Here is a 223,579-nt window from a genome sequence, read left to right on the forward strand (position 1 = left end):
CTATGCTGGCTCCCATTTGCTGCTAGGATCCAATATAAAGTCATTTGCTCTAAATTACTTTAAAAGTAATGCTTTGCTTCCAAAAATACACTCTTAATAACCAGCTTCTAGGCAGAATTTTAGGATACAGGAAAATGAAAGAAATAAAAGGAACGTACTAGAATTGCTTGTAAGTGAAAAAATTTGGGACAGTTTTCAAGAGGTACATTCTTCTGGGAAGATGCATATTGTCTATTTGTTTGCCTTCATTTCCTAATTCAGAAATGGCTTTTTGATTCCCAAATATATTTATAACAAAATAGTTTATCCATAAAATTAGACAACTTCTGTTGCCCAAGCCTGTCACTTGTTGCCCTAACTGTTGCACAGAGCAGCAGTCGGAGGGCAAGTTACTCTTGGAGGCACATAATATTCCCACAAGGCCCTGTTCCATTAAGAGAAGAGCTGAAACTTGATGGCAAAATCCACAAAATGCTATAAATGCAGCTGGACCCCTCCAGCTGTGATATACACAGTGATTCAGCACATGAGCTCCGGAACCGCTTTTGGCGGCTGGATGAAGTAAACCTGTCTATGCAGAAGTCTTCACCGTGGGATTGTGCAAACCTCACTTGTTTTCTCACATGATGGAAACTCCTGCACGTGCAGGGCATTGCTGTTTGAAAGTCTGTATGTCTTGGTGAGTGAATATAACACTGGCTATAAGATCCTTATGCTGCACTAAATGGAGCACTGGGAAATCCCCTTGTCTTCATAGAAGCTTTATTAATTTCAAGCGGATTTGAGGAAAGTCCCCTTGGCACAACTCAGTGCAGGAGGGAGGGTCCAATTAGGATTGCAATCGTTTGACTAGTGCCAATGCATAGGATTTGTTTTCAGAGTTCATTTCTTTGCCTAAATAAGGAATTTGAATTAAGAGGAAAAAGTATTTCATACCTGCCAGGTAGAAAGTTTTCCCTCGGCAAAAGACTTTTAAATTAATTAGTTGCCATGATGGTATCACACTGCCTGATGTAGGTCTTGTAACAGTGCTAGTGTGAGGTGGAGATTTTTCAGCCATGCGTTTGGGAATTCTATCATCTGTGTTGAAATAAACACTGATTTTTTTTAGATTGTTTGTGATTCCCCTTATGAAAAAAAAAGGTACAGGAAAAGAAGGCAACAGGACAGAAGAGACATTTCCAGTGTATAAACAAACTCAGACTACTAGGTCACTGATGTCTCAAATGCTACAACTCATTGGGGGTGGAAAGAGAAAGCAATACATAGGGAGTCAGCTGCAGCCATCTGTCTCTGAGGAGCAGCTGCTGATGAGATGCTGTTATTAATGAAATGGGATTGCTCAGTGCTGTCGATTTACTGCAGTGAGCGTAGCCAACTCTGATTCATGCTACCATTATGGCTACCATGCCTGGGAGGCAGCAGGCTTTGTTGGTAGCATTGATAATACTTGGGACACCTGTGGTTCAAAACGCATGTGAAAAGCAGTAGATTCCGAGTGCTTAAGCAGACTTTTGTGGTTGAATTGCCAGGTGACTGATTGACAGATCCCAGAGCTCAGAGTTTCCTGGCTAGCGATTCTTGGTCATCTGGGAGTTGGTGAGTAGGAAATGACATTAGCTGTGTTATTCAGATTGGAAAAAAAAATGAATCAGTGGGGTTTGGAGGAATAATATACTGCTAGCAAGGAAGTGCGCATACAGATAAGACACTGTCAAATCACTCTGAGAATAGTTGTGCTAAACCTGTATCTACATCAAAGAGCTGGGGCTGAGCTTGCAGATCCAAGAGCTGATAAGGACATGGGCTCACCAGGCTGCGTGTGTGCACAACAAGCCTTTTTTTTTGTTAACATTGATGGCTTGAGCTCAGGGGCACCTGAACTCCTGTGATAAATGAGTTAGTAGGATGACAGTGAGGATTCTCTGCAGAGCAAGAGGTGTCCCTTAACAGCAATCCAGGTCCTTCGGCCCAATCAGTTTTTAATACAACACACGAAAAAGTACCTGACGTACTGCACTCAGCTTTGGTACTTCTGTATTTCCTGCTGCATTTTCTATAAAACTGTATTGTTGATGTTTTTATGCACTTTTCTAACACAAATACATGTCTAGTCGAAGCAATTCTGATGCTGGGCTATAGGGTCAGTCTTTCTCAGAAAACAGTCCATTCTGTGTAACAGCTTTCATGAGAGATGATCTAAACTTGTGGTTGTGACACTTATCTGACTCAAGGTCCTGGGTGTTTGAGACCCATTTGTGACGCAGGCAGCTGTCTGATGAGGTCCTGCCCAGCAACTGTTCTAAGGTACCCACCTTAGTACGAAGTTTAGGTGGACATCTCCAGGAGGTTCGCCCCTCCAGGGCCAAGTGGGAGAGTTGCCCAATTTCTGGCTGAGCCATTTGGGCATTTAGCCATAAGGTCACTTAGCGCAGTTTCCTATTGGAGAGGTATTTGGAGCAGGGCCTTTGCCTCAAGCGTGAGGAACGCATTAAATTTGTGACAAGGGACCCAGCAGCCTCACACAATGCGATGCCCAAGGATCTTGAGGATTGGTTTCAGGACAGCCTGCCAACAGTTTGTAAGAGGTTGCTAATTACTATCAATTGCAGTGATTTTTCCAAAGGAAGTGGATTGCAATTGCAAATTCACAATTGCAATTTCACATAGACCACAAAGGAGCCATCTGAATAAACAGCCTTTGATTCACCACCATCCTCTGCTGGATTCAGTCTGCTGACTAGCTCCATACCCTGTTGTTGCACCCCTAGCTATCCCCTGGGTCCTGAGCTTTTCATAGAATCAAAGAACAGAAGGGAGGAAGATACAATGGGGCAGTTTGTGCCATGAAGCAAAGATGGAACAGCTGATTTCTAAGTGGACAAAAAGAATCAGGGCCCTTATACTGAAACAGTGCCGGGTGTTGCTGTGATTTGTGCTGAAGGCCACACTTAGGACTGAGGCAGACAAGAACACAGATAGCACATGGGGGCAGCTGGATGCAAAAGCAAGCTCTTACAGAAATGGCCTGATCTTTTGTGTCTGATAGTGGTTATGGAGAGGCTCTGCCATGGCACAGTGGCTGGCACTGTTTTGAAAAGGGAAATGGTGTGGCATCATCACTTATTTTGCGCCTACCAAAAGGCATCCCTGGATTACATGCCTTTCTTACACCTCTGGCAGATCCTTTTAAGCTTTGCCCCATGCACAGGCTGCAGGACAGCAGGGCATGGTACAGAACTGGAACCAAAGATGTGTAAACTACTATGGTTAAGGATTCAAAGGTAAATAATTAGTGGATGCCAGCAAGGCACCCAGAAAATCTTTCACATTGAGGCAATTTCACTTCAGAAAGTATAACATCACTCTTCCAACAACGTTTCCTTTTCATTATGGCCCGTCTTGAGAGCATCCTGGTGTTTGAAACAGCCTAAGCACTGAGGCCTGGGCTTCTGAGAACTACTCTGTCATTTTTCTCACAGGTGTCCAGTATGCTTTTCATTTCCTAGATTCTTTTCGAGCGACTGCTGCTCAGGGACGATCAGATGTCTTCACATCTGACCACACAGAGCTCAGAGGGTAGTGATTAGGGGCACAGAGTCTAGTTGGAGGTCAGTGACGAGTGGTGTTCCCCAGGGGTCAGTACTGGGTTCAGTCCTCTTCAATATATTCATCAATGACCTGGACGAGGGGATAGAGTGCACCCTCAGCAAGTTCGCTGATGACACAAAGCTGGGGGGGTGGCTGACACACCGGAAGGCTGTGCCACCATACAGAGAGACCTGGACAGGTTGGAGACCTGGGCAAAGAGGAACCTTATGAAATTCAATAAGGGCAAGTGTAGGGTGCTGCACCTGGGGAGGAACAGCCCCCTGCACCAGTACAGGTTGGGGGCTGAGCTGCTGGAGAGCAGCTCAGCTGAAAGAGAGCTGGGAGTCCTGGTGGACAACAGGATGACCATGAGCCAGCAATGAGCCCTGGTGGCCAAAAAGGCCAGTGGCATCCTGGGGTGCATTAAGAAGAGTGTGGCCAGCAGGTCGAGGGAGGTTATCCTTATCCTCCCCCTCTACTCCGCCTTGGTGAGGCCACACCTGGAGTACTGTGTCCAGTTCTGGGCTCCCTGGTTCAAGAAGGACAGGGAACCGCTAGAGAGGGTGCAGCAGAGAGCTACCAAGATGATTAGGGGACTCGAACACCTCTCTTATGAAGAAAGGCTGAGGCATTTGGGTCTCTTCAGTCTGGAAAAAAGATGGCTGAGGGGGGATCTTATCAACACTTATAAATACTTAAAGGGTGGGTGTCAGGAGGATGGGGCCTGGCTCTTTTCAGTGGTGCCCGGGGACAGGACAAGAGGTACTGGGCACAAACTTGAGCATAGGAAGTTCCACCTAAACATGAGGAGGAACTTCTTTACCCTGAGGGTGGCAGACCACTGGCACAGGCTGCCCAGAGAGGTGGTGGAGTCTCCAACTCTGGAGACATTCAAAATCTGCCTGGATGCGTTCCTGTGCAGCCTGCTCTGGGTGACCCTGCTCTGGCAGGGGGCTTGGACTAGATGATCTCCAGAGGTCCGTTCCAACCCTATGATTCTATCATTCACGAGATTTCCAGCTATTTTATGTAAAAATATTCCTGTTTTAAGGTTTTCATGGTCACTTAAGACTTTTATATTCAGGAACTATTTTCCTTTTCTCTGAAACTTAGGGTTTTTCTTAATACAGCATCCTTATGCAATAGGCAGTTCTGGAGCTGTGTCTGCATCCCCTGAAATCAATGAAATGCCACTGGGAGCAAGATCAGGACAAATCGTAGAAAATGAAGAACTTTGAGGTCAAGGCAGGAGACCTGTCTCCTGCTGTGACACTGGAAATGTCTAGGTTCCCCAGACCACAGTTTCAGAGAGGGAGAAAGTTTAACTGGAAGAAATTACAGGAAAAGTAGTGTCCTGTACGCTTTTCACACAGGACACAGATTTGCTCTAGTTAGTGGGATAAGGCAGTCCAAACGTACAGTGTGCTATATTTTTTTCAATGGTATTGTTGTCCCAGGTGTTTGACAGCCCAAGGCAAAACCAGTACAAAATCTTATCTGACTCTTCCACCCCTTCTCTCTAACCATTGAGCTTCTAATGCTGTTTGTCTCTGTATTCCCTGTTATCATGTCTGACGCAATCTGTTTCTGCAATTTAGTATCAAATATGTTGTCCCAAATTTTTTCATTCCTTAATGTGCATAATAGACATTTACAAGAACTGTAAGAATTCAGCTTTTACCCAATTAGCTTTTAGCTAATGCCTTTTTATTTTTAACCACCAGCTCAATTTAAGAAAGCAACAGTATAGAATGCCAGTTATCTCATTTTTTGAGGGGTCAAATTTGCTCACACCAAATATCTTAGTCGATAAGGTGTACCACTAAATTTAACCCTTGAGTCTTCAAGAACCATACTTCCCAGAATGTCTCTAAAGTGTGGGGTCTTTATGAATAATAAGTGGGCTCTACCAAAATATACAGAATAAAATTTGACACATATCTGTTCTTCAAATGCATCAGACTGCACAGAAATAAAAGAAAAATATATCCACCATCCATATAAAGACTGCTGCATAGTGGATATTTCCTACCACCTAACCAGGGTTTACCCCATAATTTTCTCAGGAAATAGACAGCTCCTTGATGTTCCCTTCAGATGAAGCAGTCTTTACAAAAGCAGCGCATAAGAGAACATTGGACAGAGACTGCAACAGCTGATCAAGACGAGAGTTGTGTCCTGTCTTGTGTTTCCAGTGTGGACAGCGTGGTGCAGGGTTGGTGAGAGGAGCTGCTTAAGGCAACGTGTTCTTCAGTAAGCAAAGTGTAAGAATGAGTATTTTGCCTGCTATTTCTTAAAAGTTTGTTTGGGTTTTTTTAAATGACCTTTCCAATTCTGTGTATTTAAGCAAACAGATAATCAAATGCTAACTTCAATGTAAATTTGGACAAGGAAACTAGAGCTGCTCCCTGTCAGAATGAAGATGAATGCTTTAAGTGTGGCTTAAAGCTGCTGTCTTCTATGGGCAGGGTGAGCACGCAGCCATCCATGGGATGAGAACACTGCCACAGAATTCATTACAAGCTAGATCAAGAAGCACACACTTATTGCAGGGATTGCCATTTTCTGCAAGTTTGTAAAAGTTCAAAATGGCATAGCTCATCTCTACACGTTATTGCAGCATAAAGCAGCCTTACCCTCATCATGCTGAAATAATTATTTCCTCTTCTAGGTGAGGCAATGTACATATACAAGCAAAAAAAATGGTGGTGTGGATTTGTTCCTGACTTGTTAATGTCTGTCTAACTATATATGCAGATTAGGTATTGCCCCTGAAGGCCTGGAGAGCGGCCAGTGTGCCTCTTCCCTGGTAAAGTTGATGTAAACAGTTATGCATAAGCAGCGTTTGTTATTACATGCTCTGAGTTACTCCAGCTTCCCAGTTGTTCAGGCCAAGATTTTGTTCTACAGTTTCTTATCTCTGCTTCTGGAAGAGTGGCAGTTTCCCATGTACCCTCTACTTTGCAGCTCCAAAGTGATCTTTCCTCTAAGATCTTAGAGGAATTTCACCCCAACACACATATCCATGACTATGACAGTAATAGAAATTGGCATCTCTGTTTCCATGGTGCCATTGAAGCCCTCACTGTTTTGTCACTCTCTGAACCGTCTTTGATCAGAGCTGCAAGATTTCCTCCTGCCACGGGGCAGAGGTGTGTGCGCGGGCGCGTGCACACATGCATGTGTGTGTGTGCGTGGCGGGGGGTGTGTGCGTGTGTGTAGAATTTCTGCTCTGTCATCTGCACATAACAGGTATCTCTAAAGCCAGTCAACTGCGCCACCAAGTTTGGGCCCAAAGTGGTCCACGCAGAAGTCTTCATTTTAATCGAGCTTTAAGAAAACAAGGAAAACAAACCTGTGGCATTTTGTATTAGATATGTGTGTAGAGAGAAACAAAGGCCCCCTCTTCTCCTTATAGGTAGGCTCAATTTGAATACTTAAAACAGTCATGGAAATAATATTTGCAAGTGTGTAAGGAGTGCTTACTTTGTGGATGTCAGTAGATGTGAAAATATTTGGTCTAATTCTGCAAAGAATAATTTGGAAAAATTTTTGTATAGTATCATCCTTGGTATTCATAAAAGGAATTATATTCTTTTAAAATTATAAATGCACCATAATTGATTAGTGGCCACAGACTTGTTGCAGAAAATGAAGCATACTGAAAGAAGAAACATGTTAGAAGAAACATGTTAAAAGAAACATGATTTTTCTGCATCTCAGACAGTAGTCTTTCTGTATGTACTAGGCTTTGCAAAGGGCCAAATTGGACAACTTGGAACTTAAATTCCTGTAATGCACCTCACACAGCTCTTTTGCTAAAGTGTATTCAATTAAAGAATGAGCGTATTCTAAAATTAACTGCTGCCCCAGGGTTTAGTTTTAACAGGATGTTTACATTTGTGGGTACCATGTGGCTTCTGTGCAGGGAAGTGGAGTTTTCTGTATGAAAACAGTGGATCCACTGTACAGCTGAGGTAGAGGAGAAGCTGACAGGTGTCACAGTTAGGGTTAGTCCACACTAGAAAAACTTGCCCAGAAAAGCTAGTTACATGGGCTATGAGTGTGTGATTTTCACCCCCCCCCCCTTTCCCTGGCATGTTTAAATTGATACACCTGCATCCGCATTAGGACTCTTCTCTCATCAGAACAATGCACTGTTTCAGTACCTTTCATTTTTTTGTTTCCATATTTAAAAAAAATCTGTTAGCATATATTAACTTATGCACACGTATTTTCATCTGGGTTCCTAAAGGAAAAAAACTGTGCAGTCATGCTATATGCATCAATTCTTACAATAATTCCTGAACTTGTTAGCTGATTTTAATCAAGCCCGAAAAAGCAGCAGAGATCTCAGACACAATTACTTTCCCACAGATTTCATAAAGTCAGATAAGCCAAGTACAGGAAAGACTTCCTGTTTTTGCCTGTGTGGAGGGACAGCCTGCAGCTCAGCCTTTATTACACTCAACCAGAAGAGGAACATTATGAATGCTTTTAAATGCAGGAAACATGTCTTTTATAATCCACACCTTATTAGATATTAGAGAATCTAACCATAAGACATGCAGCAAGAGCAAACTGGGCTTCTTGAGTCCAGCTGCTCACAGCAGCATATCCCTATAAATATCCACCCTATCTATCTAGCAGCATCAACACTATGCGTGCTGCCTCCTTCTCTAGGCTGGCATGGCTAGAACAGCAGAACTTTCTGGAAGAGGCAAGCTTTTGCCTGCAATTAAATTTGTGAAATTGAATTCACAAGGTGCTTAAAAGTGCAGGGTTGGGGACCAGCTGCTAGAACCAGCAAGCAGTTAATTTCACTTCAGCCATGAGAGATACCTGGGTTCCTTACCGATTGGAATGCGTGCTTTGCCCAGCAGAAGTCTGGGGTTTTTTGGTTTGTTGTTTTTTGGTGTGGTTTTGGGGGGTTTTTTGTTGTGTTGGTTTTTTTTTTTTTTCTTACAAGGAGACTCATTGAAAGTCACCCATTTCACTCACAGTGGGAAATGGCCCTTGGATAGCTGGGAGGAGTCATCGCCTGGTGCAAGTTCCTCACTCAGCTCTTGAGTCTTGCCCAATGCAAATAAGGTATTTGCATAGCCACAAGCAACAAGGAAAGAACTTCATTGAGGTTGCAAACTCAAGCACTCAGAACAAGGAAATGCCAAAACTGAGACCCAAAGAAACTTAATTTAGCTGCCCTTGGTCATATGATTTTTTTTTTTTTTTTAAATTAGCTGTAAAAATCTTAATACATTCTATTCAGTGCTCTGGAGGGTAGAGCATAAGGAAAGAGAAAGATAATCTGATTCTTTTTTATCCTCCCTGTTCACAGCACCTAAAAAAATACAGTGAGGACCTCACAAACCTTGCTCTTAATACAAAAGTATTCTTTTGCTATGGGCTTTCCAGTAACAGTCTTTACCATGGTATCTAACAGCTTCGTAAGATTAATACCTTTTAAACCCCCTATTTAAATAAGAGGGCTTTATTATTCACATTTTCTTGGTTAGACTTTTGAGAAATAGATGTACTCCATAAAAACTAGGATTTGCATCCATAAATCCTATTATATTCAGCTGCAGCTTAACACCAATGAAAGCAAGAAGGCAGATTTTAACACGTCTCCCCAGAAAATGGGGAACATACAAATAACCAGCTGCAGAGAGTTTGGTCTCAAGGCCAGATAAGTAAAAGATGTTTGGGCACTACCACACTCAGCATTAGGGTGCCTGACTTTTGGACCCTTGGCTTGCAGGATAACACCTAGACCCTGAGTGAGATCCCTTGGAAAAATATCCTGAAAATCTGTAGGTGTAGTATACAAAGCTGGTTAAAGTAGCTAGTAGGGGATGCTTAGAACATAGCTGTGCTACAAATCCAGCCACTCTCCAGAATTAAGTACTTCATTCAGGGATTTTAAGTCTTCTCCCTCTGCCTGGAAGTGTCCCTTTTTAAAAATGCAGACATGGGGTCAGTCTTTTAAAATACGGCTGGAGAAATACCCTTTACCAATCTCTCTCCATGTAACAGTTCAGCAGTTAGCCCACTGGCCTGAGCATGTCAGTGAGCTGGGTTCAACTCCATGACCAAACGGGAGGAGGGTTGCCAAATGCAGGGGGGTTGGACTAGATGACCTTTAAAGGTCCCTTCCAACACAATACATTCTATGCTTCTATGAAATCTTGACTTCCTGAACAGTACATTCACCCACCTCACCAGCAAGAATGTCAGGGCCCTGATGGCACTGTCAGGTCTTAATGGCCCTGACCAGCCCCACCTGGGACCCCCATCCACACACTCTGCCCATGGACCAAGGCTCCATTTAAGCTGAGGTCAGGGCCTTCAGTCCCTACCTGAGCTCTCAAGTAGGTGGATGTGCCTTCAGTTTGGTCTCCTGCCTTGTTTCCTGGATGGATCCATGTGGTAGCCCTATCTCCAGCTGTAGCCCTATGCTCTGCTGCTCCTCACTGGATTTCCTGTACAAACTCTGCACTTGATTCATTGCTTCATCTTGTCTAAGGCTGTCAACGGATCCCGTGCCGTGCTGTGACCACTCTGTGGGGCTGTGCTCTGGCTGGTGAAGACACTGCCTGCATTGTGGTCACCCTTGGCTCAAGGCTTGTCCTCCCTTGAGCAGCAGCCTTGTTCTGGCTGTTCCCTGAGAGCTGTAGCTTCTTGGCCTTCCCAAATGTGCTATGTTAGTCAGGACACTTCCCTCTTGCTCCCTAGAGGACGTCCTCCAGTGACTAAGTCTGGGAAATCTTGCTTGTATCTGCCTTCTGCCCCTGTTTAATGCATAGTACAACTTCCATAGTTCAGCGTTTACTTCAAATACTTTTAATTTAATAAAAAAAAACCCCAAAAATCTTATACTGAGGGTAAAGAGTGGTGCTATGTGGCTGTTATGGACCAGGACTGTAACAGGGCTCTGCTCCAGCAGGCTCATCCTAGCCTCCCCTGCCAGAGCCTCGCCTCGGGAGCCATCCAGCCACAGTGCAACGCTGTGGAGCTGACAGTGCCGCCACACTGATACGTCATCCCAGGCACTATCGCCTTCCAACTCTTTGAGTGTTTAATAGACTCAGTTCTTGCTGCTCTCTGTTCGGGGAGGCTGCTTTTCACCCCGCAGTCAGAGCCTGACAGCGAATGCCATGTCTCGGGGCACTGGGTGCCTGGATGACTGCCACCCGCATTTACGCTCCTCCACAGCGCCCGGGCCATGCACTCGCTGCTCTGTTCCCCGGTTTCTACTTCAAGTGCCAGACATTCACAGGTGCCCTTCACCCCGCGGCAGCTGCCCTTCAGGAGCGCCTCCCTGCGGCCCGGCCTGCCCCCTCCTTCCATCTTCACCCCACGCTTAACGAGCAGTCAGTCCGGGCACCGCCGTCCCTCAGGCTGCCCTAGCGCCCCTTTCGCTCGGGCCGCCGCTTCCCCCGGCTCCGAATCCTTCCTCAGAGCCGGCCCCCCTTCCTCGCCATCACCCCCGCGCCCCTCAGCGGCAGAGCCCTCCGTCTGGCGGCGCCCGGCGGGGCAGGCGAAGCCGGGGCAGGGGAGGGGTCGCCCCTTCCCGCCGCCCTGGGAGGAAGTGACATGGCGGCGGGGAGGGAGGGGAGGGGAGGTGAGGGGCGCCCTTTTCCTCTCGGAGCCGCCCGGCGGGTGGAGCCTGGCGGCCCCGCCCGAGCCGGCCGCCTCCCGGCGCGTGCAAACTAGTGGCAGTTGGTGGGGCTCGGCTGCCGCCCCGCCGCCCGCTCCCGGCGCCTCAGCGCGGCACGCATGCCAAGGCCCGGCGGCGCCAGGTACGTGCTCTTCCTCTGGCGGACAGCGAGCTCCTCAGGTGTGGGGCCGCCCTTCTTCTCCGGCCGGCGTGGTGCCCCGCTTAGGGAAAAAAAAAAAAAAAGCCCTAAACAACCCGACACCAGCCTTCCCTGCCTCCCCAAAACAACCGCCCCCCCGGCGTGCTGTTAGCGGCCAGGCGAGGGGCCGGCGGGGCGGGAGGCGGGCTGCGGACAGAAGTTGCCTGATTTATTCGCCGCCGGGCCGGGTCTGCCCAGCCGCCGCCGAGAATTTTCCTGCCGCCCGCGGGCCCCCTTTGTGTGGCGAGCACGGCCCGCGCCGGGGTTTCCGTGGAAACGGCAGAGCTGCGGCAGCCTTGCCCCGCCGGGCCCCCCCCCATCCCCTCCCCTCCTTGGCCGGCCGCGCCGGGCGGCGGCAGCGGCCCCTTCCACTTTCGGTCTTTCCCCTCGCGGCGGCGGGGCCGGCGGGAGGGACGGGCAGGGTGGTTGCCGTGGAAACGGGCGGGTGCGATCGCCTGGTGGCTGCCTCCTCCCCGAAGGCGCTTCTCCATAGCGAGAGCGGATAGCGTGCCCCCACGGCGGGGCGGGGGGGGGGGGGGGGTGTCGGAGGGGACGCGGGGGGTACACGGTCACAGGTCGCGGGGGTTGTTTTTTTTCCCGTGGTAGCGAGAAGTCCGTGAGCTGAGGCAGCGTGAGCGGTGGGTTAGGCGGAGGAAGAGGGAGCCTGGCGGCGTGTTCGCCTGTTGTAGGAGCTCTGCCTTTCATCTGTCTGTGTGTCTTCATTTAAGGCGAATTAAATAATGGCCACAAACTGACTTAAGGTGTGTCGGCTGATACCATGTGGTGCGGGGAAGGCTCCAAGGGAGGGGGGGTAATTGCTTGACTAAGAAGTAATCCTTTGTAGCATTTATTTCAACAAGTGAACACTTGCTCCTGTGGCTGAAAGGACAACCAAGAAAAGAGTCTGTTTGAACAATGCCACACGGAGATTTCTGGTCTTTATCTTTGTTATGCATTTCTGAGTTGTAAGTGTTTTAAGACTGTGTGCAAACATCTAAGAATGGTGTACCTTATGCAGGTACTTGCGTGGGTGAGGGAAACCTTGCTGCCACGTGAAAACTGAAAATACTTCACAAGAGGTGGAAGGATGCAAGAAACTCTCAAAAAAAAAAAAAAAGTCCCCCAAGCATTTCTTTAAAAACAGTAATGTGTCCAGCCCAGGAAGTTGTACCAGGTGATTCTAGCCTCAGCTTGCACTGATAATCACTTAACACTAAGAGTGAATTGCAAAAGAATTAAAAGCTGGTGGAGTAGGAAACTAGTGTGGAACAGCTTAAGCTGAAATTTGCAGCCTTCTTTCTTCTCTGAAGTCTCGTGTGAATGGTAAGATTACTGTAAACATACGGAGGTCTGTTTTATGCTAGGACTACCTCTGTATAAAGATTGAATGGATCACTGCAATAGTCGAAGTGCTGTAAATGTTTGCTGTCACTGACAGCAGCTTTCTCTAGCTGTTTGTAGCTGATCTAATGCTGTGTTTTTCCAAATATTATGGTTTAAAATACATTTTGATTCATTTTAGGAATTTGTGTAAATATTATGCATAGCTTTGCCCTTTCCTAGTAATGTTTTGCATAACAATGCCTGAATAAGCTGTATCTAAAAATGAAACTTTATGGACATGTTTTATGGAAGACTGAGGGCCAGGATTCATGTGGAAGAATGTATCAGAAAGCCTGCAATGAAGAGAGGAAGTTTAGTAAGCTGCTGATGGATAAAGATTGCTCTTAAGCAAAGTTTGGTTGTGTTGTTGACAAGCACTGAAATAACAGATTTTAGTAAGTGCTTCACAAGAAGCTGTATTATATTTTAGGAGTGGAGAAACTGCACAGAGAGGTCAGTGCTTGCCCAGAGTCACAGAACAGAGAACACTGTGCCCAGAGCACGGTAATTAACTGTGTTTCTTGAAACCCAGTAGGTGTCAGTTTGGTGGGGAGATTGGACAGAGCAAGACACTGAAAAAACAGCTAAAATCCAGAGGCACTGAAGTGGTGCTCATCTTCTCTCTGGAGTGAGGTGTGCTTTCCTGGAGTGACAGTTGTACATCATTTACAGTTTAATGTACTTACTGTACCATAACAGAGAAGACCTCTGTAAGAGAAGGGTTATCTTGCAGGTGATGGATGAGAATCCTATGACTGTGCTCTACCGTGCTGAAAAGAGGTCGTTTATTGTTTTCTGTTGTATACTGGTGTATTGCTGGAAGGTGAAGACTAGGAATAATGCCCCTTGAAATCTCTTCAGTGCAGGAAGACACTGTCACAGCTGTGCCAAGATTAGCAAGATATTGTTCTTGTGTCACAAATGTGCACTTGAGGCCTTAGAACTTGCATTAGTAATTTGGTCTTAAATTTTAAAACGTTGAATGTCCACTGCACTTCTCTAACTGCATCACTACTGCTACTGTTGGTCTGCCCTGTTAAGGGAGCAGGGAACAAGAGGGTTACAAGGCATTGTAGTGCACTGTGCGTGTGCTTTAGTCAGTGAAAGCTTTTGCAACTGTGGGCCTCCCTCATTAGGAAAACATTATATGAGTCAAGGCAACTGTCTCCTCAGGTGTGTTTGATTTAGCTATACTAATTGCAGTGGGCTTTTTTTGTAAGGAAACTAGAAATGTGAGTGAGAGCAGTACCCTGTATGCTTTGTTGCGTTTCGGCACTGGCATGCAGCAGCTGAGTATGTTTTTTGCCCAAGTGCTTTGCCTGTGGGGTGGCTTTCCCCAGTGATTCAGTTTTAAGCATTTGGGGAAGTCTGCCCACCAGTCTGTTGTTTGGTGGTCTTAAACTTATTCGCATCTGACTGTGTAGTGAGTACCCTGATCACCTCTGAGTAATGCTTGTGTGCTGACCAGAAACTGCTGACTCACTTCGTTTTTGTGCTTTTTGCCAGTCCTCCTCCAGTAGCTCAGACTAGAGATGTGGTAAGGTCAGGGAAGGAGGAAATGGACATGAATGACAACTGTGTGTTGTGGCAAGGATGATGATGCTGTAAAGACTGCTCTTTGATAATGTGAGAAAAAGGTGATGGCTGTAATGGATTTCCTGAAAAGGTCCATAACCCACGTGTTAGGAACTGGGCAGAGCAGTCTGGCAACTGTAATGAGCCCACAGTTGGGAGATGCTGGATTATGGTCCTGCTAGCTGTCTGCTCTTCATTTGGGACTTAAAGCTTTTTTACTTCTATGCGTCCATTTTCACCTTCAGACCTTCTGTCTGTCTTGTTATATTATGCTGCAAAGAGCTTAACACTGAAGTCACTTTCTGCTGCTTGCAAAAGGGCTGACCTCGCTTGAGGTTTCTGCTGTAGCATAAATAATAGGAACAGGGAAAGACAATTAACCAGTTCCAGGCTGGAAACAAGTCAGAGGTATAGGTCACTGAGAGAGGGTTTACTTGCCAGAAGGTTAGAAGCTGCAGGCAGAGACAAGCGCATTGATTTCATGTGCATGTGTGACTGTTTATTAACGTCTGAAAAAATTCTGACATGCTCCAGATTTCCCTTTAATCTGAGCAACAAAGTTAAATTTCGATCACAGTTTTCCAGCATGATCCAGGTGAATGAAAAGGTTTGCCTGTGCAGATTCAGTTGGCAGGTGATGCAAGTTTTTCTACCTATCAGAAAAAGGAGAAGACCTGACTTAAAGCCTGCTTTTGAAGACAGCTATATTTGTGCGAAGTCTATGTGTAGAAATGGCACATGATTTTTAATCCATTTCAAGTGACTACTACTGTGTGAAAGTTAAACTGTGTTCGGCTTCTCCGCGTGTCTCCACATTATCCCTGTCTTCACACATTATAGTTTGCCTCTTCTTGATATGTTTTTCAGCTCTTTGGAAAATACCATTACTACAGATGCTGCTTTGCACTTCTGGAAGCATTCTGTCTGCAGCAGCCTACACCTGCACTTGAATCATTTGTGAGGTTTTCCCCCTTCAAGCCAGAGGTGGTTTGTCAGGGGTTAACAAGGTTTTAGTTTATTTTATGGTTCTGAGGATATGTTTAGACAGTGCCGAAACTTGCACAGACCTTTTTTCCACCACCCCCCTGGTCAGGTATTAGTGAAAATTACCGTAAAACAATACAATAACATCAATGTTGCCAAATGTGCAGATGGTAGGCAGGAGCAATACCACTGTCTTCCCACAACCAACAAATGTAAACCAAGTATCTAGAGGATTAAGATAATTGAAAGAAACTGTTCATTTCTGTTGCCCAATAGTGGGAAAGGTGCAATAGGGTTGTAATTAAGCAGAAAGATAACTAGAAAAGTGCTGTTCCCTAGTTCATTGAGCTTTCAGGGTGTCACTGTGTGGTTTTTACATGCCTATGCCTGTACCTCTGAGAGTGTGCATAAATACTGCATTTCACCCAAAGTGGAGACAGAGAAAAGCTTCATTCTGAATTTAAGCCATGCAAAACTGTCTCAAATTTATTTGAAGTTAGCAGGACAAAAGCTGAAAGCCAGTCTTTTAAAAGGATTTAGGCACCTGAAGTTGTGTAGAGATGTTGTGGAAAATCCAGGTAGGTATTGATGTACCTGATGCTTAATTTAGTGCAAAATTTATAAAAATGTTACTGGACACTTGCCGTCCAGTAAGGTAAATGCTGTTGGATCAAGCACTATCTCTGAATGATTTCGCTGGAAGTTTAAGGTGGTTTTGACTAGCCCTGGCTTTAGGTGCTGAGAACACAAGTTCATTGATCAGTTATATCACATTTGGCTGTTTGGAGGGATAATGTTTTCCAAACAACAAGGACTACTGAAGCTTGTTGAGATATTTCTTTTGCCTTCAACAGGATTTGAATCAGGTCCAAAATGAAACCTCCCATTATTATTGGACTTGGTAAATCCGGTGCCTGTGATAAAGGCTTTTATTCTCTGAAGTTCTCAAATTAAATCAGGCTGCTAGGGGACTGATGATTGGGGAGAATGAAGAAGCTGAAAGGGTTCTAAGTTCATGGTGTAGCAAAACAGTTCTGAACACTCCTGTCTTAGAGGCAGAGGCAAGTGAAAACTGATGTGGAATAGGACCACTGAAATGTGGGTAAAACAGTGACCATGTTTGTTTGGGTTTTTACTTGGCATCTGGGTGTCTGATTGTTTTGTGTGTGGGTGCAGCTGAACCTTTCAGTGAAGATGGCATCTTATTTTTTTGGAACCATGACAACAATATCTCAGCTGTAAGACACATGTTTTTCTAAGTATAGGCTGTTACCTCTTTGAGGCAGGAGTTGATTTTCTTTGAATAATAAATATGGAAGCTTCCCTGTCGCACTCATTCTTCAGTTAAACTATCTTATACAGACAGAAGCATTAGAAAACACTTAATGAATAAATATTAATATTCTGTGTATCCCTGTCTTGGTGTGGCTACATCTTGTATACGCATTGTTGTTTCCAATTTTGGGATGTGATTTTCATAAAGGAGGAATTCATCTGCTTCATGCTCTTTAGTGTCATATGATAGAATACAGACAAATTAAATTAATACTTGGAAGTTAAAAAAAAAAAAGTTGCAAATCTTTTTCTGTTTAACATTTCCTTAGTATTCAAAGAGCATACTAGTGAATGTTATTTCATATTAATTAAAAATATGCAAATGGCTTAGCTGAAGGAGGCACACTACTGTCATAGAAGATCAAAAAAACTAACAGCTCACTTGGAGTTGTAATCAGGTGGATGGCACTTTTCATTTCCAGCACTGTTAACAACATCTTGTGATTTTTACTGGAAGCTTTTGGTTCCCTTCACAGACGAGGTCAGCGCTGTTCCCCCATATTCCTGTGAATAGGAAGCACAGAGGATATGGCCCATCCCATGTTGTCATTGAATCTGTGGCAGAGTTGTGAGCAGGGCTCAGATCCCCCAAGTGGGAGAACATGGTTGTCTCTAGCAGGCCATACAGCTGCTTGGAAAGGGACACTATGTTAAAAGTATTTTCACTGTTTTTTTGTGGGGACAGCAGAAAATTTGTTACCAGCTCACGGTCTCGTGGTGGAACTCCCATTTATAAAACATTGCCACCAAGGCTTTTTTCTCAGCTCAGTGATTTATGCCCTATCTCTTCCACTTTCCAGATCTTTTTAAAAGATTTTTTGCTGCCATAAATACTTTATTGTTCATTAATTGCATTTTCTGGCTTTCTTGAATAAACAAAACAACAGAGCCACATAAGTTAGGAATTAGACTTCTAGGAACAGGCTTAAAGGGGTGTCCCAAAATTACTAAAATGTAAATCACAATTCCAGAAAATATAAAGATGTAATTTTATGGGAGCATACAGAGGAAAGAAAATTATCTTTTTCCTAGTGCTGATGATTTTTATCTTCTGATTGTTGTCCTTGAAACATTTAGCAACACCTTTAATTCCTTCTTGGGTAGGAATAATGAGAGAGATGTATGTTTGTATGCACATGCCCGCCATACTTGGCTACAACTAGAAGTTGTAACTTCTAGTTTATAGTACAGAACCATCCAAGTTGCTGAATACTCGGTTTTAATTTCTTGAGGAATGGAGAAAGGAAGGGAAAGTAGAGTTCATTAGATCAGCACATACATCCTGGTTTGAACCATCTCCTGCATTTATACCAGTTGCACCATCTGCTGCCACTGAAGATCCTTGTGGAATATATCCGTTCCTTCTCTGCTGTCTATACGTGGCCTGTCAGAAGATGTTGGCAAGGGAAACTTGAGCATGGGCAAGAAGGCAAATAAAGGAGGATGAAAACCACTGGTTTATGTTGAAGGCTGGAGCCGAGGGAATTGATACGTTGTGGTTTTGGAGTTGACTCTGTCATGGGTTTGCCACGTGACTGTCACAAGCTCTCCAACAGCGTTGTTCTGAGTTCCCCATGTGTAACACAGGGACAGCAAGACAGCTCTTGCCAGGCTTACTTCACTAGCATCTTCTAAGTGGCTGGAGCTTTTCCTATGAAAGGGGATAGATAAATCCAGGAAAGAATTGTCAAAAATCCTTACTGTTTTCTAATCTTATCCATGAAGGGTTTGATTAGGCATATAGAAATGGACTTGCTCCTGCTACGAAGTCTGCTGAATGGATGTGAAATTTCTCTGCCTGGATAGACTTGCTTATGTGTGTTAGTAGTGTGGAAAGCTGTCTGTTGCAGAACTGGAGTTAGGAGGTGGTACTTTTGTAGCCTAACTTTGTAACTAACTCATTATGGGTAAGAATAGGAGGATTAAATATTTAAAGCTTTAAAATAAACATGTGCTCCATGTTTCCTTGTTGCCTTGTGCCTAAAGCTAGTTTGGATGCGGGGGGAAGTATTTTGTCCGTATAGTGTATATGCAGCTCCTGTACATTGTGCTGACCCTTTGGGTTGCTGTGAATCTAATTTACAGTTCTTTAAAACAAGATGAGTGATCAGTGTTTGGCAAGCATAAACTGTGAATCTTCATAGGAGAAACCTCCTTTCCAAAGCTTATCTCTCATCAGGAGAATGTTTGGGCTCCTGGCACATTTTATTTTATTTATTTTTTTTTTTAAAAAAGCAACCCTGGTTTTATACCAGCTCCTGAATGATCCTTTGTCTCTATCCCTCCCTCCCTTACCCCATTTCTTTAGGCTTTTCTGAAAGAAATGTTTTTATAATAACCACTGGAGAACTCAGTAGCTCCTCCTGTGTTGGATCTGTTCCTGAAATACCCAGTGCAGAGGTGATCTTGATGTGCCCTTGATGCTGGATAAATACTATGATGCAGGTGGCAACATCCTGCTGTTGTGTCCCTGCTGCCTCTGTAGTTTTTAATGGGTTAATTTCCCATGCACAAGAGCAATGTTGTAGATCTCACAATTGAGTTATTTTCCACAGGTCATGCATTAAGGACCAATGGCTTAATTAGACTCTGATCTCTGAACCTCAGATGTACAGTTGCCTCAAACAGTACCTTGACTGTTCTGTACATTAATCAATGTATCATAAACACTGATGTACATATATATATTTGAGAAGGTTTAGTTTGTTGCAGGCATTCAGATCCTGTTTACTTGATAAGCCACCTGTACTTACGCAGCAAGTCAGATCACCCACTGAAGTCACTGGGCAGAAACACATTTTGGGGTGTTTGTTTTTATAGAGGAGGGTGCCAGATGACAGTAATGTGTGGGCCTGGTTACCTTTGACCAAACACTTAACGGTGCCTATGAGAGCAAATATTAAATTGGCTATGAGAACATTAGATAGGTGCTTGTCCTAGGCTGTTTGTTGTTATTCATCCTGCTTATTTTTGAGATGGTATCCAGGTCGCTTATATTCGTGTGACAGCATAGCCCACATCCTGCTTAGATTCTCAGTATACTTTCCTGTAAATTTTTGTTTGCTATTTAGTCATGCTCCCTTGGTCAGTCCCTAAATTTGAGTTGTGCTTTTTATGTTGCCTTTGTTGGCAACACAAGTAACTTGTTAGATTAACGGCCTCAGATAAAGTAAAAGATGAAACAGAAAGACTCTGTTTTCCCCAGAACTGAACTCTGTGGCTGAACTCTGATGGTCTCTTCCAGGTCTTAAATATCTTAATGCAGCGCTTTCTTTTCTTTTTCCCAAGTAAATTGCAGATATTGTGCTTTGGAGAAATATATACACATATATATATTAAAATACAGAACCTTAGGTGGGAAACAGTTGAAGAGCAACACTTGGCATGCTGGGAAGAAGCAACATGCCTTCCACTGCTATTTCTGTGAACTGGATGTTCTGCAGCCAAGATAACTGTTGTACTTCACCCTGACATATTTTTTTGAGGATCTCTGCAGGAGCTTGGAGCAGAAGTGCTTAACTTCAGGGGGTTTGCCCTCATCAAATAAATGCATCCCTCAGCATCAAACCCTGCAGTCCCTTAACACTGCATCTCCAGGAGTTCTGTATTGCCTTGTGTTTAAGCCCAGCTCCCTTTTCCCTGAATATTTCATGTTCCTGGAAGAAGGAGCTTTTCACCAGAACCTGGGCAGTGGCTTCCCATCTTTCCCCATCCTTCCCTGACTACGCGTGTCTGTCCCAGGTTGCCATCATCCCCCTTTGCCTTGCTGTATAAACACTTTCTTTTTTTCTACGTGGTAAGAGGACAAGCATTGAGGCTGTCAGGGCTAACAGCAGCTATACTGTGCATTTTACCAGCAGAAAGTATGCATACACAGATAGATAGCTTGTGTCCTGGCAGGCATGCAGCGTTTGCCTAGCTGTCTTGCTCTACATTAGATCACAGCAGGAAGAAAATAAAAAAGGGGAAGGGGAAAGCATTATTATATGGTAACCATTTCAAAAACTCCTGGGTTACTTTCGTTTCTTCAGTTTATACTCTGTTATGCTCATTATCTCTGTGCTCAATAGAAAATAAGTAAAAATTCAGTTTTATAGCAAGTCTATAAATTGGAAATCCTAAATTTGCTGGTATTTGGTATTCATTCTTCAGCCTTTGAAACAGCCAAACTGACCTCTCCTTTGTAGCGGTGTGTGTTACAAAATATGCAGTTCAGGAATGTGTGGCTCCTCAGGAAAACCTAAAAACATTCTTAAGTTCCCTTAGCTTTGGGGGAAGGACTTAAGATATGTTCAGATTCTTCCCTGATTTGGGACTTTCTGAGGAGCTGTGGTGGGTTGACCTTGGCTGGCTGCCAGGTGAACATCAAACCACTCCCTCACTCCCTGTCCTCAGCAGGACAGGGGAAGAAAACAAGATGAAAAAGCTTGTAGGTTGAGATAAGGACAGGGAGATCACTCGCTAGTTACCATCATGGGCAAAACAGACTCCACTTGGGGAAGATTAATTTAATCGCAGGCTCAATTTGACTCCTGACTCTTCTACCACCCTCTGCCACTGCACCAGGGGCACGGAGAATAGGGGTTGCAGTCAGTCCATAACCATTTCTTGGTGCTGCTCCTTCTTCCTTGTGCTGTTCCTCTGCTCCTGATGGGATCCTTCCTACAGGGTACAGTCCTTCAGGAACAGATTACTTCAGCCTGGGTCCCCCACAGGCTGCAGTTCTTGCCAGAAAACCTGCTCCTGAGTGGACTCTCCTCCATGGGCAGCAGCTTGCTTCATAGAATCATAGGGTTGGAAGGGACCTCTGGAGATCATCTAGTCCAACCCCCCTGCCAGAGCAGGGTCACCTAGAGCAGGTTACACAGGAACATGTCCAGGCGGGTTTTGAATGTCTCCAGAGTTGGAGACTCCACCACCTCTCTGGGCAGCCTGTTCCAGTGCTCTGCCACCCTCAGGGTAAAGAAGTTCCTCCTCATGTTTAGGCGGAACTTCCTATGTTCAAGTTTGTGCCCATTGCCTCTTGTCCTGTCCCCGGGCACCACTGAAAAGAGCCTGGCCCCATCCTCCTGACACCCACCCTTTAAGTATTTATAAGTGTTGATAAGGTCACCCCTCAGACGTCTTTTATCCAGACTGAAGAGACCCAAATCCCTCAGCCTTTCCTCATAAGAGAGGTGTTCCAGTCCCCCAATCATCTTTGTAGCCCTCTGCTGCACCCTTTCCAGCAGTTCCCTGTCCCTCTTGAACCGGGGAGCCCAGAACTGGACACAGTACTCCAGGTGCGGCCTCACCAAGGCAGAGTAGAGGGGGAGGATGACCTCCCTTGACCTGCTGGCCACGCTCTTCTTAATGCACCCCAGGATGCCATTGGCCTTCTTGGCCACAAGGGCACATTGCTGACTCATGGTCATCCTGTTGTCCACCAGGACTCCCAGGTCTCTTTCCACAGAGCTGCTCTCCAGCAGGTCAGCCCCCAACCTGTACTGGTGCATGGGGTTGTTCCTTCCCAGGTGCAGCACCCTACACTTGCCCTTGTTGAACTTCATAAGGTTTCTCTCTGCCCAGATCTCCAACCTGTCCAGGTCTCTCTGTATGGCGGCACAGCCTTCCGGTGTGTCAGCCACCCCACCCAGCTTGGTGTCATCAGCAAACTTGCTGAGGGTGCACTCTATCCCCTCATCCAGGTCATTGATGAATATGTTGAAGAGGACTGGACCCAGTACTGACCCCTGGGGAACACCACTCGTCACTGGTCTCCAACTAGACTCTGTGCCCCTAATCACAACCCTCTGAGCTCTATCTTTCAACCAGTTTTCTATCCACCCCACTGTCCATTCATCTAACCCACACTTCCTAAGCTTCCCTATGAGGATGCTGTGGGAGACCGTGTCAAACGCCTTGCTTAAGTCAAGGTAGACCACATCTACCGCCCTCCCCTCATCTATCCATCTAGTCATGCCATCATAGAAGGCTATCAGATTAGTCAGACATGATTTCCCCTTGGTGAATCCATGCTGAGTACTTCTGATAGCCTTCCTTTCCTCCACGTGCCTTGAGATGACACCCAGAACGAGCTGTTCCATCATCTTTCCAGGGATGGAGGTGAGGCTGACTGGCCTGTAGTTCCCCGGCTCCTCCTTCTTGCCTTTCTTGAAGACTGGAGTGACATTGGCTTTCCTCCAGTCCCCAGGCACCTCGCCTGTTCTCCAGGACTTTTCAAAGATGATGGAGAGCGGCCCAGCAATGACTTCTGCCAGCTCCCTCAGCACTCTCGGGTGCATCCCATCAGGGCCCATGGACTTGTGAATATCTAGATGATCTAATTGGTCCCTCACTCGCTCCTCCTCAACCCAAGGGAAGTCGTCTTCTTTCCCTGTTACTTTATTCAATGCCTGGGACTCCTGAGGGCTGGGCCGAGCAGAAAAGACCGAAGCAAAGAAGGCATTCAGTAACTCTGCCTTCTCCACATCCTCCGTCACCATGACTCCTGCCTCATTCAGCAGTGGGCCTACAACTTCTCTGGTCTTCCTTTTGCTTCCAATATACTTGTAGAAGCTCTTTTTGTTGTGCTTGATGTCCCTAGCCAGGTCTAATTCCAAGGCGGCCTTGGCTTTCCTTGTTTCATCCCTGCACGCTCTGGTGGCATTCTTGTAATCCTCCCAAGGGGTCAGTCCCTTCTTCCACTTATTATAAACTTCCTTCTTCCACTTGAGCTTTTTCTGAAGCTCCCTGCTCAACCATGCAGGTCTCCTGCGTCCCTTGGCCGATTTCTTTCTCTTAGGGATGCACCGATCCTGAGCTTGGAGGAAGTGGTCTTTGAATATCAACCAGCTTTCTTGAGCCCCTTTGCCTTCCAGAGCCCTAGCCCACGGGATCTCTCCAAGCAGTTTCTTGAAGAGGTCAAAGTTAGCCCTCCTGAAATCCAAGGTTGTGATTTTACTTCTTGTTGATGTTTTGTGGATAGTACCCATGATCCTGAACTCAATCATTTCATGATCACTACAACCTAGGGTGCCCCCAACCTTAATGTCCTCCACCAATCCCTCTGTGTTTGTCAGTACCAGGTCTAGAAGTGCTCCTCTCCTTGTTGGCTCCTGTACCACCTGTGTCAAAAAGTTGTCATCAATGCACTGGAGGAGCCTCCTGGACTGTGCATGCCTGGCTGTGTGGTCTTCCCAGCAGATATCAGGGTGATTGAAGTCCCCCATGAGAACCAGGGCCTGCGCTTGCGAGGCTACCTTCAGTTGTCTGTAGAAAGCCTCATCAGTCCCCCCATCCTGATCAGGTGGCCTGTAATAAACACCCACAACAGTGTCCCTCATATTTGCCTGTCCCTTAATCCTCACCCATAAGCTCTCAACCCGCTCTTCATCCGCCCCTAGTGAGAGCTCGATGCATTCCAAATGCTCTCTCACATAGAGTGCAATTCCACCACCACGCCTTGCTGGTCTGTCTTTCCTGAAAAGGACATAGCCAGGGCACCTGCTGCATCATGGGGTCCTCTGCAGGGTGGATATCTGCTCCACCATGGTCCTCCATGGGCTGCAGTGGGACAAGCTGCTTCACCATGGTCTTGACCACAGGCTGCAGGGGATATCTGCTCTGGTGCCTGGAGTGTATCCTGCTCCTCCTTCTTCACTGACCTTGGTGTCTACAGGGCTGTTTCTCTCATGTTATTCTCACTCTTCACTCACAGCTGCTGATTAGAATTTTTTTACCCTTTCTTAAATGTGTTATCACAGAAGTACCACCAGCACCACTGATGAGTTCAGCATTGGCCTGCAGTTAGTCCCTCCTGGAGCTGGCTGGAATTGGCTCTGTGTGATGCTGGGGGCAGCTCCTGGTGTCTTCTTACAGAAGCCATCCCTGCAGCTACCCCCACTATCAAAAAGAGAAAGAGCACAAGGGCTTCCTGTGACTTGCCTTGCATATGTATTTCATATACAGAAGCATTGTTAAAATGGACTCTGATATGAAATACAGTGCTGCTATCTGTGCTGTTCTGATAGTAACTGAAATTCACTTAGAGGCACTACTGAAATTGCTGTAATCTGACCTGAGCGTATATTCATAGCCTTGGCCTCTGTAACTCATCCATCCAAGAATCTGGTTTAGATGAGGAAATGTAATAATGGGCATCATCATATGCTTGGTTGTTCTTAACTTGCAGCAAAGCATTTAAGGACTTTATCAAAGAGTAGACCTAAGTGAAAAGCCTTTGCATAGGCTTGAAACATGCTGTTCTGAAAATAACTAGGTATAGTGCTGTCTTGCATCTATTTGTAAGTATGGACAATATTAGCTCAGTCCAGATGCTGTCAGATAGGTACCATATTGTTTTGCACACTCCAAGGACTACTACATAAGCTTTGGACAAGGTGGGTGAGAGTTCTTTGCTTCATTCTTGTCCTTTCTGTAAAAGTGAAAGTGGTTGTGTTCTTTACGAGATCACTAGTTATAGTCTTGAAACTCTTACAGACTTTGAGGTATGAAATAGTATTGTTAATTGGCCACAGCCTCTGCCAGAAGAGAGGTGTTCACCTTGCATATAACTGGTGTAACATTGCCTTTTCTTCTATGTCCTCCTGGTCAGTTGTTACAAGCAGAAGGAAATGCTGAGAGTAGTTAAAGTAGAAAACACAGTGGATCTTGCTGAAGAATGAAACTTGATGAAAAGACGTAGAACGAATAGTTGTGGAGTTTGCTTTTAAACCTGATCCTGTTATCTCCTAGTCACATGAACAGATGCTTGTTGACTTGCTCCCTAGACAGACATTTGAGGTTTGAGTCTTTTTGTTTTATATCTGAAGGAAAACTGTTATTAACGAATGTCCCTATCTGTTTTTGATCCTCTGCCTGGCCGTTTTCTCCTAATTCGTTTTAAGGGGTGTTTGATAGAAGAGAGCTTCTTGGCAGTTCTCCGATCTTAATGGCTTCTGAGAAAATGCATTGCCTGGCGCTTTTGTTTTCAAAAGATTGCTGTCATTTTCAGTCATTATCTATAAGGAAATCAGTGTAATTTATTAAACCAGCATCATGGATTAAGAATTAAAGACCTGATTCTTTATCACTTAAACTGGTATTACGTTGATGTTACCCATGAGGAACTTTAGTTAGACAAAGAGCAAGTGGAAGAAGTTCCTATGAACTCTTAAAAAGCAAGCTTCTAGACCTCTTACATAAGCTCAGAATTGATTCCTGAAAATAAATTTCTGCTATTTTGTTGCTTGTACCAAGAATAAACTGCATTTCTTGGGTAATGAAAACATTCCAAAAATATCATATTAAAAAAATCTAAGAATGAGCTTATGCCTGAGAAACAGAACACTTAGCTAGCACTCTGTATACAATGTTTGGGTTGCAAATTTTGTAGGGAAAACAGCTTGCATTTAATCAGAAAAGAAAATTAATCTCTCTGGTCTCTCTACTTTCCAGAAAAGCAAAATTTAAACAGTGGCTCTAACTTCTTGTTCGTTTTACAAGCCGGTTAGGTTAGAGGCATTTTGGTGGTACTGCTTAAGTAGATTTAGTTTGCCTTTAAAACATTTCTTAGAAGCTTTACAGAATTGAAATTTGATGACTGAGGTGTGAAAGCAAGGAATAAATTACTTTAAACATTCCATTGTGGCATCATAAAATTGTAAGACAGTAATTATGTTTTATCAGGGTCATCTCATCTTTATTTATTTTAATTCTGTGAAGTCTTTTTTTAAAGACCCAGTACGAAGTAAATGATTCCCATAAACATAACATTTTAATGCAGTTTGACTACTATTACAATGAAAAAAAACCCTGAATTGTTGGAATAATGTTCTGGTGAATTCTTCTTTGTCACAGTCTGTTGATCAACTGCCTACAACAGTATATTTCTGTTGATTATATCAAATAGTGAATTTTCAGGTCTCCACTGTAAGTAGACAGTGTGCTTTGATCTTATTTTATATATGGAAATTTTTTGATCCTGTCCCTTACCCATCCCTGGGAGTTACATTAGATTAGAGTGATTCTGTGGGATGGAGTTAAACAAGCCAGCTAGCACAAAAAACTTTTGATCAGTTTTAGCCAAGGACGGTAGGATAAAACGAGTCATCAGGGTTTTTAAAGACTGCACAGTCTTTTAAACCACACACTTGTAAGTAACTGGTTGCTTCCATTCTGTTTTAAAGAAGTGATCTAATCCTGCTACTTGGTGAAGTACAGTAGTCTGAATTAGGGAGGTGAAATCTTGTATCTTTCACTGTAAACGTATTAAAACCTTGGGTTTGCCTTTTTTTTTCTTTTTTCTTTTTTTTTTTTTTTTTTTTTTTTTTTAAAAAAAAAGTGTTTGGCTTTGTCTTCAAAGTGTGCAATGGAGGGGCTGGGGCATGAATCATTGCAATGGTTCCTACTAGACGACATTTCTCATTCTACTTAGCCTTCAACAAAAACAAAGCCTTTTATCAAAGCCCATGCTAATAAATTGTCTGCCACCCTCAGAAACGTAACTTTAATAGAATGGCTGGTTAAAGCTGGAAAAGCATTGTGCAAGTATCATGACAGTAGTTACTACAATGAACAGAGGCCTGTTCTGCCATTCTGAGCTACAGATGATGTCTGCTCTGGTACTGAATAGTACAGCAAGATAAAGGGAACAAAGTCTGTGATACACAAGGGCACATTTTGTCTGCTAATAATAGGCTTGGGACTGCCATAAATTCTCTATATAAATTATACAACAATACAGATTCTCTTTCTTAAATTTTTCTTCATCTTCCTTGCGGTTGAAAACCTGGCTAAATAACTTGCTGTTGCTTTGCAGCGTGTGTGCTCTTTGCTGTGGTAAGCATAGTCAGCAAGGGCAGTAAAACAAATGTTTCAGGACACTGATCTAGACTTAGTGCCTCACATAATGGGGTCTCATATAAACTACAAGGATAGGCATAAAGATTTTTTTCATCAGCTAATTCCCTGGGGTGCTGACAGCTGTCGTTTTGTTATTGCCTATGACTGGCACATTCAGAAACACTGTCTCAGGGCTTCCTCACTGGGCAAACTCTCCCGTGCCTTGGAAGGAGAAACAGTGTAGGAATGGAACAGGATGGCAGCACCTTCTGCTTAACTGTATTCAAAATACTGAGGTTTTGTTTACTGAGAGGTCATGTCTTCATATTTTTTCTCCTAACAAATGAGACTAGCGTTGGTGGTAGTGACGGTTGGGGAAGGACCATGCAGTATTTGGTAGGCCAGAATACTTGGCAGAGGACACTTACTCTGAATGCTCAGCTACTATAGTTGGACTGGTCCTTTCCAAAATTATACAAGCATTTCTTAAGTAATGTAAGAGTTGATTTTTTTTTTTTTTTTTTTTTTCTGGAAATACTGCTGGGTCACGGGTTAGTACTGTTATTGATGTTTCCTTTCTGGGCTTATGGACTGTAACTGACAGAATTACAGTTTCAAGGAATAATTGAACAAATTGTGTGTATTGTGCATAGCCAAGCTTTTATTCTCTTGCCAAAACCAACTTTTGTTTGAATGTGAGTAGGGAACAAGCCAATAAAGCTAGAATTAAGGGGCAGCTGCTACTTCTTGGTTGGGGAGCATGGCTGGCATAGCCTGTAGAGGAAGGTGCAACTTCTAACATAAAGTTCTAAAGCTTGCGTTTACTTTGGAGCTGCTCTTGAAGACAGCAGAGGCCACAGTATATATATTATGTAGTACAGACAATTCAAATAAAAATTTAAGTGGGTTATTTTGCACATATTTTATCAATAAAGACCTGATAGAGGAGTACTGTAGTCCATGGAATGGAGCCATATGCTGATGGGTTTTGCAGACTGAAATGTGAACATTTGTTTCCAAAGCCAAATGTAAATTCATTCAGAAAGATGGTGTTCTCTTTCCACACTTACTTTTGCAAATATTGTCATCAGGCCTTTTTCTACAATAGAATTAGCTTTCATTTTAGTGTATTTAGTGTATTTAAGTGTAAAACAGGAGGTCTGCATTAACAGTCTGTTCAGAGAAATAAATGCACTTTGTAACCACTGATACTGTTTGGTTTTGCAGGTTGTCTTCTGAATTTTGGGTCTGAAGGTACCTTCTTGCTTTCTCAGCAAATCATGGACATCGTTGGTTTTCTGAAGTCTCAATTCATTTGCCACCTTCTGATCTGCTACATATTTATAGTGTCAGGACTGATCATTAACTTCATTCAACTCTTTACACTTATACTTTGGCCAATCAACAAGCAACTGTTCAGGAGGATCAACTGCAGGCTGGCTTACTGCATTTCAAGCCGTAAGATTTAATTTTGTTTTTTAAAATATTTCCATATTTTGTCTTGAGAGAATTGGTAGAAAAGTTCTGAAACATATTTCAAAGTAACCTTGAAATGAAGGTCATTAATGTAGTAATAAAAGTAATGAAAGGTCATTACTGCTTCCTACACCACTTGCATTTGTGTGAGGAGGTGTATGCTTTGTTGAAATGTCCTGTTCTGCTGAAATGTTTTGCTCTTTTTATACTGTGATACTTGCTTGACTCAGGATGTAGAAGAAAGAATGCCTCTTGTTTGGCTATTAATCCTGTTCCATTAAGCCAAATGAGAAATACTGGCCAAATAATAGCTGAACTTGCTGACATGCATTATCTGTAGGCTTACAGTGTTAACAAGTCACTTCCAATAATGCTGTCAATCTTTTTATCATGGATGATTTTGTTTATGATCTTGGTTTAAGTGTTTAATGTGCGAATACTGTTCAGGACTGGGAAGTAACGATAAAAAAAAGAAAAATCTTTGATTTCATGTGCTTCTTTCTTAAGCTAGTTGTAAACTGTTGTTTCTTTGAATAGGCATTTCAGGCCTTAAGCTGCATCTGTATGTATTCAGTATATGTATACAGTTATAATGTAGAATATAGCAGATAGGCTGTAAGCATTGAAAGAAGCGGGGGTTGCAATTATTTTTATTTTCTGGAGCAGATGGGAGCATAAGCTTAGGATATTACTTGTAGAAAGACCAGACCTTTGTAATTGCTGAGAGACATGACAATTCACTAACATTTGTCTAAACAGGTAATTCTCATGGAATGAATGTGACCTGTATCCATTAATTTCTTCTTTGTTAGTAGGAGGTTGATAGAATCTCCACGCGTCAACAGTGGATTATCACAGCATATGTAGTTTTCTTGATATTATCGGTTTGCTTATATGTTTGTTTTTAAAGAGCTATGACTGCAGTTTCAGCACTGAGGTATTGCAGTGCAACTTTTTAACTTCTACTTAATTGCTCTCAACTTACAGCAGAGAGCATTCTCCACAGAAGCGGTTAAAAAATACGGTAATGGGCCTGTGTTCAGTAGAATGTGCTGTTAAATGTGCCCACCTTCCAGAGAGATTTCCCTTGGCCTTTTGAAACTCAAAAGTACTTTCTAAAAATGAAAATGTTGCAAAGTGCATGCCTAAAGATTATTCAAGTGTGATGTCACCGTCAATGCCAAGTGAGTTGTGGATGGTTTCATACTAGGGAAAATAGCCCTCCAGCACAGTATTTAAGAATTGTGTTGCAGAAATGCAGCAAAATGGTTTCCTTCAGGTCACCTGTTCTGCCACTAGGAACCTAACAAGGGAAAGCCTTGTTAGTATTCATAATGAACTGCTTGAGGGAGAAATCTGCCACACGTCTCAAATTGGAGGCCACCATGTATAATTTATCTCTCATCAGTGACTCTGATATGCAACTATTTAAAGCATTGTTTTTAAAGATACTTTTGACTTAAATTTCAAAGCTGTATCAGCATGTATAGGCCTAAATAATTTGGGCGTGTTGTTTTATGATTTCTGTAATACAGAGAGGGTGTTCCTGCTGAAAAATTTCATTTTTGCAGTCTGTGTTTATGTCCCTGAAGTAGTGAGTTTGCAAGTACTATTCAGTTGTATGTAAGAACAGTTGCATGAATATGGCCAGGTTTTTACCTTTTGCCTGGTAGCATAGTATACGTTTGAAGCTGTGGAATGTGGAAGATACTGTACAGCCGTATACAGATATATGTAGGTATATTATTATTATTTTTCATGCAATGCCTTCTTCCCCATTCTTCCTTTTTGGCTACTTAGTGCAGAGACATCAGCTACTCTAGAGTCTCCAGACTGAACCCTTTAGCTGCCCTCAATCTAGTCTCATCTATATTGGGGGCTGATCACCGTGTGAGAGTGACAGACAGTGTGCTTGTCCTTTGTTGGGCAGATGGCTTTGTACTCGGAGCTGCTGATCTAGTCTTCAGTGTTGATGCCACTGTCAAAGGTTGTGTTGTGAGGTGTTTGCACAGTCATGCTCAGAACAAACTACCTCTAGGTTAAAGACAGTTACTTTAGCTTTACAACAGAGCAAGCTAACATTTGATATGAGTCACCCTTATCTGCGTGATATTTGAAAAGGGGAAAATGATAGTTAATTAAAAAAAGTATTTGGAAAAACTGAAGAATGCAGTAGACCAATTAATCAAACCCGATGTGTTTGTGTAGTAGCGTATGTGCAAGATAATGCATTTTGGGGGCCATTGGTGTACTGACTAATAAGTTATGTCTGTATGGGTCTGATGAGTGTCATGGAAACAGCCTATAGTTTGAGAAAATGAAGCTTAACCTTGGAGAACGTAAAGAGGCATGTGCTTTGCAATGGTGACTGTTGAGGTTTAACCCCAGCTGACAGCTAGGACCACGCAGCTGCTTGCGCAGTTCTCCCCCTTTCTCCCTCAAGAAGGGCAGGGAGAAGAGGGAGAAAAGGAGGAGAAAGGAAAAGAAAAAAACAACTTGTGTGTTGAGATAAAGACAGTTTAATAGAACAGTAACAGAAAAAGGAAAATAGCAATAATAATAATGATAATGGTAAAAGAATATACAAGATAAAGTAATACAACACAACTCACTCTCACTGCCTGGTCAATTGGTTGCCCAGCCCATCCCGAGCAGTGATCGTGGATTCGCGCCCCCGGTCACCCCCCATTTATATACCAAGCATGATGTCTGTGGTATGTAACATTCCATTGTCCCTTCCATTGTTCTGCCTATGCTCCTTCTCAGATTCTATGGGAAGCTGAAAAAAGTCCTTGAATAGTATAAACATCACCTAGCAACAACTAAAACAATATGCAGATTGACATGCCTTTCATATCAAATCTGAAACACAGCAGCCACTAGAAAGAAAATTAACTCTACCCCAGCTGAAGCCAGGATGGTGGCAAGCATCATGTTGCTTTGAGTGGCTGGTACAGCCTGAGTCACCAAGTCAACCAAAGAGTGAAACAGAACAGGCATGGTTCAACTTAAGAATGGAATGAAAGCAGCAGCTATCTTTAGATCTTGCAAGTTCAGTCAGTTTCCATTTGATGTCAAAGGCAGACATAAATGATTCCATAAAATCAGGGGAGAGCATTTAGTCTTTGACACGGTGGTCTGTGGGAAATTTTTTGGTTTGGTTTTGTTTTGTTGTCTTCTACTCCTTTTCTTCCTATCTCATTTTTAATATAAGAACATAATATTCTCACTTCTCCACATGCAACATTTGCTGTCATACTGCATAGGGGAAGCTAAACTGCTCTTGTGATTAATGACTTGTTCTCACTTCAGTAGTCCAACTTGAGTCGGGGTGTTATCTGTTCACATGAATCAAGCCAGACTAGCTCAAGTAAAAGTATTCATAGAATCATTTAGGTTGGAAAAGATCCTTATGATCATCGAGTCCAATCATAAACTTAACATTGCCAAGTCGACCACTAAACCATGTCCCTAACTGCCACATCTACGCGTCTTTTAAATACCTCCAGGGATGGTGACTCAACCACTTCCCTGGGCAGCCTGTTCCAATGCTTGATAACCCTTTTGGGGAAGAATCTTTTCCTTATATCCAATCTAAACCTCCCCTGACACAACTTGAGGCCATTTCCTCTTCTCCTGTCACCTGTTACTGGGAGAAGAGACTGACCCCCACCTCACTACAACCTCCTTTCAGGTAGTTGTAGAGGGTGATAAGGTCTCCCCTCAGCCTCCTTTTGGTATTGAGAAGTTGTTGCCTTTCTTCAAACCAGTTGTGAATCCTGGGTTGGTCAGATTGGGTGAGTTTAGCTTCTCTACTGACCTGCTTAATTGTGTTTTAGCACTGGGGAGAACTTTCTAATGGCAGTGTAGCAAATGAAAAAAATGCCAATTTTTCCGTCATGGCTTTTTATGAAATTTGAATCAGGTGAATGTTCAGCCATTGTTCAGCTTGAATCTCCTGCTCCACACATGGTGTGTTAGCCATTCACCAGACTGCAGTTTGGGTTGCTTTTATATCTCCAAAATACTTTTAATGTTTTGCTATGAATAAACTCTTCCTGTTTGATGCCATTATCCCATTTGACAACTATCTACAAGGTAATGCTACATTCTAGTCCTCCTTCCTTTGTATTTCTCAAACTTTACTGAAGAGTGTTAGTTGCAGAGAGTGGACATTCAACTTGAAAAGAGCAGACTTTTGTCTGTTTTGGTCTTGAAATGGTCTAGTGCTAAAAGACTAGTAAGGGTTACGCACCCTCTGTTGCGTTTTAAACTTAAAGAAACAGAACAAAACAAAAAACCACAAACCTTTGGACTTCTAACTTTCACAAAATATTTTCTGGCTCCAAGTATATGTTCACTAACTGGTTCAACTGCCTGTTAATCCCTCTTTTGTAAAATGACAACCCTGATACACTCTCCCCAATACTGAACTCCACAGAGTGCACCTCTAATAAGGAAATTGAACACTGCAAACCTCAACAAGGTGGTAACAATAAAAATTTTAAAAATAAGTGTGCTTGGAAGATGGCCTTAGAACAAAGGTTGGACAAGCGATCAATCTTATTTTTTATTTTTAAATAATTTAGGGACATCTTATCCTCAGTCTCTTTTTCCAAAAGACTGAGGGACAAGATGTATGCCAAGGAAGGAAGCACTTAGTGTGGAATACATCACAGTTCTCATGGATGCTGTTTGTGCCTGAGCTGGAAGAGGTGGGAATACATCTTCCTCCTCCCCCTTGTCTGAGGACAGCAAACCACCACAAAGGGTATGCACAGCTTTTCTGCACTAGCTTGTAAAGTTGGCCAAACACAGGTTGTTTTGATTATTAGTGCCATGTCTGCACATGGCTGCGTAGCTCACTGGGGCAGAGGGAAAGTGGTTTGTGCTTCCTGAACCAGTTTGTATTTGGTAGGCTGGTGCAGTGCTACCCTCGGGTGAGCAGAGTGTGCTGGGCTCCTGCGGGCTGTTTGGATGTAACTCTGCTGTGTGCCAAGACTATAGGAGTGGGACATCCACATACAGGACAAATGGCTTCTTCAGTGGTGCTGGGTGTATTTACTCAGGAAGCTATTTGCCTGAGAGTGGAGCAGTGGTTGATAACTTGTCCTCTTGCTGCCCACTGTGTTGGGGGAAAATACGCTTCTCCTTGTGCTGAGATCCACCTTGTGCTCCCAGCGTGAATGGCAAACTGGCCTTCTGCTGGCTTGCGGCACGAGGTGAACTTTGCATAAACAAAAGAGCTGCCAACAATGGCACAGTGGTGTGGACAGGTGCAGAAGGGCTTTAAAAACAATTGACTTAGCTTCTAATCTGCCTTCATAAATAAATTATAGTAGTACTAATACCTATTTTTGTGCTATGAAAGGGGTGTTATTACACCTCTGGGTAAAGTTACATTATGTAGGCTGCAGTTTGTAAATCCCTCTGAGGGGAAGGCCCTTCTTTGCATGGAAAGAGGCACCCTGATGCCTGCTCGTTGACTGCAGCAAAAACAAGATGGAAACTTATTCTTCTTATGACTGAGCTTTCTAGAAACAAAACCAGAAGAAATTGAGCACTGCTTCAAGTTCATCATCTTGGCTGGCTGTTACAAGACAGTGAAGCTCATTCCTTCCACTTACAACTGTAGGCTTTGCAATGTGAGAACTGGGCATCCAAATAAGGCTCTGTGGTAGTATGCAGGCCACGTTAATTCTCAAGATTGTTTTGTTTCCTTGCATGTGCTGCCCACTTGGAGTTCAGAGGAGCCCTTGGCTATTTTGCTTATTATTCGTACCAAGGTGGTGCTGGGACAGAGAGGAGAATTCTCTCCTCTGGTGCAGTTGAGTAAGCGGGAAGGGATGGGGGAAGCAAGAGGGCCCCAAAGAGGCAGGGCTTGCTTCTTCCTCCACTTCCCTCTACCGCCATCTTGCACTGCAGAAGGAAGCCATCTGCTGTTGTTCAAAGTATGCCACAGTGTCCTTAGTATAATCGTGTACTGTTTTATTTATAAAGCAAATTGAGTTGTGCTTGTCAATGTAGATGTAGCGAAGAGCTTTCACAGGGCACTTAGGACTGCTTTCTTAGCCTGTTTGCAGTGTTGTTTTGAGTAATGTGTGCAAAATGACTTTTTCTCAAGTGCTACTTGTCCATATAAGCCTTTGTTGTCTTGGTTCCACACACCACATTCGTACAAAGCCACTGGTAAAGACTATGAACGGTTTACAACAAATACCAAGGGAAAATTGGAGGTCAGATTTGATAGTCATGGCAAAGAGAAAATGTTGATTTGGACCTTTGGAGAGCCAGACCATCAGCTTAGCCTTCTCGTTTTCCCTCAAGCCGTGCCATGGGAATAACTGTAGAAATAGAGCGTACCAAGGAAATGCCCATGTTCCTTTCAGTCCAGATAAATTCTGCTACTGAGGGCAGGATAGTTATGGTAGCATGGCAGATCTGACTAGGCAGGTGCCCAAGTACTTACCTGGCTGGTGAGGTGTTTGTTGCAGCCTGCATGCTGCTGTAGCAGTTTTATTCTCAGCACTCGGGCTACCTTGGGTAACTCTGGACAAACCATTGCCATACCTCATTTCTGTAATGCAGTCTTAGCTTTCTTCCCATGTTCCCTGCAAATCTGAAGTAGGCGTTTACATGTTAGACTCAGTGGGTGTCTTGCTTATAAGTTCCAATCGTTGCTGTTGATCACTGAGCCATGTACAATAAGGGTAGATGATGAGCTTTCTTTAAAATCTACTTTTGTTAGAATGGTGGATATCATTGAATCTTTGGATTCTTTTGCTCTCAAAAATTAAATTCATAGGGGTATATTGTGTGTGACAGATTTCGTTAAATATAAAATATGCTTGGAGCAGATAGGAGTGTATGTATATGTCATCATACAGTAATGTTTAATTTTCTAACTTGCTTTGTCTTCCCTTCCTTATAAGTAGTGTAGTAACATACTTAGCACTGCATCATAAAAAAGATCTCATGAAAAATGAGCAAAGTGACAGGAGTGATCTCACCTTTTGTTGCTAGCAAGGACAATAGGATGTGAGAAAGTAGTATCTGATTTACTGAAGCCATCCAAACAGGAGCTGCAGAAGGTATTCCTCTGATTTAAAATAATATATGACAAGTTATGAACTCTGTAGCAGCATATTTTTAGCTTCTGCAGCTGTATTGCCTTTTAGTGTTTTAAAAAAAAATCCCTTGACGGGGCAAAACTGTGCTCCAATTTTAAACAGTCTGTGTTTCTAAATTTTATGACTTCAAGGTTTTGTTTTTGTTTGCCCAAAACATACTAGTAGTAAGCAGTCTTTCGAAGAGCTCTGGATTGTATCTCTCCTGAAAACGTGTCTGTAAGTAAAAAAAAATGTATTGGTATTTGTTCACAAAATAATACTGAGGGATAGGTAGATTAAATGTTGCAAGCAATGAAGTATACTGCAGCCTGTATTGGTGTGTTTTCCAGCTCTTGCTTGCTTCATTCTGGGGTCTGAGTCGTCTTCTAGGGGCAGGGAGCTGGAAAGTAGACTTAGAGATGTATGCCATAATACTGAAATATGAATCTCTCGACTCTTCAAGTGCTAGGCTGTATAATTGCCCTTCATAGAATCAGTCAGGCTTGATTTTAGGGGTAACGGGGAGATCATACCATTTTTGTTTGTGGGTGTGATTTTGAAATGTTTTCTTTTTGTTGCTGAGTATTCTCTTGTCATATGATGGCATGTGCCCCAGTATCCTACTGTTGAGTTGTCCGAATTATTGTGTGCATGACGACATATGGGCATACAGAGTTTCCTTCTGGTAGATCATATTTGCTCTTATGGTTGATTTCCCTTTTGAAGCCTTCCAAAGGATCCAGGTACATCTTTCTCATCCTGAAATTAATTTTGCCCTCAAAAACTATTAGTTTCCTTTGCCTTGACAATGTAGATGTTTTGTTAGACTGGAAGTTGTTTACTCTAAAGTGTCATTTACTCTAATTCGTTAACATCTTCCTCCAGCCTGCTTCCTAATATCCTTTTATATCTGTTATGTACTTGTGACAATGGTGGTGGTTATCTGTACAGTTCCCCACTGATACCAAACCTTGAACTTCTCTAATTTGGAAAGACTGAAGGAGCCAATCACTGCAGCAGGTTCTCCATTATTTTGTTGGCGAAGTAAGATAATGTGTTTGTTCTCTGCATCCATCACAGCTTGAACTCCCTTTTTTCCAGAATACGTTAGTGGAATTATATTCAGTTATGAATAAGTCCTCTGCAGTGCCTAGCAAATGCCTCCGTACTTTCCCTACTACCATTAACTTGCTGTATCAACTAATAACATTTCAGTCCCTCTCATTTTATGCCACTTGCAGGCATTGTTATCCAGTTTTCATTGTGGTTCAGGTATTGAAAGTGAGCTTTAGTGGATCAACCAAGACTGTATGCTGACTGCAGGCATGCTGTGTGAATGTAGTGCTGTTCTGTTCATGAAGGTGTGATTGAATGACATCTGTGCATGACCTTTAGCAGAGTTCCTAATTAGCCTAAAAGGGATATTGTTTGTTATGACCAGCTCTTAGTTTAGGAGCAAGAGAGTGCTTTCTGGGAAAATGGATGTGAAAAAAACTTTTGGTATTGATGCTTTCTGTCCAAGACTGGTGAAGAGCTAGAGGCACTTAGTCTGATCCTTAATGAAAGGAGCATCTTCACTGTCACTGATCTTTATTTTGCTTTTGCTGGGGCCTTTGTAGAGGTTGCTTCATGTCTTCATTTTCCCTTTTTCTTTTTTTTTTTTTTTTTTTTTTTCCCCCCCTCAGATACCTGATTGGAAGAAAGGTGATGGTGATAGCCTGCAGACTGGAGAGGGGGATGGTAGGGAAGCAATAGAAGGTGGACGACATTCTGTTTGGTGTCTAGCATCTCACATCACAATGTGTCTAGCACCTTTTGCTAAGCATTAGATCTGGCCAGCAAGCTTCCTAGATTCCTGAACCAGGGTAAATCTGGAGTGTTTGTATGAGACCCCACCTGGTGTACTGCATCCAGCTCTGGAGCCCTCAGCACAGGAAAGACATGGACCTGTTGGAGCAGCTCCAGAGGAGGGCCACAAAAATGATCAGAGGCCTGGAACACCTCTCCTATGAGGAAAGGCTGAGAGAGTTGGCGTGGTTCAGCCTGGAGAAGAGAAGGCTCCAGGGAGACCTTACTGTGGCTTTTCAGTACTAAAGGGGGCTTATAAGAAGATGGGGACAAACTTTTTAGCAGGTCATGTTGTGATAGGAGAAGACGTAATGGTTTGAAACTAAAAGAGAGTAGATTTAGACTAGATATAAGGAAAACATTTTTTACAATGAGGGTGGTGAAACACAGGAACAGGTTGCCCAGAGATGTGGTAGATGCCCCATCCCTAGAAATAGTCAAGGTCATGTTGGATGGGGCTCTGAGCAACCTGATCTAGTTGAAGGTGTCCCTGCTTATTGCAAGGGGGGGTTGGACTAGATGATCTTTAAAGGTCCCTTTCCAACCCAAACTATTCTATGGTTCTGTGAAAGTGCTTCCATCTGATATGACTCGGGAACGTGGTATCTAGTGATCCAAGCCATAGCACAGAATATGAAGACATTAATGTTTGTACAAGTTCCATGCTACAGTTGTTTATTCATTAAAGGTAAATAACACAATCAGGGGATCAAATTCTCCTTAAGAGACGTAGCATAATTGTAGAAACTCATTTTAGCTGTAGGGCTGATTTTAATTGCTAAAATGGTACCAAATCTGAAGGATTACCCTATGTAACCACCCTGTAAAAATGCAGAGAATAGCTCATTGGTTGCCATCACCAGTTACAAGCAAATACAAACTAGCAGTAATCCAACCCTGTCTGGGGCAGAACACTACTTCCATAGGCAGAACTACTGGGGGAATTTTGAATTCTCCTGTGTTTGGTCAGGGAATGCATCTACTGGTGTAACATCCAAGTGAGGTGCGGTGTATTGTCTCATTGCTATCGGTTGGCTACATCTTCTACCTCCCTGCTCCCTTTTGTAATATACTGTAAGTATATTACAATATACTGTAAGTATTTTGTAATATACTCTAAGTGTATACCTAGGTGATTCTCTGTCTCCCAAAAGCATGAAAGTCACATAGCAGTGAGTTGTTGTGGAGTAGGTTTATCGGACTCATCCTGCAGCAAGGATTTCAGCAGCTGGTCCAATTAAAGTATCTGGTGTCTGACTGACTTTTTGCAGGAGGATTTCCAAACCAGTAGGAAGCAGTATTTCCTTTCAGCAGGTACTTGAGGTCTTTCAGTGTGACACTTGAGATGAAAGAGCTTCTGAGTGCACGTGCTTGGTACTCCTCTATGGGTAGATGCTTATTTCTTGTGACTGGTTTCCAACCTTCAGGTTAAGGCTTCTTACTTGAGGATTATGTTGTTTTCTCACTTTGGAGACTGTTGCAAGGTAGCAGGTTCTTCTTGGGTAATTTAAATATATGTTGTTCTTTACATCCATCTTGGCATAGTCTATGCTTAAACATGTTTCTTCCAACACTGTGTTCAGAAGTAGGAATCCTTTAACTGTGGATAAGAAACCAAATGGAAATGTGTGCAAACCAATTCTTTCATCTGCTCGGTTTTGGGAAGCCATTTACCCCTTTGCTAGACCCACTTGGTCCTTGCTGAAATAACGTTTGAAACAAAACAAGGAGCCACAAAGGGATAGAGGTATAAGAGATTAAACTGTAATAGTTTGTGGGTAGATTGTTTTGCTCTTCTGTTAGCCCACTTTTATTAGTATTTTAGATCTGTGTGCTTTTTCTGTACTCAAGAAAATTGCATTGGAGTGTCAATAACTAACATTTCCTTTCTGTCATGGTGTTAAAGAGCAGGAAGTACACTTCAGTCTGATTATTCTTCAGTTTACTTACCTGTGTTTCTAAATTGAATCTCCAGTATATTGCATCTCTGAGTGTGAGGTTTTCTTTGAAAGTTAAAAAACAAGTGAGCTTCCAAATACATGGGGGTTTTTCCATTGTACATAAATTTCTTAGTCCTCATTAGTACTTACATGGCTCTGTTAAAACAAAATAAAATCTAGGAATCGATGTGTACTGCTAATGAAAGATTTTGATGAATGAATGTATCTGCTGCTTGTGTTAGGTAAGGATATACAGGTAGTGATTGTACAGACTTGATTTCTCACTGTCATTTCTAACGAAGCTTACCCTTGGTTTTTGCTAAGCGTGGGAGATCTGCAGCTGTGAGGCTTTTGACAGGGGCTCTCATTAATATAGAATTGCTGCTGTAAAGGAGTTCCTTTCCTGCACCACCCTCAAATGCTGTAGAGAGTCCTTTATTGGATGTTTTTCTTTTTTTCTTAAAGCAAACAAACTCTTACCATTCTCTGACATTTTCCGGGCTTTTTCCCTAGTTTATATGGTGTCTTATCTGAAGATGTGCGATGTGCTAATAGTTTGCTGAGGACTCTATATTGGCAAGCTAGCTGTAGAGAACTGAAGAATCTGTTACTTCTTTCAAACTCAAACTATGTAGCTGTAGGGCCTATGTGAAAAACCTTGTACAAAGGCAAAAGATAGGGAGGCGGATGTTAACCTTGCAATATTCAGAAAAGTGCTTTCATTGGCTGGATGGGGTTATATTTTCAGAAATTGAATGCGAACTGAGCTTAGCTGAATTTTTATCAATGAGTTGTCCTGCCCAGCAAGATATATCAATTAAAGTTTTATTGTTTGAACATGTATTGCCTTTTGTGCTCATAAAGGAGGAGGAAGACACACAGGCAAAATAGCTGACATACCTCTTTAGTTTCCACATGTTCTTAGTCTATCTAGAGTTTCTATTTTTCCACAGTACATTTTCCTTTTACTATGACACTATATTTTCAGTATTTTTTAAATGCTGAGAGTTCAGAAAATTTCTCTTGGATTGAAGCTTACCATGGAGTTTGTCCTCCTTGTGTCTTCATAGGCTCTCACTCAGTGCTAGAAATCTGCATTAATTCATGCCTGAAATTCAAGGTTTCCTGAAAGGTGATTTAAATTTCCTTATTTGTATGGTGATAGCTTGTAGCTTCCTGTAGGTGCATGCAGTCCTCAGGTGAGAATTAGAAAGTCTGGAATGGCAGATCTATGAGTCTTTGAGATACAGGCCTTATTCTGATAAGAAGTGATAAATTTCTTCATGTGGAAAGCAAATGATGGTTGCTAAGTAGACTATTATGCGAGTGCAGGTGAGCAAAAGGGCAAACAATGTCCCAGGAGCATCCCAAGCTGTGTGGGTTACACTATTAAACTTATTGACTTATAGTTAATATGAAGACAGGACCTGATGTACTGCTACTCAATGTATATGCCATGTAAATAAGTCCTTGAAAAGTTGTATTTCTGTGTTGGAAAGATGGGGATTGGACTTCTATTAAGAGCGGTGGTATGCTAGGTTCTTCCTGTGTTATGTAGGATACTAGAGTGCTGTAGTAATCTTCAGGACTGTTTTTCAAAGGTGGTTCCTGTGAACAGTATGAGAAGGTTGAAAATACTGTTGAGTACTATGTCCCAAATGGGGTGGGAATGGTGATGCTGTCTCTGGCTTTCCTACAGAGACTGAGAGTCAGGATGCTGCAGTCTCTCCGTTATTTCCAGATTTGTTGCTATAGAAGAGTCCTGTAATCATGATTGCATTTTTAAACAGGTCTTTTTAAAAGACCAAAAAAGGGATAGGAAGGTTGTCTGCTCTCATGTATAAGCAGGGCTGTGGCAGGTGGGTACTTCTGTAGGATGTCTTTCTTAAGATATGAAAAATAACTGTTGGTAGAAGAAACCCATGGGACCAACTTGTCTGTCTGGACGGGCGCCTCTACTGATTTCTGGTATTACCGTTGGAAGGTCATTTCTGCTGCTCCCTTCGGTGCCTCATTAGATCTTCAACAAGGAGTAGTGTGCTGGCCTTTGGGGACAGCCCTGGTGGACAGAGGAGCAGGAGGAAATGCCTGCTTGATTGTTATCTGCACTGACTGGTCCTGTTGCCAGGAGGAACTGCTGGTTTGTTGAAACGTAGGAGTATTGCTAAATTCCTCAGGGAAGGAGGATAAGAGGAGCCTTCAAATGTGAGACACAAATCTCTCACATGTGGCTGTTAAACAATTAATTTCCCCAAAGGGTTTGAAAAGAGCATTTCAAAACACTGACTACTGCAGATCTGTATGTGTGTTAAACCCGTTGTACTTGCAAGGCTGGCTTTGTTCCACACCCTGTGTAACTTGGAGAGAAGAAGCTGTTTTGTAGGCAGATTGTGTAGAGATAAAAGACAGAAAAAAGCTGTGAAATGAAATGTTTGAAGTGCACATCTGTTTTTTTTTCTGAAGGAAGGGTTGCTCTTAACTTTCAGTATGGAGGTAGTTTAAAAGGAACAGTGGCTAAAGAAATGAACAAAACTTGTTTCTGTATTGCTCCACCCTGCTAGCTCAGGACTGCACTAGAGAAGGCAGCATCAATTGAAACCTCTTGTATCAAGAATACATGTGCCAACTTAAAATTTCTTCTTCACCTGAAGAAAAATTGTGTTTTACGTTTTGTGAGCATTACATTAGAAAGACAGAATTTATTTGGTCAAACTTGATGATCAGTATGCATTTTGAGAGGGAAGGCAATATGGGAATGGGAGCTGGGGGGAAGCTGGGAAGTGAGGTAGTGTGCCAGTACACCTGCAGTAACTGCAAGGGTCCTGTGCAAAGCTTGTGCCCAGATCAGAGCTGCTTGCTAAAATTTTAGAGGCATGCCTTAATGTACAGGTTTTAACCACAACTTCTCAGTTCCTATCATAGTCCTTATGAGGATCTGAAATACTCTGACTTTCAGGATACATTGAAGGCTTGTGCATTTAAGATCTTGCATTAAAACTGATTCTGATCTTGATTCCTAAAGCAATTACAGCTTGGCTGTGTTACAGGAACGCAAGCTTGGCCGTGTTAAACTGTATGTAGTTTATCTTGTTTGGTATGTTTCATCTGAGAAAACATTGATGACACTCCATCAAAAATGGTGAAACACTTTTTATCAATAAAGTGTTTGTTGTCTTCATTCTGTAAGAAAATGAAGTGGATCATGTTCATGGAGCTGAGGCACAGCAAGCACCAGAACTCTCATTGTGTAATATCGGCCTTCAAAATTACAGCCATAATGTTTCAATAAAGCAACATGTTTTTCACTTACTACACTAGCCAGTTCATGTATGTGTACATGGACTTTTTAATTCTATGACTATGCAAGCATTGAGGTTCAATTGCCAAGAAGATCAAACTACAGATAAAGCTTTAGCTTTGTAACGGGTGTGATGAGTCTAATCCTTATTTTGTGTAACTCAGCATGTTGTAACAGTGACTACACTGGAATCGAGGATTATTTTATGCCAGTTACAATTTAAGTAAATGTGAGTGTCTGTTTGGGGAGGGAAGTGGGGAGAAAAATATCTGTGTACCATCAGTCTTCAGGAACTAATGTTTACTTATGGCTAATGCAAAAATCACATTTCAGCTTGAAGTTACATTTGATTCTTATAGTGTACAGAATCAGCTGGAGGGGTACAATTGGCGTTGGTTAGTAGGTTGGTTTGGTTTGGTTTTTAACTACAAACTATATCTACCTCTCTCTGAATCTGTGATTTTTATCTTGAAGTTGTGTTTACAAATTACTAGGTGTTGGGAGGAGGTGGTTGTTATCACTTTAAAGTGGTAGTTTTGTTTGTACTTTAATATTCCAAATGGAGCATTTATTAAGTGTTCCTTTTAGCATGTTATTCCTTGCCAGTCACAGACTACCTCTACATAGAGCATGCCTTTGAGCAATTATCAGTGAGCTCTGCTTTCAGCAGCCTTTGCGTGCTCTGTGCTCCATAAAAAAATTCTGCCTTGCATGCTTGCCTGGGCACTGTTGCTGTACGCTGCGTGACCTGCCTTTGCTTTCTACATGTAAAAGGTGAGCAACGGCACGTGGGCTCTGTGGCCAGCCTAGGGCTCCCTCTGTGCCCTCTGCCTAGGCATGTTAGATGAAACCCTGCTTTCTGTCCACATTCCTTGTTGAGTTGTGTGGGCTTTTTTAAATAAATGGCCATCTCTGGTTTGAAAAACAAAGTGTATTTTAAAACAGAGGTTTGAGTCTTGTTTTAGATTTATTTTTCCTTTGCTGTTTGGCTATTTTTTCTTAGCTAAGAGCAGAGAGAGACTTTGTCTTCAGATTTGGGGCTGACCCCTTGGTCTGGACCCTCTGTAGAAGAAGCTCCGTTCCCTCCTGTTCATCTTTCTCTGCAAGAGGATGTAGCTCTTGCACAAAGTTCATAAATCAAATTCCTCCTTGCTGAACTTTAAGATCTGCTTGCTTGGCCCACTGCTGTACTGTGTCAAGGAGTGATCTGATGTGCTGCAACATAAGGATTTGAGGACTCTAGGTTGATTTCTCCTTGTGTAAGACTCCATGCAATCTTCATCCCACAGAGCCAGGCTGTTGGAGGAGGCTTTGCATACCATCTGGCTGAATTGTTGTCCTCTGCTCCTGGGCTGTTTTTTCACAAGCTTCTCAGTCACACCCTTGGCAGTCAGAAAAAAATTGGAAGGAATGATGCTTACAGCAACCTACATCATGAGTGATTTCTGTCCTTCAGCTGAACTTGCTGACGTTGCTTCTTCCACTCCTGTCAGGCTACATGGTAATTCCAGTTGGAGAAAGATCTGAGCTGGCAAAAATTGCACAGTTTTCAAGTAACAGGCCCATAGCGAGAGAGGACTCGAGTACTTCTAGGCTCTTCGTGTCCCTTCTTAGTTCTGTTGTGGTGCAAGCTGTTTGCAAAGACATTGAAGCAGCAGTGTTGATAACACAGGAGGTTATTGTCTAAGCCTTCAAATAAGGTCAGTAAAATCAAATGCTAAATAATGTTTATTTGCACTGGCTTTCTGCTTTCCAGCTTTTTAGGCAAGATTTTTAGAGAAGATCCAAATGGCCTGCACAGAACCTCAAAGACCTCAGGCACAGTGCCAGCTGGCAACCTAACAACTCTGCAGTCTGCCCTTGTTGGGTCTGGTATAGCAACCAGAACTGGGGCTATTACTGTGCTTCTCTTAATTTCAAGTGGCTGAAGTCCTGTGAGAAGTCTATGATGACCATCAAGAAGGGATGATCTTAAAAAGCTGTAAATCTTCCAAATGCAAAGGGAAAATGTCAACCTGCATGATTTAAAGCAGAGTATTTCAATCCATTGTAAATCAGTAGTGTGTATGGCCTAGAGGATGGGAGGAGGATAACTTTGTCTACATCACCTTGCAAGCTGATAAACACTTCATCCAAGTCAGTGAGTCACATGGGTCCTGTGGATCTTTAATTTTGAGAAAATTGGGGCAACAAAGGTGGTCAAGGAGCTAAGTTCAAGGAAATCACTGACTCTTGCGATAGGCTGCCTTTTTTTGTTCTGGGGTTTCTGTAGAGTTTTAATCAGTTTGTCATGGGAGAAAATTCTGGTACCTGATATACTTTGTGTAATATTGTATCCCCTGCTTAAATCTTGAAGTTTTTCCTGTTTTTTTTCCTGTGATTCTGTTGTGCTAGAAATACTTGTGATAAAGTTGAAGGAAATATCAATAGTGCGTATGCATCTGATCTTGTGATACCTCTCTACTCCTGACACATGCACACCTTGTTTGCATGATGGATCTTCATTTTGCCACTGCTGTGACAAGTCAGATTGTGCCTTTTGAAAGAAGCAGTATCTATTTCTCCTGTACCTACTTGAAATGGTATGTCTGACTGATACTCTTCATAATTTGCAAAGCATTGAATAGGAGAATGTCGTGGTTACCAGAGAAGCGGAGCCTGCCTTTTGTAACTGTCAGAGGCTGTCATTTTGGAAACTGAATAGAAGAGCATAAACTCTGAGCCTGATGATTATGCAAGGTTGCCATACACCATGTAAGCTAAACCTTTGTTTCCTAGGAAGGGTATTCAATGCAAATAATACTGAGAATACAACACTGTTGCAGCAAACATGCAAAAGCAAGAAGCTAGTTACTTCTATGCGCAGTATTTCTGCAGTGTTGTATTGAGCCACTGTGACTACAGAGTAGGAAGCCAGTAATGTTTTGGTTTTTTTTTTTTTTTTTGGTGGGCACCCTTTTAGTTTGAGCTGTGAGAGGTTAGGCAAGTCAGTGGTATCTTAACATCCTCGCCTGCTGGAGCATACGAGCTGCAGGCGGTCTGAACAGGTTGCGACGTTCAGCCTGTGTATTCTTTTTCTTTCCTTCTTGCTGCGCTTAAGTTCTGAGGAAATATTAATGCAAGCATAGTCAAACTAAATGTGATTTCAGAGGCACTGGTGTGCTTACCTGTGGTGTAATATTGCATGCTTTGCGTGTATGTCTGTCTTAACAGAATGTACTATTTCTGATGTGTATTACAGTCTTTGGTTAAAAAAAAAGTGGGTCTTTTTGTGTATTTATATATTTGGATAACTTCAGTTTGAGGGGTTACACGCTACACCCAGTACGAAAATCACAGCTTTATACGTACTTGATCAGGTATATTTTATCTGTAGTACTTTATTTTTAATTCATGAAAGCCATTTATTTGATTTGTATTTTCTGACCTTATTGTCCCTTTAAAGAACACTTTGTGAAAGTCACTGTTAGGGATTAAGAAGCTAAAATAAGCACCGGGACATAGTTCTTGTCTCTCAAGACCTCACGTGGTGAGATGCTGTAAGATTACAGGCAGAGACAGGGAATTCAAGGAATGCAAGTGAAAAATGAGTAATGGTTTTGTTCTGAACAATGTTCTCAAAGTGATAGAGGTTCCGTGGCTATTCAACATTAACTCTGATGATATAATACAGGTACTTAGTCAGCTTTTTGTGTCCTGTCCTGAAATCCAGATAGAATATGTTGTGCATAAGAACACTAAGTAGAAGTTATCTGCTTTAACGCCTACAAATAAATTGTTTGTAGCATGTTATTTCTAGTAATATGTGGATATTTCTTATGAGCACGCTAGTTATCTGAAATCAAAAGCCAAACACAAATACTATTGGAAAAGTACAGGAACCTTAGATGCTATTACCCCTAGTTTTCTTGTTCTGCTGTTCTGTAGAGATGGTAATTCGTTCTTTTTATATGTTTGCACCTCTATGAAAAGTAGCTCTTAGAGTAACTAGAGGATTTATTTCAAAGCATTGCAAATTTTCTTAGGATTTAAATTATCTTTTGCCCAGTTTGCTAATCAAATTCACTTTTCTTCCAATTTGTGCTAAAGATTGCTTTCTATGGCAACCAGTAGCGTCTTTTGTCATCAGTCATTTTTCTCTGAGATAAATTCACATCTGTTCTCATCAGTAACTGAAAACACAGGTTAAACAAGTTGAAGGCATGGATTTAGAGCAACAAAAACAATGGTATTTTCTCTCTTGATGTGCCATTTTGGTCTGAAATGCTTTCTTTCGAAGGTCCAAATTTTTGTTTGCTTTGAAACTAAAGAGGATAAACTTTATGTAGAAATTAAGAATATTGTAAGAATACATGCTAGAAGGAGAGAAATTATGTGAAAATAGGTTTTCTTCCTAAATATGTGGATGAAAGTTTCACTTAAGAGTCAAATAAATTTCCTAAACTTTAGATGATCTAATTAGTACATATAAGCAATGCATAAGGCAAAAAAAAACCGGTCACATGAACTGGGGGTATTCTGAGTGAAAGTATGAGCCCTAAGTATGAACAATGTTGATAGCCCTATAATTAAGGAAATGCTAATGATTCGTTATGTCAAAGAAGTCAATTGTGATTGAATAAATACAAGTTAAGACTGTGATATCTATTAATTTAGTTCACATTTGCTTTTATGCATACTTGAATTTTCAGATCCTGGCCCCCTGGAAGATGATTTTTTCAGCTGAGAACTCCTTTGGGAAAGGTTGTGGGCTGGTGCAACCCTGCTTAAACAGAAGCTTTTGCATATTGCTGCAAGATACTGGCTTCCTCCTTGTCCAGTGAATGCTCCTTGCAGCCTGTGGTAGCATAGCTCTGCAGTGTGTTTCTCAAGCAGTGATGGAAGAGAGGAGACATTGGTCTGTAAGTGTCACAGATGGAGTAATGCACTTCACTCGTAAGAGAGAAACAGCAATAAATTTATTGATATAAAACAGCAGTTTCAACAAAACTTGATAGTAAATTCAACAGTGGTTTAGCAAGATTTGATGGCAAAAGGTACACATCGTACAAAACTGTCAGGGAGACCTGCTGACTCACGAGGTTCAGAGAGGACCCCTTGCTTTCTAAACTCCTTCTCAGAGTGGAGTCTAGGTGCGGCAGGATCCAATCCTAGTCCCAGATGTGGTCAATGGTTTATGTCTAAAGGATTATATGTGCACAATCAACCTAAGATATAATCTTAGTGAAGCTTCAAGGTTTAGCATGCTATTAGTCACTTACTGAGGATCTGTTGTGGCAAGGAATCTCTCAACCTTGAAGCGTAATCTTGAGAGGTGTCCCTACTCAAAGGGAGATCCTGGTGTGCAGCCTGCGGAGAGCTCAACGGGCTCTTGGGCTATTTCCTGTTTATAGGGGCAAGATGATTGATTTATAGTCATATTTGCATATTGACCAGTATCAGTACTTTATCAGTACTGTGGTTAGGCAGGCGCATTGATCAAGTTAGTCTTGGCTATTTTGTTGTTATCTGTCTCCCCCAAATCTACGTTGCCATCGTAACCGGATGCACCCTTTATGACGGCCATGGGTGGTTATTGTTGGGGCAAGGTTACAGGAGATAAAGGTCAGGTTGGGGGGCGAGCACACCCTCACAATAAGACAATCTGTTTGGAAAATCTCGCTTTTTTTCTAATGACAGGAAATAGGACTAGAAAGGAGTTCCTGAGTCATTGAAATAAATTCATACTGTTTCTAGCAACAGTATAATGTACTCTTTTTAAGATCAATCTTGTTCAATTTATAAAGGTGTAAAGTATTTTTAATCTGTCAAAGCGATTAAAACGCAGCTTCAGAATATCAGATACCTGTATTTTCAGTCATTTTAGGCACTGTTGTTCTTGCGCTAGTGGCATTTAGCTTAAATTGTTCTTTTTCTGCACTGTTAGCCTCCCACATCTTTAAGCCATATTTATGGGGGGCAACCCAGTCCTTTCTCAGCATTTGTTTGATAGCTTAAGTGAGCCACGCTTTTCTCTTTTCAGGTCATCCTGATAGCCCTGGTCTGCATCTGCTTTGTTTCAGGTTTTCCTTCCTGAGTGTGGAGTCTGGTACTGATGTGCTGGCCCAGAGATAATCTTAGTAGTGCAATGCGCTTTTCCCTTTCTCTCCAGGAACAAACATCCTAATGCCATCTTTCTCCTCCTTAAAACTGCATAATATGAACAGAGCAGAAACTTTCAGTGGCAAGCTAATGTTCCCAGATATCTCTCCTCTGTCATTCCAGATTATGAGGCTCTATTTTATTAGGTATCACACAATGATCTGTCCTATCAAAATTAATTCAATTTCTGTTACCTTAACTCTCAAGGTCATCTGATTCTTAAGATGTGTTCTGACTTTGTATTATCCACAACATTTATTAATTTGCATTGAATGCTTTAGTCCTCAGGAACGCTTCAAGGAGATCTTTCTTTATCCAGATTGACCAAAAGACAACAAAAAGAGATAGTTGCACTTCTTAGTTTAGTTCTCCTTTACAGCTGTTTACTAATCTTCAGTTTCTCTTTGATTTAATAGCAATTTCTTTCATTGTACCATATGAATGGCCTAGTGTAGCCTGGGTGCATTAGATTTGAAGTCTCTCTTTTGTCTATAAAATCAGAGTTATCACATAATGACATACAGACCTGCCTCTGAAAAATTATAGAGGGTTTGTTTTCCTAAATTCCAACTTTTGCAGACAACTCTTCTGAATAACTTGGGTTTTGGTTTTGTTTTGTTTTTGTTCTGATGTAATACTGAGGCCTGATTATTATGTCTGCAGTTACCCTGATCATTTATCTACTCACCAGTCTAAGTATTGGTAGTGTTTTTTCTACTCTTCTCTATTTTTAAAAACATGGTGCCATGCTCAATCTGAAACTATTTTTCTGATTAGACCTCATTAACCTCTGATTCAGTGTTTTGGGAGGTCATCTGGGTCTCCCCGAGTTGAAATTCCTTAGATTATGAGTTTTGCATTACCTTTGTTTTCATACTGCTCCCTTGTCAACAGTCTTCCTTGTTGCTTTCTCATTGGTGATACTGGGGCAAGAGTGTTTGTTTTGTTTGTTTGGTTTGTTGTTGTTTGCTTATCTAAAGACATTTCTCTCATCCTGGCTAGGAATTACTGAATGACTGTCTTAGTCATTTGCTGTAGTCATTAGTCTGCTCACCATTCAGAGACAGAATTTAATCATAAAGAGTGAATTCTTTATAGTTGTACTGGGTCTAGCTGGTACGGATTTTTTTTTTTTTTCTTAATAGCCTGTATGGTGCTGTGTTTTGGATTTGTAATTATAACAGTGTTGATAACACACCAGTTTTGGCTATTGCTGAACAGTGCTTTCACAGCATCAAGGCTTTCTCTTCTTCCCTGCTCTGTTCCCCCCCAGCAAGTAGGTTGAAGATGTGCAAGAAGTTGGGGGTGGGTGCAAGTAGGACAGCTGATCTGAACTGACCAAGGGCATATTCCATGCCATATAATGTCATGCTCAGCAAGAAAAACTGAGGGGAAGGTTGCTTTTTGAAATGCAGCCATTACTTCAAGACAGGCTGGGCATCGGTCTGCTTGTGGGAGGTGGTTGCTTTCACGTCACTCGTTTTGGTGGGGTTTTTTTTCCTCCTTTTCATCTTCCTCTTTTCTTTGCTTATTAAACTGTCTTTATATCAACCTATGAGTTTTCTTGCTTCTGCTCTTAATATTCTCTCCCCTGTCCCACTGGGGATGGGAGGAATGAGCAAGTGGCTGTGTGGCACTTAGCTGCTGATCAGGGTTAACCCACCTTTGTCACACCTAGTTTGGGGCAACATGGCTGAGGAAGTGCTTGAGAAAGCGAAGAGAATAATCCAGATTTTTCTGAAAGCTGATACTGCCATAAAACAAAACAGGGTCAAAGGACCTTCATGAGAGATCTGGTTTTGGGGAATAATATATCAAGATGGGCATCATAACATCCCTATGGTCTGGGGGTATAGAGGATCTGAGGCCCACAGCACCCCAAATGAAAAAAATATTAGCAACGTTATGAGGGGGGTTGAGCTGCTTCAGAAAGAGCTGGTACAGAAGCAGAGCTCCTCCTAGCTGCTTGACTTAGCTGCTGACCATGGTTAAGCCACAACATGTATTTTTCTCAAATAATATGAAAAAAAATAATCCTTCCATAACGAAATGAAGTATGGGGTTCATATCAAGAGAATTCTGGGTCTATCCCAGTGGAACGGATTATCCATCCATTCCCCTCCTCTCCCACTCACTTAAATCCAAACCAACCTGACTTACTCATACTGTCTTTTCACAAAATGAAGTATTACGGCCTCAGTTATTGAGGAACAAGAAGCAAAAATCTACTTTGTTTAAAACTTAGGTTGCAGTCCTGAGTTGCATTTCCACTCTGTCACTCCTAGCCTTTTCTGTACTAGCAGGTGGGTTCTTTTTTGGCATGTACCGTGCTAAATTTTACTTTTTTGTTTCTTTTTCTGATCTCTGAAATCTTGGTCAAAACTGGTAAAATTCTTTAGCTGACTGTGCCCATCTAATGGCTCCTGTCTTCACCAATATTTGTAATTTTTTTTTCTTGTTACCTACTGAGTTTTTTACTTGTGTTTCCATCTTCAATTATTTGCTTTTCTTTCCTCTGCTTGTACATGCTGTAAGTCTTGTAAATAGCTGATGTTTCTTCTGAAAGTTTATTAAGTTATGCCAGATTCTCAACTTTTATTCAGAGCAAGTTGCTCCTAGGCCTTCTGGTATCAGGAAAGAACTTGGAAAGAAACTGTAGAGATTCAAATACGTGGTACTTGTCCATGCATTTGATGTTTTATAAAAGTTTGGGAGCTGATTTGTAACAACTGCATAATTGTTGGATTTGATTTTTTGAGTCTATTGATTTAAGATGGCACTTGCTTATGCTTGATATACGTCATCCTGCTCTCATTTAAGCCTCTGTTTTGGGATTTTGACAGTAATATACCACCCTAACCATCAAAATGAGAGCTGGAGTAACCTCATACTGTTGTACTGTTCATTCAAGCTATCATTGCTGCGACAACTTCATCAGCGGGACACAGAAGTTAGTCCTTGCACACTCCCCTGGGTAAGGCATGATGCAGGGTCATACTTGATGAAGGCATGCCAGAAGAGGGATCTGTGATGGATCAGGTGGCGTTTTGCTTTGTCCCTTTGTCCCAAGGTGGGTGTGTGTGCCAGAGTATGAAAGGTGTTTGATTGTCTCTTTAGAAAGTGGCTGATGTGCAAGCCCAAGCTAAACTAACTGATAAGGGCTATCAAATGCTGTGTTACTGATCACTGCAGAACACTTAAAAGATGTTGTTTCTCTCCTACTCTTTTCATGTTTCCTCTCCCAGCACTCATCTCTTATGCCTGTCAGTGCTCATAGACATCAACATACTAAACTTCCTAGTTTGTGTACATCAAGTACTGAATAATTTAGTTAAAAGCATAATCTAATATCAGAGAAGCCAGACCTCAGCTACTGCTTGCTGAGAGAAGATGCTTCCCTCTAGTAAGGACAGAGCAAAACTTTTCCTAATACTCCTTAAGTAGTAAGACAGGGCAAAACTTTTGCTGATAGTCCTTATGTACATTTTTGTCATGGTTTAAGGAAAGCTGCCCAACCTGCTTTTCTTGGGGGCAGTGGAGATTACTTGTGTGAAGTGCTATTTGTTAGACATCATGAAGTATTGTGACAGACAGTGTCTGTCCACATGGAGAACAGGACACTGTAGTGTATCTGGTCTTTACTGTTTGGGATGACGTTGTCTGATTATCTGAAGACAGTTGGGATAGAGTTAGGAAAAATGGATAATATAGTTATTGTTTCTTATTAGACCAGTTGACATACCTGGAAAACTGGAAAGGATTTGCATGCAGAAGCCCTTCCTCAAGCTTAAAAGAGAAATTGCAATCTCCAGGTTAAGTTCAGATTGAGAACAGTTGATCAAAGGTTCATTTATCTATTCATCCTGTTGTCCCAAATCTGAGTCCTTTTAACTCAGTGTGCAAGGAGCCAGCATACACACAGAGGTGAGATATTTGTTTATTTCATTTCTGCAGAGAGATGGGTGCTAGGTGGTTCATACGCAAAGCTAGCACACAGCGGTTGGCACAGGGTAAGCTTTTATACTTTTTGAGCAACAGTTAAGCAACAGTTATCAGTAATTTCTACAGTTACACTTAGTCATCCTCATTCCCATGGTTGTTGCTGTGTCTCATCTCTGTTTAAAGTCACAGCATTCTCTCTTTTTACTATGCATGCTCTGAGAGGAGGGGGCTTTTGTTAGTAGGGGCCTCTCTACCTAAGGGCGGGTTTTTTACTATATTAATTAGGATGGTTCACTCATAGTTCAAGTGACTTCTTGTTTGGCCTTGTTAGCAATTCTGTTCCTTTTGTGCTTAAATCGGTATTCCCTTATTTTGGCTAATTTATGATAGCCTCCTGTTCTTTCTTCAGGGCCACATCTCTGAAGTATTTACGGTGGTTAATTGTACCCTTTACTTCTAGTACTTCTCCAGCAATACATTAGCCTTTGAGAGGAGGAAGGGTTGGTACCTGTGGATTTGGGAAGAGTAGGGATACAGGACAAAGACAGGGAATTGTCTGTGGAACAGTGATCTTAGTTGGAGGTACACAGGCATTGTGGAGGTGACAGAAACTATAACATCATAATTATCCTTTCCAGCTATCTTCTGACTGGTTTTAATATATTATAGACTAGGCTTTCTTTGAGAGGAAGCAGAAGTCACTTACATGAATCCACCACTGTGGAAAACATGCATGTGTGTTCAGGGCAGATGTGTATTGTTTCATCTTCTCAATTATAACCTTTTCTGTAAGAGCATCAGTAACGTCTTCCCAGAAACTTTTTGGGGATTGCTTGCTAGCTGGAGTTGGTAGCTTTTGGACTTTGTTTTGGTCTGTCATCTCCCTCCTGCTGATAACTAATTCGGATGAAGAACTGAACTTTGAGGTCTTTATTATAAGCCTAATGGTTATAATGTACCATTCTTAACAGTGAAAAGGCTTACTCAAAGCAGCTAAGTAGGGACAGTATTTCTTTAATTTAAGATATGCAGGCTTAAAATTAATAAAACCTACAAGTAGGCCAAGGATGCATGAAGAAAAAATTCTTTTCGGTGCGTGTGTATATAGGAAGTTGCTTAAAAGGAAGTGTTGAAATGAGACTGGTGTTCGTTTTGCACAGTGACTTTCAGTGGATGCACTGTAACCATTTTTCCTTTGCTAAGCAGTTCCTCTCTGGTGGTGCTCCTGTGCACAGCAGGAAAAAGGCAGTGGTGTTTTGGGCAATGAGAAACTGCATCTGGAAGAGATGTGAATGCCTGGTTTCAAGCCCATGCGAAGCAAATGTCGATGTCATGGGAACTTACCAAGCAGCATGTTTTCTTTTCACTGTTGTTTGGTACTAACTCCTTTGATCAGCAGCACATGCTATACTGACCTCAGTCATTTGTGGCAAAACCAGCACATTGTCTTTGTTGGAATACAAGATTGGTGAAGAGAAGTACATTAAAAGAATTTCCTGCACGCAAATGCTGAAATAAATGGGTCTCAGAGCCTGAAAATATGAAAGGGCTGGCCTGTGTTTATCTCGTTCTGTGCAAGCACATCCAGTAACTTATTGTGATGGGTGGAAAATTAAGAATCGTAATTCCTGCCTTCCTCTCTGTTGGCGATTTCTGTCCCTAAAAGCACAGCCATTTCACTCATTAAAGGAGTTGCATTCAAGGGAGTTGCTTACAGGGTCTCCCGAGGGGACTGGGGCAAAAGATCTCCAAAACCAGACCTGCAGCCAATAGAGAAAGGCTTTGTTTGTTTGTTTGTTTTTGTTTTTAAATTCTCATGCATGATTTTCTCCTCATCAGCTTCCCACCTTCTGCTGCAAAACAGCTTTAAAGGAGGGGAAGACGAGTCCAAAGATGACAGTGACTATATCACCAGCGCGGGGTAGATGGAGGGGGTAGGTAATGGGTGGTGGTGGTGGTGGTGGTGAGGCAAGACGGGGGTTGGATTTTCCTACAGGTTGAAGACCTCTGTCTTGCAGTGGACTAGCTTACTCCATTACACCTCATTGGTGCTCACTTGCACGCCTGCATGTGTGGCTCATGCAGAGGAAAGAATGGGAGGGAATCTGCTTGAAGCTGAGAGCTGATGCCTTGCCCGGCTGGGCTCTGTGAATGGCCCCCCTCATCTCGGGGAAAGGGGGAAGGCATTGCTTGACTTGGCAGCTGCAGGTTTCTTTACCAAGAACTAGCTTTGTGTTCCCCTCACAGGAGATATATGTATGCGTTTTTATAGTAATAAGTTATTTTAAAAATTTTTCTTGTAGACAAGTAATAATGGTCAAGCTCTGAGTTCCAATTGTTTCATGTACCTAATCAGTGCAAGCTTACAGAACTCCTGCCTTCAAGTTTTCCTCATAATTACTTATAGCTCCTGCAGAGAAGAAGGGAGTAGACACCAGAAATAAATGACTGGTCAGATTAGGTGGCATAATGAAGCACTAGAACAGCCTGTGTAAGGAGGCTGTGGAGGCATCAATACTTGGAAGTCTTTTGAAAACCTCCTAGGCAGCTTTGCAGTTAATATAGTAGGTATCGTTCAGGGATTTAACCCTGTCTATGGTACACGGAGGGCTTTTGAGTAGTCCAGAGAAGATCATAGACTTGCTTGCCTTAGTTACCTGTAGACTTAATTCGTTCTATGGAAAACATTTAGAAGGTGCACTTAGTAGATGTAGTCTGAAAATCTGTAAAAGTAGTAAGTTATTATTATAAATCATTCTTCCACAGACAGGCATGGACTGGATTACCCTATCTGTCTGTCTTTAGCCTTATTTTTACATATTCATTTTTTTTTTAATGCTTTCCCCAGTCTTCTGTGCAGCATACTTATTCATCATGCAGCCATTCACCCATCTGGTCTCTGAAATGAAGGTCACTGCTTGCCTGCTTGTCTTGCCTTTTATTTGTATTGGAGAGTTTACTATGCTTTTACCATATATTCCCATAAGAATTTCGAAGGTCTTTTACTTGGTGTTGCCTTGATTCATAGGTTAAAGAAAATGAAGAATGTCATGGGGGGAAACAGTTTTGTTGCTCTTTAAAACAGTTTATGTACTTACTTGAGATCTTCAGATTATTGTACTTGTTGAGTCAATACGTAACTATGCTTTTGAGTCAATGCATAACTATGCTTTTAGTTGTATTTTAAAATATGTATTTTATGGTTAGTCTTGTAAGCAAATGTTTCCATGTCTTATCAAGAATAGTTAGACAAAGGAATTACTAACAACTTCTACAGAAGAACAGCGTTAACTGCTTTAATGACTCATTCTTGCAAAACTTTGAGGTGGAAAGTAACAAGTCTCAGGAAACTCTGTGTGTGTTTCCCTTCTTCCCTTAAATGTTTTTCATATAACTGGTTATAGTACAGGTCAGCCTTGGAGATGTTTTCTTTTTAGTTATTTGTTCTACGAGTGCAAGCATTGTGACAGTTCAGATTTGTGCAGTGAAAGGCTAGGAAGCAGTCTACTCTTGCAGGAGCTGGGGGCTGTTCTGTGTAGCAGGGTGAGGGGTTTTCCTATTCCTGAAAGGTAGAAAACCTCAAAATTCTTAAGCACACAGAGTACCCATATTAGGCATTTGAAGGCATGTTTTCTCCCAACCATCAGCCTCTCCTGAAGCTAGTTGTAATGTACTGCAAGGACTCTGCCTTCAAAGCATGGATGAGAATTTGCAAGTTCTTTTGGTTTTTTCCCTTCTTTTGCATTAACTATGTGGAAGTGTCACTGGAAGAATTGCTTTGCAAGGTAGGGACCCCCATGGCATGGGTGAATGAATTTGACAGCTCATTTATGATGTTAAAACTCCAAAACCTCATGAAAGGGGGTGGGGTGAAGCCTTAGAAATCTTGGACCAGCCCTGTTTGGGAGCAAGAGAATCTTTTTTTCCCCCCATATAAATTGATTTTTAGTTATACAGTCTGACTGGTGTGCAAAGAGGAGGAAACTTGCACTGGCTGTCTACGCTGTGAAGGAGGGAAGGAGAGTGTGTATGAGAGACGTTGTGCTGCCGAGCCACCACAGCAAGTTTCTGGTTAGTAAGTTTCTGTGGCAAGTTGTGGAAGTAAGCTGGTGACATGATGCAAGAGTTGCGCAAACTGACACTAGTAATCATTGCTTGAGAACCACAACAGAAAGGAGGCTGGGAAGAAAGGGAAAGAAAGAGTAGGGAACATGAGGGGAAAGAGATATGTTAAGAACTTAAAGGCTGACAGATGGTATTTATTGTATTTAATACAGAGGCGTTCACTGCCTACTTTGTGTCTCTGCAGCAGCTGCCTGAGCACATCAGTGACAACGGGCATATGAGGTGAGGAATAGGGACCTATTTCTGCAGTATTTATTAAAAAAAATCCTGCTTCGTGACGCCTGAAGAATCAAATAACATATATAAGTATTTTTGTCAATGCTTTTTTGGAATGTATTTGAGACTGAAAATATGTACCTGAAGAGTTCTATGCATGTGGCACACCTGTATAGCGAGATTTGGATGGATTATTAGTTTGTCTCAAATTCAAAAGACATTCAAAAGACAAGATAAAACCACACACTTGAAGTGGGATGGATTTGAAGTTGGTTTTCTCCCAGATAAAGTTGGCTTTTTCTTCAAGAGGGTCTCCCAGTCATAATCTCTACTTACTTGTTTTAGGTGATAGGTTTAATGGCCGTAGAGGTTAAAGAAGAGAAAATACCATCTGGTAGTCATTTCTTCTCTTAGTTGGGTTCCTAGTTAAGCAAAAGACAAACTAATCCTGTCACTAGCTTCCTTTCTTTTCTGTGATTGTGTTCTGCCCCAGTGTGGGGTGGGTTTTTTCCCAATTATTATTCAATTTTGCTGTGTTTTGGGGAGTGGAGGGCTTTTATTTCCAATACAAAGCTAATAGAAAGCTACACCCTTGGAAAGATGTAAAATTGTGAATGTGTGTCACAAGGTGGCTCTTAGTAGGGGAAGTCTGGAAGTGGCAGCCAGCTCTGTATACACTTTTGTATCTCCACAGCTCTGTTGCTGAGATGTGAACATCTTTGACTTTTGTTGGGAAATTGGTTCCCAACCAGTGAAATCATTGTTCGGTTAGCATATGGCAGTTAAGGTCTCCCTCCATATCTCTGACTATTGTTTTGATGCACAATAGTATGCACTGAATAATATGTACTCCTACCACTGTAGTAGTTACCTGCCCTGATTAGAAATGAGCAGGGCGACTGACAAGTTAGTAATTTATCTGTACCATAAACACGGTTTTCTCATATTAAGGTAATGTTATTTGAATAGAGATTGTCTATTAGCCTGGCTATTAGATAAAATTCATTCATGTCACTAATGCCTGTTCTCCAGTGTACAGCACAATGTCATCCAAAAGCTTCAGGCAATTAATTTCGCTAATGATGACTGAAAATGTAGATGACTTGTTCCTAGCTGTTTTGTTTTCGGTCACTAGTTGAGGCCAGTAGGGGACCTAAATTGAAAGGATTTCAGAAGTGTTTCGAAGTCTGGCCTGGTTTTGATTTTTCCCTGAGGTGAATGAGGATTTGTGGTGCTTTTGGGCCTGCCTGAAGCCAGGAGAGCATCTGAGATGTCTCATCTTTCCAGCACAGACATTCATATGGCACAGATATGCTCTGAGAAGGGTATACATTTCACTTAGCAAAGAATAACCCGTCACATTAGACCTTTTGTCGTGGTTTAGCCTCAGATGGCAACAAAGAACCACGTGCCGCTCGCACGTGCCTTCCTAACACAGGAAGGATCGTAAGAAAAGGCAAGACTCTTAGGTTGGGACAAAGGCAGTTTAACAAAACAGCAAAGGGAACAGGCAAACAACAACAACACGGACAGGGGAATATACAAACGCGATTACGGAACCGCCGCTCCCCGCCGCTCGCCGACCAGCCGGACCCGGGACGCCCCAGCCCGCTTTTAAGCAGCAACTTCCTGCCCCCTCCCCCGGCAGCTCAGGGTGGGCGTGGCTCACATGGCATGGAATACCAGGAAAAGTTAACCCTATCCCCACCGGAACCAGGACACCTTTTCATGGTGCGGAAGTTTTGTGATAGCTTGGACAGGAAGCAAATGTGTCCCTTAACTCCTCTTCCATTTTGACAGATAGCTCTCATTAGTCCTGTGGTTCACCCAGCTCAGGACGTGGGTTGCTTGAGGAGAGCCACTGCTTTTAGGTTTTCTTTTTCCATCTCCATAGAGACAGAGTTCTCCAAGCTTGTTGGCTTTACTGACTCACTTCAACTTCCCATGCCCCCGACCAGAGAGACTTTGCTAAATAAAGGTTTGATTCACAAGTCTTGTGGTCAGGTTTATAGTTACAAGCAGAACAAGTATGAAGCCTACTTCTTCCCTGTGCTTGATAATGGGATAAGCAAATATGAAGGTGAAAGCTATATGATGGTCACTAGGAGACTGCTGAGAAACCACTCCCCATCTTCTAAGTTCAGCTGTGTTTTAAACAGCCCTCATTGTCCTACCAATTCTTGTATCATTTCTTAAAATTCATTTTTGGTAACAAAGCTGGGTGCCAATCCAGAGTGATTTTGAGGTATTTAACAGTGATTTCCCTGCTTCCCCACCCCTCTTCCGTCCCCCATTTGCTTCATCAGTTCATCAACTAAGGGATGCGCAGACACTTACGCTGTTAATAACTATTATTGGCTCTGCACACTTTGTCAGCCACCCACCTTGTCTTTGGTTTGGGGATGGATGTTCTTCATCTAGTCTGAGCTATTGGCTTTGCTCTGGATGATTGATACACCCCTGTCAAACGTAGAATGAATTAGTAGTAGCAGGGCATATGGCTGTTACTTCTGACAAGTTCACAGAATGATGTATAGGGTATACATATAACAGACCTCGTTCCATGTGTCTTGTCCAAACTGCTTTCTGGTCTATAACTTTGCAGTTTTTAGAGGAGCATGAGGACCTGTATGTAGCAGCAATAGGTGTGTTTGTTTTTCCTACACGTTTGTTCTGTTCTTCATGTAATTTTTTTGTACTATTGTAAGCTATAAATGCTAATTTTACATGTATTTTGATAAAATAATTTGTGGCATTGAACTTGCAGCTTTCAAATAAATATCACTGTGGAAAATTTCTGCTCCTCTTTCCATGCAGTCTCCTTATTTCCCTTCTCTCCCCTGACCCCCACCTTGCTTTACCAAGGTGTGTGACTGTGTGGTTTATGTTCAGCATTTCAACTTCATTACAGCCCTTTCTTTGTCATGCCCTGTTGAGCTGACTGATGCTTGTCAACATGTACTGATTTGCAGCTTTGCATATACTACATACATTCATGTATTTCTTGTTCTTTATTCCAGAGATGGTGATGTTGCTGGAATGGTGGTCAGGCACCAATTGCACCCTCTACACTGACCCAGAGAGTTACAACAAGTATGGGAAGGAGAATGCCATCGTAATCCTTAATCACAACTTTGAAATTGACTTTCTCTGTGGTTGGAACTTTTGTGAAAGATTTGGGGTCTTGGGGGTGAGTTTTGTTTAGCATTTAAACTTTCTCTTCTTGGATGTGGGGAAAAAAAAAAACAACAAACCAAATTCTTTGTTTTTGAAAGTTAACAGATCTGTACTTGAATTTCACTCAGACATTGTCCAGACTTAGAGGGATGAACCTAAAGCAATGTAGTGCAAGAACATGGAATACCGAGACAGGATTACTTGGGCATTCACAGAGATTTTAAAAGCATTGCAGTTAAAGCTAATTAAGGGGATATATTATTTTAACCTGTGGAGCTCATTACAGTTGTTTCTGTCTGTGTGCTTGCACAGAGGTAATAGGTAACTAGTAGCGTTCATTGTGCTGCAGAAAAATGAGCTGTTCTGTGATTCTTTCCCAGTAAATTGTAGAATTTCGTTGCTTTCTCTACTGTAGTCTTACAAATCCACAGCTAGAGTTTGAATGGTGTGGTCTCTGTCTCTCAGAATGAAAGAGCTGCCACCTGACGTGAAAGCAGTAACCAGGGTATAGCTAGTAAGAGATGGGGGAGGAATGAATTATCCATAGTTGAATACAGTATTACATTAGGCCAGGAGTATGCGAGCATTTGTTTTCAGGGTTGGTTTTTTTGTTTCCCCTGTCAGCTCATTGGGATGATTCAAGCCCCACTGCTAAGCCAGCTTGACTTAACTCTGTGGTGGTGGTGGTGGTGGTGTGGTTTTAACCCCAGCTGGCAACTAGGACCACTCTGCCATTCACTCACTTCCCGCCACTCTGAGTAGGATAGGGAGAAGAGGGAGAAAAAAGAAAAAAAAGCTCATGGGTTGGGATAAAGACAGTTTAATAGAACAGTAAAGGAAGAGGAAAAAAAAATATATTAGTGAAAGGATATACAAAATGAGTGATGCAATACAATTGCTTACCACTTGATTACCTAGCCTGTACCGAGCAGCGGTTGCTGATCCCTGTCCCCCAGCCAACCCCCATTTATATATACTGAGCATGATGTCTGTGGTATGGAATATTCCTTTGGCCAGTTTGTTCTGTCTGTGCTCCCTCTCAGCTTCTATGGGAAGCTGAAAAAGTCCTTGACTTAATATAAGCATTACTTAGCAACAACTAAAACAATATGTGTTATCAACCTTACTCTTGTACTAAATCCAAAACACAGCAGCTACTAGGAAGAAAGTTAACTATATCCCAGCTGAAACCAGGACAGGTGGTGACGACGTTCTCTATCTACAAGGGATTTAGATAAGAGTTCTTCCCTCCTAAGACAGCAGACTAATACCTCGTTTTGGCGGTCTTTGGTAGCATCATCTTCTATCTTTACTACTGGGCCCTGTCAAAACTCCTGACCTTGGATTGTGTGAACCTGTGACTTCTTGTGACCTTTCCTTTGGCCACAAATGCACTCTTTGCATTTTCTGGATTTTAGGCACAACTTCAGTCACTTTCAAATTATTACAATGACAGTCTACTTAAAATAATAAAAAGGGGCCTTAAAAATGGAGAAGAATGAACCTAAGTATTACAGGCCCTGCATATTACCAGTTGGCTGCTGGTTACTGAGGAACAATTCTACCATCATGTCTAGGACTTGAGCATGGAGCTGAAAGATAGCATCAGACAGCAGGAGATGTAGGGAAACGTGTTCCTGGCAGGCAGATGTACATGCCAAAACCATTCTCCCTTCTACATGCTCATTATACAGTAGTGCTTTAGCGTAGTCTATCTAATGCTGTAAGCCTAATGGCTACAGTTCTGTGAATAGAGCTGCGTTTTGGAGGGTCAGGTGCCACTTCAGAAAGCACCGTTGTAGACAATTAAGGGATTATTTTTGTAAAAACTAATAGGGGCCTACAAGGTCAAAAATCTCTTGTTTTACATTGTTGCTGTGTGGTTGGATTGACTCTCATTAGCTTTAATATTATTTTTTTTTTATAGTTTCTCAAGGTAATCGGGATTATGTTTTAATTTTATGTTGCTCCCTATGCATAAGAAAAGCACTGCGTAGAAGCATAACTGTTGAACAATTACTGTGCGGCACTGACTGATAATAATTTTGTGGGTTTTTTTTTTTTTTAGGTGCTTACAGTTATTACTTAGTTTGTATCTTTGCTAATCTTAGGATTCTTTCAGGAAGTGGTACATGGTTGGGGTCTTTTTTATTATTTTTTAAAACTGTTTCAGGCCTGAGTAATGTACTATGATTTTACTTCCCAGAAACCATTCCAGGAAGAAATAGTTCCCCATGTGCTCTCATTTGCGTATATGCCTTTACGCAGCAAAGCAGTGTATTTCCCTGTTGTGGCAACCAGTCAAAGTTCATCTTAAGCCAGGTTAAAAAAAATAATTGAAAAAGATACACGCAATCAGTTTCCTGATTGGATTGCCTGTATTGGCATACTGGTACTTGGCTTGGGGCAGTGCAGGAGTGGATGAATGTGTAGGGATTGGGGAGTGCACCTTTGTTTGACTTTGTGCTGCCTTCCATGCGTTTGCAGTGTGCGAAGCTTCAGGGTTTGGTGTGGCAGCACAGTTAGGAATGTAAGAACCATTACGCTGAAAGCTGATGTTTGTGAAAAGAAGTTACAAGAAAAAGGCGCGCATCCAGAGAGATTTCTAAGTGCTGTCCCAGCCTCCAGCATTTTGTGGCTCAGGGATTTTGTGAGCCAAAGGGGTTTTATATTTAATGCTATTTAATTTTATACTCCATGAAGTTTCTATGCAAACCTTAGGTAACTACCAGCATCTTACTGAGCTGATCTTATGTCCACTGCTGCTGAAAAGGAAATCTTGCACATGCCATCCTATTTTCTGCATCTGTTCTAGTGCTTGTCTGCCCTGTTTTGGCATTTTTCAGACACCCCTTCTCTCTCCTGCCTTAACTAATAAAATGAAATAAGGAGAGGTGACTGGGGAGGGGGAAGAGGGAGAAGGTGAAGACAACTTAGGGCCAAAGGAGTTGGGACTGATTGTGCTTGGCTGCAGCAGATGGACAGAATGGCTTTGTTGTGACATCCACCTGTACCCTGTGTGGCCTTGGCTCTTAACAGTGTCATAAGCATACATCCAAACTCTCAGTATTTTACATCTTGAACTTTTTTTACATGAAGCCATTAAATGCTGTAATTTTTTGCTTGGTTTTGCTCATTTAAAGGCAAAATTAAGCTTCCTTAAGCCTGTCTTGTCTGTCCTGGTCTTAGTTGCAACATTCGATCTGTGCATTGTTCTGCTCCTGCTTTTGTCTCTGTTCTCCTGTACTGGCTTTCTCCTTTCTCCTTATAGCCAAATTGCCATAGTCCCAACAGGATTATAATGGTCAATCAACGTGGTTTTGTTTTTATCAATGTGGTTTTAGGGGTTTTTGGGTGGTTTTGGGGGGTGGAGTGGGAGCGGCACGGTCTCTTGCCTGTTGTTGTTAGGTCTGTAAACCTGAGTCCTCTTCTAATGACTCAATTCTTGTACTTGGACTGCATGAAGTTCTCTGCTTTCATGAAAGTTTTTAAATGGCTGTGGAAGAAAATCTAGCAAAAAGAATTAAAGAAGGTGCTAAGAATTTGAGAAGTGTGTGGAAGAAAGGCAAAATAAAAAAGAAGGCAATTCTAACAGTTATTTTACTTTTAATTTTTTTTCTTTAATATGATACTTTTGAGCACCCACTGAAAATGCTAGGAGGTACTGGGTTGACAGTGCTGAGTGAGAGACAGAGATCTATTTGTTTATAGCGGAGAAGGAGAAAACCACATGAAGAAGCAATTCTATGCTCACTTTTACTCTGCAAGTTACTGTAGCCAGTGAGATTGTCTTGCTAGCTGCACCTGGACTCTATGCAGCTGAAGTTACTGTTGTGTAATTGTTTGCAGCACCAAATCTTAGAAGATTTTTGGTTGTTGTTGGAAATCAGAAGAAGGAAGCAAACTTCACAAAAACTAGAATTTGACAGGTATTTCAGGCAAACCTGTGTTCAGCCCAAACTATTAATCGCTTACATCTGTATTTCAGTTGTGGTTTTTTTGAAGGGATCTTCCTGCTTTGTTTTCAGTCCTTGACACCTGTAAGCCACACGTGTCCACCTCCTTGTGCTGCCAGACCTCAGCGATGTGTGCAGGAGGGAGGGAATATAGGGGTGCTTGATGCCAATGATGCCAAGTCAGCATCATGCTTCTGTGGGCAGCATGGACGACCACAGGGACAGCTGAGTCCTGACTGCTCCTGACACAGAGGTGGCTGCAATGTGCTGTGAAGGAAGGAGGAGCTGCAATGCCAACTTGGCTTTTTGTAGAGTCAGAAACAGCATAGCCCCAACAGGAGAGAGCTTTGTTCACATCAGTGTTTCCTAATAAAAAGCAGGGTTGTTATTATGAACCTGAACTATGGTGACTGCAGTGGTTGTGTTGTGGATGCTCTGCTTTTCCACCCCATGCGGTTCAATGGCTGGGGGAGATGCCAGCTCCAGTGTTTCTGTGTTGCTCTGTTGTGTAAGTAGAGATGTGGTCTTGGTGACAGGTCCCTGCACTCTGCTGTGCCCTTCCATTTTCCTGCCTATGCCATTCCAGTCCTAGGACTTACCTTCTTCTTAGTGGTGGACAGCCTAACTACTGTATCAGCATTTAAACACATCAGTAGCATTTAGTTTCTTCAAGGTGTGTGCTAAGCATCCCTTTGAAAACAGAGCCATTGGGCAACAGAACTTGAAATCAGGACATAGGCATGTTCCGAGGAGGGAAGTGTTGTTCAGGATTTACACCAAAACCACATTTGTACGTACCCTGCCAGGATTCACTGTACCCTTCTGCTTCATTGTTTGATCTGACCAAGCAGTGATAAAATAGCTTTCTTAGTGACTTTAGTAACCCTTTTTCTGAGATGGAGACATTTATATTAGCAAAATTTGCCCACACTTTAAAGCTAAACCTACTGGTTTATCTGTTCATCTTCTGGTGTCTGGAGTTTCAAGTTGTTAATGCTGGTGGGTGTTCTGCCTTGGCAAAACATAAACATTATTCTGAGTGGCATCAAAATATGTGCATTTCCAAAAGAGGCCGTAGCTGTTTATTCCTTGGCAGGGTAGGCAAGGCAAAAAAACATTATGGAAAACTAATTGTTAACTATCTTGCTTTAAGTTTCTCATAAAAAATTGCTGAGCGCATGTAATAATTTTTAACCCTAACTATCTGCTCCATATGCCAGGAAACACAAATTTTATTTAAAAGCTGTTTATGTTGAAGCTTGCTGTTGGAAAAATGGAGCATGACCTTAAATATAGGTGTGAGAAGAGACTTTTTCTAGGTTATTGTATGGGACTGATAGGTGTGTGAACACAGCAGTTCATTTGTACTTTTTAATGTATTAATAGAAGTTACGTAATTGTTCATGTAGGCAGCCAAAATTACATCATTATTTATTTTTCACACAGCATCTTAGCATATGCTCTAAAATATTGCTGTGTTAGCTTTCCAACATGTAAAAGTTTTATTTAATATGAAGCATTAGAAATTAGGAGACTAACTAAATTTCTGGAACCATGGTGGGTTCCAGAACCATGGAGGGATTAAAGAAACATATCTTTCCATCTTCATGTCCCAGAGAATATAATATGAAGGAGTGCTATATTTCAAAAATAGAGCAAATGGAATCATCAAAAGTATGTCAATGCGGAGGGCAGCCTGGAGAGTAAAATAACTTACAAGGCAAGTTGCTGCTGCTCATAGTTTGCAGCTACAATGAATTTGTTTTGAAACTGTAGAACAATTTTTGTTAGACATCCTCAGCTTGCAGGTTGATTTCAAGCTGTTTGTTGCATTCTGTGATCAAGAGGTGTTGAATAACTGAGGCTGGACATATAAATCAAGATTTTTCTTTCTGTGACAGCATAGCTAAAGTAAGCTTGTAAAAATAATTTTTTGTGTGTGATGTTAGTGTAGGCACTAACAAAGGGAGAGCTTCATGGGTATTTCTATCTCAAGAAACTTGGCCAAAAGAAATTAACCTGGCTTAAAATGCTATTACTGTAGACAAGTTGTCCCCATTCAGTAGTAATTTCATTAAACATCTGTTGGAGTTACACAGTTCTGAGCACTGAAAATGTTTGGCTTCCTTCAAGAAGGCATCTTACATGGAATAAATCAGCACTTTTTAATGAAATTTATTCTGTTGAACAAGCTGAATTTGAGAAGACTGTCACGTATTTACCAAAGCACTTTTGTAAAGGAAAAGTTAGTGGCTGAATTCAACTAGAGCTGCATTTTTCCTCTCGGGAGGAGGAAAGGAGCTGTGCATGGGTAGATGACTGAGACAGAATGGATTGTAGCTCTAGTTACTGTAAGAGAGATGGTAGCTTCTGAGGGGAGGCCTAATGTATGCCTCCCACACAAGAGCAGTCTTGCCAGTATACTGCACTGAAGAGTTTCCTTTCTCTAATTAGTTCTGTGTCATTAGCCTTCCTTTGACTCCTAGGATAGACAGCGTAACGTAATTTAGTTTCTTTTTATGTGCATTTAAGGAGTCGTACGCTCACGTGTCTAAAAGAGTGCTTTTAAATTTTAAAAAATGCATTAGCACAGAAAATGAATAAGCACATGCCCTGGGGAAGAATTCAAACTTCTATTCTGCTTTTGTGGTTATACCTGCACTACGTGAGACCTTAGCTTAGAACATCATTTCTTTGTTTCACTGGGAAAAAAAACAACAGTGGCAACTTCTCTCCTGCCCCTTGTTTAACTCATATGCTTTTTAAAATATGAAAAACATTAGAAAATAACTATGGTGAAATGGTTACTTCAGCTTCCTTTTGGAACTAGGATTCCTGTGTTTTAAAGTCTAGGAGGGAGGACTATTAGATTGTCTTTTCTGACTTTGCTCTGGAGGCCTGGAACATCCTATGCAGAGTATACTTGAATTTTTTTATGGTAGGTCTTATGATACTGAACATTTACTGTAAATAAACTCTAAAAGCATGGGTTTTTTTCTATTTTTTTGGGGGGGTAACGCTGTTGCTGTTTGCCTCCTCGTGCAGTGGCTTGCGCTAGGCTGTGGCTACGGCTGCCCTGGTTGTGGCTGAGGCAGGCAATAGTTCCTTAAGGTTTTAGCTCTCCCTGCTCAGCTAGAAACATTTTGCATCTGTTGGGGTTTCTTGGGGCAAAGCCTTGGTTCAGCTGTCTTCCCTGGGCAGGTACAGGGGAGAGGAGTGGAAGAACGTATGAACCGGTCTGTGTGCTTTGAATGGAAGCTATATTGTATATGGTCTACCACAAAAATGCTCTTTAGAGGCTTTTAAAGCTATATGCTAGAAGGATTTACATTTATTTTGGAAATAAGAAAATTGCCTGTATTAAGAGTAACTGAGAAAAGGAAAAATGGTAATGTGGGAAAAAAACAGAGAGGTAAGGAAAGCGGTGGTAGGACAGCCTGTTTCGCTGTGTCCAGTTTGGAGAGCTGCAAGAGGAAGCTGGGCTCAGCATTGCTGCTGCCATGCAGTAGGGACTAATGTTGAATATGACTTGAAATTGAAATGGCAAAAAGTGTGCCGAATCCTACAGCTGCTCCTTGTGGGGGAGATGTGCTTGGAGTCCTGACCTGGGCCCATCACTGAAATTCTCGAATGATCAAGAGGGAGTGCTTTATTACAACATGTTAAATCACTGAGATGGTTCCTGCATTCTTAGAGTTGGAATTGTCTCATGTTGTCTTCTGCTCTGCTTCTGTGTAACAATTGCTAGTGAAGCTACGTGGTGTGCTCTTGCCTTCCAGTCTTAGGAGGTTTTAGATAGCTTAATTATTTATGGTATTTTCCTTCTCAAGGAAGGAGAGCAGATGAGAGAAATGAGCTGAGATAAAGAATTAGGTCAAGTTTCTTCCTCTAGCAACAAAATGAACTACAGTGACCAAAAAAATAAAAGCAAATAATTTCTGTTGATGGTAATTTCTGCCAGTAAATAATTCCTGCTAGTCAAATCCCATGTTCTGGAACCCATCTGCAGAGCACTTTGATGGGATAGCTTATAAAGATATCATGAATAGAAACTGGATTGTAATTGCTCCGTCTGTCTTGTAAGAAAATGTCACTGTTTTTCAGGAAATGATGATGCAATACACACACATATGCATGTGCCATTTTATTCTTTAAATAACAAAGTGAACCGTAAGACAGCTCACCAAGGTGGGCTTGCTTGGAAGACAGGAAAGGAGCAAGTGGAATCAGTTCTCCTGCCCAAAGAGATGTCAGTCTGAGATGATCATAGAGTTAAGTTCTGGAGTAGGATTTGAGATTTGAAACTTCTGAATGCTTGATAAACCATAGACTTATTGTGGAGGGTCTGGACAAATCACTTCGGTGTCTATCATACCTGTGGGACAGGAACAGTACTTTTTTTTTTTTTTAACCTCCAGAAGCCGACACAAATGAAGTATTTTTATTGCTGTTGTTGTTTCTAGTGTCCTTTCAGGCTTCTTCTATTGGTAAACCTCGTGTATGCATCAACATATTGTTGTGCAGCAATGGCTCTGTGGCTCTGCTTCTCATTCAGAATAGGTATTTTTGGTCATGGTGAAGTGTCCCAGCTTTGGGGAGAAGTATAGCTGCAAGATATCTTAAAGGAACTTGAGCTGCCACTGCCCAGTGTCTGCTGGAATTAATAATTTTGTTTCATGTGGCTTGGGCCTTTTGCATGGGTTCCTCAGTGTTTGAAGGCATTTGGCATGTGTTTTGGGTTTCAGGGTTTGAGTAGGATAGACACACACACACACATATATAAAATTCTGGAAGTCTTCTTTCATGCAGATATCTGAAATTAGATTTGATTATTCTGCCGTATGAGAAAAACTTTTTCGTTTTTTTTGCTTTTGCACTGGTGTTAAAATTGTGGATGGTCAATAGGAATCAATATATTAGTGCCTAACTGTGCATGTGTCATATCCACAGAGGACTCTTAAGTGGTGTAACTCTGTTTTACTTGCTTTAACTCTTTCTTGCAGAGTTCCAAAGTGCTTGCAAAGAAGGAGCTCTCCTACATGCCTATCATAGGCTGGATGTGGTATTTCCTAGAGATAGTCTTCTGCAAGCGTAAGTGGGAGGAAGATCGGAAAACAGTCATGCAGAAGTTGCTGAATCTCCGGGACTACCCTGAAAACTTTTGGGTGAGTGATGACTAATGAGTGGAGTCCAAGGTGCGATCCCTTCTTTTGAGGGAGGGGATGAAGGGCATAGACAGTATGTGGTAGTCACCATGTTGCTCCTGAGAACTTAGATTCATTATCTTCCTGTCAGTATCAGGAGAGTATTCTCTAAGAATGGAATTTTCTCTTGAATTTCACATGTAGTAGTCTGTCTTTTCTGGTTTTCTTCCTCTGTAGTATGGAGTCCTACAGATGTTATTGCACAAATGCCTCCACTGTTATCCATTCAGTAGACTTTGTGGTCCTCTAAATACAGGAGCTGGAGATGGGTAGATGCAGGGGTTCATGGCAGTGTATCAGAAGAATGTGACAATGTTGTATTGAAACACATTAGCTGTATTCTTTAGCTAAGTTCCCCTCTCACTTATTGCTGAGTTCATACTAGTATTTTCTCCTTCCATTTTCCTGTGATTCTGTCATTCCTGTGAAGGTGCTAAGACAGGCATGGCCCAGTACAAGTGCAAGCCGGAGATAAGTACCTGGTCGGGGAAGTGGCCCCTGGAGCCATCAACTGTGTTACAGGGAGAGGATTGGTGTCACCTTTCAGTAACAGGAAAGTGTTACTTTTTGCATCACCATCATTTTTTAATATTGAACTTGCCTGGCATTTTCTAGTCTGGGAATTAAAAGCCTTTGAATTTTTTTTCTTCTCAGTAATCAGAAAAATCCTAGTTCTTGTGAGCTGGTGATGGTGAGAGAGGGATTCAGTTAAGGAAATGGTACCTTAAGCAGCATCACAAGGGCCTACAGAAACTATTGCTTAAGAAGTGATTTCCGAGTGAAGATTCATATGCTGTATCTCTCACTGTCTGAAACAAAACTTTTTTTTTTATTTGTCATTCATTTCAATAAGGGCTAAGCGATTGAAACTAAGCTCTGTTATTAATTATTATTATTAAATGACTTCCAAGCAGAAGGCTATCTAGCAAAAGGACAATTTTTGGTTTCTAATTCTAATGTCTCTCACAGGGATTTGCGTGGGCTCTGTGACTCTTCAAAGGTGTTGAATGCCTTTCTGTATCCCTAGGCAGTTCAGCACCAATTCATGAGCACAAACTGCCACCATCCTTTATATACTGCTGTAAGGGGATTGCCAAAAAGGAGCTATACCTGTCCTGAGAGATACAGTTGTTGGTGTACACCTGGGGTTATTGCAGCGTGGAGTTTTAAATTGCCCTTGTGTGGGGACATAATGTCAAAAGGCACAGCAACAGCATAGCACCTTGGAAGGTAGAAAGACAGAGCATGCCAAGTGGGTTAGAAGGATTTTCTCATCAGTTTCTGGATGTTCCATCTAGCTGTTTAGCATGGTATGTTTCTTCTAGCTGCTTAACAGTATGCATGTGATACATGAGTAAAAGTGCTCCTAGATGAGCTGAAACTGAAGCTGGCTGCTTGGCTCATTTTCTTCAGTCTCTCTGTCTTTGTTGGGTAACTCTTTGCTGTGGGATCTGGAGACTTAGCTTGTGCGATTTGGCAGTGCTTTCTGATGTGCTAGTTTGCATTCAGGCTTGGCAGAAAGCAGATGAGCAAGTGGTAAATCTCCAAAGATCTGTCTGCTCTCCCCTCTCTGCCAGTGGCAAAATTGTAATCGTTCGTGTCTGAGCACTTTCACTGTATAGTTCATAAGGAGGTGAGGCTTTCAGTTGTCCTACATTTACTGCCCTAGATCTGTTACCAGCTCAGTCATTGTCATCAAAGTTACTGTCTGCAGCTGTCAGTGGTCCTCATGCCATAGTGCAAGCAAAGGGGTCAGAGCAAGGGGAAGCAATCTGGGTGCTGAAGCATTTCGTAGAAATGCGTTTGGTTTAGACACTAACCAAGTTTTAGATACCAAGACACTCAAGCACTTCACCATCAGTGAGAGATTTGCAACAGGAGGTGTGTTTTGAGTGTTTTCTAACAACCCATTAGAGATGGAGTGACTCATTTAGAGAAATCAAGTCATTCAGAAACCAAGTAGCAGAGCAGATGTTAAAGCCCAAAGGCTAGAGTTCAAACCAGAGGATGGCAAGTTGGATGGGTGGGGGCAATTGAGAGAGTTTTGATTTGGTTGGTTTCTTTTTTTTTTTTTTAAGTCCAGGGCTATTAAATTACCTGAATGTCCCTGCTAGCAGTGTTCATTTAGGCTGTGTGGGTGGGAGTTAGAGGTGCCTCTGGTGGTGCCTCTGGTCACACAGATGTAGAAGACCTGAGCTGCTTTCTAACTGTAGTTCTTTCTTGGTTTTAGTTCCTGATTCATTGCGAGGGCACAAGGTTCACAGAACAGAAGCACCAGATTAGCATGCAGGTAGCCGAAGCCAAAGGCCTGCCCAAGCTCAAGTATCACCTACTGCCGCGAACGAAAGGATTTGCTGTCACTGTGCAGTGTTTGAGAAATGTAGGTAAGGAAAGTCACAAAGAACAATTCTAAATGCTTATTTCATATAACTGCTGTCACTTTGCCATGCTCTTCTTTTCCCTGTAACATGTGTCCTTCCAGAAAAGCCCTGGGATCCTTTCTGACCTTTCTTCTACTAGCCTGTCAAAATTAAAAATTAGGTTTTACAGACAAAGTTTTGGGGCAACTTGTTTTTTTTTTTTATTATTTTTTGCTTTGTTTCTGTTACTGAGTCTGTATCGGGGGGATCTCAAGGTGCATGTTTTGTACCTATTGCCAAAAGATAATGTTTCTTAGTATTTACTAAGCAATCCTATTCCGAATGAAGCAAATACATCACTATAGAATCTGAGGTAGTGTCTTCAGTGTTTTGTTGTGGTAAATATCTGCCTCAAATAACACCATTTTTCAACTAAAAAAATATTCTGCTTTCAACTTCTGTGTAGATGTACTATTTATAGTTTCTTAGTAACCTTTGTGGAGCTGAGGAATGGGAGTATACCTCGACTGAAGATATATGTAGGAGACATTTATAAAAAAATTATTTTTACGTTACAGAACATGAGCAAGTTTTTCTTTGTTAATGTTGTTCTGAACTCCCTACCCCCAAGTTATTTCTGGTTACTTGAATTTGCCAACTTTTAAGTGCTGTCGGTAAGAATATGACACGCATGCCTTTGAAGTGATTTTCTTTGACTAATACAATCCATCAGAGTCTTTTGCTGTGTACTCATGGGCAAGGGAAAGACAGTGCTAAGTAGCCATAGTGCTACAGAATCTTTGGGGTTTGGTAGATTTGTGTGCTGTTGGAAGGCTGATATGTAAGAAAGACAAAGTGGTTAGTGGTTTAGAAGAAAATGTTCTAGCTTGACTGAAATTAATGTCAAAGCTTCTTTTGTCTTTGAAGACATGTTTTCATGTGGCATATCTGGGATAGCTACTGTAAAAAAAGCTTTGCAGTCAGCTGTCTTGCTATCTGTCATGTTTCTTCTACATATCCTCTTACAAGTCAGGTAGATGATATCACTGTTGTAGCTTGTCAGGCATCCACAACTCCCCGCTCCCAAAATGGATCCAAGCATAGCTTGGATCTTTTCTGATATTTGAAAAGGTAAGTTATGTGCAACATCCAGCAGCTCCCTTTAGGGCAAGTTTAACCTTACTTTTTGAATAAGGGCAACTGTTTTGCTGAGGGCGGGGGCAGATAGACTTGTGGCATTGAAGAAGCGCTGAGTCAAAACTCTGTGACCTCCAATGCCCTGAGCTGGGAATCAGGGACAGGTTCAAAACATGGTATGATCATGGACAAGTAGCTGATTTGTGGGAAATTTTTTCAAAAGGAAATAACTTTAGGGAACCCAAGTGATGTTTATTAAAAGGGGATTTGGGCATTCATGTGATACATTACAGTAACACTCCTTAGGATCTTAAATATTTGAAATATTTTCAGAAAAAGAAGACTGAGATAGCTAGATTACTTATATACTTAGGGAAGTGTATGTTACTACCTCAATCTAGCAGCTGTGACTTGCTAGATCAAACAGGGTGAGGCTAATGAGAAGGTAATGTTTCCCTGTAAGGGTTCAAGGAGAAGCACAGACAGTTATAACTTCTCATAGATAGTTTTTGTTGAAACTGTATAGCTTAAAAATCCAACGAAGAAACCTCTGAGGCAAACAGCTGATGACCCCAGACTGGTGTTGAAAAGTCTTCTGGTTATGTTGCTTTACTTGCCTTGTTGCTTTTTGCAATGAAGGGGAGATAATAAGAGTTACTGTCTGGGTTACTATATGTTTCTCTGCTATAGAGACAAGGGGTATGAGTGGAGAGCAATTGAAAGGCTTTTGTAAACAATATATCTTATTTTTAGACAATATCTTATTAAACAATATCTTATTTTTAGAGCTCCGTGTAACATCAATGCGTACGGGTAACAAGGAAGTCCGTAAATGTTATCTGAATAGAGAACACGATGGAAGTCTATTTTGTCAGTCCATAATCAAAAAATATAAGTTCTATCTAGAAATTATTCCTTTCTTACTGATAGGATATGACCACTTATCTCTGTTAACCTTCGCTGAGATTTGGTACCCACGTTATAAGGAGTAACATGTTGTAGGTGTCAATATATGCAGAGGCTATATGCTGTAGTCATTTGGGCGTTTTTTTTCTTTTGAATTGGTAAATAGTACTTGTTCACCGTAAACCCCCGAAGTCTCACTGTTATGCTCTGCCTTATAATGTATCCCAGCAAGTGACTTTATCCCTCTATTACAGCCTCAAATTATTTGTTCCAAAGAGCATCAGTGTAACTACTGAATTGCTGCTCTGTCTGCAGAAGCAGCAATAGCAACATGCAACTGTTCATAACTTCAGTTCAGTGACATCTCTAATGGTCTACAAGAATGACTCTTGCAGGCTCTTTTAGTACGACTCACATCCATTTCAGTGGCCAAGTTTGCAGCGGGGTATCCCTGCATGTCTCCGAAAGTGTGAGACTGGTGCTGAGATGCCTGAGCCCATTTTGGGGCCCAACACTTAGGTTAATGGACTTTCTGTTCTTCCACAAGGGGTGGTGGGCCTGGCTGGAGTGCCTTGCTAAGGGAGGTAGCAGCAGCAGGACATAGCAGTGAAGATAAGCCAAATGTTTGGATCCAGATCCAGGCTGGGTGTGACAGAGGTCAGCATGTCATTTTCTTGTATTCTTCATTCCTCCTCCGACAGGGGTGTGATACTGAGGCTGTAGTACTGTAGGATGGACGGATGCTGGTTGCTGTGGCTGGAGAGGTAGTTCACCCACAATAGCAGTGATCATAGTTGGTCCTTTTCGAAACTTTATATTAACTCTTAATGCTACCTGGCGCAGTAGTTCTGTGTCTGTTGGAAGCACACATTGGTGACATCAGTCTGGCAAGTCCATCTGTTCTGAAAAACTTAGCTTCAGAAGGACTTTTAATGTGCATAGATGGGAAACTGCCTCCATACCAGTGGGTGCCATATCTGTGAGCATAAGCAGATATATTTGGATAAAAATATATTTCACACAAAATAAGAAACAAAGAATCCTCCCTCCTAACTCATTTCCTTCATAAGGGATAGAAGAATTCTTTTCAGCGACTTACTTTCACAAATTCAGATCTCTGCACACAGTTTGATTATTAAATGAGTGCTTTTAATATTTTTTTGAACTTGTTCTGATATTTTTATCAGTGGCCATCTCTACCAGTTTGGTAGTATAAATGCAGTCCCCAGGAACTTCATTTCTAGAAGCTGTTTGCTGTCCTAATAAATTTGCTGTTTGGTTGTAGAGCTTGCTACCTGTACTGTTCATGGAAGCAAATGAAAATACAGATCTATTTCTAAAACACTCATCCATTACTTGCGATAAAAAAAAAAAAGTCATAAATATTGGAAAAGTCGTATTTAACTGTCACTTTTATTGCCTGGCAGTATATCGGGCAGTTCCTTTCAGCTGTTTTTATTTAGTTAGGACTTTTATTTAAAAATGTGCCTGATGATGGATTGTAGATTGTGCATGCTGGGAACTACTGTCCTAGAGGGAACACATAAGAATAAATTCCAGGGTGATGTTCTCATGGAGTTCAATGTGATGGTGTTTGGAGGTTTTGCAAGGACTTTTTTTCCCACAAGCTGCACTTTAGTCCTGGGGTTTTTTTTCGGTGTTTAGTGACGCTCCTGGTCAACCTTTTGAGCAAGCTACCAAGTTGGAGAGGAGGAGTGATTTTTGACCAAGATGAGCAATGAGATGTTAAATCAAAGGATTGTGTCAAGGTGGCTGTCATACCGGCAGTACAGTGAATTCCACCATTCCATCTCTTCCCCTCCCTTTCCCAATCTTCACTTCAGATCATGGTGTGCTAGTTAAGGAAGCTCTGTGTAGGCATACTTATTGCCTGTAGGTTGATTTGTTGGATGATCATTCTGGCATAATCCACCATGTCCACAAAATAGTACGTGAAATTCAAGAGGACAGCTGAAGTAAGAAAAATCCTCTCTAGATATGTAACCCGAAGATTTCTTAGGTCAAAATTCCGAAATTAAATCTTAAATTCTTAGGTACGTAGGTCTCTGTCAGAATGCTGTACAAGGAACCAAAAGTTAAAGATACAAAAAAGCTGGGCAGAGATTAGAAAACAAAATGAAAAAACATGTCAGAAAATAGCAATTTGTCTGAAAAAAAAATTTGTTTTCAGTTATGATCTGTTCTGAGCCTTTGAAAAGGCTTCCAAATATTGAATTGTGCTTGATTTTTAATGAAAAAGATGTTTTAAGATAACTTCTTTGGGAAAACATTGTATTTCACAATTGAAGCAAAGCTTCTCAAACACTGCCTAAATTAGTCTGAGAGTGAGCCAGTTGCGATGTTTTCAGGATTCTGTGGAGTTATTTTTTTACTTGGTTTAGAATGTGAGGTTTCTGGACTCTTCAGCTTTTGTATGAGAAAGTCATGAGATGTCCAGTTCTAATTATGTAATTTTGAAGTACACATTTAATGAAAAGCAATTTCAGTGTGTCACGCAGCATTCTAGTACTGCTTTGTCTGTGGAAACTTTCTGTCAAATTTTAATTCTGTGCAATCTTTTTCTTCGACACTTCTACTGTTGTTCTTTTCCTGCGCTTTCAAAATAGAAAAGCTGAACTCTTCAGTTATTTTATATCTGGATGTAACAGAGGTCTGTTTACTCCTGCATACGCTGTCATTGTCTTGGGTTTGGCACTGCTTTGCACCAAAAGGTTTTGGTGTAATATTAAAAAGGGCTGGACTGAATATCAAACTACAGACCAGTTACAAACCGCAATGGGTTATTTTTTCCCTGGAGTGAAGGAGAACTTTGTGTATGGCCATCAGCACATAAAGATGTTCCTGACCAACTCTGCAGAAGTTTTTTCAGAACAGGAGAAGAATTTTCTAATGTTTCTGAACAAGGACTCAGTTTGTACCAAAACTCCAATATAGCCATCTTCCAAAAGACTAAAGAGCAAGTGCTGCATGCATCATACTTTCCTTATTGTGTCCCTGTTGTCATTAGGATAATCTAATGCTATTAAAGAATATACTAAGAAGCTTACCCTGTATAAACCAAATTGAGCTCTTGTCTTCCTTCAATTACATTGGATTAGTAAATTAGAGTAGATTAGTAAAATCCTTCTACACTAAGAAGCTTAAAAATGGAGGTAGATAATTTATTCAAAAAAGTTATTTCCTACTTATATTGTACTGGACGAGTAGTGTGCTTGAAGCAGATTCTGGCTTACATGTTGTAGTTTTGAGTTTGGTTTAAAAACCCAACTGTAGTAGGAAGAGAGTTGTTAATGAGGGATACAGTCTGTATGCAGGCCTCTGTTTTCAGGATTTCCTTCTAGTGCTGAAGCCAGGCTGTTCTGTTCTGTGCTATGAATTCTGCTTTGCAATAACAAATGTTGCGGTGAGTTTCTGGAGGCTGAATGTTGTGACCAAGCCATATTTATCTCTCATAGCTAGATAGGCTTCAAAAATAAAAGCAAATCCGTTCTGTGTAATAAAATGTTTTTCTTAGGTGGGTTAAGAGCTCTCACAATAAAGGTTCATCAGAGTGTTCGTTATTGCAGAACTCCAAAGCAGAAAACCTAAAATACAGCAAGCTATGTGTGAAGTGCATGTTAGCCATTTAAGTGACAAAAAAAAGTTTTGTTTCTGGCATTGGTCTTACAATTTGTACCACAATGCACAATTGGTTTTAGTATCAGGAAAATTAATTGCTTTCTGGTAATTTTGTGACATCAGGAAAATAGCATCTCTAAGGATGTGTTCCAAGAAACTCTTTTGAAACACTTTATGTGGTTTAAAACAGTAAACACTTCTTCTGTAGACACTGCTTGTTAGCACTGTCTTAGTTTAACTAAAGATGGCCTTCATAAATACTTCTACTGTTACCATGCAGTCCTGAACTGCAGACACAGTGTTTTCTTAAGGCTGAAAGTTTGGTTGCTGTTCTGAGCTATAGAACTTGGATTCTATATTCCTTACAGCTGCATGTCTTCATAGCAGCAGCCCAGCTCATGCAGGACGTGGTCTGTTACTCTGCCTCTGCCTTTGTCCTATAGCAAGTGTGTCAGTTATCAAATAATGGGCATGACAGGGAGGTTGTTTTGAGCCCCAGCAATTCACAGTTACATTAAGCCCTCTTGCTACAGGATGTACCTCACACACACTCTTACTTATTCTTAGTCAAACTGTATATATTGTTCGTTGTTTATAAAGTGTGTATCTGCCTGGGTATTTACCCAGAAGAGGGGAAAAGTTGTGTCATTTGTCACTCTTCCCAGTGAGTTGAGAAAGCTAATAGTTTTTCAACCATTTGACTCCTAGCACATCCTAGGTATATTAACTGTCAGAAACTGTGTTCCCTATGCCCGGCATTCTGCACCTGATGGGGAAGGGGAAAAGGGTGGAGAGCAAACCCTTCCATTCTACTGGTGCTGTTCCTGAAAGGGTCACTGGTTATTTGGCTTCTTAAAACCTGCATGTTGAATATTCTATTATCATCTTTACCTTGGTGACAGCTCATACTATTGCTGATGACTTCATATTTAAATATGTTCCTTGTCTGAGAGAGAATTAATTGTTTTCATTCTATTACTACAGTAATCACATAACCTGTTTCTCTTCTTGTAGTTTCTGCAGTCTATGATTCTACCCTCAACTTCAGAAATAATGAGAATCCAACATTGCTGGGAGTTCTAAATGGAAAGAAGTATCATGCAGATTTATACGTAAGGCAAGTAATCCATATTTTAATTCTTTTTTGCCATACAGAAATGTGTACTTGCAGTCACAATTGCACAAGCAAGGAAATATTTTCAAGTAGGTAACAGATAGCAAATGTCTGCCAACCTGGCTTCACAGAACTGCAGATAAAAACTCATATGGGATGGGAAGGGTTTCTTGTGAAGTTTCGTAACTATGTCCTGGTTCCGGCGGGGATAGGGTTAACTTTTCCTGGTATTCCATGCCATGTGAGCCACGCCCACCCTGAGCTGCCGGGGGAGGGGGCAGGAAGTTGCTGCTTAAAAGCGGGCTGGGGCGTCCCGGGTCCGGTCCGGCCGGCGGTTCCGTAATCGCGTTTGTATATTCCCCTATCCATGTTGTTGTTGTTGTTTGCCTGTTCCCTTTGCTGTCCTGTTAAACTGCCTTTGTCTCAACCCAAGAGTCTTGCCTTTTCTTACGATTCTTCCTGTATTAGGAAGGCGCGAGCGAGCAGCACGTGGTTCTTTGTTGCCGTCTGAGGCTAAACCACGACAAACTATAAATGGATGGAGATCCTGTAAAGGTCTACGGGATTTTGAGGTTTTTATTTTTTTTTATTAATTTGCGTGTCTGTTTGTCAGTTCAGCAGCAACAGTGGGACCCCTTTTCACACACTTGGCCAGAATATCAAACAATTACTGAGTGTTCAGATGGAGCAGCTTTATACCTGTCTTTGGCACAATAGTTCCCACTCAGGTGGAGGCCAGGCTCAGGACTGTTCCCGTCTCTGTTTGGTGCAGTTGTTGACGTATTTGACTGCCACCCCCTCCCTGCCAAGAAGGGGGTTGTTTAATGAAAAAGCAATTACTGGGATTGTGTATCATTTGTATTTCTGAGAGTGATGAATACCGCAATGGTTTCTCATAATCCTAATGAGAATGGGCCAATTCCAAGACCCTTATTCCCAGGCCAGGTTCTATCAGCAGCACTCATGCTGCAGGCACTCGGGGCATGTGATGGTTTAGAGCTGGAGCACAGGAGCCTAGAAGTGATCCCACAAGTGATCAGGAGTTCATCATAACCCCTTTATAGCTATAATTGGCTGGTCCGATTGGTTTATCTTGGGTACTGACATGAAGTGGAGTAAGGTGACCTTTTCTTCCTACCTCCCCTTTTCTGCCTGTTTGAAAAAATATTTTCTTCAGAACTGTTTTTGCACAAGGGTAAAAAGAAACTTTCGCTTGATTCCCAAGGATGCAGCATGTGTTTGCATTCCCACTTGGCTCAGCCTAGTGGCTTCGTGTCTGGTGTACATGGCCTGGTGGCTAGTGTTCATGGAGGAGCAGTGTGGCCTACCTGTGTGGGCCATTCCTCCAACAGTGTAGAGGTGTGCATCGTGCTGTGTCTCCCTTTACACCCTTCCAGCCTGCTGCAAATTAATCTGGCAGAGCATGGAAATTGCTTTTCACAACTCGGGCTAACTATTTGCCCTTCTGTCCTTTTGAGCTTCCTGAAAAGCTCTTACAGGTAGGGTAAATCTTTGGCAATTAATTGGGGACCATCACAGATGTTCTTCAAAATCCTCCGTATTTGCTTATTAAAGTGCTATAGGTGTTGCATTCAGTAGAAGTTTGTAAAATTTGGATGGCCTTGTCTCTGCTTAAATTGTGTTGACTGCTAATGTTTGTCATCTTATGACTTCCTTAAATAAAGGAACAAAACAGTAGTGCTGCACCTCTTAAATTAACTGCAAACAGGAGTGTCCTGATGATGAAAAATGGGATGCTGAATTTAATTTGATGTTGTTCTTAATGGAAATTAATTAAAATATATGCTATACTGAAAAATGTAGAATTATTAAATATTGCTATTAGCATACCTAAATGAAGATTACAAGGGGATTTTTTTTTTTTCTGTCATAGGATTATTGACTAAAATTTGATTAAAACTTTGTTTTATCAAGAGAGGGTTTTTCAGTGATAGGAGCCATTTTTCTGGAAATCATCCAACCAAGCTGCACGTAGCAAAAAATTACAGGAATGGGAAATGTTACCTGAGAAATACTAGAGTGCTTTACCCTAGGTATATGGAGAATAGTTTATCTCTTTAATGCCTTGCTAGTTAAATACACCCTTGAACGCTATAGGTGAGGTAAGAAATTAATTCATTCAAAACCTTCGTTTGGAAACTGAAAATTGCAAACCTTTATCTAGAAAATGGCTCTAGTGAGCTCAAACATAATGCATTACTATTTCAGAAATCTAAATTTCTGATACATGTAGAAACTCTAGAAGCAAACTATATTTTGCTGATCTGGGATACCACAAATTTAAAAAAAGATGGAAAATGTAGTGAGTCTTCTGTCAGGTGGATAATCTGTGTATAATGAAAGTACTGTTCATGGGAGCCGAAGTATTTAATATTCTTCAATTTGTCTTGTTTACCATTGGCAGGCGAATTCCGCTAGAGGAAGTCCCAGAAGATGAACAGGAATGTTCTAACTGGCTCCACAAACTGTATCAAGAAAAGGTTGGTTTTTTTGTTTAGACAGCACTTGCAAGCCACTAGTGCTCAGTTATTTATATTACTAGTAGGCCTTTACAGTGTGCATGTGTAGCGGTCCTGCTTTGGGGGCGTGGGGTTGGTTTGTTTGTTCTTCAGAGTAAAAGTGCTCTGTTTCTCCAGACACAAACTGGTCTTGTGCTGTCAGTCATGATTGCCTTTATTTTGTACTTAAAGAGCAACAGGAAGAAAACTTAAGCAAGCCTCGACAGAGTAGTTTTAAAAATCTTCTTTAGAAAGTTGCATAAAGATACAAAAACCACAACTGCCTTCTGGTTGGTAGAAGGACCTCCTTCCCCTTAAAGGCACCTCCTAAATGAAGAAGTAATTCATGGGCTAAATGAGAGATATTTTCGCTCTAGTGTCCTAAAATTTTTGTCCCTTGTTTTACCCTGTCTCTTTTCTCACTGCAAAGATCCAACATTAATAGGACAGGCTGATAAATTGCTTTCACGTTGTGTGCGTAGAAGGCATTCATTTAAGATTTCCAGTTACATAGGATGGAGGCAGAACAGTAATGACTGTGTGTTTGTAGATGCCCATTGATTTTATTTTTTTTTCCCAAATACTCTCATATGCGTCCTTCAGACTTTCAGAATCTGTTTCTCGTGGGTTTTGTTTTTATGACTATAGGAGATAATGGCTGGGGGATGCTGTCCTTGAATACACGCAGCACCTCCCATTTCAATCAGTGGGAGTCATAGGTATGCAAAGCATGAGGGCCTGGCAGCTCAGTTTGCTTCAATAAGTTGATCAAAGTTATGTATTCAGACTGGAATACAGCAGTGCTTTGGATTTAGAAGTGATAGAATATAGCTACACTCTGGTTTCTTCTCACTGGGGCAGCAAAATTCTGCTGTGCCATTTGTTGTACTCTAGCCAGAACACCATGTTAGCCTTTCTGTATTGACTAGGTTCTAGTCTTTCTCGGCTTCTAACCGTGACTTGGTTCTGGTTTAGTTTATGGCCTGTCTAAGCAGCTACAGGAATGTGAAAAGTAAATGTGTATTGAGACCTCAGTTGTAGATCTACTAGCTTTGTCTCTGATCTCCCTTCTTGTAAGTCGTGCCACTAACACCTAATTCAGACACAACCCCTAACACCTTTCTGCAGAAAGGCATTGTGTTACCCATGGGCCTGTGCCCTCTCTACAGGCATATAAGTGCAAAAGTCCACTTTCTGCTACTTGTGACTTTATCTCTAACCATTTCATGTTCCAAAGAACTGTTTAGACATTTGCAAGACAAAAACATAAAACATAAATCAGATGAGAATGTGACTGTTTTCCTGAATCCCTTATTACATGGTTTGCGGTAAATCACTTCAAGTTTTTTCTGTTATTCCCTCTTTGGCAAATGCTCAGTGCAAACAGAGTATACATCTGTCTTGCTTTCTTCATAACAGCTTAGTTTGCTGGTTGGTTAAATCCATAGTTTCCTATTTAAGTATAGGATGAAGGAATGTGTGTTCAGTTTTCCTTTCAGTTAAAACCTGTTTGGTTATGTGGCATTTTTTGTTTGGTTGGGGATTTTTTTTGCTTTGGTGCTGGTTTTGGTTTTTTGCTGAAGGTGGTACGTTCCTCTTCCTTCAGCTGTTTTACATCAGTGAAACTTATTTCATTGCAGTCATTGCTGGTTTACGCAAACCAATGTCTCTGTAAAATCAGACTGGGAGAATACAGAGCAGGGACAACTTCTTCAAGAGTTCTGAGGTGGTGAAAGCCCACCTGCAGGGTAAAAATTCAATTCTGTTTCGCCTTTCTGCCATGCATCTTTAAAAAGATAATTGGCTTTTAGGGTGGATAAGAAGCAGCATTGCCATCTAGGTGTTGTTTCCAAAAATAGATTCTGTTTCAGGTTAATGTCTTCAGAGTTAGTAAATATTTATGATAAAATGTAACAAATCTGTATTCAAAGGGCAGTAATTGGTTGCAAGGTATGCACTCATCCCCTGCTTTATATATTTTGGCTGTAGGACTCCCCTTTCTGTTTCGAAGTAAGACAAGGTATGCACACTACTGAAAAACAGAGTCCCTATTTTACCTTGCATTATGGTTGCATGTGCCATTGCTCATTCTCAGTGATTTTCATAATTTTGCAGTACCTTCTCAAGACTTACATACTGTGCACTGAATTACGCTCTGATAGCATGATTTAGCAGGTGGGGCGTGCCCCAGGTACTGAGGTCAAGGCCGGAGTGCCACGCAGTCACGATGGTCAGGGACACAAAGCCGTTTGAATGAACAATGACATCAGCAGTTAGTGGACATGAAAGGACATGATTTTTTATTTTTTTTTTAAATTGTCATTAATAAAGGAGTGAGAGTCTTTGAGAAAAGCTTGTTCCATTGTTTTTTTTTACCTTGCTGCCCGATGTCAGTTACCTCAGTCTGAGGTACTGCTCTCTAGCAATTTATGTTCTAGCTACTTGATCACTTCATTTTCTGGTTCAGCCACTGCTGCAAATGCAATGAACAGGGCCTTGCCAAATAAACAATGACACTCTGCTGTTCTAAACCAAACACTGTACTGCCCTTTTCCAGGCTTTCCATGTCCACATGCTTCTTCCTTACCTGGGATGAATTTTGTCTTTCCATAGATGGCCAGCACTGTATCTCTTAATGCCCAATTATGACAGAGGTGCAGTTTGGGTTGCACATTGCCTTTTTTCTCTCTTTTCTTTTTTCTTTTCTCTCTTTTTTCTTTTCTCTCTCCATATACTTCCTACTCGTGCCCCCCTCTTCCCTTCCTCCCCCCCTTCCCTCACTCTCCTTCCCCCCACCCCTCCTTTCTCTTTCCTCTCTCTCCTCTTCTCCCATTGCTATAAACACTCCCTTTGACTTTAACAAGGATGGGGTTGAGCATCTCAGTGCCTGGTCTGATGAGGTACCGTTTAATAGTCACAACTCTACTAGCGCTTGCATGTTTGATTTCTTTTTTCACATCCTTACAGCCTCAGTGCCTGAAATAGAAGTTCTGCTTGAGAATCTTAATTTCCATTAAAAAGAAAGCGAGCTTCTAACTCTTCTCACTTGTAAGAGAGGCATGGAAAACAGGGCATGAAAATACATGCTGAAATGCCCCAGGGAATTAGCAAAGCATAACTGAAGAGGGGAAGCGTACAGAACTCCAGTGTTTGGTAACAAAGGATATGTTTCTGGATACTTATTCTTTGGGCTTCCACATGAAAGGGCAGTGGCATACCTCTGCAGTCAGGCCTCCCTGGTGGGAGCAGGGAAGAAAAATCCAGTTAGCCTCTCACATCCATCATCCATGATGGATACTCCCTGATTTCCCCCGACTGCATTACCCACCCCACTGTCTGAAGTAACTCAGATTTGGTGGGGGCATTAGAGGGAGCATATCTTTATGTCCGAGTACAATACTTGGGTGGGTGGGATTTATTACAAACTGAAAATGAGCTCTGTATGCAGGGGAATGAAAGGAACTTAATTTGGGGGAGGTGATTGGGGGAAATTTTGAGGTACATCATGGGTTTAAATGCTGACTAGAGCTGTTGATGGGTACCATAGGCACCCTTGCAAAAGCTTAGAAGACAGATCAGCCCACAGATCTCTTCTGCAAGGAATGTGAATGTTTTTAAGGGTAAGGTATCATAACTGAATTGAAGAGCTGTTCTCCACAATGGTATAAAATGTGTAGTGGAGGTGATGGCATTGACATTGTCTTGCCCATTGTATGTTTCTTCGATCTGTCTCAAACTTCTTGGTGAGATGTGGTCAATGGTTTTGCTGCCTCTGATGCCGTGCAGAGCCAGCAAAAAGAACACTGCTGCGCTTGTTCTAAGTGAGTCTGTCTTGCTGTTTGTAGTAATAGGCCCCCTAATGGCGATACCAATAATAGTCAGAAATTCTTAACTTCTCTGTGTAATACTGGTATTTAGAAACCTAATTATATATAGTAAAATTCAATTTACTGATGATTAGTAGCTCTGTGTTAAACCAGTCATAAACCAAAATCCTCAAGGCACTGTAAAGAAAACTTCATATACCATGTAATTTGTCAAAGATAGCTAATTAATTGGCCATAATGATCCCAGTACGATCTAGCTCGCATGCGCAAAACAGTCATAATTTTTCTAATCTCAATAAAGAGGGTGCAATGCTTTAATTACTGTGTAATCTCTTAAAAGCTAAATGTTCCCTTTGAAATAGATAAAATGGTAGCAGCCTGTAATTGCTCAAGTTGCCATTAAATAATTAAAACATTGTCTGTGTCAGCTGGAGTGTAAGTAAATGGAAAATCATAGCAGAGTAGAAATAATCTTCTTGTGGTTGATAGGACAATCTTGGCTTTGCCAGAATTTTTGGAAACAGTCATGAAACGTTCCTTTCTTTGAAGAAATTTAGCATCTCATTCTGACTAAATTGAGGTTCCTTTTTATGTCAGTCTGAGTTCATTAATTAACCAGTTTCTTGTGATAACCCAGATTAATAATCTTTGCTTTTGAACCAGAAGGAAGGGGGTTTTTTCCTCACCCACTTTGATATCTCGGGTTGATCACATAGCTAAAGGTAATGCTGCTCACCCATATGGGCTCTAGAGGAAGGTACTCAATTCTAAGTTTTCTTTTTGTATACCACAAACCAAAAACACCCAAACCCCACCCCATTATATTTTACTAAAAGGGGGAGTCATCTGGTCAAAACTAATGAGAGATTCTAAAGTGTTTGCATGCTCAACTGTCTGTGGAGAGGTTCAGCAGCCAGACTTCCTTCTGTAAGGTTCACGGGAACAGGATGAACAGGACTGCATCTATGGGACAAAGCTGACAGGAGGAGGTGGTGTTCTTTGAAGTGGGTGCTGTTTGAGAGCAGTGGTTGGAGATAGCATTAGGGAACAGAGATCTGCTGCTGAACATGTAGCCCAACCACTTCTGTGGCTCACCAGCCACAGTATTTGTCCAGCGGCTGTGGACCTTGCAGGGGGTTCAACAGCGATGCCTACATCCCTTCACCCTTCTTATTTTACTGGGCTTGTTATACTTTCCAGGTATGCCATTTTTCAGGCTTCTGTGTGTAGGAGAAAAGGATGCACACATCAGTGTAAGCTCTTTGTTTTTTTGACTGTGTGTTCATTGACTTCAAAGTACAAGCTTTCCAGCCATGACTTGGTCTTTGATCTTCCCCCGAAGTTACAAGCATGCAGAAAGAGGAACATCAAAGCCAGGAATGGCTAGTTTTGTTGGCAGATGGGGATTTAATTGTTGCCCTCCTTTGTTCTACTAGGACGCGTTCCAGGAAGAGTACTACCGAACAGGAACCTACCCAGCAGTCCCTGTAGTACCACCCCGACGACCATGGACACTTTTGAACTGGCTTTTCTGGGCCTTATTGCTGCTATATCCTTTATTCAAGCTGCTCATCAACATGATCAACAGTGGATCATCGCTGACACTGGCTAGTTTTGCATTTGTCATTGTAATAGGTAAGTTTTCCAAAACAGAAAGATTACTTACATGGTAACTGTCAGACATGATTTATTGAGACTTACTAAATACAAACATGACTTGCCACATCAGTAGACCATCTGATACAATATCCACTTTAGCCTGGAATAGGTTAAATAGATTTTTTTTGTTGTTGTTTATTTTTGTGTACTTGTGTTATTTTTTATGAGAGCTACATACAAAACAGTAACTTTCCAATTGTTTGCATTCTCAAAAAGTCTGAATCTTGAGCAGGTCCCATGCTAGTCTGATCAGGAATAATTAACTAATGTCCTTTTCCCCATCTGTGAATATCTTGATATGGTAGGCACACAATATTCTTTTCCAGAAAATGCTCACCATATTGAATTCTGCATAAGCTACTGTGGGAGATAATTGGAAAAGGAAGAATTTGTGTGTGTGTGTGCATGCGTGTAGGAAATTTGCTTCATGATCCTTTGGTCCAGAGGAAAGAAAACAAGAGCAAGGATAATGTCCAACATAATAGTTAGTACATTAATGTGAGAAAGGTAGAGGGAAAGGGAGAAGAATCCTGTGCTTTTGTCCTTACCTGGAGAAACTGTTGGTTCTTTTTACCCTGGGAATGTTTTATGTAAAATGTGTAAAAATTTATGGGAGCAATGACTGCAACTTAAAAGCACCTTTTTTCACCCACCTTACTTGTTGGAAGGCACAAGTGGTGCTCCCCACCCCACCACCTTCTTTGACCAGTGAATAAGATGGAAGCGAAGAGTGAGCACTGTGGTTGGGGTGTGCTCCTCAGGAACAGGAGGTGTTGGGTTCAAGCCCTCTTCAGTTGCAGAAAAAGGTCAATCTGTCTCCCCTGTGCTCTAGTTCAAAATGGGTATACAACAGTGGGCGGGATGAGGTATGCACTCAAGAGGGCATTTGTTCTGCCTTTGGAAGACATGCTGGCATAGTCTACGTTTGGTACCGAGCTGTGGAACAATGGCCTAATGGGGCACTGAAGCTTAGTTATTGCGATTTTTTTTTTTTTTTTTTTTTTTTTTTTTTTTTTTTAAAATTTCTCATCTTTCCTTCAGCATTTTCCTCTTAATTCAGCTTCTCCACTCAGTGGGCTGGTTGTTCGGATGCCGTTCCAAAGTGCCTCATACCTTGTGTACCCTCCACAGGGAGCCTCGCTGCCTAATTCAGGATTTTAACCTCACGGCCAGATGCTTTAATGTTTGGCCTTGTGGCATCTATGATATTTCTGGATTTAGCTCTTATTAATTTAGTTGAGTGGCACCACACCCCCCACTGTAAGTCCAGTACCATCTTGCCATTAGTGGCTTTTACAACCAGGTCACGTCTTCTCTTTATCAGGAAGGGAGGGAACGAACCTGTAAAGAAAAAAAAACCTATGATGCTACTAAAAATGAACAGCAAAAAGCCCTATTATTTTTCTTTTTTCTTTTCTTTTTCTTCCTGTCTTAGTCCCCACTTAGCTTTCTTCTGCTTCTAGCCACAAGGAAAGATTAATCAGCAGGCTGCTGTGAGTCCTCTTTTGAATGCAGTGATAATCCAAAGGTTCTCAGGTTATTTGTAATGCTGGAGCTAACAGCAAGCTACAGCAGCAGTCTACTGCCAGAATGAAGGCATGAGCACCCAGGCTGCAAAAGCACAGCTGAGGAACGCATTAAAAGTGGTAAGATTAACGGTCCACTGCAATATGCATTGCTGCCCTGTACATATCCACCACATTTGTGGGATGCTACAGGTTTCAGTCCTCTGCAAGCTTTCAAAGACCCTGTGCTTTGCAACAGCTCCGTTCTCACTCTGAATGTTTGGTGTGATCAAACCCAAAGTGCTTGTAATTGGCCAGGATTTGCGGCGCAGCATAAGACGCTACATTACCTGTAGTAGTGGCTGTTGCCTGATTAGACTCAGCCAGCCACCTCTGGCTGATGAGGACGTAAAAAGAAAGATGATATTGTCACTTATTAGCAGATAGCAGCCTCCATGAACCTGTAGAGGGAAGAGAATCCACAGGAGTGTAAGGAAGCTCAGCCTTCAGTAAAAACAAACAAAAAAAGCTGATCTGGTTTATCCTGGTCACTTAAAAAAAAGATGTGTCATTACATCATAAAAGTGCAATTGTTCACTTGGTATGTTGTAGTCATGTTGTAGTCTGTTTCTGGTTTACTGTATCCCTTTAAAAGCAATATTACTGTTTGGTGGTAATTACTGGCTTGGTCTGTTTCTATGGAAGCATCTAAAAACTTCAGCCCAAGCTGTCACATTGACTTTTGTAGCCAATAGCTGAGTTTCTATAGCAAGGCCGTTCTCCCCAAACTGTGTTTTATATCCCAAGGGGTGTCTCTGTCATGAATGTCCTGGGAGTGATGAAGCCATCTTCTGACAGAGGAACAACCAGTATTTTATTTTGCAGTCAGCCTCCAGCTTTAGGCAAGGTCTCAGAAGAGACTTCTGCAATTGCTGCGATGTAGCGGTACATGAACACAAATGTACCTTGGAGGTTGTGACTCTTGGTGCCAGCTGGAACTGTCTGCCTGGCAGATTCAGTTTGTAGCAAAGCAGGGAGGACTGTATAAGCTGACTTTTCCGGTGTGAGCAGTGATTGGTACGTGCTCACTTAACAATGTAAAAAGGAAGCTTTTTCTGTAAATCAGAGGGATTTATTTACCATCGTGATCAGGTGATAAAATTGCCTTTTCACATGGCTCCTAGTAGACCTTTTCCCTCTGTTCGTTAACTGAAGCAGCATAGGTAGCTTTGGGACATTATTTTTGTATATGGCAATTTGACAGCTCACCTAATACTCCGGAATCAGGAAGCTTATCGCAGTGCCTAATAGCCCATTGTAAGTAGATTGCTGTTTCGAAGGGCAGATTTCAGTACCTTGTAACATTATTAGCATAGGTGCAGCGAGCACAAGATATTCCCAAACCTTCTGTGATAGGAAAGAGCGGAGGAACTAGGAGATCCTTTTACCTGGTACCCTCTGCTTTGTTTTCAGAGTGTCACTTGTCTTCTAGACAGTCTCTGCTAATTGTGCTCTCCAGTAAAACACTTACTGGCTTGTAAGTAACAGGCTGTTCAGGCAGAAAGCGCCATAAGAGGAGTGCCCCATGGCAGTCAAGCTGGAGTGAAAGCACTGTAATCCCTCAGACCCTAACTCTCAGATCCAAGGAATGGATAACCAATGTATATATAGCTTTGCTGGTTCAGCTCAAACGCTTTCAGGTCTAAATAAATGATGTCTCCTCTTTATACCGAGAATGCTGAGCCATCCCCTCTTGCTTTGCTGTGCTGCACTTTGGCTATTTATACTCATAATAATCATGGCATTGTGCTAATATCTAACTACCAGTCTGGGAGCAGGAGCCCTTTGTGATACTGCTTGACCCAACGCAAGGCAGTCCCTGCTCCAGAGGATAAATGCTGAAGCAGTTTGAGGGACAGAAGTCTCTGGAAAACTGGCTTTAGTTTCATAGGACACATGGCAAGAGATTTACGTACTTAACTCACAACTGCTATTTAAAACTTGGGGCTGATATTTTGCCGTTAAAAGCAGTGAGTGAGTCTGTCAAATGTCAGTATTTGTATTTGACAGCAGCTTCTTTTTTTTCCTCCTTCTGCTTCCCCAATCTTGTTTGGCTCCAAAGAACCCAGTGTTAGGTTGCCTTTCATGTTTTGGTAACTTGTGTTGAAAAGGACGGCCTTCATGCTCAACAAGTATTCTATTATAGAGCTGTTAACAGCAATTAAAAGGGAATTGTTGGTTCTGTATGCAAAAGATGGGAGGGTTTCTCTTGGCTTTTAAAGGAAGAAGTAGCTCCTCGTCTCTAATGCTAAAAGCGTTAATGGCATCTGGGCTTATGGCGTGGGGCCAGCAGTTGAGTATCAGTTATAGGCAAGAAAAGTATTTCATTTGAACCAAGTGTGAGTAGTAATGAGCCAGGCTTGATTCTGCAGGAGCTGTCGTATGTCTGCTATACGGGGTGTGCACAGTGCTGTTTGACCTGTTTCCAGGGATCAGAGTACAAACTGTGAGTGCGTCCTTGGTGACTCGACAGTGTCCAAGTGCAGAATGTGTCCCGAAGGGTTGGAGCATAATGTGCTCTGGGCAGCAATGCTGTTGATGCCTGTAGGCTGAGATGAGTGGAAAGTGAGGAGTGCATGAGCCAACAGCGTTACACCAAGTTTTACAACAGGATATAAACCATCTGCAGGATTCTGCCTGTGTTGATTCTGCCGGTTGGTGGAGCTGCCAGACAATTTGGCCTTTCAGCTTAGTGCCTAAAACTCATATTTTTTTTTTGTTACTTGCTTGTTTCTTCTCCTTTATAGTATGTAAGATAGGCCCTCAATGGTAATTTCTGCTATTCGTATAAGCTTAATTGTACAAATATTCATTTCAATGTGTAACCTATATAACTCAGGTTTACAGCACACTATACATGGGAAATTTTTATGCCCCTGCCTGCTGTGCTGCTTATAGCACTTGCTGTGTGGTACAAACCCCAAGTAATAGATGAGAAGAAGTCCTGAGGTGCGAGAGAAAAGGTGGAAATCCTCTGCTCTGAGCTAAGGTTTAGCTGAGGGATGTGGTACTATGTATGGAGGTGGTGGCTTTCTTGGAGCTAAAAAATGTTGCAAGAAAGAGATCGCATTATTGGCTCTGTCGATTTGTGTTAGCTCAGCACCCAGCTCTCTGGCAGGCAGAGCAGGTCCTCAGCAATCTCCTGCATCTTTTGGCTGGTGGGTAGTGATGGGCAGACAGATGGCATGAGCTCGGTTACCTTCTGTAGTTTGCCATGGAGCAGTGCAGGGGTCCCTCAGCCGATAACAGCTCTCTCCTGCTCTTCTCAGGGTAGGCTTAAACCCTCAGCTGATTAAGCTAGGCACAATTACTGCTTGAACTTCCTTTCTGCCCTTCCTTGTAGTAAAAAAAACTAAGTTCCCTTTACTATAGTTCTATTTAAAACAACAGCAGAATAAATCCTTAAATGTCATGGTATCTCTAGGGTATGCACTAAGGCTCCAGGAGAGCTGTGGAGAGGAGGCAGGCAGTGCAGGGAGAAACCACTGAGGCACCTCAGCACTTAACCCACTTTGCTTCCACAGGCTTGGCAAACGTGAGCTGGTGCTTTTCCCTGCACCCCGCCTTCCCCAGCGTGCTGAGGGCTGCAGGGTGAAGTGAGGACAGAAGGGCAGCGACAGCTTCTGCCAGGGAGCAAAGGAGAAGAAACAAAAATTAATCACAACTGCTGAACTAGGTATTTTTTTGGTGTCCAGGCAGCAGCATTCTTGGAACTGGACGAAATCCCCAATGTGCCGCGTGGTTGCTGTTACAGCTGCTCTTATTTATGCTCTGTGTCCATCTCCAGATGCTGTTACTATACCTTCTGGTTAAAATCTTAATGATTTCTTGCTTACTGTTATGCTATGATCCCAGACTCCAGGCTACATGTTGGATCTTCCTCTTGTCTTCCCTAGCTCACGGCCATTTAAATGTCAGAGATGTTCTGTTCTTTTCTGTTTGTGAGAGTGAAACCCTTCACTTGTCCCAGCTGTTTGCATTTCCATTCATGGTCTAACAGTGGAGTGTAAGTGACAGTGAACTCCCTAGGAACTATCCCCTTTTCTGGGTTCTTCACTGCATGGCTGTCTTCCCGCGAGAGGGCTCTGCTTTCCTTGTGCCTCAGCATCCAGAAGACCCGAGGGCAGCCCCACAGGCAGCCCAGCTTCCCCATTGCACCACTGTTCAGCCATCGCTGTGTCACACCACGTGTGACTCACCTCTAGTATCCAATTACCACTTGCACTTCTAAAAACTGTCGCTTCATTTACTGTCATATTACAAAACCCAGTCTGTAGTTGGGTTGGTTTTCAAGTGCTGGTATCATGAAAGAACAAAATACACAGTGCCTTTCACCCAGCAGATCAGCTGAGGTGGGAAGGCACCTCTAGAAATCATCCAGTCTAAACCCCCAGTTGAGAGCAGGGTCAGCTACAGCAGGTTCCTCAGAGCTGTGTCCCACCGTGTTTTGAATATCTACAAAAAATGAAGACCACAGCCTCCCAGGTCAGCCTGTGCCAGTGTTCAACCACTCGCACAGTAAAGATTTTCTTCCTTTTTTTTTCTTATGCTCAGAGGGAACCTTCTGTGTTTAAGTTTGTGCCCATTGCCTTCTGTCCGTCCCTGGGCACCACTGAGAAGAGCCTGGCTCCATCAGCTTTACTCTCTCCCTTCAGGTGTCTCTGTGGCCTTCACTGGCCTTGCTCTAGTATGTCCCTGTCTCTTTTGTACCAGGGAGCCCAAACTGGACCCAGCACTCCAGACGTGCCTCACCAGTGCTGAACAGGGCGGGAAGGATCATCTCCCTTGACCTGCTGGAAATGCTCTTCCTAATGCACCCCTGGGCGGCCTCGGCCTCCTTTCCCACCAGCTGGTGTCTACCGGGAAGCCCAGGTCCTTCTCTGCAGAGCTGCTTTCTAGCCTATCTTCTTACTTAAATAATATATTCAGCTTTTTCAAGTTGCCTGCCTTACAGTTATAACATTTGTTGAATGGTCTGTGTTCCACCTCCAAACAGGTTGCTTGAAGCAGACGAGAGAAGTAGCTATTTTAAAAAAGTGATGGTTTTCTGCGTGGTTGATGTGGTAGTGCCAGCACAAGCAAGCATCTGGTAAAGCACAGGGCAGCACTGGTTACCAGCTGACAGCCCCCTCCCATTCCTGTGCTGAAGAGCAGCAAATGCCAGGACGCAGGGTTCTGTATCAGCCCTGCTGTGGGCAGCTGATGCCTGGTGTAGCCGTACAAAGCCTCAGGATTCTCGTGGTGATCTCAGGCTCTGACTTGCCATAAAGAGTCCTTTGGCTGGCAAGGAATTGGTCAGGGTCATCTCAGAGGGGTAAAGACTGATGGGAATGAAACAATTAGAGCATCTCACAGGACTGGGCCTCTTCACCATCAGCCAGCAAGAAACTGGGAGTTGGAGGCTTAGGGGAGGTTCATGTCTCTCTTGGGTTGTTTTTGGAAAAAGCGTTCTGAGCAGAGGGAAGGTCTTTGTGACTCCCAAGCAGGTTTAGGCCTGAAAGAAGCATGGCAGCTCTTGATACGTAATGTAGCTGAGCAGAAGTTTGGGGAATAACAGATTTTGGGCAGCTGAGCCCCTTTGCAAAAAAAAAAAAAAAAAAGCTGCCAGGGGAGGGGAAAGGCTTAGGCTAACTTGTGTTTAACTTAAACAGTCACTTCAGGCACTACAAATAAATTACAAAAAAAATACCAAATGAGTTCCCTGTGCATGGTGAGTTATTAACACTAAATCAACTAAAAAGTCTTTTAAATCACCCTGGCCTCTTGTAATGGGCTCTTTCATGTGAAAAAATGCCACAACTTTTGTTGGTTGGTTTGTTTGTTTATGAAGATCTGAAGTGCCCTTGCCCTTGCTCGTGCTCTTCCAGGGATGGGGGCTGTTGCAAGCAGGCAGCATTCCCTTCCCCTGGCACCATGCAGATACATTAGTACCGCTTGTCACTCCACTCCTGGGAGCCAGTAGCCCCAAAGCACCCCCATTTCACAGCCAGCCTTGTCTAAGGTTTAAAAGGCTTGCGCACATCATGCCCATGCCTCTCGCCCCCATGTTGGTTCATGTAGTCTCTTCCCTGCTGGTGGGAGAGGACACATCTGGCCTGAGGCCAGCAACCCTGGACCTTCATGGAATGCCGTGGGCAACTTATTTGATACAGGGGGTAAATGTTTCATCAAAGGTAAAGTACAGGTAACACGGGTAGTTGCCTTTAATGCTGTGCTGCTCCAAGGTTGAGAAGGCTGTTTGTCTCTCAAAATGCTACACCTCTACCGACCTTCAATCTCTGTCTGCAAGCGGCTTTTAATTTTATTGTTATTTCTTTTGCAGCTTCTGTTGGTGTCAGATGGATGATAGCTGTTACAGAAATTAACAAGGGCTCCACCTACGGTAACAATGACAACAAGCAGAAACAAAAGTAGCATCTTCAGAGACTGCTTCAATCCAAAGGGAACAAATGCAACTTCTGAGAACTGTTAAGTGCATATCATGGTCCTTCAGGTGAGATCAGAGGAAGGGTAGGATAAGCAATTGCCACGCGTATCTGATTTTGTGCTCCTGTTATTTTTCTTGAGGAGTTTGGGCTGGATGACATGCTTGAAAGATGCACTCCTTCATATACTCTCTACAACAGGTTTGCATTTGTTTGGTTGGTTTGTTTTCCTGTAAAGTGTCTTAAATTTTGAAAAAAAAGAAAAAAAGAGAGGCTCTACCTGGAAACTAACCAGAGGTGCAGGCTTTATCTTTCTTAACTCGCTCTAAGGAATGGATAAATGTCAGAAGATTGTTACAAGATGATTAAAATTGATAGTTGTGTAGATTACACATTAATAGTTTAACAACCATAATCTGTCAATGTTTAAACACAGTAAGATGCTCTGCTTGGTTATACCAGTATTGGACTGAAGCAGCTCTGCTGAACTGGCAGGCTCACAGTAGAGTTTTTCTACATCTAGAACTTACTCCCACAGTTTGCACCACAGGGGCCCTTTAAAACTTCAGCCAGGGCCCGCTGTGTTAGATCCGAGCCCTGGAGTGCCACAGCCTGGAGTGGAATTTGGCCTTGTGGCCTGAACAGAGCTACCCTACCCACTGCCACATCTTCCCCCAGGCAACACATCAGAGGGATAGCTGAAACCTGGAATTAACTTTTGAGAGTAAACGCCATTTATAGTTTGGAAAAACTGAGGTAATAAAATTCCTCTCAGCTTTAAACACCAATCAAAATTCTAGGCCTTCCTAGCAAAGGGGGAAACAAAACAACTGGGTATGCTGTAACTAAGAAATGCAAAGCCTGCATTAACAGTTATGCCCCACACCCATACTGTTGCGATCCCAATTAATCTGCTTGTCTGTCTTTTCTGATAAATTAGTTTACATGGTGCCTCGTAAGAGTCAGCCGGAGACAATACTTAAATTATCTTTTGCTTTTCTTTTGGGGAGAAGAGGGGAGGTGGGAGGGAGACCTAGAGAGTTTTTTTTATGGCTGGCTGGACTTGCTTTGACACCCTTCTGAATTAAGTAAAACTAGAATCAAGCCCCTTGGGAGAACTGTGTTGCTTTGACATCCCTGGTACTGATTCCAGGGCAGCCTCCTGTTGTTTTTAAACTTCAAGAGTTAACGATATGCAAGGTACTAAAAAGAGCTTGTTTAAAAAAAGAAAAAGGTTTTCCTTTTTGGACAGGACTTCCAGCTACCAGCAATTATGAGTGAAAAAAAAAACCCCAAAAAAACCCACCCCAATCTTTTAAAATCTAAAGGTACTGATGCTGAGCAGTGGGGATGATGATTGGCACTTTCAATAATGGTACATTTTCATTGCACATAGGACTAAACCATGATAGTCTAGGCACAGCCAGCCTGAGTGGCTCTAGAGAAGAAAGTGAGCAGCCTTCAGGTCTAGCAGCTGATACTAAAACCCATTTCTCTTTTCCTATAATAAAACTGAGGCCGGAAAAAAGAGGGGCTAATACAACAGAGTATGAATCATTCCATGAAATATGCATTTGCTGTTCAGTACATCCAATCATCTAGAAATTAGTCTTTTTAATATGCAGCAGCTAAAGAGCAGGTGGAGTACTGCTTTTAGCGGGGGGCAGGAAGTAAAGTTTTTTGAGCATGGAGGTGGTAAAACATTACAGGAAGGAAGGAAGAGGCCTTGGGAAGTGTGAGGAACTAGTTTTGGGGTTTTTTTTCCCCACCCGTCTTGTGTACACATGCACTGCCTGTGCTCTGCAGCTTTCTGGAATAGGTTGTATGATGTAATGAACATAAACAGGGGCTTTAGTGTAGTTTTTCAACACATGAAATAGAGCCTGAGATCAGAGAATATGGCTGTGCTTATAAAGGTATTCTCTTAATAAAGCACACACCCTACACCTCTATTTGCTAAAACAATTTTAAAATTGTAAAACTGAGTATTATAACCTGTATTAGTGTCTGAAGGTCCATCTGTCCCGTAGTCATGCATCAGGCATGTTAGTGAGCCAGGCCTGAAGACACTGTATGCAAGACTTTGGAAATGGGTAGGGGTGGGAGAAAAAAGATCTCACCAATCTTGCATTTTACTGTAAACCTTTTCTGGCTGATACAGTGGGCTTTGCCTCAGGGTGGCAGAATGAACCCTATACACAGAGGTGCGTAGTTCTGAGCAGCAAATACATGTTCATGTAGTGACAGAGGTTAGCTTTTTTGCGTTTTTAAAGAGCCGCTGCTTTAACATGCTGGTAGGGAGACATTTAACATTCCTTAGAACTCTTAGTCCTTTCCTCTCCGACTGCATGCAGTGCCACTTCTCCCAGAGGAAAACACCACACGTAAATATTTCTGAAAGAGTATTTAGACTATTTCATATCCATTTTCCTGGGATCAACCCTTAGAACAGGCTGAGGGCCAAACACGCCACTCCTGGATCTGTCCTCCTAAGCCCTTCTACAAGTCCCAGCGCACAAGGACTGCACCACTGGGCCCTTCCAGCATTCACCGGCAAAGAAAGCTTATTGGTACTTGCCAAAGTTCAACTAGTCCAGTTCGCTGTATTAAAAGAATGACATCTGTCATTAAGAAGCAGTGTTTGCCCCTCCTCCCCACAAGCAACTGTATGTTCTACAACTGCCTTAACAAAAGTAGTTTTAACCGTTTGTTTATACAAAAATAAAAGTATAAAAAGCTGATGTGCAGCGAGTTTTCTTTGGTCAGCAACAACAAAAACTAGTAACACTTTACTTTTCACCTTTATCCTGACTCCTGAAAGCAATCCTCAGTTCCTGCTGTGTTCAAGGGCACCTGAAACAAGACAAGACACAAACCACTGGGACACTTCTGATACACCGCAACGTGAAGCACACAGCAGGCCGGGAGGGGAGGGGGGGAACTTTTACCTCAGGTACTTCCATAGTCAGTTGCTGAGGATGACACCGTACTTCCCCTCCTATCATAACTGAAAACAGAGAACTGAAGAGAAGGGAAAGTCTTTGTTTAAATTCAGCACTGTATTTTTTGAGACCCTAGGTGCTTTTCTAGATTTACATGTCAGCTTTCACATTCCTTCTCAACAGCTCACCCAGCTGCTGAAAGCCACCCCACACCTGTAACAAACCAAGGATTTTCAGATTAAGAGGAGCGACAGGACCTTAGAAGAAAGCCAAATATTAAAAGCAAGTTCTCTGCTTTACAAGTTACCCGTTTTCAAGTCTAAAGCTGTAACAGGATCATGTAAACTGCACTAACACTTACAAGTAACAGTTTTAAGTCATCTGTTCGTAATAGCACGCCAAACAAAATAATCTAACTGCATGGAGAGTTGCAGACTGTTTCTTCTAATTGCTGACCACTTCTAACTTCACTTCATTTTCTGAGACCGATGACAATTGGGGGTGGGGAAGTCAAAGTCTGGAATCAAGAAATCAGTTTTCAAAAGCTAACAGGAAGTTCTTGTTTTTGCCAAACAGAACACAAGAATAATCTTAACTGATTTGCCTCTTGGCCACAGAAATGCCACACAGACCATTCCCTCTTCACAGTACTTGCATTCAAGAAGAAAATTATTTCAGCCCATGCCTCTAACCCTTATGCACTACGTAGTGTCAGGAATTGCACATCAGAGGGGATGAAGGGGCGGGACCTTAACTCTATTATCACTTGTGCAACGCAAGATGATGCTTACACATCTTGAACTTGACAAAACGTTGACTATTGTAATATAAGAGAAGCTTATTCCAGTTCAGTTAGCCTAAGTCTTAAACAAGTATTGAAAAAAAAGTTTAAAACATCACATGACCCCACAGATCTATTTTCATAAGAAAAACCCTTCACCAACAACTCCTAAAATAAACCATTTATTGAGAAAAAACTTTTTTTTTAAAATTTCATTAATCAGCCTTGTGCATAACAAATCTGAAGCTTGCCAAAAACAAATAAACAAAAAAACCAGTAAAAGTTCACAGTCAGTGCACTCAACAAACAGATTAAAAAACAAGGTCCATAACGCCTGATAACACTACAGCATTTTTCTGAACCTAAAGAGTTCAAAAATACTACATATTAACATTACAGTTCTCAATCAAATGAGAAACAGGAGAAAGAACAAAAAAAAGGTATGGTCCATATACAGTAGTAATGGCACTTTCACTGAAACATGCAGCTTCTTCCAACTTGCGGACACTGTCACATGAGCAACGTGTGCCAAGTAAAACATACAGGAGCAGCAGAGAAAGTGACGCTCGTCACTTGTGCAGTCTTCGTAAGTTCAACTTTTATACTGTTTCTCAGCACAGTCTTTATGTAAATATTACATACAGTAGTGATTAAAAGCTATCTTGCCAGAATAAAAAAGGCCAGAGATTGAATAACTTCATTCTTCGTCTGTGCAAACCTGTGAGGAGGACAAAAGGCAATTAATTCAATTGTCTCCCCACTGCAGCAAGAAGATGATGACAGATCAATTTCTTTAGCATCTTCATTGAACGGAAAGGGAACAGGACATCTTTGAAGCTTTCTTCTTTCTCCCTTGTAATACAGATAATGAATTACAAGTGTCTATATGCAAATACTGGTGTTTCCACTATCTGTCACCGGGCAACTCTTATGTGCCTAAAAAGGTGTTCTGCCTCTGTGGTGGATGGGATCTGGCTACAGCTGCACTGAGGAGGGATGGGTATGATGATCCCAAACATGCTGTTATTGAACCAGAATACCAAAGCGAACAACTTTCTGCTGGAAAACGGGACAGAATTCAATAACCTACTGTCCTCCTACTTCTTCAAAGAAGACGTTACTAATACACCTAAATTTGTAGCTGTGAATATTTGCCTATTCTTAAGCAAAGAATTAAACCAAAGTTCATGCAAGAACTGCAGATTGTTATGCTGACCGCCAGATAAACATTCAACTTAAAAGAAAAGCAGCCCCTTGCACTGGAAGATGGTAGAGCTCTCAAGTATGTGCTTGTTTCTCACTTTTTTGGAGGACCCTTATCTCTACATTACAGAGGTCGGTGCGTGTGTACTCACTGAAGTTTTAGGCACATAGCCCTTCAGATCAATTAACTACCACTGAAATGAAGTCTGGACAAGTCTTTTTAATGTAAAAATAACGCATCTCAAAAGAGCAGTGAAAGTTTATTGCATGGTGCACACCAGGTTCTTTTAGCCAAACATTTCCTACCAACATCACATGTGCTTCCAAAAAGTTGCCAAACCTTGTTCTCTGGACAGCATCAATTTAGTCTCTGGACAGCCTCCCACCATGACACAGAGCCCTGTGGCACAGCTGCCAATGATGAAGCCAACTAAAAGCTCTTTCCCATCCCCATCTACAGCCTTTGTAGCCAAAGCCAGGAGACAAACCTTGACAAAAGGATGATCGAGGAGCTGGCTGGCCGTCCACCTCATCTTTGGGTCACTTTCCAGGCAGTGGCAAAGGAAGTCTTTCCCTTCTGGGCTCACTTTGTCAGGAATAGGAGGTTTATGACCCATCCCCACTTTATACATGATCTGGAAGTTGTGCTCATATTCGTGCCAAGGCCTCTGCAACAGGTAACAGCATTGCTAAGCGCAAGGTTTAGCGCGTAACTTGCTATCCAATAGAGCATATATTTCTGTACCCCAGGAAATTAAAACCCACCCTGGTACTTGCAGACTTAAGTGTGACAAATTGCTGGGAGCAGGACCAGAATTTGTAGAGAAAGTGCTAAGGACAGTTTGTGCTCATTCAGCACATAAACCATCCCTACCTTGCCAGTGACCATCTCTATAACAACGCAGCCCAGGCTCCAGATGTCCGCCGCACGTCCGTGCCCTTCTCCTTTAGCTCTAGTAATTACTTCTGGAGCCATGTACGCTTTGAAACAACACATAGGATGTCATCAGTTCATACAGCAGAAGGAACAGCACACATTAAGCGATTAACTGGGCAAAACCAGGTGGTTTTTAATATGTCTGTAATGAATTACCACTCAGCTTTTCTTGATGAGTTTTGTCATTTGCTGGCTTCTTGTTCTTTGACACATTTGCAGCGTAACTGTCTTTCAGTTTGAAAAGTGATAGTGAAAATGCTGGTACAGTACATGCCGGCAGTTATTTTCATTTTTTAATAATAGATTAAGCAGCTGTTCAGTAAGAACAGTACTGCTTCAGTAAGGCTGCAGAGAAAGATACAACCACGGAAAACACAAGCTCCAGCACCTTTATAGTTACCAGACAAATACAACTTTATCTTTCCAGTTACGTCGTTCACTGATTGCTTTGGCTTCTGGATGTAAAGCACATCTAACTAGCTGAGGTAAAATCACGTTTCCCTGAAACACGTCATTTTACTCCAGCCCAGACTTTTGGCAGAGGTATCTTCTTTTACGGTAACTAGACAAGTATCTGCCTAGCACATGCTTCCTTACCTGCAGTCCCCAAAGTACTGTTCACTTCTCCAGGCATTGTCTGGGTGTTGTTCTTCAGTTTCACTGAGCACCCAAAGTCTCCTAGTTTAATCAGTCCAGATGAGGTAAGAAAGATGTTGGCACCTAGGAAACACAACAAAACCAGTAGCCCTTGTTAAACCAGTGCTGAATCGAGGAGTGAGGGCTTCTCAAAATACTCTTGGAAGTTACACAGTAGATAATAGCTGAATTCGCACTTAAATCTTTACCTGTAGATTAAGCATGGAATACGACAGCATTAAAGATGTTCCCCAAAGGGTACATTACCATTAGCCAATGGGATTTTTGGTGGGTTTGCGTTAACACTAAGCGTACTGGAAGCCGACAACAAGAAGTGTTCAAAACACAAAGCAGTACTGCAGGCAAACTCATCACCTTTCCATACGTGCTCGTTAGGAGAAAATACTCCTCCAGGAATTTATGAATTCCAGTGCTTATCCTTGTGAGTGTTGCATTGCAAGAAAACATCTGTCCTTAAGGAGGTTCCTGGCAGAGGCCATGGCTGCGTACCTGCCACTAGCCATCTTTGCAGTTCTGCTGAGTGAAGACAGATGGTATCGTACAGCTGTGTCATCATGGCAGACTTGCAAAATGGAGCTTATAGCATTGTATTACATGTCCTACCAAATGCCCACTCCTATTGCGCTCTACTTCCAGAAGGATTTCTGTTCTATTTCTTATTACTGTTATAATAAGTGGCTACACTGCCAACTAGCATAGCTGAAAATCTCCAAGGGGAATCTGCAGTTGGCTTCAAGTCACTTGCTCTACACAACACCGCAACATAAGCCAAGTGGTTTCGATAACCAGTGGTTTTCTTTCATTCAACATCCTGCCAAAAGACATGTTGACAGCCAACAGAAAACAGAAGGAGCTCACTATACGTGTCAGGCCAAATCCTGGATTCTGGAAGTACCACAATGAAGCCACAAGTAGGTTGCAAAAGTCACCTGGCAGAAATACAGCTTGAGCTATGAACTCCTGTGCGGAAAGACGAATGGTTTGCACAGAACGAAACTGCTCCTCTACACTAGGAGTAGGCAAATGTTGGGGGCTTTGTTACACATTGCCTTTTCCCATGCTACACAGAAGTTTCTTTCTAAAATAGCTCATCTGAATACAGCCTTCAGAAGTTTCTCATTTTTGTTTCACCTTGAACATAGGTCACTGCAGGAATCCTTGGCTGCTCCTCCTTTGTGTTATGTTCTCTTAGTTAATGACTTTATCTTGTTAGCGTGGCTGGGCATCCCCAAGATATTAATGGAAAACAAAAATAATCCTCAAAAAACTCAAGTCAAAAAAGAAGGCAGTGCAGGTCAATGATGACAAAACCCTGCCCGTTTCTCAAAGGGCTTCTCTAACTACCATGAGGATGCTTGATAACTAAAGCAAGATTTCTTTAGTTGAAGAGGTGTTGCATTAAACTGCACTATCAAAGGAGGAGAGAAATCATTAACAGAAATAAATTCCAACCTTTAATTACTGTAAGCCTTTTACAAGTTCTAGAAGAATTAACGCTCAGTTAATAAATTCTTATGCATATTGTGTCTGTAAGTTTTCCACTCCTTGTATTCAGGTGCCTGCAAATACTCAAGATCAGAATTCTTTGGCTGGGTTCTGCAGTTTGCCAGCCAAACACAGGTGTCCAGAGTCACCCTGCAATCACAGGCACATGTAATGGAGCTGGACAGACCTTCCCTCAGCCCCTTGAATGAAAAAGAATCCAGAAACACACCAAAGCAGTACAAGGCAGCTCAAGGGGACACTAAATATGGGCAATGCATTAGAAGAGCGAGTTACTCTATCAGTATCTTTTTCCTTTGAACTACTGCCCACAGCTTTTCTTCTTCTAATGATTTTCAAGCAATTACTTGTCATATAGAAATAGGTGCACTTAGCCCACACAAAGAGCTTGGGAAAAATAGCCATCACTAGCAAACACTTTTACAAGGATGTTTTGGAAACTTATGTTCCCATTCCTCAAGAAAGCAACATGCAAATTTCATGGAAGGCTACAAAGTAGTTTCTTACTACTGCAGCGGCTGGAAACCGGCAGAGCTGAAGTGCAACCATCTCTCTTCTGACTGAATCTAAAGCTATTGTGATGGTTTAATACACTTCAGAACCTACTTACAAGGCCTTTCAAACTAAATTTGTCCCTTTAAAAAAAAAAGTCATGACAATTTAGCATAAATGTTACTGCGAAAATTCCTGTGAGCCTTTGTCCTGAAAGCACCTGGAACTGTCAAATGGAACAAAGCAACGAACCAAAGTTTTGCCACAAAGAAAGAGACAGCACTTGAAGACTCGTGTTGCTGACATTTTCTGTCAGCTATTTGAATACGGCTTCCACTGATGCACTGTCTGCCGGAGCCTGTGTTTTGTAAGCTGCTTGGTCTCTGCTTCAGAGACCAAGATCAGACTCTAGGAGGAGTCTTTACAAAGGGTCTCCTTGTTAGATGAAACCTGCACAGAATCCAGCAGGACCTGGGTAAGAGAACAGGAAACGCAAGGGCAGTATTTTGAAAGTGCTCGATCCTTTTTACCTCTGACAGTTAATACTACTGTGCATGTAACAAAATTCCTGCCGTATCTGCATGGTTAATAAGCAAAATAAAACTGGAGATCACAGCTAGAACAGCAAAAGGCACAACACCCATCTGTTCCTTCTCTCCTCCTACACATACACTGCCAAAAGCATCTTCATTGGATGTACTTGGCAGAGGCAGGAAGGAGCCCAGTTCTGCACAGCCCGACTGCCATTTGTATCACAAGATGTTCTGGGCAGGCTGCAAACAAAGACCAAATGTCAAAAGCTGTACCCTTGCTAGAAAAAACAATAGCTATGACCCAAAGCATTTAAACTGAAGTTTCACGCCCTGGATCTCTGTACCAAGTCAGCCCCGTATGCAGCGCAGTGAAAACTGCAGTGGCGTGATATTCCAAAGGCGCTGGTGTAAGTACCGTGAGTCTGAGGAGCAGTACCAAAGGTCCCACTAAAGGCTGTGGCATAATTCCACAAAGAGGGGCAGCTCACAGACATTCCTCAGCCAGTACTTAAGCAGTACAGCAGCCAAATTCATCCAAGAAACAAGCAGGCCAAATGCTACCCTTCGATGAGAAAAATCAGCTTTAGTATTCTACTTTAGAAAGTGTGACACGTGCCTGTACTCATCTGTTGAGCAGCCTTCTGTCTCTTGTTGAATGGCCTGCCTTCCCCTGTGCTCACCATGAAGACACGAAGGCAGGAGTAGCAGAAATTTTGAGAGCTAACATCAAAGTTAACAAGAGTACAATAACACTTTGATGAAGACTTCCTGGCCTTGAGCATCTCATTCACAGGCTTAATTTACTGAAGTTTCAGATACAATCCCTTTGTTTTCTGTATTCATTCTGAAAACAAAATCCAAGCACTCTTCAGGAATATGCCCTTCTCTCCTGGAGAGAAAGCACCAAGTATGACCTCATTGACTAATTCTTGTCAATTCAGTACCTGCGAGACCACACTCGGTGTGCTGTGTCTTGCTTTTGGGCTCCCCAGTACAAGACTGGAGCAAACCCAGCAGAAGAGCATCAAGACGGTCAGAGAGCTGGTGCACACAATGTACAAGGAGAGGCTGAAAGATGGGTTTGTGTAGCTTGAAGAAGGAAAGACTGGAGGAGTGTGTGTGTGGAATTTATTGCTGTTTTCAGTTGTAATGGGAGGATATCAAGAAGATGGAAATAGACTTTTTCCTCAAGGGCACGCTGTGAAAGGATCTGGTGCAATGGACACACCTCTGTAAATTCAAGGGAGGCATCAGGAAAAAGTTCTTCACGATGGTGATAGGTCAGTCATTGGGACGGAGGCCCAGAGAAAAGGGAATCTCCATCCCTGGAGATATTCGTAATTCAAGTGAACAAGGTCCTGAGCAATTTGATGTAATTTGACATTTGTTCTGATACTGAGGTTGGCCGTGTTTTGAACAGAGGGCTCAACCAGAGACATCCAGAGACTCATTCAGCATTTAATATTCCATCATTCTCGATCACTGAGCAGAACAGCTTGCTTGCAAAAAGCGAAGTAATTATAACCGAGGAATCTGGGCTTAGCCACAGGGCTTAAAATCCAATAACCAGGACAGAGATAAAAAAATGCCATCCCAAAAGACTTAATCACCTGCTACATACTAGACCAACTACTTTACACATTGATGCAGACTAATCAAAACCAGTGCAGCCAAGTGTAGCAACCAGCCAACACTACCCCCAGTTTGCTCTCACAACCATGGGTTGAAAAAGGATTCAAGGCACCTGTGTCTTGCTTCATCTTTTACACTCATAGAACTGGATGCCATAACAGCATCTGAAGGACAACGGTGCCACTAGTGGACACTACTAACCAAAACACTCAATTTTGGAGCACAAAGTACTTGCAGTCACCAACTGCGGGATGTGTATAAACCGTTACTCTAAGAATTGGTTATCTGCTGCTGAAAGAAACAGATCCACACTTACAGTCATCAAACAGACCACAAGAGTGTGTGACCTGACAGCGAGATTTCCAGTTTTAACAGTCTGAATGACGTATTCTAATTCTTCCCTATCAGAAAAATAAGAGTACCCGACTACATAAGAGCTAAAAGTAAAACCAGAGTTTTCTTTACTGCCGTTAGCCTGAAAACTTGGGGATGCAACGTTAGCATAAAAGGAGACAGCAAGCGAGAGACTTCCAACGTAACATCAGGCATCCTTTATACAAATACCCTCTGTGGTCTGTCTTCATATCCTGTTATTAAGTTTCGGGAAAAAAACTATAGACAGACGTGTCTGCAGTGACCCTCTGTTTATAGCTGCTGTTATTCTCAAGGAACATCCCAACATTTGGTATGAGGAACCTGTTGCAACAGAAATACCCTCAGATAGCACAGCATTACAGTTCTGTCAGACCGCTCTCCTCACTTCCCTGATGAGAGGAAGGCCTATTTGGAAACATATCTAGGAATCAGTAATGACATACAGCAGCACAAAAGAAATCCCTGTCGGCCAGCCTTGGACTTTGATCACAACGAGCTTCCAGGAGAGCGTAATCCAGCTAAGCAGAACCTGGATTTGGAATGATCAAGTAAAGGGCAAGGAGGGCACTGTGAAAAGCACGAAGGGAAATCCACAACTGGAGAGAAACCTTTGGTCAGGAAGGAGAACCAGAAAAGGCAAGATTGCTGGGTAATAGGAGTGAGGGAAAGTGTTTTCTAGGAAAAAAAGCCAAAACTGACCCAAGAGTGGCCTACCTGGGTGGGAGGCCTCTGGATCGTAGATAGTTCTTTTCCCAAATGAGAAGCACGAGGCCAAAGGACCAAGAGCAACTGGGAATCTCCTACACTGCTGCGGTGATTCAAAACCCTGTGAGCAAGAGGGACATAGAAACCCAGCATCGTTGGGTTGCACTACCTTGTCATAAAATGAGCGTTCGCAGGGCATACTGTGTGCATTGTTTCCCCTACCTGCTCTTAAGTTTCTGCCATAGGTGAGCAAAATATGCCAGACTAACAAAACCAAGAGAACTAGACATGGAGGATGTTTTTGGAAGGCGCAGGAAAAGAAAAATGAATGTGAAATGCGGACTGATACTGGGTGCCTTAAGCAAATGCCCAAACCAACCCCCCCTTCAGTTATTATAGTTCCAGACTGCAAAAGCTGAGACCCAGGCATGAGTAGATAAATGTATGGCAAAAACCCCACTAGATAAGTAATGTTAATTTCTTTTAACAAGGCTTTTGTTACTATGTTTAAACCACCATTCCTCTGAAATCCTAAAACTTTTCTGGAAAATGGGAATCACAAGGAAAAGTGCTGATGAACAACTCTAGCACTGTACACTGCTAGTCAGCTCCCAGAAAACAGTTTCTTGCACAGATGAGAAGAAAATCAACATTACATAAGTCGGTATATTAGTACTAAAAATACAAGGACCAAAATCTGAGATTGGATGAATCCCCAACAATCTTAACAACCTCTACAGAAACTATATAAATCATGGTCAGAATTTATGAGTTTGCAACACCAACTGTGAATATTTTTTATGTTCTGCACTTAAAAAGGAGCATGTAACTAGCCAATAACTTGTAAATTGAAAAACAAGAGGAAAGTTTTATACACTTAATGGCCACATAGATAATGTGCACTAAATCTGCGAAAATGTCCCCCATCCCTCCCCCCCACCCTCATCTACCGCACTGAAACAACAACATTACCTTTTTTGGTTAACATTACCTTTAATGTCTCGATGAACAATACCATGTTCATGTAGTACATTGATAGCAACCGTGATTTGCTTTGAGTAGAGCCTAATGACATGCTCCTGAAGGCCCAGTTTTGATACCTCCTCCAGAGTGCCCTCATCACAGTATTCCATGAAGATGTACATTTCCTCCTGTTGTGGGAACCAAACCGGATTTGATTGGTTTAAATTTTTTTTTCTTCTTTATTTTTAAACACTGAATTAGGACCAAGTTTTCCTTCCATCCTTCATTGTTTGTGAAAAGAGTAATGGAAGTACCTCTTACCATGGAATATCTAATAAATCATCTCTTCAGAACTCTGTTTTCTTGGGCATGCTTCAACCCCATATATTCTATTGCACAGCTATGGAAAATCTCTGCTACACGTCTATCTGCATCATTTGTATGTAACTGATACTATTTGGTGGTATAAAATACGTTGCTTTGGCATCAACCAAAAAGCACTTTGGAAATCTTGTAGGTGTATTAAGCAGAAATACAAGAAAATCCTTTCCATGTTTAGAGACAAGGTAAAACGATGTTTTGGGCTTGGTTGTGCTTTTTTTTTTTTTTTTTCCTCTCTCTCTCCCAGTTCCTGCAATATCATGTGTTGATTTCTTGGGGAGGGCAAGTATTTTGTTGTTGTCTATGGCTTGAAGAATGCCAACTCTAACTCACTTTAAGGAAAAGTTCCCTTCCTGTGTCGCCAAGCCCAGCCAATTTCAGCCAGACTTTATTAATACAAAAAGATGGCAAAGACACTAAGGTCTTAAACTAGCCTTAGAAACCAACGACCCAATGGCACAGACACCCAAAGTTGTGTTCTCAAGTAAAAAAAATGCAGACAGAAAACAGTCTTTGACCCCTTCTAAACCAGCAATGGGTCAGCAAATCAACCCATTTGTATTAAGCAAATCAATCAAGACCACACAACGCTTTCCAGACACCAGGTGTCCTGTTCCCTGCCCACCTCACTCGGTAGAGATACAGGAAGGACCTGAGACTCACAGGGGGAGGTGGGAAGGGCATGTGGGAAGCAGAGAGTAAGAAAAAGTAGGGTATCTCAGCACACAATTCTGAAATCCAACTCCGTTAAGAAAACCAGTTCTGCTGCTCAAGCAAGAAAATTTTTTCCTTCTGAAGAGATGCTAGCTGAATCCCAGAAGATCTGCTTCCTTAACATACTTGTCTGGCAGCATGATTTAAACAGCAGCACAAAATTTTTCCAGAACTCAACAAGATCTTGGTACAACCTTTGTTGCTAACAGTGATTGTTTTTAGGCTGTCCAGTCTTTGTCTACACACAGAAGTTACCGTAGCGTATATGATATAGCTTCTTTTAGAGCAGTTAAACTGCTCTAAAAAGAATAGAGCATTACTCGCTCTATTCACTTATTGTGAACGTTCTCTGTTTATGTACCGGTTCCAAAAAATGTCTCCAAACTGTGTTTCAGAGACCTCAACATTCAGAGGAAAGAAGACACACTGCAATTCACAGAGATACCCAGACAATTAAGCTGAACTATAATGTGCTCAAGTAAAACCTCCAATGATCCAAAGCTTCTTAAAATTTTCTCTCTGCCCTATAAAAAAGCCACAATAATTTAGGTTTTCTTACCCTATGGAGCTCCACACCAAAATAACGAACAAGATTAGGGTGTTTGATGCCTTCAAAAATCTTCAGTTCATCAGCTGTTTCTTTGATGGTTTTGTGATCATTAGGTTGAAATCTTATCTGCAAGAAAGACTTTTTATTAGTTTGCCGCTATTTCAAATTACTATGGAAAAAAACCCCAGAAAACAAACAACCCACCCTAAACCAAACACAAATCAAGAAAACAGCTAAAAAAGCCTTTTTTTTTTTCTTCTTTTTTTTGTTTTTAAAAACAGCATCATTGCACAAATAGCCCCAAAATACCACCCCTCCATCCCCAAACTTAAACAAAAAAGAACACCAAACTATTTTTGGAAAATTACATACAAATACAATGATGTATAAACTTTATAACAGCAAAATGCTGTTACTTCAATGTATAAATATACACGTGTGTACAAATATATCTCTTCCGAGCTTGCCTTCTGGCTTAAACGTGGTAGACAGACACAGTACAAGAGAATCTGAAAGTAACATCAGTGAGAGCTATCATGCAAGAAAGACTAGTTTCCAGGTACTTCATCAACGGAGATTCTAAGGGATTTCTTTGAGGGGTTTCTTCATTGAGAATGAGGCAGCTGCAAGGAAAAGGTGTGGCACGGAACAAATACCATGGAACAAAAACCACAAATACCAAGGTTTTGATATAAGAAACAGGTTTTCATCAGCTCTCCTACAATATGCCGTGATGGATTTTTCATGGAGGAAAAAAAATTTTCAAGTCTTCTCAAAAACTGATTTAAAGCTTCTATTCAAACAAAGATCAGCAAAATGCATAGCGAGTTATGGAAGATGCTACTTTTACCATGCTGGTAGAAAGCAGAAACTTCAATTAATTGAGTACAGGACAACCGGAGAGAAATAAACGCACATATTTTACCTTTGGTTGCTATCATATTATGATTGTTTTGTTCTGTATAACAATTCCAGGATACAGTTTGTACTCAAACAGTGGTAAAACTAAACACATGGAGATTGCAAAAAGGTGACAAATGACATTCAAGAATTTTATGTATTTCCTAACACTTGAAATTGCAATGCTACGTATTTGCAGTAAAGCCTGTCCACTCTAATTTGTACAGATTTTAATGACGCTGTGGTTAAGACAATAAAGTCTGAAGAAATCTTGGGGGGAATGCAATGTTTTTAACCAGTTTAAGAATAAATAATTAAATGTTCTCCCAAGGTACTCTTTAAGGAAATAGAGAAAAGCCTTTTATTTTGAAGTTGCAAAGAGTTTGCATTTAAGACCACAGTGGTGGAGCAGGGAAAGTTTCTCGGTGAAATAATCTGGAAGTTAAAAATACTACGGGAAAAGGCAGCATACTGTATATTTAGCCTACTAGTGAAGTGTCTGTCAAACAAGGTGCATTTAACTTATTTGAACTTCTGCTAAAGAGCACACATGTGCTCTGTAAAAAAAAACAAAACACCTGCATCTAGAAAGCAACTTTGAATTCCAGAAACAGTGTGCTACTGATGGGGGGCGGCGGGGGGAAATGTTATTTCATCAGGAAAAAAATACCAAAACCCAACCCAAAATTTCAAGTGTTGGTATTAGTTAGTCAGTGAATGAGTATGGTACAAGAAGTTAAGCACAAGCGCAGTCTTGCTTTTCCACACCTTTGAGAGATCACATACGTATTGTGTGTGTGGAGGAACTGGCTCATAAAATGCAACTTCTCTTGCACCAAATGGCTGGCATGGTAACTGTTGTGAACAGTTGATGCTCGCAGTTGTCTGAACGTGTGGAAAGACAAAACAACAAGATGCGTAGGGAAAATGGATCTCTACGCCTACATAGCTTTACTTACTTCTATCCTGAAAATTAAATTTTCTGTACCCACCAGGTTAGTCAACAGTTTTGTGACTCAACCTGGCTCACTTAAACTACAGGAGAAGCTGAAAAACATCTGATGTGAGACTTCCTTTCTTTTTCTCAAAGGAATGTAGAAGAAAGGAATAAAAAGTGAGATGAGATACTGCAAAGTAAAATGTAAGTTTGTGTGCAGTCCTCACTAATCAGAAAACTCTTCCCAAAATAATGGGAGTTCACACATATTAAGCAGGCATTTATTAAGTTCACAACATCCCTAAGGGATTAGTGAACAACCATGATCCATTTTACATACATTTAAATTGAAAGCTGTAAACTGAAAAGAAAAAGCTTACGCAACTTAAGGAGGAACAAGTGATATCAGCAGATGTGGCTACATGAAGCAACAATTTGTCTTCCCACCCTTTCCCAGATTGCTAACAATAGTGTTCAGAAATTCTTAATGCCTGCTAACTCGCGCACATCCGGTTTGGAAAAAACAAGGGCAGCAGTGATCCTTGTTTACAGAGTACTCACTTCCTTCATAGCCATCAGCTCTCCAGTGTCAACACTGATGCAGGTATAGACCTTCCCATACTGGCCTTCACCTGCAGAATTAAAATAAGAAAAATTAAGTACACTACGTTCAATAAGCAACATGTACATAAACTGCAATAAGAAAACACATCACTGAAAATTGTGCTTCCCAAGGTTATTTACCTTTATTTAGCATTTCAAGTAGCTTTTAACCTGTAACACCTCATACTACACTTACGATCCTGAATTCAAGATGATTAAAAGTAAAAAAGTTATATTAACAGGCTGACCTGAAAGAAAACTTCTCATGAATATGAGGATTTTTCCCCAGCAATCCCAAACCAGAGAGGAAACAACCATCATATGGGGGGAACAACAACAATACTGGTGAATTAAAAAAATCCCAAAGTTTGTGCTCATTTCCATTCATATTTCTGGTTCTTCCAAAAGCAGAACTCAAACTTTTACAGGGTTGAACACATGCAGGAATCACAGGATCATACCTAAGTACTTGTTCTAACCAAATCCTTCTCCTCCTTTGTTTCTTGCTATTTGACCCGTGAAAACTTCACTGAAGTGCTACGTAATGGAAATGCTAGCTGCACTGGTATTTTGTACTTTAATATTCTGATTTCAGGAAAGCTGAAAACCCTGACAGCTGAAACCCCTACCTACACAGAGACCCAAGATTTCAGAAAATAGTCTTAGATTTCCTTCAAAAATATTAAGCTGGATATTTTAGCCCGATAAATGAAGGTATAATGAACGTACCAATTTTGTTTCCTCTCTGCCACTTGAAAGTCACTTTTCTCAAACCTACATGCATGACATTATCATAAGATTTCGGTGTGTCACAAACTTGGCCAATGATGTTCTTCCTCCTCATCTCTCTGTATCTCCTTTCTTCAAACAACTGAACAGACTTTTGAACAGCTTCAATTGGTGCTTGCTTGGAAGCAGTGTCTAAAAAGAGTGACGAACAGTTTCCTTGATTGAGAAATATTCACTGTGTTTATATTTTGTTACCTTTGATATCACGTGAAGTGACCTCAGTTAGAAGACAACTATTTTGTGAGTCTAATTTAAGATGTAGGAAAAGAATGAAACATTTTAGCAATCACATATGAAACTATCACTTATGAATCACAGATGAAACTAAAGTAAAATGAGAACACTGGTACTTTTCTAATAATCTCTTACTGGGTTCAAGAGTTAAATTAAACCAAAATCCTTGTCTTCTAGAAATTTTCAATTTTCCCTAATTCTTTTCTAGATTAAACAAACTCAATTCCTTCACTGTTTATGTTCCAAACAAAAAATAAGTCTTCAAGGTTTCAGAAAAATTTTTGCTGTTCTTCCTGTGTTCTGTGTGAGCCACATCAATGAGAGATCAGCTTTTTATATGACAGAAAACTTTTCTGTAATGTTTCATGAGGTTCTACCCTGCCAGAATATACGTAAGAAAGCTATATGTATGTATCTGTACAGTATAGGAGTCTCAGAAGTAATCAAGTTACTTTAAGTTTCATGAAAATAAGCGGCAGGACAGAGAGGAAGGGACCCCATAAAAGCCTTGAATTTGGGAAATGGTCTAGGATCACACACTATTGGACACACAAAATAAGAAAATCCCATGTTGGGGAGAGATATTAGGAAGTGAGGAAGGGCAATTCATAATCTGGCACTGTAAAGGGGCAGCAAACTTCTGCAATTTCTATAGCAATAAAATGTACTCACTTTGTAGGACACCACTGCTAGTATCTTTCAGAAACTCAAAATATGTAATTTTTATGAAGTTTAATTACTCCCACCTCAGAGAGTACCCCTTGTGATTTTGTTAGCAGTACCTTCTATCTGCAATCAGGATTTTCCCCCCGCCCCTTCCTGTGTACAAAGCCGTGAAAACCTCTTCGCAATCAGCATTACGATTCAGCCTTTCAACACAGCACTAGTTTCAGAGATGTTACATTACAGTGACTCCAAGACACCTACCTTTGGTCTGGTTGATTAAAGTTCTGAGCTCCCAACTCCGCCGGGATGAGCCACTTGAATCTCCTTTTGGATACGCTGGTTCTAGAGAAACAATACTGTGAGCGTAAAAGTGACTTTATCTCATATTAAGGATTATGCCACAATATTCAGCAGAAGCTGAGATCTTATATATTGGGACTAACACACCCTACAAGTATACGAGGCAACCATATAGCAACGTATGCTCTTGAATTCAAAAATTATTTATCTTTAGAAAACAAATTATGAAAGCTATTCTGAAATAGAATTTAATTTATACAGGAACAGAGATCTTCCATAACCGAGGGGAGCGCTTCAAGCCAGAGCACTCAGAATCAAGTATGTAGGAAATCTGTAGGAAAATAAGCTTCTAAGGTTCCTTAGAAAAAGACCTCTATTCATTCCAATCTAAGCCAGTTTTCCATTCATACAGATATACAAAAAAGTGAATAACCATGAAGTAGACAATATTTTCAATATCTGCTTAAAAAAACCAAACCAACCCCCCCGCAAAATATCTACCACACCTCTTAGTATAAATTTTTAAGGCATTTCTTTCTTAGAAATCCGGTTCATTTTGTAGGATGACCACAGTATCAGCTCTACTTCGCTTGGCATTTTGTACTTCATTTTAGTTTGCACAGAACACGCTATCTTAACAATATTTCAAGGTATTTGTTGTAATAAATACCACACATACAGGGGCTGGGGAAACCTGAAGAGGGAGCCCTGATCAGGACATCGAGTCACACGCTCTGTCCTTTCTTCCAGTATTCAAATATCAGCAAGTATTTGTAAGATGAATACTGCAGCGGTAGTTAAAGAACTGGACAGAAAACTCTTCACTGTCCTGATGGGTCCAGTTCATACCTCATTAATGGCATTTAGAAATTTACTACTGAATGGGGTATATAATTCAGCAATTATGTTACTCATTTCATTTTGAACACTGTAACTTAGTAAGACACTAGCAAAGTCCTTCAGGTACAATTCTGAAACAGTATGACTGAAAACAGAACTTACTCCAACAATATAAGCGTGAAAGTTAAAAATCTAAGGTTTTTGAATGGGGAAAGGTGAAAAAACATTCTGGAAAGGCTAAGAACTGGGATCAGAGAGAAATATGTTAATGACTTAAATCATCTGCACACCCAGGCCACAATCCGTTACTGTGACAATCACCTTCTCGCTCTTCAGTGGGACTGGAGTGACGACTAAGGGATCTGAACTGCAACTCAGCTGCTATTGAAGAGAGTCGATCATTTTCAGGGACACTGGAACCCCTGTTAAAAAGAGCCATTGTACTAATTAACTTAGCATTGCACTAAATAACTACTAGGGACAATTTAACTGCAGTTTTAAAGAGGAAGAACCTTTGAGGCCTAGGACGTGAACAATGAAAGTAACACGAAAGAAAAACTGATGCTGAGAGGTAAACTGAAAAGCCTTTCCATGCTATTTTTCCCCCAAATGAAGACTTTTTATATAATTTTAGTTATGCCACTCTATGAAAAAAACCTACGTTTCAAAGGCATAAATTACTTGAAACAGCTACTTGCCTAAAACAACAAAATTCATTTGAATGACTTTTGTCATCCGACTAAGCTGCTGCAGGCTGCAGCTAGTGCCAGGTTTGGATATACAATCAGAAGTGATTCAGCAGGGTGACAATGTGAGCCATGAGCCACATTATCAGATATGGGGTGGTAACTGAATTCACACGTTCCTAGGGTGCCACAAATACAGCCATAGTCCATAGTCATAAAGTCAAAACCAGCGAGAAGAGCCACAAGCCAGCTGACAGGAAGGACAGCGTTAAATGACAGCAGCTTGACTGCTTGGAGGCCCAAACTCCTCCAGACAGCACAGAGTAGAATTAGATACCTCAGAATAAGACCCAGATGAATAAGCACATTGAACAGAAAGGGAAACAATACTAAGAGAAATGAACCTTAAATCCTTAAATCTTCATTCACCTTTCTCCAGCCCAAGACATCGATCAATCCACCTCCATTTTACAGCCATAAATTCCTCATGAAAGTCTTTCTACAACAGCTCCCTTTTGCACAAGGCTCCCTTTCAATTTTTAAAGCCTGGTGGGGAAGAGCTGGGGCTGATGCCTGCTTTAACCTAATGCTTTAGAGGTATTAGCTAAACACTACTGGAAAGTGGGGAACATTGTTAAATCCTTCACTGAAAACTAACAACTACAAAAAGATGAAAGATACCTGGCATCATACAGCGCGCACACCTATGAGAGAACTTCCCTACAGCCCTGAAGTTGCTTCTGAATTGTATAAAATTATTACCTGATAATAGTTTTTTTAAAAAAATAAATTTAAAAAAAAGACACAAGCTTCACAATCTTGAGAACAGAAGCCAAAACCCAAGACACCCTATTCCCATGTGAACATTCTCAACACAATGTCTGCTTTGCACTCCCTACTGCTGCCAACTAGATCTTTTAAGTTTGAGGAGGAACTGGAACTGAACGAGTGAAAATCCTCAGTACTCTTCAAGAAGGTGAGGTTTCACTTGGCAAAAACGCTGAGGATATTCTCAGCCCATACAGAGCAACAATTCCAGATTCACAAAGAGCTTAAAAAAGAGCAAAGCTAAAGCACCTCTAAAATGAGGCAGTAGCTGAATAGAAGACCTTAAGCATCTCAGCTTTGAATACAGGTGTCTAAAATAGTTTTCAGGCCCATCTTAGCCACCCAGATCTTTTATTGTTTGTGTCCAGAAAGACTGTGTGCATGTTATGAGGCAAAGAAATAGAGTAAAAGAGAAGAAGATTTGCTAAATTTCTGCTCCGGTCCTGGATAAATATAAAAAGATGAATAATAACCCCAGCTAGCTCAGAAATTAAACACTTATAAAGGCCATAGTACGAACATAGTGTAAATGTATAACCATCAGAAAGCTCAATGTAAACAACCAGGTATTGCTGCTTTGGATTTTACTTTCTAGTTATATTAAACTGATTTTTTTTTTTTTTTAAAGAAAAACTTCAATAGAACTATGGTGGCATTTGTGCACTACGCACTGCCTAGTACTATCAGCCTCCTACGTTCAAGTTCCTACATTCAACTTTTTCTAGATATTTAATGCCTACAATCATGTCATAAGTGTCTAAAGAGCTTCTGTAAAGTGCACAAAGTTTCTGTTTCTGTGCTATTCCAGCAGCTGGACTGCACACTTCTTGTATACAAAATCCAAAAACGCTTGCTTGATCAAACAGATTCCGCATTGGAGCGCAAATAAATGAAATTCGTAATTTCAATTTATCACCACATTGTGTTAAAGTTTGCAACTTTCTTTTAACTACGCTAAAACCAGAAATTTGCTATAAATATATTACAGTGTAATATTTTGTCTTCCTCAATAAACAAAACCCCTAAAAAACCCCAACAAAAGCCTCCAAAACTCTGTCTCTGCTTTAATAATTTTTTTCTTCAAATTCTTCCTAGATAATACCAGGGTTAAAAAATGCTACTGAAAAATCCAGGCAATGCACAAAAAAGAATAAAATCATGTGATATTTTTTAACAACCATCAGAAAAGGGAAAACTGGGAGCTCTAACAAAAACACATGTCTTTGAAAAACAGGCCTAGGCAATTAAACTAAAATGCCGCATTAACATCGACTTTCATGTTACAATCCATGAAAGTATTATGCATTTGGTTGCAACTAAGAAGTAAAATTCTTATTTCTTTTCTTCCTAATGAATAGCTTCTTGAACTAGAAGAAACTGTCAAAACGCCAACCTTCACATTTTGATCAATATTTGTGTAGGACACACATGCAGAAAACATTAAAAGAATGTACCACTGTACTCAAGTGTGTCAAATTATAAACCTGGCAGTTGCATTGAGTGTTATCAAATCACAACAAAGCCTACAAGTATTAAAAACTACCCTCCTATCTCCCTCTTGAAAAATTAACTAGCCTCAAAGATATGCTTTGGCTCAAGGTGCTGTACATGTTCTAAAAGAAAAAACAACCCAAAAAACAAAAACCAACCTGCTTCATATGTTGTGTAAAGACTAATTATCAAATAAACAAGCTCTGTATTTTCAAAATCATAAATACTAATTAACCCTCACCCTGTCAGCTTATGAAGCTGACAGAACCTCTCAGCGAAAGTTCTCTAGAATGTTACTTACTTGAAAATGGCTTTTCAAGTGCATAGTGGTGCCGAATACTGCCTCCTCTGTCTTTTTCAACAGGGGGCTTAAGACAGAAGCATGAAGGATATACAATACATGTAGTTTGAATGACAAAAATTCAGGATGTATTTTCAATTAAAAGAAAAGGGCCCAGACTCACAAGCTGTACATCTAGAGGCTACCGTACGTGCAGGTCACAACTTATCATAAAAATTAACTGAAAAGGCTTGCAGGAAAGATTTTATGTAAGAAGTGACAATTTACTCCCCTTTTAACAAGTTAATGCTGTACATCTGGTAACAAATCAACAAACACTGATGGTTGTGGTTTGTTGGCTAACAACTGTGAATTATTTATTAAAAAATAAATAATTCATAATCAAGTCATATCTAAGTTCACATTGGTCACCATCAATCTGTTGTTCTTTCACTGCCTGTTCTTTCTTTTCTCTACAGCTGTGTGATACACCCAGATCACGTGTCTCCATTTATACAAATCTCTTGTACAAGAGAGTTTCTGGTACTCTGCAGTAGAAATAAGAACATACACATATGTGTGTGTGTATATATATATATATGCATGTGTATATATATAAGGTTTTGACAGTCAGGAGTGCAGGGGGAAAAAAAATAATTAAAAAAAAAAGAGTAAATTTCGAGAACCTGGGAGACATGTCAATGGTCTGACTGTGGTATGGGAAGAAGGAACACCAACATTCTGAAATATAACAGCCAAATCAGAGGCCAAAAAGCAAGAAAGATACTAACATAGGTCTGCCAAAAAATTCACTCATGATGTCTGCAAACAGATGATACAGAAGTGGTGTCTGTTACATATCCTGATACAGGAATGGTTTCTTTTGTATTAAGTTTATTCTGCAAAACCCTAAGAAGTCAAAGGTGTAGCAAGAAATAAAAAATCCTCCTGAAATCTTAGGTGTTTAATGCCGTGTTGCCGCTGTATAGCATTTCAAAATATTTATGGCAGACAGTAACAATACCAAAACTGTTAGTTAATATTAAAAACATATATATGTATCCTTGGGCTTATTTGCTTGTTACAGTCATCTTAGTGCAAAGTGTTAGTTATCAATACTAATTATTTAGTAAAGTTATACTGATGAACTGATTGGCGTATGTTAATTTCATGGACATTTTTACTGCACAAATTTGTAATCTACGTGAGAACCGCATGCTTTAACTACTGTATTGTTCAGACATTTTAAATCTGAAAGTGGTCTTATCTATTTCTAAGACATATGATTTTGCTCAAGTCAAACATGAATGAAGGAGTCAGTGGAAGACATGATGGGACGGAAAAGCACGGTGCAAATGACTAGGATGCAAGTATGCGGAAACAGTTATATGGGTGATGTGAGTCAAACGAGGCTGCTACGTCATGGAGCGGAGCTACCTGGTATCATTTGCACTGCTGACAGCTTTGGGTTGAGCTGAGTCGCTACCGACGAGAGCGGGGCGACTGACAGCAACGCTGCAATGGTTCCGTGCATCACAAGGGACACTCCGCGTGCTGTGGCAAGAAGAAAAACTTCAGGAAACAGTTAAAAAAAAAAAAAAAACACAAAAAACTCATGGAGTCAAAAATTTCTTTTAAAAATAAAATTCTGAAGTGTGCATAATAAGGCCTGATTTTAAAAGTTTTTCAAGCACATAAAGATTTTTAATGTGGAGTAAGTCTGGGTCTCTGAAGATTCAGGGGCTGTCAATATGTGCAATAACAATAATAATCTTCAAAATAAAAATCTCCAAATCTTTAGAACAGTACTAGTTTCTGCTGACAGCTAAGCAACTTCCAAAAAAAAAAAAAAAAAGTCAAGTGTAGAGTTTGACACTGTACTGATTTTCTTGAAAATAAGGCCCTCTGTTTGTGTAAAAAATATGCATGGCAAAGTTTATTTTGAAATTTTTAAAAAACTATTTTTGCATTCATTCTCACGTTAACTCTTCCAAAGGGAAGCAAAACCATCCATTGCTTTAAGCTTCTTCACAGCAGGCTGGTAATAATGCAGAAATGCCACCATATTCCAGAATGCTTCATTTTTAAGTCTTACCTACACTAAACTACAGAAAGCACTGTCACAAGCATGTATGCAGACATTCAAAGTGAGGAAGGGAATAATAGTCTTGTGAATGAACAGTTTTCACTGAATTAAAACTTGTTACATTGAAACACTGTTTTCAGGAAAGGGGATAAGAAAAAGAAACAATATTGTCCTTCAAAGCACATGGATAAAATTCAGATCACTAATATGCTGCTTTGCCCTCAACAGGAAAAAAAAAAAAAAAAAAGGTAGTCCACTTACTAACAGTCAGCATAGCCAAGACAGGATCAACCAGTTTAGAATTCTGTACTAATGCTAAATACCTGAAGCCTTCAGGAGTAGGGATGATAAGATGAGGATTTGGTGGATCACTATGGCACCGAGGTACTTTTACAGGACGGGGACTGTTTCGATGAATAGCTGCAAACATAAAAAAGGTAGCCATTTACCCAGATGTCAGAAAAATTCTGTTAGGAACATTTCAAGACACAAAATTAAAATAAATTCCTATTTTACAGACTTAAGTGTGAACTGGAACCTATTTTCTTGTCCTTTAAGAAAAATGAAAATTATTCCAATTTTAAATAAATCAATTGTACGTATTAATATTATTCATATTGTTGTATCACATAACTCATCTAGAAAATAATGAAAATTCTCCAGAGAATTAAAAACTAGCAATTAGAAGATGTATACTTACTCTACTAAAACTACACCTTCATTATTTCAACTTCACAGATTAAAGATGATTTGTTATCTTATTGCAAAATAAATATTAACAAACCAAATAATAATTAAAAAGCAAACAGCGCTCTAATGTTCATTTTGCATCAGAATTAGTTTTCTCAGACAATAATAGAAAGCAAAATGAGCTGGGGAATAAAAAAAACAAACACATTTGACAGTTTTACCCATACTAATGCCCCCCATGCCAGCCTGCCCCAAGAAAGTGGTACAGAGGGACAGAGTCAAAACTAAATGAGACGTGAGAGTAGTCTGCAGCGTCTTTCCCTTCCCTCAACCCCTCCTTAATTATCCAGAAAAATATTGCAGCAGTCACATCGCAAGATCGCCCATCAAAACATGAGGCAGTACTTACTCAGGTCACTGTCATTAACCTAGCCTGGCAGGTTAATTCTGCCTTCTTTGCAGTATCAGGACAAGTAAAGGATTCCAGGGCCAGGTATTAGTTGTCCTGTTATAATTCACAAGAAACACTAGCAGAAGACCCAGAAGGCAGAACTTAACCCACTTGGGTGGACACAGGCTGTTTCACAAAGCAAAGAGACAGGATAAAACACTGCGAAACCCCCAGCTATGTGCCTACAGGCAGCAGCTTGAACTGGACCCGCAGCTTTGGGAAAAAGATCACAGTGGGTTTAAGTCCCTCAACATGGTATGCAAATGCAACTAGGAATTCTTATTTTTCTCCTGATCACGAGATAGAAAAGGGTATCTGCAATATCTGCTGCCAGGACAGTTTATGTTTAGTTATGTATATTTCACATGTATGAAAGCTTCAGCCTGCTGTTCCAAGTCTGTGCCACCCGTCTGTGTCACCTCCTCCCCCGTGCCTCTGAGCTGAAAGCTGCCAAGCAATTTAGTTTGTGTCATCTGCTGTGTCTGCAATAGCATTTATAAGAGTTTCAGTACTTTGGGATCATCATGCTAGTGATCTACCTAAAACAGGCCTTCCTCTGAACAACAGTATCAAAAGTGAACATACAGGTTTTACATCACAGTACAGAATTAAGCTAAAATTTATTTTAGACTATGCTTCTTTCCAAAGGATTGGACTGACTTTCATTGTGAAAGGTTTCTCAGCTATAAGCTTTTCTCATCAAAATTACATCAAAACTGAAACTTTCCTGAAATACTGAAAAACTTCCTCTTGCCTGAGCCAAATTACCTTCTCTTCATGTTTTCTGCCATCAACCCCGTCCAGAAGTGGACATCAGAAGAAAAAAAAGAAGACATGATATTTTGAAAGTTAAGCCAGTCAATGGGCTTGTGAGGAGGAAAAGAGAAAGAGAGCCAAGAAAGAGATACATAAAAGGGAAGCACAGCTGAGAAAATATCCTTTTCTCAAGATAAACAACGAAATATGTTGATTCCACTTTAATGCCAAAGATTTTTTTTGCACTATCACAGATTTTGTGACATTAGAGAACTATTTCCAACCACTCTATCATCAAGGCCCCAGGTGTAACTCCTCTGTACCTCAATACTTAATAAATCCATCGTAAGTGTAAATATCTGCAGTGCCACAATGAGAGGGAGAAGGAGCTGTAACTGCCTCCTTAAAGTTATAATCACTTCTTTACCCAACCTTTAAAACAAATCACAATCCTTTTCCAGGAGATCTGCAAGACTTCATAGGGATTCAAGGACAAAAAACAGAGGAAAGCATCGGTAAAGCTTTTAAAGTTTTTGAGTAAAACCAACACGTCACGTTGTCAGGCAATAACGGTTCCACATCCACAATCATGAAAAGCGTAAAAATACTTTTATTGTTATTTCTAACATTTTAAAATTACTTTACAATCAAAATTCTGTAATAATAGCAGCAAAGCTCCAGAACAAATGCCAGTAACTTCTGCCTTACCAAGGTACAAACCTGTAACAGGACTGTGAGGTTTTCCAATAACATGGCCGATGCACTCATTCATCAGAGCTTGTAAACTCTAGAAAAGACGAACAGAAGAAATTGTGATTTTTCATGTTACAAGAGAGCTGATACGGCAAAGCTCACAGTAACAACATTACACTGGTTAAGTATGTAATCTGTCAAGTAAGCACCCCTACGTTCTATCAATTACATTAAACTTCTGGATGCACAATAGGGTTTTGACTTTGTTGATTTTATTTTTTTTTTTTTAAACTAGAAATCTTAGTCTTGCCTTGCCTTTTGACCCTGTCAAAATTACATAACCATAAGAACTGAAAAATGATATATCATAAAGAACATTTCGTAATATAAATCTAGAGGAACTTAAAAATACCCACTGTTAATAAAATTTAAAATCAAGCTTGCTGGAAAAAGCTGTGGTCTCCTCTGCCCTCCCTTTCCCCACCCTAAGAAGAATCACCCAATGAAAATGGGCAAGAGTATGACAGCCTGAATCACAAGACTAAAGTCTGTAAAACAAAAAATAGGAAGCACTGCATATTAAAAAAAAAATACAAAATCCACTTTCCTTCTCTACCCATGAAGTTAGCAGAACTGTAATGAAAGAAAGCTTAATACCTAAACCACTGAGCTCGGGCTCAGGCAATCTGAGCCTAATTATTGGGTGTACTATTCACTGTGTATGTAACCCTGGACAAGTTATTAAATCTTCCTCTGGTTTTGATTTACTTGTCAGAACACCAGGGATAAAATACGTCTTCACAATAAAGAATTAAAATTATGTTCTTAGGTACAGGTTGCTATGAAGGCCAGTTTTATATACCAGTCATTCAGACTAGTCAAAATTTATTCCAGAAATTCAGAAACTTAGTGAAGACCAGGAACTTGAAGCTAGACGAACAACAACAAAGTTTAAAAAAAAAAAAAAAAGGGAAAAAAAAGGAGAAAAAAGTGTTTAGTCAGTGATTGGCGTATCTTATCAACCCAGACTGAGACAGAATCTCCGATTCAGATCTAGACTGTCCTTTTTCTGTGACATCAGGCATTATTCAAATAAGAGATTAGGACTGACATAAGATATTTCTAGGTGAAATGCTGTGACCTGGGTTATACAGGAGTCAGATTAATCAAAGTGGTTTCAAGTGATGCTCTCTAAAACTGAAATCCAGTTTAAGAAACCAGAAGTTCAGCAATGGAGTTAAAGTTTTGGTTTCCCCCCTTCCTCTCACACTTGTTCAAACTCTGACTTTGTCTTAAATAACACTTGCTCTGAATTCTCTTCTCTGTACATGTGAAACCTCTGTCATAAAACCATTCTATTTGAAGAAGTGCCATGATATCTTAGATAGTTACTCTTCAAAATACTACGTGTTTTAGAAACTGCATCAAAGCAAATAAATAAAGCTGAGAGGCTACTTCCTAAAGCTACAGTATTAATGTATTTCAAATACAAGCTTAACTCTGTTGTTTAGGCAGATAACACTTTCCCGACAATGCATGCACAGGACTAAAACGTAACTTACTTGAGAACTCTTGATAAAAATATATGTGAAAAGAGACTAAATTATATAGTTTCTCTATTATGCAATAAATGTGGTTGCCATTTCCTAACACATCTTGAAATTAATAAAAATCAGACGTGCTGACACTCACATTCTGCTATTTTGTGGCAACTGTACTTTCACTTCTCTGTAGTACTGTACCAAGATCAGAGAAATAAATTCTCAGAATTTTATTTCCACAGGAAAAAGGGGAAGGCAGAGCACATAAAAAAGCCAGTTTTAGTCTACTATATTTTACATAGTAAAAACAAAAGAAAGGAGCTTTAAAGACTGGTTCACATTGGCACAATTTGAAGAAATGTCTTTAAACAACTGTGAATTTGTATTCATACCCATAAATAAACTCTGGGTGCTAAGCAAGCCTTAAGCCTGTGTTAAGAAATTTATTATGACAACTATAAATTGTAACTCTGCAGAAAAGCTGCTGACAAATTTCCCAAGAGACAAAGGAGGATAGCCTCCCAAGACAGTACCAGCAACTTGTTAGCAATCCAAAAACATTAATGCCCATGGTCGCAAGCGTGCTCTATTCAGAATCTTACAAAGTGAAGAGATATCAACATCCTCAGTTCTAGACAACACCAATTGTTTCAGAACAGCACCAGTATTCAGACATAGCAGTATAAAAAATATCCCTGATAACATATACTGATAGCTGCACATTTATTTAGAAATAAACAGCAAGCAGAGTAACTTAATCCATACCAAGAAGTCATCTTCTGGGAGAGCTGAAATAAATGCTGGCTCGATGGCTTGAAGAAAATCAAAACCTTGAGTTGCCCACCTATCTCAAAGAAAAAGACAAGACAGAAAATGAATTGCTCTTCAGCTAAAGCCATCATAAGAGTTTCAACAACATCCAAGAACAGTAAGTGACAGTTACTTATTTTTCCTCTAGAAAATATGACAAAATCTTGGTAAGAAAATTGATTAATAAATAGGAGGTAATATATTTAGCTTGTATTAATATTTTCCCAGTTATATGCAGAAAAAGTCTGATTTTAGCAAGCACACTGCGAAATAAAGTGAGCAGGCCATGCTGTATACCTCAACTCTTATATGTGTTATCTTGAGGAACAGTATCATCGATTCACTCACAATATGTTGGCAACAAGCCAAACCACTACATCCCCTGCCTAAATTCTCCTTTCTGAAACAAGTCTGAAAGAGTACTTATGATTTCATGACTATCTGATCAGCAGCAACTGGACATCACTGGTTTCAGGGCCTAGGTTGGTAAAGTCAGGGCCTAGATTGGTAAAGCAAAACAAAAGAGTAACTTGGCTAGAGCAAGTTGTGTCTTCAGCCACCTGCCCTCCCCCCACTGCCTCCTTTTAGACCTACTAGAATTAGCAGCTGCAACCTAAAAAGTGCAAGTACAATCATAGGATATTCTGAGTTGGAAGGGACCAACTCCTGACTCCACACAGGAGGGCAACTTGAAAGTTGACTCACATAGAGCTTAGCATCAACCAGAACCCTGAGATTTCTTTCTGCAGGGCTGCACTCCAACCTCTTGGCCCCCAGTTTATATGTATACCCAGGATTACACCACCCCAGGTGCAAAATCTGGCATTTGTCCTTGTTAAATTTCATAAGGTTGGTGATTGCCTAGCACTCAACCTATTAAGATCGCTCTGTAAGGCGCCTCTACCCTCGAGGAAATCAACAGCTCCTCCTAATTTAGTATTGCTTGCAAACTTACTTAGTATGTAGTCAACTCCTGTGTCCAGATCATTGATAAAAACATTGAAGAGAACTGGCCCTACAACTGAGCCCTGGGGAACACCCTAGTGACTGGCCACCACCTAGATGTTACCCCCCATCTATTCCAACTCTTTGAGTCCAACTCTTCAGCCATCATATTGTTCACCCACCATATTGTGTGCGTGTCTAGCTGTAGGATGGACAATTTGTCCAGAAGGATATTGTGAGAGACGGTATCTAAAGCTTTGCTAAAACAATAATTAAAAAAACCCCAACAACAACAAAACTCAGCCACATCCATTGCCTTCTCTTTGTCTACTAGGCTGGTAACCTTGTCAAAAAAGGATATTCAGTTAGTAAGGCATGGCTTGCCCTCCATGAACCCATGTTGACTTTGACTGATGACTACATCATCTCTGAAGTGTTTTTCAGTAACTCCTAGAATAACCTTCTCCATAATTTTACCAGGAACTGAAGCAAGACTGACAGGCCTATAATTACCAGGGTCACCTTCCCTGCCCTTCTTGAAAATGGAAATAACTTTTGCTAGCTTCCAGTCAAGGGGAACCTCTCCAGATTCCCAAGACTGCTGATAAATAACTGAGAGAGGTCTTGCAGTAACATCATCCAACTTATTCCGTACTTTGGAATTAATTCCAACAGGCCCCATAGACTTCCATGCATTTCATTGCAGCTGCAAATCTTGTACAAGTTGAAAGTCAACCAGGAGCTTATCACTCCCATAGTTCTGGTCCTTCAACCCAGGGCTCCAGGGGTCCCAAGGCCCATCATATGTGTTAAAGACAGCGGCAAAGAAGGCATTAAATGCCTCTGCTTTATCCTGGTCCCAATTTATGAGATGGACAATTTCATCCATCTCATCTTAAGTCCTCCTTTTGCTAACATGGTTAAAAAAGCCTTTTAAATTGTTTGGGGGGTTTGTGGTGGTGGGTTGGGTTTTTTTGGGTTTGTTTTTTTTTTAAGATTAGCACACCAAGCTAACCATCCTATCCACACATGGTTCATTCTTTCCTCCTCTTCTTCCACCAAGCAAAATAAATCACCTCCAGGACAAACTGATCAGCCCTATACTTTAAGAAAACAAAACTGTAAACTGTCACTGGTGTGTAATCTGCTAGCACAGACCAATATAAGGCACCTATTTTAATGCAAAAGAATTCTATTAAATTTCCGATATACCATCCGCAAAATGCTGCAAAACCACCTAAATAATTCAGGTAATGGTATCATTCTGCTTGGGCCAGTTTCCCAGTTCCTCTGTTCACATCCTCAAAGTGATGTAACTTGTTAACTTTTTTCAATAGTGCTCAGTAGCAGAGTTTCATCCGCAAATGCATCTGCGATCATAAAACTGAAGAATTTTCACCAGAGTGGTGAAACTTCTTCCTCATCAGTGGGCCGTACTACAGATGCTTTCAGAAAGGACTAATAGAAGGACTTCTACAGGAGGCTAAAGCTTCCATACACACATCGTTTCCACAACGGGCACAAAAGAATACGGCTTTCTCTGTAGAATACCCAGAGAATGACTGTTGCATACTCTGCAATCTTTATTGACTCCTGATCACGTAGCACTTTTGTTCCAACCTAATGACCCTTATTCTGGTGTCTTTTAATTGTCCGGGTGCAACAATCTTCACTTTTTCTTGCCATTTTCTGTCATCTAACATGAGGCAAAATGAGGCAAAATGTTCCACAAAATCTTCTGCTAAGCAGCTGGAGTGTTCATTTGGCTTTATGCATTTACTATTCAAATTACTTTCAAAATGTAAGAGCCAGAAGCAGCAATAGTTCAGAAGAACTACTTCTAAACAATAAAGCGTTATTCATGGTGCAAGAAGTCCTGCATGGCATTTAAATGCAAACTGCTATGGCAGTAACAAGCTGGCTGTTACCTGGGTCGAGTGCCTCGGCCACTCTCACATTTGGTTAGCACATAATTCATCCATTTTCTGGCAAAGCTGATATACTTGTCTCCAATTTTCTGCCTGAATTCTCCAGACATCAGACGAACAACTTCTTTATGGTACTGTAAGAAACTAAAGATTACTTTTCACGTATTAAGAAGAACAACAAAAATACCATTTGCAATATCCACTGGCGTACTTGCAGGCTAACAAACTCTACTATATGGTAACAGTCACATCCTATTCTTAGACAAAATTATTTTATGCAAGCAGTTGTATATTTATAAAAAAAAAATAATCATGAAAAAGTATATGATATAAAACATGTTACAATGAGAGGCAGCACTTGAGCCATATTGCATTCTTACATGTGTACCGGCATGTGTGGATGTTTAACAGTGTAACATTTAAGAAACATTCTACATACATGCTCAGTTCTGTAATCAGAGATTAAACAGCAAAGTAGTGTTTACTTCTAGTTATACTGCAGGTAATATTAGGGGATAAAGGAGTTATGTATGTACATTTGAAAAATTAAACAGAAACACCACCTGATTTTTAGAAGACTATCCTTAGAAGTAAGTTAGGATATGACACAATCTGAAAAAAATTTCACAAAGCCCACAGAAATCAAGTAGTGAAACAATATACTAAAAGCATCCAAACGTGACATTTCTTCATCAGCACTCTGAGGCAGGCATTCAAAAGCTACATTCACTGCATCAAAGAACCACCACAAACTTTGAAAGAATGGCTCATGTTACAGTATTATGCTATTCTAGGCTGAAAAACTGTGAGAAGCCAAGTTACACAATGACACTCAATATCAAAGGATTTTTGGATATTTCCGATCTCATCTAAAATGCTGCCAAATAGCAGAGCCTACAAGACTACACCTGAGTTCATCAAGGTCTTAAAGGTTTTTAGAGTTCCAGGCATTGCTAACTGGAGTCTGAATTTAATAGATCTATCTGGGTTTTTTCAATCACTTTCACATAAGATTTCTGCGGCAACACATGCTTTTTACGATGCTATGCTAGAATTCTTCGTATTTCCACAGTTATAATTACTTTATCTGCAGTATTGCAAACCCAGAAATTTCAATTGGTTCTTACACCAAAACTATAAAACAAATGTGTCATTAAGTTTTTGTTTCCTTACCTCAAACCCAAAATTATAACCCTGAATCATGGCTTCCCGGTAGTATTGCTGCAAAGTGGCAGATTCAGATTCATCAACTTCAGCATCAAACTCAGATGTGAACATGTGATCAACTCTATCAATGGCACTGCTTATCTTATTGCATAGCTGTAATGCATCACTCTGAGTAACAACAACAATAAGGGATGGGAGGCATCAAATTATTATTTATATTCTACAGTTGACTAAGGCAAACATGAATCTAACAATTACATTATTTTTAAATGGAAATGTACTTTAATGCCATCACAATTCATTCAGTCTTGGAAAAACAAACACTTTTCAGTAGTTGCACTAAGCAAGTCTTATCAATAACTGAAGTATTAGAATTAAGTTTGTTTGCTTGAGTAAGATTAACTTTAAAAACAAAGACAGCAAAGGGGGGAAAAAAAAACCACCCAAGAACCCCACTCAAACATAAACACCCAACCAAAAATCAGACAGACAAGAATAGAGAAAATGAGTTCTACTATCTGTAACATGACCAAGCCTTTGGTTGTATTTTCACCCTGGGGTTGTGGGCACAGCTTCTCCTGAACTCAGGGGGAAAACGTAGGGACCTGATATTGCTGCTTCAACCTATCAAATCTTTGCTTTCCTGGGTTCTCCAAAACAAAGAAAAAAAAACACCAAAGGAAACCCTCATCCAACAAAAGAACACCACAAAAAAAAAAACCCAAAAAACAAACTACCCACACCAAAAACAAGAGGAAAAAAAAAAGAGAGCGAGACCTACCCGCTTTTATATCACAAAGCGGCCACCTTCTTCAAATATGGGGAAAAAAAGTTGTTTCTTGCAGGTCATGGATTTTGGCAGAATTTTTTTTTTATTAAATCAAACAATTTCTTTCAATTCAATAGTGCTCTTGTACAAAGATGTATTTATTCTGTTGCTATTAATATTTCAGTTGCATTATGGACTTATTTCCCACTTACCCAGTGCAAAAATGATTACGTCAATATCACTCAAAAATACACTCTCAAAATCCTTTCCAAAAACAGAATGAAAACGGTACTGAAAGTAAAGTCCATAGCAGTTCCATAAATTACAATTGCAGAATATGTCATTAGCATTGCAATCAAGTCTTCGTACATGTTTTTACTTACCAGTGGGTAAAGCACAATCAATTTTGACTGAGATAATCTCAAAAACTGCTTACCTTTAGCTGTTGTAGAGCTTTGGCGATGACTGGTTGGCTGGACGTCTGTTCCTGGTGCAGAGAGATAAGCCCTTCAATAGACTGCTGGAAAGCTTTTCTCTGACTCACAAGGTGGGCAGATTGAATGACCACAAGGAGGAGGTTATCAACCTAGGAATACAAAATAGTTCTTATAAACAAAATCCTCTCTATAAAAACATGTCCTATAACAGCAAATTCCAACATTGTTTTTTTTTAAATCTAAAATATGAAAGAGCTCTGTTCTCATTCTTCATGAAAATCTTTAATTCACACAGAAAATCTTGATGCTGGCAACTGAACTTGATAAACTCTCTCTCATGAGCAGAGCTCTATTAGGGCAAATGCCACAGCAAGTTTTCAAGGCAAATATGCTCCTATTCACTTATGGAAAGGTTTAGGAAACACTATATTAAAATTATCTTCAGAATACACAGAAAGGCAGCCTCTAAGCAAAACAACTGTATTTTTTCAAACCAGATAGAGGTAACAACCATCGCATAAATAAGGAAGTTTTATCCAACTAAGGTAATACACTTCAGGACAAAACCTACTATTGAACAAGGAAAACGATGGATTTACCACACAGCATTTGCTCGAATTCTGAAAATTAAAATGTAAGAATATGTTTTGGCAACCAGAGCTCTGATATTGCAGAAGTCTATAAAAGTACACAGTCACAGATGGTGCTGCCTTTGCTGTGGCACCATGAGTCACATACTAAGCTCTGTTGATTTCAGACAACAGACAATGCATCTGCAACAAGTTACTCATAAAACAAGACCTACTTCATCCAGATTGATTTTCCATACCTCATCCCCAAAGAATATTTTCATGCTCAAAATTCTTTAAATGTTGATGGGATTCGTCTATTTTATGTTTTTTTAAATAACACAATAAACAGCATTATACGCATACACACAAAAACACATACTCAAACACACAGTGTTTTATGTGCACTTATATATGTTAATAGAATACCATTTGCAAACCAAATTCCATCTTTTGCTGTTTTCATTTTCTGAATGAAATGCTAACTTTGATAGAAGTCCAATGAAATGCTAAGCACTTAATCAAAGGCCATTTTTTTTTTATTGTTCAGCCTGGACAACAGACAAACAAGAAGTAACATGCTTGCACATTAAAAACAGCAGTACGTACAGGAGTGACTTTTTCAACTGCCTGTAATTGCTACAGCCCTCTGAACGCTAGAGGCCAGGCACAGCGACAAGGAAAGTCACTCTTGTTTGTGGACAGTAGAGCCCATTTATGGTTGGGATCTAAGGAACTGCATGACATACCACAAGGAAAATTCACTTAGCTTAACATAAGGATATGAGAAGAGGAGGGGCAGGGAGCTGCAGCTGGCTCAGTTGCTAGAGAGTAGCAGAACTGCTGGCAGGGAACCCCCTGTTGGCTTGGGATGAAGGAAAGTACGACTGGAAAGATTTCTCCCTGCAGAACTGCTGAACATCCAGTAGCTTCCACAGAAATTTAAGTTTGAATGTCACAATTCACGCAAGACTGAAAGTAACTGGTTTTACGCCTCAGTGTGTGGAAAGCACACAACTGCCACATGTTCTTGGAGACTTGACTTCTTAATAAAATGTACAGTTTTCAAGTCCTAGCCACACTTCTGCTACTGAGCACTGAGCTAGGTATTGAAACTCTTTTTATTATAAAATTCCAACCCTGAAAAATGCACACTGTCGAGATTAATCCTTCTAGCAAATGCTAAAATCCACTGAATTTAATACTTGCATTAACATAACTAAGGGTCAACCTTATCCTTGAATTTAACTTTTCATTACCTATAAAAGGACACATGCCTCACTTAAATTACTGAGTTAATCTGAAAGGATAAGCATTCACAGAAGTGTGGAGACCACAGAAACAGGGATAAAAACCCACCTGCATGGTTCGCAGTGTATCAACAGTTTCTACTTGTGGCACTACTTTGACTGGTTGACCCTCCCATGCACTCCAGCTGTCGTCCAATTCATGGGTTTTATCACTGTGTTTGGTCATTAGTAAGTAGGCCTCATACGCAACATCATCTGAATCCTTTGAGCAATCCTTTCCAGCAGCTGCATTGAGGAGCTGCAAAATCACAGATTTTTCACCCGCAATGCTATTTGGTACAAATACTTGCAAATTCTCAAGTCCAGGGATTTGTACCTGTAGAAAAAAAAATAAAAAATATAGCAAATGAGCGAATCTCACTGTCTTCTATGATACATTAAATAGATATATGTCATCTCATTTCTGCAAGAGGGAGAGTTTCCATCTTAAACAGCTGTACAACATACATACTAAAACAGTACATGCATCCATTTTACACTAAAAGTCAAAATGCATTATAAGAAATTATTTGTCTTGAAATCCACTAGATCACCAACTTCCAGTGACATCTTTCCTTGCACCTTCAATTGATCTTTCTACATATTCTTTCTAAAGGAATCTTGTGAGAAAAAAGTCCAATTTCACATATATACTATATATGTGTGCATATGTATGTATAAAATACATACACGTGTATTTTAAAAAAGTAAATTAGTCAAGACTAATATAAGACTTATGAAGCACACAGTTTAAAGACTGGAATATTAAAAGAAGAAAGATTCCTTCAGGATATCTAAGAATCCACATAACATTTATCAATGGCTAAAAAAGATAAGACTAGGCAAGAATAAAAAAAAAAAAATCAGTTATTCTTTTACTATTCATGAAAGAGAGATTAATTAAGTCCAGTAAGAGTGTCCTTTTTTTAATAAAATACTACTTATACTACTTAAAAACTACTTTTGCATTGTATCTGTCACATTGGTAACAATACTTTAATCAAGTCAGGCAGCAGAATCAGACTGTGAAAAAAGTAAAACAGTTGATACTTGTGATTCGACATGAGGTAACTGACTTACAGTGAAGTTTAATTCTCTCTTTTCAGAGTTTGATGTCATCAAACTAAGACAAAACACTGCACCCAACATTTTCACTGTTAAGCAGCCATATTTTATAGTTAAAACCATTATACTCTACAGGTAGATGTAAAAACTAGGTGGCTAGATGGTTGTTACTGAAAGCTAAAATTGTTTCCCAAAACTAACAAGCTCCTAACTGAAAAGGCTGTTAAAAAAGTAAACTCCTTACATAATGGTAGAGGACCAATATACGAAGTGTTAATCACAAATGTGTGTCATTTCAAGTGGTGTAAAAAAGGGGAGTGGTAATACATAAAGAGGGATAAATCCTGAGATTCACATAAACTACCTAGATTATTTAACCCATGTGCTTAAACGGATTTTTCAAACTCAAGATTCATTTTTTTCTTCAAAACATGTGCATAAGAACAATGATAGAATCTTTAACTAGAAGGTCTACCAAATTTAATACTGTGTCTTAAAGCAGCCAACAGTGGACACCTAGGGGAAAATATTTTTTAAAAGTAGACACATATTGATTTTCCTAACTATTCTCTTAAACAATTCACAGACCAAAGTCCTGCTGAGCCAGATGTTTCATCCATGTATTTAACAATCCTTTACGATCTTCTCTCCTCTGAACTTGCTGGTCTCCCCTTGAACCAATTTCCACTTTTAGGAATCATTTATATAAATCTAACAAGAATTTTTTCATTAAAAAGTTAGTAGATTATTTCCCAATTGGGAATTATATATATTAAATGTATGGAAGGACAAAAAAGATCAGCAGATGCAAATAAATTTAATCGAAGCAATTGATTTACTTAAATTCAAACTACAATAAAGACTTGTTGACTTAGGAATTTATAAGGAATAAAGTGCAAAACCATAAATGTGGGAATTTATAGTGCAGTAAATATTGGGCACCGAGAATTTAACCTACTTTTGCTTTACAATAGTTTTCCAGCAAGAGTTGTTCTGGAACAGAACACAGTCCCTACATTTCTCACATTCTTAGTACTCTCACAGAAGCTTGCTAGAGCAGACAATTGTAATATTTTTGCTTTATAAAAGCACAAAAACAGGTCCATAGTCCGAGATTACCTACTTTAACATGTTCATTTACTAACGTATTTGTTTACCTCATAAACTTTAAAGCATTTATTTTTCATAACTCTCTACTAAGTGTTATTACTCCCCTCTCACAAATGAGTAAGTATTATTGAAGCAAAATGGCTTTTCCTAAGTCACAAAGAAATCTTTTGGAAGACAAGGAATTAGACACTGATTTCCCAAAACACAGACTAGCATTCCCACTCACAGGTACAGAAAATAATTTGACTGACACAATTAATATTAAATACATGACGCTTTAAATCATACAATCGTATAATAGTATGGGTTGTAAGGGACCTTTAAAGGTTATCTAGTTCAACCACCAAATGTTGAGATATAGATACCACATTAAAACATTGAAAGTATGTCAATAAATATCGTTGACATTTTGCTTAGCATCCCCACTCTACTTTCATGCTTCTAAACTGAATTTACCTTCACATACTCTTTTGTTTTCAGAGCGTTCAGAAGATCTCGCACAGGGGCTGACAATGCAAATTCTGCTGCTATTTCAAGGTCCTACAAGTAATGACAAAACAAAAGAATATGCTTTCAGACTGAATTTCTTTAAAGCATATAAGATGAAACTTATATGTGTTGTATATAAGATGAAACTCCACTACTAACTTACCTTCCTCAGCATTTTAGCAAAACCAAGAGCTTTGGAGGCCCTTTCTCTAGCTTCATGAAACAGTTCTTTGAGTGCTCGGCTGGTCTCTATAACAGACCTCCTGAAACATTGGTAGGAATAAATTGACAATGTTTTAATAAATCATATTGCATTTTTATAGCTCTTAGAAAATAAGAATTTTTTACACATATGTCAACAGAAAGGGCATAGAAAAGATAAGCATTTACAAGCAGCTGACTGAAATAAATTGAACTTAGGCAGGCACGTTTTTGATAGGAATATAAAAATTGAATTTAAAGAACATTACATAAACAATCTCTCATAACCAGAACTAAAAATAAGGCTACTAGTCTTCAAACAAACAAAATGATGGTTCATTACTACTGCATAAAAAATATCAGCAATAAAGTTTATGGAGTCTTGCATTTAGAAGTTTTCATTCTAAGATATAAAACGCAGTACGTACCTGCCAGGGGTATAGAAACATGAGTGTGTTAATTATTATTATTAAACTGAAGGACTTAGTACCTGATTTCATCTGATGCAGTACTGTCATCGGCACTGGCCCAAAATTCATCACAACTGTCTTGTAGTCCAGAATCTAAAAATATTCCTGTAGATTTCAGCAGCATTCCTGCAATATCACTGTAACAACAGAAATGGTGGAACTTCAGAGTCTTGTTCAAGTAGCATGGCACCTTAAACTTCTTCCTACTCTGTCCAATGCAACAGAGCTGCGTTGCTGAGTCCGCCTGCAGAAACAAGCAGCATCTTGGGGGCCCTCAGTCACTGCACATGCACAGGGCTAGCAGGAATGGGGACCTTCCATAGAAGCAATCATTCCTGTCACAGCTAGAGCAAGAGCAACCTGGCATTACTGCATCCTGTATCTACAGTCACTGTAATAATCGACGAATTCTCAGACTATCACCTGCTTACTGAGGCTTCAAGAAGCTCAACCGAGGAACCCTGAACAAGTGCTGACCTGAATATCTATCTAGTGCAAATTAACACCATAAGCAGAGTAATTAAATAAAACCTACCAAAACAGTTTTCCAGCTTGAGCTTCACCTCCTCTTATATAAGGAGTTATCTCTTTGGTGAAATTCCATTCTTCCTCCAACAGATTTTTTAAACTATGAGACGCTTGAGGTAACTGCTGTAGCATTTGGATCCAGCTTCGCATATAATCAAAGTAAACCTGTACATGGAAAGAGACAATTTAAACAGGAACTGTTATACAACATGGAGCTAAGGACTATAACTTCGCAAATCAACAAACAATCTCAACATTATACAATTTATAGAAAATATTTCTACAACATTTTTTGTTTGCTATGACTGAAAACAAGCTACATGTTTCTACCCAAAAGGTGCAATTTACGGCGTGGGAAGAAGTGCTACTGAAGTGTATTTATACTGTGTCTTCATGATACTTCTCTGAAAATATTGACAGTATCACCACCTCACTTGCTGTGCTGCTATTCACCATTGTATCAGTGGATACCCACAATGGCCAGAGTTTTTAAAGCTGAACTATTGAAAAACAGTTTCTAATCTTTTATTAACTGGATTACTCCAAAAGGCTCTATCTGAACATATCCTCCTGGATATGGATAAGTGCAGTGAGCAGGCTTCTCAGGTTCTATATTGTATCTTGTGTTCCTTTCTATCAAGTCTTATCTCTCACCTTTATTTAATTATTATTGTTTTAAAACAACATAAAAACACAGGTAAGTACAATTCTTCTTCAAACATCTGCCCTTCAGGATCTTACTGAATGCAAAAAACGCGCTGTCATTTTACCATGTTTTAGTTCAATAATCCATAACATCAACCAGTGTCCCTCCTTAGAAATGGTCAAGACACTTCCTATTGGTTTCAGGTATTTTCGGACCACACTGTAATAATGCAAAGATCATAGAAACATAGAATCATTTGGGTTGGAAGGGACCTTAAAGACCATCTAGTTCCAAGCCCCCTGCCATGGGCAGGAACTTCTACCACTAGACCACATTGCTCGAAGCTCTATCCAGCCTGGCTTTGAACACTTCCAGGGATGGGGCAGCCACAACTTCTCTGGGCAACCTGTTCCAGTGCCTCACCACCCTCACAGCAAAGAATGTCTTCCTAATATCTAATCTAAACCTACCCTCTTTCAGTTTAAAACCATTACCTCTTGCCCTATCACTCCACTCCCTGATAAAGAGTCCCTCCCCATCTCTCCTGTAGGCCCCCTTTAGGTACTGGAAGGCTGCTATAAGGTCTCCCCAGAGCCTCCTCTTTTCCAGGTTGAACAACCCCAACTCTCTCAGCCTGTCTTCATAGGAGAGGTGCTCCAGCCCTCTCATCATCTTCATGGCCCTCCTCTGGACCTGCTTGAGCACATCCATGGTCTTTCCTATGCTGAGGGCTCCAGAGTTGAATGCAGTACTTGAGGTGGGGTCTGACAAGTGCAAAGTAGTAAAACCCTACTCTGCATTACGTAGGTACTGTGTTACTGTGTTCTGGTATCAGGCTGTAGCCACATTCTTGACTTTATTTAATTTGCCTTTCACTCTCTGTCTAATTCCTCTTCCAGTACTTTTCTTAGCTACCTTGCCTGTTTATACAAGGAGTCCACAGATAAAGACAAAGAATAAGTTCCACCCCCCAGCCCTCATTAATCCTGTCTTAACCTTCTCATTTCCTACAAGTTTTCCCTATTCCTATTTTCAGTACAGATCATCTCTTCAGCAATCTTTGCCCAGCTGTTCCAACCTTCTGACAATCTTGACCATTCACCTAATCTTTCTTCCCTGCTCCTGGGGCTACAGTAACCTGCAACTCTGAAGAGGCACAAACTGTGATTCTTTGAAGTCTGATATACTTATTCCTATTTACACGGTCTTGTTACCATCACTTTCAAAACCTACAAAAAGCAAAATCCTTATACAATTAAAACTGCTGCCAGAATTCAAGCTCTTGCCTCAAAGCACAAAAACATTACGGCTACCTATAAAAAAAGCAAACCACCAGGTAAGAAATTTCAAAATGGACAAGGTGAACCATTTTCCTTTCATCTAGCCAGGTCATTTCTGCTGGAATTTTCTAGAAATTTCAGATGGAGAGGAAGGCAGGCATACAGCATAGGAACTTAAGGTAAAACAGTACATTTTCACCAGTGTAGGCAATGAAAAGCATGTAATAGGAAAATCCACATGCACTCAACAATAGGTGCTACCAACAGCTCTGCTGATAAAACACTAGTGTTGAGGTATTGAGGTGTATGTTGGGTGTTTTTTTCCCCAGAATAGTGAGGACAAAGCTCAAACAACTCACCAAAGAATAAAAATCAATTACATCAAAGGGAACAGTAATTTAAACTAAATTTACTAAAGAATACTTCATTTAATATCTTTCAGAGGCCAAGTGTTTGTCTTGAAAATACTTCTTTGTGTTTAACTTATTGCAATAATGAATACATATTAAAAATAAGGTATCATTAATGGATGAATGCAAGACCAAGATATTAAGACATCAAAAGGTTATTAAAAGTTTATTTTAAATTTATGGAATTTACAGTTCTATTTATGAATCATTTTACTGTAAATACAGGCAATTTACAAGTATACTGTAGCACAGTCCAGAAAAAAAAAATAAAATCAGTATTCATAAAATCATTGCTAATATGGCAATGGCTACTGTGTTACCATTACAAGTCCATTAAAACAATAAAATTAGTTAAAGTAGCACAACAAAAAAAATATTCCATGACCTACAGCCAACAGGGACGACAGATTTCTATTAGCGGTATTCTGATTAATACACTTACTAGAACTCCAAATATTTTCTCCTTTTGAGGCTTACCATTAACATTTTATGCAGGTCTTCTTCAAAGGAATCAATGTTGCAATCAATCTTTTGTAAGTCATCTAACACCTCCCGTAACATAAACTGGTAATATTGCTTCATTAACAGTCCACCCTTCAGAACCTCTTTACACTCTCTCACTAGCTGCAAGAGAAAAACCCAAAACCTGCCATCAGTCAAGGCATTACTCTTAAATTCTCCCTGGGAAGTGAAAGCTCAATTTGTCAGTCCCGTTTGTCTAAATAAGTTAGTTTAGCACCACATTCAACAGGTTTTAGAAATTAATACAGTCACTCTACATGCCTGCAGGAAAGATGTGACTAGTTTTCCAGGATTATTTAATTGCCATCACACCATTTCCCACATGACTGTAAATGAAGACGGATACAGATGTTTTAGACTTCATTCCCTGTGCACGGCCACAGCAAGCAACTTACTGGATAATTAAAAATTTAGAAGTGGGCAAGAGGGCTCGCAATCATCAAATCACCAGTTTCAATGCAATCAAGTCAGGAATAATATGCAACGTGTTTGACAGATGCTTAGAGACCCATGAGAAATATTTTACTACAGGGAATTCATTGTCAATCTATTGGGCAGGCGTCTGCAACTCTTAACACCAATATCGGACCTGAAAACAGTTAGTGAAAACAGTTTTATTGCTTCCCTGGGCAAGGCTAACATGAGGAAAGTTATCTTTTCAACTGCAGAAGTGGTCACTTTTAGCCAAACAGCTGCCACCCCTCCCTGAAAGCTTGTATTTATTTGAAGAAACTTGCACAACCACAGACACAGGAGTACACAAACAGCAAGAACTGTTTCAAACCTACACTAACAAATGCCTTTCCTTCAGAAGTCCTTCCAGTGCTAAGGGCGTATGCTTCTGAAATTATCAGTCTCCAGGTTTGACAGCCCCTGGCCTTTTCTGCGCAACTTCATTAAATCAAGAGTCTGAGATGAAGAGAGCGGTTCATTTGGGGAACGGAATTGTTGGTTAATCTGCTTATAAAAATCTTCTATAATGGCTATCCTGGCAAAATAATATATCAATATAGTGGACCCAATGTATGAGAAATTATAATGGCATGAAAGCAAAAAACATACAACGTTATTAATATGACAAGAGTCTTTGGAACCTTTTACAGGCCAGAACATGTTATACTATGTTCCCCACATGCAGGGGAACAAGGGTAATATTCCAAACTCTGTAGTTTAAAACTTACCAATAGTTAGGTGAAAAGGGGAAAAAAAAAAGGAATTTTTTTTATAAGATGGAAATCCAATAGTTACACATTTTTATTACTTAACATGTCACATATTTTAAAAATGAATGTGCATTCTACACTCTCCACTCACTCAATTACATTCAGCGTACTCCGCCTTAACCTATCAGGGTTTTTTGCCCTTGGATCCACAAAAAAAAAAAAAAAAAATTAACTGGTATTTAACTACCCATCACAGAGACAGATGGGGCTTGGCAATATCATTTATCCATAAAACTTTACTATATAATACGGCATATCTTACAGATACAAGCAAAGTTCACTGCTAAATCTTGCAGAGAGTAACATTTATCTATTTCAAAATAAAATAATCAAAACTTCATTAAAAATAGAGATATTTTGTTTAAATAATACTGCCATGCAGTGATGTGTAGTGCCACTGAATAACAGAATGTAGGATTTACAAAAAACCCTGTAGTGCTAATTTTAAGAGTCAGCTTTTGGAACTGACACTCACAAGGCAACAGGGAAACAAAAAAAAAAAAGGTCTCTAACGAGCACACTAAAGAATGTGCAGCTTAAACAGAAAATATTATCACTATTACTAGTTTGTTTGATGGATTGCTTTTTGTTTAGGGAGTTTGTACAATAAATTCCTTTCTGCAAAGCAGGTGGGGGAGGTCACACAGCCTCCAGGGTACTGTAGTTTAGAGCAAGAAAGTTTATATTAAGTTTTCTGGGTTTTGGTGGTCTGGTTTTTGTTTCCCCTTGCCCCCTCCTGTATTTACTTGACCTATAAAATAACAACATGCCATCAAACATTCAATTTTTTCTGTTCCAGTAATTTACATCATTTACATCAAAATTTACATCACACCTACTCTAAGTGGCCTATATACCCAATACAAAAAAACTGATTAAGCAGAACACAGTAACTAGTCAGTACATTGTGGCCCTGCTCCAAGTGGTGTCAGCCACTTATCAGAAACCAGACACTTATCAGAAACCAGACTTTTCACTTTTCAACTCAGTCAGACTACTTTAGAGTTAATGCATGCCACATGCCAATAACAGACCGTAAGCAGCCTGCACAAAATGTTGATGGCTGACATAAGGACTGTTGACCCAAAAATTCCAGTAGGAATGCTTTAAGATCACCTAGATAGAGTACTGATCATCAGATACGGTTTTCCCCATCCAAATACACATCCTTTAGTTGTCGTCTTCTATAATCGTTAAAACACATGTTCGGATTAACTGGTTAACAGGTGTGTGGATGACAGAATTGGTAATTAAGAAATCAGCACCTGCATCAACACACAATACGCTATTGTGCTTCTAGCTATAGACTTAAGTGGGTGTTGATGAAGAAATTACTTATTTGTAAATTGCATTTCTCTATTACAGTAGCCTATAATCTCAAACTAAAAATCTTCCAGCAGTGTTGACCTAATTTCTCCACCGATTTTTGTAAGGAAGAAGCTTTTATGAAATGACAGTATCATCTAGTATACCTTTTTGAAGATACAAACCGGTATGAAAGATCCAGAGAGATCTGATAGTTATTTTGCAGATCAAAGCGCTATAAGACACTCAACACAAGTTATAACAGATGAACAGTGCCTAATTTAACCACCTAACAGAAAAAAAAAAAAAAAGGTATGCATGTGCACATACAAACACACACCCCCCTCCACTTCTCAGCACAAATGCAGAACTTGAGAACCATCTTGCACTGTTCAGGGACTACACTGCCACCACATAATGGCACATTGCCATTAAAAGAGAACAGCTCTCTCCGACACATTGCATCATCAGGACCCACAAAAGCTATCGCTAAAAGTGTAACATGGACGAGATGGCTCAAGAGGAGGAAGCTAGTAAGAAAAGACAGGAGAAAAAGCATACTGTAGGAAGCATATAATCTTTGCTGGTTTTCTTTTTGTTTGTACACTTTTTCTTGCAAAGTGGATTTTTTTTATAAAATAAAATTGACCTGCTAGTAATCCAAAAATTTAACCTCACCTTGGAAAAGTGGAGGAGAACTAGCATGCCTGATAGGGTCAAACAGTACTGCTACACATTTTGAATGGTACCAAAAAGTAGGGAACACTTACAGGTTTCAGTGCCCCAAATGACACCCATTAGGTCAATCACTATAGAAACAAACTGTGCTGTGCTACGCGCATAGGAAGAACAATTCTATTTGTTTTAGTTGTCTAGGGTTGTTCAACCTAGAGAAGAGAATACGCAAAGGGAATGGAATTACAGTTTTCCAATGCCTAGAGGGTGGTTACAGAGAAAATGGGGACACTCCTTTCACTAGGATGCACGGTGACCTGACAAGAGGCAACAGGCACAAGTTGCTTCAGGGAAATTCTGTCTGGGTTCAAGATAAGTGCTTTACTGGGCAGAAAAAGCAAATGCTGGAACAGACTGTGTGGAAAAGCTGTGGAATCTCTCTCACTGGAAGTTTTCATGATCTGGCCTAATAAGGCCCTGGACAACCTGATGCACGGCCCAGCTTCCACCTTCCAACGCAAACTTCTCTGTAATTCTGTAACATTCTGTGAACTTACAAAACAAAACTGACCCCTAGACCCTGTTTTGAGCCTGCCCAAGATTTTAGGAATTGTAATTCTTCAGGAAACAAATACATCTATTTCTGAAATATCCTCAACAGCTCCTTTGCCTGTTCAGAAATATTGCGTGGGACAGCAAGCACTTGCTGAGTTGAATTCATTTTTTCAATGTAATTAGCAAGACAGTATACACCATCAAAACAGTCTGTAACAAACACATTGTTTTCCAGGAAAAAGTGCCATTTTTACTTAATTCAAAGTCCATAAGGTGAACACAAAACACAAAAGCAAAAAAAATAGCCCCAGTCTCTGGGGAAAAATGATATATTGTTTTACAATACAGTATTGCTATACTATATTTTACTATAACTATGACTCTTAAGACTGAAATTGTAGGTACTGTGCTTTTGGATATAAGGACATCCAAAATCCTAGTATGCCAAGGAAATAAAAAGGCGGGGAGAGGTGGGGGGAAGAGACAGGACTGAAATTTATTTGGGACCATAAAGTAACTTAGCAATTGATTTTGGAGCAGCAGATAACTGGAATGTGAAATCATAATCAGCCCAAGACCTTACTTAACTGTTTACCCTTAAAGACCACCTGATAAAACCCTGATCTGGTTATGCTCGCCAGGGAGCAGGGAAATGACTTCAGACAATTTTGGTATGCCCTGGACTAGCCTCTGAAAAATGGCATTGATCTAAACAGTGTTCACTGTATCAGATAACCACCAGAAAAGAAATCCTCATACAACATTCTCAACCAGTGACAGGACTGACAATCTGGGGTCACTATCCACAGAAAATATTCAGATGTTTATATAAAACGACATGCTGGGAGATTTTTTTCTTCATGTTGTTTTTCTTCTTAATCAGCTTTCACTATGTGTCTACCGTATGTTGGCAGACGTCTTACATTTGCAAAGAAAAAAGGACCAAATCTAAGAACAATGAAACATACAGGCCCTTAAAACAAGTTATGCTACCTAAGAAATCCAAATGGAGGAACATGTGCTGGAGAAGGTTATATAGCTTATAATGCACATGGAAGAAATACTGTTTACCTTCGCTGGCTGATTACTCTTTAATCACCAGTTTTGATTCCTGGAAGTCTAAATCAGAGAGGTATCTACGACCAATTGTTTACCATGCAAAAAACAGATCTCCATATGAAATACAAGACTATTTATAAAAGTTATTAGATAATTATACATTGTCATTTCTTAAACTAATCCTCTTTAAACTGACAAATTTATCATAACGAAATTACAAAGTAATTTCAAATAGGAAATATAAACAAAAAAAAAACCAAAAAAAAACAAGAGTTGAAGCAAACCTGTTTAATACTCAAAAGAGATGGCTCCCCAGCAGGTCTTTGTTCCAACCTTAGCTTGAGACATTCATGGATAACATTGAGCAGAACTCGGCAGAGGACCAAGAATGCAGGTTCAAAAGATGGTAAATCCATGGATTTCAACTCCTCCCATGATACAGTGCTGCATTTTTGCTCACAACAAGGTGGGGAATTTAATAACTGCACATAATCTGAACACAACATGGGATCTGGAAATTCTGAAAACTGTAACAAGAAATAGGCATCATGAAAAGGATCCTTAAATTCTCTAGAATTTAGCATTTGTTTAAAGTAGCATGCACCAAAGTCTATTTTTAAAAGTTAAGATTCTGCTAACTGGCAAACCAACCACAGAAGTTTCAATTTCTTTCTTTTTTTTTTTTTTAAAGCTAACTTTTTACTTTTTTATTTAAGGATTAAATAAATAAATAAATAAATAAATTAAATTAATTTATTTATTTCCTCACCAGGCTGAGGAAAAAAATTACAGTCCCTTGAAAGTGAACAAAACAATCTCTTACTTTACGTTTTGGTTTTAAAATGATTAAAACAGCCATTAAAATTGGCATTCACCTCCCCACAGGAAGGAACTGCTGTTTGAGGTTATGATGAACATACAAGTTAAACCTAACACAACATATAGGAACATACATTCAGGTCATTATAAAATACAGTACTTGAGAATTTAAACATATATTAAAAAATTAAGTAAATAAAAAGGTCTTACACTACTGACTATATCTAGAGAAACAAGTTTGCATTTGGCTATGTCAGGTAAGTAACATAAATACATAGTGCCTATAGTATATAAAACTCCACATTGTAAAGTAATGCAATATTCAAGAAAGTGTCACTAGCTAAATTGAACAAAACTATTGAAAGAATAACTTATGGACTTTGGTAGATGTTAAGAAATTGAAACTGAAATTAAAAAAGGAAGATTATAAAGTATAAAGAGATCAAGCTGCTTTTGTCAATTAATAAACTTAATTTTCATTTAAATCACAATTACATTTAAATGAAATTACCTTTCTAATTAGAGAAAATAATTGAAACTATCTGAAATAGACATTCTAGGTACCTAAACTATATACCTTGTGATAACATTCTAAGCAAAGTTGTACACAGAGGCAATATGGGATTTAATTTAGGAAGAAAATCTGGACTGCAATAAGCGTGCAGCTCTTAAAGATAACAACACACTGTACACCATCTAAGGACAAGATTTGTTTCAGATTAAGTTTGGTTTATCCTAATTCTCATTTCACAGCTGCTATGACATATGACACCTGAATATTCTTCATTCATATATTAGACATAACTAGCATTTTTTTTCTTCAGTGCCAAATTTAAATAACATCACTTCAAAGGATAAAAGGTTACCAGAAATTAGATTGAATGATGAAATGCTGCCTAGAAAGTTAAAAAAAAAAAGAAGCCACTTTTAAGCTTACTATCTTGCAGAAAGTAAGAAAAATAAAAAAATTAATTGTTTATTCCTTTACACCTACACATGCATTTCTGGTATTTGTGCCTACGGTGTTGTACAAGCTCTGCTTTCTCAGAAGAGTCACACAAAACTACAGCTATTGACAAAGTCAGGTTTTTTAGTGTTTTTATTTTTTAATATTGTCATGTTTCTCAACTGTCAGGGGATAGGACAGCATGTTCACTACTGTCTAACATTGGCACAAAACATGCGCTGCAGATTCTGAAGTGGTTTATAAAACCACTAGCTTGTTATGCAGAGACAGCAAACATGCAGGAGTGGGGATTTCCTTTATACCTAATTTAGTTGAAGTTTTAATCACTAGTTGATCTACAGTATAGGAACTTATCTTCTCAGATGGTACGTCTTATTTTTACAAACTCTCTTTTAAAGAAACGTATAGCACCAGAGACAAAGGCTTTTATACAAGAAGTTTTCATTAATAACAGATCATGCAAATACTACACTTCTACAGCACAACAAAACATTTAAGAAATAAAATCCTCACTGTGACGCAAGTACAGTGTCAGAAAACTGAGTTCTTATAAAAATATGAAAGAACTAGTCTATGAGCAAAAATGACACAACAAAATTGAATGTGTTATTTCATTTTCTACCATTAAGGATAACAGCACATGACATTAGGGCTTAGTATTACACACCTAAACTTCTATTGTTCAATCTGACTAATCTTAATCTTCAGTGGGCCCAACCTGACATGTTTCAAGTGACTACCAAATACTTCTTAAAAAACCCCCAAGAAAACAAAGTCCAAGCCATTTATTGAGATCATACATAAAATCCATACTCAAAAGTGCAGCCAGTTAAATAAACAACAAGCAGAGTACACAGGCTTAAATACTGTTCTACTAAAATATCATCTCTGTTTTTCTAAACTGAAATAAGAAATATTAGCCATTTTCTTTAACAATCAAATCATACAACTTCTACACAAAACAGACCATATAGCACCTAGGGCCTTGTTAAAGTATGAGAGCCTATGAGAAATGAAACTTGTACTTTAAAAACCACTAAAACCAGCTGACTGTGTATAAACTCACAAATGAAATGAGCATTAAAATGGATACAGTGGAAGAATCCAGAAAGCACATTTTAGATGAAAGTGTTTAAATAGCAATAGAAATGAAAGTATGTACAGAGATTTAAAAAATGCATGTACACACATAAACACAGAGTCAAGATACAAGAATAACAGAAGTAACAAAGATTAACAAAACACTAATAGCTCAGGCTGCAAACAAATATCAAACTGAACAGCACCAAAAAAACCCCAAGACACTACATTCAATGTACTGTCAGATGCAAAGACCTAGCAATTCAAAACCATCTCTTCTATTTTAGCCTGATGTCACCTTTTGCTGCAGTAGGTACCACACTTCTCACAAAAAGTATCTTCTTTTTTGACAGCATTCTTTTAATTTTGGGGCAGGAAAGAAGTTTACAATTTTATAATATTCGCCTTTAGTCATAAAGGCATTTTTTAAGAGGACAATATTCCAAAGAAAATGTAATAATTACTGAAAAAGAACATTCAAAGGAGCTGCAAGGGTAGAAAAGGAAGGAGAAAAGATTAACCTTACATCTTATAGAAGTCATCCAACACTAAATTACCAAAAAGTTTAATTCCGTGAAGCTGCAGCAAAGACTCTAGCTACTAGCATTTCATTAACTTGTTTTAAGAACACTTATGTAGTCAAAACATTTGAGGTATTTAGGAATTTCAAAAATACATTCAAAGTAGTTTTCAATACCCCAAATTATGTTTTATTTCCTTTGGTTTTTTTAAAGGTATTTCTACCTACATATTAGGTACATATTAGGAGCTTTCTATCTAAGTCTATATGGTTTGGGAGTACTTTTGGTTACTGTAACAGATACCTGCAAGTTTTGCTTAGGCACATGACTCTAGAAGTTCACAAAGATTTTCTTAATTCAAAACTTCCTAGAACACAATTTGAAACCAATTAGAGAATAAGTAAAAATTCAACTAATAGCTTCATTTTTTACAGTAATATCTACATTAGCACCAGTACGTATAAAAACTTTTTCAAAATCAAGTAACTTTATAAAAATAAGTTTATTCATCCTAAAAAGATAACCTCCAAGGGAGATAAACAACTCTTGTTCCTTTTGCAAATGTGACAGTCAACACTAAGAGACCAACAATGTGTCAAAGACCACGTATGGTACCCATATTAGAATGGGCATGTTGGCTAAGAAATTCGTCGTCCAGAATCCATGGTTAAGCCCCACACACAGTGCTGCTTTATCGAGGAGGGTAAGTAATCCTTACTACTAGTTCTGCCTAATATAAAAATGTCTATAAAAGTTAGGTAACAGTTTATATTAAGAAACAGTATTCTGCCTTGAAAGAATTAGTGACCACAACTTACCATATGAAACTTCAGCTACTGTCCTCCGTTTGCAGCTTATTTCATATTTTTGTTTTTATAAACTCGCAATCATTCTTAATTAAAGATATAAAAAGACCCAAAGAAAAAAAAAATAGACTAAGAGCCAGCTGAAGAATGCAACATGCTAACATGACTTGCTTTCATAGAGTCCAACGTTAAGAGAGTCCGTTCATTTATCCAATCTGAGCTCAAGCATAATGTGCCACCACAGTACTTCATTCATTTAGATGAAGGAAAACCCCAAAACAACAATGACATTTTCATAAAGGTGTCTTGCAGAGAGATATCCAGTCTTGCAGACAAGAAAAGGAAAATGACCACTTCCATCTCCGATTTTTCTCACGATTCAACTTTTGTGCCTAGTTTTCCATTGTAATTTTTCTGACTTATGGCTTTAGACATTAGAAAAATGTAACGAGCAAAGATGTTATCATAAAAATGTCAGTTCAATTACAAACAAGACAGAGAATTAGCTTGTGCTTCACACAAATTCTCATTCAGGTCAAATGACAGATTCGTTTCAGCAGAAGCAGAACTGGGCTCTTATTCATAACATACACTATCTTTCAAAAACCAACAAAGCAACCAAAACTTCCATAAGAACCCAATTCCTACAGTTTCAGTTAGAAACAACATAGCAGGGGCAGTACGCCTCTTATCCATTTACATTAGTAGCAGCCTACGCAACCTACCTCCAGCTGGTGATCACTCCTTACCAACGCCATACGGGCCCTTTGCAATGAACCATGCATTAGCTTGTGCAGTCTTAAAATTAGTTTCCTCAACCCCATTTGCTTCAGTGCTTTATCTACAAACGGCCTGTAAATAGAGGTCAAACAGTGTTGGCTGCAGCTTGCCTCAGGACTGCATTCTGGAATAACCCAAGAGGCAGAGTCATCCTCAGATTCAAGCCTATCAAGCCTCCTTGAAAAATGTTCCTGAAAGTCAAAATTTGGCTTATTAGTAAAATTGTTCTTGATGGCTTGTCTAAGTTCCTCAACATTCTCCTCAGAGATTTGTTCTTCACCATCGCTCTCCTCTGTGCACGTTCCTGAGGATTCCTTTATTTCTGTTTCCCTATCAACTTCTTCATCCTCTGGATCATTGTCCTTAGATGGTCGAGGAGAAGGAATTTCAAACACTGGCCAGCCAATGTCAGAAAGATTTTTGATGCCCAATACAGTTCCCATAATCCTTAGTTTTTGATTTAAGTCTTTTGTAATATTTAACCATAGACAGAGTGCCTGCACTCTGTCTTGGAAGTCCTTTGCAGCATACTTTTCATAGTCCTTTTGAAGAGCCTGCAGAGATGGATAAAGTGCTTCTATATACTCTAGCAGCTCCATTATCCGCTTTACTTGTTCAAATGAGACCCGCTGGCGATGGAGGTGTTCATGGTAACTTGAGTAACCCAAAGCACTAGTCCCATGTGTTGCTTTGCAAACTCCTTCTGAAGTACCATTGAGACTGGCTCCATTTTTCACACAGGAGAAGCTTCCATAGTTCACTTTGAAGGTGAGGATTTCATTGATGATATCAGGGATAGCTTGACGGGCTGCATAGAGATAGAGGTCTTGGTCATTAATGCTCCGGCCAGCGTGCCAAGCTTGCAGCTCCAGCCAGATCAGTTCATTGGATCGGTTCAGCCAGACAGAAGAGGTGTTTTCCTGTCCTCTTTGCTCCCTGTCCTTTTTCTTTGAGACTGAGGTAAGTTTTAACAAAAGCCGCAGGGTTTCAAAGAATTTTAAACGGTCAGCGGGGCAATCAGTCCTAGAAGTCTGGCGTGCAGTTCTGGGTATTGGCATGGGCACAGAGACTGGAAGCTTAGCATTGCTACAGCCAAGGCTGAGGTAAGGCTTATTGAGATCAACATCTGGAATTGGTTTTTTTGGCAGAGACCCACCAACTGAGTCTAGCATAAATGAACACTGCACATTTTTCTTGTGATCTCGTTCTGTTGTCCTTAGGGTGTCTCGGATCTTTTTTCCTTGCTTATAGCTGTGCTCCTCCACATTCTCAATGGTTTTCCCATTGTCTTTATGCACAGACTGAGTGGGCACACTCATTTTTTCTGTATGAAAAGAAATAAAGAAAGAATGTGACTGCAGCAACAAGAAAAAGAATCGTTCTATCCATACAACCTCCCAAACAAAAACTCAAAATGCAACAGAGCATTATTGAGGTTTCCAAGTCAAATAGAATTAAAGAGACTCCACTGCACATGCAATTTCATAGAAACTGGAGCATGTACGGATTCTGAAATTTAGCTTGAATGATCCGATCCTGGCTCTTGAGGGGCTTGAACTTAGTTCTGGGAACCCCTCTGTAGTCTTAATACACTGCCTTAACACCAGGAGCCTACTTCCCCACTCTCCCAACACACAAACACTTGCCTTCTCCCTTACCACATAACAGCAGCTCTTTCCTGCCTAATTGTGCCATCTCCTCTTCTCTTCCTGTTCTTCCTCAGGAGCAGCAGACCTCATCCCTCTTCTGCAGCACTAACAAAAGCGCTTCAACCTAGGTTTTGCAGATCAGGAGAGAAGGAACTACGTGGTATTAAACCAGTAGTTCTCTCTCTCTCTCCCTTAAGGAATTGGTGGCAGGCTGGAGAGAAGCACCTGTATGTAGACTAGCTGCAGTCCAGGGATCAGCAATTGGACACAACAAGCTACATGGTCATAGGGCCCCTGATTACTCAAGAACAGAAGAGACAACAGAACGATGGCTTAATATTGTGTCTTCTTTTCACTATTCACTGTGACTCTAAGGATTACCTGCTGCACATGGCCCATTCCCCACCCTAGAAGTAGTAATTTCCTTAGAGTCTTTGACACTCTGCTCCTCACCATAACATGCATTAATACCAGAAACGCTAATAAGCTTATTTGCAAAACAGGCCTATTCAGTGGAAGAATAATATTATTCCCTTTCTATATATGGAAAATCACAACAAAGATCCATCAAGCCAGCATACTTTTGGTTGCCAAAAATGGGAAGAGCTATTGCTCAGCATTTCAGAACACTGAGCACTTCGTGTTCAACACTCCCTGACTTCAACTGCACCTTGACTTTTCAACAACTTGCAGACCACATCACAGAATCTCTAGCTTGCTTCTAGGAAAACAAGAAACAGACAGAAGATTTTTGTGTTATTTGCCTAGCATCACACAAATTTTCCTGACAGAATGCTGTTATCATATGACGCACTTCACTGACTTAATTATCAGATGGCCCTTCACTCTTGTTTCATTCACTACATATCTTCTAGCATCTGCAACAAAAGAAGGTACAGTCATACAGAAATCTGTTTCCTTCATCACAAAATTCCAAACAATCTCTTCTCATGTAAGACAGCAGTTCTCTGGAAAAGAAATGGTGCGGTAACGTAGCTTAAAGACTATCAAATGTATGCACACAAAGGCATTGTATTAAGGTTGCAGAAACGTCTGAAACAGAAGTGAAGAGGTATGTGGTCAGAACACCTTCCTTTGCTTGTTTCCATTACAAACCCTGTTTTCAGCTGTTAATGAGCAATAAATGAGTTAATAAGAGTGTGACCTGCCACATTCCTCCTTCCAACCTCCACATCTAAAAAATATAATTTAACTACTGCCATACTTGTGTATGATTAGGGCAGGTCACAATGCGTACAATGGCACTTGACTCTGGATAAAGACGAAATTATATTCTGAGGATATGAGGAAGAAAGAAGAATCACAAAGTCATCACAGAACTTGCAGAAGAGAGAAAACTTGCTCCAAGAACTCAAAACCTATTAGTAGGGATAAGCAACAGCTCCCTATTTCTCATGAAGCTATCTATCCTCAACATATGCTCAGCATCAAAGGATTACTGTGAAATACTATGCATTATAGTTCTTTAGCATCACAATTTCTGTTTAGAAATTAAATTTTTTTTAAAAAAAAAAATCACAGAAAGCAAGGAAAGTTATTACATAACTACCATATCCAAAACTAAATAAGGTTAGTGTTGCATTAAAAGAGTTTAACTTAGCCAAAAGGCACAATTTAAAAAAGCCAGTAAAAGAAGCTTAATAATTCCAATGCCTACACAGCTAACTGGCAAGTGTAACAAGATTTCTCTTCAATTTAGTTTAATGAAGACATCTTTTGGTGAATGCTCTCTCCCCCGTGACATTATTCAGAGGCTGTGTGAAATGGAAGGGAACCAAAAGCTTTGGAAGATGTTTGCATGGACCCCTCTTTTATTATGAACTTACACCCCCCAACTCTATACAACTGGAGAATAGACTGTATTCCCTTATGATAAACCACTTACCTTCTTCTCTGCTACACTTTACCTTGAAAATGTACTGCTTGCAAGTAAATGCACTCTGTGATAACATTTCCTGTTTCCTGTGAAGCATTTAAAAAAATTGCTTCCAAAATATTAATTGGCAATACTCATGTTGCCATAACAACTCTGGCAAATAACGTTGCCTGACATAGTTTAAAAAAAACCCCAAACAAACAAACAAAAAAAACCAACCAAAAACTCACACACCCCCAAAAAACCCCAAACCTAGGTATATTCTATATGAAAATACTGAACATATAATCTTAAAAAACAGCATTTTTGCAGCCATCCCAAGCTCAGTAAAACCACTACCATTGCACATTTTTTTCTTTTCTTACTGGAAGGGCAGCTTGAAAAGATGTAGCTACCGAATGTTTTTTAAAATTGTCTTTTCAATAAGCAATTACCATATTCTATAGCTGCTCAAAATTAAAGAAAGAAAAGCTTAAAACTCCTACTTTAACCTAAAAATGTTTTATTTAGGATTAGATATCATTACTTAGTAACATTAGGAAAAAACATATATCAAGTATCTTTTGCTTTTTCCCCAGTTATGACTTTATGACTAAAGTATCAACAGAAGTAAACAGTGGTAACTACAATATAATTGCTTCAGTGACACTAAAAAGTAAAGAATAATCACAGAAAACTCTATTTTTCTATAAAACAGACTGTGAAGTGCTTCAGAACATGAAACTGAGGCACAGAAGCAACTACACCATTACTAGAGACTACAGAATTGTAGAAAAAAATTGATTGGAAAATACCTCTGAAGGTCATTTTTCCAACCTCCTGCTCAAAGCAGGGTTTATTATTTCAAAAGTAGTTTAGCCTGATCACGATTGTGTTTTGGAAATCTCCAAAGATGGAGATTCAACAACCCAATAACCTCTCTGGCAAACCGTTCACTGTTTTATCACTCTCATGGTAAAATTTTTCTTCTAATATACAAAAGAGTTTTCCTTTGTTGCAACTTATGATAGCTGCCTCCTGTTCTTTCACTGCACCTCAGTATCTGGCTCCACCTTCTGCATATATTCTCTGTCAGGTAATAAAGGGCTACTACTATGACTTTACAATCATTTTACGAAAAAAAACCACAAACACCATAACTACCTTTCGAAGTGGAGCGGCTAGCAGGTCTCCCAACGTTATTTTTCTGATGCTTTGTTGACATACGCTTCATCTGGCGGGGTGTGCTAGGAGGAGAAGTTCCATAGAAGGTATCAGCACTTGCTTCATCTGACAATTCCTCAGGGTCAGATTCAGAGATCTTGCAAGTACCATCTTCTGATTTGCACTCTTTCCTGTAGACAACAAGTTAAACCATGGTGTTAAAAGATAACAAGTTTTTACTTGCAATATCTGTTTAGAAAGCTAATCCATCAATAAATCCCAGCCACAGTCAACCTTCTATATTTTTCAGCCACCGCCATGTGTATTTGTCCCAAGTTTTTTCACACCCATAAGGGCAACTTTCCAATCAAGCAAAGTATAAGCAACATACAACAAAGAGGATGTATAGCCAGAGTGTCACGAGGAGAACACAGTACAAACATACATGTATATGTAATATATTTGTTTCTGAGAAAACCTGTAGCAAGCCTAAACTAAGAGATATATGAAACAACAGTTAAAAAATACAAACATAGTGCAAGACAGTCAACCTAATCAGCAGCAGAGACAACAGCAGAGGTCTTCCCTTCCACCCTCCACCCCCTAACTTGTGCATACCCTGACAGCAACTTCTAAGTTCACCAAAAAGGCTCTCCACCCCTCACAAAACTTTTATCTAGCATAAGAGACCTGAATGTATTTCATGTATTTTCCACTGATTTTAATATTAAGTAGGTTTAACCTCAGAACTTTTTTTTTTTTTGGTAACAAAAAAATAACGGAGTCTCCATAGTAACTTTATAATTAGCCTTGACTACTTTGATGGTTTGAAAAAGACACTGGTAATACTTAACAAGAAGTCAGAGCTCATGCAAACACAAAATTAAGATAACTTATATATGTTCTTCAAACCCCAAATCCAAATGGTCAGCTTAACCACTGGATGTTCTATCACTGAATTCAACAGAAAGCATGTATCTTCGCAAGATTAGTACCTGTGTCGGTAGAGTACAGCACAATAGCTTTCCAACCCCAAGTAAAACTTTCATTCCTATTACATCTAGCACTATTGTCAAACATTATAGAATAGCATTACATAATTACAAAACATTTCATTATTTAAAAAAATGCTGGCTTGTCTTTGTAATTTTCCAAAACTCTAAACTATTTTGATTTAAACTGTTCAAAGACAAAACTAGAGAGCAACACTTTTTCCTTCAGTGAGGTACAGGCCTTTTCAAATAAAACCCAAAACAACAACTGCATGATATCACACAGTTCACCCTAGCAATGGCACAATTCCATTGCAGAACAAGACAACCAAAGTCTAGACTGCTGTGATTTCGGTCCCACTCCTTCCCCCCAGCCAAAACCTCCTATATAGCCTTTCCTTTGAGTCAGTTCTGACACTTATACAATTGCCCACTAAGCCAACTCCAGGAGCTGATTTATTTGTAAACTCATGTGGCCAAAAAAAAAAAAAAAAAAAAAAAAGAAAAGCCATTGGGTTTTTTATGTAAACTCTCGGCAAGCTCAAAGACAATTTCCAGTGCCAGCTTGCTCTCATAAGAAGAGGTCAGATGTACACCAACCACAACGGGGGGCATGCATGCACTCTTATATTAGGAGTTGCTTTAAAAATAAAATATGACAAATACAGTAAATGAGTAATCATGTCAGATACGCTTTCCTTCATCCTGAGCACTTGCTCTGCCCCACCAAATAAGATTACTTCAGTAGAGTGGCAGTTGGGTACAATACCATTAATAGCTGGATCTCCTCTGCATGATAAAGTGACACACAGCAACAAAATTACTCTCAGACTGTGAACGACCAAACTTCAGTACATTTTATGCTGCACACTGACATATTGGGAAATTTCAAATTCATACATGGAAACAAATTATTTTAAGACAATCTGTGAACTGTATCACTGTCCCACCAATAATATATCATTTTAATTCTTCACAATGTTAAAAAAGACCCACAAAATAATGAAATCCTCTGGTCGGTTCAGGCTTCAGGGGAAAGTACATGGCAGCAGGACAGAGTTTTAACTTTTATCACTATCGCTTTATACCCATCGGATGTTTATCTAACTAGGGTAAATACAGAGAAGGGATAAAAAGGGAAGGAGGAGCAGAGGACTCCAAAGCCAAAACAAGTCCCTAACTGATTGAATCCCATGGATTCATCCCATGGAGCTCAAAGTGACTCCGAGACCTCTGCCTTCTCCCAGAATATGTGACCCATTCCCCAGCAGAGTCCTCTCATCACCACCATTCCTCACTGATGCCATATGTGCAACTCTTGTTTTAACACACATTTGGGAGAAGAACATGCACCACTCTAGCTTGGAGGAGGGAAAAAATGCAATTTGCCTCCAACCTCTCACGTATTTTATTTCTGAAGCAGGCATACAAATAACACCATCTTGACTCTTGTAAAAGACATGGAAGCAAAGAAACATTTGACCTAAATCAGACGGTGCAAGACTAGCATCAGTACCTGATAACTTCAATTTTAATTTCACTTGAATCACAACTGACATTCTACTTGCTGCTATTTTTGAGGCAGACGAGGAATGTTACTCATGCTGTGGTGGAGCGAGTCTGAGTGTCTGCAGAAAGAAACATGCCAGAATATTGCCAGACAGCTGAAAAGCAGTAAGGCTAACAAAAAAAATTAAAAAATCAAAAAGTCAGATACAGTACTTTTTCTTTGCCTTTAGCTACAAACAGAAATAAATACCTTAACATGCAGAACAGTTATGTTCTCTGCAAAGCCATGGAAACATTTAGCGTGTGAAATTACTCTTCTCAGATTACAGCTTTGAGAAGGCGGCAGGCAAGTTCACCAACTATGGCAGATAAACTTTAGAAGTTACCTAACAAAAACCACTCAGGTGGTACCGTAGCACCACCTGTAGTCTAAGGAGAGCCCTACAGTGAATTTGGCCATAATGACAAGCACACAGAATCACCAATACTTTTAGCCTAGTTTGCTTGCCTTGGGAAATCATGCTGTTTGTGTGTCTTCTAACAATCTGATTTAATTAACCACTATTGGCCAAATACAACAAAAAAGTCTTAATTTGTTCCTACAGATCATGTGAAAACCGGTGGATAAACAATAGAAAAGGATCTTGTAAATGCTGAACTGCAGAAGTGGAACACAAGCTTACACGTTTTTGCACACCAGAAAAATTTTATTCCTGAGAACCACTGCAAACAACCCTACTGCAGAAAAAACCTCTGGGCAGAGCACACCCTTCTGATTTTGCCAAAGACAAATCAACCACAAGAGACTAAACCACATGAAACAAGAAGTCATTAGTTCCAGTGCTTATGGAACTATTTATTTTTTCAGTGATCTCACTGGCCTGGCAAGGCACAGGGTGGGGTGCTGATGCTCTTGCAGGGCCTGGCAGAGAGCATCCTGCGGCACTCGCATTAAGTCTCAGTTCCAAGGCAGTTTTGAACTAGGACAAGTTACCTCGTTATAAAAGACCAGTGAAAACACTGCTTTCCTTTTGTTTTTAAGTCAGTAACCTCTTCTAAGAATATAACGATTAAACCTCTTCACCAGGCTGACTGATCTTTAAAGACCATAAGCTGGTTCTTCCCCCAACAGTCACTACCTTGTTTGTTTCTTGCTACACCCAATGAGAGGACATGAAGTCCAAAAGTATTCAAAACACTCACCAATCTCACATCTGAATAACATAAAGACCTATACAGTGGGATCTAGTATGACTTACTTAATATTCAGATATTTTTTTTCCTGGCTAATTTAGCAAGCTGTTCTTTAATTTGTTAAAAACCATAGCAGATTTATCACAAAATATGCAGCACTAGATGTCACATCACAAAACAGCAATCATGCTCTACAGAACCACTCTTGTTAGCAGCTGACGAGATGATATAAATGGAGCCGGCTGGTCTGCTTAGAGGGAGGAAGGCACAGGCTGCAATTCAAGTTTAAAGATTCAGCACGCTCAGTTCAGGGTTTGTGTGCAAATAGTGTATCTCAACCACGACATAACCAAAGACTAATTAAATCTGCAAACCTATAAAGTGCACTGCTGGCAAACCTAAATCAGATTATAGCACTGGTTATTACATAGAATTGTTGGTTCCTAGATACTGTTGCAACCAGAGTTGGGAAACGCTAGTCAAAGCTAATTTCTTGTTTGCTACCAAGAACTGCAGGTTTTCTCCCCCACAGCCAGTGAAAACCATCCTAATCTTAATTAGGCATACACGCAAAAAGTGAAAGCTAGAAACGTGACAACTGAAGTCACTATTTGCCAAGGACAGTTTAAAACCAATGCTTAAAAGGAAAACGTGAAGTGCATAGTTTTCACATCAGTCTATTTACAGGCTGGTCCCAGATTCAATTTTAATGACCAAAAAGCTTCTCATCAATTTTACCTTAGGAATATAGAAGAGACTATAGCCAGGAATATTGGGAAAGTTGCAAAGGCAGTAAGGTAAAAAAACCAAACAAAACGCCTTCACAGCTCTGAAATGCAACAAAAAATAAATAACCAAGAATGTTTCCAACAAGTAACTACTGTATGTTACACCAGTGTGCACTTCAACCAGAATGTGAAGAAACAGGATACAGAATTTCTTCAATTTGCATGTGTAGATGACAATGAGATTTTTTGTTTATTTTTTTTAACAAAGTATTGGCAATGTATTTACAGTTCCAGCTCAGTCATGAAAACTGAGATACATCATCTAGATTTTCAGAGACCTGAAAACAAAAACAGGAGAGGGGGAAAACTGCGGTATGAAATTTGAAGCAGCAGGACAGGGAGCAAAAGGTCTAGTAACTACTGTTGTTGATAAAGGCCATAATCCTTTGGAGAAACACACTCATTTATCATTAAAAATAAACTAACACATTAAAAGATCACGAAAGATCATATGGGGACATATTAAAATTAAGTAGGCTAAACTCACACTTAAGAATATGATTTTTAACCAGTATAAACTTTTTGCACTTTACTGAAGCATTATTCAAATTTTCAAAGTTTGAAACAACCAATAATAACAGGTCATACTAAAAACTGTGACAGCTCTACAGGGGAAACATTTTTCTAATCTTTCCTTTATATCAGCTACCCTTGATCCTCATAAGCAAGAGTTCAAATGTATTACGCACTTACATAATTAACTCAGGTTTGGCAAGTGGTTATCATCCCACACACAGCTTAAAAGCTTGCTGGGAATCAGAGCAGGAGAGGTCAACTGATTGGACTACACATAGCATATAGCACATAGCAATAAATGTGAGTTAGGCAATTACAACGCAGCAGCCTTGATAATCTCCCACCAGTACAGTTAGGAAGCTTCCCACTCCACAGGCTGCTGCCGTCAACAGCTTCCTGCAGTTTCAAAGACACGACACCACTGACACATCAGTAGGGCTCTTTCTCAACACTTCCTATGGCACCCTGCCATTTCCACACAAAGAACGGCAAGATCTGTACAAGGTCCACCACCGAATTACCTAGTATTTGGTTCTTGACACTCACTTGCCATTGTTTTAGAGACAAAGTGCCTATTTTTCAAACATATGTTCTTTAACAGGGATTCAGCTTGATAATTAAAGTATGCAGGAAGACAAAGCTTCATTAGTATGCTCTCACTAACTTACACTGACAATTTTGGGTAACCATCTCTGCATCTGTCAGAACTGAAAAACAAAATGGTGTCCAGTTAGAGCTGCTAAACACCACACACAACACAGCTCTGGAATCAGCAGCCCTAACTTCTGTGGGGCAGTACTGGGTTTCGTTTTATCTGCACAACACAAGAGAACGGGGCAGTGCTCCTGGACCAACTCCATTAATCAACTTGAAGCCCTTTGGGAAACTAAGACTGAGGATTAGACAACCTAATCAGGAAAGCAAGTTAAGATTAAATGAACAGAAGTTCTGCTAAAGTACAGGACTGTTATCTGGTGTAAACTCCTAGTGCTACATTCCAACATAATGAAAACATCACACAGTCCTATTTTTTAATCACCTTTTAACAATTCCCTATTCTCAGAGAAGCTATAAGCTTAAGCAAACAGACTTGGTTCTGAAAAGTTCCTGAACAGAAAGGACTATAAATCCAATTTTGCATACGGTCTTCTCTTAAAGATCTGCTACATTTGTGAATACTAAAATTAAGTGCTTGCAGCTATTGCATTCGAAGCAGTTATTACAAACTGTTGTAAGAGCAGCAAAAGAAAACGGTAACCCAAAAAACCTTGAAGGAGGGACTATGAGTGCAATTCCAAGGAATCCTGCAGTAAAAAGCAAGAAAAAAATCTTCGGTATCTTTTTATTATTTTGTTTTTCATTACTGAGCAGCAGGAATTTGCTCACAGTTTGTAAAAATAAAACCGGGGTTTTTTGCTAAATACATCCTGTATAAATCTTGCACAGTGCTTACGGGAGGGGGAAAATAACCTGGTTAGCAAGACACGAAAATTCAGTGACTAGCATGGACATTTAAATGGTGCACATGTCACTTATTCCTATTGTGACTATACATCCAAAGACAATAAAAAAAAATAATTGCTCACATTAAAACCTAATACTGACATACAGTAATGAAGATACTTGACCTCGTATTCACATTTGAATCTCATATGCCAGAGCTCAGCATTTTTGAGCAGTCAACATTAAACCTCAGTCACCAATAAATTCTGATTGCTACCAACATACTAATAAGACTTACTGTTACAAAGCTGGTAATATACTTGAGATATATACATATATATACTTATTTTTAACAGTATAATTAAATTCAACTTGAAACTAAGGACACACCTGGCTTTTTAATTTGTTATCCTTAATATAATTTGTCTAAGCAATAAGAAAGCACTAAGTTTTGGGGGTTTTTTTGAACAAGAATCACTACCACGAAGATAAACTGTGGATACAGTCCTTCTTAAAGTTCTTTTAGTGTAAAAATTATGTAAGAACAAAAAAGTCTTCAAATTATGAAGGGTGAATGCAATTAAACTTGCAAAAAGCACCATGCCTCTATTAAGGCCCAGATCAGCATCCTCCTGAGGGGGAAAAAAACAAAACAAAACAAACTTTATTACTTCTGTAAAATATCACTGCTTGGCAAATGAATGCCCATGTTTTTGGGTAAGTAACTAGAAGAAGTATCTGTTACCTGCTGCCTTCCTGAATTTTAGAGAGAACAAGACCACACAGACCCATACCACATCTCACCAGTAGAACAAAAAACACTGAAAGCAACTTTCAGCTGGAGGGGAGAGCAGTAACAAGAGCTTTGATGTTCCAAGTTTCCAGCCCACAACGATCTTTACTCTAGAAATGAGACATCTGGACAACTTGACAATAAAGCCTGGCAGAGAAACACCTAACAGCAATCTCATAGTGGAAAAGGGGCACTTCAGAGCATCATCTCTTCTGGCATGAAGGCTATAGAAAAACAGGCAGGGAGAAAGCACAAAATAAAAACATTGTTCTCTAAAGCACTTGCTGCCCTTGCAACTCTTCCTTCAGTTGGTAAGTAAAAAGCAAGATTGCTAACTCCTTTCATTTCTCCAGACCTGTTTTTCAAGCACGCTTCTCTAACTCTATTTGTGTATCCCTGTGATCACCCTACATTTGCACTATTCTTCCTTTCTACAGGAGGTGGCTAATCCTATCTAGTTAAATGCATCCATTTCCCATCTCTTCTGAAAACTAAGACATAAATATTTATGAGGGTCACAGTCAACCTTTCATTGATTTCTCTAACCATAAAAGCAGGTATTAGATAAGGCACAGCAATGTCAAGGTTAAAATGAATAGGAAGAAGAAAAACAAACTTGAAACTTTTCTTAAAATTACAAGGAAGTTTGAAAGAGACAGAGATGCTAAAGATAATGTCTGGAAGAGATCTGAGGAAAGGAAAAAACATTTTATCATGTTGTCATCTTAAAACAACATCCTACGGCAGAAATCTAGGGGTTTTCTGTATTCACTAAGTATTTCAAAGTAACTTTTTAAAGAAGAAATAGTACCAGCTTAACAACTTCAGGTTTAAAAAATATTCAAGTTCAGCTGTACCTAGCTACATTATTCCTCCCACAGGAATCAGGGGAAGGCAAGGTATGTCATCAGTTGTCTCTATAATCTAGGAATGAACAACTAGCATGCTGGGGAAAAAAGGTGGCACTTGGGTGGGGGAGTCGGGGGGCAGGCATGAGAATTTACTTATAACAGAGATAGTATTTTACCATTTACTGCTGACGCTACCTGAAAAAAAAGCATTTGCATCTTTCAGGAAGTAAGTCTGCAGACGTAAATTTTACAGAATCTAAGTTTTCATTAGGGCTACGAAGATGATTAGGGGACTACAACATCTCTCTTATGAAAAAGGGCTGAGGGACTTGGGTCTTCTTAGTCTGGAAAAAAGAAGACTGAGGGAGGACCTTATCAATTCTTATAAATACTTAAAGGATGGGTGTCAGGAGGATGGGGCCAGCCTTTGAAAATGAAAACTCTATGGACGTGTGACTGCTGGATCCAGAAATAATACAGTGAAGGAGCTCAGCCTCCTCTTGAGAGACCAGGGGGAAGAACGCAACCTGCTGTTCCAACACATTGAGAGTAATGTGAAATTGTGCCCTCAGTCACGCTCACTTCTGGCTGCAGCTGAAGCAATTTCTCAGATGACTGTCCTTTCTGCTTCCCACTGACACTTTGACAGAAGTCACCAGCCTCCAAGATGCACAGGTATGACTGAAAGTACCAACCCCGCCTCTTCACTGGTGCTGCTGAAACAATACAGCTTCGTTGGAATGTCTTTGTTAGCAGGATTTTTCCGACTTCAACCACTTTAGTTTTGGTTAAGCAACCAAATATTCCTAATGTTATGCTACCAAGTTTCATACGGCAGATACTCCTAGTTGAGGGGGGAAAGAGAGTGATGTTAGGAGATGAGAACAGTAATTTCTAATCTGGGTCAGTGGCAAAACTAATGCATTTTTTTATTTGCAGCAATGACAAAAGCAAAATACATGGGCAGGAAGATGCTTAAGGTAATACCTGAATCACTACCAAGAACTGATGGAATTACATAATTCCAGTAGCTTATTTATAAATTAATCTATGAACAAGGGCTCATCAACATAGAAATAATTATAGAAACACTAAAACTTCATTAGTAAATAGTCAGAATGTAATAATAGCCCTGTAATAGCCATGCTTTGCTCACTATTTACACCTTGTTTATCTTTGAAGACTAACATGTAGCATGGCTGCACAAATGCAAACACCCAATGCTGCCATGAAGCCCCGGACATACATCTTGCAACCTGCTTGCAAAGTATGGATTTACGCTACAACAGCCCTGCTAACAGTTAAGCACCAAGTACAATAAATCCCAGATCAGCTGAGGCCCGAGAGAAGTACAAAAGCAAGTATTTCTGCTGCAACGTAACAGTTGTTTGTAGCAAGACTTCACTGTGACACAACCACCACTATTTCTGCAGAAATCTACAAGAAAAAAGAGTCATCATTGGGGAAAAGACTAATGTAAAGCTTAGAGCTAAACAGTTAATCTTTAATTGCTTCCCAATGACATCTTCTCCTCCTTGGTAACTCTCAATTAAGCTGTTTAATTAGAACAGAAGGACCCAGCAAGTGTGAACACTTCATTTCTACAGTAGACCTCAAGCACATGTCAGACTGTAGCCGGTTCCCCCCATTACACAGTTGCTTAGAGCACTACTGTACTGACTAGCAATGTTGATTTTAAGAGAGAAATTCAAATAAAATCCTCTGCTTCTCAAGATCTGGAAACTACCAGTCAGTCTTGCAAATTACAACACTTTGACACTTTTCCCAAAATTCTCCTGCAGAAGCTTCTAAGTGCTTGATTACTGTATTTCTGTCAGAAAGACACAGAGTTACAGAAAAATGTAACAAAGGCTACTGAAAGAGCAGAGAAGTGTTGAAGCACCTATTGACTGACTACAAAAATGTGGTAAACTTCAAAAAGACAGAAACTGTCAAACAATGAGTTAAAAATAAATTAAGCAAAATGCATATTAGTATTCATATCTTTTTATTGCAAGCAGAAATAAGAGCTATTGAGACCTATCTAAATGATCTAAGAAAGTAATTTTTCTTCTGCAAGTTACACTAGCTAGAAATAAGTACAAAAAATAAATAAAATACAGCTCTTATAACAGTATTGGCTGTTCTTCATGTTCTCATTTCAGAAAAAATAATAATCAGAACTTCCTGTTCTTTTTTACTAGTAAATTTGGAAACAGAGAAAGGTTAACTAATTTTCCCATCTTTGATTATTATAAGTTTTCATGCAAATTTGGATTATGACATAACAGCATTTACAGAATATGTATGTACATTCAGTTTTGAGCTTTTCCCCACCATTCACAAATATATTATTTGATTAAAACTATGCCATAAGTTCTTGGCACCTACACAAATTAGATCTCCAGGTCTCAAGCTACTCAAGTTACACACCCAAAAAATAAGGTACATTTAATTAAGAACTACTTATGAAAAATCTATACTAACAGATCTGGATGGTTTTCAGGAACATTTAAGCCACACCAGGAAAAGTTACATACTACTGGGAAAAGAGATACTATGACAGGAAGCATCAAGCTGCTAGGCTCAACTATAAATATATCATATATAACAGTGACAAATTGGGAAAGACACAGACCTAGGATAAAAGATAGCACGATCTGTAACAGCTATTCTTCCCCTGCTCTCCTGTGCACAAACTTTACTCTTCTGGCAGAAAGTCCCATTCCTAGATAAGAAAAAGCCACCAACGAGTTTTGATCCCAAAGTTTCAGTTCATCTTTTAGATGAATTCAAAGTCTACAAGAAACCTCAAGATGAAGCATTAAGATTTAAATATGTTTTTAGTGAAAGCTGGTGCCTAAACACTAGGTGCTGGACCACTAGTCCACAATCTTTGGAAAAATCGGGCAATGCAATGGACCTGCAGTACTCTGCACTATTTGGAGCACCCCAAATGCTCAGTGGACATCACTTACCAGACAGATGTTTCATAGCTAAAATGGTAAAAACCTTAACAAGTACTGCTCTCAGAGAAGCCATGAGCAAGTAAACCAGCAGTGCACATAAGCCAAAGGCAGAATAAATCATACATGTATACCACACTAGAAAGCAACACGACAGTCAATACCATTAAATGTTGGCAGGACACAGAAAGAACAGAATAAAAGTCCTCCTCCTACCCCACGACAGCAGGAGACACTCATCAGGGCAATACAGTTATATGCCATTTTGCCTGGATTCAGAATAAACCTGATCAAGATTCAGGTCGAGCTGATGTGATTTTACATAGAGCATTCTTGGACTGGACATGAGTGAACATTTGGCAACTCAGTAGCGCTAAAACTCAGGTGTTAAGAGCAAACATTCCAGTTTGGCTTTATGTTTGCAGTTGGCCAAAGATGAGCATGGGACAATTAGCAACTCTTTAAACAAATAAGCTTTTAAATTACTTTTAAAAATTAAAAAATTAGTTAATAGATTACAGGCTAAACATAGCATCAATGCAGTTAACACTTGAGAGCAGAAGAAAACTTAAGGAATGTAATAGCCCTGCAAACATAAATGGCATATACAACAGCAAATCCAACCACACAGCTGAAGAAATATGAGCTGAGATACCCCTATCTTCCTGTGCTGACAGGGGTCAACATACTACTTGACTAGCAGTGGGTAGTAAAGAAAAAAAAAAAAATTGTTTTCTAAATCTATTTTAAATGCAGTTTAAAAGAATGGTTTGTATGTCATTTAAGAAATGTGGTTGTCATGGAAGCCAAATCTTTACAAGCCTCTAAAATTCCCAATTCGCTTCCTAAAATAAAAGTTACTGCATATCCCTTATCCTTTCCTTTAAATTCAGTAGATCTGTTTTTCATCACAGCACAGTTTGCATTCCACAAGGGCCAATATCACTAGCTTACATAATAGTAAAACCAACCTTGACACAGACAGCACTAATTAACAGACATAAAAACAACTCAAGCAGCCACACAACGCAGACTAATCCTTGCTGCTACAAATGCCAAAGACATCTCAACTAGCACTTCGTGTGTGTTTGCGCGTAGGTGGAGCAATCAGTCATTCATCCCAACCTTGCACATGTAAACAAGAAAATGCAATACATGAAGAATAGAGATTACATCTTACCTCATTTAAATGCATGGGGAAAATATAACAACAATAAAGGATAGTAAAACTCAAAACTTAAATCATTTTTCCCACTGAAGCTATGATCCTAAGTTAATAAAATAATTTTAAACTCTTTCACTGCTGATACACTATCAGTCATACAGACAGTTTGGCAAATAGAAAAACAGGTTGAGCGCAATTCATGACATGACCTCAGGCTTCCCCCAAACAACAGATGCTGCAGACTGACAGCCCAATTCATTGTCATCATAGAGCCAACAAATCTGATAGACCAACCACTGAAAAATTCTCCAGTGCAAAGGAAGCCTCCACCTTAATCACAATTCTGTCCCGCTTTATTCACAGCCTTGCTCCTTCCTTCAGCCCTTGCCCTGGATGCACACCAGGAGAAAAGAGGGCTACAAGTGATCAAGGCACAAGTTAGAGTAGCCCTACGGCTCTTCATGCTTTTGCAGTGCCACCAAAATTGGCATCCCAACAAAGGAAATGCTTAAGGCCTCATTTTTCTCTACAGTGGATTTGTGCCAGAAAATTCTTGGGAAAGCCTAAAATTGGGCTCAGAAAATGTAAAGCCTACAGGCCATAATCAAGAAGAACCAAACATGTACCTTTTTAAATTCACATTCTGAATTATCAAACTGGAAACACCTTACCTTGAAAACTTTCTGTTTGCTTTGTAACAAGGATTCATACTTAAACATGAATTCTTCCCAAACAGTTTAGTAGTATCTTTTCATTTATCCATAACCACAGCAGGCTGTCCAATGTCCAAGTACAACCCTATCTCAAAATCAGCATCTGCTCATAGGTCCACTAAGTCTTTTTCAGTTCAGAGCTGCCTCCCCTCTCTCCCCACCCCACAGGGTGCTTCAAGAAAGAAAGGAAGACCTGGGAAAAACAGTTTGCTTTTGGAGAGGGATTCTCAATCAATTTGGGCTAAGGACTGTACAAAACAAAAATGCCATGAATATACTGTAAGCTTGCCTTAGATTTACAAAATGTACCATTTCATTTACATTATGACAAGGCACAGAATTTTTACACAAACGGATTTCCAACACACGGCAGTCTCACAACAATAAATCAGTAAAATTCCTTTTTTAACTAAATGTAGGTATATTGTTAATGACAACGACTGAGGACTTCTCCAACAGAATTACATTTAACTTAAAAAGAATGCACTACACCAATGCACTTCAGTGCTAGACAGAAGAACTCTTTATCATAAGAACACATTCACACTCTACAAATGGGATTAAAAGCTACCTGCCACCAAAAGGATTTCAAATTTTCAAGCCAGCACACAGTCCCACTGATTTCAACAAGATTCTGACCTCACAGCCTCAAGACTCAACACCTAATAACTCCAAAATTTAAATCAAATTTAATCATGTTGAAAAAGCTTCAGATACTTTACTCTTGTATTTCTTTTAAGAAAAAGCAAGTACTATGTAAAGTCAGAGATGCAGTTCTGTTCTAAAGCAGATGGGAAGTTGATACACAAAGTACACACAGAAGTGAATCACGGTGGAGTATATGCATTACCCTACACAAATTAAGGCTACCTAATTATTTTGAGACATCTCCTTCCCACCCACCAGCTCACTCTGAAATAACTAATTCAATTTTCATTTGCTAGGTAAAGTTGCCACCACACTATCCACACCCACATCCGACTCATATAAACTGTCTTTTAATAAGCAGAATCCAGCAGAGGTCAGAAATGGCCCTAGACAGGAAATGCCTGGGTGTTTTCCATTCAGGCACTGCAGATTACTCTTCTACATGAAGACAGCCCAGGTCTAGGGTCACGCTGTTGTACAAACTTCATTTTAAATCATTTTCTGCTTAACCTGCACTATTACTCTTTGAAGATCCTGTAAAAAGAAACTTGGAAGCTTATGAATTCAGTTGCCCTACTGGCATTTGTATTTCATAACATTTCTGTTAAATCTAATTAACTGTTACATACCTTCTGGTTTTGACATTCTCATGACATAAGAAAAACAAATCATTAAACTGCATTAATGAAAACTCAAACCAGACATTGTTCAACTCCATAGCCTCGATCCAAACTGGAGTGCATCACCGCTTCCCTTTTATTGTATCAATACGAAATGGTACCTTGCAATATCCAAGAATGATCTCAGGAATGTGACAGCATGAAGCTTTTTTGTACAGCACACCTGGAATACAACATGTCTGACTATTGCCTTACGGTACTAATTGATCACACAAGCGTTTTAAAAAACGTTTCCTGAATGCCTCCTAGTGAGAAGTGAAGTGCATCAACAGGATGTTATTTTAAAAGGAGAAATAATTGCCAGGGAATTAATAACTTGGACTTATGCAACACTTATACAGCCAGTTGGAAACACTAAACCATGAAGCAATTTGCATCCCCATCTCTCAGCAGGGCACAGATGGAGACTTGCAAAAAGCCAATCTGCAGGTCAGCACATTCAGGAGGTAACAGCAGTTGCAAAAAGCTCGAGGCATCACAATGCTAGCCCTCTTTGTGGAAAACCTTTTTTTTTTTTTAGAAAAAAATTGCATCTTCTGACAAATATCGATTGCAACATTGCCAGGAGCGGTACTCCAAGATCCTGCTTGTTTTATCGCTGCGCCAGAGAGAACCAAACTACTTGGGTTTAAGCACGGCTGCCGGGAACACCAGACACCCTTCTAGCAGGCGGCGGGGTTTTTATCGCTGCAGTTCGCCAAAGCCCAGGCGCGGGGGTGACACCCTGCCCGCATGCCGGGGGGCTCCCCCCGCGGCCCCCCCTCCCCTCCGCACGCTGCTCCGCCGCCGGTAAAAGCGGTGCCCGAGAGCTGGCCTTGCCAGGGCCCCAGCAGCACCCGCTGCTCAACTCAGAGGGGGGAGGAAGGAAACGATTTGTTTTTAATTGCAAAGTGCCCACAAAACACCGCCTTACCCACCGCAGCCACTAGAGATTCCTTATCGCAGCACCTTCCCACTCGGTGGGCCCTTTCCAGCAGCGCCGAAGAAGCAGCAGCCGGAGCTTTTGCATCCCAAAGGGACGGGGAGGGGAGAAGGGGGTGGGAAGGTTAAAATCGCACCCCGGGCAAGGCAGGGCTCCGGAGGCCGTGCCCGGCTGGCGGCGGGCGGGCGTGCAGCGCCAGAGCCGTGCCGGAGGGGCGGCGGGCACTCACACCCCCGGCCCGCCTCACGATCTGGCAGCGGGCGGCCCGCACCGCTCTCTGCACGTAGCTCCCTATTTGGCAGCGCCGGGTACTGACCTCCCCGGCAGTGGCGGCTCCTCCATGGCGGCGGCAGAGACCAGCGCGGCGACGTCTCTCATGCATGCACCGAGACCGCCATGGTGGCGGGTCCCAGTGCGCGGCCCGGCCTGTCCCGCTGCGGCGCCGGGGGTGCAGCGAGGAGGAGGAGGAGGGGAGACGGACGGACGGACGGAGGGATGTCTTTACCCAGCTGCAGGAACCCGGCCGCGCAGAGCCGCCCGCGCGGCCGCCATCTTGAAAACAGCCTCCCAGGGCAGCGAAGCCGGGAGCATCGCTACGGCGGGCGAGGAGGGACCGGCCGAGACAGAGGCGCTCACTCGCTGCGCTGTGGCCGGGCGCCGAGCGGCAGTGGGGCGTGGGCTCCCCCAGCCCGCTGCCCCCGCCGAGGCTGGCGGGGGGGGGGCCTGCCCCTCAGGCAGGCGGTGGGGACGGGGCTGCGAGGCTGCGGCCGTTCCCTCTCGGGAGGCGGCGGCGGCGGCGGCCGGGGGGGTGTTTCCCCGCCGTCCTCCAGCCGGGAGGGGCCGCCTGTGTCCCGGCGCCGGGCGGCGGTGGAAGGGCGGCGGGAGCTGTCGGCCCGCCGGCCGGCGCCTGGCTCCTTCCCCAGCCGCGACGGGGCTGGTCGCCGTTACCCACCGCCGGTCGCTGCGGGTGCCGGGGGGTCTCAAAAACTGCAAGTTTTCGCACGGCTTGAGCAGCCGGGAGTAGAGTAAAAGAAAAAGCTGATTACTGAGAGGAACGTGGTTAGCTCAGCAGGTGCCAGCTCCCTGCAGCCCACTTGCCAGCTCCCTGCAGCCCACTCGCCTGATGGCCCGCGCCTGCTGAGGCTGGGGCCACCACAGCCTTCTCCGAGGAGGTCACAGGCATGAAAGGCCTTCAAGGCCCCCCTGGGGAGGCGTTAGATGGAAGAATGAGCAGGGGTGCTCTTAGCTTTGCAGGCAAAGTAGGGAAAAAAAAAAAAAAAGAAAAGCAGGCATCATTTGTTCTGCTGCTTACGGAGCAACTTGTCTCATTGGATAAACCCCATCTTTCTAAAGCCTCCAGTAGCAATGGTTATCGGCCTTGAACAGAGAACTGGAGCCACGTTATCCATTTGGAAATAGAGGGAGGAAAAATGTAATTTCCTGAACTATAGCTTGGCTGGAATACCAACGTTAACGCCCTTCAAAGCAGAAAAGTGCCATGAGTTATTTAATTGTTACAATTGGTGAGAGAGAGCCTCATCTTTTGTTTTATAGGGCTGGAAGCAGATCAGCAAACCGTGGCATCGGCAATGTGTGTACAAACAGTATATGTTGTTTCTGAAGAGTGAAATCTGAACTTGGACTGGAATCAATGCTAGATTCTGCTTTGTGCATTCATTAAATTAACTGCACAAGAAATTTGCACAGGTTTCTAGCCTGAAACTGAAGTTCAGTTCTAAAGTCACTGTTCATGATATAAAGTTATCCACGTATCTGTCCAAGTTTAAGAAAAGAAGTTTCTACACATTGATTTTAACAGGCCCTTTGAAATAAGAGATTTTCTTCAAAGCTGAAATGAAGAAGGTGATTCTACTATACATTTATCATCTTAGTGTATTAAAATGTGGGACCAGATGAATTACACTATCCAGGAAGCCAGTTCCTTGTTTTCTATAGGTCAAGAAAAATACCTGGATCATCATGACCCTGATGGTCATGACATTTAAACATCAACACAATCAGCATTTAAGTGCAGAATTGTTACTTAAGATTACCTCATATAATGGAAAAAAAGCAGTCTTTAGCATGTTAATGATTTTTGGTCAAATACTTGATCTTGAAACCAAAAAGCAGTTCTAAAGACAGATACAAACAATACATTCCTACTAGTCTGTCATCATGAACTGTACATAGAAACTATAGATGACAAAAGTCAACATTAGAAATTCTGAAGTGCTAACCTAGTAAATTACTTGTCTTCTCCATAAACCCATAAATTCTCTAAATCTAAAGCAAAGCTGCTTATTTCACAGTATGCACTTTTTAAAGTATGATTGCAAATAACAAAGGCTCAACGTCATTGATGAAGTAATTCATGGAATCATAGAATCGCCTAGGCTGGAAGGGACCTTTCAGATCATCTAGTCCAACCATCAACCTAACTCTGATAAAAACCATCACTAAACCATATCTCTAAGCACTATGTCTACCTGTCCTTTAAATACCTCCAGGGATGGTGCCTCAACCACTTCCCTGGGCAGCCTGTTCCAATGCTTGATAACCCTTTCAGTCTTAAATTTTTTCCTACTATTTGCATAATTTTTCCTAATAATTGCATAGCAATGGCTTTTAGCATTCTTTTCAGCCGTGTTATGGATCGTCATCTGACACCACCTCTTCAGATATTTGCAGAGCAGAGCAATCACAGCAAAATCTTTCAGCTTCTTTGGTTCTTCAATCCAAACAATCAGTGTAGTGGTATGTTAGAAGCCCAGAGTTTTCATTAACTAGGAAAAAAAGAATTTAATCCTGCCTTTTGCCACAGATGTGATGGTGTGGATGCGCAGACAAAGGTGGAAATGCAAAGGTGGAAATGGGGACTGCCTGCTGCCACTAATTTCTGTAAATATTAAGATGATTTCCTGAAGCAAATTGGGGTTCACTGAAGCCTCGCAAACAAGGAGGTCCAGGATAAACTTCCCTGCATGCCTCTTCCCCTTTCCCTTTAGGGCAACCCGCCATATTGGGTTGCATCACATTCTTGTGGTATACCGTGGAGAATATGCTAACACTACAGATAACTGGCCAAGCAAAGCAAGGCTCTAAGTTGGATACAATGGCAGTTCTTTGTCTGCAATAGGCCATAGTGAGCAACATAGCTCCTGGCATCAGGGAGAAAATTGTAAGAGGGGAGGTTTGTGAATGGCCTACAGAGAACTTGGAAGGAAAGGAGAGATGCAGCAATATATGGGGCTGACGGTACAGGAAACAGCAGATGTCATAAGACTGTCAGAGCCTGTACAGAGATAATATTTAGCAAAGACAAAATTTAAAGAAGTTGCAGAGGTCTTACAAAAATTGATACGCACCAAACTCTTTTAATGATTTTTGTCTTCTTGTGTTTTTATTGAAATAAAAATGTGTTTTTACTTCAAAGACTCCCTGACTGCTAGTTTTTGAGTCTAAACATATCAACAGAGCACAGGTGCATGGAAATTGAGAAATGAAATTGTTCGCTCTGGTTCCACTACTGGAACAGAAGAATGCACAAAATTAAAACAGACATTAAAATAAATTATGTCTTAAACTGTCAGAAAAAATGAGTTAAAATATTAGTAATGTTAATGGACTTTATTGCCTGAAGTTGCAAAACCACGACCGCAAAATTAAATTAGGTTTAAAAAGAAAACAGGTAACTGTCAAAATAGACAAGCTTTTTCCAGTTTATTTCTGTTTTAAATTTTGTTCTTTTTCTCACCCACCATGTGGGTTTATATTTTTAGCAGATACTGCGACTGCTTAGGAATTGCTTTTTATTCCAACAGCATGCCTTTTATTACACCAGCAGTGCTAGAACTTGCAATAAAAATTTAAGAGATGGCAATAGCATCCTAGTAACAAAAATAGTCTTTCAAATAGTTTTAATTTCTACTGCAACTACCCTTTACATTTCTATCTACTGCTGGGACATAGATTCTGTTATTCCTTTCTCCTCATTTCATCACAAGTATCAGGCGGGATTGTACGTGCAGCTGTGCTTTTGTCATTTGTAAGTTCTACAGCTTTTCTATATCCAAAAAATACTCATGAAGAAAAAGAAAGTTTGGGTCCATGCAGGTAATTAAATATGTTATGAGAATATCTTTCAAAATTTTTCTCACAGTACCTGTCACAAAGCCAAACTTTCATTTCACATTATGAATGTTATGCAGAATAAGGCACAACTTGTTCATTAACCAGTTAATGAAACATAGTAATTGGATGGTTCTTCACTCTGAACTGCATGCAAAAATGAAATTCTCAACAAAAACAGTTTTGTAGATTTAGTTTTTCCTTCCCATAAATTATTTATTTCAATTCCACTAAAAGCTGTTCAAAAGTTCAGCAGCAGACACTGGAAAGCAGCCTATTAGAAACAGTTAGTCTAGATCTAGTTAAATGTGCTGAAGATAGAATTTTCATTTTTTCTTGGTCACAGGTTAGAAATGCTCTTCTGCAATGTGATGAAGAGTAAAACATGACCAATACCTGCACTTAATATCTAGAAGACAGTCTGACACCATTTCTTTCTTATGTAGATATTGCAGCTAGCTACACCAGAGTAAAAATAAAATACCAAGACATATTTCTACCTGGAAATATGCAGATTCTTCCATCTACAGTTTTGTTGTTTTCACAGAAGATCAGGTTGGGACGGTTTTTTTGAAAGAAACCCAACTCAGTTTTCAATGTCGTATAACTTGAGTTTTGCTGCAATTGATTTGAAGTGTGAACCTCTGAAAGAAAATAAGGAGTCACGGTGTATATACCCCTGTTCAATCATCCGTTACCACCGTGATTCATTCACTTCAGAAGCTCTCATGATAGCTGCCAAAGCTTGTTCAGCAGCGTGGTTTAACATCCATGCTATAATAGGAACCAGCTAGCTAGACAGAGGTAGAGTATTTCTGACTAAAGACTGTCATCTCACATGCTGCATGTCAGATCACATAGGGCTTGATATCATTAACTCATCGCTATTAAAGGAGTATGTGTTCGTAAGAGTAGCATGAGGTCAGAAGCATTCCTGGGATTATTGTTTTATCACCTGGAGTAGGTTTGGGTTTTTTTTTTTTGATACTTTCTGTCCTAAAAAGCAACTGTGTGTAACACTGCCTCTGCCATTATTAAAACGGCGTGACCCACATACGAGAAGTGTAAACCTCAGTTGTGCTCAAAGCAGTATGCTTTTACTGTGTAAAGCTTGTCTTTGGGCTTAGTGTCTGTAAAGCTGGGCTGGTATTCAAAGGTACCTAGACACTGGACATAGAACAGATTGTCCTTAGATATAAAGAGACTGAAAATGTTTCTGAATCAATACATGTATTGTAACAGTCTGTTACAACAGACAGTAGCTTACGTCTCCCCAAGAACTGATGCTGGACCTGTGAAAATAATCTGCGCTGAATTTAGTGCTACTTGAACTCGACTATCCACAACAGGGTAAGCTTGCTTAAAGCTAGCTTGGCTCCTGCTAAATCACACTGTAATTCTTTCCCCAGCTGTATAATAGACACATTCAGCTGTGGGACATTTATAAACAAGACCAAGATCATTGCAGTGCTTGTTTGCATTTGTTTTCAATATAGCAATTTCATTTTCAAAGAAGCTCCACTGAAGAATCGGGGCCCATCCTCTGAAACCGTGTTTGCAGACCCAGAGCATATCCATCTGTTTTCTGTGTGTGCCTGACACTGCGATTCAGTGCATCGTTGCATGCAACTCTCCCTGTATTCAAGCATCTTGCAAGTTTGAACACTTGCTTATATTAAAAGTTTTAAAGTGATGCTATTTATTTTCATCAGCCCAGAAAGCAAAAAAAACGTTCCAGACTATATCTTTTAAAATATCTGGTTGTGCATCTGAGATTCTTTCTATATCCGCCTTACAGCAGCTGCATTATCCCAGCAGAAAACAGCTGTGAGGTCTATATCAAACTTCCCCGCCTAGGGATGGCTGCTACAGCTCCTGTCCGTCTCTCCTCCTTCCAACAGCTCTTTCTCTACAGTGCGAATAGTCACAGCATCTCACAGTCCCTTACCCCAGCAGTTCCTGGCTGTTGCATCAGCTGTGTGCAGTTATAAGCAGCCATGAGAAATTTTAATGTTAATCCCTGCAAACATTTATATTCACATCAGTTCACTTACATAATAGGCATGCTGAAATCAATGGGACAACCCTGGGAGGACAGTTACTTATCTATGTAAGTGTTTATACGATCCATTTCCTCCTTCTGCTCTGAATCACCTGGAATAATTTAGCACCCACACGTTCACAGGGTGAGTTTTGTGGTGTAATCCTGTTGATGGCTCGGTTCTGGTAAACAGCAATAGGAAATAAGATATTCTCCACTTGTTGCAATGCCCCCCTAACTAGAGGGTAGCAAGATAATAACTCATTTTACAACTCCCAGTTGTCTCCAGTTCTGCAGTGTTTCAGTTTTTACCTTAAACCCTCATTTCTGCCCACTTCATTATTTAAGAAAAGCTATTACCTCATTGTGAGCATAACTATTTTCATCCTTTTAAATACTTACACAGTTCCTACAGTATAAAACACTCTAAAGAGATAATCGCCTGCCACTTGACATTATTTCAATGCATTTAGAGTTTTTTATTCTCACTTAAGTCTTACTGACCCCTGTCATGATTTCTAGAATTGTTTTGTATTTCCTCTTAACAGGTACTGATGCTTATTTTAAGACACATCCATGCTAGGAAACATAGCATGCAGCACTTGAAATAACTGTTGAATGATGCGAGCTGATCTGCTTTCCTGGCAGCAGCAGTCTCTCCAGCTACAGCCAGCTGAGGAATCCAGTTTATGACCCTTGTATTAGGGAGCTGAGATCCGTGTGACATTTTCTGCTGAGCAGCTACAGAAGAGGTAGCCTTCATGCATTTAGCACCTCTATGAGGCTGTTCAGAAGGAGTCATGGATGGCAGTTATGAATGACACCACTTCTGAAACCTTCCTAGACAAAAACAATGGAGAACCATAAAAGACGGCGCTCAAATCCCTGGAAGAGCTATGAAAAGCTGGACAGCAAAGCTCAACAGCTCCTTCACTCCCCCATTTTTCCTTCTTTTCCCTTCCCTCCCCAGAGACCTTCAACCAAGCAAAACTTGTATATTCTATAGGATTTGAAAGAGTCTTTTTTTCCCTATCTATTTTGTATGATGGAGTTCACACATCCTTCTGTGGAGAATCAGAGCACCACAGATCTGCAGGTATCACACAGCATTGGGCTGCCCTACTTAGTACCTCCCACTGAGATGAGAGATCCCTAGCATCTCCAGGTGCATTATAAATACATACTGGTTGTTGCCCAGGTGATAAATTGTAAGGCAATGTATTATGCCCATCGACTGAGACAGTTTTCTGAGGCCTTTTCTTCTGACTTTTTCCCTTCCCAGCTTGAGCAGCCCTCTGCTCATCTCATTAGACTCTCTAAAGTTGTTTAGGGAGGTTTGTGTCTGTTTGGGACCGAGGAGACCAAGTAGCAGGTAAAGTGGATGATCTAACCATTCCTATTATCCCAGAAGCACAGGAGGGTGGATTAAATAAAAGAAAATGAATAATCCCAGTGATCTCAGCTGTTATTTGTAAGATCCATAATGAATGCAGGCGCTCTCTAAGAGTTTCAGAATTTATTCAGCATGGCCTTCATGCATTTGTGAGTAAAAAATGATGCTGTATCAAACATATTTATGCTCATCACCTTTCTGAAACATGCCTTCAAGTACTCTACATTTTGACCTCTCCTAAGAATGGATATATGTTCAAATAACATGTGTCAGAATCAAAAGCAACACCAAGCTGACTATCTGAACCATGACCAAAGCTACTGCAGGATCATGTACTTCTGACTTCAGAATTCCCGTATGTTCATCTTCAAATTCACAACTGTAATATTTCAGCACTGGCATGTATGTCTTTTGAATTAGACTGCATATTAGCCAAAAGAAAAAACTCAATCATTTAACCAGGTACTCTATGGAGATTAAATATTAATGCTTACCATGGAATTCAAGGGATAAAATTATTCCAGAACAATATTTTTTACTTTTTGATACAAAGGCAGGAAATCAGATTGTTGAGGTTTTGTTTGGGGTTTTTTTTGTTTGGTTTTTTTTTTTTTTTCTGTGGCTGCACAGTCTTCTTATGGAGCTCTATAGAAGTTCATAGTTGCAATGACCACAAATCTTACCACAGTTACACCCTTTTCTGACATCCTCCTTCCTCTCCCCCATTTGCCTGAATAATGCTACACGCGTCCATCACAGTTGCAGAGGCTGCACAGAGCCAGCAGAACTACCTCTGTTTTGCCTTTGCTGTTGGACACCCTCAGGAGTTTTAGGTATTCTTGGCAATCCTATTATCCCACATGTGGCGTAACAGCTCCTTCTTTTTAAGATGTTGATGGGAAGATATGTTACAGATAAATGAAATAGAATCTACTTTTACTATGTTGGCTAACATGAGATTTAGATTTACCCGTGTAACCATGACGTTTTTGAAAAAGGAAAAGAAATTTTGGGAAAAATTGAAAAATATTGTTATGTTTTATTTTAATGTAAGTATTTTTTGTTACCATAGCAATGGCCTTAGTGAAAATGTGAGAGGGTACATCATTTTGCTTTTTTTCCTACGCTCATAGTTTTCCAAAAATCTTCACAATGAACCACTACTTTCCAGATTCAGACTCCATCCAAGAAAGGTTTTTGTCAAAATTTGGACAGTTTTAGCAATTTGGAATCCCATTCACATTCTTTCATTCCTAAAAAAAAATAAAAATAAACATGGATTCTTTTCCTTCTTTTTTCCTACAAATCAGAATTCCAAAAACCCCAGTGAAGTGCATCTGAAAAAAAATTATTTGCCGATATAACCATGCATTGATAGGTAATCCATTCATCTCAGTCTAAGGCCAGTGCAGTTAGTACTTTGCAGTTGCTGCCATACTAATGCTCAGGGAAGAACAGAATATCAGAAAAATAATTCTTTCTAGTGTATCTGCCAAGCGAAAGTTCAGTAGCAAAATCTGATACAGCAGCGTCTGTTAACAAGCATGAGATGTTTATATCATTTTGGTGTAAAAGGTGAAGATAAAGTTCCTATTATCTTTATGGGTATACAGTTAGTCTCATCAATATGGTATCACTGATACCATGATTGCTTTTCTGGAGATAAAAACAAAGCGGTGTCAGTGATTTTTAACCAATTAAGATGTTAAAATATTACATAACCCAAACATAACTTGTAACTTTATTCTGTTTTTCTTAGCACTGTGAATGCTTTTGAAAATGCCTTTTTTAAAAAGATGGTTGCTATCAGCATCTTTGGGTGGATTTCACCGTGACTGTGAGGATACAATGGGCTTTGTTTTTTAAGAGTAGCCATTTTAACTCCAAATTGCACTCTGAAGCCATTCAATTCCATGGCAGTTGCTCTCAGCTGTGGTGGTAATCAGAAATACAAGCAAAGGTGTCAAAATTTTGTTAGTTCTTGTTTCTGTCCAGGGAAAATAGAATGAGATAATGCATTGGTGGAGAACAGGATGACCTCATTGAAGCTGAGGATCTGCCATTTCCCAGTTCTTCCTCTCTTACAGGCTGAATGCTATGGCATGTTTGAGCCCTCTTTCTGCTGTTTATCTATAGATAGTCTGAAGTCTGTGATAGAAATTTTCTTCCCCCTTAATCCCAGCAGAGACACCAGTCAATTAGCCCTACTACTTAGCCTAGACATTAAGACACTAACATAAAATATGCTGGTGTCAGTTAAAAGACTCTGGGTTTCTAACGATACATGGACGTTGCAGCATACATGGCTAGGGAAAAAATGTTTATCTGCAGCTTCGGCACCCAGTTTTCAACACGGTGAGCACACATTATTCTTTCAGTAATACTGGAGAAGGACTGCTGACGAGAGCTTGCCTGTTCACCTGTTGGAAGCATTCAGTATGGGTCAGTTACAAAACTTCATCACATGTTGCATAACTATAACCTGCCTGAGATGAGATCACAGGATTATTTTTCTTCTACATACCTCTTTATATGGACACTAACTCTCTAGATGGGCATTTGGGCTATAGCCCATCTGTCTGAGGTAGTCTCTCGTTGTCTTCATTAGGCATTGGTGACTGGTCACGGAATGAGAAGATATGTGTTCTATAAGCTATGGAAGATGACTAGGGACAGTTATGGTTAGTACAAGAATAGGACTGCTATTCTTATCTGGACCTAAAATTTTAAGAACAACACTTCGGTTAAAATTTTTACATTAAAAGGTAATATTTACACTTCTATAAACCACCTCCAAATGACAGCTGAGTTCTGGGCTCCTCAGCACAAAAGAGACATGGACATGCTGGAGTGAGTCTAGTGAAGGACCACAAAGATAACGAAGGCTGTGGAGCATCTGAGATCTGAGGAGAGGCTGAGGGAGCTGGGGCTGCTCAGCCTGGAGAAGAGAAGTCTCAGGAAGGATCTTACCAACATGTATAAATACTTGATGGGGGGTAGTAAAGAAGATGGAGCCAGGCTCTTCCTAGTGGTGTCCAGTGAAAGGACAAGAAGCAATGGGAACAAACTAAACCACAGGAAATCCTGTTAAAACATGAGAAAAACTTTCCTTACCACGAGGACGGTTAAGCAATGGCATAGGTTGCTCAGAGATGTTGTGGAGTCTCCATCCTTGGAGATATTCAAAACCCAATTGGTTGTGGCCCTGAGCAACCTGCTCGTGCTTACTCTACTTTAAGCAGAGGGTTGGGATGAGATTATGAACCTTTCTTCCTCAACCATTCTGTGATTGAGCTTATAAATACTTTTAAATTACAAGCCATCTCTAATACAGAAAGTTCATTAAGAAATACAACTACTTAAAAGCACACAGCACCACAATACTTTTGGTATTATATATAATTTTGTCACAAATATTTTTTTTTTAATTATGGAAATTTTTTAATTGTGGAATAAGGAACAATTGCAGGTAGAATAGTTATTCTAAAATATATCAATCACACTGCTGTTAAGTCACCACTTCTGCATATTAAATTGTAACGTCCTGTTGGAAGAAGGTGCACAAAGACTATTTATATGGATTCTCCTCCTTTCCAAAGTTGTGTCATTTCCTACTAATGAAGTTTTACAGCCAGGCTGACCATACCACCTTTTTTTGTTATTATTATTTTATACTTGTACTGTAAGTTAATTGCTTTAAGAAACTTTTAAAGAACAATTAACATTAGCAATGTCTTTTGGTTTTGTACTTCAAGTGATACAAAATCCTGATATTCAAATTGTATAAATTATAAACTATTGAATTTTACGTGTCAAATAAACCAAGCTTGTTATTTGGATGTGGTCAGCTTCAGTGATCCACAAAAAGGGAATGCGACACCCTTGTTCATTTGTACAAAGTCATATTCTGAAAATCTTAGACTCCTCTGATTTCAACAGTTGTTTTCGCTGCGTGAGGTTTGCCCAACCAAGAGATTAATTTGCTCTGTGCTAGTCCCCATTCATGGCACTGCACCTCAGCTGAGCTTTCTGATATATTTTAGTTATCACACTGCATATATTTGAAAATAGCCTGTAAGCACGTTTAGTGCCGCAAATACCTAAAATCTATTTATATCACCAATATTTTCAGAGTTACATTTCATGCTACGTTTATTCCAGCTATTCCAAATCTTCTTGTTACATCCACAACAGCCTGCCAACCGGAGTGTGGAATAAGAGGATTTAACTGTGAATGAATCTCTCTCCCTGAAGTAACTAGCTCATATAGACTTCAGAAAGGGATGTTTTGCCTGCCTCATCACTTGTCTAAAGAGGGTAAGGGCAGAGCTAACAAAATTACTCTCTGATGTAATGCAGTGAATATGAGTCTCCTAGAAAGCTGCAAGTTGTAGGTGTCACAGTCACAGCTTGTAGTGTTGTCAGCACAGAGTCCAGTTTCCTGTGAACTGTAAGGTCAAGTGATCTTTATGTGAATTTAAAAGATCTCTGCCTGAGAAAGCAGTAGCAAGCAACCAGCCTTTTAAATATGCCATTGAATTCCTTTCCTATTTGATCATCGGCATTTTGGTCCACAGCTCAGTAACTAAAGTGCACTGAGAAGTTTTCTTCATATTGTACTATTTGCAATTTTTAGTGCAAACCAGAAGTGAATCTGATTACTAGCTTGACATCCACAGAGCCTTACATTCATGCATGAATATGAAGATTCAACATAAATCAGTTGTGCTCATATTGGTCATCAGAGTCCTAGAAGCTGATTATGAAACTATGGCTATTTGCATATAAAAATAGTCTGAAAGGTACTGTTTAAATGTACAGTCTCTATATTCCGAGCTACGTAAAGAATCAGCCAGCTTCCCTACATGATGTTACAAAGCAAGTCCGCTACATTTTCCAACTGCCTCTTTTTAACATAGTTCATCCTTTGTTTTTATTTATTTTGATATAGAAATATAACATTGCTGTTGTATAATATGGGGGGGGGGGAATTAAGAAATATCTTAGATAAATACAATTACAGCCATGACAGGGCACATCCAGATGTCATATTTAATGGTAGGTTCTGTTAGTAATCACAGTTATATACAGCAGCTATAGAAAGGATGGATAGCAGGAACAAGGGGATGCTGTAAGTACTGCCCTTCTAGTGTAACTTGAGCCTTATACTAATCTAAGTATTCATTTAACCATGGTTGATGGCACTGAATTTAGCTGATTTTTTTTCAAAGTAAGAGGTCTACCTTAAGAATAACTAATTGAGGTTTAATTTATGTCATCTATTACAATGCATTTATGAACCTGCTTCTCACCTCTGTTCATTGCTTGATTTTTCTGCTTCCATATGCTTGGATTACATGGCATTTTGTTCCAAAGCATTCTCACTCAGAGTGATCTTAATTTCTGTTAGATCTGCCTAGCTGAAAAAGGTTTTCTTGGTGTATGTATATTGGGAAAAATGGGCAGACTATAAATACAGCTCCAGCAGTGCTTACGAGCATAATTGAATCTCTTCCCATTGCAGCATAAAACTATAATAAAATGTGCATTTTTTACCAGTATAACTAAATCAATAATAGAGCTGTTACTGGTATACATCATAGACACCTATCATCAGCTTACCGTGAAAGTCTCATTTATTGTGCAGACAAGTAGGAAAAAAGTTTATTCTTATCAATAAAATAAGATACAGTTTCAGTGCCAGAAAGATGCACTTTTTTTTCCAAAGAACTGTCTAAGGAACAGGCTGCACAGTTTAGCTGTTGAATGCTCATCCAGCTGCGTGCTCCCCATCTGCGGAATATATTATCAGAGCAGTACCCAGATTTCTTGTCTGTAAAGAAAAGACTGGATGTTCTCCTTAGGGCCACCAGCAACCCTTGATATTCAAGGTTCATATTTCCTTAAAGTGCTAGAAAAGGAAAGAAATTTTTCCAAAACCTTAACCCCCATCCAAGTAAGAAAGCTACTTAATATTAACATTTTTCAGTGTAGCTCAAGGTCTTTCAACCGAGCTAGCCTGTTTTTCATTTTCTGTGTGAAATGCAAAAGCACAGAGGGAGTTGCAATATTCAGTGTCTCTGAACATCTTTGCAAGGGTATGTAGCTATGCATTTAATCTGCATTTGTTAGGGCTAAACCTTAAAGAAAACATTTGCAAAATCAAAGAGCTGCAAATTCAGCTCAGTGACCTGGCGAGAAATCCCTGTGGCTTTGCAGGAGGATGAGGTCACAACAGAAGGCCAGACATACCCTAGGCCAGCTCATTTTTGCTGCAGGCCTCCTTGCTCCTGCTCTGCAGAGTCCTGACCTGCCGTGAGCCTGGAGGTTGCACTTGTCTGCTTGTCTCTCCCTTTCCAGAGTGCTCCATCCCCACACCTCCATGGGTAGTAGCAGAGTGCATGGCCCATGCTGACTTGACTTTCAGGTTACTGTGGTGTGAGTCATAACCCTGTTACATTCTACTTGCTATCTGCAAGGGTAGGGGTACAAACAATGTGACCAAGGAGGTGCTTTGCCTCTTGGTTGGACGTCAACGCTCAGCCACAGGAAGAAAACCCAGAAGAAATTATTCAGGGACTCTGGTTCTTCCCCCCAAGCTCTCTAGTACAGTTGGAGGAGCATTCAAGTTACACCTGTTTTGGGAAGGTGTAACCTCTGACTTGGGCTGCCTAGCTGGCTCAACAGGCAGGAACGGGTCAGGGTGATGCAAGCCCTGCCCATGCCCTTCCCTCTCAGACTATTTGTTCTTTCACAGGTATCAAGCAGACTCTGAAGCTTTTAAGCAGGAGGGAGGGTAAAACAGACACATAGCCATCTTTGAGAGCTACAGAGAAAAATAACCTGCCATTACGACAGTATTTTTACAGAAATACATTTAGCTAATTTATTTCAGCAGAAGGATGACCCTGTAAGGCAAAACATGGAATTCACGAGAGCAAGAAGAAGATAGAACAGGTACTCGGCGAATGGCTACAAAACCAATCATCAGGTATTAGGGTGCTAGGACAAGTTTGTTAATTTTCAGCAAAGAACAGTTGAGAGTCTTGCAATAGAAAAGGATGCTAAAAGTGTTTTCTAGAAGGGAAGCTTGCTCATCTGTACTATCGAAAAGGCCAATATATTCACTGTGTATGAATTTGGTTTTGAGGTGTTTCCAGGAAAAATACAAAAGTGAATAAAGGGTGCCTCATCCACAAAAATATATTTTCAAGTGCTCTTAGAAATGAAACAGTCACCAGCTCTTATGACACTGATTGCTTAAAAATGGATCCTTTCAAGGGAAGGAGGACAATAAACCATTCTTGCAGGGGGATTCAGTTGCTAGCAACATTGGCCAAGTTTAAAATTTGCTGGAGAGTTGGAGCTGAGGATGTACTAAATCATATTGGGCTTAAGGTTACAACTGGACAAGCAATATATTATTTCCATTTCACTGGACAAAGTCAGATCCTTGTTCTGCTTATGAGCAGCCTATTAACAGCTTTTAAAATTGCAAAACAAAAAAACCCTCCCAAATGCGTCACAAATTGGAATTACTTATACAACACATTCATCAAGCAAGTTTAAGCTAATGCCTGTTGCAAGTATTCCTTGGAGTATTTGACATTTGTGCCATGATGTTTGTGTGCCGTGTGACATTCATGACGTATTTATGCTGCATGAGCAAGTGCCTCACTCAGAAGGTTGCTGCTGTGCTGCCGTGGGTTGACTAGTGTCACCCCTGTACAGGGAGGCACTGTGCTCCCCTTCTATCAAAGCTCTGAAAACAAGGGAAGGTGGGAGATGAATGGACTCTCAGTCCTCTGCTGCTCTGTCCTTTCACTGGTGACATCCTGGTTTTGATTAAAGAAATTTCAGCTACCAGTATGACCTACGCTTTGGCAGATAAGCAAAGAACATCTCTTGACTGTTCTCAAAGAGCTAATAAGTGGTGAGACCATGATGCAAAAAAAATTTTTTTTACGGTGTTTCCCAAGATTTCCCCTTGTCTCAGAACATTAGGAAGAATTTTTAAGTCCCAGTTCCAGGAGCCATGGGAATTAGAGGTAAATATGAACTCAGATTAAAATTCTATCTTCAGTTTTGAAGCAAACTACTTGAAGACGTGATCCAGAAATATTCTAAAGTTTCACTAAGCAAAGCAAACAGACAGCAAGTAAAAAAGGATCTACATACTTAGGCCAGCCTTCTCATTCTGGGGACCTGAATCATGACTTGTGAATGCTTGGGTTAGCAATTCTGTATTTAGCAGTGACCAAAATGTTCAAAAATAGCTTCTCACTATTTGTGCAGCTATATTTATGCTTGCTAAAAGCCATGCTAAGCTGCTAAAAAAAGAAACCCAGACCTTGGCAGTTAGCAGGGCATGTCCACAAAGATCAATATGCAACATTGCCTCTTGGATCTGAACTATTGCCTCGCCACAGTGGCAGAGACTGACAGGAGCTGTTCGGTGCACTCCTCCTCCTCTTCTATCACGATTCCTTTAAGTGTGATGCAAAAAGCAACAGTATTCAATTGATTGAACTTCCAAAAGTGCAGGTTCACCAGGCAAAAATTTTGTTTCCTTTTAAAGTGAAAACCCCTGTGATCTCATAAACTACGTAATTGGAAAACTGTGGAAGGTGTTCCTGATTGAACGCAGGCAAGCCTTAACCAATTACCCGCATTTCTTGCTCTTGTCTGCCCTAGTCTGATTTATTGATTGATCTTATCCACTCACATATCTTTTAGACAGTTGGTTCTTTGGGACAGAAATCATCACTTTCCTTTTCGTTTAAGACAACAGTGGATAATCTGGCTGGATTTTTTCACTTGCTACATTGTAAGTGTTAAATAAATATCAATTTTGGTCAGTTCCTATTCTAAGTCTTGTGTCCAAAGCTGTAATAAGAAGCAAATGAAGTACTGGAAATAAATTTGTTCAGGCCTCTATCTGGGAGACTTCCTCATTCCAGAATACAGGGTTTGAAGGCTGACATCTGGAGTGGTGCAGGTAAGTTTTCTTCTCTATCATATGTGCCTTCTGACATATATATGTAATTTAGATGCAAATTAAGACTGTTATGTTAAAAATGTGTCCCTCATGTTCTGTGTTGACAGTCTCAATACTAGAGAAAATCCTTAAAACTCCTCCAGTCCAAATGGTAAATATGAGTACTTTAATGTCCAGAATCAGAACCAGACAGTCACAGCTGCATCTCCTCAGGGCACCAGCTGGTCCCTGTGTGCTAGCCTAGGAGAGCAGGACAAGACCACAGGTGGGTCTGTCTTTGTATCGATCCATACAAGACTATAAGAAGAGAATGTGTACGGCTCTCATCAGAACAGGGATCTCTTGTGGGACACTCTTTTTCTCTAAAATAAAACAGAGCAATATTGCAATATACTGACCTTTATGCAAGCCTGTGCCTGCACTATTGCCTTGAAGATACTAGGATGGAAATTTCTGCATGTGTCATTCTTATTCTGCCTAGAATTCCTGTATGTCCTTCCTTACCAAAACTTTTATCATCCTGTCTCTGTGGTGCAAAATCATGTGTTGTGTTATTCGAGCTATTTATTGCTCTCTGTACATTTCTTATCTGTACGTACCTATATGAATATATTACATTATTTTAATGGGACATGTTTGTAAAACATGCATACTGGCATATAGAACTTTGGTAATGAATCTAAAGATTAACAGGTTTAAAATTATGCCAAAGGTGTTTTGGATGACTCTATTTGCCAAATGTATCTAGCTGTACAATGATGTTTTGATAGCTCCTGCAAGGCAGATTCTTGCACATTATTCAGTCAAAGCTTAACTTAACTTTTCATTAAATATGTACAAGAAGGACATGGAAGCATTCCTGATTTTTATCTCTCTAGTGTCCTTCAGGAATCAGCTGCCATTGTTCTGAATTATACAGGAGACAGGATCTTAAAATCACTCCATTTTACACCATTAGTGTACCAGTGAGAGGTAGGACCCACTGCCAAGTAATTTATCCAGTTAATGTCAGAAATTACGATTATGTGTAAGACAAAAAAATATGCAGAGTCAGCTGTGCAATGTGACCTGCCACAGCAGTCCTTCTGCATCAGTTCCTCCAAAGATCTTCTGTCACCTGAGAAGCTGCACTTCCTCCCCACTTTCCACCTTCCCTCAGGGACAGCAAGCTGTCTCAGCAGCAAAACACTGAAAAGCAAACAGGCCTGAGCCCCATGGGAAACAAAAGGGGTTTTCGGTCCTTGTAAAGGTTCCAGCTCTGTAGAAGTGAAATCCCACTCTTCATCCAACGTTCACACCAGCTACCTGGGGAACCACCCTTTCAAGACTACCCACAAAAATAATAGTAAGATTTTTTTCGGTTGAGTTCTTTCAGCCTGTTGATGATATATATATATATATATATAAAATTTATATATAAATATTGCAAAATAGATATAAAATTGCAAAATACTTCGCTGGACTTTTTTGATATTTGCATATTCTGTAGCTCTGTCATTTTACAAAAAAGCCAAAAATATTTTATTAGTGGTAACTGCTATTATGCTGCTCAGTTGCCTAATGAAATGCTTTAGAGTGAAATGCAAAACCCACATGCTCTTCCAGAGGATTTAAAAAATGTGATTATAATAACACACAGTCTGTTTGTCAGTCCAACTTCCAGCCCTGTGCCCAGCAGGAAAAGTCACAGTGAACGTAAGCATGGAAAAAAATATGCAAAAGGTCCTTGCTAGTATTACATTTGTGCATCTGTAGGGACAAGGATGACAGCTAGCCAAGTGCCCCGAACACTCAATTTCTCCTTTGAGAGAAACTGTGTTCACAGTTTTTTCTCTAAAAAGACGCCTCTGAGCTTGGATTCTTTCCTATGGTGCTGAATGCCAGCTTGTTCTGCAAAGAAAAGGAAGGGATTTAAAAGGACATGAAGCTAAAAGGACTTCTGCTGGATAGATGGGCAATTATAACAAAAGAAGGTTTGCATTATATAGAGAGGCAGAACTTCTTACTCCATTGCAGTATGCGCACAAGACCATTTTATTTCTGTTAAATAATTTCCTTTGCTTGCAATGCCCTTCTTGTGTCCTAAGTGACTCCTCTACCTGTAAAACTAAATAGCTACTACAATGGCAGGAGAAAGCTCTCATAAAAATTGTGTGACCCAGCTGGTTTGTTTTGAGTTGTTTTTTTTCCTGCAGTAAGACCATATGACCCAGAAAGACTGGCTGAAAATGTAGAAGCCTTCTGTGCAGTCCTTGATATCGAGCAGTGTTTGCACTATTTATTTTTATTGTCTGTGTTAGACCTTTTGGTTCCCTGCCCCTTTTCCTCTTCCCTGCCTAGCCCTGGGCAGGCTCACCCTGAGGCAGCACTGGCACCTGCAGCACAAGCCAAATGAAAGGCTTTTCTTGCCCGTCAGCGAAGCAGATGGGCTCATTGGTTCAGCTCGTCCACCAAGCTGCCCCTGCACGGGCTGGCCCGAGCAGTCTGGCAGGCTCGGGGAGCTGCAGCTCTGCGCTCAACCCAGGAGAGGCTGCACCTTTTCCCATTTCCATCTAAACGCGTCACGTGTCAAGGCCAAGCCATTTTCCTCAGACCCTGTTGCAAGCCAAATAAAAACCGGGCTTTCTGTGTGTTTGCTTGTCACTCTCCGGGGATCGATTTACTGCCTGAGGTGTTTATGGGCAGCAGCCGTCCTGGCCGGAGGTGGCCAGCTGGGGCACCCCGGCCAGACGGACACCCCCTGGGTGGTGGGCCTGGCATGGACAAGACATGCTGGGGCAGAAGCTGAGGGGCCAATGGCAGCAGAACAACGGAGTAAAGACATACAGAAAGGAGACTGCTCCTTCCCACGCCGCTCGCTAGCCAGGGGCTCTGTAGCCAGCAGCAAGGCCAGGCAGAGGTGACTCACTGAGGTGACTCAGAGGTGACCTGTGACGGAGCTCGCCTCTGACGGTATCTGCCCTTCTGACCAGGGTTATTATGGATGACCAGCTGAGAACAACAGCTGCCGTGGGGCGTTCCTCAGTGTTGATGGGTTGTCTGTGGGGTGGGGGAGACTTCACCTCCCTTGCCCTTGGTCTCACAGCACCCTGCTGCCTGCCAGAGAGCACCCCGGGCAGCAGGTCTCCCCGGTTAAACCGCACGCGTGGCCTGAGCCAAGCCCTCAGGTTTTGTATGTGCTGAGCACTCGCAGATCCGCTGCCGGAATGCAGCGAGAGGTGTGGGAGATCAGACGAGCCCGCCAGAGAGCGAGCACCCGCAGCAGAGCTGTGGGAAGCAGTCAGCCCTCTGGCCATCAGGGGATGGCCTTGTCCCTGTCAGCCTGTTAGTCACACAGCCCGGTACGGCCTGCAGCCGCCTGCTGCAGCTGTAGTCATGTCTGCTACCACCGCGAGTCACACCTGCTGCCTTAGTCATTTCAATCTGCTTTGTAAAGAGAAGTCAGGTGAACTCTTATGATGAGCTGGATTAAAAGGTTATCTTCCCAGCTGTTTGCTGCTGCTTCGCCGCTCCAGTGCTTTTACCGTGCAGCTCTTCTGTGAAATTGCATGAACGAGAAAACCAACCAAGCCATTAATGGTGGAATATGGAGGGACGGGTTAACGGTGTGAATAGTCTGGGTGATAATCTGGTCTCAGGAACAGCTGAAACATTTTATCTGGCTGCGATCTAAGCCTGGTTTTATTTGGAAACAGCTGTAATGGCTTAAAACGTTACCATTTCCTAGCTGTCCCTTGCGGGGCAGTGTTTGTCTGCAGGCGACTACTGCCCATCTAACTGAGCTTCACCCGCAGGTTGCTTGCCTGAGCACGAGCAGTCAGCTTAGACTGCGCCATGGCAGACAGGGGCTTTTAAACTCAGCCAAGCAACTTTGCCCAGAGGCTGGTGCCTAGGATGTGCTTTTTTAGGTGAGAGATCCCTCAGACCACACAGTGGAAAACAACTGGTCAAACGTAGGCAATAGTATCTTAAAGCACCAAAGCTGGCTGTACTGTGAAGGTTAAGCCATCCTGTTTGTCGCTTTAAATTCCAGATTATTTGAACTTTCTATGTACATGTGAAAGGTATATTTTAATAATTAACTCAAGTAGTTTTACAAAAGCAAAATATATTTTGAGTATTTTGTGGATATTTTCAGTGCTATAGAATGATCTTTTATATTTGCCCTCATATGTCTCTGAAAATTTCAAATTTGCACGTATGGGATGTATAACTCAGAAAAGCTGCAGCAGACCATCATATTGTATTTGTTTTCCAGAAAAATCTGCTCAAAATACAGAAATTATTTAAGTCCTAACTACACTGGGATAAACTTGATGGTTTGCTGACTCTATGTAAGTAACTGTAATATCGTACAGTAATAATATGTAGGCATTTCAGTCTATTATTCTAGAATGCAGAGGGCACTCTGAAATTTTCAAATGACCCAGTCTGATTGCTTGTTCTCATCCGTAGGAAAAAAAAAGAAGAGAGAAACAAAATTATTATCTGACTTCCCCTAAGAAACAGCTCCCAACCTAGCCTAAAGCACCTCTGGAAATGCACCACACCACTGGGGCTTCACAGATTAGGAAAGCATGAACAAGTAGAAAATCATATTTCTTGACGAGAAAAGGAGAGCTCACTTTCTACTGTAAATACAGAGGTTCTTTTATATTTAAGTTAAACTCAGTCCTACAGTGATAGACGCTAGGTATTTAAAATATCAGCCCCCGACATGTTCAGTAGGAACCGGAGGCTCACCAGTAACTCATCTGAGCAGATAGGCAATGCTTTTCATTTTTAAAGCTGTTAACAAGCACAAGCTCACTACCCAGAAGCCGAGGAAGCAGATAGGCACGTGTTGTCACCCTCATCTTACTCACAGGGAGTGCAAGCACTGCTTTACCCGAAGTGCGTTATCAGGTGCTGGTGTCAAGCGTGCAGGACGTGGGGTGCCACCCCAGAGGGGCACCAGGGCCAGGGGTATCTGCAGAGGGCGGCAGCTCCCCTCTGCCTCCTCCGCAGGTGGAGAGCAAGGTGGTGAGGAGTTGCAAGAGAAGTTATGTGAGAAAAACGGATAGCACTCTGCAATGAGCCTAAGTGACCACTGGTTTTGGCCTTGTTACTCTCTTGTTCCCTAACCTTGGTCGGGATTTTTTTAGTCTTTGCACCTCCGTTTCACCCCCAAGGCCATTTCTCCTGGCCTGCATGGCTATATGGCACCAAGCCCTGGGTCCCAATCTCTGCCAGGAGAACTCATAGCAATGCTAATCAGGATGATAGTCATGATTAATAAGAAACAGTTCTTTTAAATATGGCATCTTGTATAATAAAACAAAAAAAGAGCTACCAAAGCAATCAAAAAACCTAGGCAAGACTGGAACCCAAAGAAAGCAAAACACAATAGTTTAAAGAAAGTTCCTCTACTTACTGCATATATAATGGCCTCTTCCAGAATTGTGCTGTACCGAATGTATATTAGGGTCCAGTGGCTTGGGTGGAGTGGCAGTGGGTAAGAAACAAACTGCAGAAGCAGCAGGAACAGATTTAAAGGTCACGAAGCTCATTCACTTTGGAAAACAAGTGAACACTGCGATACTGTGAACAACACTGTGCCTACTGTCTATTACACCACTCCCCGTGACTGTTATCCTACTCCTTTTTCACTGTCATGGTAATATATTTCTCAGTGGAGAACTGTGAAACATCAGATATCAGAGCAAAAAATGCAGAGTAGCAAATGAAATAGCTTGTGTACATGTCCACACTGGAAAGGCGATGTGCAGGTACTCACACTTCGTGGAGACCATGACTTGCTGCTGGCTCCACATAACAAGTCAGCCCGAGAATCCATGAAGAACTGGGTATTGAAATGCTTTTTCCTACCCTAATATAATACATTTGAAATGGGAGTCATGTGTCTAATTTTCTATTTAGTTGTCTAAAAAAGATACTATTGTTTACTTTTATGTTCCCTACACTCGTTTTCCTCCAAGGTCCTGTAACTCAGTTCTAAGGCACACACATCAGATAAAAAAAGGCTTGACAGAAAGTGCATAGGTGCTGTCAGAAGTTGAGTTCCTTGCCGCTGCCTTCAGTTGTTTGGTCAAATAACTCAGTAGGAGAAAAAAGAGTCCCTACCCCAGCTCCTCCCAGGGCTGTCACAGGTCATCATGGACCAGGTGGGAAACCTGTCAAGATGAGACAAGGGGTGGGGGATTCTCCCCAGATCACTTTCAGATTGAAGGGGGCTTACTGGCTAGGGGGTGTGGGACTCAAGATGGGATGCAGGGGAAGAACACCTTAGGATTTTACAGTACTTATTTGGGGATGTTTAGGGGAGGAAACAAAGGCAGGCAATGGGAGATTTTAACATGATTTGTGGAGGAACAAGTGTGGGAAACCAGAGGGAAAAGGGGATAAAAGGGGCTGATAGCATGCAAAGAGCTGGGTCTAGCCACACTCTACACCTGATCAGTGCTGTCTCTCCTGCCCATTTCTATTATTCTGGGTGAAGGAGTCTCTATTCCAGGTGCACATGAGTGTTTGGAGGTTTAGGTGCAGCAACTGGAGTGAGACCATGAGTCATTGTGGCAAACTGAGAGTAGTATGTGTATGTCCGTGTGTGGTCACCAGCGAGTATTAAGCCCAACTAGCCAGTAAGTAGGGTAGAGGGTTGGGGGCTAGTTATCAAAGCCGCCACAAACCTGTCCCAGTTACTGGAGAGATAAGAGAGGCTGAGAGCTTGTTACCAGCAGGACAAGCGGGTCCCATGGCTCTGTGGTTGGCCATGTGTGTGTGTGTACATGTGTATGTGTTTTTGTGCATGTTGGGAATACGTGCTCAGCCTCGCTACGTGCTGGACCTGGGAACATGGAGCTGCAGCAGCTCTGTCAGGCTAATGGATTTGTTAACCTCTAACAAAAAGTACACATATATGTGTTCAAAGTCAGTAAAACAAAGCTGAATTTCCTATTGATATATTGTTCTGAATCTTCATCTTTCCCTGTTATACACCTCATCTTATGCTTTATATTTTTCATTTGCTGCAGTTATTGCGATATTTATAGAGTCAGATCTTTGCAAGCAAGTTTTAAGAATTCATAAAATTAGTTGGAGACCCTAAAATGCATGTCCTTTCATTACCTTCACTGTTTTTCCCTAGAATATGTTTGCACATTAAATAGAATGTTAAAGCACCTTTTCTAATTAATGGGTACTGAGGTCTTCTAGTTCAAATTGGTGCAAAAGCTTGATTTTTGGCCTGCTTTTCTTCATGCATTTCATAGCATTTTCATAGCTTTGTCTCTTATTGCCCTTTTGTTGCCAATGTCTGTGTCTTTGATTCCATACTTACGTTGTCTTCTTCCATTTTTTATTTCATGTCTGCTTCGCTTTTCTTACTTGGGTTTAATGAATCAGGAATCTAGCAATACACTTCCTGGGGTCAAACTTTCGTACCCTCAAGAGTATGAATTCGACACAAAGCTATTCTGAGCAGTTCTCATTTCAATAACCAATTACTTTCCTTGGGAGAAAAAGAAAGTGCCAGTGATTTAGTTATCTGGCTCCCAAGCTGCAAGATACAAGTAAGAGCTTGAATTTTCTTACCTTTACTTGGACTTTCCTTGTCGTTTTTACTCAGTTTATTGTTATAGGCTGGTTCAAATTAGCAAGACACCATTTGTGTTATGGGAGTGATCCAGCTCTGGAAATAATGGCTACAGTTCTCTGCAATGTTTCTGTGACTTTACAAATGAAAACAGGTGAAAGTCTGTCCCTGGGTATCATGTTTAAATTCTCCATTGCACAGCTCTCCTCTCTTTCCATCAGCACTGACATTTCAATCTTGAATCACTTTTCCTTTCTGGTCCTTTTAATCATTTCAACAAGGGAGAAAGAAGCAGAGGGAAAAGAGAAGGGACTGTAATCAAGTTTCCGTATAAATTTAGCTCAGTGGAATAGGCAAGGAAATAGCAAAGGAGTTGCGAATTAACTCAGTTAATAACCAAATACCTCCTGTCTATGTGCAACAATGTGGTTACCAGGATCTTTATCATTTTGGAACTTGTGCTATTATATATTTTTTTTTAATAAAATGTCATAAGCAGCACTCTTACAGACATCCACAGAAGAGCACTTTTTTAAAGACAATTTATACAGATATGTAGTAAAATCAAACGATGCATTGGATCAGCAAAAATTCAGTTTCGATGCTTTTAAAAGCAAAACCTACTTTAACTTCAATCCTTCTGGCTGGTCTTGAGACCACGGCAGATTCAATGGCATAAAATGTTTCAGTGCTATCTTCCGCCCAAATTGAAGTATGATTTCAGATCGCATGTCTATACTTACACTATATGACTTTTTGCTGCCTAAGGACAAAAAACTAGCTCCCACATTTCTTATATAATGCTCAGTTAATTGCAACCACAGTATAATATTTTGTAAATTGGAGGCAGACCAATTAGAAGGTACATGGAAAGTACATGCATTTTATTCCTATTTTTGCTTTTTCCCTCAGGAAATGAAAAAAAATTGTGGAGAAGGAAGAGATTTTCCTTGCTGTTACACATTCTTGAGCTGTGATTTTCAGTCCTCACTGTCTTCAGTGATAAACAACAAATACAGTGAGCATGAGAAGAAGTGACACAGGTTAAAAAAAGGGTGTAACTGTTGAAATTAAAGAGTATCAGTGGAAGCTAGCCATGTCTGTGTTAATGCCATACCTGTGCAGCCTTAAATGGAGAGCTCTCCTCCCTTGAAAGAAGATCTTCTTCCTTATAGACTTCACATGCTGCCTGCTACAGAAAAGACATGAATATGCGTATGTGTGTGTGTGCTTCCACTAAAAAAGTGTATTTTGGGTTTTTTCTTTTTGTCCTCAAACTTCATTACTAGAAGAGGAATTGTGAGTGTTTCAGAAAAATGTATTTCATTTCTCAGTACAGTATCCTACACACAGAATAAAAGAATAGATGAAAAGGGCAATTGAGATACTTGTCTTATTTGTGAAGTCCAACCCAAGATATCTTTAAACACAAATAAACTCAATTTGTCCATAAAAGGGAAAATCAATAATGCACTAGCTGATTTAATATCAGGATATATATTTTCAATAGCAGTGGTGTACACCATTATTCTAAGGAAACAAATGATGGATGATAATGTCCAAGAGGTCTCCATGGACTAACTTGAGTTTTGCAAGTATGCATGAGTTTAAACCTGGATGCCATACCTTAAGGAGCAAATGTCTTCTTGAGAAAATAGTCTTTTTGTTAACAGACACATAGTAATGCTTTTGTTGAAGCATAAGAAAATTACGTTATTATGAACTGAGAATATTTATATGGCATTGCAAATAGACCAGGTATTATTCAGTTTATTTTCTTGACGTGTACATTTTAAAGTCTGCTCAGCTGTCTGTACCATATTTCTGAGGATGATATTTTGACTGCATTGAAGTCTGTGACAACTCCGCTTGATTACAGCAGTACTTTGATGAACTCTTTTTCATATACACATTGAATGAAACATAGTAGTCCTTCATTTATTTGTGTGTTTAGTATTTTTATTTTGGTTTGAGCAGGAAAGAAATTCTTACCAGTTAACAATATGACAATAAAAACTAAATAATAAAAAGAATAAAATGATGAGTGACAAACTTAAGACATGGGAAGGTCAAAAAACCTGTTTTTTTTTCTATATATATCAGTATATAGAAAATGAGGAAACTTTGTCAAGGTGTGTATGAGTGCCATTAGCATGGAAAATTGCATAAATGAATGCTATATCAATTGCACATCCTGACTAAAGACTTTGAGGAGCAAAGCTCCTTAGATATTGCAATCATCATAAGTAATAATCTGCACCAAAATACCTCAAAGATCATCACAAAAACCATTACAGGCATGCACTGTCCCGTTTCAAGAAAATGTCAAAATGCTGATGCTTTAGCAGCTTCTGGGGCTTTTCATAGCCAGGTGGGTGACTCCTGCCTAGACTCCTGGGTGAATCCTCTAAAATTCTCTTCCCCAGAGTCTCCTCCTTTTCCAGGCAAGGGAAAGTACTTCACTTTTTTTGTTCTCTCAGCTAAATTCTGCCACCTGGTTGTCAGTGTTTGTCCCCTCATAAGTTAATGAAGTGGCTGAAGCATTAGGCTACCTAGGAATGAGAGAGCAGAACTGTCAATAAAAACAGAAACGTACTGCACAGAAGAGTCTGTGGTCATATATCAAAACTCACATTATGGCAGAAGAGACTGCCTGACTACCTTGCCCAAAGAAAAGTTGTGTAGTCACAACCCCCTGACCACAGGCATATGAGGATCTTGATGACAAATGAGTTATTTTTTGTAGTCTCTCCACAGCAAAAAAAGAGTAAACGAAAAGGCCCAAAGGTTCTCTTGTTTTTGCCATCCCATTAACGGTGAGCACGTTGAAGTGGAAGGAGAACTTGCTCAGCATATTCTTGAGAACAGATTGAAGTGAAGCAAGCTCTGTCTCAATGGGACTATGTACAGTGTAGGTGGATTTATCTGATCAAATGCAGAGATCAACAGTGTAGATGTCTCCTGCCAAGTTCATCACACTAAATTCCTTTTGTAGTGAATGAGAGAAATGAGAATTCCCAGGATGTGGCTCATTCCAAAGCAGACATATATGTTTAGTCAGACAAAATGTTTCCAAAAACCTATCCCTCAATTGATTGGAAAGGGAACCTGAAGGGTGACTAGTTAGTCAGAGACTAGTTAGAAATCAGTATTTACCTAAATCTTAACTTTACCTAAGTTAGGTAAGTTGAATTCCACTCTGCATTTCTTTTCTAGTAGGAGCAGGACACCAAAAGATTTTCCTGTATATTCCCCAGGAATGGTGCTGACATTTCACCTGATCGTATGCTGGGGCTCAGGGGAGAGGTACTGAGTTTCAGAAAATCCTTTTATTAATCTGTCTTTTGGAGAGCCCCTGTATCCTTCTATTCATTTTGAATTGTTTATCCCCTGTAGTAATCCCAGGCTTCAGTATTTGAACTTGATGACTACAATTTAAAAAAAAAATAATCTTATTTTGATTGTCTTTTCCAAAGCTCAAGTCCAAAGCATTTTTCTGCTAATTTAATTTCCCTGATATCCAGTAATGCCATAAATGAATGCCATAAATGCTTGAATATCTAAAATATTTGAGAACATTTGGTATATTATCAGTGCAGAAGAGATAAAACATTAAAATGGCACAATTATCTTGTAGGATAAGATATTTGCATTACCAGAGAGCTTTAAAACATAAAGCTGGGCTTCTTGAAATCTGCTCAATAAGATTCAAACCTTTTTTGCAGGTTCAAACTTTGAAGTTTGAACTTCAAACTGGAACAGGAAAATGAGACATGGGGAAGTGGCCTAAGACACAGTGACATTTGTTTTGGAGCTTGTGGTCCCATCCTTGTTCCAAGTGCCAGATGACACAACTTCCTGGACATATGGAGAGTTGAGGTCCAAGATCCTAGAAAGTTTCAGAGGAAAATAAGTTATCTGTTCTACCCGTCTCTCCTACAACAGTGCAACTTTTTCTACATCATTCCTATGAGAGGTTTGTCTAACCTGAACTTAAGACATCTTTTCAGCCGATCTATTCCAGGCAGATTGTTCCTCATGTCTGTTCTGAGTCTTTCAAACTTAAATTTAAGCTTATCCATCATGAGTGCAGAGCCTTTTACACACCTGAAGGTTTCTATTGTGTCTACCTACCCACTGCCACAGAACTGCAAGTTTTCTCTTGATGACAAGAAACCTGTGTCTTTCAGGCTTTCTTCACAGATAATATTTCAAGATAATTCTTAGTGTCCTCTCTCAAACGGTCTTTGGAAATGCTGTGCCAAAACTGAATGATTTTGATACTAAGTCCTCTTTGGCTTCTGAATAATGGGAACGCTCAGTCACTTTCACAGACTTGCTATACATCTAGCTATTTTCCACTCCATTTTGCATAAGTATTTTGTCTGGATAAAATTAAGGTCTTGCACTGTCCTTTTTTCTGACTGGTCCTCCAGTTTGTCAAGATAATGTGTAATGCTACTCCTGTCCTTGAGTGTACCCGAACACAGTCAAGCTTTGGGTCAATGATGTCAATTATTCCATCATACAGCTGAGCCATGGAGACTCTAAGTGCTAGAGAGTCTGTGTGTAAAGAAATTTGACCTCTGAGGTCAAATGCCAGCACTATTGTGCATTTTCCAGTGTTTTCAGTCCTTCTTTCTTGAAAACTGCAGTTGCATAACAACTATACCCTGTCAAGCCAAAGGACAACCGAACATTACGTACTGCTTTTTCTCCCTCTGCTCAGCTGTTTTTCCCCATCTCTGATGAGTCTGGCTTTCAGGTGTCACCCACCTCCCTAGATTAAAGCATCTCTGCTCTGTCTGTGGAGCTAGGACCTTCCACAAGTTAAAGTCAGATTTAATAAGCATCTGGGACTCCAGGCAGAGCCTGCCTCGAGGGAGACTGTGCACTTCTAGGCTTTTCCAGGTGCTTTCAAATAGTTTTCAGTGCAAACAAACTTCTGTTTAGAGACACTATTAGAGAAATTTAAGTTAGAGAGAATTCAGTCTAAATTCTGTGAAATTTCATAGTCTTGTAAATGCTAGCTCATCCAACTCCTTCCCAGTTTACATTAGTCCTTGCTTTTACCAGAGCTCTAAGAGTTAAGAACAGCCTTCCTGGTTGGAGTAGTATGTAGGAGATAAGCTTTGAACATACACAGTTTTACAATGGACTTTGATAATTTTTTATGTGTGACAGCATGGTACTATTCTCGAATTGCAGGGAACTAGATTGAAGGTCCTTTTCAGTCCTGTATTCCTTGTCTTGTAGGTAACCCTTTCATAGCAGAGACAATTGGAGTTGAACATGCAGAGTCCAGGAGTCTGCTCAGAGACATTATCCATGATTTTCAGCAATATTATCTACATCTTTTGTTAAACAAAATGACGCATAGCAATTTCAGAATAACGGCATGTTTAGTAAGACAAGAGCGAGTTCACGTATCCCAGCACCCAGTACAAACATTTAAATATTATTTTGTAACATCTTACATTCCAGGTCATGTTTGGAGATTAATAAATGGAGGTTGGAACTGAGGAAATTATTAACTTCATTTACCACATTTGTTTGCTGATGCGTAACTCCAGTGGGAATCAATAAAACTTTATGCACTCACATACTTCCAGCCCCAGCTGGCTAGGCAAAAATGGGGATTAGCAAAGTTGTCTTTCTCCGGCATTTCTGTGCTCTGGTAAGATTTCTTTGCCTTAGATTTGAATTACTAAAGTTAAAATCAAATATTCTCAAAATCAAGTTTGTGCAGTCAGGTTGTGATTTTCAGATTTGCTGACCTACTGTCACAGTCACTACAATAACATCAGACCCATGGTAGCTGAGGATTGAAAAAAATCAAGGACCTTTATTAAGGTTTCCAACTACTGTCTGAAAATGATGATATATATATTTAAAGCGCAAATGTTAGTAGCTTTGTTCCACTTAAAGACTTGTAGAATCTGTAGCTCTCGTCTTTGAGAAATATCTTTTGTAGGGGCTCGCAGAGGCATGAAAGTGGGTGCCATACTCCTAACAAGCTATTGCAAGATTCTGTTTGATTTAGGGACGGGCTTAAGAAACAGAACTCGCGTATCACACAGTATCAGGCTTGAGAAATTAAGCTGTAGCCAAGCTGATGTGAAAACGACTGGCTGGGAGAGTGCTAGAGAAACTGCTATATTTGAACACCCTGTTATCCAGGGTCGCTTCCCTGGTTATCCCTTTATAGTTTTTTTGGGGGAAAGGATACAGTCTGGACAAGGATGTCTTTCAGATGTTCTCAGAATTAGACTTTTAAAACTCTACAAAAAAGCCTTATTTAATTTCAGCTAAAATATCTATTAAACTCCATTGGAATGTGGATCAGGTCTTGGATCTGCTTTTTGCCCGTGTTACTATGAAATATTTCACAATTTAACAATTCTAATTTTAATCCTCCTTTTCTGAAATCCAAAGTTTTAAAAAGCAGCATGACCAAAGGCACAGAATATTCACTGTTTTCTGTGACTACATTTTCATGAGACTTTCTTATTGCATATAAAAATAGGAGTAAAACAGGCTTTTAGCAGATTAAAATACAATTTTCTGTTGCCTAGATATCACAGGATTTGTTTTTCAAGGGAATATAAGTGGATTTAGAAAATGCTAAGCAATATGGTAAACTTTTTAAAAGATACATGTTGCTTTTTAGCTGATCTGCAAAAGCTTTGGTTATATGGAGTAAACATTTCTGTGAACACAGTGCAATCGACGTTCATGACATCAAAAAATGATAGCATGTTTTCATTTAGGCATTAAATAAGCCTATTTTACTGCTGTAGCTGCATTTTTAAGACACAGTAACAAGCATGTCAATACATTTTGTACAGTTATGTAGTAATTCAGAAATGCCATATGACATAAATATATAGAAAAATTATGAAATATAGCAGGAATGTGCTGTGTGTACATTGGGTTATTAAGAAAGAGTTATTTATCTGATCATCCTTGTTACTTCCAGGTAATGCAGTATAGTGCGTCAGTCAAGCTGCCTTTAAATATATTGGATTAATCCAAGTTCATTTCTAAGAGAAGTGTCTGTAAGGCAAATAAATCAGTTTATTTTTATGGTTGTCCTGATCAATTTTTCTGTACTATTTCTGTGCTTATAACTGTAGGCTTCAAACCACAATGATGTTTATTGCTTATGTTTTCAAATAAGTTTTTAAGCTTTTATCTTGAAGTCCTTTTCAGATAGTTTAAGCCACATTTTCCTTTACTTGCTGCTGCTTAGAGATTCAGTTAAGTCTCACTCCTACTTGAGTGTGCATCCTACCCAAATGCTCTTCTGTTCAGCTTGAACCAGCTAGAATGCACATTTCTTTATGAGCAAAAATGAATGAGTAGCTGAACTGGAACCATTTTGAAGAACACAAGGAATCTGAGATCAGAGATGGAGAGAGTTACAGGTGGCTTTGTAATTCTGTAAGGGGGTGGTATCTGTGTCACTGTCTACGTATTTCTAAGGTCCTCCTTGCTGTCACATTTGATTAATTCATAACTTTGGATATATTTATCCTCATGACTCCTCTGTAAACAAGGCATTTAAAAGATAAGGAGCTAACATGCAAGGAAATTTTTAGTGGCATCTAAAAGGTGCCTAGTCTCAGGACATTGAATGTGAAACCCATCTGCCACGCACTAAGGTAATATTTTCCTTCAGAAGCAATAAACTGTACTGATGAAGGCTCTATCTTTGCCTTGCCTCCCCCTGTGTTCCTCACTGCCGATTCCAGCAACACTACCCTGTACCATTCTCAGGAGAATGGGCTTTATTCCGTTTGCCACCATTAATACAAATAACAGAAATAACATTTCAATGCAACCGCTACATGAGAAGCTGGAGATAAAATCACATGCTGTCAGAAACTGCAGCAGCAGAACAGCTTGAACAAAATGGCCTATTGCTTTTCATATGCTGTCCCCTCTCAGTTTCAACGGGGCATTCCTGTTGAGAACAGGACACCTTTAATGAGTTTCCATGTATAAATACTCTGTTAATACCTCTAATTTTCTTTTATTGATGATAGTGGAATAACATGCATGTTTGTGTAGGACTGAGGTTTGAAATTTGCTAAATATGTTACAATAAGTGCAGAATGTCAGTTAGGTAAGACATACGTAAAGTAATATTGATTCATCAGCAGTGTATTTTGTTTCAGTTTGTCTTCTAGAGTGCAAGAAAAGAAAGGGGGAGGATTACAGAAGAATAAAAGACAGAACTCAGAAGGGGGTGCTATACCAGAAGTGAGTGGGTAGCACACTCCACATATCAAAATTTGGTCTCATATTTGTCCAAATATTATGAATGATCCCTTCAGAACTATCCATTAATAGTGTGCTTTCAGCAATTCTATACCATAGATTATCAAAGACAGTTACTTATTGCTGAAGTTAATTTATAATGAATAGTTTCCTCCACATATATCTGACTCTGACTTTTATCTCTTACCACAAAAATAAGCCAGACAGATATGCTTTTAAGACACTGTGCAATTTGTCCCATTTTGATTAAAACGGCGTTATAAGCTTCCAAGTTTTGTGGTCCTTGTTCAAGCAAAACACTCACTTGGAAAAAAATAACTCACTTGGAAAAAAAAAAACACAATGAAAATTTAATTCTTAACATCGGCAGGGCCAGGATTTTTTTGTTTGGTAGGTGAAAATGAAACTGAAATAGTATAATTACATTGATGAGCCTTTTTGTTGCCCATATGTTATTGTTACTATGTGAGAAGTGTGCAAGAAGGTCTAGCTGCGCTTTAAGTAGCTTCACACAGGTTTGGCATTTGTGTTACGGGAAAACCTCTGTTGTTTAGTCAGTGTCCCCTCTCTGTATCTTCCAAAGAAAATGTCATAGTTCCTTATGTGAACTATTACTTTTTTAAACCTTGTAGGTTAGAAACAATAGATCTGACAATAAAAGTCAAATATATCAGCTGCATGAAAATATAGAGGAGTACTGTTACCCTTTGAGACTGTTGCACTTCTGTAAACAGTGGACTGGAGGCTGTTGGTTCTTCGGGGCATTCCAGTGGCGATGGAGAGACTTTTTATGACAATTTATCTTGCAGAAAATGTTCAGGCAGAGACATCAGTTCCACAAGAGGAGTATCCTTTTTCTTGGCTTTCAGGTTGCATGAACTGAGCCACAAACATTTGTAAAAAAAATTCACTTCTGTAATGGTGTTTTTCTTTCCATTACAACTTTACACCTGAAATTTTCACTCATGTGGGCTTTGAAGAAAACTGCTGCAGGAATCCTGATGGGAATGAAAATAGTCCATGGTGTTACCCAAGCAATCCTGCTACCAGATTAGATTACTGGGGCATCCCAGAGTGTAAAGGCCAGAGCATGTACATTTCTTCCTTCCATTCTCCTCACTATGTTCTCTACCATGATTTTTATTTTCTTTTGTAAGACATATTTAACTATGAAAGAATATTCAGATTATTCTCTACATGTGAATTTAGAGCATTTTTATTGATAAGGCTGAATTTGTTCATATGGATTTGTGGGATAACCCAGCCCCTGCAATGTTGTAGTTTGATAAAGTCCAGTTACTGTGCATAGAAGAATGGAATTTGATTTGACTTCTCCTTAGGGTAGGGTTCTACTTCTCTGTACCCTTCACTGCTTCTTCTCATACCTCATTCTTGTCTCTTACCCTCACTTTTTCCTGCTCTCTCCAACTTGTCTCTTCCAGCTGACTGTCCACATTTTTCTTTCCAGTACTGCTGCTCATTCAACCTACCAATGCTACACTCTTGAGCCTGGTGGAGTGGAATCATGTTCAGTTTGGTCATATTTCTACCTGATTGCTGTTAAAAGGAAGTGCAGAACCCGCTTCAGAAGTCCAATTACATTTGAAAATGTATTATCAAGGTAAAGTCCTCCCCGCAAAAGTCAGAGTATGTCTCCCCATAACTGATCCCATGCAAAAGGCACCTGAGACTGGTCAGCATTTTGAATATGAGCCAGCCTTAATGGACTGGTCAGCTGCCAGTACACATACCATCAGTAGGCATATTTTACTGCAAGCGTAAAGAAGACAACTTGAAGCATAGTTTGTTGATCACTTCCAAAACTGTAGTTCATTGAAAGAATGTGTCTCTAGCATGAAGGAACAGCAACATGGGATGATTTTTTTATCTGTGATGATGACTCTTCAGTAAATAAAACTAGTATTAAACAGGTCAGGAAAACACTTTATACCTTCATATGACAGCTGGCGTCAGATTTCCAGAATGCTGTTACTTTCACTCTATGTTTCTCTTTCAGGAGTTTAGATATAAATTATTACAGGAACCCAGATGGTAAGAAGAGGCCCTGGTGCTATACCACCACCAGCATGACATGATGGTGGTATTATGGCATTTCTCAGTATCCAGAGACAGCATAAAAAAATCCCAGGGAAGATGGAGGGCGATACAGCTGTGCTACAGAAGCATAAAATATAGTGGAAGGTGATCATTTGTGTTGTAAAAATCTCTACTAAAACTCTGCTCAGTACCATTGATTGTTTATTGATCCTGTGTGCATGCTGCAAAGCTTTCTCAGTCACGGATAGAAAGTAGGGCCTTTTGATCACAGGGGAACTGACACTGAAGTTTTTAAGTCTGATGATTGACAAATTAGAGAGTTCTATTTTTCCTTTTATAAATATAGGAGCATAACAGAAATGAACGCAACTAAAGGTATATGGTAAAAATCAAAATACTGGGCACCACATCTCTTATTGCATGTGTTGGCAGGCTTGGGGGGAAAGTGAAAATGAGGATGGAAGAAAAAATAAATAAGAGGATAACAATCAATTTTTTTTAAATCCTGAATGTCCTAAATCTAACTCATGAAAAATTACATTTGAAGAAAATTTAGAGCTGTATGTGAAGGTTTTCCTTCCCTAATGCACACAAATGTGGTGTGCATTGAAATGCAAGTGCTCCTACCAAGTACCATCTGTTGCATGAAGTCGTTCCAGACACCCGTACGAATGCCTTCTGGTCTTTATTCTCAAACATTCCTGTAACTGCTTAGTAATCTGTCTGATTTTTTTAACCCTCTTTCACCTATTTCCTGAAGTCTATGTTTGGTGGTTTTTTTATTATTTTTTAAATTTAAACACATAAATGAAATTAAGAGACTGATATCTGCAGACAGATGCTGATATGTCAATGCAGTTTTTAAGTCTAGAGGAGTGCTACGGAGAGAGAGAGGGAGGCTTGGATTACCATGGAACACTTTCTTTTACTGTTACGGGAAAGAAATGCCAAGCCTGGAGCTTGGTGATGCCACATCATCACAACAGAACAGCAAGGAATTTCCCAAATGTGTATGTTTATTTTGCAATTTTTGTGTTATGTTAGCCAGTTGCTCTTGCTTTCCACGCAGTTGCCTTACAGTACTTCAAAGTAGAAGGGAATGTACTTGATTAAAAAAATCATGTGTCCAAACATTAAAAATGACCCTCTAGTCATTTTTTCACAAAACTCAAATTGTGGACTAAATGTAAATGAAGAGGATCCCTTTAAAATGCCCTTAAAAAATTTAAGAGTTGTCATGACTCTTCAAGAACATATTGAAGAACAGCCATTCAGACATATGGCAAAATAGCTGTGTGCTTTCCAAAACTGTCTCTTTATAAATATTTGAGAGAGCTGCAAGAGCCTTTAAAGTGCTTTAGAGAGTAATAGATGGAAGAATTGAACAGCTTGACATTTATCAGTGGCCTGGACTGTGTTTTATATGGCAAAGCAATCAGAATGGCTAGCAAGCCTACCCGTAGTTGTAAACTGGAATGGAAACGATAAGACCAATATAATTAATTTAACTGACTCCTGTCCTTTTCAGCTTTCTCATCTGTCATTTTTCCCCAAATCCTTCCAGTGTATTGTTACATCTTCCCACATAAATCTCTGTTCAAGAGCTCATCTCTTGTTTTCTGTTCCATCCCAAATTACACTTTCTTCATCAACTTTTTCTGTGTGTGAAAGGTTTCTGTTTGTGAAACTGTTGGAGATTTTGTTACTGTTCTGATTCAAGACAGAGAGATTAATTGAGCTCTGTAAAATTCTCGGGGAGAGTAAGACCATTCCCCTCACTGTCCCATCCAACCTTCACTGTACAAACGCTTATGTGGGGAAATGCTCACTGAATTCAGTAGAAGTATTGCTAGATAGGAATCCCTACTCAAATTCATATGCGTATGTGTTCACGGGTCCTTGGACATAAACATTATAATTATAACATTATATAAAAATATATGTAAACATTATAAACAACAGTCATCTGTTGTTTTCTCAATTTCTGACAATGAAAAAGAAAATATTTTTAATTTTATTGTAAGCTCCTACTTATGAAAGATATGGTTCAGTTCAAATTTGAATTTAAAAAAAAGGGATATTTTCTGCAGTTGCCTGTATGTTCTAATGAATGTCAGTAAAGAGGCATACTATGTCATCAAGTGTTACTCGGCCACTCGTAACATTTGTACAGCCTGCAGTTAAGACTCTACAAACATTGTTATTTTTTATCAAGAAAGAAATGCACTGCTTGCTGGGAAAGTCCCTAGACTCTGTGAGCCGCCAAACTATGTCTTGGCACTATGTGAGACCATGCTAGCCAGCATGGGCCAGAGCCATGCCACGGAATGTGCTATTGAACACCTTGTACCATCACGGGATAGTGTGCAAGCCCAGGCTCTGGCCATGTTTAGTTTACTAGTATAGACGTAGTATTTGTCCCCTCTTCAACAGACAAAGGACATCCTGATACTAAAATCATTACCTGGAAGGACTAGGATCGCTGCAAGAACATTCCAGGACTGGGATGAGTGTGGGACAAGGAAAAGACAAGGTAAATATGTATTTATCCAGGGAGTTTACCCATCCAGCTCTGGGCAAGGATACAGATCACTCTCTGAGAGGGGTTGTAAATGTAGTTCCTAAGGTAAAGACAGTCATTTGTGTGTACTTCTGAGTCAACAAGAGAAAGTATGATCCGTGGCATGTTGCACTAAAGGTCTGGCAAGAGTGGCAGATGATTTAGGATTGGGGAGTGTACCAGGGCAAGGGAGATGTCACAAGTCACAACCACAGCTTAATAAAATGAAAGCAAATTCAGAGACAAACAGAAACCCTTGCCCTTCCTCAAGTTCACAGGAGCAAAACTCCCAATGAAAGGCAAGAGGAAATTAAAATTCTCCGAAAAAGAACAATGTGGCTAACAGAACATTCCCTTTGAGTACTGCAATAAAATAAAGCTCTCAAACCAAGTCTTTGTTATGCACATGTATTTAAGTGCATAATTATTGATGATTGTCCACCCAGACAGTACATTGCATTGCTGAAAAGTAGGAGGGAACACAGACTGGGCTATGGTCTTTGTTGCCCTTTGGAGGATGCATCCTTCTGCCTATCAAATGCACTTATCTTCAGCACTTGTCTCAGACTCTGAAGGAACTTGTAGGAAGTGGATGTGACTGTAATGTGGGTAGATGGTGAGATAGCAAGCACACTAAAAATAATTTAGGAAAGATCTAGGTCCAATTTCCAGCTAATATAGTGAACTGAGATTAAATTCAAAGTTTCACATGTATTCCTAACCTAATACTACCTTCCTAATATAAACAGCCAGTACACTTCCCTCGCAATGAACTCCTCTGTCCTTCAACTCTGTAGTATGAAGTTCTTCATCCTAACCCACTGACTATGCTTATCTTTTTCTATCCTTCTTGCAAGCCTGTAGAAAGTACATTGCTCTTAGAAGTTTATTTTCCTAGTTCTTTGGTCCTGTCAATATATTCACTGATTTTCTTTATTACTGTTTATGACTGTATTTCAAGCTTCTGCTTGATTCTCTAAGCAAATCAAAATTCTCTGTTAGTCTTTGTAGTTGAGTTCTTAGATTATTACTCAGGTGATATATGCTCTACCTTCCATCTAAAAGGTAAGAGCTAAAAGGTACACACCATGCCTTGCCCTTCCTTTTCTAGTGCTTGAACTACATGACTAAACACCACATTATGCCATTCTTTTTTCTGTTAACTGATCAGGAAGACAGGCTGTAGAAAAGGACCACCTCATTACAGCTCTTGACTCCTAAATGATGTAAAAGACCTGTGCAAAAACTAATTAGCCATTGCTAATCAAAAATAACTCGGGAGGCATGGTGAGAACTCAGGAACCAGCATCCCTTGTGCCTCAGCAGTGATCCTGGGCAGACGGCTTGGACTCATAGAGGTCCAGCGCCAAGAGGTGCTTTGAGTGCATGTAAGTGTACGAGCGTGAGCAAATGAAGTTTATGGGAGAATGAGCTTGAATGGGTAAAATCAACTGCTTTAGACATTTTGTAAAAGAAATCACCTTCTCCTTCCATGGGTTTTGTTACATTGATCTCCTGCAGTGCAAATTACAATGCAGTGCGACAATAGCTGCAGATAAGCTCGTGTCAGCACCTGAGCTGCTGCAGAGGACTCACTGCACTAGTGCTGCTACACCACCTCAGGAGAGGAGCCAGTATCTTCTGTGGATTTCAGTAACCATGAAATATAATACGTGAACATACTATCTCAGACAAACTCAGGAGAGTCTGTGCCAGATGCTGTTAAGGCTAATTACTTTAGCTGCTGTATCTTGTTGATGTGGCTACCCTGCTTTTTACTCCAGAGCGGAGTTCAAAGCTCTCTGGGGTGAATCATATACTTGGCAGAGCCAGGTAGAGAGAGGACAGAGACGATTGTAAGCAAAGAGAAGCAGCCTGACTCATTACATGTTGTTTGCAGAAATAACCCCTCATGTTGTTCCATGAAAGTATGAAATAAAAATATGAAAAGTAATGAAATGAAATGAAATGAAATGAAATGAAGAGAATTGAAGAATGAAACGACATGAAATAAAAGGCCAGTTTTAGCTTCTGTCTGCCTATAGAGCTTTTATGCCTTTATAGCATACAGATTTACGATAATGGTGTAATAGATGGGGAGAACTCTTTCCTAGCCAAAGTTCAGGTTATGCTATTTATTTGCTCTTGTATAGCTGTGGTGATATATTCACTCCACTTCTGTGCCTCCTTTTTGCACATTGTTGATTAGTAATGTATTTGCATTAAATTGTACATACATTACATATTTACATATTTACATTCTTTCTTCTTCAAGGAGACAGTGAAGAACCTTGTCTTGTCCAAGACAGTGTTGTCTAATATGAACTCACCTCTTGGGCTCTTGGTTGTGCCCTGCCAAAAAAAACTTTCTGTCTTTGCCAGTTTCTAGTTACACTTCTTGGATTAAGAACGCGATGGGAGCCGACTGATCCTGGGAATGTACTGCCCTCTCCTGGAGAACAGTATGCATATTCGAAATATGAGATTCCAAGTGCTACATTAAAATTATATTAAATTTTAAGAATAAAAATAAATATAATCTATTGTAACTGTAACCTTTCACTCTGAGAAGTAGCCAAACTCATAGCTTGTTCCCCTCTTTCAGTATGCTCTGTATTTCAGTGCATTCTACAAGAAAAACAGGTGAAGGACCCATTCAAAACACCACATTCTCTGTGTAGCTGAATCTTACACCTATTTCTAGCTCTCATAGAGATTGTATTGTTCTATGTCTTTTGTGCTCTCAACATTTTCACTGATCTCCTGCATTATAAATGGCCATACTTCCAGTTTTCTCTCAGGGCTTCCCATAGGTCAGGAAGACATCAAGCTGAATTGTGGGAGGCAGAGATTCTCCATAGGCGGGCTTTGGACTGTGAATTCCTTTCAGGCAGCAGCATGTGGCTCTGGTGGTCTGCATGCTGTGGAATTTACCTAACAGCCATCATGGCAATTGCCAAGCATGAGGATTATTTTCTCTTCCAGATGCTATGCAGGTAGAAGAAAAGAGTCAGCAAAGAACCCATCTCTTTTAGAGGTTTCTCGTACTTGACAATCGGCATTTGGCAGGATTTTCACAGGGTCTGTCTGGTTTGGTGAAAATGGAAGAGACTTTTTCTTCATTTTTGTGTATGGCAAATTTAGAACTGTTACGGAGTCTCAGCACTGGAGTACACATGGTGCAGAAATGTATCAAATGGCCATCTCAAAAACTTGTCCATTGGACAGGTTGATACAAGTCTTCAGAGCTCGTCAGCACTGTTGCTGACAACTGATTGCAATGCAAAGTAAAAATGACATCAGATCCTTAGTACCTACCCTGTCTCAGTGTGTAAACTTCAGAGGTAGGATTTAACTGCCCCAAAACAGATGGCTAGAGTCATTTAGAAATCTTCAGGTTCTTGAGACATGTGGATGGGGCTGGCAGAAATGTTACAGGATATGAAGGGGATCCAGTGCTTTCTGTAGTGGCAGCTGTAATCCCCACAGGATTCCCTAGGGAGTTGAAAATGGTATTAGATGCTTTGCTTAAACAAGTCCCAGCCTAGCTGTAATTCTTCTGCCCTACTTGGAAAGAATTTATATCACAATGAATCTACTGAAGGTTTTTCCCATTAGCTACCGAGATACATAAATAAGTTTTACTGCTCCATGATAATTTAAGACATGCAACAGAGGAAAAGAAAACAAAGAAGCTGTAATGCATTTCAGTCCTTGCCATGACTTCTAATACTAAACTAAAAAACCATCAAATCTCAGTATAGCTATTTTAATGATTTGTTTTGCACTGGCACATTCGTTTTTCAGTAGCCCATTCCATCATTATTATCCCTGCATCCAAACAATACCATTTCTCCCAGAATGTGTTATAAATAGCATTGCTTTTCTTTCTGACAATATAATGAAGTGCCGTCTTTAAGAAAAAGACTGACAAGCTGTCTAGAAATGTCAATACACCCAAAGATCATCTGCATTCGTAGCCCCAGGAATAATTTTCACCCTGTGTTTAAATAACAAGCAACCTGGACTAGATTCAACTATCCATTGCACAAGACTTTCATCATCCTGCTCTTCTCCTTGGAGAGTAGAAAATAGATAGAAATAATTTTTAAGGACTGCAAACTGTTTGAACTGTGAATTTTGCTGCCTGTTCTTTGGTCACATTAATTTATTTAAAAAAAAAAATGCATGCTTTGTTCATTTCCCTGCAGAGTCAACACAGTTATTAAAGGCCAGCCTAACTTATTTTCCCTCTTCAGCATCTGTTTTGTAAATTCCAACAGCAAAATCTTTATTGCTTAAAATTACATGTATGGCAGGAAGAGCACTGTTTCATCCCAATCCTAAAGCCAGTTTGGCTGTATAATATTATCAGTTAAAATGTTGCTGTCTTTTATCCCATGCCCTCACTTGCTACTTTTGCTGGTTCAGTACAGCTGAGAAAGCTTTTGAGCAATACCCCAGTTATTTCCCACATTGAATATTCTGTAGAGATGAAAAAGAGCAATTGAATAGCTGTTCCCTAAAAATATGTGTAGAAGTTATTGGATTTATTATAATAAATGCACACTTGTCCAGTAGAAAGAGAATAATGGCATAGGACAAGTATTAATATTGAGTAAGTTTTCTAACAAAACAAAACTCTAACAGTTGTTACCATGCCCATTATCTTGGCAATAGCTAAGCAGATGATATGTATCAGAGAGAACGTTATTGCAATAGTTCATTTTCTAACTGAACAACCAAACTTGCAGTTTTTATCATTAAAGTATCCACTTTATACCTATATTTATACGCAATGTGCATTAGTAGATATACACAGTAGACTCTGGTTATCTTATTTGATTGGATAATACTGTACTTTTGTCACTCATATTATTAGAAGAGTAACAGTAGTCCAACATGAATTTCACAAATGTCTTGACTTCATTGTCTCATAAAGACACAAGGCTAAAACATCTCTATTACTTGACTTACAAAACTTTCAAACACAATGCATTAAGACATTACAAAATTAATTGTCCATATCGCTTCCCTAAAAATATCAGCCCTCTTTCATCTTAATCACTATGCACTTATTGTCTATGGTTTCACTTGTGCTGGGCTTAATAATCTTACATGTATGTAGTAGAAACTGACAAATCTTTTATCTAGATCTTTCAAAAACCTGATTTGTTTCTATGTTGATTTTATTTGCCATTTTGGCTAGAAGACTTAATCTAAATCACGGAATCATGGAATCATGGAATCTTCAGAGTTGGAAGGGACCTCTAGAGATCATCTAGTCCAACTCCCCTGCTAGAGCAGGATTGCCTAAAGCACATCCCTCAGGGCTGCATCCAGGCAGGTCTTGAAAATCTCCAGAGAAGGGGACTCCACAACCTCCCTGGGCAGCCTGTTCCAGTGCTCTGTCACCCTCACCGTAAAGAAGTTTTTCCGTGTATTTGAACGGAACTTCCTATGTTCTAGCTTGTGCCCATCGCCCCTTGTCCTGTCACTGGGAACCATTGAAAAGAGCCTGGCTCCGTCCTCCTTAAACCCACCCTTTAGATACTTGTAAACATTAATCACGTCCCCCCTCAACCTTCTCTTCTCGAGGCTGAAGAGTCTCAGCTCTTTCAGCCTTTCCTCATAAGGGAGATGCTCCAGTCCCATAATCATCTTGGTTGCCCTACGCTGGACTCGCTCCAGTAGTTCCCTGTCCCTCTTGAACTGGGGAGCCCAAAACTGGACACAGTACTCCAGTTGTGGCCTCACCAGTGCAGAGTAGAGGGGGAGAATGACCTCCCTTGACCTACTGGCCACAGTCTTCCCTATGCAGCCCAGGATGCCATTGGCCTTCTTGGCGACAAGGGCACACTGCTGGCTCATGGATAATTTGCCGCCTACCAGGACCCCCAGGTCCTTCTCCTCAGAGCTGCTTCCCAGCATGTCCGCCCCTAACATATACTGGTGTTTGGCATTCTTCCTTCCCAGGTGCAGGACCCTACACTTGCTTTTGTTGAACCTCATTAGGTTCTTCTCTGCCCAGCTCTCCAGCCTGACCAGGTCACGCTGGATGGCAGCACGGCCCTCTGGAGTGTCGGCCACCCCTCCCAGCTTGGTATCATCAGCAAACTTGCTGAGGATACACTCTGTCCCCTCATCTAGGTCATTAATGAATATATTGAACAAAATTGGTACAAGTATTGACCCCTGAGGGACACCACTGGTTACAGGCCTCCAACTGGACTCTGTGCCGCTGATCACAACCCTCTGAGTTCTGTCACTCAGCCAGCTCTCGATCCACCTCACTGTCACCTCGTCTAGCCCATACTTCCTCAGCTCCCTAATGAGGATGTTATGGGAGACAGTGTCAAAAGCCTTGCTAAGGTCAAGGTAGATGACATCTACGGCTCTCCCCTCATCCAGCCAACCTGTTATAACATCATAGAAAGCTATCAGATTGGTCAGGCATGATTTGCCCTTGGTAAATCCATGCTGACCACTTCCAATAACTTCCTGTTCCTCTGTGTGTTTGGAGACGACATCCAGAATGAGTCGCTCCATTACCTTCCCAGGGACAGAGGTGAGACTAACCGGCCTGTAGTTCCCTGGGTCCTCCTTCTTGCCTTTTTTGAAGATTGGAGTGATGTTAGCCTTCCTCCAGTCCTCAGGCACCTCTCCTGTTCCCCATGACCTTGCAAAGACAATGGAGAGTGGTCTAGCGATAACATCTGCCAGCTCTCTCAGCACTCGCGGGTGCATCCCGTCAGGGCCCATGGATTTATGAATGTCCAGCTTGGCCAAGTGGTCTCTGACCCGGTCCTCCTCAACTAAGGGAAAATCTTCCTCTCTCCAGACCTTCCCCCTTGCCTCCAGGATATGGGATATGTGAGGGACGGCTTTATCAGTGAAGACTGAAGAAAAGAAGGCATTCAGTAACTCTGCCTTCTCTGTGTCTTCCACCACTAGGGCACCCGTCTCATTCATCAGTGGACCTATATTTTCCCTAGTTTTCCTTTTTCTGTTGATATACTGGAAAAATCTCTTCTTGTTATCTTTAACTGCAGTGGCCAAGCTGAGTTCTGATTGAGCTTTGGCCCTTCTAATCTTCCCCCTGCATAGCTTTGTTATATCTTGATAATCCTCATAAGTTGCTAAGCCCCTTTTCCAGAGAATGTAAGCCTTCTTTTTTTTCCTGAGGTCCAGCCAAAGCTCTCTATTTAGCCAGGCTGGCCTTCTTCCCCGTCGGCTCGTCTTCCGGGACATGGGGATGGCCTTCACCTGTGCTTCTAAAAGCACCTGCTTGAAGTATGACCAGCTTTCCTGGGCACCTTTGCTCTTCAAAACTGCCTCCCAAGGGACACTCTCAACCATGCTCCTAAACAGGCTAAAGTCTGCCCTTCGGAAATCCAAGGTGGCAGTTTTGCTGGCTCCCCGCCTCCCTTCACCAAGAATTGAAAACTCTATCATTTCATGGTCACTCTGCCCAAGACGACCTCCAACCTTTACATCCCCCACAAGACCTTCTCTGTTAACAAACAGGAGGTCCAGTAGGGCACTTCCCCTAGTAGGTTCCTTCACCAGCTGTGTTAGGAAGTTGTCTTCCACACACTCCAGGAACCTCCGGGACTGTTCCCTCTCTGCTGTGTAGTATTCCCAGCGGACATCCGGGAAGTTGAAATCCCCCACAAGAACAAGGGCAGATGATCGCGAGACCTCTGCCAGCCGCTTATAGAATACTTCATCGGTTTCTACATCCTGATTAGGGGGTCTATAACAAACTCCCATCATGATATCTGCCTTGTTGGCCTTCCCCTTGATTTTTATCCATACACACTCAACACTGTCATTCACACTGTTGAGTTCTAGACATTCAAAACCGCCCCTAACATAGAGGGCCACCCCACCACCTCTCTTCCCTTGCCTATCTCTTCTGAAAAGCTGGTAGCCATCAATTACAGCACTCCACTTGTGTGTGTCTTCCCACCACGTTTCCGTGATGGCAACCACATCATAGTTTCCCTGCTGCACGATGGCCTCCAGCTCGTCCTGCTTATTCCCCATGCTGCGTGCATTAGTGTAGATGCACTTCAGTTGGGTTAATTGTCCTACCACTTTCTTGGGGGGACAGGCCCTGATTTGCACCTGATCATTCTCGGACACTATATAACAAATATAACTAAATAACAAAGACTAGTGTGTAGGTGTTGTTCCTTTTTTTTTCTCATATGCAAATCCTGTACAATAGAGGGAGAGAGAGAGAGAGAGAGAAAGAGGGGGAAAAAATCAACCCAAATAAACAAAAATTACTTTGAAAACCAGAAGAATTTGGCAAAGGATGATTTACTCACCCAGGAAGTTTTAGCATCAGTTTATACAGTTCAGTAGGGAATCAGATTGATTTAAGATTACTAATCTGATTTATGTAAATTTTTTCATTCTATTTTGCCTTTAGGGACAGCGCACTATATTATAATAGCCTACATATTTCTCTGTTATATACTAGTTTAGAAGGCATAGGCTGCATAACTCTATAGTTTTTCATTTTCTATAGGAGGTGGAAATATTTGGCGTGTCACGTGCTATATTAAGGATTTTATACCTGCCTCATAACCCTTTTCTCTGTGGCAGGGGTAAAATACTATAGCATCAGTAACTAGTTTTATTAATTATTTCATTGAGTGCTGTATTTTCAATCTCAACCTTGCCTGTAAACTAAGTTTTCTAGTTTATCATCGTTCTAAATGTGAAATATGCAAATATTTTGATAAAGATTTTTAAAAGTTGCTGTTGGCTTTTAATATAGTTAAACTTAAAAAAAAATTACTGTACTGATTTCTTTATAGCAGCTATTGTACATAAGTCACAAAATTGTTCAAAATACTGTTTTGTTCTCAAACAGAAATTTTCTAGCATTAGCCTCTTTCAGCCGGATGTTCTTGTTTAGAAAAGTTTGGAGTAAATCCAGTCAGCAGTTTGGTGTTCTGTGTATGAGATCACTTCCATTAGGGAGAAAGAAATAATTTGTTTCAAATTCTGTTTTTCTTAGAAAATGAATGAAAAAAAAGAACTTAAACCAGCATTGAGATACCTCCAGGTGATGTGTAATTCCAGGATCATATCAACAGTATTGGTCTCTGTATATGTATTATAAAGTGGAATTTGTTAGCTAGATCAAATTTTAGTATTCTGAGTTAGCCTATAGCAAAAGACTGCCTTAAAAGTAAATAATATGCTCTTACACTGTGTGAACCGACCTTCTCTATCTCACCCCTGTGTATCTCTTGATTGTCCTGCTACCACCTTTGTTGGCCCAGCCTTCCACCTTTATCACCCCAGCTGTCATGGCTGGAAAAATTAGGTGAGTTTTAAGGCACAAAGAAGTGCTTGTGTGCACAAAAACTTGTCTATTTTTCTTAACAATATTAGTTGATCTGACAGAAGATATTAACTCCACCTATAAATCTTGTCTTGCCCATGTTCTTAGACCACATTCACAGCAACAACAAGCAAACAAAAAGCCTTTCCCACCTTTTTTTTTGTATGGAGTGGAACTCTGTTCCAAAGGATTCACGGTCTACAAAATTATTTCCACCTCTTTAGAAGATAACTGAACTGATAGACTTTTCCACCTTAATTTTTCCGATGTAGTTAAACTGATGAAAATACCCCAAAGCAGATGTAGTTATGGAAGAGTTCATACTAGTGCAGATTCCGGCTGTGCCCTGCCCAGCATAAGCTGCATTTCTATGTACATTTTTACTCCAATATCTATACCTTTATGAGGATTTTTACTAATGTGGCTTTTCTAGCTAAGCTTTCCAAAGAACATCTAGCCATAGCTTACCTGTGACTTTGTGCTTAAGATGCACATGGACAAATCGCTATTCTGAACACAAAAGTGGATCCCCTAAAAGTGAATGAAAACACCCAGTCTTTGCTCAGTGGGAGGAACAATTTGTTGAACAAGCCACACAGCTGAGTTGTTGAATTTTAAATAGTTTTCCAATCCAGCTGCGCTCTCTATTTGCCAAGCATATTATCATAGCAATACTAAATACCCTTGACAATGAACAAAAGCCTGGATGCTCCTTTAGTAGTAATCCTCTTTCCTCCCTTCTTTTTAGCAGTAGGTAAGGTCGTTGAAAGAAAAGATGTTTTTCAAACATAAACAATAATTTATGTCCCCGTGTAAGGAGTGATTAAAGCTAATATGCTTTCTGGAAAGATTACCAAGACGGACAGCTAAATCCCTTTCTAGCTCGCTAGCTCACAAACCAAGTGAACTTGTTTTGCTTTGTAAATGTGAAGTTCAGGTGCAGAATAGGAATTGCATTTGAACAGTGTCTCTGAACATCAAGGCCTCCTTCCCAGGGTACCTAAGTATGCATTTAATTTGCAAATGTAGGGTAAACCTCAAAAAGGCATTTGCAAGCCCCCAAATCTGCAAGTTTTGCAGATTATTAAGGGGCCACACTGTAGAGCTCCTGCTTTCTTCATCGTTGCCTGAGTGCTTTGTCCCTACACATGGACGACATGGAGGCATGATTGTGGGGGAAAAGGGACATTTTCTGTAACTGACCAAAGGGACATTTTCTGCTACTGTCAAAAGGGACATTTTCTGCAACTGTCCTACCTTTAGGTAGACAGGTCTCTCCTCCCTCTCACCCCAGGCAACCAATGTAGATCCTTTTTTACCCAAATACCTCCTCCTTGTGTCTCTAGCCAAGAAGCAACAGGGCTAAAGATTGTGTTGTTTCAGTTTCCTCTAGGAAAAAAGCATAATGTCTCAAGAGGGAATTCTGCATAACCTGACAGCCTGAAACTCCAGAACCAGGGGAAAGGCCAGAGGAGAACCTGGGTGACAGCTGCACAGGGGACAGAAGATCGTGGTGCTGAGAAGCTGTTTGCTAACTCGCCAGGGAAGAATGTGGCATGACCTCCCATCAGAAAAGGGAGGAGAATAAAAATAGTTCATTACAGCATGGGTTGGCCAGCATGTCCTAATGGCCAGTAGCTTCTGCCTGTAGGAATGTGATGTCAAGTTGTTTCCAAGGAAAATAAAACTGTTATTAAAAGGGACTTCATCCAAAAGAACTTTATCCAAAAGTATTCTAAAGTGGTTTTAGAGGTGGAATAGTTTCAGCTCTTGTGATTTCCTAAAAACACGCCCTTTATGGGAAAAAAAAGTAATAAGCTTGGCTTTTTTTTTTTTTTTTTTCTAGAGAGCACAGTTGCCAAGAACACAAGCTAAGTTTCAGATTTGCTGGAGAGCAGGAGCTGAGGATGAGATAATTTTAGCCTTAAGGTTACAACTAGGCAAGACATATATTGCTTTCATTTTACTGAACAAAGTTAGCTCCTACCTGTATTCAGAGCTGACTGCTGACAGTTCAAATTAAATGTATGCAGTCATCACAATTGTTTGGCATTTATTTTATGCTAGCGAATGGCTAGTCACTGAAAAGTGATGGGTGACAGGACATGCAGCTGATCATTGTCACATCTATCAGAGAGAAAGGAGAGGTTTGGGTCTGAAATGCTCCCCTCAGATGAGAAGGAACAAGATTCCTTCCTTACAGGAAGGCCCAGCTTAGGACAGAAAAATAAACTTCTACATAATACAGGCAGGAAGGTATGGGGGAGACAAAGTGAATGTAGGGCTAAATAGTCCATAAATTCTTCATGTAAGATATTGTCCAGCATTGTAGCTTGCTGTGTTCTTGTGTACAGTATTGATGTTTACTTTAAACCCAATAAAACATGTACTAATAGATGTCATAGCAGATTATTATCTCTCTGCTCAGTAAAATGTCTCTGCAAAATGAGTAAGTTCTTCCCAGGGCTGTAAGAGGTGATTGCGCCAGTGGTCCCTGTGCCAGTCCAGCTCCCAGCCCTGCACCGTGCTGGAAAAGTCATGGTGGGCATAAGCATGGAAAAAAATCAGAAAAATTGGTGCTACGTTTGTGCATCTGCAGGTGCAAAGATAACAGGCAGTCAAATGTCCTGAATTTCAGTTTCTCCACTGAAAGAAACTGCTCTTGCAGACTTTTCTCTACAGAAATGCCTCTGACTGTGGACTTCTCCCTCCAGGGCTGGATGCCAGCTTGGTCCAGGGAAAGCAGGAAGGGATTAAAAAGACATGAAACTAAATGGGCTTCTTCTGGACAAGTGGTATTTATAACAAAAGAAACTGCTTTGTGCAGAGGAAAGGGACTTCTTAGTCATGGCATAAGTGCAAGATACAGAAATAATCTCCTGTTACCTCTGTTCCCTGGCCTGTAGCTGTCAGGGCCCTGATGGTACCACCAGCCCCGACTGTCCCTGCCCGGCCCCTTGGGGCTCCCCCCAGCCCAGCACCCCACGTCAGCCCCCGGGGCCATCAGCCCCTGCCCCAGCGACACCACAGCAGGGCCGGTCTCCAGCTCCCCACAGCCCTGACTGGCCACTGGCCCCCACCAAGCCAGGCCCGCCCGCAGGCCCATGTTCAGGCCTGGCCTCAGCCCATCCCCATCCCCCGGGAGGTGCCCGATGCCAGGGCTGGGGCTGCCCCGGTGCCCCCGGCTGTGGGTGGGACAGGTCCTGGCTGCTGGACCCTGCCCCGATGGATCCATGGGGAGCCCCCAATCCCCTCAGATCCTGTTCCTTAGGGAGCAGAATGGTATTCTCTGTGGTCCTTGCCAACAGGAAAAGGTTTGCATTTTTCTGGTTGATCCCCTGCTCGCTCCTCAGTTGTCTCCATGGTGGGGAGGGTGGCAAGTCAGAGTCCGTACAGGAGCCGATGCCCAAGAAATGTCTGTCTCTTTCAGGTGGGGCAGGCGGGGTGGCTGGCTCAGCTCTCCAGAGAAGCATCCTCCCAGCTGGCCAAGCAGAGTGACTTGGCAGACTTCAGGAGCTGTCACACTCCACGTTCAACCCAGTAGTACTTACGCTGTCTCCAGCCCTGTCTGAACATGTTTCACAGCAGGAGTAGCTTAGACACTCTCATGTGAGGTCATCCTGAGGCAAGCTGAAGAGAAGCCCTTAGCCCCAGGTTTACCATCTGCCAAGAGGGTATTTGTCACCTGAGGTGTCAGAATATCAGCAGGTCTAGCTTTGCAGCTACAATTAAGGTGATCTAGGACCACTTGTAGAAGGAGGATAAACATGAACAAGATGGGAAACAGCAGGGATGTAGCCCTTCTTGCGTTGCCTGTGTGCAAGCTTTGCTGGGAAAAGGAGCAGCCTGGCTGGTACAATTGGAGCACAACTGGAGGTGTAGAGTCCAGGACCACATGGCACAGGGGTGGCCATGACTGTGGCTCAGTAGAGGGGTATGAGACACAGCAGTTATCTCAATAATGTCAGTTCAGATATTTGTTCTCAAACAGCTTTTTGAGCCACTACTGTCATACACCTACTTGCTTTAGCAATGCTGAAATTTATCATTAATTTGTAATGAATATGTATTAGTTATATGAATATGAATAAATATGTATTAGTTATATGTCTTTTACTTGAGGTGTTCTGCATGCAGTTCAAACTTGTCTGAATGCATTTCAAAAAACCTGCCATTATATTTGTTATGTAAATGTAATCCATCCACACAGAGGCACTACTAGGAACTATTAGGCTTGTACTATCCTGGGTTATTTTTTACAACTCTGCTATTCTATTTGATGCCTTGCTAATTTCTCATGTACTGTAAGATGCCAAAGGACTATACTACAGCAAAAAGCTTTAGGTTAGACATCAGGAAAGCCTTAACTGTAAGGATAATTGTTAGCTGCTGTCCTGAGAAGGGTGAGGAGTTGCCATCCTGGGAGGTTTTTGATCTGTGATTTTTCAAGCAGCGATCAGGAACAACATGGTAGAGTTGATTCTGTTTGAGGGAAGGGATATGGACTAGGTGGCTTCTGGGGACCCATTTCCAGCCCTTCTGTTGCTATAGTAAAGGGCACAAATTCACTCTTTGCGTGTATGCAGTACATTTCAAATTAAAGATTCAGTTTTTTGTACCCACATGCAGGAGAAGAAAATATGGGACCAAACAATTGCAGGAGGAAATGACCTCTAGGCCTGTGCCTCAAACCTTCCTCAAAGGCAGCAAGCTATAGAGACCTTCAGTTTTGAAGGAGTTAGGCTTAGACAGCCAGCTGTTTATGACCGTTAACAATTATGACCATAACATTATGACCATCGTTCCTCTGAGTACGCTCCATCAGAGTGCTCTGTCTTTTAGGTGAGTCTCAATCATATACCAATACGTGCTGGTCATACAGACTAAAATGAATATCTGTCTCTTATTGAGCAAGATCATTTAGGTCAAGATGTTTTTCTCAAGCATTTTATTACCTGATAATTCATTATCTGGCTATTCCAAGAAAAGAGCTTCCAGCGGTGCTGGGAGTATGCTGGTAACGCCCGTGGTGCTGACGCTGAGAGGCTGGGTGGATGAGAGCCTGAGGCACGAGAGCACTGCTGGGTGGCAGCCAGAGCCCCAGTTTGGTGGGTGCCAGGAGGACACAAAGTCTCCCTCACCAGCTGCCAGAGAACTGGCAGAGGGCAGGAGATCAGGCCCAAACAAGTCTGACTTGCGTGTATTCCTCGTCATAGCTGGGGGGCACTCCAGCTAAAACCAACTGAACTGTCAAGGTGAGGCAACTCTAGAAGTTGCAATTACGTTGTGAAAAGCAGGGGCAAATGAACTGCGCTCACTGTGCCCCTGGGCAGGGGAAGCCATCACTTGAATGAAATGATGTTGCTTGTAGGCTTATACTGGAGACGTTTTGAGAAAGGAGATTTCTGAGTATTCCCAGAGTGGTTTGGAAAAGAAGAGATTTTTCTTCTTTCTCTGAAGAGAGTTATTCTGCTCAGCCAGTCTTCCTGGGGCAAGGATTCAATGTACTGTATTCTTCCCAAAGGAAACCAAAATATTCTAAGAGATGACCTACAGGTCATGTAGGTAGGGCATGTAGATATGACCAAGGTGGTTACTGGGGACAGTGGCTGCAGGAACTTGAGTGCATAAAGCTGTGGAGTCCTGGAAATGCAACATTTCCTCTTTTCATGTCTATGAGCTACGAGAACAGATCAGTGGAGAAGGAAGGCAGAAGGTGCAAAAGCCATAGAAATGAGGAGGACTACTGCCTATGGCTTGTGGAGAGCTTTTGAGGAATTGTTTAGCTGTCGCTAATCTAATTCACAGAATTAGAAGAAAAAGATGGCAAAAAGAATTATCTAGTTCAACCATCGTGGTGTTGGAACACATACAGACACAAAATGTCTGTCAGACATTTATCAAACCTGTTCCTGAAACTTCCAGTCATGAAGATCCCACAATCTCTGCAGGCAAAATTCCAGTGCTTCACTCTCCTTTGTGTGAAAGAGATTTTTTTTCCTAATCTTGGTTTAAAATCTTTTTTGTATATTTAAATCCATACTGCTCTCCTTATCCTCAACATTTATGGTGAATAGACTACCTACTCTTCTTTGCAGTAATCGTTATATATAAGTACACACATACATACATGCATACATTCATTATAATAGACATATATTTATATGTCTATACTTTAAGATTTTTCTTGTGTGTTCCTCTAGTAATATAATCTCTAGATGAAACAACCCACTCTTTTTCATTTTGTCTCCTTTCCTCTGACCCACTCCACACAGCTTCCCAGCAAGTTCTGTCTGATTTGCAGTTCTTTGACTTGGGAGTAAATATTGCTCTGTCAGACAGTCTCATTGGATTTTTCAGGTTCTGCAGCAGGCAGGGGCAATGTGGACTTCTGCCACTGCCTTGACCGTGTCACTTCATCTCCCCTTGTCTGATTACAGAGTAAAGTCTTCAGAATTGAGAAAGTCTCATATCTATTCCAAGCACCTGGTTCTTGGGCTCTGATTTCAGGTGAAGGCTCTGATATTAATAGTAATCATCATAATTAGTGGCATCCTCTTTAAAAAAATGTAAGTATCCATGAGAACAAACGAATGATCAGTAGTGGAACTCCCTGAAAATGAGGTACTGAAATTTATAAAAATGGCTTTCATATGTTGATGATGAATGGAGCTAGGTTCTGCTCTCTGCTCAGTGTATCTCAACAGTGCCCTAATAGTCTACCTCATTCAGGATTGTGTCAATGGACAAAACCTACCATGAAGCAGGAAACCATTAGAGAGTTAGAAGACACTGCAGTCATTCCCCTTGAAAACCACCACTCACTATCCACTCTGTTACTTCTGGTGGCTGATCTCTCACTTGCTACTCCTATCAATGTGTCTTTACCAGGAAAGGAAAAATAGGGATTAGAGAAAGTACAAAGTACTTTCTGGTTGTTCAGAACATATCTGCATCTGATGAGGAAATGATAACTATCAGTCAAGAAGGAGCTTTTTCAAAGCTTCATGGAGCTTTTGACTCCTGTTATTTGGTTCAGGAAGGTACAGAGAGATAGGTTTCAAAGCAATTTTTCTGTTATTATGTACTCGCAGAAGGAACTGTCCTTGATGGGGGATATTTGATTTCTCTCTCTCTTGCTTGGAGATGCATTCATTTTCTTTTCTATTCCTAGATTTGTTTTCCTCCCAAGAGTCTTAAATTTGATTTTAGGAGTTAAAAATTATACAAGGCCTGTCTAAAAGCCCTCTGAAGTCATCAGGAATATTTATATTCCACTGACAGACTTTACTGAATCAGTGGCTGGAATTATCTCCTTGATTAACTGATAAGTCTCTTGTTCATCACTTAAAGAAAATACACACTCCAAGCCAGTGCAGCAGAGCTGCATAATGTTCCCTAGCAAAGGTCCAGAATAAGCAAGCATGTACAAATCTCTCGTTCTCCAAGCTGAAAGCCAAATGAAAGTATTTTATAATTTGACACTTCACATTCCCATTATTTTTTATCATTACTGTGCAGCTCTATATCTTTTTCTTTCCAAATTAAGTTAAGAACATTCATTTGAGCTCACAACACATTTATTCATTTTATCTATACTTATTTTCCTTTTCAAGGGAGTTGTTTTTTCTCCTCATTTTCTAATTTAGATGAAATCATGCCCCCTGGTCTCAAAAAAATTGTGTGGTTTTTTTTTTTATTATAAATAGGTGCCTCTATTTTTCACGATGTTATAATCTTTATCATGCATTTCAGCATCTTACAGTGATAATGTTACATTTGGCTTTTTTCCTTTGCTCTTTCTAATTCTATTTTTTCTCTGAATTTCATACTTGCATGCTGTCTTTCCTATATGGAGTATCACTTTGAGAAAATAAAGCTTTTGAACATATTAATGTTAAATAAGTTCAAACCAATCAATCAACTTTAAACCTCTTGCACTGTAGTGGGAAGAAAAAGGAGGAACTGAGAAAGAAAATAAAAGCACATAAGATAAAGATAAATAAAAGACAAATTTCCTTATAAGCTAGTGCTGTGATATGAGCAACAAAATAATAAATCCCTTGGGATTTTTCAAGTTTATGGACAAACATCTCCTGTCAATGTACCATGAGTGCTTACTGACACCTTTGCTTATGCTGGGGATTTAACCTCACCCACTTTGTCAAAAAAGTATCATCTGCTGCACCCTTCTGGACATTACCAGGATGGCACATTCTCCAGAAAATCACAAACGAAATCCGCTAGATTTACAGCATAGTTTTCATGAGTGAAGATGTGGCTTCCATCGTTTCTAATAGAAAATGGGCATAAAATCTCTCTGTCTTTGATTGGTCTAATATTTAAATTAGATCCAAGTGAAGACACTTTTCCAAGCTATTTACTAGCAGATCTAGAGTGGCTTCAGACTTCAGCATCTATAGTCTATGGCATTTGCAATCTGCAGGCAGAACAAGTAGTGCTGTCAGTGGCAGAATAAGCAAGGCTTGGCTCCACATGGTTTATACCCCTGCTTGTCATGCCCCCTCTCCCCACCGTCTCTTGTTGACCCCACCTCGCTCCTGAATCAAAATAGGAAATCTTTAAGGCT

At 40.5% G+C, this 223,579-nt stretch overlaps 2 protein-coding genes and 1 long non-coding RNA gene across 28 annotated transcripts; 1 reads left to right on the forward strand and 2 right to left on the reverse strand.

Annotated features, from left to right (window-relative positions):
- The first annotated feature begins 11,239 nt into the window (after positions 1 to 11,239).
- On the forward strand, positions 11,240 to 99,109 carry AGPAT4 (1-acylglycerol-3-phosphate O-acyltransferase 4). 5 transcript variants are annotated; one of them, XR_012586185.1, is made up of 10 exons: positions 11,269 to 11,393; positions 28,779 to 29,009; positions 60,667 to 60,836; positions 69,783 to 69,944; positions 72,214 to 72,367; positions 79,040 to 79,142; positions 81,565 to 81,640; positions 86,922 to 87,120; positions 95,032 to 95,202; positions 98,260 to 99,109. XR_012586185.1 is itself a non-coding variant. In XM_074580318.1 (9 exons), the coding sequence occupies exons 2-9, from the start codon at positions 28,832 to 28,834 to the stop codon at positions 95,121 to 95,123; spliced, it is 1,134 nt and encodes a 377-aa protein (XP_074436419.1). In that variant the 5' UTR covers positions 11,240 to 11,393; positions 28,779 to 28,831; the 3' UTR covers positions 95,124 to 97,873. The 5 variants fall into 5 exon arrangements, 4 of the variants coding, with proteins under 4 accessions (XP_074436419.1, XP_074436417.1, XP_074436418.1 ...); XM_074580318.1 differs by lacking the exon at positions 98,260 to 99,109 and having other exon boundaries at positions 11,240 to 11,393; positions 95,032 to 97,873; XM_074580317.1 differs by lacking the exon at positions 98,260 to 99,109 and having other exon boundaries at positions 11,308 to 11,393; positions 28,779 to 28,805; positions 95,032 to 97,873.
- LOC141740868 (uncharacterized) lies at positions 88,164 to 98,155 on the reverse strand. Its single transcript, XR_012586186.1, has 4 exons — positions 98,083 to 98,155; positions 97,935 to 97,987; positions 89,000 to 89,110; positions 88,164 to 88,485 (listed from the first exon to the last, which is right to left on the reverse strand). It is a non-coding gene; the product is annotated as an uncharacterized LOC141740868 (long non-coding RNA).
- MAP3K4 (mitogen-activated protein kinase kinase kinase 4) lies at positions 99,024 to 173,364 on the reverse strand. Of its 22 annotated transcripts, none has more exons than XR_012586182.1 (28): positions 168,884 to 169,733; positions 153,388 to 153,578; positions 148,644 to 150,022; positions 144,010 to 144,252; positions 138,864 to 139,010; positions 136,058 to 136,215; positions 135,543 to 135,659; positions 135,015 to 135,114; positions 134,819 to 134,902; positions 132,258 to 132,524; positions 130,329 to 130,478; positions 129,130 to 129,291; positions 127,957 to 128,090; positions 125,039 to 125,117; positions 122,760 to 122,826; positions 120,466 to 120,562; positions 119,494 to 119,610; positions 115,093 to 115,193; positions 113,893 to 113,973; positions 112,672 to 112,863; positions 111,901 to 111,971; positions 109,512 to 109,628; positions 107,886 to 108,045; positions 106,904 to 107,015; positions 101,595 to 101,717; positions 100,935 to 101,041; positions 100,549 to 100,728; positions 99,024 to 99,575 (listed from the first exon to the last, which is right to left on the reverse strand). XR_012586182.1 is itself a non-coding variant. In XM_074580302.1 (27 exons), exons 1-27 carry the CDS (start codon positions 168,943 to 168,945, stop codon positions 99,555 to 99,557), a joined length of 4,707 nt encoding a protein of 1,568 aa, XP_074436403.1. In that variant the 5' UTR covers positions 168,946 to 169,733; the 3' UTR covers positions 99,024 to 99,554. The 22 variants fall into 22 exon arrangements, 19 of the variants coding, with proteins under 19 accessions (XP_074436403.1, XP_074436402.1, XP_074436408.1 ...); XR_012586181.1 differs by having other exon boundaries at positions 122,748 to 122,826; XR_012586184.1 differs by lacking the exon at positions 112,672 to 112,863 and having other exon boundaries at positions 122,748 to 122,826.
- Positions 173,365 to 223,579: the final 50,215 nt, after the last annotated feature.

Source organism: Larus michahellis, chromosome 3 (genome assembly GCF_964199755.1).
Source record: "Larus michahellis chromosome 3, bLarMic1.1, whole genome shotgun sequence".
Classification (NCBI taxonomy): domain Eukaryota; kingdom Metazoa; phylum Chordata; class Aves; order Charadriiformes; family Laridae; genus Larus; species Larus michahellis.

What these genes read in the sequence shown, in the direction of transcription:
- AGPAT4 (XM_074580318.1), top strand. Translation starts at nt 28,832, where the DNA reads ATGGACATCGTTGGTTTTCTGAAGTCTCAATTCATTTGCCACCTTCTG. An exon ending in GGCTTACTGCATTTCAAGCC is followed by an intron (nt 29,010 to 60,666) that starts GTAAGATTTAAT and finishes TCTTTATTCCAG; the next exon opens with AGATGGTGATGTTGCTGGAA. An exon ending in TGCATTTGTCATTGTAATAG is followed by an intron (nt 87,121 to 95,031) that starts GTAAGTTTTCCA and finishes TTTCTTTTGCAG; the next exon opens with CTTCTGTTGGTGTCAGATGG.
- MAP3K4 (XM_074580295.1), bottom strand. Translation starts at nt 168,945, where the DNA reads ATGAGAGACGTCGCCGCGCTGGTCTCTGCCGCCGCCATGGAGGAGCCG. An exon ending in GAGCCGCCACTGCCGGGGAG is followed by an intron (nt 153,579 to 168,883) that starts GTCAGTACCCGG and finishes TGTTGTCTACAG; the next exon opens with GAAAGAGTGCAAATCAGAAG. An exon ending in AAACAAAAGAGTATGTGAAG is followed by an intron (nt 132,525 to 134,818) that starts GTAAATTCAGTT and finishes TTTTTTCTACAG; the next exon opens with GTACAAATCCCTGGACTTGA.